The 238,848-nt window shown below is 50.3% G+C and overlaps 10 protein-coding genes, 3 long non-coding RNA genes and 1 pseudogene across 41 annotated transcripts; 7 read left to right on the forward strand and 7 right to left on the reverse strand.

The window, feature by feature from the left end:
- Nucleotides 1-18,100: 18,100 nt before the first annotated feature.
- Nucleotides 18,101-25,125, forward strand: TMEM250 (transmembrane protein 250). Of its 4 annotated transcripts, XM_052668867.1 has the most exons (4): nucleotides 18,101-18,270; nucleotides 19,176-19,289; nucleotides 20,699-20,822; nucleotides 20,933-25,125. In XM_052668867.1, the coding sequence occupies exon 4, from the start codon at nucleotides 21,066-21,068 to the stop codon at nucleotides 21,483-21,485; it is 420 nt and encodes a 139-aa protein (XP_052524827.1). In that variant the 5' UTR covers nucleotides 18,101-18,270; nucleotides 19,176-19,289; nucleotides 20,699-20,822; nucleotides 20,933-21,065; the 3' UTR covers nucleotides 21,486-25,125. The 4 variants fall into 4 exon arrangements, with proteins under 4 accessions (XP_052524827.1, XP_052524824.1, XP_052524825.1 ...); XM_052668864.1 differs by lacking the exon at nucleotides 20,699-20,822; XM_052668865.1 differs by lacking the exons at nucleotides 18,101-18,270; nucleotides 20,699-20,822 and adding an exon at nucleotides 18,693-18,940.
- An 8,792-nt stretch (nucleotides 25,126-33,917) lies between these two features.
- NACC2 (NACC family member 2) lies at nucleotides 33,918-71,451 on the forward strand. Of its 3 annotated transcripts, none has more exons than XM_052668567.1 (6): nucleotides 33,918-34,086; nucleotides 58,290-59,216; nucleotides 63,632-63,799; nucleotides 65,618-65,723; nucleotides 65,977-66,074; nucleotides 67,096-71,451. In XM_052668567.1, the coding sequence occupies exons 2-6, from the start codon at nucleotides 58,352-58,354 to the stop codon at nucleotides 67,593-67,595; spliced, it is 1,737 nt and encodes a 578-aa protein (XP_052524527.1). In that variant the 5' UTR covers nucleotides 33,918-34,086; nucleotides 58,290-58,351; the 3' UTR covers nucleotides 67,596-71,451. The 3 variants fall into 3 exon arrangements, with proteins under 3 accessions (XP_052524527.1, XP_052524529.1, XP_052524528.1); XM_052668569.1 differs by lacking the exon at nucleotides 33,918-34,086 and adding an exon at nucleotides 53,059-53,322; XM_052668568.1 differs by lacking the exon at nucleotides 33,918-34,086 and adding an exon at nucleotides 56,386-57,062.
- Nucleotides 51,152-54,055, reverse strand: LOC128073525 (uncharacterized). Its single transcript, XR_008202750.1, has 3 exons — nucleotides 53,865-54,055; nucleotides 53,358-53,672; nucleotides 51,152-53,003 (listed from the first exon to the last, which is right to left on the reverse strand). It is a non-coding gene; the product is annotated as an uncharacterized LOC128073525 (long non-coding RNA).
- On the forward strand, nucleotides 70,022-71,253 carry LOC128073766 (uncharacterized; annotated as a pseudogene).
- An 11,199-nt stretch (nucleotides 71,452-82,650) lies between the features above and the next one.
- On the forward strand, nucleotides 82,651-102,531 carry UBAC1 (UBA domain containing 1). 4 transcript variants are annotated; one of them, XM_052667304.1, is made up of 11 exons: nucleotides 82,651-82,907; nucleotides 88,365-88,485; nucleotides 89,906-89,979; nucleotides 91,242-91,349; nucleotides 91,839-91,956; nucleotides 92,646-92,754; nucleotides 94,047-94,278; nucleotides 94,966-95,052; nucleotides 95,192-95,330; nucleotides 97,405-97,434; nucleotides 97,531-102,531. In XM_052667304.1, the coding sequence occupies exons 1-11, from the start codon at nucleotides 82,770-82,772 to the stop codon at nucleotides 97,644-97,646; spliced, it is 1,272 nt and encodes a 423-aa protein (XP_052523264.1). In that variant the 5' UTR covers nucleotides 82,651-82,769; the 3' UTR covers nucleotides 97,647-102,531. The 4 variants fall into 4 exon arrangements, with proteins under 4 accessions (XP_052523264.1, XP_052523265.1, XP_052523266.1 ...); XM_052667305.1 differs by having other exon boundaries at nucleotides 82,654-82,907; nucleotides 91,854-91,956; XM_052667306.1 differs by lacking the exon at nucleotides 97,405-97,434 and having other exon boundaries at nucleotides 82,654-82,907.
- LOC128073014 (uncharacterized) lies at nucleotides 102,508-105,522 on the reverse strand. The gene is made up of 2 exons (XR_008202595.1): nucleotides 105,345-105,522; nucleotides 102,508-103,929 (listed from the first exon to the last, which is right to left on the reverse strand). It is a non-coding gene; the product is annotated as an uncharacterized LOC128073014 (long non-coding RNA).
- A 1,023-nt stretch (nucleotides 105,523-106,545) lies between these two features.
- CAMSAP1 (calmodulin regulated spectrin associated protein 1) lies at nucleotides 106,546-135,199 on the forward strand. Of its 3 annotated transcripts, none has more exons than XM_052667297.1 (19): nucleotides 106,546-106,705; nucleotides 112,361-112,523; nucleotides 119,907-120,169; nucleotides 120,359-120,520; nucleotides 120,756-120,836; nucleotides 121,745-121,777; nucleotides 124,715-124,856; nucleotides 125,431-125,570; nucleotides 125,667-125,763; nucleotides 126,199-126,376; nucleotides 127,083-127,177; nucleotides 127,752-127,836; nucleotides 128,228-130,661; nucleotides 131,365-131,501; nucleotides 131,588-131,796; nucleotides 131,881-131,983; nucleotides 132,339-132,454; nucleotides 132,692-132,810; nucleotides 133,053-135,199. In XM_052667297.1, the coding sequence occupies exons 1-19, from the start codon at nucleotides 106,697-106,699 to the stop codon at nucleotides 133,353-133,355; spliced, it is 4,869 nt and encodes a 1,622-aa protein (XP_052523257.1). In that variant the 5' UTR covers nucleotides 106,546-106,696; the 3' UTR covers nucleotides 133,356-135,199. The 3 variants fall into 3 exon arrangements, with proteins under 3 accessions (XP_052523257.1, XP_052523259.1, XP_052523258.1); XM_052667298.1 differs by lacking the exon at nucleotides 106,546-106,705 and adding an exon at nucleotides 111,749-111,983; XM_052667299.1 differs by lacking the exon at nucleotides 121,745-121,777.
- LOC128073015 (uncharacterized) lies at nucleotides 108,988-111,559 on the reverse strand. Its single transcript, XR_008202596.1, has 2 exons — nucleotides 110,953-111,559; nucleotides 108,988-110,856 (listed from the first exon to the last, which is right to left on the reverse strand). It is a non-coding gene; the product is annotated as an uncharacterized LOC128073015 (long non-coding RNA).
- A 2,621-nt stretch (nucleotides 135,200-137,820) lies between the features above and the next one.
- On the reverse strand, nucleotides 137,821-194,191 carry KCNT1 (potassium sodium-activated channel subfamily T member 1). 13 transcript variants are annotated; one of them, XM_052667300.1, is made up of 32 exons: nucleotides 193,994-194,187; nucleotides 183,117-183,296; nucleotides 155,712-155,791; nucleotides 155,047-155,146; nucleotides 154,109-154,165; nucleotides 153,628-153,676; nucleotides 153,413-153,472; nucleotides 153,032-153,106; nucleotides 152,770-152,853; nucleotides 152,471-152,565; nucleotides 151,852-152,032; nucleotides 151,546-151,710; nucleotides 151,187-151,323; nucleotides 150,981-151,044; nucleotides 150,792-150,900; nucleotides 150,446-150,554; nucleotides 149,719-149,868; nucleotides 149,385-149,623; nucleotides 148,346-148,562; nucleotides 148,128-148,233; nucleotides 147,878-148,050; nucleotides 147,645-147,716; nucleotides 147,216-147,350; nucleotides 146,819-146,930; nucleotides 146,161-146,262; nucleotides 146,006-146,089; nucleotides 145,526-145,654; nucleotides 145,280-145,300; nucleotides 144,399-144,702; nucleotides 143,016-143,078; nucleotides 140,960-141,044; nucleotides 137,821-140,847 (listed from the first exon to the last, which is right to left on the reverse strand). In XM_052667300.1, exons 1-32 carry the CDS (start codon nucleotides 194,137-194,139, stop codon nucleotides 140,727-140,729), a joined length of 3,804 nt encoding a protein of 1,267 aa, XP_052523260.1. In that variant the 5' UTR covers nucleotides 194,140-194,187; the 3' UTR covers nucleotides 137,821-140,726. The 13 variants fall into 13 exon arrangements, 4 of the variants coding, with proteins under 4 accessions (XP_052523260.1, XP_052523261.1, XP_052523262.1 ...); XM_052667301.1 differs by lacking the exon at nucleotides 143,016-143,078 and having other exon boundaries at nucleotides 193,994-194,184; XM_052667302.1 differs by lacking the exons at nucleotides 143,016-143,078; nucleotides 183,117-183,296; nucleotides 193,994-194,187 and adding exons at nucleotides 158,721-158,762; nucleotides 165,977-166,495.
- A 4,087-nt stretch (nucleotides 194,192-198,278) lies between these two features.
- On the forward strand, nucleotides 198,279-199,496 carry B3GALT9 (beta-1,3-galactosyltransferase 9). The gene has a single exon (XM_052668949.1). The coding sequence runs from the start codon at nucleotides 198,279-198,281 to the stop codon at nucleotides 199,404-199,406; it is 1,128 nt and encodes a 375-aa protein (XP_052524909.1). The 3' UTR covers nucleotides 199,407-199,496.
- A 647-nt stretch (nucleotides 199,497-200,143) lies between these two features.
- PSMD5 (proteasome 26S subunit, non-ATPase 5) lies at nucleotides 200,144-206,850 on the reverse strand. The gene is made up of 10 exons (XM_052668771.1): nucleotides 206,663-206,850; nucleotides 206,395-206,539; nucleotides 205,358-205,471; nucleotides 204,787-204,915; nucleotides 204,237-204,346; nucleotides 203,986-204,128; nucleotides 203,591-203,782; nucleotides 202,627-202,736; nucleotides 202,374-202,514; nucleotides 200,144-201,911 (listed from the first exon to the last, which is right to left on the reverse strand). Exons 1-10 carry the CDS (start codon nucleotides 206,833-206,835, stop codon nucleotides 201,654-201,656), a joined length of 1,515 nt encoding a protein of 504 aa, XP_052524731.1. The 5' UTR covers nucleotides 206,836-206,850; the 3' UTR covers nucleotides 200,144-201,653.
- An 892-nt stretch (nucleotides 206,851-207,742) lies between these two features.
- Nucleotides 207,743-213,971, forward strand: CUTA (cutA divalent cation tolerance homolog). Its single transcript, XM_052668709.1, has 6 exons — nucleotides 207,743-207,896; nucleotides 209,866-210,014; nucleotides 212,015-212,074; nucleotides 212,650-212,695; nucleotides 212,862-212,911; nucleotides 213,354-213,971. The coding sequence occupies exons 1-6, from the start codon at nucleotides 207,819-207,821 to the stop codon at nucleotides 213,454-213,456; spliced, it is 486 nt and encodes a 161-aa protein (XP_052524669.1). The 5' UTR covers nucleotides 207,743-207,818; the 3' UTR covers nucleotides 213,457-213,971.
- A 345-nt stretch (nucleotides 213,972-214,316) lies between these two features.
- PHF19 (PHD finger protein 19) lies at nucleotides 214,317-221,594 on the reverse strand. 3 transcript variants are annotated; one of them, XM_052668708.1, is made up of 15 exons: nucleotides 221,068-221,594; nucleotides 219,532-219,687; nucleotides 219,090-219,171; nucleotides 218,898-218,993; nucleotides 218,710-218,810; nucleotides 218,488-218,636; nucleotides 218,173-218,268; nucleotides 218,006-218,074; nucleotides 217,606-217,726; nucleotides 217,403-217,470; nucleotides 217,143-217,307; nucleotides 216,962-217,049; nucleotides 216,765-216,850; nucleotides 216,593-216,688; nucleotides 214,317-216,506 (listed from the first exon to the last, which is right to left on the reverse strand). In XM_052668708.1, the coding sequence occupies exons 2-15, from the start codon at nucleotides 219,676-219,678 to the stop codon at nucleotides 216,155-216,157; spliced, it is 1,716 nt and encodes a 571-aa protein (XP_052524668.1). In that variant the 5' UTR covers nucleotides 219,679-219,687; nucleotides 221,068-221,594; the 3' UTR covers nucleotides 214,317-216,154. The 3 variants fall into 3 exon arrangements, with proteins under 3 accessions (XP_052524668.1, XP_052524665.1, XP_052524666.1); XM_052668705.1 differs by having other exon boundaries at nucleotides 221,013-221,594; XM_052668706.1 differs by lacking the exon at nucleotides 221,068-221,594 and adding an exon at nucleotides 220,460-220,536.
- Nucleotides 221,595-224,557: 2,963 nt separating this feature from the next.
- On the reverse strand, nucleotides 224,558-235,831 carry TRAF1 (TNF receptor associated factor 1). Of its 5 annotated transcripts, none has more exons than XM_052669624.1 (11): nucleotides 235,711-235,831; nucleotides 234,164-234,385; nucleotides 233,561-233,645; nucleotides 231,819-231,917; nucleotides 230,668-230,829; nucleotides 228,901-228,972; nucleotides 228,560-228,628; nucleotides 227,871-228,308; nucleotides 227,327-227,504; nucleotides 226,591-226,739; nucleotides 224,558-225,757 (listed from the first exon to the last, which is right to left on the reverse strand). In XM_052669624.1, the coding sequence occupies exons 2-11, from the start codon at nucleotides 234,370-234,372 to the stop codon at nucleotides 225,542-225,544; spliced, it is 1,677 nt and encodes a 558-aa protein (XP_052525584.1). In that variant the 5' UTR covers nucleotides 234,373-234,385; nucleotides 235,711-235,831; the 3' UTR covers nucleotides 224,558-225,541. The 5 variants fall into 5 exon arrangements, with proteins under 5 accessions (XP_052525584.1, XP_052525583.1, XP_052525581.1 ...); XM_052669623.1 differs by having other exon boundaries at nucleotides 234,164-234,382; nucleotides 235,711-235,812; XM_052669621.1 differs by lacking the exon at nucleotides 235,711-235,831 and having other exon boundaries at nucleotides 234,164-235,389.
- Between the last annotated feature and the right edge of the window lie 3,017 nt (nucleotides 235,832-238,848).

Raw genomic sequence — 238,848 nt, forward strand, 5'->3', positions numbered from 1 at the left:
ATTAAGATGAGAACAGCTACTGTAATTAAGATGCTGCAGATGCTGTTCACTAAATATGCAGCACAGGAGATCCCAGGCTCTCGTACTGAGAGAGAGCAAAAAATTACACAAGGCCTCTTCTGAAAGAGTCCTTGGAATGGAGATGGGAGGAGGTTTCCTTCAGCATTTTTGTTCATTTGGTTTTGTATTCGAAGGTTACAGCAATGACAGGATTGTCCTGAAACCCTTCTGGAAAGTAACTAATCAAGAGTCAGTATGAAATATTGAAGGTTGTGTATAGAATCTGCCTTGCATTTTGCTGGACTGAAGGATTCCTTGCTGATGCTTGCAAGATGTCCTGGTTTCCACAGAGCTGCAGCGTCTCAGGATGGGAGCAGACGAATATTGCTGATTCAGGGATTTGTCATAGATGCACAGGAAAGTCGTTTTCTATGTGACCTTTTTATCTGGCAGCTCAGGAAAGATTTTTGGCTACCGTGACTCTTGGGTATAAGGTAAAATACCACAGCATCAATCTAACTGGCCTTGAAAAAACTGCAGCAGCACTCCGGCTCCCATTGGGAAGCCCAGGCCTGGAACAGAGCATTTTCAAGCAGTCATCTGTTAATCTTGTCATCATGCATCAGTCTCATACCTCTCACACAGCAGGTTTCCAAATCGTATTGGTGAGAGAGAACTGAACCCCCAGCAGCGTGGGCTCCTAACGAAGCAGGAAGAAATAAAACAAACCCAAGGTTTTAAGAATTCATTTAACCACTATTGGCGCCGAGGTTTCTCTGTTAGCAATGATGATTTCCTTTCCCCATTGAGAGGATTTCTCAACAGAAAAAGTGCTGGGTGTTCCTTGCAGAAATTGAACTTATTTGTCACAATGTGGGTGAAATTCAGAGGCATCCACTGCACACTCCTGAAATTGATGTGGGAAATGACCACGGGCTCATGGTCGTTCCGGTGAAGCTATCCACTCAGCTCTTCCACAACAGGAGAGCTTTTCTTCATTATCACACCTTGCACATTGACTGGAAGTGAATATTTTCCTCATCCTTTCCCTGTCTGACAGCAGCTGTTGCTCTTTCAGGCTAACCCAGCATCCTGCAATAGAGCTGCCCCCACACCTGGTTCTCCCCGCTGCCTTTATGCCCAACCTGGAGCTCTGCAGCCCTGCTGTGCTGCTCAGTGTTTGCCCATCCAGGCAGTGCCCTGCGCTGCACCAAGCAGCCCCACGTTCTTCTGCTTCATTATTCCCAAAGTCTCACCTGAAAGCGTGGGGGAAACATCTTCAGAATATGATCTGAGCTTAATAGAAAGCAACATGTTTGAAACTGCTCCAGAAATGAGTTGTGCATTATTTAAAAAGGGAAGAGCATTATTACCTTCTTGCCTATCAGATATTTTTTTTCCCCAGGATGGCAGGGAGTTGCTTAAAATGAAAAATTGATCGCAGCAAACAGCTAAAAACTGGTTTGCATAAGTCACAGTTATTATTCAGATATTACAGTGCAAGGCAGTGAGACCTGTGAATACTCGCATGGAAGCATTTAAATATAAAGCTGAGTACTTCCAGCCCCAAACAATCCCTGCAGCCTGCCAACAAGCGAGAATCTTACTGGAATACACATAAATCATCGTGTTTCTGACAAATCCTGAAGAAGCAGGGGGAGGGGGGAACAGAATCCCTTGCTAATTCTCCTAGGCTGCTGTTTATTGAAATTAGGCAGCAAGGATAAACTATAGCTGGATCAATAATTATCTGTCTAATATAATCAAGTGCCTCCGATGAGAGCCTGCCGTTAAGCACAACTTCCTGCCAAAGGCCCGGACAGTGCTTGGTGCTGTGAGCTGTCTGGAGACTCAGATGACAGAAGGCCAAGTGAGACGTGTCCTGCTGGGTGCTGCACTGCTGCAGGGAGCTCTGGTCAGCCCCAGGCTGCTCACTTTGTGCTCTATGGATGCGCTGTGGGAGGCAGGGGGGCTCGTGGCTGTGAATCACCTTGGCTCTGCCATGGGCGTGGAGTTGGGCTGATGCACGGACAGGAACCCCCTCACATAAAGGCTGTGATGTTTATTTTGTTGTCCGTCCTGCAGTTCTTCCGTTCTCCTTCATTCATCATGGAGTTCTTCATATTTCTCTGATTTTTAAGCTTCCTACTGGAAACTTCACATGTGAGAGTTACGCTGACAGACAGCCCAGTTAAGCTGGGAATGAGCCATTTCCAAGCAAGTTTCTTTTGTTTCCACAGCTACAGAACATTACAGGGTTGTAGGTGTTACTGATAGCTGCACATTGCAGCAGGGATGTGTCCTACTCTGCTCTGTGCTTCTGTGAGCATCGCTGCAGGATGCATCAGTGCCATGAATTACAGATCCAAGTGCAGACGTGTGTAAGTTCACTGCGGTGCTCGTGCTTGGGCTGTGCCAGCACTGCAAACAGCAGCAGACATGGATCATGTTGTGATACTGCTGGGTGCCTCTTTGAAATGGAATTCACAAGACCCTCCCAGCACCCCACAGGTACATCTGATCCTACAGCCACTTCATGTGCATCATGTGTGTCTTAAATATCTTCACTGTAAGATAAAATCCATCTATGATGTCACCAGAGCGTTTGTAAGCTTTCTTTTATCGTTTAGCTTTAGTTGACCTGCTCCATATTGCCAGAGCTGTTGCTAGTTCTTGTTAGATACCTGCTAGTTAAAAGAGAAATGAAAATGCTGTTTATTCTAGAGGGAGAAAAATAAGCCTCAATGTCTCCAACAGAACAGAAGTGTGGCTACCCAGATACAAAGGAAGCAGCTTCAAAACTGCTGTAATTCTTTCATCTGCTATGAGTAAGTGTGAAGTCAAACCTGCACATGAATATTTCCAGGGCTGAGCCCCTCTCCAAATATCCTCCCCAGCGAATGCAGTGGTTGAGGCCATGAATAAAAGATCTCCACTGGGCTCAGTGCTCTGCCCAGGCTCAGTTCATTTCTACTTACTGATTATTGCTCACTAAATGTAAAGTCTGTGGAAATCTAACTAATTGGTGACCACGTTCTGGTGGCTGCACCCTGTGGGGGATCGATTGCTGGAGCTCAGGGTTTGTGTGTTCCTGCAGCAGGATGCTGAGCTGCTGAGCTGCTGCCTGTCCATTCCACACTTCTCTGGAGCCAAAGCTTTCTGACAAGAGATTTCTAGGCACTGGGAGGCCGTAGCTATTTCTCTATGTATTTTCTTCTTAGTGTGTTGAACTCAGAGAAAAAACTCTTGTAATTATTGCCAGAACATTTCTCATGACTGGCAATAAAATGGGTAGTTGATTAAATAAAAAAAAAAAAAGTGAGATCAGGAGAAGTTCCATTTCTGAAAGCAAGTTGCTGAACAGTGTTTAACAGCTGTCCTTACGTGCTGTTCAGCAGCCCTCAAGCCAGGGAGGCGAGATGCCCTTCTGACCAGAGAGCAGGAGCAGCAAATAAAAGCTTGCTTTTGGCTTCAGCTGGCCCTGCCATCCCAGAGCTGATCCCAAGTGTGGTATTTCCCACTGCCTCGGTCTCCCTGTCCCCACGTGGGTTTGGTGCCACAGCCAGCTCACTGTTCAGAGATGCAAAGTGCTGCGACTTGAAGGGAATTAGCAAAAATCGCCCTGCTGCTGTTCTGCCCCACAGTTCTGTACCTGCAGGCAGGCTCTGGTAGCCAGGAAACATTCAGAAAATGAGTGTGTGTGTAACACCTGCATGCACCAGCTGACTGCAGGGCTCTGTGGGGTCACAGCTGGAGATCCTGCTGCTTGACATGTAGGCACTCGTGTTCCATGATGTGCTTGACTTTTCTTTCTATGGTTGGTGGAGTGCTTCCTCTTGCAGGGATGCAACACCTCTGGAGTAAGTGACAAAGAGGGGTGAGGGCTTTATAGCTGCAAGCATCACCTGGTGTTTGTCAGCATGGCTAATCCCTCGCCTGTTTCATCACCGATTCTCCCAGCTGAGCAACAAGACCTGCAAGGAACCAACTTAAAAAATATATATATAATAATGCCTGAAACTAAAGGAAATCAAAAGCAAATTATTTCCCAGATTATAGCCCTCCAGAGCTGCTGAGATATTGCCTATTTTTCACAGCAGACAAAAACATTTTCCTGGGGATCAATTTAGCTTCCAGAAGTCGGCTCCTTTCAACCCATAATCCATCATATTTCCCCATTTGCAATCTCTCTGTGTCTGAGTGTTTTAAGTTTCCTATGAATTATTTTATAAAGAGTATAAAGAGGCCTTTCTTTCTGCTGAAATGAGGGAGTTGCCTTGCTGCCCTATCAGGTCAGATACCATTAGACTGTTGTACAAGGGGGCCCTGCCATCCATACCTCCATATTGGCAACTACCTTAGTAGGCTCATCTGTCAAAGAGATCCAGTAATCAATCACTGCGGTGATCAATATGCAGCTTATGCATTCATCACTCCTTTGAGGAGACTATTAGGATGAAGTTGTCAGTGAAACAGGAACAAAGGGAGAAATATACTGAGATGGCTGAGGGGTGTGGATGCGCGTTGGGGCAAGAAGAGGAGCTTAAAGAGAGGAAATACAGCCCTGCTGAAAAAAAGGGAAGGAATTTTGCACCTTGAGGGAAGGAGAAGTTTGTGACAGATTTATCTGGGTGCCCATGAGCGCAGTGCAGGAGGTGACTCATCTTTCAAGAGACGGAGCAGCGTAAAAATTTCCAGATCTCTTGATTGGTGTGTCAGCATGATTTGTGGCTGCTCTGCCAAGGTAAATGGGTACGGCGAGGAGCCGGGCACCGGCAAACCGAGCAGCAGCACGGGGTGGGACTGCTTAGGGATGAAGCCATGGGAAGCACGCTGAGGCAGGGAGCGGACTACTTGTTTATTGCCTCGATCTCATGCCTTTATTCCATTTAATCTGAACCCGGGAATTATTGCAAACATCCATGATCACTTCTGCCCAGAAAAACACAGCGGGGTCCCTCCTGGTCGTGCAGCACAGCACCTGGAGGCAGTGCTGATGAGCACAAGCTCCCTGCCTGGGGCAGCGCCAGCCAGCTGTGCTCCCTGCAAGAGGAGCGGGGAGAAGGGCTTCCATCACCTGGTGACGGAAGGACAGACAGATACCTTGGGTGCAGGGAGGCAGTTGCTTACTGCCATCACCCTGCTGATGCCCAGGCCTTTGTGCCCCGGGCACTGGGCCAGATGGGTTTCTGCCATGAGAGGAGTGGGGCTGGTACCCAGCTCTGTAAGTCCAGTGGAGTTACAGGGAAAGAGTTAATTCAGCTGGGCCCTCGGAAAGTTGCAGGCTCACTTCTGATTATTCCCCTGTCCGGATGGCAGAGCCATTATTTAGTCGCTGTAATAATTTACATTAATTGGATGTAATGCATAACAAATTTATGAGACTGAGGCTAGGCTCAGCTTTTGCATGAAACTCATCATTATGATGTGCTGACCAAGCACCGTGGGCAAAGCAACAGAAAAGCGTGAGTACGTTCTCCTTGTATCCCTGCCACCCCCCTGATGCCCACGGGAGCCCCTTGCTGATTCCTGTGGCTCTGCTGCCCTGTTAGGAGGCCAACTTCAGTCCCATCAGCTGAGCCAGTGGCCCAGCCGATGTCCTGCAAGGCAGCAACAGAGATCTTCCTTCCTTCCTACTCCCAACATCCCCCTCCTGTGAGAGGTACAGCTCACACCACTGGGAAAGGGGATATGGCTGTATGTGCCATGGGTTGCCTCCTTTTTGGTTGCATGTTGAACTGAAAGAGAAAACAGCCTGAAGATTTCTTCAGCAGAGCAGGAGGGCTGAGACAGGTCCCTGTAACCAGTGGGGCCAGGAGGCTCTGACCAGGTCAGCAAGGCTTTGGAAACAAAGAGGGAACAGCCAGCAGCATGATCCGTGGTGCTAATTAGTTTGACCCCCTTAAAGCAACACCAGTGACCTCTGAGCACCGACTCCTTCCGCTGTGATCCAATAAAAGTCGAAGGAATGAATTTTGCTTAGCATGTGGCCCCAGGGTATTTACCTCTTCTCTAATTTGTGAGGAACCTCGGAAAACACAGAATCCTTCCATTAACCTTCGTGTCCTTACTTTACAAGGTGTGGTTTCCCTCTCTGATACAATGACCATTCGTAAACACAGCATCACTCCCCCACTGTTGCCCAGTTTGCCCACCCAGGAAAGCTCCTTCTGAAGCCATCAACTGATTTTTTTCATGGGAATAGAGAATTACCCCAAGGCTGAGACCAGCTGGTTCCATTCTGGGTGCTCCTTTCCCCTATCCTGACTGCAGGGCACCAGAAAATGAGGAATGGATCTGACACTCCATGATGGTCCAACCAGCGACCACGAGTCTCAGGTCCTTCTCTCCTGTCAGCCACTTCCAGGGTGCCATGCATCTTTGTCCTTCGTGCCAATAATTTATTATGGAATTAAGTGTATTGCATAGGAATCGTGCCAGTAATGCTTTGCCAGTACGTGTACAACACTTTGTTAATTAAAAGTATTAGGCAATATAGACTCCATTGTTGGAAATTAATCAGTTTAATCACGAAGAGGATTGAATATCGTAGTTAAAATAATAGCTTTTATCAAACACCAGGGTGGGCGCCCAGCATGAGACACATTTCCTCTCTACGAAGTAAATCACTCCATGTTCTCCCTCCCCAGCACAGTGTGTGGCACTCAGAAGGTGGAGACCCGGGGGGGGGAGGGAAGGGAAAAGGGACCAAATCTGGGGTTTGCCACCTTCAGCTCCACTCCAACCCTGCCAGGAGTGGCTTTTGATGGCAGGAGCCCCGAGCGCAGGCTGGAGGCTCATGGGTTTCTGAGCATCGTCTGCTGCAGTAAATCCAGGCCTGAAGGGGGCAGGGTGTTGAAAACATCCCTCACCAACGCTGTGGTGGGCTGCTGTCCCCCAGCCCCATTTCCCTCCTTTGTCTGTCCTTCTCTTCACCCAGTAATCGTGGCCTGAGACCTTTATATTGGGAATAGTGGGATTTTTTTTCACTCTGAGACGAAAAGATCAATTTGCTCTCTTCATTTAAAAAAAAAAAAAAATAATGATTTATTCTTCTTTTATTTCCCTCTCATAAATCAACCCCGGCCAAGGCTGCAGGAGGGCAGGCTCTGGAAAGAATAAAACGCTGAAGCTTGGGGATGTAAATAAAAACTGCATCCCAAACAGTTTCCAGGCATCCTTTGGAGCCAAAATTTCATCTCAAAGAAAAATAAGGGGATGGCATGGGTTCAAGGCAGCAATAAGCTCCCAAGCTGAGGCATTGCATTGCCTATATGAGGAGTCAGCATCGGACCCGCTGGTGCTGGATTGCCTTTGGAAGCCCACCTTGCTGGGGCTGTAAAGTCTATTTCCCTTGTTTGTTTGGGGGATTTACTCCTTTCTCCTGGGTAGGAGCGGAGCGCAGGGGGACTGGAGGGGGTTTAATCCTCAAGACAAGAGGAAACCTTCAAAAAGGTTAATTGCTGGGCTTTGCATTTTGTCGAGTGCAGCTGCTCAGGTTACAGCAGCAATGCCATCTGCTCGGCGCTGCGCTGCCCTGCATAATTCACCAGCTTGGCGTGTTGGTGTTCCGGGAGCCATTCACGAGGAAGTCACCTTTAGGCAGAGCTCAGGTGACGGTTACCCGACACTCCCTGGCTGACTTCTGCTCCCCTGTCCTTTTGCCCTCGTGGTTCCTATCCCCGAGAGGGAGGGCAGGATGTTGCTGGGTGGTCTGTGCCCAGCATCCCCCTGCAATGCCCCCAGCCCGGCCCCTGCTCAAGCATCCCCTCCTCTCTGCAGCCCCGGCTCAGGGTTGGGTGCTGCTCCCTGCCCAGCATTCTCCCTGCCCTGTGCACGGAGGTGAGGCTGCAGCTCTTGATCCCATCCACAGGCGTTGCCTTTTTCTTCCCATCTTAGAAACTCAACCCAATTCAAAATTCTCTTTTGCTTTTTCTTTGCCCTCAAACCCATGCAGGACTTCGTGTCCTACCGCCCTACCCAAGAAGCTTCTCAGGGCCCTGGTCTGCCAACCTCACACAGGTAACTGAAGCACTTCAGCTGCACAATATGGGGGGGATCTTTTCCTACCACTCCGCACCCAGACCTTATGTGGGGTGAGGCATTTCCATGAGGGTTCTTAACCTGATATTGAGGCAGTCTCCTCTGCCAGCACAGCCATCTCCTCGTCTCCTGCGTGTAACCCGAGTTCTCACCCCTGTTTTAATAGCAACCTCTGCATGAATATTTAACCAAGGACCTCAGCAGAAAGCTCCAGCTAACATGTGGCAAACAGATTTCCAGGACAATAGACCCTGCTAAAGTGATGGTGCATAAAGAAACCTGGGAGGAAAGGGAAGGGTCAGCCTGGAGAGATCGGGCAGTTAGCACGCAGCTGCCCCGTGCAGCCTGGGGAGGAGAAAAGGATCCAGGGCTGCGGCAGAGGCACAGCAGGAATGGGAGCACAGGAAAGCTCGAGCAGCCAAAATCTGCTTGGTCTGAAACTGTGCTTGGGGTGGTCTAACCAACATCCCTGCAAGGAGAGGGGTCCATCAGTGCTCAGTGGCAGCCTGGTAGTTTTCCTGCTTACTGCTTAGTTCTTGTATAGAGAGAAATAGAGAATAACTGTTTTTTATTCATTTTCTTCGATACAGTTCTGGTTATTTGCAGACATCTGCTGCATGCAGTTTCTCAGTGCATTTTACACAGGTAAGTCTGTGGTTCTGGGGTTCATTAATCATGAAATTGAGGATTAATTTCAGATTTAATTAGAGATTAATTTGACAATTTCCATTCACCAACAAAGTGAAAACCAACGGCGCTGTAAATAGAAAAAGTATTTTTGCTTTATTGAGTGGCATGAGTATTAAAAATAATCTCTGCTGCTTTCTTTAGCCAAAAAGAGGCTCTGACCCCCAGTCCCCAAGGACTCGTTAATGATAAAGGGCCCAGATTAACAAATTAAATGAAATTACTTCTACCCAAGCGAGGACAACAGGTTAATTTTTGCATTAACCATGGCCGTGCTCATGCCTGAGCTGCTCTCCTGTCTCGTGCCCAGGGGGACAGCAAGAGGTGAAGGTCTCCACCAGTCCGTGCTGCTGAAATATTGGTTATCTTCCTGAGCTTCCCCTGCAAGAAGGATGAGCAGATTTACAGGGCAGGGCTGATGTGAACCGAAGCATCATTTGCACAGAATAATTTCCTTTTCAATTCCTGCACATCCATGCCCTGGGACCGGCCAGGCTCCTCCTCCTCCTCTTGCACAAAACTGAAGAGAGGGGCCACGAAATCCTTCAGGAAAATGCACAAGGCTTTGCAGCAACCTCAGCAATGAGGGCATGACTGCAGAGGAGAGGAAGCAGGGGCTCTGCCTGCAGTGCTCAGAGTGGCACAGCCATCCCATGGGACAGAGGGGCACAGGTTGCTCCCCTGTGCTCCTCGCTGCTGCTCAGCTCTGCAATGCATCGACGTTCATCAGGTGAACACGCTATTGCTTTGCATATTAATAATATCTGATTACATTTGTTCTTAAGAGTAGTATCAAGTTGAGGCAAGGAGGATTAATGGCACCTTAGTAATATTTACATATTTACATTATTAAAAAGCAATACATCTTTCAGACAGCCCCACGCATGGTGTAGAATTGCAGATGCTGCTCCTCCACCCAACGCAGCCCCAGTGGGTCCTGTCCTGTTTCTACATCCCAGCCTCATGCTCAGCAGGCACCAGAGGACCCCAGCACAGCCCCTACACGTCTGAGCCATGGTCCCAGGGCAGAGCTTGTCTCCCTGACACCTATGAGCCAACAGTGCCCCAAGCAGCCATGGAGGGACACAGAGGGGACAAAGGGGATGGACACTGCGTTGGGTTCCTGCCCAGAGACCAAAGCATGGAACAAAGGGTTCTCCCACATTGCATCCCCAGGGAAAGGCTTCACAACTCAGCCAAAGGCTCCCAGTCACCTCCAGCTTCCTAAACTTAATTAAATCTGCCAGCATCTAATTAAACCACTTAATTAAGGGCCACATTGTCAGTAGGTAAAGATGGAACAGACTTAATTATTTAACACAATGACAAGAGAGAAAAAACCCACCTGAAATCCATGACATGTCCCAGGTAGGCTGAGCAGCCCCGGGGCTGTGGGCACAGCGTACCCTGGGGTATCCCATGGGCACAATGTCACCCACAATGGCCACATGTGCCCCTGCTCTGTCAGGTGCCACCACCATCCACCACTGCCACGTATCCCCTTACATTGCCAAGCAACCCCCAGCACTGCCATTTGCCACCAGCACTGCCGTGCCACCACGCAGTGCCACCAGGATGCAGACAGGCTATAGGACCTATCTCAGATTTCTTCAGAACAGGAAAGATTCAACATGGGGGGCTGCATCCTGACCCCAAATCAATGCATGTGGGGCAGACTGTACCCCAACCCTTGTGTGAACCATTCCCTGCCCCTGGGCAGCGCCTGCATCCCCTTCCCCCCAGCAGCTGCTTTGTGTGGTTTCAATCTTCCTTCTGCTGTCCCTGCTCAATGCCCCCTCTCGGGTGATGTCACCCAGGTGACTTTGGGGCTGGCACTCTGCTGGGGAGATTGATGGCAGCATCTCATCGATAAATCCATACAGACCTGAACCCTGTGATAAACGTGCAGGAGGTAAAGGCAACGGTTAATATCTTCAAAATAGGCCCCAGAGCCTTTGAGTGCAGCCAGGGAGGGAAGCACCAGTGACCCTTGTTAATCTTTTTATTGGCTCAGGAGCTATTGGCACCTTACGCTGGCCAGAAATTTGCAAGCCTTCAGGGAGCAATGATTTCACAGTCGGGGGCTCTGAGAGAGAGAAAAGAAATCCCTATGCTCCTAAAATGGGCCCATTCTTGCAGATGAAAATTGACATTTTTGTTTGAACTTCACGACCCCCAGTAATCACAGTAATGGCTGGGAGCTGGGCACGGCCAGGACGGATGGGCCGGTATGGATTGCTGGAAATGGGCCGGGAAGTGGGAATGATGGGGGCTGCTGGCAGCCTGCTCAGCACTCTGGGATGCTTCTGATCTGATCTGTGGGGTCACATCTGAATTAGGTTTGATCTCAGTCACTGGCAAAGGCCTTGGGTGGTGGCTGCTGGGTGCTCTCATCCACCCATCCACCCATCCACCCATCCACCCATCCACCCATCCACCCATCCACTCATCCACCCATCCACCCATCCACCCATCCACCCATCCATGTTAATCTCTCGCCCTTCCTTTCCAAGTGTGCAGCCCAGGTGTGCAGCAATGCCACATTTGGGGAAGGCAGAGGGAGGGCAGTTGCCTTGCCCAGCTGATGCTCGTTACATGAATGGGTGGGTGAGAGCAGCAGCTGGGAAAAGTGATGCAGAGCTCACAAAAGCAGCTCTGAGGGGGGACTGCACTGTGTTTCTTGGTTTTTAGGGTGCTAAGAGGGGATCAATAAGGTCTCCCTGAGCAAGATGGTGTAAACTGGGGCAGAGAAAGTGATGCTGTCCCTACTAAAAAGAGGGGAAATGTCTGAGGCATCCGGTACAAATGCTGGGATGGAAGTCACAGAGGATGGCAGCGCTATTGTTACCACCTGCACTGTGCAACCAGGGCCAGGAATCAGCTGTAAGTAAGGATGCGAAATGGTCTTTTTACTTTTTAAATACCTCATTTACTTGGTTAATATTCCATGTTATTTCAGGCTGCTTTCTTTGTGCATCTGCCACCCAAGCCCATACAGATGTTTTAGGATCCTTTAATCCTGACAAAGGACTTAGCGTTAAGGAAAAATGGGTTACATAAAGATCCTTATCTCCTTAAGAAACAAAGCACGTTTGGGGCATATTGTGTACAAAACAAGACTAAAATAGAGGCAGAGCATCCTGGGGCCACTTACCAGATGTGCAAGCTGGGTGACCTGGCTCTTGTCTGCCCCTGCTCCCTTTTTGGGTGATGGCATCCCCTGCTATGAGGTTTGGCTCAGGCTGCTGTTTTCTCCCACCCCGTCTGCCTCCCTGCTTCCCAGCGTTCACTTTTCCATCCTGTGGAATTGATGAAGTTCTCACATTCGTGTGCCTCTCGTGATTGATCCAGGCCATGTAAATTACCAAAAGAAGTTGCAATCCTCTGGGGTCTGAGGCAGAATATCAAAGGAGCATGGGCTCATGCTGCTTTAATTAAAACTTAGTTTAATTAAAAACCTTGAGAGCTTTATTAGACTCGGTAATTGATTTAATTTTCTTCTGGATTCTATCACAACACACTTCCAGCATGCTGGCTTTGGGATCCTGGCTGCAGGACCATCCTCCATCCTGGACAGCCCCAGCATCCCCTGGCCCTGGGCTGCAGGAGGTGCTGGGGCATTTCTGCCCAGGACGTGGGGAATCAAACAGCAGGGGGGGGAAGAAATAATCGAGAAAGAAATGGCACCAGGTGATTGTCTGTTCTATATTTATTTCATAACATCCAGAATTAATAAGATACAGGAGTTAAAGGAACCATGGCAACTGAATGCAGAAAGGGCTGTCCTTGTAAATAAATGAATTCATAAATAACTCACAAGTGCTGATATAAAAAGTCATGGGAATCTAATGCAATGTTAATGCAATTCAAGCCTTCTCTTTTTTTTTTTTTTTGCAAGCTGTATTATAACACAAGGTGCACCACGCTCTGCTCTGCGCTACAAGTGCCATTCTTAAGATAATAGAAGTTGCTAATTGTACCAGGAGCTGGGCTGTGATTGACGAGGGCTTCAGGGTTTTGTCTCTGCCACGTTCTCACTGGCAAAACGTTGCACTGTGAAGTTGAGGGCTGCTCTGCCAGTGATGAACTTGGGGAAGCTGGGGAGAACGGAGGTGAATCGTGGGTCCCTTCTCAGCCCCACAGAGCTGGCAGCAGCCTTGGGCAGAGTGCTGCCTCCTGGCAGTGGCTGCTGATGGGGTCGCTTGCCTTGCTGGTGCCAACACTTTGAAAAAAAGGCAGGCTGAGAAATGGTTCAATGTGCCCGTGGAGTGGGAGTTACTGTTGCATTTTTTTGAAAGCAATGCTGACAGCTCTTGTTTCTGTGCTCTCTGCATTGATAAAACGGTTTTCCCTTTGAAGGTAGGTGCAACTTGTCATGGAGATCCACATGTCCCCAATCTGGGGGTAAATATAAGGAGAGAGGCAATGCTCTGACCTACAGAGCAATCTGCCTTAGAACACTGCAGTGGTTTCTGTGTTTGAAATGACACTGCTTTTAAAGGTGGGTTTGTTTGAAGATGGCCTGATAAATCCTTTATTACTCTTCCCTCAATCTTTTTTTATTATTATTATTCATAAGGCTGATGCTGTGTAACGATTCTGGAAAGCCCTTTTCTCCTTCACTGCACGCAGCCCAAACAGAAGCCGTGTCCAACAGATTCCTGCAAGGCACAGAGCTCCAGGAGCTTCTCCCACCCACCAGCAAGGCGCTGCTCCGCACTGAGCACACATTTTCCCTGGGACGGACGGTACCGAATCCTCAGAGGACGCAAAGTTGGTCCCGATCCCTGGGGTCGGGGGAGGGAGAGGCGCTCGGAGCTGCCGCAATGCCGGGCCAGCAGCTCCGCCTGGCGGGGCGCGACCGCAGCGCAGTGCCAAACCCTGGGACGGAGGGGAAGCGGGGTGAGATGCGAGCTGGAGGCTTAACCTGCTGGTCTGAGGAATGCAGTGAGGGAAAGAGGAAAGAAAGAAAGGAAAAATTGCATCGATGCCTTCCACGCACCCCAGTGCAAAGGAGGAATTCTGACACAGCGAACCCCTTGGTGCTGAGGGCGATGCTGTGGTGGCTTCTGGCACTGAGTGATGCTCTGTAACTGGGCAGAAGAAATGGTGGCAAAGCTGCTTTTTGTGAATCTCAGGAAAATGAACGCTGTCTCTAAACTTGGTATTGAACTGATGTGCAGTGGATGGCGCCACTGATTCCCAGAGGAGGGCTGAGGGTGTGGGGGGAGCTGGGGAAACACAACTTGGGCGAGTACAGTCTGTCCCTGCCCTCTCCATCTCTCTCCACCTGTCCCACATGCCTGCTCTTTCCCAGAAGTGAACAGGACGCAGTAAGGACACTTCTCCATGAGAGCTTTATGCGTGCTGGGCTGTTTCTGACATCAGCCAGCTCAGAGCTTCCCGGAGCGATGCAGCAACAAGCGCTGGCAGGAATCCTCTCCAGACAAAGCAGCTAGCTCCATTTTCATTTGTTTTACAGACTGCTTCTCCCCCTCCACGTGTGAGCAGCTGGCTCCTGCTGCGACTCCAGCATCTCACACAACCACTGCTCCATCTCCTGAGGCGCAGGGCAGCGCTCCATCCCTCTGCTCACAGCACTGCTGCAGCTCAAAGAGCCCCGCGAGCTGAGGCGGGCGCCTCACAGCCCTGCTGATTTGCAGGGAGAGCTGCAGGGCCTTGGAGCTGATACAGAACCACTGCAGGAGTGGGAATTAGTTCTGCTTTCTGCTACGTGGAATTTGATTTGATTAGTCTAATCTATTGCATTATTATTTACCACATGCAAATCTCTTCAACCTGATTAAAGCTGACATTTAAGCTAAGAGATGAGAACTGGAATGGAGTAATAAGGAAAAATTATTTCACAAGCTTTTGCAGTGTAGATTTGTTGTGTAAATCGATTACATTTAAAATTTAAGGTTGAGACTTGACCCTAAATCTCCTTCAAGGAAAACGAAAGCATTAATTCCTCAATTTGTTACATTTTAGCTTTACAGAGTGCTTCAGCAAAGCCCACAGGAGTTTGTACAGGTGCTGCTGGTTTGGAATGGTGATTTTAGATATGAGTGGTAAGCAGCAATGAATGCTAGCTTACAGAATCTCACATCAACACGTTCATTGTCTTTAGGATCTGGAATTATGGCTCTAAGACCTTCCTAAAGCTATGGAGTCGCTGTGCAAGCAGTTGTTTCTGGGTTGCTGAAGGAAAATTGTGAGCTGTATACTGGATCCATTTTCAGCACACCCAGGTTAGTATCCACTTGATTTCTGCTGCTGACCAGATGGCATCAGAGCTATACTTCTATACAGCACCACCTCTGTTTCAAATAAAAGGTGACAAAAATGATAAGCTGTCCTCTGTGAGGTATATTTTGCAGAGAAGGGAGGAAGAGGGAGAGAAAGAGCAACGCAATGAGTTTATTCCCACAGCCACCATATGAACGTTGTGTTTTGTGAAACAGATGTAGAAAGGTAATGGACCAGATAAGGATTTTTGGATTTGATTTTTGGAAGTCCAGGTACTTCACAGGTTTGAATGCTTCACAGCTTTCTTCACATCAACCTGTAAAAGAACTCCTCCATAAAACCTTGCTTGTGCTTGCAAAAATCAGATGTTTAGCCCTTCACAAGTAATAGTACTGAAAGCTTTTCCTGGACAGAGGTCAGATGCATTTTATTGTAAGAGCAGCTCCATTCTAAGTGCAAAAGGACAGAGCTGAAGGACATCTTAGCACGACCGGGCTGTTACTCCAGCTCCAGGAGTGCATTGGAGCTGAAGAGCAGGACAGGAAGCTGCAGCTGCGTTCAGAGCTAAAGAGAGCTAAAGGTCTCATCCACAAACTGAGCAAAAAAGGTGGAGCCAATGCCTGCACTGAAATGCTTCACTTCTAAACTCATCTCAGATTGGAAGGAGAATGATTCCATGGGCGAACACTGATTTGTTCAGAATAGAGCCATCCGTGAGGCGTGTTTTCACTTTTTACTGGCAAAAAAAAAAATCCACCCCAGAAAAATGGGAGCAGGACATTTGTGTTACAAAATGACTGTGACAACTCAGCTGCTACATCTTGCCCCCAGCCCAGCAACCACTTCCTGCATTCCTGTCTCAGCACACGCTGCACTGGCGGCTCTTCATGCGCAGCACCACGGCAATTTATCACTACCCGCTCTCCAAATTATTCTAGTGTTGATTAAATTAGTAAATGCAATCACAATCTGAAGCAAGTTAATTGAGAGAATTTATTTGGTCCTGACAGCTTTATGCATGTTTGATTAAGTATTATAAGGTTTGTTTTTGATTTTGCATAATTTAACTTTAAATCCTGAGCTGGGAGGGGGGGGAGCATCAACTATTAATGACCAAAATAAACTCCTTTAGGATGTTGCATGTATTTGTGATTTATTTCTAAACACAATACCTTCCAGATTTTTGTTGTTCTGTTGCCAAAGTGACAAATATGTTTAAAGGAATGTTTTGAGCAGTTCAGTTCACGCTGTAAATCTCATGAAATGTATACAATTCATTAAAAGTTTTGAAAGAAGTACAAGTTAGCATTTATATTGCAACAAGTGACATATAAATGTGTGTGTTTGTCTTTGGAGCGTGCCATAAAATATATCAGCAGCAGCTAGCCACTGTGACTGGTACTAATGGCCCGCTCTCGGTGCTGATGATAAGTTTCATCACAAATCTTCAATGCTGTCAACACAAAACTGTTCAATCAACAGGAATATGAGTTGTGTCTTTAGTAAAATTAGCACGGGAAAGAAATACAACCCAGAGCCCTGCTGGAGTGCTGGGGGCGGGTTCTCTTTGGGCAGAAGCACAGACTTTTACCTCTTTGAATGTCAAAGCTTCAATTCATGCCTGCCCCAAGGACTGCGTATTTTTTATGAAGATGTATTCATTTAAGCAGGTCAACGTATTTCAGGCTGAAAACTGAGTACTGCTGCCTTGCTTTTTGTCATCCTGACCTAAGAAATGAAAAGGGGTGGTCTTGTCACTGACGCTGAGCTGTCGCCCCCCCCCCGTGCACACATGCTGGGGTTGTGCTGTGCAGGTGTTTGAGTGCTGCTGAAGGCCATGGAAGGCTTTGTCTACCTGGGGGGATTTCTGCAGGATACCAGGGCCCCCTCTTTGCAGTACTTGCATTCAGCAGCATCCCCATCTTTCTCCGAGCCGGTGAGACCAAAGTACCCTCATAATGCTGTTTCTTGGGCTGTAATTTCCATCTTTGGCTCCCTGTTACAGGCAACGGTAGAGGAAAATAAATGAGACGTGGCTCTCACGCTAATCTCAGTCACCAAACAGATGTTCCCATTTCATGCTATTGGGAAAACGCATCGGCTTCGCACCTCCCCTTCTCCCTCCCACCAGAAAGTACGTGGGAGAGCAGAAAGGGCAATTTGTTAGGATGTAATTCTCCCTTGATGTTCATCCCCTGCCTCCGGGCCCCTCATTGTGTTTGCAGAACAAAAATGCTCTGGGGGAGCAGGGGGAGCACATTGCAGACGGTTGGCGTGCAAGGAGGGATTTGGCCGGGTGCCTTCAACCGCCTGAGCCGTGCAGCATGTCTTGTTATTGGCAGATGGCTTGAGTTATGATTATTTAATGTTTTTCCACTGTGGTAATGCCTAGAGAGCAAGCGGGGCAAGGGGCCAATAAAAAAAAGTTTTGTATTCTTTCCATTACAGAAAGTAATCCCTAATTAAATCTAAGAGGAAACAGCGGGGAGAACATTTCTGTCTCATTATGTTGGTTCTTAAATGGGCTCAAAAGTTCAAGGAACTTTTGGTGTCTTTTCGGCCGCCCAGAAGCCCTCGTTGTGGCGCGCGTCGCACGCTGGGATCTCACACGTGACCACAAAGCCTCACTCTGGGCCCTGAAAGGTGACTCTGAGAAACCTCGTCCCCGTTCTTGTTGCAGGTTATTTATTATCACCGATTCACAATCCCCAGATTTCCCTACCGCGGCTGTTCCTGCACCTCGTGGACTCAGCCCAGCCCAGAGCCGGGTGAGCCGCGATATGCGAGAGGCTCCGGGCCGAGCCGCCCTGCGGAGCACCGCTCGGTGAGCGCTGAAGGCCGGATTCACCTTCAGAAGCGGCTTTTGTCACTTCGCCTCGCTCAGCAACGCGGGCCCGCCGCCTCCGAGCGGCTCCACGAGGCGCCATCGGCCCTACGGACGGCAGAACAGGAACGGCAGCTCCGTACCGACGCGGGCAGCCAGATCCGCCGCGCTCTCCCCGCCCCGAAGCCACCCCACCCCCCCACCACCCCACGCGCGTTGCCCGAGCGACGCGGCGCCCTCCCGCTTCCGGCGGCCGTGGCGCGGTGTGATGACGCCATCACCGCGCGCCGCCCCGGCCGCTCCCTTCCCGCCACCGCCGCCGCCGCCACCGGCCGGAATCGGAGCGCCGCCGCTCCCTGCACATGCGCGGTGTGGCGCCCGCCCGTAGGCCCGGGCCTTCCTTCAGCCCGGGCCCGGGACGCCAGGCTTTGGCGGCCGCCGCCCGACGAAAGACCATGGGCAGGACGGTGAGCGCGGGGCGGCGCCCCGGGGCGGGGGGAGGCGGCGGGCAGGCGGCTGCGGGCAGGGCCTCATTCCGCCGCTGCGGCCGCTGCCGTCCGCCGGGGCCTCGCCGCGCTCTGAGGGCGGGCCGGGGGACGAGGGAGGCCCGAGCGGCGGCCCGCGCCCCGGTGCGGCGGGCTCGGGGCTCGGAGCGCGGCCCCTTCCCGAGCGGTGCGGGCTGGGTGCGATGGAGGAGGAGTTTGGGTTTCTCCTCCTTCTGGCGCTCCTCGGTCGGCGCTCACCTTTATTTGTCATTGGCCCTCACCTTGCTGAGAGCCCTCGGAGGGAGGCGGGCTGAAGCTGAAGCCCACCGGCCAGCGGCGCTTCGGCATCCCGCGTTGTCGGGGTGACGGCAGCGCGGCTGGGGCCGAGGTAGCTGCGTGCCCGGCCTCGCAGCGCTGTGCCTTCCAGCAGGCCCGGGAGATGGTGCCGAGCTGTGCGGATGCATCGGTTCCGCGTAGATTGGGCCTGCTTCTATGTATTCTGCTTCTGTATGCTGGCAGTATGTGTGCACTGTGTTGTTTCATACCGGAGCTGCTTCCGTGACAAAGGAAGTGACAGACCAGAGCTCGTTACCTGTAATTCTGCCCTCATTCTCCCATCCATGCCTGTGCTTCTGGCTCTGCGTGCAATTAGGTGATTTTTTCAGCATGTATCAGCGAGCTGTGCTGCGTAAATTACTGAGCATGTGAGCCTTCTTAAAATCTTGATGGGTTTAAACATATTTGGGGAGAAGCCTTGTAGTTCTGAACTTCCTAACGCTCAAAATGAGCACGCTGAAAACTAATCTCTCCTTTTATCTTTTAGATCAATTCATGTGTAGAATGTTGTGAGTCTGAAGCACCTTAGCGATTTCTTTTACTCTTCCTAGGAGGCCAGGTGTCACAGGAGAACTTCACTCTTCTGTTACAAGAATTAAGTGGCACCCAGAAACAGCAGCGAACTTCCGACCTTCTGCTGGGTGGATGACAGCATCATTTACAATGTAACGTTTCTGAAAGTTTCTTGTTTGTGCAACACCCCTCTGCTTTTGGCTGCGATAGTGTTGGTATTTGGTATTTATCTGAGGACTGCAACCTGACAGAGTTTGTTTATATGGTGGGCACGGTAAATGAGAGTGAGTTGCTGCTGTTCAGAAGGCCTGAGTTGCTGCAGCTGAGCTGTTTGAGGTCTCCTACATTCACCTGTTGAAGGTTTTATCAGAGATAACCAAAACTCCTCTTTTAAGACAGAAACCAGACATGGAGTCGGCGTGCTGTTAACCCCAGAGCAAACTGTTGCTTATGCAAGTGAGGTTTGTTCTCTGTTACACAGGTGTGGTCTCGCTGAGAGCTGTTGTTGTGTTTGTGCTGTTCAGTTGCATGCTCCAGGCACAAAAAACCTGTTGTTTTTTGAAACAGTGTCAGATTAGCATCTATCCACTTCATGTGCCTTGCAAAATACCTTCTAACGCACTTCTGAGCTATTTAGCGTTTCCTTTTTACAGGCAGGAAATTACGGCAGAGAGGCACTTGAAACTACAAGAATATCTTTGATATTTGAGAACAGACCTCAATTTCCAAAATTCTTTATTCATACATTGGCTCACTTTCCTCTTTATCGGTGCAATTCATATAGAGCCAACAGATTTCTGCAACAAAGGGAAAGGAATTGGAACCTGGGGCCAGTAAAAATTGCTGAAGTAACTTCTAAGTTACTCTGATTTTAATTTTAACAGTCATGGGATCTCACGTTCAGCAAGAATCTGAATGCCTGGGCGTGTGAGGAGGCTGGGAAGTCCCTGTTGTTTTCAGCATGATCTGATGCATGTATTGTTATTTCATAATTCCCGGAATTTGGCACACCGTGAGCCTGGGGTGAAGCAGAGAGCAGCTAATGGGCTGCTGCTCATCACTCTGATAACAGCAGTGTGCGAAGGATGTTGAGATTATAAATCCTAAACACTCCACGAGATTGAGATATTTATCTCTGCAGGTCACAAAAGGAGAAATAAACTGTTTGCTATCTTTGAAATGCTGCCTTGCCATTGGATGCAATGACAGCGAGACCACAGGGCTCATCCAAGCAGGGGGAGGTACATCCTGTGGGGTGTGAAAAACATGATTGCTTCATTGTTCTTGTGAGACCTTCCATTATTTTCAGTTTATCTGGTGAAGCTTTGCCAGGTTCTGGCATGAGCAGAGATGTGTGATCAGCACTGTGCCTGGGCTGTAAAATTCACTTGAAAAAGCGTTTGGAGATAGATTTGTAAAGGCAAAACAGCTGCAAAGATCCAAACACATGCATTAATATGACTTTTGCATGGGTGGACTGTTGGGGGGCTGCTGTTTGATTAAGAAAGGCCTGTGAATTAGCCACCATAATCCCTGAATGAAGCTTTCCTCCTTCCTTTAGCAGCACTGTAAAACTTGTAACAAGTTGAAACTTGCTGTGCCGCTCGGATGCTACTGGTTGCATTGCTTTTGGGGATCTGACTTGGTGATGGTGGAAACGATTCTATTTCTGCACGTTGGCCTGGGTAAACTGCAGGCTTTGTATCTGGCTGCCAGGCTGGGGAGTGCCAGCCCTGCTGCGTGCCCTCCTGCTGGGGCTGCTTCAACGTTGTCTTCCTTCTCTGCCTTCCTGCAGGTCTCTTCCATCCTGGCGACTCAGCAAACCCTTAGCGTTCCCAGGCTGCCGGGGCCGTTCCGTGTTAATGGCTGACGTTTGATATGTGCCCTGTAAGTCCTGCACTGGGACTCGGTGACCGGTGGGGTGCCTGATGCCTGTAATCCCCATCCCCCGCCGGGTCCGTTCGTTCCACGGCCCCCACACGACCTGCCTGCACTCAGCCTGCGGCCCGGTGCGGACCACGCACCTGGTGCGTACCAAGTACAACAACTTTGACATCTATCTCAAATCCCGATGGATGTACGGATTCATTCGTTTCCTGCTGTACTTCAGCTGCAGCCTGTTTACCTCCATCCTCTGGGTGGCACTCTCTATCTTGTTTTGCCTTCAGTACCTTGGCATCCGGATCTTTCTGCGTTTCCAGTACAAACTCTCCATCATCCTCCTCTTACTGGGGCGAAGGCGAGTGGACTTCAGCCTCATGAATGAACTGCTCATCTATGGAATTCATGTGACCATGCTGCTAGTGGGGGGGCTGGGATGGTGCTTCATGGTATTTGTGGATATGTAAATAAAAACAAGCGCATGTGGGCTAAGAAGGTGACTTTTCTTCCACCCCCGAATTTGTCAATATCCCCTTTTCTTTTTTTTTATATAAATTAATTTATTTATCAGTGCTACTTCTTATTGATAAATTAATGTACTTGTCTCTGGAATTTGTATTATTTTTTTTGTAAGGGTTAAGGTGCCATCTTGATGATCAAAGTGCAGCACTTGATTGGGTGTTCATTCTTTGCATAGTGCGAGTTAATATCCGTTTCTTTTAGTCCATAGGAGCCTGCCTCGCTGCTGTTCCTGTATTCCTGTAGGCATGGAAAAGGCAGTGCATTTTCTGGAGCACAGAATCTAGAAAATCTCGTGCCCCACACTCTGAGAAAAAAGTCCTTACCCTTTTTCTGAAAACATTCCTTCGTATCTCGGGCATGTAATATGTATTCTACCAGACCAGTGCTGTCCTTTCTCTATGTAGTTTGCATTTTGCATATTCCCAGCTAAGAATATGGGGCCAAATTCAACAGACTGTTGTGCTTTTGGTTTTGTTGTCTTTTTTTTTTCTTAATACTATTTTTGAGATTAACGCAAGGCTTGCATTCAACCCACTTGTATCATGTTGTCCACTTTAATGTGATTATATAGCTTTGAATGGTTTTGTCCTTTTCAGGCAATTAATGCCAAGTAATTGAGTCCTACCCCAGCAGAACAAATCCATTGGAGTGATGGGAGCAATGTTCAGTGTCATGAAAAGGTCTTGAAATTCCCAGTCATAGCAAAATTGTTATCATTTTGCAGTGATTATGGAAACCCATTGTAGTGGTTTAGATGTTGGTGTTTGGTCCTGCTCTTCCCTGAGTTGCTTGGTTCCAGTTTTCTCATGGAAGCACTTCTGTCTTATGGGCAGCAATGAGATGAGGCTGTCTGACCTGGGAGAGCTTGAGGGTGCAGTCTGAAGGGCAGTGGTTGTTCTGCAGTTACAGACAGCTTTCTCTCCTATCCTTGCTGCAGTGTGACTGGACAACTTTCCTCACAGCTGAAGAAGAGAATTAAGCGCTAAGCTTGGTTTCACTGGTCCTGATCTGAGATTTTGGATCGTTCCTTTGCAGGCAGTTAAGCAGACCAGATCTTGGCCTAAGTTTTATTTTGATCCTTTTCCCTTTCTCCCCTGAAATCGCTGGAGTCAATTGCAATGAAATAAGCAAGACTGGAAATACGTGGCCATTCCCCCACTGTCTTTAGTTTGAGATGCGAGTGGATTGAGAGCAAAATCAGTGAGCACAGAGGAGAGAACACTTAGTGCTTCAGCCTGTATTTGTGTGCATGTTGAAGCCTTTTGCTCACATACTCTGATTTGTAGCTTTACAGATGCAAAATAGGAAAGCTTCTGTCTGAAGCTGAAGCAAAACCAGAAATTATCTCATTATCAACCATTACAGTACTGGTGTAATATAATGCAAACTGGACACATAGAGCTGAATAAATGATGGACAATGGTGGTTGTGGACTTTAGATTAGCCTTGTGGGAACCAAAGGCTGTTTCTGCAAGAAAGTCTTGGCATCATGTGTGCCACAAACTGCAGTTTCTGGAAGTTTTTTCGTAACTGTGGAGCTCCCCAGAGCTCTGTTCTGGGAGCATACTGTGGTCCACAGGGCCTTGATGTCCTGCAGGTCCCAGCCTGCCTGCAGGTAGGGGCAGTTCCCAGTAATTCCCAGCCCAGTACAGCTGGGGTGCTACAGCTCACGTTGTATGGACTGTGTGACTTTATGCTGGAGAATTTCTGTAGGAAATGTGAGCTGCAGCTGCCAGCAAACAGCCTGCTGTGTGCTAAGAGGCACCCAGCAGCCCCCTGCTGCCAGCTGTCCTGTGTAGATGGAGCAGCACAGGCTGCAGGTGTGGTGGTAGGACCCTGTTCTACCTTGAGTGACTTGAATGGGTGAAGGGGGGATTTGTGCTGCAGTGCTCCTCACCCAGCCTGTTCTGGCTGCTGCCTGCTCCTGCAGCAGTGTCCAACCAACAGGCTCTGTTGTACCCCAGTGCCTTGTTGTGCAGCCTGCCCATCTGCCCTCTGCCTTCAGTTTCTACAGAACACACGAAGGAAGAAGTAGGTATCCTCATCAACTCACCACAAAGCAGTGTTTGCCAAGTCTGCAGGTGTTTGCCAAGAGAGCTTGGGGATAGGTTGCTTAGAAGACAGAGGACTCCCCATTCTTCCTTTACAAGCACAGCCTAACGTATAGTCAGATTGCCCTGAATCATGAGTGCAATTGCCCACAAAAATGTACAACTTGAAGATTAAATAACTGAGGAGACCTCGGAGGCAATGTGAAGTTGGGAATGCTCTCAGTCTTGGCTGTTAGCAGCGGTCGGACACCAAGCAGTGCTCGGGCAGTTGGATGCTCCTGGCCTGGTGGGGGAAATGAGGTCCCTTTGAAGTCATGCTGGCAAGGAAGAGGAATTAATTTTCAAATGATTTGTTTTACGATGCAATAATTTGAACATTTTAGATCTCTGTGAGTGGAGCAGCATTTGGCACCTTTACTGCACTTCTTCAGAGCATTTTCCAACTAGAGCTAATTAAACCTCACAGCATCCCCAGGAGATCGCAGAATAAGTAAGATCTTGGTAATGATTCAGAATTTAAATTTGGTGTTTTTGAGGGTGTTTTTTTTTTAAGCTTTCAGGACTACATTGCCAAAATATATTTTCTGAAGCAGCTGAGATTCCCCGAATTGCTTCCCAGCACAAACTGCAGCAGGGCAGGAGGAGTGCTAAGCACGTGCAAATAACGGTAAGCAGTAGTCAGAGATGTGGCTGCTGGCAATGCTGGGTCATTGCTATGGAGTATCATTTTTTTTAACTGTTTTTTTTTATTATTATTATTGTTATTTTATTTTCCCCATTTCTTTTCACTGAAAAATTTGGCATTTTTAATAAAGGGGGCAGGAACAACTTGCTGGAATACAACAAATAAGAAAACAGGGGCAGGAGATGGGCTTTCTGTTTTTCAAGAGCCCAACACGTGGCCAATACTGTCACTTGCCAGAAACATCCTGTGAAGTGGGGACCTGCAAACTGTGCCCCACTGGGAGCCTTTATGTTTGGGAATTTCTCTGCTCTTTCCAAAAGTCGATGCTGGAAGAGGTAGATCCGGCTCTGAAGTACGTTGTCTTCCTGTCTTGCTGTCTGGCTGTAACTTTAAAATCTTCTGAAATATTCCTTTTGGCATTCCTTCACACTGATTCCATCCTGGACAATGAGAGCAGCTAGTTTGTTCCCTTTCGTGTGGTTGGGTTTATTTTCTTGCCACGTTTGGGCTTTAAATGTTGCTAAAAACGGGGTTAAGAGTAATGAGGAAAAAACCTGCAAGCATGGATTTGGGGGAGCGTGTCCCCCACACACGTGCCAGCTCTGCCCTGCTCTTTGCAGCCCCCCCAGGCACCCCTGCCCACCCAGAGCCACCAGGTGCCAGCTGTCCATCTGCACTGTGTGGGCTGGTAGTGGTTTGCAGTGGCAAGGTGGCTTGACCTGTTAGCCATTGAAGTGCTGGAGTTTCGCCTCGTTAACTCTTCAGAACTTGCCAACAGCTGGTGTTTGGGGTGCTGCTAAATCCCGTGTGAAATGTGCCACCCACATTGAACGTATCTTTTTTATAACATGTTGATGCATCGATTGTTTATGAAGAAAAAGCAGCAGCTCAGTCCTGTGATGCTGGTAGCATTCTGATGTGGGGGCAGCCCGGCTCCTCCTCTCTCAAAAAGGCACTGAGCTTTTGCCTTAAGGCTTTGCCCAGCTAACAGCTCGCTGTGATTCCTCCCAGGGCTCTCATTCGTTGCTGGTGTTGCTTCTTTCCCCCTGGGGGTGTTGGAGACAGCATCTATTACCAGGCACAGAGAGCAGCGTGGCACGTTTACTTCCAGGAATGGTTTGTCTGTTCTGGAGGCTCTAGCACAGGCAGATAGCACGCTGTTCTGGGGAAGAGTTGCTGGAAAATATGAAGCCTTGTTAACTTTCCGTGATTGTATTTAGCCAAACAAGGTTTCCATAGCTCCTGGACGGCTCTGCTGCCTGGGAAAAGAAAAAAAAACAACACAAAAAAACCCCTCTCATTTCTTCACCTGCCAACTCCCTGCGCTAATTTTGTCTTCCCGCTTCAAAGCGCTCATCGTGCCCAGAAAATGTCACTTCAAAGCAAAGTTCTGTCCACTAATGAGTCGGTGAAAAGTGTTTGGTTTAAGATGCTGGGCAGTTCTCATGCTGTGCTGAGCGCTGCTCTGAGCTGAGGGTCCTCAGGGCCTCTTCCCCACATCCCCCGTTGCGCTGCAGGAGACTGCAGTGCTGTGGGATGGAGCTGTGGGGCTGCAGTAAATCGGCCCCCAATGCCTGCAAGGGCCAACGTTCCCTCACGTGGAAAATGCTGTGTGTAACACCGAGAGACAAATAGCAAAGTCCTCAGCTGGTTCCTCTGCGAAGACAAAATCGGCCTCCCCTTGGCCCTGCTGAGAGTTCTGCCTGAGTAAGGACGTCGGGATTATGCATGCTAATTAAATGAACCACCCATCCCTCTGCATCCTGCTCTCCGCTGGGAATCCCCCTCTGAGTAACTTGCTCCCCCTGAGGAAAGGAGCTGCATGAAAAATCTCCCAGATGGTGAATCCGTTAGAGAAAATCACAATCTGTTTGGGGCTGTTTCAAACAAAAAAGAGCACCGGAGACGCGGAGGAATAAATTTGCTGTTGCAAAACCATTTGCTCAGTAATGGGGAGAATTTAGATGGGCAAAGATATTTTTTTTTCCAGAGGAGTGTTATCTCCTTTTGCCTCCAAAACTGAGCAGCGGTTTACAGCATAAATTGCAGTGTTGCATATCAGGAAAGCTGCCACTGCTTTGCTGCAGCCCTGGACCCACTCGTGCCTGTTCTCTGCAGGAAGGAGCAGCTCTTGGTCACATTCCAGGGTGTTGGTAGGGCCCAAGGCACAGAGCTCTGTTCTGTCCCTGCCTGGAAGCATTTCACTTGAAATCCAAATTTCATAGAATGCTCCACGCCAAGAAAAATTCTTCCAAGGTTTTCTTTTCTTCTCTTTTTCTTTCTTTTCTTTTTCTTTTTTTTTTGTGTGTGTGTGTAAACTTCAGATGAAAGCTGCCTAATACTTTCTTGGAAATGTGTTTGCTTACAGCTGTGAGCAACACAGGCACTGTTACTTCCTTTTCCTCTGTGTGAAGCTGGCTGGAGGCAGGCATAGAGCATGGCGTTGTGCAACGTGTCGGGGCGAGGGGAGCAGCCTGCATGGTCACACTGGCACCATTGTAGAGGTGAGACCTTAGCAAAACCCATGGAAATTCCTGGCTTAAGCTAGGTGCAGCTTAGGGGAGATTCACGTGTCTTCAGGACTTGGGGAGCTTGCTGAGCTTCTAGCACTGAAGGTCCGGCTGTTCTCCTGTGCTGCAGCCTTTCCTAACAAACCAAGCTGGTGGCACTGATTTGCCAACACATTCCCCATTTATTGTTCACCAGAGCATCAATTGTGACAAATAAACAGAAGAAGGCAGCATTTCGCTGAGAGCATTCAGTGTACTGATTAAGAACTGTAATAAGAGAGTGTGAAGTCTGTGAAGGCTGCAGAGCAGCCATGGCAGCGCTGGGGGGCTGCTGCCCAGGCTGAGCACAGCCAGGCAAAGCTCAGTGCTGCACCCCTGGTGTGGGGTTGTCCCAAAGCAGGGCTGTGCATCGCTCTGCAATAGCAGGGCTCAGTTTCCACAGAGATTGTTTAAATGATGCCTGTGTTCACACATTGTGAACGCCTTCAGAAAGGGATGAATGCTTGGTTTTGAGAAAACAGGATAATTTTTATGATCGGTAACAACTTGTTAGCAGTGTGCTACAATGAGGGCAAACAAATTTCACGCTTCAAGGCCCGTAACTGCTTCTCAGAGAGGGCAGGGAGGGACAGATGCTGCTTTTTTCCTTCTTTGGGAACGCTGGGCATGCACAAAAGAGCTGTAGGGTTTGTGGTGCCTTCCTCAAAAGCGTGGAGCATCAGCTAGGAGCTGAACCAAAACCTGTAACCTGATTATGGCTCTGGATAAACACTGGTTCTGCTGGAGGCAGTGCTTCCAGCAAGGTCAGAATTTCACTTTGTGTTCTTCTCCAACAAAACTCTTCTTGGGGAAATAAATAAAACATTTGAAAGCGATGCCCCTAAGGTCAAATTGCAATGCACATTCATACCGAAGATGTACACCGACTTGAGAAGATGTACACCGACTTGAGTTAGCGTGTGGCACAAGAAATATGAGGTCAAATCCTTGAGTCCCTCATTTCCAGCTGCTGCAGCAGGATTTTCGCAGCCTGGCTTTGAGCAGCAGGTTTGGGCTAGCAGCGGGAGGAGGAGGTTGCTTGTTGTGTGTGAAAGCTGAGCACAAGGGCTCACATGCTGATCTGTGCATGCTGCACTTCCTCGGTGGGCTCCCTGTGCCCCACATCCCTGGGCTGAGCTCTTAGGATCCCAGTGTTGTGGGTCCGTGGGGCCCTGTGAGGGCTGGCAGCAGAGAGCTCAGCGCTGCCGCCCGCGACCTTGAGCATCTTCTGCATCCTCCCAGCACATGATTCGGGGGAGAAGGCAGGGGCGGGGGAGGTGGCACAGCACCGAAACGTTTGTTCAGCAGTTGCTGCAAAAAGAAAACTTGCTTCAATCTGCTGAGATGCCAACTGAATTTTGTTTTGTTTTGGTATTTTGGAGGCGAGCCAGCAGCAGGATGTTGTGAAGTCTTCAGCAGCTACTGCCTGCTTGTTCCATACCAAGCATAACTTTGTATATATTTTTATCGGCAAACTCAGTCCCACGCATTGTGATGTGCAAACAAGGGCCCTGGCTGCAGGGCTGCAATCCAGAGAGCTGGGGAGAACTGAGCCATTTTCCTTGGCTGCTCTCTTAGCTCACATTCTGCAGGGCTGGCCTGCAAAGGTACCTTTCCTCCCTGCCAGCTACTGAGAGGAATAGCAAGTGGTTGGTTTGATTGGGGAGGGGAGAAAAAACAAGTTCAGCCCCGCTGGGGTCCCAGCTCCTCCTCCTCAATCCGGGGGGGATTTCAGCACAGATGTAGCTGCAGTGCTGGAAAGGTTGCAGCGAATTTCGGGTATTGCTTTTTTCCATCTCACGTGGGGATGAGGCGTTTGTGCTGTGTCAGCAGAAGGGGCTGTTCTCTGCCTTGCACAACAGAGAGCCGCTGGGTATAAATAGCCTTCATGCCTGTCACCTCGGCGACTTTGATGGCGATGCCCTGATTTAAGCCTCTCTTCCAGGAGATGCTTTAGGTGTGTGCCATCCCCACAGTACCAGACGTGTATTTAAATGCATGGCTGTGGGCTCTGGGCAGCCATGTGCCACGTCTGTGCCGTAGCGCTTTGCTGGGCTGGGACCACTGTGAGCTGAGCCTGCTGCATGTCTCTGAGCACTACAACTGTTGCCTTCACAGAGCATCAGCACTCGGAGCAGGGACACTACTGAAGAGTGTCTGACAAATATATGTATGTGTGGGGACCGCTGCCTGCGACTCATGACATGGCGAGGCGTCTCGAACACGACAGGGCTCTGCAGAGGAGCTGTGGCATGGGGACACAGGAACTCAGAGTTCCCTGCTTTCTCCATTCTTTGACTCTTGCTTCCTCACTGGGGAGCTCTGGAGGCAGCAGCTCGCTGCCATCTCTTGCAGCCCCAGCACCACCCTCGGTCAGGAAGCATTGTCCATATATATAACATAATAGCAATCATTCCATGGCTCAGTCATTGGAGGCACGGGTGCAGAACCCCAGGGCTGAAAGCATCCCCATGGAGTTGCCCAGTCAGACCTTGGCTTCACCCCGCTTGCCCTGCCTGCATCCTTTGTTCCCAAGGAAGGCCCAGAGGTGACTATGGATGCCTTTTCAAATGTTTATCGTCACATTATCCATCAGATACATATTTACAATCATTCATTAAATTAGGATGTACGTTTCATTCTTCTTTCTTGGAATATTAATGCCTACTCCTGGCTGAAATGCCATATGAATATTCATTAAAAAATCAATCAATCCCTGTGCCAGGAGTGATGTCATTTGAGCAATAACTGAAGCCGTAATCGAGCATGCGATGAAAAAAACGACAAATGCCACCAGATCTAATGTTTATTGAACTGGGTGTGGGTAAATCACAGTAGGGTTTTTCCATGCTTTCTGGGCTAAAGCTCTCTGATTCCTTTGGGGGGCTGTGGTGAGCCCGTCCTGCCAGCACCCCAAGGAGCTCTGGGCTGCGGCGATGGATGAGTGGGATGTCGCGTCGCTGCCGAGCTGCTAATGAGGACCTTGTCAGAAATTAGTCTTCTGACAATGGGAAACAAAAGCTCTCAAAGCTATTGTGGGAAATGTTCTTGAAAATGGATAGCCTGAAGTCTGCTTTCCCATAGATCTCGGGCTGCTGGAGCTTTCTCACTGTTTACAGCATTGCCCAGGCAGCCCCGTGGTGGCATCGCTTAGGTTGCCCTATGCACTGAGTGCTGACTGTGCCTGGGCTGGGCTCCGTGCTGAGAAAGCAACAACGCACTTTGGGAGTTACCATTATTACTCTGCAATTCCTCAAATAGAGATTTTCCCAACAACAGTGAAAGATCTGTGCCAATGTGTGGGCCCTGACATGGCTCCCATGATAAGATCACACTGTTTGTGTGGAAAATAGTGAGAGCTTTGGCTTGGCTTCAGCAGCAGTGGTTTTGGAAATCTTCTGTGTGCAGTGCACCTGGATGGTAGGAGAGGTCATCTCTGCGATCTGCTTTGTGCCTTAGCTGCCATTTTAAAGCCCTCTATCAGCTCTGCAGAACAAATGGCGCGGAACATTTATCCTGGGGAGAAGTTGGGTTGATTGTAGCTAAGTGTATTTTCTAAGGTAGCTCTGGCATTCCAGGGAAGGGATTGTAAAGACCTCTTATAGCAGTGGTGAGTGCCTGGGACGGAGGAGAGCCGCTGCTGGGGCTCAGGGTGTTGGAGGGCTCAGCAGACTGGGGCTGGGCAGCAGGCTGAGGGCTGCATCCTTCCACTCAGCTCAGGGAAAGTCGGGCAGCTGGGTCCCTGCGTGCGGAAGGAGTATCTGAAAGCAAAGGTATTTTAATCTTGCGGATGGTGCCAAGTCAAATTAAACACAATTTCTGAGCAGTCAAAGCAATTAACCACCAGGATCATTTACAAGAAGCAGCGCCTATCCACCAACACTTTGCATCTTCAAGATGAAAGGAGATCTTTTTTCTGAAAAATATATTTTAATGCTGCTCCTGGGAGAGGTGCCTGCAGGCTGTATGCAGCAGCCAGAGCTGCAGGGCTTCCTTCCAGCACAAGGCCCAGGAAAGCAGCACAGCAGGCATCGGCCCCTGGGATGGGAGTTAACCAAAGGGAAAACGCCTCCTGGGACGGCTCGGCAGTCACCGAACCATTACAGAAGGAGTGCCTATTTAAAAAGGCCAGTGCTGAATTATTTTTGTTATTATCATCCCCTCCTCTCTCCAGAGGCCCAGAAAGGAAAGAAGCAGCACCAAGGCGCTTCTGGAGCAATTCTCGCGATGGGAGCTCAAGGATTTCTGTATTTACAAACCAGCAAAGCCTTTTTACAGGCGACCTTCTACCAGCTCAGCGAGGACAATGCAAACCCTTGGAGACACTCCCATTTCTGTTTGTTTTAACTTATTCCCAATCATCTTCATGTAAAACAATGAGCGTGGCTGTAGTCATAAGAGACGCCGCTCTCACGGTGCCAACCGTGTGTCAAAGTGAGCTGCCTGTGCTGAGCCTGCCTGCCTGATGTAAGCAGCTGTGCTTAGAGCAGTCAGCAGCTATTGCAATCTGGTTGTGCCACCTCGGCTGGCTGTTGCACAAGGGCTGTCCCCATGCAGGGCACTGTTGGAGGACGGCCCTGTGCTGGCTGTGCTGATGCCTTCAGAGCAAACCCCAGCTCCCCTGTCAGGCACATCACACTGCCATGAATGAATAGAACATGTCAGTGAGGGTTTGAGATGCATTTTGCTTTGCAGCTTGCTGACGGTGTGTTAATGCCAGCAGACTCTGTATGGCTGTAATACAGCTGTTGTGCCCTCTCCTCTCATATGAGCACCAGTTACGCTGGAGTGTCAGCTACGTGTGCCATGCAGGGAAGGTTCCTGGCAGCAGGTGATTTTCTCTCCTTTCCAGCCTGCATCGCAGTTCACAGCACAACACAAGAACTGGTTCTGTGTATTGGTACAGACAGATAACACTTCTGCCTCCAAACAAAATGTGTGTTCCAGCTGCAACAAGGTGTCTGAATGAGGCAGCATTCCTGCTCTCAGAGCCCTCTGAAGGTCTAACAAAGCAGCTCTCCTGCAGAATTCCAAACTTGTGCATTACTTCCAGGGTCCCTTCCTGATCTGGCACAGCTCCACTGTGCAGAGATGGCCCTGCAGCACACAGCGAGGGATGAAGACCAGACACATCGGTGGATCATTTCCTTGTGGGGTTTGCCAGGAAGCCACGTGTCCATAAAGTGCATCCACCTTCCCTGGTTTGTTCAGAGGATGGGTGTGATGTTACCTCACCGCGCCTGAGGAGTGTGGTTCAGAGGCATGCAGCCTGTGGCTCCTGGTGTGGTCCTGCCATGCCCTGCAGTTTTGCCTCTGCTGCTTTGCCACACTGCTCTCACTTAGCACATCTCCTGCACGAATGGAAGTGCTGGGTGTTTTATCAAGTGATTTTTTCAGCCCTCAAGCCATTCTTCAATTTGAAGTGCTTGATTAAAAAAAAAAAAAAAAAAAAGCAGCTCAGGGAAGAGAAAGAAAGAAAGAAAACATTTTCGTCAGCCTGAAATCACTTTGCAGACATTATGGAAAATGCTGCCTATTTTGTCTCCTCTGCTCTCCGAACCAATCTTTTGCATTAAATTCAGCACAGTAGTAAATAAACATGTTTTCTCAGGCCCTGCAGCTATAGCAAGCCATCAAATGGTGCTTAAGAAATGTTCCTTTCTCCATCACAGATCATGTTTGAAAAGTCCGTGGCTGAGGGGAGCAGGATGCTCTCTGGGCTGTAGGTGAGCACACATTGCTTTCAATGGGATGCCCTGCACTCATCCCATGGCTGATGGCCCCTGCAGCCCCACTGCACCCATGGAACATGTGGAACATGCTGGAACACGATGGAACATACTGGAGCATGGAGGAGGTGCAGGAGGGCTGACGGTCCTCAGCGAGACACAGGGAGAGGAGCAGGGGGTGTTAACATCTTCATAAGAGCACGGTTGCTTTATGTCCAAATGCAGTTTGGGACATATTTCTCATACATCACTTCAAAAAAGAAAAAAGAAAAAAAAAAGAGATTTTATCTTTTACAGCAGAGGAAATGTGTTTGTCCTGACCTGACACTGTTTTTTAAAGTGTCGAGTGCTAATGAAATTCCTCAGCCTCGAGCAGCTCTGAGCATCCGATGCTGGTTTTTAAGATATGGGGACATTTTTCCGCAGATTTTAAGGCAGCCTCAAAATGATGAATGCATGAGAGGAGAGAAACTTCCAGATCCGAAGAAGTTCTGACACAATCGTGCATGCAAAGCAGACAGAAAGAGGCTCACACTTTCAAGGGGCTTTTGTTTTCCCTTTGAAATTTATTTAGAAGACACGGGGCTAACGCTGCTCGCTTTGATTGCGCAAATAGGTTCACCGATCTTAATATTTGGGGCTTAGAGACACGAGAAAGCAAAACGAGGCTTTTTAGGCTGGGGAGTAACATTTGAAATGAAAATTCGCCCTCCTCCCCAAGTGCCGCATCGGGTAATCCCGCTTTTGTGTGTGATGCTCCACAGGTTTCTGACGGCGGGGAATGGTGCAGAGGATCGGGAGGGACGCGGTGCCCTTCCCGCAGCTCCGAACCCCGCGGGGTCTCCTCTGGGGGGCCGGGGCAGCGCTGCGGGCTGGGGCTGGGCGAAGGTCGGGCTCGGGAGCGCGGCTCCAGGACGCGGAGCTCGGCGGGTCCCGCTGCCCCCCGTGAGCCGGAGCTGCTGCGCTGCGTTCTGTCCTTTGCTACACGCGGCAGGTTCCGCATCGCAGCGGCATTCCGCATAGCAGCTCCGTGCCACCGACACAGCGCGCTTTGAGTCTGACCGTTTCCACCTCCCTGGGTGATTTTTCTTTTTTTCTATCTATCTCCTTCCGTTTCTGCCTCTACAACAATGTTCCGAACGGACCCTTGGTAGCAGCGGGGCGCTGATGCCGCTCTCTCCCACCCAAAGCGCCCCCCGGCCCCGCTCCGAGCTCGCAGCCGCTCCCGCGCCCGCCGCCCGCTGCCCCCCGGCCGGGCCGCCCGTGGTCCCTCCTCCTCCCCCGCCCCTCTCCTCCTCTTCCTCCCCCTCCTTCTCCACCTCCTCCTCCTCCTCCCCCCCCCGCGGCGGGGCCGGCCCGGTGGGGCCGCCTGTCTGCGGCGCCCGGCGCTGCTGGGCGAGGTCAGGGAAAGTCCATGTGAGGAGCCGCTGGAATCACTTCCTGCTGCCGCCGCCGGGACCGCCGCCACAGCCGGCACCGCCGCTAGGCCGAGCAGCGCCGCGCCGCGCGTCCATGGGGCCGGAGCCCCGCAGGTGGGCGCCGCTGTGCCCGGGGGGCTGCGGGGTGGGAACCGGGGCTGAGAGCCGGAACCGGGGCTGCGGGGGACTCTGCGGGACGCGGCGTGCGCTAAGTCGGCTGCTCCTCCGCCCCGCGCTGCGCCCTCGGCAACGCGTCCCCCTCCGGTGTGTCCTCCCCGGTGTCCTCTCCCCATCCTTGCGGCCGGGGTACGGAACCGGAGGCCTGGAGAGGGAGGGGACGAGGAGGTGGGGGTGGGGGCGGTCGGCGGGTGCACGCGGCTCCCCCGGCTGGGGGTCCGAGCCGGAGCCGTGCCCGATGCTGGGCCGGGGGTGCGCGGCGATCTACGGCGAGCGGTAGTTAAAGTGCGTTCGCTGTGTCAAGGACTTCTCTAAACATCTTCCCTGCTGTAGGGAAAGAAAATGACAGCGGTACATTGTGTGCTCCGCCGCGCCGGGCTCGCCCATACGTATTAGCGGCAAAGTACAGAATCACTTAAAGCGAAGTCTCCATTACGTGCTGGGTCATTAATTTGAATATTCACTTGTGTGTTTCCTCCTTTCAGGAGGCATTTGTGAGATTGCGGGCGGCTTGATGTGCTCCTTGCCTGCCAAGTGTTTGCCTCGTGTCCTGCGTTATTGACGCGCTGGCACACTGCTGCACCTTCCCCGGCTGAAATATTAAACAGTAGTAGGAGCTGAAAGCAGTAAACAAAGCTGAATTCCTGCTGCCTTCCCAGGGAGTGCAGGGCTGTGTCATGGGGGCTCTCAGAGCTGTGTGCCCCCGGTGTTCCTGCTGGAGAACCCCCACCCCTCCGTCCCTGCAGATTGAAGGAAGAAAGCGATCTGGGAGCTGCTTATTAGCTGGATGTGTGTCACTTATGGGACAGAGCATACATAACCTCAAGGTGTGGGCAATGCAGGTAACAGCAGTTTGATCTGCAGCAAGGAGCAGGTATGAAATAATGAGGGATCCTGACCTCCTCCTTCTGAGAGTGGATGTCCTTCCAACGTCCACTGAAGGCAGCTCTGGGCACCGCGCGTTCCTTTATTCTCCTGTAGAGGTCTTAGAATTAAGGCTCTGTGGGACTAAAATGGAGATATGTGGATGTTAAAGGGGTTTCTCAGGCTGAAATCTCTAGAAGGAAACTTCCAACGCTTGCTAAATATTTTGGCTTGGTGGAGAGAAAGCAGATTGCAATAAATGCAGAACCAGGTGCTCTGCATGTGGCATCAAGGAGCTGGAACAAGCTGCCCAGAAAGGCTGTGGATGCCCTGTCTTTGGAGGTCAAGGTTCAGGGCCAGGTTGGATGGGGCCCTGGGCAGCCTGCTCAGGTATTAAATGTGGAGGTTGGTGGCCCTGCTGTGGTGGGGGTGGGTTTGGAGATTCGTGATCCTTAAGGTCTCTTCCAACCTGGGCCATCCTGTTAAGGGCAGGCAGTGTGGCACAACTCACACTTCACATTCAGGTGGGCTGCAGAATGGCCCAACGCAGCCTCCCTAAAATCACCACTGGGTCCACAGCCTGGAAGGGTTTCCTTGAGCTTTGCGTAGGCTGCTTAAAGTGATCCTGGCAGGAAAAATCCTCACGTGTTGGAACCCTGCAGAGTTCCAGCGCACCCCATCAGGGCCGGCTCTGCCCTGTGCTCCCCCATGGCCGCTCCGTTTGCAGCACTGCAGAAGAATTGCTGCAGAGAAACCTCCGGACCCGGCTGTGCTCATCCGAGTCAGGATGCAAACCCTCTGGTTCTGGAATGGAAATATTTATTTTAGAGCGTCTTATTATAAAGTCAGATTTCCCTGCCAGGCCTTCGGGAGGGCCGGCGCGGGGCTGCGCGCGCTGCAGATACAGACTTTATTTGAAAGCTGCCTTTATTGACATAATAGCACTTAAATTGGTGCCCGGCGCTCGGATGCGATAGGAGCACGCTTTGTAAAGGATTGTGTGGAACCATTGGGTTGTGGATAAACATAGCAAAACAGCCCTGCGAAGCGGCGATGCGACCGTGCTGCTGCTCTGCTTGGTACAATGCCTGTGTTTAAAAATACCCGGGCCTGACAAAATGGGGTTAGGATGAGGCTTCAGCCACACGTTTGGATTTAGCCCAGGTTTTGTGAGCCGGGCAGCTTTGTAGCAGTGGGCTGGGAGGAATGGGTCCGGTGATGCTGAAGGGCAGAGAACTGAAAAGAGAGCTGTGCTGTCATTGCTTTTTTTTTTTCCTTTTCCTTCCTTCCCACATTTCTTTGGTTCTAGTTGCATTTTCTTTCATTTCATTCAAGCGTTCAGCATGGAGGAAATTAAACTGAACGGCGAGTTCCTACAGCACCAAATGGGCACAGAGCGCTGCGTCCTGCTGCAGCCAGCACGGCTTTGCCAGCACCTGTACCCAGAGCTTCACTGCCACTGGGGCTGAGCTGCTGCTCCTCGGGATGGAAACACCTCTAGGGTGTGTGTCGTGCAGGGCTTTTTTTAATCAAGCCAGTGCAGAAATTGAGAAATAGGTTAAGCATGCTGAGGAGGGTGAGGCTGCTGGTTTTCTCTACCTGACTTTATTTGTGAAGTGACAGGAATTTTGACAGCCTTTGTGTCTTTTTTAGCAAATCAAGTGTCATGCCAGGTTTGCCTGTGGATGAGATCATTTGCAAAATATGCTTCCCAGCTTGCTTCAGGCATAATTCATTGTGTCAACTGCAATTGCTCATTTGCTAGGAACTGTGATTCATTAGCGATTTTTTTTTTTTTAAGTTTGACTTGTTTTTTAAGCAAATGTTTGGAGGCAGAACAGAAAATTAAAAAAAAAACAAAACAAAAAAAACCTACACACAAATAACAAAAAAAACCCCTTTAAATCGTGCAGCGTTTTTACCCACAAATGCTGCTGTGAAGGGAAAACTTGTTAGAACGGCCCGGTCCTGGGCAGGGCCAAGCAGCCCCTGGGACCGCTCAGCTGCGCGGTGTTGCACTCGTTTTTGTCATGTGATTGCTCCTAAATGGGGACAGAGGTAATAATGCTCATCCTGCGGGACCGCCTGCGCCACGTGGAGGCTTCAGGGCAGCGGGACGGACGGGCAGACAGATGGACAGATGGAGGGACGCCGGGCTGGGCTGGGCAGAACGGCACCCGGGGCTCCCAGCACTCACTGTGCTCCTGCTCTGGGTGTTTTAGAGATTTCCCCAAATCAGACTTTAAAAACTAATACCAAAAAAAAATTGCATCTCGGGGACATTTTTATGTTTCCTTTCCCGTGGATGGAGGCAAATATTTCAGTGCATTTTTTTTGCTGTAGGTGGGTGGATGGGGGAGAAATCACTGCTGCTGCTTCAGCAGCCACTAACTCTCCTCCAACACCAAACCAGCACGCGGAGGCTGCACAAATGGAAATACTTTCCAGAAGAAAATATACATATATATATATGTATGTATATATATTTCTAAACTTCTAAGCGATGGCAATCAGTGCTGGGCAGGAGTGGGCAGGCTGTTCTTCCCCATGCAATGGTTTGCTATGGGTGCTGCTCCCATGCTGTCAGGGTGCTCCAGGTCAGTGGGGCGGGCAGCTCATGGCTGTGTGCTGGGTGCTGAGGGGCTGCCCGCCTCCAGGTCTGTCCCTGGAGATGTTCAAGGCCAGGTTGGATGGGGCCCTGGGCAGCCTGCTCTAGTATTAAATGGGGAGGTTGGTGGCCCTGCTTGTGACGAGGGCGTTGGAGATATGTGATCCTTGAGGTCCCTTCCAACCCAGGCCATTCTGTATTTCTGTGGGGCACCCCTATATAGGCTCTGGGGTGAGATCTGGCTCTTCACCTCGCTGCCGACCCCGCAGCAATCCAGCTGGTACCAGGACCTATTAATCATGTGCGAAAGCAGGAGGAGGAAAATCCTCTTTCTTTGCAGCATCCAACCTGTAGCAATCAGGGCTCTTTGGGATCTATCGATCCGGGGAGCAGAGCCAGATGTTTGCCATCCCCGGGTGCCTGCAGACAGAATTTTGGCGGCCGGTCGAGGGGAGATGTGTGCAAAGAATTGTGAGTTAAGGGCAGCAGTGCTGGGGCTTCGTCAGGCTCGTGGGCTCGGTGGCAGCACACTTGTGTGGAAAGGGTCCTGTGTGCCCGTGCCAGCGCTGGCGCGGCTCCACGAGCGCGTTTGTATCATGATATCCACTGGGGAAGCATATGGCAGCCTCGGTTATATATATTGTGTGGGGGCACATATTTTACATGCCAGTTCTCGCTGTCATAGGACAAACATTTACGCTCCGATTATATGAGGCATTAGAAAAACAAGAGCAGGGGTTGGAAATGCCATAATTCCTTGCAGGGATGTCGTAAAAGACGCTGTTTAGTGGTGATACGGCAACGGCAAAATTAAGGGGTGATAATGTTTCCATCCGTTGTGCTTTCAGGGTGCTAAGCTTTGGAGGGATTACGCTTTGAAGAGGTTTAGGATGCATAAATTCACCGCTGGCATTTCAAGGCGCCCCACGTGGAAGGCAATGGCCAGGTGCTGGGGGAAGGTGAGGAGGGAGCATGTACACCATGGGAGGCAGTCAGGGGCTTTGCTCTGAGGTTGCAGGCTGTGGTGCAAAGCACCCACAGAGGGAGGCTCTTCCTGCCCTGCATCCCCCGGGGTGCTTCTCAAGTCTGGAGCCGCCTGCATAGCAGCAAGCCTGAGCAACAAGGAGTGCTGTGGTGTTACCTTTTGTTGCTCTCATTACAAACTCAGTCCTATTGTGATTTGCAGTTGGTTATGTCGCTCTGGTTAATCTCATCCCTTCTCACGGGCTTTAGGGAGCTCCCAAGGAACAGGCTGCAAAGTACAGCTGTAGGTTTTGCGTTGTGTCTGTAGCTGCAGGGTGTCATTTGGTCGCTGCTCTGTGCAAAGAAAAGTTGTGGGGAACTTCATCTTGCTGCTCTGCAGCCACCTCCTCCTTTGTGTGTCCCCCTCCTGGCACACGGGCACAAACACATGCCTGTGCTTAATGAAACATCACCACCTGGGTTTAATTGTCTGCTGCTTAAGAATGAATGTTGCATGGTATTATAACTACATTTTTCCCATGTCTGAAGGCTGCTGTGGCCGCAGCACCTGGGCGTGCAAAGCAAGAGACAAAGCCAGCAAGGTGGGATGAGAGAAGAGATTCTGCTGCTGTTCTCTGAGCCCTTGGCTCCAGTACATCACCAGGAAGAAATGAGATGAATTGCCATGTGCAAAGCACGCCTTCCTAATAAATCTGTGCATGCACTGGTAGTGCTGCCCCCGGTCTCTGCTGGAGCTCAGCCCCATGGGAGCCATGTGCTGCACTGTGCGATGGTAGGGCGGAAATTTTGACACTTGTCTAAGTACAATTTCTACTCTTAATGCATCATTAGCACAGTTTTCTGCCTTTCATTCATCTCCCATTACAGCCCTGAGTCCCGTCTGTTAATTTTGGTGTGTTGATATTTTTGTTGTCAGCAGTTTTGTTCTTTTTTGAAGCCTATAAAACCATTAGTGCGAAAGAAGATTAAAAAGATACATTACAATTAAAATGTTAATGAAATCTGCATCATACAACTTTTGAAACCATTTAGGCATTAATCTTTTTTTGGTCTTATGTCCATTAACTCTGGCGATTCTTATTCCACACTGACCCCTGCTGAGAGAGCTGTGCTATAATTGAATTTAGAAAGAGGGGGAAGGAAAGAAGGGAGGGGGAAAAGCAGTTTGGAAAGTAGAAGCTGGAAAGCTGGCTTTGCTCTGGGGGGTGTCCATGGAGATGAAGCTGCTGCATGTGCACAAAGGGTACAGGAGAAGAACAGATAACTCTTTGCCGTCACAGCCCCGTCTTTCCTCCTTTCCTTCCTCCAAAATAGTGTTTCTGGAGATTAAGTGATTATTATTTTTTTTTTAAAATAGATTTTCAGCAGCTTACACAACATTTGGATGGGGCCCAGAGCACCCCGAGCTCCGGGGCAGGCTAAAGAGAAGGGTTGGCTAATTCACAGGCTGTGCAGCGAGTGGAACAACAGGACTTCTTGACTCATCAGACAGCTCCTAGGAACCGTGCCATGACTTCTGCAGGACTGTGGGCTGTGCGGGGCCGCTCGAGCCCTGCCAAGCCTTCAGACCATCTAGAACACTCTGTGCTGCTCAGCCCGAGCCGTGCTGGGTTTCTGGATGCCTCTTTCTGAAGGATTCTGTATGTTTTCTCCCACATCTTCCGTGGGATGCTGCAGAAGTTTGGGAGCGCCGGTCCTTCGGTGAAAATTGTGGTTCTTGGTGTGGGACGGGGGGTATTGGCTTGGTAATGGGATGGGTGTGCTGCTTAATGAGGCAGTAATGCAGCTCTGAAGTCAGAGGATGAGCACATCCTGATGCAGGAGCTGGCGGGAGGCCGAGGGGAGTGGAGCAGCAGCCCAGCTCATGCTTGTGCTGCCAGCAGGGACTCAGGAAGGCTAAACAGGAGTTTGGAAGCTGAGACTTCTGCAGGGCTCGGAGGGACGGTGGCAGCTCTTTGGGGCTGAGTTGGCGCTGTCTTCGGATCTGAGCTCACCGCTCACATGCAGCAAAGCCTAGATCTTCAGTGTTGTATTTGCTCTTCAAGTGGGTAAATACCAAAATGTATAATGCTGCTGGATTGTGCCAAGTGTTTAGACACAGCCTGAATTTAGAGCTTAAGAACCTCTGTCTGATCCCTGTCCCTGCCTTCCCCTCGCAGCGCCCGTGGTGACATCCATGGGGATGGGTGATGTCTGTGGCTGACACGCTGTGGCCCCTTTCTCCTTGGGTTTCCTGTGCTCTCTCCCACCTCGGAGCAGTGCCGGTGTGTGCAGGCTGGGAACAAAGGCAGCACTGTTGGAAGCTCACTGTGATGATGTGTGGGCAGTCCTAGGCCCAGGAGAGGGAAAGAACAGAGCTGCCCCCCATGTCCCCCAGTGCTGGCACTGAAAGGAAGGCCTCTCTGCTCTGTGTTGCACTCCAGGCTCACAGCACTGGTGGCTCTCATCCCCAGACCACCATGCTGATTTTGGCACGTGGGCTGCTTGCAGATCCATGCAGAGGGATTCATAGTGCTTTACTCCTGAGGGCTGCTGGGCAGCGCAGGGCAGAGCTGTGGGGAGGAGTGTGGGGTGCTCAGCTGCAGCCTCAATGTGCCTTTCAGTGTCCCAAAGCTGTGCAGTCCCTACAGGTCCCCACTGGGAGGTCTGTACTGAGGCCAGGGCACACAGCTGCTGTGGGAGCCCGCTCTGCTCACCCAAGGGGGATAATCTCTCTTCACTGTGCTGATACACGCCTGTGTTCACTTGCTGGGTTCTTGTTTTGTGGGTAGCAAAATAAGAGAACCAGCAAACCCTCAGTGCCTGGCATGGTGCTGGGGACACAGGCTGTGCTGGCACTGCCTGCTGCACTCCTAGAGTTGCTACGGGCAGCGCCTGGGGCTCCTTCAGGGGCACGGCAGCGTTGGTGTAGCGTGGCAGCTTTCAGTGCCGTGCATCCCACCTCCGGTTTCATTGCCTTGTGCTAGGCCTGTCCCAAGAACCAGCTTGAACTCTGCCTCTTCCTTTTAGTTTGGGGAAGGTTAGCTCGGGTTCAAACCGCTGCGATGCGGTTGGTAAGGCTGAGCAGCATATTAAGCATTTAATACAGGAGTGCATTATCTCCCACCCACATCCCCCATCGGATGCCGGCAGAGGGAAGCGCTCCGTGCCCACATCCAGGAGCTGCTGCTGGGCACGCGGTGCGCGCAGCTCCCTCTCAGCCCCATCCTCCTTGCACCCATTGCCACCAGCAGCACGCTCGCTGCTGGCTCTGCACACACAGCCCTACAGCCGGGTGGCTGCCCCAGCCTGGTGGCCGTCCCCAGCCCCACGTTGGCACAGCGCGAGGAGCAGCGCGCTGATGTGCCGTGCCTAATTGTGTTACAGCTCAATTTGCGGAGCCTTGCTCTGCTCGCGCGGTACATCAGAAGCTCTTGTGAAATCTAATGTGCTGTAGCATCGGCGCAGGAAAAAGCTCTGCCTTCTGTGAAGCCAGACTGTTGCAGCGTAATTTGTTTTGTAAGATTTTGAAAGGCGGTGTTGCAATATGTAACAGTAGAATAGTGGGAAGATGGTCAGGTGGTTCTTAGGACTTCAACAGACAGATTTCATGTCTGTGTGTTTTTGCAACACCTTTCTATAAAGGGAAACATAATTTAAAATATGATTACTTAGTGTTGTAACAGTCTTCTCAAACGTTTTTGCATTATGCAGAGATCATTATCAGAGGCTGATATTAACTTGCAAAGAATATTATGCAAATCGCTCTCCTGTTCTTCTAAAAAGAAATTTCCTTCATAATGCAAAGCGTGACAAAAAAAAATCGTGCAGAAGCTTTTGGCAAAATTACATTCAGAAGATGTAACAGTTTTTCTGCTTACTAGCGCAATCCATTTGTGCCTTTCTGCTGGGTTTTTTCGACTCAAGCTGATAAAAGATGAATTTTAAAATCAGGGCTGGGCTGTTTGGGGGGGGGACCTCATACCTCCTGGGTGCAGGAATAGAGGACAGCTGTTGTGCTCAGGGTGGTGGTGACTGGCGACCCGTTGCCCAGGGGTTACAGGTGGGCATCAGTCCTGCACCCAATGATACGCAGCTCTGACCTCCCAAAATCCACATTCGTGGCTCATTGCTGTGGCAGCGTGAGGATCCTGGGTGCTGGCACCAAGGGATGGCATTGGGATGCGTCCCGTTCTGCCCCGTGCTGCCCCAGCCCTGCCTGCTCTGTGTTCCTGAGCATCAGCACATTCCTGCAGGACATCCCAGCCCTGCTGAAGTCATGGGGAATTTACACCAACTCCATCCCTCCTCCTTTTTTTTTTCTTTTTTTTTTAGAAACTGATGGTATCAAAATGCTCCTCCTGATACAGAACGCAGACCCTGCTGGTGTCAGACATTCTGCTCTTACCACAGATGGATTGACCGAAATAGACCCTAATAAATATTGTAACCAGCTTCAGTGACTGAAATATTCACAGGCTGTGGATAGCAGTGAGTTTAGAAGAGGGCTATTCCTTGCAGAACCCCAATTTTTGGGGACACTTCTGGTCATTTTGAAAAACTGTGTCCTTTGTCCTCAAATGTAGGTATTTCTCAATACAAATGCGATTGAGAAAGGTCGTTCCCATTCGGAGGTACGGATTGAATTATAGCCTTGTGAAATGGCAGAGCGTGCGTTCAGCGGCGTGCAGAACGTTCAGACTATTTTTTGCGTCTGGTTAGATAACTCAATATTTTAAAATCAAACCAAACGAGATAAATCAGCTGCGAGCTGTAGTTAGCATTCATCAGGCAACTTAGACTGGGCGCTGGGGCAGCGCCTGGCTCCACCTCTAGCTGCAGGCTTTCCCCGCTGGTAACGGATGCGAATCCTTGGTGATGCTGTGCTGCAGTGCATGGGATCCGAGCAGGATGTGCTGCTGGCTGGGACAGCCCCACTGCCCTGCGCTGTGCCACGGCCCTGCTGAGCCCTGCTGCCCACATGGTGGTAATGGAGGAAGGACGGCGTGCTTTCGGAGCTGCTGTTTGTGATGGTGAATGGGAGCGGCGAGGTGTCGCGCTGTAACCGCGGCGGCAGGAAGCAGTGTGTGATTTCTGGGTTTTTCTTTCCTGGAGGTTTCCCTTTGGTGGAGGAGCTCTGCTGAGCGTTCCTGCAAACCTCTTCCTGCTGTCCCCTTGCAAAAAACGGTATTGCTGCCAAATGCACGTCAAAGAGCATTCAGCCTTCCCTGCTCCCAGCTGGGATGGCTGCATGTGCTCGCTCAGCTCGGGGTGCAGGCTGAGGAATGATGGGAGCTGCAGGAATTTCCTGCACACCCTCTGCCATCGTGCATGAGCTGGGTGTTTGTAGGGTCTGCAGGCCAACCTGGCACACCAGGCCATTTGTTTCTGCTTTCCAGCATTCCCCTGGTGCTTTTAGACTGGTGTGAGAGCTGCCCATCTTCCCAAATCGCAGCCGTGCTGCTGTTGGCCACCAGGCAACTGCCAGGGCTGTGCCATGCCTGTACCCACAGCCATATGCCCAGAGAGGGCAGAGAGAAGTTTGCTCCCCCAAACTGCAGCAGCTTGAGAATGGAACAGCACTCCTGCATACAAATGGCTGCTTTTCCTTCTCTGTGGGCAAAGGCTGTGAACGGAGGCTGGGCAGCACCCTGCCTTGTCCTGGCACTGCTGGCAGGAGAAAAGCTCCTTGGGTTGGGGTGGCACAGCCCAGCAAAAGGCAAGCAGGCCTTGCAACCTTGAGGAGTCCTGTAGGTCTTAAAAGTTTTAATTAAAAACCTGGCGTGGCGGAGGGTGTTTTGTTTTAGAGGGAACATCTTCATTTCTTTTGTAAAAGAATGAAATGAAACCGTGGGTATTTTATTTTATTTTTTAATATTTCTGCATATTTATTCTTCAACACGAAGCATTAGAAAATAATTGAGTAAAACAAAATCCACAAGGCTTCAAATTACCTCCAGCTTAATGTTTTATTTAAGAGGTTTGCTAACTGACATTCCTTATAATGAATTAGGTCACCCGGCTCTAAAGAGCGTTGCGGGTTTCCTCCTTTCCATTTCAATGTGAGCTCTTCCCGTGCGCGGCCGCTCCGTGGCTCCCCGTCCCCCCAGCGTGCAGAACCTCGCTCTAATTACTCTCAATCACACTGGTGCAAATGAATATATCCATGTTTGGAGGATTGAAACTGTGTTGTCATGGCAATCTCCGTAAGGTCATGAGAAACTCATTGATATTGTTCGTCTTCTCTCCCGGGAGACCTCGTCTACCTTGGCCGAGCGATGGGTTGGGGTGTTTTGTCTGATAACTTTAAAGCATGATTTGGGCACAATTGGGCCGAGGGGGCCCTGTGGTGAATAGCACACTTGTGTTCTGAGAGGGGAGGCTGTGGCCAGACCGGTTGGGCGCTGGGGAATACAGTTACAGCGTTTTGGCCGCGGGGCCCCATTCTGTGTGTTGCAGAATGCACAAATAATCCCATTCTGTGCCGGGCGGCTGCGAGTGCTCAGGTGGCACCGGGTGCAGGACAGCAGGCTGGGCTGCCCTCACTTCGTTTTGGGAAGGGGAGAATTAGAGGAGCTGGTAACGAAGTGTGTTCGGGTGGGTGCGTGTGTGGGTCTGTGCTGCTGGCAGCTTGCGCTGGGGGAAAGGCTCTTCGTCTGAAATTGGAGGTAAGCTGAATTAAGAAGTCATCCAAAGCGTGGTTAGTGTGTGCATGAAAGCCTTGTGTGTGCGTGTGTGCACGGCCGCAGTGCAGGAGGGGCACAGTGCTGCAGACAGCAGGGAGAGCTCAGTGCAGGTGCACGGAGCTGGAGTTGGCTTCAGCGATGCACAGGGTTGTGGGTTTGGTTTTGCATCTCTTTGCTTTAGAAAACAAACAAGCAAAAAAAAAACCATAAAACCAGAACTGTATCTTATGGGCAGGGAGCTTCTACTGCGTTCTGTTTTTCAATTTAGTGTTAAAATAAACTCATACACCTCTTCACTGGGGCCGTAATGCAGGCCTTGAGTGTGCTTGTGCAGATGGCAGTGTGCAGGTAATCAGGTTTGAGAGCTTAAGATCCTCACTGAAAGTCAAAGAAATAATTGCTGGCCATGGGACAAAAGCGAGCGCCTGTCTGAGGCCATGTAGGTTGGGTGTTCAGTGCATCTGTGCTGCAGGCACTGGAAATGCAGGGCCAGGCTCAGCCCTACAGCTGACCTGTGTGATGGGCTTTGCTGCGGGTGCTTCAGCTGCTCCCGAAGGCCCAGAGATGCTGTCCCCAGCTGGGGGCTGTCACTCTGATCTGCCTGCGTGGCACTGCGGGTGGCACAGCGTTCTGCAGGGCTGAAAGGTTTCACATTATAACATCGGGTAATTGCTGTAGTTAAGGAAGGGTTCCAAATGTAATTATGAGATGGGTTAAAAAAGACGACCACAGAGCAAGTGAAATTTCAAACTAAAGACTTATCTACGTTTAAAAAAGTCTGTGATTTTGAAACGCTGTCCTGGACCCCAGCGTGGCCCAGCAATACCCCCACACCACGGGGCTCCCCCAGGAGCTCCCTCCGACCCGCTGGGCTCAGGATGCTGTTGCTGCATGGGGCTGCAGGGGGGTATGCAGCCTTTGATGTCAGGAAAGCAATTAATTGCAATTGCTGTAACATTTGCGATGCTTCAGAAGCCTTGCGTTATTCCCCGTGTTGTTTTTGTTGGTTGGTTGCTCAATACAGGCATGTGCCACACTGCTTTGGTGACAGCAGTGCAGGGTAGCCGCATTTTTGGACAACGTTTTGTGACAATTTCTTAATTTCCTGAGTGAGCACAGGGTTCTCGGGCTCTCCTTCCTCTGCCAGAGAGACTATTTGCTCACACAAAGTTCTTCATTGTAATAGGGGAAAAAATCAATTTGATTACTTTCATGTCAGCATGCATGTCTAATGGCTCAGAAGTTATTGCAGCCATAAAATATACAGTATCATTCCTCTCTCACTCTGAGATTTGACAGGATTAATATAGTCAGCATGAAATCTTAGTCATAAAGCCGACCATAAGCGATGGTAAAATTAGCCGCTGAAATCGTCTGCTTATGGAGAGCATCTTCTGCTTTTCCTTCTGGGAGCAAACACCACAGGCTGGGTGCACGGATGGGCAGTGCAGGAGGGCTGTGCTGCTGGGGCTGAGCTCCATGGGAGGGTTCCTGGGTGCAGAGCAGTGGCACGCTGCTTTATCCTTGGGTTTGTGCAGAGCGTTGCCTTTCAGGGCTAAACTTACTTAAAAATTCCATTAAAAAATAACTTTGCTGCACACGAGTAATATTCTCTGAAACACAGCCAGAATGTAATCTTGTGTTGCGTGGGAAGCAATGGGATTGTTTCCCTCTGAGGGTCTGTGTGCCCTGCGCCCACGTGGGGTTGGGTGCAGTACAGTGGCTGCAGTGCCCCCAGCATGGCCACTGCTGGACGTGGGGGGTCACAGTGGCAGCCCCCAAAGGCACCTCCTGAAAGGTGTCTGCAGGATGTAGGAAAGAGGAAAATGAGCCAAAACCCACATAGGATCCTGCATCCCCAAGCTCTGTGTGAGGGTCCCCAGAGCCCCCCAAGCCCAGCAGGACCCGAGGCAGAGCGGGTGCTGGTCCTGCTGGCTGCCTGTCACAAGGCCCGGTGGCAGTTTGGGTCAGCAGTGCTGGAGCAGTAACACACCAACACGGCAGGCAGAGCGATGAGGCCTGGGCACTGCTGGGCTGCAGGCTGGGTGGTGGCACTGGGAGGAAGTGGCACAGTGGGGCTCAGCAGGGTCACCAGGCGCCAGCTGGGCACCTCGTTGTTCTGTGATGCCTGCACACCCCGGAGCAGTGAGGGCAGTGGGAGGGGGGACAGCGAGGTGCTCGAGATGGAGCTGCTGCAACTCTTCCATTTTAATAATAGATTACCATTAGTATCCACCCGATATAACACGTGCCTCATTATTGCTTACTCAGAATAATTTCTCCTTATAGAACCTTGGAACTTTATTTGCTGAGCATCAAATATGCAGCAATGCATGAATAGTTTTAAGACTCGATCCCCTCTACTCATATACTGTGCTTTTTTTTTTTTTCCTTCCCCCTCAACCGTGATTGAAGTCAAATTAACATATTTACCTCCAGAGCTCGTTAAAAAATTCAGGAGCTGGTTCAGAACCGTCTCCCATTGCTGGGTTTGATGCTGGGCTCCCTTTCTCAGTAGAGCCATGCAGACCTTTTGACTCTCAGCCCTGCGCTCCGCTTCCTCCCCAGCACTCAGCAACAGATGGCAGCGGTGTTACTGCCGCCGCGCTCCCCAAAGGAAGCACTTTGTTTTATTTTATTGGCTTTTTAGGACGGGGGAAAGGGAGAGGCAGGGAGAAGGAATGAGTTATAATAAATAACACGGAGCCCTGGTTGCTGTTTCACTCTGCAATAAGGAAAGGTGTTGCAGCGCCGATGGGTGCAGGCTGTGCGGTGCTGTGTGGCCGTGCTTTGCCTTGGTGTATCTGCAGGTGGTAGCTGTTTCCTATAGTGAATCACAAACCTGACTTTTTCTTATATTTTTCTTGTATTTTGACATCTTCCCATGGGGAAAAAAAACCAACAACAACAACGAAACAAAACTGTGTGTGAATGCAGGTGTTTGAAACCGAACCGAGCCTGCTGCTGTATTGCTCAGAGGCTTCTTTCTCCTTCCCAGCCCAGGAGTTGTCCTGCCCCGTGCTGTGATTTATTTCTGAGGCAGCAGGGTCTCACAGAAGCCAAACTGCAGTAATCCCAGTTTCAATGCTCCGTGTCCATGGAGCCGTGCGCTCTGACCATGGAGTGGCCTTGGCCGTGTTGGAGCCGTGGATGGGAGGTGCTGCAGCAGATCTCTCTGCTCCTAAGTTAGGAAGTGATTGCTGCAGATGCTGTTCCCTGAGCAGTGGGTTAATACTTGGTGGTTAGCATGGTGTAGCAAAAAAAAAAACAACCCAACTTATTTGTTTGAGGTTTCTGGCTAATTGCCTCGCAAGTATTGCAGAGCGTTGCGGCAGATTTCCTGGATTTTGCAATTGGGATGGTTCTGGTCTAACTGGTCAGAAAGATTTTCAAAATATAGAAAGAAATGGGGAAAAAAAAAAAAAAAATAGAGAGAAATCGCTCACCACGTTGCTGCAAAAAGCAGAAGGTGCCAAGTGCTCAGCTGTGTGGTGAAGCAGGGAGCAAGGCCAGAGGGGTCAGCCCAGGCCTGGGGCTCCATCTGAGGTGCAGCACCAGGCACCAATGCAGGCGTTTGGCTTCCTGAACGTAGCTCTTCAATATTTTCCCAGGCAGGAAAAAACCATTTGCTTTTCATGCAAAACATATAAATCTTGGAAAAGTTCCCAAAGTTGGGTGTTTAACTGCTCAGTTCGGTGCAGTCTGTGGAAGAAGAGGGTTTATTGCCATGCATTATTTTTATTTTTCTCTTTGAAAGGAGGCTGAAGTGTTTGCGAGGCGGATGTTTCCAGTGCTGGGGATGACCAAGAGCAAAGAGAGAGCCAGGTTTAGAAGGGACAGCTTCACCTCACCGTGACATAGGGTTGGTATGGCTGCTTCTACTTAGATCCATAGAGTCATTTGAGTTGGAAGGGACCCTTAGAGGCCATCTGGACCCACTCCCTGCAATGCACAGGGACACCCACAGCTCCACCAGGTGCTCAGAGCCCTGTACACTGACCTCATGTGTCTGCAGGGATGGGGAACCATCACCTCTCTGGGCGCCCCGTGCCAGTGTTTGTGTTAGGAATTGTATTGAAACCTGCCTGGTTGCTGGTTGCTCTTTTAATCTCGTTTGCTTGTTACACCTGTGCTCTGCTCCAGCTGAAGTCCCTCCCTGGGGCCTGCACAAATCTGACTGCCTCTGTCCCAGCCCCAGGCTGGGAAACTTGCTCATTGCTTCTTGCCTCACTGCTGCCTGCTGAAGGCATGGGCAGTGCCTTTGCCATAGCAGTTCTGTTTGTGTGCATGGGAGGGGGATAAGGAGGGGCAAGGAGGGACCCCCAGCCCCAACAGCACCATCCTGCAGCACTGGGACTGCCTGCAGAAGGATCCCTTCCTTGTCTCTGCATTGCTCCTTCTGCTCACCTAAGATAACTGCACAATTACACGTATACAAGCATATAGGGCATAGGATTTTATTGTTGTTTTTTGATTAGATGGCTATTTTTGAAGTGCCCTTATATCCTGGAAACCACAAATCTGACCATCTCCCATTCTCCCACCAGCACCTTTCCTGCTCGACCCTGAGCTGCTCCTGCATCCCAAAGGCAGGATGGCATGGATGCTGGCAGTGAGGACCTGGGGCATCCCGGTGGCACCGTCCCTGAGCCCCATCCCCACACCTGTCCCCATGCCCTGACCCAGTGCCATCTTGGTGCACTCCATGCAGGGACAGGACAGGGGGAGCAGCAGGGGGAAGTTTAGTGCTGCTATCATGTAATCCCGCCGTGAATCAAAGCAACTTTTACAAAACAAGATTCTCTCGCTGTTGCAAAAGAGCTTTGGGGAAATCTGGTTTTTGTGGTTAAGGATCTTAGTCTGATGCACAAGGAAAATTATGTGTAGCTTTTATTTGGCCCAAAGGATTCTTACAACATTATCCGTATTTCCTTTAATTTGTGGGATTTCTAGTAAATGGGCTTAAAAATAGGTCTGGGCAAAATGCCAGGGTACATATGAACAGCAAAAGGAAAGCTCTGCGCGCTGAGCGGCTCACTTTCACTTCTCCCTCCATGCCAGCTGCATTAACTGGGAAAAGGGAGTAAACACTCACCTTTTGGGGTTAAATGTAATTACCTCTCTGGAATTCTTTGGAGGTAGATACTGCAGAAAAGATGCATTTGCTGGGTAATGGCACACACGCAGTGTTTGTGTTGAGCAGGCAGTACGGCAGGGGAGGGAGCAGCGCTGGTTGCTGGGCTGGCAAAGGGCTGGGAGCCCTCCAGCAATGGGGTGGTGGTGCAGGGCAGGAGTGGGGCAGAGCACAGCAGTGCTGGGTGCACGCAGTGTGTGGGGTGTGTGGTTCTGGGAGCCAGGAAGACCTGAGTGGGTTGGCCCCATAGGCAGCGATGTGGGAATCACCTCCAGCATCTCCCCTGTGCACGGAGCTGGGTGTGCTGGGGAGGTCCCAGCTGGGCACTGTGACAGCTGAGCCCATCCTTCAGGCTCACCCCTTCATGGGTAAGGTTTCCCTGAGACCTGCTTTTGTTTTCCAAAGCCTGCAGTTGAGCTCACGACTGCGTTGTTGGTGCAGGTTTGGCTGCAGGCTGCTGGTGGGGACCCTGCTCCTAGAATAGAGTCATCCGGCTGCACCTGCTTAGAAAGCCTTTTGGATGTTCTTGTTAAAAAATAATTGCTTTGGGGTTGATTTTCATTCTTTCTTTTTTTTTTTTTTTTTTTTTTTTTAATGTTTTAATGGCAGCAAAGAAGCAGCAAATTTAATATCTTCTGTCTTGGCTGTGTTGTGATTTACATTTGATTTTAGGCATAATTAGAAATGCAAGTAGAGCGCTTTGTGTTTTACCTCTGCTTCAACTATTTATGGCATGATATGCAAATGGAGCAAGCTATGAATATTAAAGATCAGAGCATGTTACAAAGTACCACTGCCTTGAAGGAGTTGGTAAGGGTGCAGGCCAGGTTCCCTTCTCTGCAGGTCAGTCCACGCCACCTGCTGCAGTGCCATCATCGACCTTTCAAGGTGCTCTGCAGCACCAGCAGGGAATCTTCAACGTGTCTCACGTGCCAAAATGGAGCGGCTTCCTATGAGTGCGAGCCCGAGGGAAGAGATCTTGCTGTTCTCACTGCTTAGACCTATTTACATAGCATTATTTTGGGTTTGTTGACACATCTGAAGTCGCGTGGAGAGCGGTCTTGCATTCTGGGCGGTGTGGGGCTGGGCAGTGGGGCTGTGTGGCTTCAAATGGGGCTGCGTGTGCAGCAGGACGCACTGGGGGTGCAGGGGATGGGCTGTGGGATGCAGTGTGTTGTATATGGGGAGCAGGGAATGCCCCGAGGAGCAGTGTGCTTCTCGCCTCCGAGGGATTTAAATTACAAATTTTGACAGAGAAGATTGTCAGCAGTATTCAAAACAGAGCAGGAATTCTTTTGAAATGCCGTCGAGCTGCGCTGCAGCAGTTGGGAAGTTTGGCACGTGAGAATTTGGCCCAGGAGCTGCTGCCAGGGCTTTTTGTCCTTTAAAACTCAGTTCATCTGTATGCAGCGTCCCGCACTGCCCAGCACAGCGCTGGGCTCAGCATGTGAGGCTGCTGGCCTGTGGGGCCGGGGATCCTCCTCCTGTAACAGCCACAGATAGCTTTATGCTTGTGCGTCAAAGAAAAGAAGGATTTGTTGGTGCTTGTGGCCACAGGTAGAAAAAACAACCAATAAACCAAATAGGGATTTGGAATCGACTTGTGATCGGCTGGATTATTTATCCGTAATCGTTAATTGTACGTCCTGTTGGTGGGCTGACGTGTGCTCGTTGGCATTAGGCTCAGTTCCATCTGCAGCATCACATGAACATGAGCCAGCAGTGTGCCAGGGTGGCCGAGGAGCCAGCAGCATCCTGACTGGTGTCAGAAGAAGTGCAGACAGCAGGAGGTGATCGTTGCTGTGCACCTGCAGTGCTGTGTTCAGTGCTGGGCCCCTCACTGCAAGAAACACACTGGGGCTCCAAATGTGTCCAGAGGTGGGCAGGGGCTGCGATGGGTCGGAGCACAGCGCTGTGGGGAGCGGCTGAAGGATCTGGGCTGAGTCAGTGTGGAGGAGATGGGCTTCAGGGGAGACCTCATCTATCCTACAGCTCCTGGAAGGAGGTCGTGGTGAGTTGGGGCCGGCCTCTGCTCCCAGGTGACAGCGATGGGATGAGAGGTGATGGCCCGTGGTGTGCCAGGGGAGGGTCGGTTGGCTGTCAGGGAGCAGTGCTCCTCAGAAGGAATGGTCAGCACTGCATAGGCTGACCGGGGGTGGTGTGGTGGGTTGGGAGTGGGCTTGGGGGTCCGTGGGGGATTTTCTGACCTCTGTGATTCTATGGAAGGCTGGCATTGGCTCCGCTGTGCAAACTTCATGTGTCTGCTCAGGGGCTGTGGGTGCACGCAGTGCTGTGGGACTGCAGTGGGGCGAGGGGCTGGGACCGCCCTTCAGGCACCTCCAGCCCCGCAGAGTGCACCTTCCTTATCTGCAAGCTGATCTTTCCATTAAGGATCAAGCTCAGATGCAATTGTAGCTTCACTTTAGAGAGCACTAAAAGTTTAATGTAGAAACATTTTCCTTCGCCAGAACTTTTTGGCAGCGTCGTTCCCTGATGCTAAAATTCCTCCAGAAGCTCCGGAGCTGCAGAGACGCACTGCCCTCAAAGGGTTAATGACATCATCCCGACTGCTTTTCCTTTTTAAAGCAAGGAGACAAATCTGCAGGCGAAAGTCATTAATCGGAGGCAGAAATGGAAGCAAAGTTTCCCTCCCCTCTGCAGTTTGGTGGCGGTAGGCTGTGCAGTAATTGAAAAGTAAGGCAATGGAATTATCGGCTCCTGTCCAAACGGAGCACGACTTTTCTTTTTTTTTTTTTTACAACCTCCATTGCATCAGAACTCGGCAGTATTCCTGATGTCCTCATGTGTGTTACTGCTGACTCACAGACTAACTTGCACAAGAAGAAAAAAAAACCCAGCAGGCAGCAGCTCCACCATACTAGGTAATGAGCTCTCGCAAGGAGCGGCGCTGCTGTGCTGTAAGCTCTTCTAATTGACCTTTTAAGATATTTACCTTATTTTAAGGCTCTCCATTCCGGCGTGGCGTGGCGGCAGGGCTGAGCCATGCATGTTAGGTGCTGCCGCTCGGCTGTTGTGTGCGAGGAGAATGCAATTCAGCATGACACTTGGCTTTCTGCTGCGTTACTGCGGGCTGCCTTGGGATGGATGCAGGAGGCGCGTGCTGCAGCAGAGGCGGAGGGGCTCCGGGTGCTTTCTGCTGCTCCTCGGGGTCACCCAGCTGCTTTGTTAGGTTGGAACAGCCCCGAATTCTGCAGGATAGTTTGATTTCCCATCCCTGCCTTTCCTTTACCCCTTTCCCTGTAGCGAGCTGCAAAAAGAAAGAAGAAAAAAAAGAATAATTCCTTGTTGCTTTTTCTATTCTTGCATGTCCTTGCTTGAGAGCACTTTAAAGCAGCGATGGGAAAAAAAAGGAAAACAAACAACGAAGGAGTGGACGGTGCCGGCGGTGGCACGGCGAGGTGGGAGCTGCCCGGAGGGGTGACCCGGCGCTGCCACTCACCTTGCAGCAGCGCGGAGCTGCGGGCATTGGGAGCTGTGTGCCGCCGCTGCCACCAGCACTGCTCTGCTTCCCCTGCTGCCTTCCAGCAGCCTGCTCTGTGCACGGTGCTCCTCGCCCAGCTGTGCGTTTTGCCTCGCTAAGCCGGCAGGCTCTCACTGCTGCGGGGCTCGGCGCTGCTCCCCGCTCGCTGCTCTCACTGCAGGGCTGTGATTGCGGTGCTGCAGCACAGCTGCTCCCCACCCGGCCCTCGGCTGGCAGCCCCTGCCCGGCGCAGGCACTTTGTGTGACCCGTTCCCTTCCCATCCTGTCGTTACAAGGGGGGATGCGGCCCCAGCCCTGCAGCTGCAGCCAGGCTGGCGCTGAGCATCCCCATGGGGAATCCTGGTGCTACAGCACCTCCCAGCTCCAGCCCCGCAGCCTGAAGCCCAAGGATGGCATATTCTTTACATTACTTTTTTTTTAATTTTATTTTATTTTCCCTCCCTCTTAACCTCTGCAGAAGAAAAGAGGGGTTCCTGTTACTGCCGGGCTCCCAGGGACACAGCTTCACCACTCTGTTGTGCCACGAGTGCTCTGTGGCCTATGGGGACATAGGGCAGGGACCCTTTGTAGGGCTCTTCTGCCTTTTTTATGCTCTTTGAGCTTTTTCTGTTGGTGGTGGTGATGAAATCTCCAGATCTCATTGTAGGCTGGCTAAGGAAAAGATGATTTAAATGAATTATCTAATTATTTCTGATTACTCCCATGGGAGCTCTGATGCCAGCATCGTATTCCGGATCGATGCCTTTCTCTTTGCCATTGGTTCACCCCGACCTCTCAGGCCTCCGAGAAGAGAAATTCTTCAGGGCCGAGCGATCCTGCACAGAACCTGAGAGCTCACAGCACTGCACTGAAATGTTGATGAGCTCCTTGTGACAAAGGCTGTGACTTCTCGGGACCATGCAGAGATGCACCGTTCCTCCTGGCCTGTATCAGAGCTCAGATAAGAGGCTTCCATTGGAAAACAAAGCGATGTCTTACTTTGGTTGTCGCGTACCTCGCATGATTCTTAAACACTTACGGGGTGTTCGGATGGAATCGGGTTTTGCCCAAGGTTTCGTGTTGGCAAGGAGCCACTCGCTTGTTGTTTGGTGGGAGTGGTGCTCCCAGTCAGTTTGGTGCTGTTTTGCCCCCCCAAAAAAGGAGGAAGAAAAAGAAAAGAGGAGTTTTTGAAGTTAGACATTATCACTCGTGTTGCATCCGTGGTCTGGTCATGGTGCTGACTTGTGGCTGTTGGTTGTAGGGATGGGAGGTGCAATGGGAACAGATTCTGCTTGTTCTTTAGGACTGCCTTGGCCCTATTTATTTGGCTACCAATAGTCCTGCCATAGGGAGGCGATGGAAAAGAGAAGGGAACAAAAAAACAGCGCTGGGCTCCTCTCAGAGTCATTTGGGCTTTCAAAAGCTCACTGGGATTTGCCTGCAATCCTGGGTAGCGTATCCAGAAACCGGCTCGGTTTTGGTGACTTTTTGAGACGTGGTTGTTTGCAGAGCAAATTCTAAGCAATGTGAACAATTCCTGTCTATTCGACCAGTTCTGACCCCGCTGTGTGGCACATGGGAACCCCATCGGTGCCTCCTGGTGCTGAGGGCACACTGGTACCCACAGCTCTGTGCTCTGAGTGCGGTGAGGACAGCTGGGTGCGCAGCAGCAGCTCGCTGCCGTTCTACAGAGCAGAACTTAATGCCCCACGCAGTCACTGGGGCAGAACTTAATGCACCAAATAGGCACCAGGGCAGGAGGTGTGGAGTCATGTGTGCAAAAATGGGGAGGGGTTGAGCGCGAGCTCTGCAGCCCGTGTCCATTCTCCCCATCCCATCCTTGTCTAAGAGTGCCATGGCCTTTAATCTCCTAATTTTTCCCTGCCTGCGACCGTCTGAGCAGGGCCATGGAAACAAATCCTAGGGCAGTAATTGGAATAAAAACGCTCTGGGTAGAGAGATAAGTAAGCAAAGTAAGGCCCCACCCTCTTTCCCAGAAAATAGCACCAAACATGCTCAATAAACGCGAAGGTAATTTAAAATCTGAATCCAGGAGACAATGTGACTAGGATTTCATTACTTAAGCAAATGGATTTGCTTTTAGTGGATTCAGCCACAGACTGAAAGAAGCTTTCCCCAAGGGGTAAACATTTTTCCTGCATTTGAAAGGCTTTCTTGTATGTTATGGGAGGGGGGGGGGGGTGAGAGGGAGGTGGATCATGCCTGTGGCTGCCCATAGAGCACCTTTATTTCACACTGACCCGGGCTGTCCCTTCGGGGTGGTGGCACTGGGGTGGTGTGGGGTGCAGAGCTGCTGGGACCCGGTGTGGGATAAATGGACTCGGGGTGCTGCCGTGTGGGGTATTGGGCTGCAGGATGCTGGGGCTCGGTGTAGGGATGCTGGGGTGTGGGGTGCTGGGGCTCGGAGTGGAGATACTGGGATGTGGGATGCTGGGGGCTCAGTGTGGGGATGGTAGGGTGCTGGGGATCGGTGTGGGGATGCTGGGGTACAGGATATAGGGATGCAGGTGCTGGGTGCAGTGTGGGGATGCTGAGATCAATGCGGGGCTCAGTGTGGGAATGCTGGCTGTGGGATGCTGGGCTCACCGCCCCTTCCCCAGCTCGAGGAGTCACCAGCAGCAGTGCCAGCGCTGCAGACTGTTTGGAATAGTTTAAATGCTTTGACACTCTGGATGTACTAGATGGCAGGGGAGGCAGTTTACAGCGTAATTCATATGCAAAACTGCACTATAAATTTAAAACCTGTCTCAGTTGCCGTGGCACCACTAAGCATTTCATCAGCATACAGTACAGTATTTCTGCCATCTTTGTTTGCATTGCAGTGACTCATCAAAAGTCTGTCTTGTACCAACACTGAGAGCATTCCTCTGGCACTGATATTTCTCTGTTTTTAAAGCTTCGGTTTGAAACTGGCATTTACTTCAGGTCCCTAATCAAAGGGCTCTATTCATCGCAGAGAGCAGCCTGAATGTTAATCTGCATCCGGCCTATTCATTTAGATGCTATGCACTGCCGTGGAGATTTGACTTGGTAAGAGCTTGAGCTCCAGCAGATAGAAGCAAAGGGCTCCGCGCTGCTTTCCTCCCCCGAGCGCTCGGCGTCCCCACACAGTGTGGGGTGAGAGGAGGGCAGGGGACCCCCGGACACGGCTGGAAGGTACGTGCCCTGCTGGCGGGGGGGCCGCCAACTTCCTCGCTCGGAAGGCTTTTATTGAACCGTGCCGATAGAATGAAATTGGCTCCGAGCGTTCCCTTTTCTTCCTGTTACCCCGTGGCCTTGCGGATAGGACTTTTGTTGGGTTGTTGTTTTTTTTTTCCCCCCCAGCACTGGGAACAGAGCAGCTCTTTGTGGGTTATTTTCTTTTCGGAGCAGATTTTTTTTTTTTTTTTTTTTCCCCAGTCTTTCTCAGATTAACTTCAGTTTGGTTTTTTTGTTGTTTTGTTTTTTAAAGTGATGTTCTCCGGAGCTTTCAGTCCTCCTTAACCACAGTCTGTACTCAGCAGCATCGGTGGCAATTGGGATTTTCAGTTGTTTTTGATCTGCCGGACTGCTGCATGGAGCCCTGGGGGTGTGGGGGGGTCCTGGGCTCTGGCTGTGAGCTGCTGAATGCGCAGTGCTTTGCTTTGCCTTAGTTGTGGTGCACAGGAGGCACTGATGCTGACCATCTCAGCTTTGCGCACCGGCTCCACGCTGCCATCACATTTATTGAGGATGTGGGCAGCCCCGAGGTACTGCAGGTGGGGGCTGCCCTGGGCCGGGCCGGGCCCCCCGCCCTGGGCTGTGCTGTGGGGTCTGCGCCCCGGCAGCACCCAGCGTGCCGCAGTGTGTGAGATAAGCGGTGTTTTGTTCGGGGCTCGTTCTGTTGAGAAAGGGTTTAACTGTTGAAATGCTTCCTCTTTCTGGCGCAGACGGGAAGGTTGCTTTAGAAAGTGCTTTGAGATGGGAGCACTGACGGAATGCCGCCTTTATCTCGGGCAAAATGGCACTTTGCTTTCTAAATGTCTTTTCTGTAGTTTCAGCGTAGCCGGCGGTGGTGGTGGTGCTCCTTATATAACGCTGCCCAAGGTCTGTCTGCTCTCTGTGCGCTTTGCTGTGCTCTCTTCTCCCATTATGGGTTCACATTTTGCTGTATAAAGTAAACCCCCGGGGGAATAAATCAGTGGGGTTTATTTAAACAGACCGCAACTTTAAGGAAATGTTTGAGTTTTGGAACATCCCTCGCTGTCCTCCATGAGCGTTGCTTAAGAGCGTCGATAAGCGATTTTATAAGGAACTGCTTTGCTGCGTTGGCTCCAACCACGGCTTGGAGCCTTCAGCGTTACCGTGTGCCTCCGAGCTGTCTGAAAACACTGTTTCTCTCTCCCTGCCTTCTCCCTTTTTCAGATGTGCCCTACTTTGGATACCCCTGCATTGAATGCCTGAGGAGCTCCGGCGGATCCTGAGCCATGTCGCAGATGTTGCACATAGAGATTCCCAACTTTGGGAACACCGTGCTGGGCTGCCTGAACGAGCAGCGCCTGCTGGGGCTGTACTGCGATGTCTCCATCGTGGTGAAGGGCCAGGCCTTCAAGGCACACCGTGCCGTGCTGGCTGCCAGCAGCCTCTACTTCCGAGACTTGTTCAGCGGGAACAGCAAAAATGCCTTTGAGCTGCCGGGGACGGTGCCCCCTGCTTGCTTCCAGCAGATCCTCTCCTTTTGCTACACCGGCAAGCTCACCATGGCGGCCAGCGAGCAGCTGGTGGTGATGTACACGGCGGGCTTCCTGCAGATCCAGCACATCGTGGAGAAGGGGACAGACTTGATGTTCAAGGTGAGCTCGCCCCACTGTGACTCTCAGACCGCCATGATCGAAGACCCCTCCTCAGAGCCGCAGAGCCCCTGCAACCAGCTGCAATCGGCCTCTGCGCCCTACGTCATGTCCCCCTCCATGCCCATCCCGCTCCTCACCCGGGTCAAGCACGAGAGCCTGGAGCTGCCGCCGGCCGCCGTGCCGGGCCTGCCTGCCAAGCGGCCCCTGGAGCCGGGCGCACGTGATGGCCCTGCAGGAGCAGGCCCTGCTGCCGGCCCGCTGAAGCTGTCGCGTGTCTCCTACTATGGGGTGCCCAACCTGGCCTCCCTCCTGCCCACCGTGCAGCAGGTGCAGTACTCGCAGGGGGAGCGCACCAGCCCCGGCGCCAGCAGCATCCCCACCACCGACAGCCCCACGTCCTACCACAACGAGGAGGATGAGGAGGACGACGAGGCGTACGACACCATGGTGGAGGAGCAGTACGGGCAGATGTACATCAAGTCCTCGGGAGGCTATTCTGGTAAGGAGCGCTCTGTCCTTTGGTTTTCCGCTCTCCACGAGGTTTTGCTCGGTCCTTCTGCACTGGGTTGGAGCTGGTTGGTGAGCTGGTGGTTCTGTGGCTTTGCTGGTTGGTAGACAGTCTGGCGCTGGGACATCCCGAGGGCAGTGGCCACCTCCAAGTGTGTCACGTGTCCTCCGGTGCCATGGGTCACCTTCTGGGCTGTGTGAGGCGCCTTCCCCTCGTCCCAGCCTTTTGAAATATGCGGTGCAGCATGCTTGTGTCCCTTCCTCCAAACGTCATCACGTAAATCATACCCATAGATGTTCAATGGGAACAGCTGTGGGAAGGAGCGCAGGAGGACTGCTGTCCACCTTCCTGCACTAACAGCCACTCCTCTGCCAGGCCTGCCTGGTGCACTGGAGTCAAGCAGGGAAAAGCACTTCGAGTCCCGCTGATACCATTTTATTGCTGTATGGAAGCAAGCACATCCATGACTCCTCTCAGTGGAGATGCTGTTCCGCCATCAGAAATATTTGCCTAGTGAAGGACCCTCTAAACCTCTCTGCTGTGTCCCCACCGCAGTGCCAGGGGTCGGGGACAGGCTCTGTGCATGCACAGGGCTGTGCCAGCAGCCTGCCCTCAAGCTGAATTCAGGCTGCTTTCTTCCACGCCGGGTTTGTTTTTATTTTGTTTTGTGTTTTCTCACTGTAGAGCACGCAGCGAGTAATATGGGCTTGTCCTCAGCGCTGAGCGCTCGGAGCATTATTCTTCAGAGAAATGGGATTATAGCCTTGTGTGCTGTGTTTGCCTTTCGCCGTCATGGGGCCAGTGCATAGAGAGCAGCAGAACAAAACCCATCCTGCAGGCTGCCGGGAGCCTGGGGCAGGGTGAATGCTGTACTGTGAATGCTGTACCAAGCAGCTCTGAGCGATGCTCTGAGGCCTGGGAGCATCCTTGGGCATCCCTGAGCCCTTTGGTGTGCGTGCAGCGGGGCGTCATGGTGGAGGGAGGCTGTGCTGCTTTCTGGGGGGGCTGTTAGGATGGAGCTGTGCCCCATGCAGGGCTGCTCTGCCCTCAATTTCTGCTAAAATTTCTCTTCTGCAGCCGCACGTTTTGAGGGAATTTCCTGTTTTAATGAAGCCAGCTCTGGTGTCGGGCTTCCTGGAAAACGGGGCACACAAAAAAAGAGATTAAAAAAAAAAAATAAAACCTAAGCTATTCCATTATAGTCGGGACTTGTAGAGCTAACTGTGTTTTAATTACTCAGGATAAAGCGTACCCTCAAAAGGTGCAGAATAATAAAACTGTAAGATGGAAGAGAGCGAGCCGGCTAATCCCACTGCTGGCATGGAGCTCCCGCAGCCTCACAAAGGTTGGGGGGAGGGGGCAGCCGCTTCAAACATTGCCAGGGTTTCCAGGAGCCCCGTTTGGAAAAACAAAAACAAAGCGAAGGAGAGCGCGGCACATCGAGCCCCGGATTTCAGGCATTTCTTCTTTTTCCTCCCCTTATTTCTATGCTTTTCCCCCCACCCGGCAGTGCTGGGTTGGCTCTGACAGCAGCGTTGCCCAGAGCTGAGCCCCGAATTCGTGCTTGTTTGCCCGCCCCCAGCCCTGTTCCACGCTCAGGTCTCCGCAGCCGGGCTGTGAGATGTGCACTGTGACCTTGGCAAAGGGCTTTGCTGGGAGGAGAGGAGCGGGACGCAGCCTTGCTTAGTGCTGAGAACCTGCAGTGTGAACCTGAGGAAAATCCTTGGGATGAGGGGAAGGAGCTGCAGAGGAGCACGAGGACAGGTGCACACCTGGAGCACCGCGGTGGCAGCGCCGCAGCAAAGTGCCCGATTCCATCCATTGCTCCGGATGTGGAGCTGCTGAGGCTCAATGAGGTTCCTAACATCTGATCGGAGAAACGCTCAACTCGAGGAGATGTTAAACAAAAGCCAAAGTATTTTTATCCCTAATTACAGCGCCGTGGGCCCACTCTGAAGTGGGCTGCAGCAGGACGTGCAGATGCGCTGCTCTGCGTGCTGCTCCCGGCTCACTGCTTGCACCTGCAGCACGCTGATGCTGATGGGAAGCAGCGGGGTTGTGTGAGGTGAGGCTCCGACCCCTCTGCCTGTCACTGCTTTTTTTTGTTTTTTAGGCAGAGGGGGGAGATCTGGATGCAGCAGAGCTCCAGGATGGCAAAAGACTTGGAAGTTATGAAATCCCGCACTGACAGGAGCGCCTGTCATTAAAAATTCATCTAAAATAGCCATTATGGAAGAGTTGTGGTAATTAGCTGAGAGAATAGTTTTCTCTCTCCTGGCCTCTGATTCCTGACAGTGAGGAAGGAGGGCACGGAGCAGCCCAGGATCTGCAGTGAGCAGCCCTGAGCTGCTGCTATCCATAGGCAGCAGGAGCAGTGCGAGCAGTAGGGCTGGGCAGGAGGATGTCACCCATGAGGGATCGGGACGTCTTTTAGGACTGTGGGCAGCATTGGTTCCCCCGGGTTTTGCACAGGAGCTGTGTGTGCATTCACCCCTTGCCCTGGGTCAGGCACCGCTGCCCTTTTTAGGCATTAAACTCATGGCGGTTTCCCCCCCGTGAAGCACAGATGTTTAATTTTAGGCTGGCAGATGTTTCACTCCTGGCTGAGGTCTGCAGCGAGGCAAGATAGGGGTATTTATAAAGCGGTAATATTTTTCCTATACTAATTCCAGATTACCTCCCTGTATAAATAGGTCACAAATCAAATCTCTGCATTCCAGCACGTTGTTATACATGTCCCGTTTGTGCAATGTAAACCAGCACAGGCAGGGCTGTGCCGCTCTGAGGGCTGGCTGTGCTGTGCCAGGGGATGCTGCGGAGGGGGGAGACCGTGGCCTGCAGGATGTAAGCTAATGGAGTAAAGCTGTTTGGAGAGGAATTCCTCAGGAGAGAAGGTGAAAATGATCCATGCGTTGGCACAGAGCAGATGGAGGTGATTTTGTAGCCGTGGGCTCGTGACTTGTGGCTTCCCATTGCAGCTCTGCGCCCGGGCGCTTCCCACTGCAGTGCTCTCTGCTGCATCCTCGCAAGTTGCAGATGCAAAATGAAATCCGTGCCTGGCGTGCAGCTCTCTCTGCTTCCTCTGCAGTGCTTCCTGCTCCCCTGGCCGGGGTGGGCTCAGTCCAGGCAGAGCTGCCCCAAACAATGCCCGGCATTGTTCGCGTTGGAAGGAGCTGCTGCCCTCTGAAGATCCACATTAATTAGCAGCAAATACTGTCCTGTTCTTCCAAGCACAGTGGCCAAACAGAGTTGCTTTCTTTGAGAACATGGGAGCAAAGTGTCCCTTGTGCTCTGCATCTTTACATAACTGTTCTGTGCCGTGCCGGCCGTCTGCTGGGAGCAGTGCTGAGCATCCTAGGGCTTGTTGGTGGCACCGAGTTTGTGCTCGTGTTGGATCGAGGCTGATCCCAAAAATGAGTTGTGCCCATGTGTAAGGAGGAGTTGGTAGACAGGAAGACAGATGTGACCGAAGTGTATTAGTGGATTGCCCCAGATTTGTTTATCAATGGGAAATCAGTGTGTGAGCAGTGGTAGAAGGGTGTCTGTCCCACCTGCTGCAGGGGCTGGCTGCTGCACTGCTTGCACAAAGACGTGACCAGGCACTGCTGCAGGGGGGCACGGCGCGTGCAGAGCATTGCTAAGGGGTGGCTGGGATCTACAAAGCCCGTCGTGCACAGGTAGCACAGTGAGCACCAGCTCTGTGCCACAGCCCTGGCTGCCAGCTGCTGCTTCAGGGCTGTGGGAGCACGGAAAGCTGTGGGTGAATGTTGGCTTTGGCTGTGTTTGCGCTGTGCTCGGCCAGCTGTGCACTGCCCGTTATTTTTGGGGTGCAGCAGAATTGTGGCAGTCCCTTCTGTTCCTGCCTGCGCACTGAGCACAGCTCTGCCGTGATGGAGGAGGGTGCAAGCCTGGAAGCAGAAATGTGGTCCCAAAGTGCTGTTGCTGGGATGGTGCAGCGGGTCGGCCCCGTGCACTGCAGGGCTGCTTGGTGTGCTACTGCCCTCCGAGTGGGTCTGCAGATGGGGCTGTTGTATGCGGAGAGGGGAAATGTGATTTCAGCAGGAGAAGCAGTTAGGGTACCGAAGGAGGTATTTTGGAGTTTGGGTGATCTGTTGCCTGTTTTGGAGCCCACCGTTGGGTTGCCAACCCACCCCATGGATGCGTGGGGAAGCCGTCTCCACATGCACACCCCATTTGCAGGTGTGGGAAGCAGCCTGCCCACACCAGGGAGTCAACTGGAGGCAGGCAGAGCATCACTGGGTGCAGGAGCCTTCCGTGGCACCAAGCCCCTCTGCGGGCTGCGCTGCTGCCATCCAGGGTCTTGTGGAGAAGCAGCAATGCACCCTCCTGGTGACACCACACCTCCCCCGTCACTGCGTTAATCTATTTCCCTCTTAATTTTTAAGTTGCACAAGAAAAGCCGGAGCAGATCCCGCTGGAGAACCGCTCCTGTGTCCTCATCCGCCGGGATCTGGTTGCCCTCCCAGCCAGTCTCATCAGCCAGATCGGGTACCGCTGCCACCCCAAGCTCTACTCCGAGGGGGACCCTGGGGAGAAGCTGGAGCTCGTGGCAGGTAATGAGGGGCAGCACCTCTTGGCTTGGGAACTGCTGCAAACCTCTGCTGCTGTCCTGCCTGAAATGTGTTCTTCCTCTTGTGCCGCTGCAGGAGCCGTGCGTGCCCTTGCTTTGTCTTTCTGGATTATTCATCACCAATCATCTTTAAAAAAAAAAAAAAAAAAAAGTTCTGAGTTTCCTTTAATTTGCTGATAGAAAAATGTGTCATTAACAGGATTTATTCAATTGAATTAATTTAGCATTTTAATTGAATTCTGCAGCTTGTGTTCTTCCTGATTGGTGTGGGCTGCATGGCAGTTGTATTTGGATTTAGATGCGCAGATCTTTATTTTTTTTTAGTATAAAAAAATAATAATAATTCATCAGACTAAAAGATTTACAAAGCAACGGAAGTGAAATTGGTGCCGGTGAGCAAGCTTTGAAAAACCCATCCAAAAATGGGGGGTGTTTCAAGCTGCCTGGCTGGGAGGAAGAGAAGGGATGGGATTTGCTTGGACCTTTCCCCCGTCCTTATTTTCAGAGTGGTGGGAAACGTGCAGTCAGTGGGGACCTGGCTGCTCCCCAGTGCTGGGTTATTGCCCTGCTGGGTGCAGGACGGAGCCCTTGGGCTGCTGCCATGGGTCTGTATTGCAGAGACCAGTGCATGGCTGCAATGCCCAGACCTGATTCCAGCCCCACGAGCCGTGGGCTGCTGCACTTTCCTCCACGCTGCAGTGCCCCATGACACAGCATGAGCTGCTTCCCCCCACCAGCTCACTGCATTAGGTGAAGTGACCCATGCAGTGCCCTGCTGAGGGACGTGGCAGTCCCACTCTGCGCTCCTTCATCTGTGCCTGATTGTCTCCGGGTCGGAGCAGGATTGTGGCTGTGCTCTGCAGAGGGGGCTGGTAGCACTGGGCAGATCTGTGCTGGCAGACAGGAGCCGTAGTTTACATGGGATCAGGAATATTCATTTTGTGCCCATTTACATTTTGAGTGAGACTTCTTACAGGCACGAAGCGGTGCGGGTTATTTCCACGGTGCACGCTGCAGGCTGGGGGCACCTCAGCTTCATTTACATTTTTCCATCTGGAAAAAGAGATGAATGTCTGTACCCAGCAGCAGCTGCCTGGGCTGTTTTCCCTCTGCCGGAGCGGAGCTGCCCATGGCAGCACTCAGCATTCCCTCTGCTGGTTCATCCCGTGCCATCGCACTGCAGCCCATTGATTGCTGCCCCGCATCCTTCAGCACGAGCCTCTGGGAACCCCCCCGAGCTTTTCCCTTTGTCTCAGGCTTTCCTGCCACCGTGGATTCTGCAAACTTCAGCAGCTCTGTCTGCACAGCCTTAAGCTGGCCTTGCGACGGTGGCAGTAAATCCGATGGGCGGACGCAGTGTGCGGGGCTGCTGTGACATCCAGAGCAGTGCTCACACATTTCCACCTGCTTTTGTGCATGAAATCTGGGCTCTGGGCACTGTCCTGCAAACCTAGGAGGGATTCTGTTTCTCCAGTAGGTGTTTGTATATCTTGAGAGCAAAGGGTGTCCTTATTTCTGTGCTAGATGGGGATTTTGCTCTCATTTTACTGACGTTCTCCACTCTTTCGCTCGAGAAAAGAAAAAGCCAATCACTTTGGGCTTCTCTTCCTTCAGAGAGAACAAACAGTCCAGTTGTACATACAGTACCACGTGTTCTGTGTGTCTTTGCAGAGTGGAAAAATAAAATGCTCTTGTTTGGCTCCTGCAGACCATCCTGCACAGACCGCCCATTGCCGGGCTCTCGCCCTGCCCTGCAGCACAGCGCAGCCCATCCTCACCCCTGGTTCTCCTTCTCTTCCAGGCTCAGGTGTTTACATCACGCGGGGGCAGCTGATGAATTGCCACTTATGTGCTGGTGTCAAACACAAAGTCCTCCTGAGGCGTCTCCTGGCCACGTTCTTCGATCGGTACGTCCTGCTCCCCGAGGGACCCCAAAGTATTTGCTGGAGTTGTGAGTGTGCCGGCAGATGATGTGTGAATGTGTCACCCCCTGGGTCTGCCACACGTCTGTGCCATTTCCCAGCAATGCTTGAACAGTTTCCAATTGCTTGCCTTAAAACCTCCGATCTCGGTGCCCCTCCCTGCAGGCACTGAAGGCACTGGGTGCCCCAATGGGCCGCGGGTGCCCAGTGTGAAGGTGCTGCTTTGCCTCTCCTGCAGGAACACCCTTGCCAACAGCTGCGGAACCGGAATCCGCTCCTCCACGAGCGACCCCAGCAGGAAACCTCTGGACAGCAGAGTCCTGAACGCCGTGAAACGTAAGGAGAGGGGTTTGCTGCTGCTGGGGTGGAACTGCATGCCGAGGGCAAAGCCAGAACCTGAGCAGGGAAGGCCGTCTCTGTTACGCTACAGGGGGCGACGTTATGGCGAAATTAGGTGACAGGGAAGTTGATTTTGTAATGTCAGTTTTTTGGTCTGAATTTAATTTTTTGTTTGGCAGCATCTTAATAGGAAGCATCATCGCCACTTGACTGTTTCGCTGTGTTTTAAAACGTCGATTTCGCAGTTAATTATGGGGTGCTCTAAGAAGGAAATCAAAATGATGGCTTTTGGCAGCACTCAGTGCTGGATACTGCTGGACTGGGTCTGGCTGCCCTGGCTTTCGTGCCCTGGGCTGTCTGAGGCCAAGGCCCGGGGGATTGGGCTGCTGACCCCTCCGTAGGGAGCTGCCTTTGGCACCATGCAGCCCATCCCACCTGCTCTTGGTGTATGGTGGAGAGGAAGGGTTCTGTCACCCCACTGGAGTCTGCATGGCGTATTTACTGACTGTAAATGTCACCCTGAGCTCTGCAGAGAGGAACGGAGCGGCGAATGTTCAGAAGCACTGCAGGGTCTGCTGCCTGGGTGCGGAGCTCCCACAGCTCTGGCCAGGCCGGCAGTGCCCCAGCTGAGCTTTGCTGTTGTGTATCAGGGCATCCCAAAATCAGGATGATTTTTCAGGCGTTTCACAGGGAAATATCCAGTGCACGAGCTGTAGTTGGTCGTTACTCATCACGGGTTTTGCTCTGTAACATCGGAGTTGTTGGTGGATCCATTGGTGGGTGCCTTCCCAGCTGGCGGCTGGGGCTGGTGGTTGGGAACCCACTATCCCAGGGCTCGGTCCCTCTCCAGCCCCCTCCTCCAGCCCCCCATCTGCCCATCCCTCGGGCTGAGGAGCGCTGTTCTCAGTGTGGCAGGGAGCTCTGACCCCCATCCAAGCACTGGGCTGCAGTGAGCCCTGCACTGGGGCCTGGCGCTGCTGCCCTCCCTCCTCAGCGCCGTGTATCCCTGTCTTTGCAGTGTATTGTCAGAATTTTGCCCCGAGCTTTAAGGAAAGCGAGATGAATGTCATAGCAGCTGATATGTGCACCAACGCCCGCCGGGTCCGCAAGCGTTGGCTCCCGAAGATCAAATCCATGCTGCCCGAGGGGATGGAGATGTACCGCACCGTGATGGGCTCCACCACAAACAGCGTCCCTCTGGATCCCGAATTCCAGCCCAGCTCTGCTCAGGTCTTTGAGCAGCAAATCTATGCAGAAAGGAGGAGCGATTCAGGAACTATAGTGGCACTGAGAACTAACACAGTGAGCGTCGATCTGAGCAACGGATCCAGCCAGTCCTTCGAACAGAGCGAGGATGCCGAGGGCGCCGGCTCTGTCATACAGGAGGCGGCTGCCACGGATGCCATGGCATCGGATACCCAAAGCACTCCCCAACCTTTTGAGCAGGGCTCGGGCCCCTCCAGCCGGCCCGAAACTCCGGTGAGAAGACAGGATGGCACTTATGGAGGGACTTTATAGAGAGAGCAAACGTTTTGTGACCTATAAGGGATCTGTAATACTAAAGCTGCTTGCATGCATTACTAATACAAAACAAAAATGTGATCAAGCCACTTACCTACTGAACTGCTACTGTTGCCTGAAAAAAATGTGATTTTTATTCTGCTTGTATTTAAAATTTATGAAGGAAATAATCGCATTCGTTATACTGTAAACGATAGGTCTGTGGCGACCTACTTAAAAAAAGAGAAAACTATCGGGCTCCTTTTTTTGATATTCCTGAGGTTAGTCTATGCGATTGTAGCTTTTTTTTTCTTTTTTTTTTTCCTTTTTTTTTCTTTTTTTTTTTCCTTTTTTTTTTTTTTTAAAGAAGGGGAGGAGAAATACTCGATGCCCCCCCCCCCCATCACCACCCATCCATTCCTCAGCTCAGAAGTCCAGCCATCGCTCACCTTGTCCTCGGCAGCGAGTTGTGCGTCGTGGAGCGCTGGGCCGCGGGCTGCTGGGCTGCACGGGGTGGGGGAAACTGCTGCGTGCTTCTGTTGGTGGAAGGTCAGGAGGATGCAGGACGTGGCTGTTCCTCTCGCTGCCCGTCTCGGTGCTGCTCGGTTCCTCTCCCCCTCCTGCTCTGAGCTGCTCCGCTGCGCTGGGTTCTCCTCGCCCCTGCGCCCGCTCCTATGTCCGAAATGGATTGGGGGCGCAAAGGCTGTTTTCTTTTTTGTTCTTTTTTTTTTTATTGAAGAGCTTTGTACCCCTTTTTGGCCTTTGGCTCGTCCTGCTGGGAAGAAGCCCTCACACCCAACTGCCTGCCGCCCATCCCAGGCTGCTGTCCCCGGGGCACGGCGATGGAGCTGCGGGGGTTCGGCTCAGCAGGACGCGGTCGGCTCAGTGCTGGCATGGATGGAGGTGCGTGGTGCTGCACAGCGGTGCTGGGCACGGGGCAGCCCTGGCATTGCTGAGGATGGCTGCTTTTGCTTTTATTCTTGATTTTTACTGTGACGGAAGGGCCTGCGTTAGGGTACTTAGGGTGTGTTCTGCAACGGGTCCGGGGCTCTGGACGAGTGCACCACAAGCGGTCGCTTTGGGCTCCTGGAGCTCTTTCTTTCTTTCCTACTTTAGTTCCTGGATCCAGGCAGCGCTTTGCTCAGGGTTTCCTTCCGTCTCTGTGTTGAAATTCGGGAAGTGGAGGGGCGAGAGGCTGACCCTTCTGTTTTCTTCTATACTTGAAGCTGTTTTTTGGCACCGTGATACGAAGCTGTCCGGCGCTTGGCCCGTTCTGCTGTTCTTTGCCCTGAGACCAAGAAATGCCGGGCTCCTCCCTGCCCCCCGACCCTGGACAGCACGTGGGGCAGCCCCTGCTCCAACCCCAGCAGCAGTGGCTGTGACACGGGGCACAGGACTGCCACTGCCCCGGCCCCATTTGCACTTTACCCACATCCACCATCACCCGCTCCTCCCGACGCGTGGTGCTGCCCCAGCACAGCTGTTTCGGGCTTCCCCTCCCAGCCTTCCCATGGAGCTGAGGGTCCCGCAGCCCAGGGTTCCCCCGCTGCCCTCCAAGGTGCCCCCTGCAATGCTGGCTGCCCTGTGAGGGCTGCTCTGCGCCTGTGGGGAGCGCTGTGGGGCCTCCTCCTCCTCACCCCTTTGGATGGGGCTGCGTGGCTCCCTGCTGGCTCGAGGGGCCCCGAGCAAAGCGCTCCCAGACAGCCCAGGGACAGCAGCAGCAGTACTTGAATGGCTTAGGGCAGAGAATCTGAAGAGAGTCGAGTTGCACAGTGAAAATATATATTTTTATACCTAGCACAACTTCCTGTATATTTTTGGGGTTCTTTCTTTCCTTTTATTGTTTTTTCCTTTTTTTTTTTTCTTTTCCTTTTTGTTGTTGTTTTTTCTTCTTCTTTCATTTGGGTTCGTTTTCTTCTTATTACTAGGAAGGCAAACTTCTAAAATGTGAAGGGCGTTGGGTTTCTCCTTATCTGGTAGATGAGGGCAAGCATTTTGCACTAATGTTTCCTGTGTGTGGAGGATTAATGATATGTTTGACAATGTTATGTGGATAATGATTGTATTCTTCCGACAAACACAACCAAGTTACCCCTTTGAAACACTGAATGTAACGCGAGAACAGAGCAGTCCATCGATTGTATGCGGCTTTCCTGAGTGCCTTAGAATTTTTTGATCCTTTTTGTTTCTTTTCTTTTGTTTTTTTCTTTGTTTTCTTTTTTTTTTTTTTTTTTCCCAAGGAAAACAGATGGAGAGAATCAGATCATAACCAACTCCTTCCTCCTCTTTGTTTACGACACTATTTTAAATTATAGAATTTGGGGCTGCTTTATAATGTGAATAGGAAACTGCATTCATCTAGGTCTGATAGTGTAAAATCAGAGCATCAGTATTTATGGTATGTCTGCACCTTTATTCCTATGCTTGACTATTAGCAATATTACATGTATATTATATATCTGAAGTTATACCAAGCACCTTTAAAGAAATCAGAGCGCGTGCTCCGTGCAGCCCCCACACCCCCATGCCCACCCATCCCTGTGCCCTCACATCCCTGTGGCACCACATCACCCTTTCTCCACATCCCCACAGCCCCGTTTCTCAGCTCCAGGCAGCACAGGGCTGCAGGACCCTCCTCCTCCCCGCCGTGTCCCAGCAGCGGTGCGGTGCCATTCCCACCCTGCTGGGAGGTTTCACGTGGGGCTGGTGGCCACACGGAGCCGCCGGAGCAGGGATCGATGCCTTTCCTTGTCGTTTTCCTGCTAAGCTTTTGTTGGGATTGCTTGTATTTACAGAAATAACTCGCTGTGAGCGGAGAAGGGTGTACGGCCCATTAAGCAACCGAGAGCCTCCGCCGGCTGTAAATCCTGAAGGCGGGGAGCTCGCGGCCGCCTGGGGCTCCAACTGCTGTTTCCAAGTGTCCCTGCTGTACAGATGTGTCACGTTGTTGTCGGCCCAGGCCTCGGGGCTGCCCCAAAGGCGGGGCTGTGGGAGCTCTGTGCACCCGGTGGGCGCCGCCATGAGTTTCTTCCACTGTTATAGAAGCGTTTTGCACAACGACGGTTGGGTTTTTATGTCGAAGTTTAAAAAAAAAAAAAAAAAAAAAAAAAAAAAAAAAAAAAAAAAAAAGTAATAATAATAAAAAAATAATAAAGAATAAAATATATATATATATATATTAAAAGAAGAGGGAAAAAAAAAAAAAAAAAAAAAGCCAAAACTCGCAATACTATTTTTAGCAGACAGGAGAATAAATAAACGAACAAAGACGAAACGAAAGAAACGAACGGAGCGGATGGCGAAAGGACGCCGCAGGGCGAAGCTCCGAGCCGCCCTTGGGGTCGGGGCGCTGCGGCGTTGACCTTCGGGCGCTTTGGGGGAAGGCAAAGCGAAGGGCTGAGCGGCGCCGCCGTTCGTTCGGCAGCGGCCCGGCGCTGCGCGCAGTACTGTGACTCCACGACTGTTATCGCGGTGCTGTCGGAGCGCCCCGCAGCACCGCTGAGCTCTGTCTCTCAGCCACGGACGATGCTCGCTTCCTTTTGTTTTGGTTGGTTTTATGTTGTTGTTTTTTTTTCTTTTTTTAATTTCTCCTTTGATCGCGCATTATTCACTGGTATTTATGTGCTCTTTGTGTAGTTATGACTGTTATTTTGTAGCCACGGCTGACGCCATATAGAAGTAACTAAAATGAGAAATAAAAGGTTAAGGACACCCCCCTCCCTCCCCTTCCCCCCGTTGGAACTGTGCTCACAGCTGTTTTCAGATGACGGAAAATCCATTTCTGAGAAAGGAAGACGCGGACGGTGCGACCATTCATTGTACCAGGCTTTGTAAAGTTCACATTTACAGAATAATAAAGGAGATGATGATTGCAGCCCTGCGTGCGTCTGTGCCACAGCCGAGGCTGAGCGCTGCTGCTGGGGGGAAGAGAACCGACCTCGAGGCCGCGGCGGGGCTCCTCTCTCCTCTCCTCTCCTCTCCTCTCCTCTCCTCTCCTCTCCTCTCCTCTCCTCTCCTCTCCTCTCCTCTCCTCTCCTCTCCTCTCCTCTCCTCTCCTCTCCTCTCCTCTCCTCTCCTCTCCTCTCCTCTCCTCTCCTCTCCTCTCCTCTCCTCTCCTCTCCTCTCCTCTCCTCTCCTCTCCTCTCCTCTCCTCTCCTCTCCTCTCCTCTCCTCTCCTCTCCTCTCCTCTCCTCTCCTCTCCTCTCCTCTCCTCTCCTCTCCTCTCCTCTCCTCTCCTCTCCTCTCCTCTCCTCTCCTCTCCTCTCCTCTCCTCTCCTCTCCTCTCCTCTCCTCTCCTCTCCTCTCCTCTCCTCTCCTCTCCTCTCCTCTCCTCTCCTCTCCTCTCCTCTCCTCCTTTCCCCCCTTTTCCCCCCTTCTTTGGCTTTTTCCTCCTTTTTGCTTTTTTCCCCCATATTTTCCTCTTTTTTTCTCTTTTCCCCCTTTTTTTCACCTTTTTTCCCCTTTTGCCCTTTTCCCCCCTTTTTCCTTTTTTTCTTCTTTTCCCTTTGTTCCCCTTTTCTCTTCCTTTTTTCTTTCCCTTTTATCCCCCCTTCCCCTTTTTTTCCCTCTTTCTCCCCTTCTTTCCCCTTTTCCCCTTTCCCCCATTTGTTCCTCCTTTTTCTCCTTTTTCCTCTTTATTTCCCTTTTTCTCTTTTCCCCTTTTTCAACCTTTTCCCCATTATTCTCCATATTTCCATTTCCCCTCCTTCCCCCCCCCCTTTTTTCCTTTTTTTCCTGTTCTCCTTTCTATTTTTCCCTTCTTTTCCCTTTTTTTCCTTACTTTCCTCTTTATCCCCCCCCCCTTTTTTTCCCCTTTTCCCATTTTTCCTCTTTATTTCCCTTTTTTTTTCATTTTTCACCCTTTTCCAACCTTTTCCCTTCTTCCCCCCTTTTCCCTTTTCTCCTTTTTTTTCCCCTTTTCCCCCCATTTATCCCCTTTATTTCCCCTCTTTTTTCCCCTTCCCCCCCTCCCTTTTTTTCCCCTTTTCTTCTCCCCGTTTCCCCCTTATTTTCCCCAACCCCACTGACCACACATCTGCACAGAACCCACGGGGAGGGCAGCACAGCACTCAGCACAGCATTACACGAACCATTCCCAACTGATTTATTCTAAATGAGTTGTTATCATCAGAATTTTCCTTACGAGCGGCTTTTCTTGCAAACGTCAGTATTTCAGCAAAAGCCCCAACAGCCAACCATCATCCGACCGCTCCAATATTTCAAACTGATTCCTTATAAACACCATTGCTAAAATTAGGCCTTTGGTGTGCAGCATTGTCAGAGCGGCTGTATTATGATGTGCGGAGAGCACGGAAAGATAAATGAGTTATTTAACCGAGCAAACGGCGCTGCTGCAGGAATGTGCAGAGAGAAACGTGCTGGGAAGGGGAGCAGCTCGCCGTGCCCGGTGCTGCCGCGCTCCTTTCGGCACACGGAGGCCCACAGCCTGCAGGCGGGGCTGCAGCCGCTTCCCTGCCCCTGCCCTGATTTCTGCCTGCACGGAGCAAACCCACAGGGAGCCGCTCCACGGCCGAGGTCCCTGCTGGACTGCAGGCTTTGGCTGCCTCGGGGCCCTTTGCAGATAAGTGCTCGTCTTTTGCAGCGCCGCATCGGCTGCATTGGTCACCGCAAGCATCACTGACCATTGCCAACAGCGCTGCTCGTTGCTAACGTTACTGGATGGTGCCAATGGCACTGATCATTGCAAGTGGCGTTGGCTACTGCAAGCAGTGTCAGTCATCACAAGTGTGATTGGTCAGTGCAAGCAACACTGATCACTGCAAACGGCGCTGGTCGTTGCAAACAGCGTTGGGTCATTGCAAATGGCATTGACTGTTGCCAATGGCATCGGTCACTGCAAACACGGTTGGCTGTTACCATTGCAGCCCTTGGCACCGCAGAAGGAGCGAGGCAGAGCTGCACCCAGCAGAGCGCAGCCCCGCAGCAATAAACCTGGCAGAGGAGAAGTCCTGATTTATCAGCATTGCAGCACAATGTAAGTTCCACCCAAACCTGACAGCAGCACCTGCCCCGAGCAGAAGCACAGCGGGCTGAGCCGGCCCTGGGAACACCTGCCTGCTTTTGGGGATGCAGAGGTTTCCCTCCCGCCCTGCCCAGCTGTGAAACCACTGGGAAATGCTGGACGTGACCCCATCCCTGAGCTGAGGGCACTGGGGGTGTGCGGTGCTGGGGCTGGGGGTGCCCCACTGCCTCTCTGCAGCCCCGAGTGTGAATGAAGGGTGAGATTTATGTCGGAGAGGAGCAGCGAGCAGCGGCCATAAATCACGGCCATGAGCGCTCCCTGCACCGGTGGCTGAGGAACACTTCACAGCTTCTCTTATTTATATGCATCTTTTGCACCGAGCCATTTTATAATAGACTGTGGAGCAGCACTCCAGCACCGACGGCGGCTGATATATATCGTGCAGGACAGAAAATACAAATAAAGGGTGAAGGGTGGGAGCTGCATCATTCAGCTGCTCACAGAGCTGCCTCCCTTCGCCTGCCAGGCCCTCGGCTGCACTGCCTCTGTGCTGACCCTGCTGGGTGGCTCTGGAGCACACAGTGATGCCACCACGGTGATGCCTGGGCTTTGCGGGTGCCATGGATGGGCAGTGCTGGGCTGCACCAGGATTGGGGCAGAGATGGGCAGTAGGAGGGTCAGGTAATGAAGTTGCTGGCTGCTGTGGGGCAATTAACGAGTGGCCGCTGCCCCCCATCTCGCTTTGGGCTGCAGTGGGGCTGTGGGCTGAGCTGTCCCCATAATGGCAGAAGTTGCCAATAGGGAAGGAGCGCTGAGACACGGAGTAGGAGGGGAGAGAAACCCAGAGGGGCTGTAATTTCACACATTGGCCCCGGCTGAAGTTACAGGACATAAATTACGGTGCTTAAGAGCTTCTATAATTTCCCTTCTATTTGATTCGCCATAAAGCACCGTGGTGCCCTCTGCATCCCACCACCTGATTATGCGTTCGTACCAAGACACAGCTCACGCTTAAAATAACATTACTGGAAAGGAGATGGACAAGAGAATTCATTTGAATGGAAATCGATTTGATTAGAAAGGTAAATTATCCCCGACGATACGAGCAGCGTGTTGTGGTGCTGGAGAGTAACAGTAACACGGATCTGCGGCAGCACGGAGCTGGAGGTGCTGTCTGTGACGCTGGGTTTGCACGACATGCAGGCAGCTCCAGCTGTGGGCTGTGTCACATCCTTCTGTCCCCAGAGGTGCACAGGTGGGGACGTGGCTGGATGGGACTGAGCCCAGCCAGGGGGCAAAGGTTCCCCATCCTCATGGCAGCTGCTGAGCACCAGCATGGCCGAGCTGCACGTCGCCGCGCTGGGTTATTTTACAAATAATCAATTGGTATTTAATTCCCGTGCGATAACTGTCTTATTAAATCTAAATTTAATGTGTATTTGGGAAACCCTAATTTAAAGTGTTACTGCATGCGCCATCTGGCGTGCTCTCTAAATACAAATGCAATAACATAATTCAGAATTACATCATAAAAGTTATAAGAGATTAAAATGCACAGCTCCGTTCTTCAGTCAAGGCGGCTTTTGTGCTTTTTCCCCTGGTTTAGACACAGATCACAGCCCAACCTCCCTGCCCCATGAATGGTGCTGTGCAGGGATTTCAGGCAGCTTTGGGGTAGCAGTGCTTTGGGGGCCACACATCCAGCAACCCAGTGCTGCCCAAACCCAGTCTGATAGAGACCACGCTTGGGTGCCTCAATGGGCCTTCATCCCAGCAGCATATCTAATACCTTTGCAGAAAAACCACCCTATTTTCTCTCTATGTTGAATGAAACATGAGATTCCTTAATAGAGAGGGAAATTAAAATCTAGTTTTATTGCAGTTCCTGTAACTGGTATCTAAGCTATTAATAATCAATCCATTCTTGCTTAAAAGCCAACATTTATCACGCCAGCTAAGATGAGCTGACGGGCACTGGGGGGAAAGTACAATTGACTGCAATTACACTTTGAAAAATGTTATCTGTGCCACTGACCACTGGGGATAAATGATGAGATTTCATTTGTTTCTTCGAGCTCAAGCTGCTCCTTCCCAACTTCTTCCTTTTGTTGCTGTTTCTTCCCTCTGGCCGCAGCTTGGGCAGGCAGGGAGGAGCTGAGAGCCTGCAGTGTGTGGGGTTGGGGCAGAGGGGAAGGGGTCGGGCAGCCCAGAGGGACCCTGCATACAGCAAGGGACACATGGGGACACACTGCTCCCTGCACGTCCCTATGGGATGCTGCACATGGCACAGCACTCCTTGCACACCCCTGTGCAACACTGCACACAGGAACGTCACTCCGTGCTTCTCCCATGGGGTTTATTGGTTTTCTCTTTGTGTTCTACAACGGGGAGAAAGGGACCGGTGCAGGAATTGCTCTGCCTGATTTGCTGGGACTTGGGACCCATCTGACCATCACCTCCTGCAGCAGTGTTTTGCACTCCTGACAGTTCTCCAGACTCCAAACTTTTCAAATGAGTTTCTGCAATTTAAAATTAATAATTGTTCTGTCTAGAACGGGGATAATTAAATGCCTGTTCATCCTCATTATTGTCAGCCTTGTGATTTGTTGTTTTCTCTGTAATAAAATTAACCGGTTTAACTAATGGGTGCCAAAACTCGATAATTAAAGCTGAGCAAATAATTTGCAGCAAACAATTCACCCGCTGGGCCTGGCAGGGCTCAGGGCTTCTACCAGGGCCTTTCCTGAAGCTTTCTAAGAAAAAAGGGCTCCCATAGCAGGATGGGTTGTGCACGACCACCTGGTAATGAGGGATGGAACCGAAATTGGAGCAGTTTCTGCCCTGTAAGAGCAATGGTGCACTGGCAGGGGCTGCCATCCCCAGGCGTGTTCCAGTGCTGCACTGTGGGATGCATTGGTGGCGTGGCTGCAGGTGGGCCTGGGGATTTCAGAGGGCTTTTCCAGCCTGAAAGGTTCTGTGATTGCGTGATTCTACGACTCCATCCTGGCTGCCCATTGGTAGAACCCAGTGAGGGTGCATGGCGAGCCCAACGCCTGCGATGGGGAGGGGGAAAATGCCACCTCCAACCAAGAACGGACCTTAAAATGACTGCTATTGGCAAGGCTCCACTCTGCCGGCAGCTGAAGGGCCGTTCAGAGGTCCTGCAATTAAAGACAGAGGTTTTGATGCCCGTTACAACACAAGGGGCCACGGATGAGGCAGCGCCACGAGGCGCAGCGCAGTTTGCTGCTGCCCCAAAGGCTTTCGGGGTCCGGCGCTGTGTGAGGAGCAGCACAGCTCTGCCCCCAGCTGTGCACGCAGCCAGCGGGGCTCAGATGGAGCCGATAGGAAATGCCTCCTCCCTAGAACTTTAAATTAAAAAAGCAATGTGCTGTTTATTGGTTCTTGCCAGTGCCTCCGGAGCGGCGGGCTCATAAAGATCATATTACAGTACAAGCCATTATGCAAAGAGTTTACTATATATACATTTCTAAATGCTTCAGCAAACAGCAGCCTGCTTACGAGCAGAGCAGGATAACTGGTTCGTTTGGGGTAACAAATGATCCTTGATTTGATTTTAAATGCAATGACAGCAAAATTTATTTCTTATTTAATCACTTGCCGGAGCAGTTGAGGATGGGATGGCATTAAACCACACAATGCAGCATATGAGTACTGAATCCACTGAAATAGGCATAAGAATATATTATGTTTATAGGATAGAAAAAGATTGTACAGCAATGCGTATAACGAGAATGGGTATTTTTGTCATTTATACAGTGGCTTATATCATTATTTCTTCCCACTTCCAATTTTTCAGTAATAAAAATACAGGGGATGTGATTCTCTTTGCATTACAGATAAACCATCTTGATTCTTTATTAAATATTTTTATTAATCTGAAGTACTACAAAGCATTTGAGCAGATAAATCAGGCTCCGAATAGTCATTTCCTCTCCGCTATGGCTCTATAAAGTGGATTCATTTATGAGCGTGCAAAACCAGAAAAGAAGGTTTCCATATTCATTAATGCATTCCCTTATGTTCCTATTTTCACACCCGCGCCTTGCAGGAGCGCTGGGCCAGCAGATCCCCCAGCAAAGCACAGCTCAGCCTTCTCACTGTGCTGGCGGGGTGACCGTGCTGATGCTGAGTCCAGTTCCTGAGCCCAATCTTGGCACTGGAGCCAGCAGGCAGCCCTGGGGCTGGGGAGGGAATGGGGATGGGGATGAGGATGGGGATGGGGATGAGGAATGGGGATGGGAATGGGGATGGGGATGGGGATGGGGATGGGGATGAGGAATGGGGATGGGGATGGGGATGGAGATGAGGAATGGGGATGGGATGGGGGTGGGGATGGGGATGGGGATGGGATGGGATGGGGATGGGGATGGGGATGGGGGTGGGGATGGGGATGGGGATGGGATGGGATGGGATGGGGATGGGATGGGATGGGGATGGGGATGGGATGGGATGGGGATGGGATGGGGAATGGGGATGGGGATGAGGAATGGGGATGGGGATGGGATGGGGATGGGGATGGGGATGGGGATGGGATGGGGATGGGGATGGGGATGGGGCTCTCCCCATCACTGTCTGCATGCAGAGGGATGTGGTGATGGAGAGCTGCGCTGCGTTGGCAGCGCTCGGCAGCAACCGTTGGAGGAGGTGGGGGAGGCACAGAGGGATTAAAGCTATTTAAAACACAGCCAGGTGTGCAAACAAGTTTATTCTATTGTAGCAGCCAGCGCATGAATCACGGGCGCTGTGGAAAGGTTACGGCGTTATTTAGGGCTGCCGGGGAGATGTGACATTTGGTGAATGCCTTTGCTGAGGATGTTCCCTCCGTGGATTCCGTGATTATCCATTGGGACCTCAGAAAGCCACTGCCCTGCAGCCCCATCCTGCTCCCAGCGCCCGGCACCCAGCGGGGCTTTGGCATTTCAGTGCAGCAGCTGCCTGACAGCTGTTGGCTGTTGGCAATAGGAACACTGGAGCGGGGAGAAGCGCTGCTCCCCTCGCAGCCCGGCGTCCCACGGCTCCTTCCTGCCCTCACACCGCAGCTGATGAGCGGCACAGCAGAGCACAGCTGCTGGTTTTCCCCTTTTCCCCACTGACGGTGCTGGAAGTGGTGCAGGAGAGGTGGCACTGAGATTGCTTTCTCCCAGCTGTTCATCATCAGCATCGGAGCTGCCCCGAGAGGATCAGACGCCGCACAGCTGCAGGGAGCAGAGGAAAGCCCACGGGCAGGGCGGTGGGACTGCATCCAGGATGAACCCTAGCTCCAAAGCAGCAGCATCTCCTGGGGCCCGAGGCTGAGGAGTTTGGGAGGTCTCATGGAAGCGGCGCGTTGCAGGAAGAAAACGGTTATCGATGCAGAACGCCGTCCTCTCACTTCCCGGGCTGTTAGAGAGAGAAAGAGTTTTACACCTTTGCAAAACAGTGCTCAAGAAGGAAATGAGCAGCCAGGGCTTGTAATTGAGATGGATGAAAAGGCGTCCGGCTTCCCCCAAAGCGATTCAGGCAACGTACTTGAGGAGAATATGAAGTGCGCCGCTCTCTTAAGATCGCCACGCTGCAGCTAAATTATTAATGATGAGGAATGATTTCATATTTAATCTAAAGACTATTAATTACACTGCAGAAGAGCAACGCACCATCCTGAGAGCCCCTTCTCACCAGCTGAATAATTCAGCGCTGCCCCATATTTTACCTCCATGTCGAGGCGGGCAGCGACGCGTTCCCATGCAGTGCAGAGGTGTGCAGGGCTGGAGGGGGCAGCCTATGGGGATAAGGATGACAGGGACAGATGTCAGCCCCCCATGAAGGCAGTAGGGCTGTGGGGCTGAGGGGGGAGGCTGCCATGGGGCTGAATGGGCCGGGATGCAGCTGCTCCCATGCTCAGCACAGCCCCGCTCTGTGCAGATGCAGAAGACAGATGTTTATTTGTCCAGGATTATTTGCTGATCACTGTTACGGTGATCCAAGATGATCATTAAAAAGGGCAATGGGCTGTTTAATAATAATGCTCAGAGCACACAGCGTGCCTCGCATTATGAGGATGTTTAAGCACAAGCCCAATTAAGTCCCTTGCATCCCTGCAGAATTACCCCAGTTGTGCAAACTATTAGCCAAACTCCAGGCTCCTTGCACTTGAAGGCAATCCTGTAGGCTGGCACTCTGCTAGAGACCCATTTCTACCCTGAAGCTAAATTAAAATCCTATTGCGCTGGCGCTGCTAATATTTCCTGCTCTTGTTTCCAACAATTAAATTGTGACATCCTGCCAAAGCCTGCGAGGAGCCCAGGAAAGGATCTCCACGAGCTGCAAAGAAGCCACAGCCTGCCTCTCTGCACCCAGGTAACCGGTGGGGGGAAACAGAGGGAAGTAAAAGGTTGTTTAAGGAAGAGATGAGTATTTGGTCACAGCTTAAAAGTTGGTACTTAGAAATTCCATGAATTTTAAAATAAAGACGTTGTGAGATTTGAACTTTCTTCTGAACGCTCGCAAGCAGCGGTGCCTAATACCTTCCCTGGCCATTAAGGAGCTGAGCTGGAGAGCAGCAAGCACTAAGCACCACGCTGATAGAGCAGTTACACACAGTAATAGAATTGTGTTTGGAGAGGCTGCAAAGGCAGGTATGGAGACCATACATAAACAAGGCCATTACCAGCCAGAGTAAGCGGTGATAGAATTTCATGAATATCCCCACAAAAAGCTTTGTATATTTATAACAACCCACAGAGTCGTTTGGAGCTCAGTCAGGGGCCTTTCGGAGTGATTCGGGAGGTAAATTGCGCAGCAGGGCTGTGCTGCCCTGCCCCAGGTATGGGAGACGTGGGCTGCTGCCATGGGGCAGTGCTGGGACAGGGCACGGGGGATGGAAGCTGCTATGGGGCAGCCTTGGGGGCGCCCAAAAGGAACCACTGCTCCTCTGTCTGCCCACTGAAGTGGCTGAGGGGTGACAGACCGGCATTTCCACGTCTCAGGAAAAGAATATCCAGGATTCATCGGCCTCAAAGCGCCAGGATGGGGCTTGGAATCCACACACCAGCCCGCCTCAGCATATTTATTGCTTCGATTTAAATAAATAGCTGCTTCAAACTCAGAAAAACTTCTTGCTGCAAGTTTTGCAAAACCCGAGCACGCGTGACAGCAGGCATGTAGCTCAAAGACGAGCCTAATCAAATGCTAATTGCAATTCATAAATTATATTGGGATGCCTGGGACTGTCGGAGATCCTGGATGAAGTGTAGTGTTCAATTTATCCTGCGCACGTTGCCGACAGTGCTGCCAGCCTCCTTCTTGTCCCCCTGTGTTGTTTTGTCATCTCTGTACTATCACCAATTCATCACAAAGGCAACTGAACTCTCCGATGTCCACCCACTGGGTGACTTTGTCTGCGCTACTCTATGACTTCTAAATTAAATTGTCAAAACACATTACTGAGAAAAATATTGCGAAGGGAAAGTTCTTTACCCTTTTATCCCATCTTAGGAGAGAATCAGTTTGACTTGAAGAAAACGTCGGCTTCATTATCCCTCCTGCTATCATATTTCTTCACTCAGCAGCGGCAGAAGAGAGTCAATAGGGAAGACTTGGATGACATGATGTAGCATCCCACAGGAGTTGTCTCAATAAATTCTGAGAGTGCCCAGAAATGCTGCTGGGGGGTACAGGGGGGGAGGGCAGGGAAGAAGAAGGGATAATTTTCACTCTCTTTATTCCTCCCACTCTCAGACAATTTAGAAGAGATTACGGACCTGGTGGAGACTTCCCTGCTCATCCCACACCCGCCGGTCGGGGTGCAGCTCCTTGGGGTCCCTCCATCAGCAGACATCTGCCCAAGAGGGGCTGAGCCCAGGGCCCCTGGAGGAGTCCTCACGCGTGGAATCCCCCCAGAGGGCTGCCAGCAGGGGGGAGCAGCTCCAAAACTGCTCCAATTCGCACCAGAGGAGAAGCCAGGCAGCACGGCTGGCTCCATATGGCTCCTGCAGGGCTGGCGTCGTGCTCAGTACTGTGGGAGAGTCTGATGCTCCATGTGATCCCATAGAATCGTTCATCTGCAGACATAAAACAAAGGAAGCCATTCCTCCGAGGTAGAGACACGTTAGTTGCCACCTTCTCCCATTCACAGGCTGGTCTTTTTGGGGCATAAAGTACCAGTCATAGGAAGCAAGTAACGCATTGTGCGCTCATTCTTTTGGCTTTAGACAACATGAACATAATAAATATATACTGTTTATTTATTCTACTGCGGTGCGAGTGCAGGAGGCAATGCCCACGTTTAAATGGGACATTTTTAAATGCTCACATTTCCTCGGCCGTTATGCATTAGCCATCAGTACTCAAATTGCCTCGTATTTGCAATTTTATGGCTACATTTCATCAAGCACACGGGAGCTGCATTCAAAGCATGAGAATAAAGCACTCCACTCGCGTTAGGCTCTGATGCAGGCGGTGGCTGCCCAGCAGAAATCTCTTTTTTCTTTTTTCTTTCTTTTTTTTTTTCTGCAGCAGTTTCAATTCCATCTGCAAATCCGAGCTCAGGGTTGAACTCAACCTGCGTGGAAATCAGTGCTGGAACGCGTCCCGACAGCTCCCAGCAGCGCCGGGGTCACCGGGTCGGTGTTCAGCCTCGCACCCAACCCGACCTTCAGCCCCTCTGTCGCATCCCAGACCCTTCAGCCGCTCCCCACAGCGCTGCGCTCCGGCCCATCACAGCTCGGGGCTGCGCTCCCCCCGCCCGGGCTTCTCCTCAGTGCCGCGCCCGCACGGGGCGCCCTCAGGCTGCGGCCGCCCGGCGCCACCTGCCGACGGAACGCGGAACCGCGCTCGACGCTGCCGGCAGGGGGCGGCATTGCGGGCGGACTGCGGCTCCCGGCTTGCAGCGCGGCGGGAGATGCGGGGGGGGGCAGGGGGGCGGGCGCCTCGGCTCTTTCAGCCCCGCCCCCCGGCTCGGCTTTCACTTCCGCCGCCGAAAACTCCAACTCCCAGCAGGCACCGCGCCGCCGCGCCCTTCCGTTTCCGGCCGCCCGGTGCGCCCTCGTCCCCTCAGCGCAGCGCCGGGCCCAGCGGTGCCGGCGGCGCGGGTTCCTCGCGGCTCCTCCGGGGCTCCCGGGGTCACCTTCATGGGCCGGCGGTAGCGCGGCGGGGCCCGGGGCCGTGCTGAGGCGTCGGCGGGGCGGGGAGGAGCGGGACCGGCGGCGATGTTCGTGCAGGAGGAGAAGATCTTCGCGGGGAAGGTGCTGCGGCTGCAGGTGTGCACCATGGAGGGCGCCGAGTGGCTGGAGGAGGTACCCGAGGACACCACGGTGGAGAAGCTGAAGGAGCGCTGTCTGAAGCACGTAAGGAGCTGCCCGCCGCCTCGGGCCGAAATCGGTGCGAAAATCACGGCCTGGGAGCGGCGGGCGGAGCCCGAGCCGTGCGGGGTTACGGGAACGGCCCGGAGGGACGGCGAGAAACGGCAAGCGGAGAGAAAAGCGGCTGCTGGGGGAGCGCCGAGTGACAGCGGAGCCCGTTTTGTCTGTTGGCGTTGGGGAACGAGCAGAAAACGCGGAGCGGTGGGGGGGATTTCCCCCTTTTGGAAGAAGCGCCCGCAGCCGCCGCGCTGTGTGTGAGCCTTTGGGCACCGCGGGCTCTGTGGCATCCTGTGCTCGCAGCGGTGCGGCCTTCGTGGATGTGCCGAAGGGGAGATGGGTGCTGGCTGCCTGCGAGAGAAAATGCTTAAAATGCGCTGGCGGTCCGTAAAAGTTGGGCTGGGAAATGCGCGGTTACCCCATTCCCATTTATGTCTATGGGTGTTAAAGGTGAAAGCGAATGGTTACAAAACTGCGGGGCTGAATTTCGAACGTGGTGTGAAGCTGTTGCTGATGCCAACGTCGGCTCTGCCTGCCTGGAATCGGCAGCAGGTCGGGCTGTTTGGGTCACAAACTGCAGCTGGGAGTCGGGCAGCTGTTGGCTTGGAAAGCAAAGGGCCTCCGGACGAGCAGTTTGTATCGATTGCTTTTAGTGGCTTTTGCCTTTGAAGTGTTACAAACATGTTAAGAAATGCTCTTAGTAAAGCAAAGTACCGGCGCGAAAAGCTGTGACAAGCAGCAGTCTGAGCGCTGTGTGAAGGCTGGGAGTTGGCTGCCAGTGTGGCCCGCAGCCCTGTTGCCCTCTGCTTTGTGCCTTCTGGTTGGTTGCTTCCAGCTAGAAGCCTTGGAATCTACAGCTCACAGTGCACGCTGTTCCTCTAGAGCCTTGGTCTTTGTGCTTCTTGATTTGGGGATGAGGACGGCTGCAAATGGATTTGCTTTATTTGTGGGAGGTGTGATCCTTTCTGAGGCAAAGTGAAGATGCTGTGCTCCCCACATTGTGACATTCCTGAAGGAAGTGCTCCTGTATTGTCCCCGTTCAGTGCAGCTGAAGGATTAGACAAAGACGAAGGGTGGGGTAATGATTACATGCATATGTGCAGAGCTGAAAAGCCTTTAATTATCAGGAAACATAATTGAATAGATGCTTGCATTGCAGTGCGAGTCAGAGTGGAAGACAATTGATAACTTGGCAAGATGTTTGATTTCATTCTCCTGGCTGCTTTGTGCTAATGGTTTGGATTTGCATAACCATTATGGATAATATATAGTTTTATGGAGGGGATAAATAGAAATGGAAAAATCATGACTCCTGATCACGGGTGCATTGCGATGAATCTTGATGGCACCTTGAGGTAATTTATGCAGCCATCTCTCCTCAGATGCTGATTAGTGTATTCTCTGAAGTCCTTGAAACCATTCTTTCAGGAGGTGAAGGGAGGTAATTCCATTAGAACGCCTAGTTTGGGGTTAGGAAGGTGGGTGCTGGCCCTCTAGCATTTCAGTGCTTACTGCTCTCTCTAGTGTCACTTGTGATGTGTTTTTTCTCTCATAACAGATGAAAGGGTTGGGTGGTATTATTTTTTTTGCTGTATCTGTTGCCCTGTAACAATGTAGTGGTGGTCCTATGCCAGGAAACTGCTGCCTTCAGTAACGCTGTCTAGTCTGTGAGTAAACACCTGGCAGTGTTGTTTTCTTTCCCAGTTATTTCTGTATGCAGATTTCACAACCAAAGTGTTCTCATGGAGCAGTGCCTTTCCTCCGTGCCAGGCTGAGGTCTCTGTGCAGTGCAGCTGGCAGGATCGAGCCCCATGCTCCCCTGTGGCTTCCTTAAAAATCCACTGTTGGTTTCAGAGCCAGAACTGAGAAAGCTCAGTATAACCATGGCAGCCCAAGCGTAACTTTCGTATGTGTTTTCATGATCTGTGATTCTTGTGCCCAAAGCTGACACTTCAAGCTCTGCTTTGGCTGAAGGTGCCGTGGGAAGTCCTGGTTCTAACACTTCAGTTGGAGAACTGTAAGAACTGCTCCTTGCTGAGGCTTGGTAGTATTTCTGGTAGAAATTGTGGCCGTGCACTTGAGATGCACCAATGCGATCTGTGTGAGCTTTTAATGCCCCTGTGCTTCTGTCCTCCTTTCTCTTAAGCTGCCTCAGTGGTTTTTGTGTGGGTTTTAAGGTGTGTTAAAGGTTGTCCTAGGAACAGAGGGGTGAGGTGCTAACTGTCAGAGCACGGGGATATGGGAGGTTCCTGACCCTCTGTATGCTTTGCATACTTGTTGTTTAAGCCACCCAAGCTTAGTAATAAGGAGTGGCAGTACTGTGCTCTTTTTTTTTTTTTTTAAAGTGTTGTAAATAAATAAAAATCTAAAAATAAGCAACAAGCTTTGTGGTCTATCAGGGTTCCAAGCTTTGTGGTCTATCAGGGTTCCAAGCTCTGCAAATAGCATTCAGCATTCATCACCAGGCCTTGTAAGTCCAGCAGTTGCTCAAGCATCTGCAAAAATAGGTTTCTCACCTGTGCTGTAGAACAGCCTGCCGTGAATTCCTGTGTTAAAAGGACGTGCAAATATTTATGCTGGAAGCAAAATCGTGAGACATCAGATCCTCTCCTTAGGGTCCTTCTTTATGAAAAGATGCAGGGGAGCTCATCTTCCAGCGTGCTGCACCTCTGCGTGGTGCCACAGCCACCTCCCTCTGAGCAGGGAATTCTCTTCTCTGGGCAGGATGCTGTTTTCAGCCTGTGATACAAGAATGCTGGCTGTTGTCAGGTGTTCCCAGGAAGCAGGGCTGTGCAGCCAGGTCTGATCAGCCCAGCTGCCCATTCCAGGTGGTTTGCTGAGAGCTCGCACAGATGCTGCTGTGAAGATGGCCTTCCTGTTTCCAGGGCGTGTTAAAATAGGCCAAGATGTGCTGGGTGTTTCACAGAGCATTCCCTCTCATAGAGGTGCTGTTTTCATTTGCCTTACTGTTCTACACGGTTGTCAAGCAGTGATCAAAGAAATGGGGAATAAGAACAGATGATTGCAGGACTTTTGTTTTAAAGCAGCTTTATTGTGAATTCATAGGGTTTAAGTGAGTCTAGTCTTTCACTTACTCATTGATGTCATTAGTAAGTGTTGTGATTGCATGCACTCCGTATGCACAGCTTGGTGTGCCAGGTAGGAAGCAGCTGTTAGGTACATCCTTTGCTCCCCCCATGTGGGTGCTTCCCAGCTCCCAGTTCTTCTTTTCTGGGCTCTGATTCTAAGGATCTGTAAAAATAGTATTTTGAGCTTGTTTGGAGACCCGTCCAACTGATGTATTCCTAAGTATAACTTATCAGATCAATTAGAGGAGCTACTCCCTGTTACTTCTAAGCTTTAATGCGTTGTTTGGCTTTTGTTCAGCAATTAATATGCTGAAGGATTGGTAAGCAGCTGCTGCTATGCAAAGCAGGACTCTAACGTTCTCACCTTAATCCTGCCAAGGCATCAGAGCAGCACGGAAGTTCAGGTGAGGAACTGAAGGTCTGTGATGAGAACAAATGTAACCTTTGGGGAGAAAAGCCAAGGAACGAACAAGTTCTCCAGCAGCTGAAATCAGCAGAAAAAGTGACGATGGATCCAAAGGGATTCCTCTGAGGGGGGCTGCATTGTGACCAAATGCTACGTTTGAAGCAAAGCACTGATGTTGGTGGGGCTTCTGGAAATGGCTTCCTTACCTGAAGGGTGGGGATGTTGTTCTACGTGGGGTAGAAGTGGCTCAATAGAGATGTGTTCTGAAAGAGGAGTCATCCAGAGCTGTTTTCTGTGAGCAGAGCAGGCGAGGTCAGAATTAAGTGTCCTATTTTGTGGTGAGAGCAGCAGCATCCATTTCAGGGTTCTGGTAGGTGGTTATTTTTAATTCTGCCTTTCTGGAATTGCATCCATTATGCTTTGTTTTTTTTTCACCCAAACAAATTAGAAGTCTCTAGATGCACTGATGTAATGTTCTTGAAATCTCTCGCTGTGGATCTGCAGCCACTCCAGTGTGAAGATGAGTCAATTCAAGTTCTGCGTGCGTTTTTCTTAATTTTCTGTTGCAGCACTAAAATACCAGGAGATTTAAACCCTTCAGTAAGGCTGGGGCACAAATGCTGGGGGATTCATGCTTAATTACATAAACAGCATGGCATTTCAGCTTGTAGTTTTCTTAGGGGATCAAAATGGTCCCTTGCACTGTTGGTGGGATAACGTGGGTCCATCAGGCTCTTTGTCCCAGCAAAACTCCTCAGCTGTAGGCAGAATGTGTGTTTGATACTGGGGAACAGCTCTCTATATTTGAGTTTCTGTTCCTAGAAAAAGGAGAACTTGTGCCTACATGCACAAATATTCCTCATGCTCCTTAGTGTAGCTCTAAAACAAATCTCTGATGACGCTCGAATTGTGAGCTTTTGGGGGTTCAAACTGGAATTTTTGGTGAATAAAGACAGTGTATGATTTAGAAATGTAGTAGAAAGTAGAGCACAGTGTTAATATATGGAGATTAGCACATGCTGATTATTTATAGTGGGGAAGAAAAGTTGTGAAACTGACTTCTGTTCAGTGCTTTCAGCAAGAAGCCCAGACAGGGCTCCAGCATCAAGGCTTTGGCTTCAATCTGCAGACTGCTGCCTCCTTCCCAGTTTAAGGTCAGGCACTCCAAACTCGCTGCTGCCAGTTGCTTGTTTGGTCTGACAGTGTGTAAATAACAATTACTGGATGAAGCAGAGTCTCTGTGTTCTGACATGAGCTAGAAGTGAGCAGTGTGCTGCATTATTGCAGTCCCCTCTCTGCAAAAACACTGGCAGTGGATTTCTCCTCCAGCTTCACGACACAACTTGTTACTCCTCAGCTTCTCACTGAGAGCGAGTGACCTTTGTGACCTGCTGCAGAGCTGACACTGCAGCTCCATCCTCACTGTACTCGCAGTCTCCATGGGCTGAGTGTAAGACCAGGCACTCTGAGTTTGGGTTATGATGGGGATGCACCGTTCTGCAGCAGTCTCCCATCTGCTCATGTAGACAGGCTGTGTGTGCCCTTGGAGGGCCCGTGTGGAATGAATGGGGTGTAACATCAGGTCTTTGAAACTGACAGTTGTGAGTAAGTTCTGTGGGGTGTCATCATCAGTTAGAACTTAAACATAGCTATTGATTTAACAGCATTGAGGAAGGAAAGCTAGAATCCTTCTTTGGTTATTCTTCCCAGCCAGGAGCTTGGATGTGCAGGCAGAAAGCAACCCCATTACAGCACAGTTCAACCCTCAGTTTCTTTAATAATACATTATGTTCACATGTACACCCCTGGTGTGTTGTGCCATTACTGAAGCTATTGGGAAGTAGGAAATGGTGGCGCAGTTTGCAGGTGGAGAATCTTAAGTGTGAAGTGCAGTGATTCACGCAATAGGTTTGTTTCTTTCTTCTGATCTTCAGTATTTGTCTTCTGCAGTGTGTGCCTGGGAGCTTGGAGGATCCGAAAACTGTGACACATCATAAGTTGATACATGCTACTTCTGAGAAGGTGCTAACAGACACAAAAACAGTGCTGGAGGAGAACATTCAAGACAGAGGTAAGGTTGTCCTTTTAATCTCACCAGCCTGGAAACGAGAAACTGAATTCTAATTTGTGACTTTTCATTAGCAGCACTCTGTTTTGACATGGGAAACTAACAAGGTGGCAAAAATGAAGAGACTTTTTCTTCATGAGAATACACAGTGAATGGTTTTCGTTCCTTAACTCATTTTAAGAGTCACACAGGATATAAAGAGTGTTCATTAAGTCAAAACGTTAAATTATTTTTCTCTCCCTTAAAGTAATGTCTAAACCCTCAAGGCAGCAGTTATCCTTCAAATTGATCCAAAAATGGCCTTTCAAGAAAGGCAGCCTGAAACCTTTGGGGCTTTTCTTGAGGTCTGCAGGTCAAGTGGAATGTTGTTTGCTGAAGTACATCTGAGCATCACGGTTTACATCCCATTCAGTCCTCTCCAAGTGTAGCTCAGAACTCCCCACACTGCAGCACTGCTGACTGCAACGGAGTATGTGAGCATGTGTGAACTCTACAGATGTCAGGGATTAATGTGAAACAGAAGAAGGCTTAAAGATGAGAGCTGTCAGGGTAGCTGGAGTCACTTTTTACTGGACGGCTTAAACTGATGGTCCCTTGTGGAGACAAAAGGCAGTGGTCCAGAAAATGTGAGAAGCAGGACTGCTGTAAAATGGGCTACTGCCTGAACCAGAAACTGCAGGAGTAGTGTTCCTGTACTTATGCAGGAGTTCATGCGGGTTGGAAAGCTGTTGCTATGTTCATCAGCAATTTTGTCTTTCTCTTCCAAGGGAGTGTCACCCTTGGAGCAGGGCAGGAGCTGAGAGCTGCCATCTTAGGCAGGGCACAGCTTTATTTTGCTGATTGGTGATGTATTGTTTCTAGGTGAGGCACCAGCTCCTGCAGACCTTTGAATTGCAGTTTGTGGCCACTAAGCAGTATTAAGCTGTCATGCAAATGCTTCTTTACCCCTCCTTCCCCTGCAATGTGCTCTACCTTTAAGTGCCTAGCTGCTGTCAGGGAGGCAGGATGGCAGCCAACAGCTGACTGCCACTGGCTGACTCCACTTGCTGCTGGGCAGGGCAGCCAAAAGTCAGCGTGTGAATCTTTTCACGCTCTTGTCAGCTGGATAAGTGAGGGTTAACAGCCTGCACCAGCTGCTGTTCTTGGCTGCTCTGTGCCAACAAAACTTGTTGCACAAAGCATGATTTGTTTGCTTTTTACCCTCTTAATGTGATAGACTGAAAACTGCGTGTCAGGCTCTGTCTGGCTGAAGGACTGCAGATGCTGCACCAGGCTGTTCTGGGCTCTGAGCTGAGAACCTCTGTGGTAATAACTGAGATGCTACAACAGTGGAATTAATAGAAAAGTCATCTCTAGGAAAACTTGAGTTCATGACTTATCTTGCAAGAGCTGTTTTACATCATCAGTATCGTTCTCTTTGTAGATGTCTTGCTCTTAATAAAGAAGCGTGCGCCGCCTCCGCTCCCCAAAATGGCAGATGTGTCTGCAGAGGAGAAAGTGAGTTTGAAAAGATTTCTGGACTTGTCCAATTTGATTAACTGCTTTATTAATGAGCTGCAGAAGTACTGTCACGGTGTATTCTTTGTGTAGGGACAAATGCACCCAGTTAAACTGTAAAGTAAATATTTCAACCTCCTTCCAAACTTTGAAGAATTATTTTACGTTTTTTTAACTTGGGTTGTGAGAACACGTGCCGTGGAGTAAGGCATGCAGATGCACTCTGTGCAAGTGGTGTAGATTTCATCTTCAAAAAAATATATATTTAGGGACTGTATAGCAAGTGCCTCACTGCATCTCTTTTGAAAACTTTATAGAAATCCATTAATTTGCTTGAGGCTGTGTTCTGTCTTCAGTAATGTCTGGCTTATCATCCCCTAACGAGGTCCAGAGTGTTGTCCCCTTGCTGCTCTTGTTTGTTTGTTTTCTTTTCCTCAGAATGTAGTTTTTAATGAGGGTCAGTGATGTGCAGGATGACGTTCAGACACGAGTGGTACTGCAGTGGGTGTTACTGTGTGAACACTTGGAGCAATGCTTGTGCCTAACGCTGTGAATTCCTGGGTCTGTCTGCCTTCTTGCACAGCTTTGTTTTTTCTTGCTTCCTGTAGGTATTGGTGTATGTCTCTGTATCCCTTCCTGTAGGTATTGGTGTATGTCTCTATCTCCATCATGGTCTTGCTGTGCAGAATGTCACCATAAGAGCCTAAGATATAAGACTGTGAAATGTTTATGTTTGTACCCCTGCTATGTTTTGTCCTGGACTATTAGCATGTACTAAATGTCAGAGGCACCGTATATCTCTGCATGATACTTGCAAGCAATAAAGCACTTCCAGTGTGAAGCAGTTAAGTGTTAGTCTGTTCACAGTATTGATACAGCTCTTGGCAAGCCCTGGATTTGAAGAGAGTGCTCTGAGCAGATAGTATAGAGTATGGTCCTGGGAATTGAGGCCCTCCAGGTTCTCTCCATGTTTGGCACATCACTTTTCCTCTTTATGCTGGAATTTCCCCACGTTTAAATAACAGAAATAGATACAAGGACTGAAAGTGGGGCAACCCAGCAGGTCCTGTTTTGCTCTATAATTGCAAAGTGACGTTAGTGCTATTAATCCATTGTATTGCTAGGCTGCTGTTTCTTAGTTGCAAGTTACAGAGCACTGCTTGATGCCTTGGTAAAGAATATGAAACTGCTCTCAGCAATGCTATGTTCTTTGTTCTGTGGATAATGGGTTATGAAACCTGACTGTGTTTCCCATCCTTCAGAGGAAACAAGAGCAGAAAGCTCCAGATAAGGATGCTATTCTCAAAGCAACTGCAAATCTGCCCTCTCGCAATGTAGATCGCACTGTGGCCCAGCACAACATGAGGGATGTAAGTATTGGACTTGACTTCAACTCACACACTGATATCCAAGTAGACTTTTATCTTATAATCTCTTCTCTTCCATATGAATGTGGTTAGGCTTTCTCTGTGGGAGAAATTGAAGTGTGTACAGTGTATATAAAAGTAGATAGCACAGTCTGTGTGTAAACCCTGAGTTATTTAGTGATTATGAAACGCTGCACTAAATTATGACTTAAAATGTTTTATTTCTCCCTGGGAAAGCCTCAGTATGCTTCTGAAGATCTGGCAAATGTGCAATTCAGTCTTGAATAGTTCACGTTTTCACAAAGTTTTCTCTGCCGTGGCTTTGAAGAGACATCAGTCATAAATCTTGAACTTCAGTAGTCGACTGCTGTCTGCAATACTTCCAGCTGTGTCTTCAACAGCGTGGGGGCTACTTTTTCTCTTCTGATATTAACAGCTTCTCTATTAATATTTAGTGATGTTTGGTAGCCTCCTATCTAAATGTTTTGACAGTTTCCTTTTTTGCAGTTCCAGACAGAGCTCCGGAAGATCTTAGTTTCTCTCATTGAAGTTGCACAGAAATTGCTAGCACTGAACCCAGATGCAGTTGAACTATTTAAGAAGGCAAACGGTATGAACATATCTTTACAGTTACTAGTTCAATCCCAGGAACTTGTTTTCTTACACAGCAGAAGAGTAGACTTGCAGGATTAACTCCAAACTTCAGTGTAGCAGCAGAGCTGCTAATGACTTTGCGGCAGAGATTTCAGCTTGTGGTGTAGGTTTATCAAACTGGGCGATTTATGAGGTCCCTTTGGGATGGATAAGAAGTTCCATTTAAAAACAAAATCATCAGCAGTGAAATAACGGGAGGACTTTGCAAGAGTTGGTAAAGAACAGTTGGAAATGCACAAGGAAACAGTAAAATGGGGAGAAATTGGAGCTGTTGATTCAGTCTGTGGGAAATACCCTTGAGATCTGCTAGGACCGGGTCCAAATTGCTTTCTGGATTATTGATAAACTTCAGTGAATTTCCCATATACTTAATTATGTGGACATGTAGTCATATGAGAGTTTGCTGTCTGTTGTTTGAGACCTTGAATGTATCTGGAATAAGTCTTTGTCCTGGAAGAATTTGTCTGAGCCTGATCAAGCTGAGTACAGCACATTAAATGATGAGATAGCAAATTCTGGCCGGAAACAAAAGCAGGGATGGAAGAGAAGAATGGGGTTTGAACTTAACACATGCCATTCCATTGAGAAAGGGTTTTATTTTAGCTTGAAGTTAGTCTCAACATTGTTCTGTTTGTGTATGTGTAGCCATGCTGGATGAGGATGAGGAAGACAGAGTGGATGAGATAGCTCTGCGGCAACTTACAGAAATGGGGTTTCCAGAGAGCAGAGCTGTCAAAGCCCTTCGATTAAATCAGTAAGTGTACTTGGCATGCTGCCTGTAAATCACTTGGTATGGTTTAAAAAAAAAAATACATTTTTTTAGGGAAATCTCCTTATGTGGGTCACCTAGAACTAGCAAAAAGCATTGGCTCAAGGAAGAGTGCTGCCTCGGGCAACCTGCAGGTGCAGCTGGCAGAGGAAAGGAGAAGCTATGTTGTATTTGCTCTGGAGAGAAGTCAGTCTGCAGTTCCCAAGGCTGACAAGCTCTCTCTGTTTCCAAGTATTAAACTCACATCTTCTGCTCTAAAATTTTACAGAAGGGAAAAAAAAAAAGCAAGCTAAGCCCTTCCAGACTGGTTTGTCAACTGTAACAAATACTTGATGCTGATCTTTTAAATAAAGCATTCCAAGAATATTACAAAGCCCAGATAGCAACTGTAGAGAAATAGGAGGTAATACAGTTCTTGTGCCATAAGAAGAAAGAGTTGTGCTGCCTCACTTCTGAGATGGGTTTCTTAGGTTATTCACTAAAATGTCTAGTGATATCAAATCCAAATAATAGTCCTTCTTTTTCAGTAGCTCTCCTTTGGTCTTCGAAGGACTTTCTCCCTCAATATCCTCCATCTTTCATGTTGTAACTGAAAAGCCAGATAGGCAAGGGCTTCCCTTTCCTTTTTAAGAACATCCAATTACCGTGTGGTCAAATGAAATTGCACGTTCAGTTGCTCTGTTATCTTTGCTTCCTATGTATTCATTGGGAAGGCATGTGCTGGATCTCTCCCATGATCTCTTAGCTTGAGCTCTTGCAGTCAATTGCCTGTGTTAAATTTTGTTCTTGCTCAGGGTGTATGGTGCATGTGTAATGTTTGTCCCACTCTTTCTTCCACTGTTAACGGCGTTCCTTTATCACTAGATATCTGAGATCTCCCTAAGATGCAACAGAATAGCTTCTCTCAGAGATGTGGTTCCATTGGGAACATGCTTTGTAGTTTTGTCAGCGGTTGTTGATAGTCAGTGTGTGTTTGTTGTGAAATAGAGCTGCTGATGTGGAGAACAAGATGCCTCCCCATGAAGTGGCCTTTAAAACCTGAGTTACAACTGTCCAGGTTGGACTTCACTCCTCTGTCATCCTGGCTTTAGAGATTACTGTGCAGCCTCAAGTGCATGGAGTATTAAGGTGCTTCAGAATTTGCTCCAATACTTTGTATGACTACGCAGATAATAATTAATCAGCTAGTCAAGATGCCACGGGAAGCAAAAATATGTGTGCAGTGCTGCTGTGTGTCTGGAGCATTCCTCATCCCTCTGTTTTGGTTTTCTTTTCAGTATGTCAGTGACACAGGCCATGGAGTGGTTGATAGAACACGCAGATGACCCTGCAGTGGATGCTCCGCTGCCAGGTCAGACGCCTTCCGAAGCTGCGGCTGAAGCTGGTGCATCCTCTGCTGAAGCAACTGCAGGTCCAAGTTCAGAAGCAGATGGGGAAGAAGCCAAAGATGAGCTGACTGAAATATTTAAGAAGATACGAAGGAAAAGAGAGTTTCGTCCAGACCCACGGGTGTGTGCTGCTTGCCTGTCTGCTCCTTCGTTCTGCATCAGCTGCAGAAGTTGTCCTTTACTGATAACGTCGTGTTAGCTGGAATGGGAAGGCGTGCTGTTATCGCACTGTGAGCTCACCAGGAGGTGCTCTTTAGAATCCACCACTGGGCTTTTATAAATAGGTGTTTTTTGTGATTTAAGTCAAAAGCTGCAAATACTGTATTGAAGGACCCAGGCACAATTTCTAAGTGATGAAGCATTCTTATAGCATTATCTGGGTGCACTTGTCAAAATATATAATTCATACTAGCAACATAATAAAGGCAGGAAGTGAAATTAAATCCAGTGAATAAAGCTACGAGTTGGGGTCTTGGAGCTTCTGGAGCTCAGTCTCTCAGTGAGACATCAGCAAAAGCTTTGTGATGTGAGAGAAGTTTAAAAATATTTCAGTCTTGCTCTTTCCCACACCAGGTGCTCTTTGCCTTGTGTCCATCTTTCATTACTCAATAGGAACTGTCTTCAGTCTTGCTTCCCATAATAAAGACACTTTTGATGTACAGTATTTGAAAACCTTGTAGCAAAGTTTACCTAGTGGTCTGCAAATGGAAACAATTGAGTTTTTACCCCACAAAAAGCTCCCGTGCAGAAAGTGAAGCATTTGGTTGTTCTCATTTGTTTTAAACATTAATCCACGCAAATCTTACAGGCTGTCATTGCCCTCATGGAGATGGGATTTGATGAAAAAGAAGTGGTGGATGCACTCAGAGTAAACAACAACCAGCAAAATGCTGCCGTGAGTACAGTGTCATTTCTTTTCCTTGCTGCTGGAGTAGTCTGTGCAGCTGGTTGTTTTCACTGCAGAATTGGTTGATCTTGTTACTGGGGTGAAGTGATCGATCATGGAATCTGTTGTGCCTGATGATTTCTTTCAGTGTGAATGGCTGCTGGGAGACAGAAAGCCTTCTCCAGAGGACTTAGATAAGGGAATTGACACGAACAGCCCTCTCTTCCAAGCCATCTTAGAAAACCCAGTGGTACAGTTAGGGTTAACCAACCCTAAAACTCTACTAGGTAAGTCCTGATTGGGTTCCTGCTAAATATATTTCATCTCTGCAGTTCCTAGCAAATAAGAACAGAGACAGGATGATGACAGCACGTACCATGAAATGAGTGCTGCTCTGTACCTTTTTTCTGACTACTGGCAGCTCATTTCATTTTGCAACTCAGCTATAACCTGAACTGAGCTTGGGATGTCCCAGAAACGATGCTAATTTCTTAGACTACTGATTTACCCTTGCTGAACTCAGAACTTGAATAGCTGCTGCTTTTGTGGTTTTAGGAGAGCTTTAGTGTGCTCTCTTTGGCCATGGAGAATGAAAAAAAAAAAGGAATGTCTGTTTAGAACCCTGATGACTTCACAGGAAAAACAAGGCTGTCTCCTGCTGTACGGCTTGCTGTGTTTTGTGCTGTGATCATTGAAGTGGAAGATAACTAGTGTAACCAAACAAGAAGTCAGTGCTAAGGCTTTGCCTATCACAACTCAGATAGTGCTTGTGAAAATATGTTTTCCCCTTCTTGAGTATCAGCTCTGTGAGAAAGTCTGTGTTCTTGCTCAAAAATGCTGTGAGCACAGCAAGTACTCAACTGATAAAATCAATGGTGAAATGCAGATCTCTTGTGCGTTGGCCTCTCTGGTGCTGGAGGGCAATGCAGAAGACTGGCAACAATTGGGCTGTATATATAAAGTTTTGCATTTAGTGTTTGGCTTCAAACTTTATTCAAAACTCTGCTTTGAAATAAAGGGTGTTTACATGGCTTTTTCAGGAGAGCTTTTTAAGATGCTGCTTTAAACGTAATTGGGAATGTTTGCAAGACTTTAAATAATTCAAGAGCAGAACCTTCCCTTCCCACTCTCATTTCTGAGCAAATGGTCTCCTTATTTCCAAAGACGGTTCCCCACTGCAGCTCAGAATATAAATAGAAAATGAAATGTCATTATATGTGCTTGTAAAGCTTGGATGAACATCAGAATATATTTGCAGTGATACATAAGCAAATTGCTTATGCCGCAGATTTTAACCATAAGTGTTTGTGCTTAATTAGATACCTAAGGAATGTTGAGAAATGTTTAGTTTTAAGCTCTTGAGTCCGTGTAAAAGAAGACACTTGAAGTGGTGAAAGGTGAGATCTGTACATTATTCTGGGCTTTGCAGCAAGCTTGCAGCGTGACCTTGAGCAAGGTGTTAATGATGAGCCTTCAGAGGTGCTGGGTGCTTATGGCTCCCACTAAGGTCACTGAGAGCTTTGTACACTAATGCTCCTGGAAAGGTTCAGGCTGGCACCCTGATGCTGGACTGCCAGACTCTTCTAGCTCTGACCTTTTGGTGACTTCTGAATAGGTCAGATATGCAACTGCTTTTTTTCTGTTCTGTAATGACTGCTCCAAATGTCCACTAGTCTGGCACAGTATCCATCAAAAAGGCTATAAATTACTCATTCTTTTGCCAAATTTGTAACTTACCTCTTGCACCAAATGTCTAGTTCCTTCAAAATAAAGAGAAAAGTGGAAACCATCATGTAAAAAATAAAAGTAAACCAAACTAACTCAGTGTAAAGACAAAATAAAAAAAAAATGTGCTGCCCAAATGTCCTCATTCTAAGATGGCCATTCAGAACCCAATTACGTGGTGTGTTCCCTGCTACTGCTGCCAGCGTGGATGCAAGCAGAGAAATCCTTTCCAGCCCTCCTTGAATACGGTGCTGGAGGCTGCTCGGCCTCCTCAGTGTCAGTGGCTAGAAGAAGCCACTCTGCAAACCCAGAAGAGCCCTATTCCTCAGGAGGGACTGAGGCACCTCTGTTTCTCCTGGGATATGTCAATCTGAAGAGCGTTATTACACTGAGTGCAAAACTGCTCTGTAATGGAAAAGTTCTGTCTGTAGACTTTTGCAAAGCGTTTGGCTTTTCAAACCCGTGTCACTGAGGTTATGTAAGATGGACTGTAATCCAGACTGAGTATTTAATCGGCCTCTGCCTGTGGTAAATTTAATACTGAGCAGTGAGGAAAGAGTAACAGCGTGTAGCAGCCCAGTGTGGAGATGCAGGAGAACAAATGGTAACCGTGTGATGGATTCTCACCGTTTCCAGGGGCTGCTTGCCCGCTGCCTTGGATGAGCTGTGAGTGTTTCTGACTTTCTTGTTGCTGAAGCATCCCAAACCTGCAGCGCGTGCTGCTGAAAGGCCAGTAACGTGCTGGTTTCCTTCTCTTGGCAGCCTTTGAAGATATGCTTGAAAACCCCTTGAACAGCACTCAGTGGATGAACGATCCAGAAACTGGGCCTGTCATGCTGCAGATCTCTCGAATCTTCCAGACGCTGAATCGCACGTAGGGGGGAATGCCAGACCACTGTGCCACTTCCTGCTGTCCCTTGTGTCACCTTCTCAATGGGGAGGGTGCATGGATTGTTTGGGGAGGGGGGGGGATGCTGTCTGAGTAGGGGTCTCACGTGAGAGCTTATGTAGTTATGGCCAACTGAAGTTAATTGCCTTGTGAATTTAGTGTTAGTGGAAGAGGTTTGAAGACTTGTCTATGTTTTCAGGTGTTAGGTTAAAAATAAAGTGTATCAAAAAATAGGAAAAGGTTTTGTGAAAACAATTAAGAATATGCTTGTCAGAAAGAAATATGATATTGCTTGTTAAAAAAAGGCCTGTGACAGTAGTTTTCTAGCCAGTTTTACTAGCATCTGGCTAGCGTTTACAAAAGGTCACTGACCACTAGCATAGGATATTAATCATCTCCATGCAGTATTAATTTATGGCTATATCAAATGACAAAATGCTTTTAAAAATTGATTCTTAGGAAATATTTTTTAAAAGTCCAAATACTGGGAGTGCAAGCACAGTTCTGTCCAGACTTGTTTGTCTTGCATAATGATTCAAACAGAATAATTCATAGATGGAATTCGTCTAATAAATAGCATTACTTTTTCCTATTTATTTCCTGCATTAGTGTTCTTCCAGCCCAACATTAGTTACACTTCTCAGAGGTTGTCAGCTATGTTAAAGATGCAGCATCTCTTTGTTGGCAGAACTTATTACACCAACGCCTGGATTCTCCAGTAGGCTGCAGATCATAAGGTTATCCTATGCCATATCTTCGTGCAAGGGGGGTATTTTCATGTGGGTTTTATTTCCATTTTGTGTGCACAGTTTTGCAAAGGGGAACTTGTGCTGTTGACTGTTCCAAACTGTTAACAAAAAAGCAACTTATTTGCATGGATTTCCCTTGAATGCTGATCTGCAAAGAAGCAGAAACACTTTGGGTTTTGTATTATTTTTTAACATACTTAAAAGCACGCTCAAAATTAATTACTTTGGCATAGAAGTGGTTGTCCTCGACGCTTTCTCTTTGGAAATATCAAGAAAGTCAGGCCATGTCTTGCTTAGTTTTGTTGGAAGAGTGGAGATTTCAGACAGGTGCCGTGAGCTTTTAAGAAAAGAACTCACTGGTGAATATTGAGCCCATTTCTCGTGGTTGGGCCATGCAGGCTTTTGTTTGCAAGGCAGTGAAACGCAGCTGACGTCTCACAATCCCTGCTGCAGTTGTGTTGTGTAGCCTTTTTCTTTTTGAAAGGTGTCTGTCAAACAGATCCCAGATGGCTCTGCCAAGTTCCTTTCTGAGTGTATGTTTTTGTTTTAAGAAGGAAAATGCTACAAGATGCAACCTGAAACCCTATGACAAGTTTTGGCCTGAACTTGGCACCTCGTCTGTGCTATTGTGCAGTCGAGGCACTGAAGTTGCCAATTTCTCATAATTAAGATGAAGGGTGGGGAAACAAAACAGCATGAGATTTTATCTCGACTTAGTATCCCAGGATTTTTTTTTTATTTGTTATCTGTAGTTTCATGTTAAGTTTTATGGTTTGCAACTGCTGAAGTATTTACTTTTGTGTTTAGAAATGCCAGGGTTTATAGAGGCGTTTGTTCAGGTTGGTTGTTCCAACACCCAGCTGCTCCTGGGGCTGCCTGCTGCCGCTGCCAAGGCACTGTGGGTGATGAATTTGAGCAGGCTCTCTGGTTTTCGTGTGGTTGAAGCTGAATGCTGTCCGACCTCCTTCACAGGAGCAGAGTGGCTCCTCCTAAGCGTGAAGATTCTGCTGCTCGTGCCTTTCTGCAGAGTGCAGCACTGCCAGGATCTGCTACTGAACTTGTTCTCTGTGTCAGTTTGGTAGGAGTGGTAAAAGTTATCAGAGTTGCCTCCCTTGGTATGCCAGAACAGAGTCAGAGCCACTGCTGGCTTATAAGGAAGAAAGTATGAGTAAAACAAGGAATGCACGTCTAATAGGTGAAGGTAAGGATGCCAGGGTTCAACAACATCATCTGGTGCTGTAGCAGCAGTTAGATACTGTGTGGATAAAGGAATACTGCATCTTTAAAATGCGTGAAGGCTTGAGAATATGTGGTTGTTTCTGGCTTTGCTTATTTCAGAGCTCAAAGCTTGTGTAGCTGAAATGTTGGAGGGGTTAAGGTTCCAGTGGCCAGTCTCTGAAAGAGGCCAGGACTTAGGAGGTGTGAGGTTTGCAGCAAGGCTTAAGAGTTGAACTGAAGGAAGCCAAAACTGCCCTTAAGGTTGAACAAACCCTTTGAGGAGCTAATCGAGACACCAGCATTGTTCTGTGGGTATGAATTGGCAGCAGACTTGAGGAGCTGTGTGTCCCTGTGACAACTGGGTGTATTGCTGCTTGATGAGTTACCAGTGGGAGGATGGCTGCAAGTTCATTATGCTTGTAGAAGCATTGATTTGTCCCAATTTTTACAAAATCTGCAAAAATCTTGATCACTGCTTGTTAGTCAGAACGTGTGGAGGCAGATCTCCAGGCCAGAGGAGTCTCTGTATTAAGAGTGCTTCCTGGGCACAAGCCTGCCTGTTCTGTGGCTAAAGGATAAAAGGCTGACGGATCTGCTCTGTAAGCGAGAGGTCCCTAAGCATATTGGAATAGAAGTTTTTGTTCTAATAAACAAGTTAATTTCGTGAAGAACTACTCGTGGGAGTAAGGATTTACAGGTTCAGGTCCCATGCTTGCATCTCTGGTGTTCACGTTGTAAGTAGTAAAGATATGCCATGTGTAAGTGTCACATAACAGCCAAAGGAACGACTGGAAGCCTGTGAAATCAAGGAGAAATAAGGAAATGGAACAGTAGGTGGTTCTTACAATGCAGTGTCTATTCCTTACAACTCTCCTAGCTCTTTCCCCTATCCATTGATCAAGACAATCTTCTGCCTTTTGATATTACACGACTCTTGAAAGCTAGCTATTTATTTAAATAGATATAATCTATAATTTTGTCATCAAAACACTGATATTTTTAATAGAAATGTATTGTGTGGAAGTTTGTTCTCAGGGCTTCGTGTTTATCCTCAAGGGGGGTGCACTTAAAGGGATGTACTTGGAAAAAGTGCCAGTGGCCACTTTGCAGCTTGGACCTTGGTCAGTTGTGATCTGTGAGCCTGAGACAGCGTAATGCTCCTGTAAACCTCTAGGTACAGTCCAAAGAAAATGCCATTCTTTTCTCAGTGTGAGCAGTGGCGTGAGTCTTCCTTTCAGATTGCTGCATCACTGTGTGGAAACGGCCACAGCAGATCATCCTTGCACGGTTTGCTGATCTTTACCACCATTTCAAGGACACCCCTGTTCTCCGTGCAGCTGGACAATAAACTTGCACTGTTTCCAAAGCAGCCATCACTGCATTCTTGCTCTTCTGGGAAAGTGCAAGGTTCGCTCCTGTGAAAGCTGCTGCTAATTGCTCGCTTTGGGCTGCTCCCAGCCTGTCCCACATGTGTCCCAGAACCTTGACCCCCATTTCTCTCCTCCCTCTCCTGGAACCAACTTGTCTTTTGAAAACTGATGTTCATATCCAAGACGCTTGGGTGGTGATAGGAATCCTTTGTACTTGAGACTGTTAGTTTTTGGACGTTGTGATTCACGCACTGAGGACCTCGAATATATTTTGCAAGTTGTTTGAATAAGCATTGCACCAAAGGAATGTATTGTAACACTGTCAGCAAACGTTGCCTGTAGGGGAGATAAGGAGGTTCCCAGTGTCTTCAGCAGCAATTTTCTTGAAGTACAGTGAGCGTTTCCAAAGTTCTCCCCCATTTTTCTACTTGCAGTAAGTAGCGTTTTTATTAACTGGCAGAATAGCAGCACTTGGAGCTGGATCTTTCCATCCAGTTGTAAGTCATTATGCTTTAAGGCATGAGCAGACCACTGACTGTGTCCTCTCCTTTGGGACAATTGGTTTGCTGTCAGAATTAGGACAGTCAGTGAGCTTGGCCAGGATGGCAGCCCCAGTGCTGCAGAGGAAGGAGCAAGCAGTGCACATCGTGCCTATGTGAATGTGTTCTCATGGCAGTTGTTCTCACCTGCATCCTGATAACGAAAGGGGGTTTGAAGGGCCTTTTTTCCTAGATTTAAAGATCTTCAATGCAGATCCTGTTTGCAGCATGTGAAGTTCAATAAATATAGATGCATTAAATGATTTCCGGATTTAGATATAGTTTTATATCGTGTTCTGGGGAGAGGGAAGAAATTGAATCATGTTTTAAATGAAGCCCCACAGAACAAAGTGTCTTTGCAGTGGATGACAGAGGCCTGTGGAGATCTTTAACTTGCAAATTTGTGTTGTAATTTAACGACCTGTACAAGAATGTGATTTGCCATTCAGCACTTACCACAAAGTAGCACCAGTAAAATTTCACCTGTGTATAAAATCATGAGGTATGGCATATGATAATTTTTATATGAAGCTGACACTGGTGTGTGGCATGCACAGCTGTTTCCAAGATGTAATGTTACTTTTATGAAGCTTAACTTAGGGCGGACATCGCTGAGCCTGTGGAATTCAGGGTTCATTCTGGACACACTGATGTGGGTCACTGACTTCTCCCTGCCTGGGGAGCCCGGCTTTGCCCCAATACGGAGCCCTTCAGACAGCAAGGAAGAAGTGCTACTGACTTGTTTTTCTTCTAAACGTTTGCTGTTGTCCACTGAAGTATTTTCCTAGAGGTTATTGAGGTCTTGAGCTAAGCCAGACCTGTTCAGATTGGAACAGTTACGTACCTTTAGCAGGTGGAGAAGTCATACCCATGAGCAAGACTGGAATGAATGCTGAGTCTTTAAGCCTGCTCACACATACACACTAAAGACACTGATGTTGTGTGTGCTGTAAATTTATATTATAACTTAAAAATAAAGGTTTTTTGATTTATTACAAGGTGTTCTGAAACATCATTTTTAGGGGTAGCAAACATTTCTGAACTGTTCAGATACAGTTTTCTCTGTATCTGCAGACTGCTGGAGTTGTTTCTCAGGAAGTAAGGCCCTTTGATAGCTGATCGGTAACCATGTAACAAAACTTGAGTGGCAATTGGTGATTCAGTTACTGTTTTTGCATCTGGAAACCATTTCTCCATTGCTCAGGACAAAGTTTCATTGGTAGGTTTCACTGTAAGAGCCGTGTGAGGCAGCATTTGGTGCTTCCCTGTGATGGACTGATACTAAAGAGGAATTTAACTTGAATGTCATCGAAGAAAAGGCTTCCAATTCATCAATCTGCAACAGGGGAACCCTCATGAAGGAAAACAGCTTGAGCAAATAGCAGCTGTCAGCATAGTGGGATGCAGCACACGGCTAAATGCAAACGCTCCCACTTGTGCCAGTGCTGCTGGCTATCTGGCACCGCACCGGGAAGCACCTGTGAGCTGTGCCCACTTGTGTGCAGTTGCCATGGAGGCAATTGAGTGAGAGTGTAAGTGAGTGAGGTTTTCCTCTGAAGAATAGGTGGGGCTTTTAGCATTTTCACACAATGTTCAGAGCAAGGAAGAGCACCTGCCAGCAGCCGGTTGGTTTAGCACATGTTGCAGCCACTTGTGAGGCATTCACAGTAATTGTCATTGCATCCTGTGGGAAGGTGGGGGGTTAGAACACGAGCCATCCAAGTGCTTGTTGCTCTGTGCAGGTTTCTGAACGCAGTGTTATTAATTGCAGGTGTTCTCTTGGTGCCACGTGGCCCAGAGCTGAAATTCCCTTCAATGCACAAATCGACAGGAGGGTGAGGACAGTTCAAAGGGCAGCTCTCCATAACTTCAAATTAAAACAAAAACAAATAAAACACTGCAAACAGCCCGTGGTATATCATTAGATAATGGTACTTCAGCACCTGAACAGGTACAGCAGGTCTAGGCAGAAATCCACACCTTAAAGAATGAAGAAGTGCCTGCCATGTCAGCGACAGGACGGCTGGTAATGGCCCGGTGTTTGTCAGTGCTGGAGACGAGCTGTGCTCAGCACACAGAAGTGCTGCTGGCGTTCTTCAGCAGTGATGCAGGGAAGGGATCTCCACTGCCCTGCCCCCCAAGTCACCTCCTGCTGCCATCAGAGCCAAAATCCGTGCTGCAGGAGGTGGGACGGGTAAGTACAGGTTGTGCTCAGCTGTAGGAATTCATCGTTGTTGGTAGCGTCTCACTTCAGCATCGCCAACAGAATCAGCGTGGTACGAGGTGTTCCAGTTTCCTCAGTGAGTGGTTCAGCAGAACGGCTCCTGTGTTCTGGCTTTTTTCTTTCATGTATTTTCTCTTCTCCCATGACCAAATGGTTGATGGTAGCACTGATCCTTAAGAAAGAGCAGAACAGTGTGAATAGACATGGCTGCCTCCTCTAACATATCTCTTGTGCTGGGCTCCAGCAGAGCAGAAGAAAGGGCAGATGCTGTCCCTGTGAGCTCTGCTGGCCTGGCAGCCCAGCACGAGGGATGTGCAGGATGTGACCCAATCTCTTGTTCTGCCTTGATCTCGCTGTTTTGTGATCTTTCTGTAAGAGGGGAATTGGCCAAAAGAAGCAGCAGAAGCTGCAGAGGATGCAAGACACGCAGTGAGCTGTGAGCTGAACTGCAGCTTCTGGGATTTGCTCCTGGAAAATGGCTTGGAAAGGACAGGACAGGGCTGCGTGCGTGAAGAGGACAGCAGTGGTGGTAAGCTGCCAGGGAGGTGACCTGAGCAGAGCTGGCCGTAGCCCTATCCAGTGTCACCAGGAATCCTGTCCCTTGTGGGGGGAGGAACATCCAGTAACTTGAGCTGTGCTGAACCACATCAGCTGCACCAAAATAACCCTGGAGAGGTGAGCAGCACTCAGACCTGGGCTGTGCGCTGTGTGCAGCCGGTGCCCAGGTGGCAGGACTGGCTGCAGTGGCTCTGAGTGCTTGGCTCAGCCCTGGGGTCCTGCAGCCGGGGCACCCTGCTGGGTTTCCTCTGACTTCCATAGGGAAGTTGTAATCCTCAGATGGGTTTTGTGGAACCCAGCCAGTGTGATGCCATCAGGCATTGCACAACGTGCTGGTTGGGCTGGTTGGGAGCGAGGGCCCCGCGGCCGTGCCGACCTCGTGCTCTGCAAGCACAGCTCGGAGCTGTGGGTTGTTTCTGGGTGTGCTTTGCAGGTACCTCCTGAAAATATTCATGGATGAGGTGTAGTGCTTATGCATGATGTGGTTACTTGGCTTTTGTGAGCTGTAGCTTGGGCATAACCCGCACTTAGGTTCTGATGAGCTTCTGTGCCCTCTGAGAAAGGGCCACTAAGCAGGGAATCTGGGCCTGGCAGTCTCACAGCTCCCACACACCCAGGATTTGGCTGAATTACTCAGCTCCTTGTTGCTGTGTGCATAGGAATAGCAGAGCCCGTGGTGCCGTGCTGTAGATGCCAGCTGCATGCCCCAGTGTGCAGCCTCTGCACTCCATCTCCTTGCATGAAGCCAGGAGGGTTTGGGACATCTCCCTTATACCTCTTGGCATTGAGGACTTGATTATTTTTCTGTTCCCTTGCAGTACCTGCAGATGCAGGCTGCCACCCCTCTGTGCAACATGCTAAAGGAAAATCATTGGGGCCCTTCTAAACTCTCCTCACAAGGCCAGCAGGCACTATTTCCGAGCAGCTGGCTCTCCACTGCAGCAAGTCCCTCCTGTCTGCGTTTTCCCCTCTAGACAAGCTCGTTGCCAGGCTGCATGCGATGAATCACGGCCTTCTTTCTCCACTTACCTCGATGCGCAGCAGCACTCGCCTTCCTCCCATGCTCCCACTCTTGAACACGCACTGAGAAGCGGGGAAAAAAGCAGAAAGCTCCATGAGATCCATGCCCTGTGCCCCCCTCCTGCGTCCCTGCCCTGCGCAGGCAGTGCTCATGGCTGCAGGATTCCCAGTGCCATCACTGCCCGAGCCCATGAGGTCTCCTACAATGTATTTATAGCTCACTGTGCTGGAAATATCCACAGGGTGTCTGATTCCCTGCCCTGCGTTGGTGCCAGCGGGACGGGCTGAGCCCCCTGAGCAGCACTGGGGCAGGGGCTCACTGCTGCCCTCGGGGTGTTGGTTCCTTGCTCAAAGCTCACAGAGCTGTGCCATCGCCAGGGTCGCTCACGCAGGACTTTTCATCTCACTAGAAATATTTCTTTGTGTCCTATCAGGGTAGATCTTAACGAAGGCAGCGAGAGAGAGATAACAAAGTGTCAGTGCTGTATTGCATAACGAATCCCTGCAGAGCGCAGGTACTATCGAAATGTCCAGATGTGGAGATGGTGGTGATGATGGTGGTGATGCATAAACAAGCCCACATCTGTGCTGAGGTAACTCTGTTTCTCAGCAGCTTCCAACCAAGGCCTCTTCAGGGCTCCTCTTAGTGGGCCAGGTGCTGTGGGGCTGCAGAGGCTCGCTCACAGTCGGTGAGCACTCAGTGGGGACGTCTCAGCACTGAGCACTGCACTCAAGCACAAAGCAAGGAAGTGCTTTGATTTATTGCTTTTCAGAAATAGCTCTGTTCCATGAAGCATCAGAGCTGTGGCTGGTGCTGTCCTGCTGCCCCCACCGCAGCCTGGTCCACGGCTGGGCCACTGCAGCGAGCAGTGCTACTGGTGATGCAGGTGCCAGCAGCAGGATATCCTGCTTTAAAGTCATTTCGTCTGGTGCTTGTTTAAGTCACTACAAGAAAATAGATGAAGGCTATAACATAAGAGGCTCCAGCCACCACTCTTGCAGGCAGGTGCACGGTGGGACCAGCAGCACAGCCAATACGGCTGATCTGCTGCTTCTCTGGCTGGCCTGAATTGGAGCACTTTCCTTGGACAAAGCGTTCCAGCTTTAATGAGCAAAACCAAACTAGGATCATCCAACCCCAGTCCCCTCCTCTGATGTCACTGGTACCTGGTGAGTCATCCTGCGTTGCCATGGTGATGCAGTGATGCTGGAGAGCGTGGGGATGCTGCTGCCCTGCCTGGAGAGCAGAGGCGGCCGAGCTCCCCCCCGGCACTGAGCCCCCCACCCTGCCATGGGCTGCCACACTGCGAGCTGCTGCCCATGGCCCTCTGCCACCTCCGAGGCTGACAGGATGCCGGCGGATGCCAGCGGTAAGTCAGCGCTGCCGGGGGTTGTGCTGGCTGTAGGGCATTGATGGGGTCCTACAGAGGCTGTAGGCCAGCAGGACAGGAAGGAGGCCGTAAGGACATCACTGAGGCTGCCCTCTGCAGTCTGACCCCCTCGATGTGCTCCTGGCAGCCCCAGGGGCTCGTGACCCCAGTTCCCAACAATGCTCTCAGCCGGTCTCAGGAGCAAGGGGAGCAGAGCAGAGAGGCACAGGGTTGGGGTCTGCATGGGGACCGTGTCAGTGGCGTTGGTCGGGCATAGTGGGAACAGCAGCATCATGCTTCAACCCGTCCCCATCTGTTCAGAGCCGTGCTGTTAGGAAGTTTGTTTCTGTAATCCTTTGTACGTGACTAAAGGTGCTGCCTTGCTCGGGGCATCCCAGGGCGTGCTGACAACCCTGTGAGCCCTGCAGCGAGGGGACGTGTTGTACGTCCCTGCGCATCTCATCCCTGCTGGGGAGTGCTGCCCCATGCTCAGCTGCTGTGTGCCATGCTGGGGGTGCTCACAGGTGCCACCCTGGCTTTGCTTTCTGCTCAGGTTGGAGTTTTATGGTCATAAAGTTCTTGCTGTAAGCAGGGCCTGGATAAGCAGGATTGAGATGTTTCAATTGCTCTGACTAATTTTCACATTAACATATTTCTTTAGCTACAGATTTAAGAGCATTAAAGTGCAACATGCGCAAGCTGGCGGGGACCCAAGGGCGGGAGGCAGTTCAGGTTTGTTTTGGCATGTCTGGAGACAGGAGCAGAGGGAAGGACAGGGCTGCCAGGTGAGGAAGGAGCCCTGCAAGCCTGGTAAACTGGGAGCTGCGTGCAGGAGAAATAGCTGAATAGGCACTGCACCCCATCATCACAACAGCTCAACTCCACACGTTACCTTCAAAAGCCGAATGAATGGAATACAGTATTGTGGTCTGGAATGAATTGGTTTTCCTTATTTACATGAAAAATATCCCACATGGCGTGTGGTTCCCCAGTGCACACAACTGTTGTGCTGCACATTCCTTATGGTTACAGAACTGAATAGAAGTAATTACTGATAACTGCATTATGCCACAGAAACTGCTCCTGTGTCGTTGGTCATTACGCTGAAGCGACTGCTCTTTTGCTAAGAGTAATGCTCTGCTCCCTCTTCTAAAGGCTGAATACATGATGCACTGTCATGGGGATCTATTTTGTACCAGGGAGAAAAAGGCATTTTGAAACTGTTAGAGCAGCAGCTGAATAGGGTTCTGCCCATTCCCTCCTTTCATCCTCAGGTTACGTTAGCCTGGCTTCATTCATTCATGGGACAGTTTTTGATCACATCTTTGTTTACTTAAGTGAATTCAGAGTAAGACAACTTTTCTAAACCACAAAAGAGAACATCTCTGTGGTGTGTGCTGGGACCTAAGAGTTGATTTCTTCAGCCTTCTTCTCTTGCTGCTCTTGGCAGTACATGCAAGAGCCAAGCAGAAGGCAAGAGAGAGGTGAAGCTCTTCCAGCAGAGCCACCCACTCCTGTGCTGTGGCTGGGGGGATGTGAGAGCTCCACAGCAATGCCAGCAAGCACACTGACTGCTGGGCCCCTGTGGGATGTGGGTTATCAACCAGCTGGAGGGAAGAGAGTGCACTGCATAACCCAGACCAACGTGGTTTCTCCCTGTTTGCTCAGTGGCTGCGCTGCCTGCAGCAAACCAAGCTTTATGGTGTTTATACTCAGGGTATGGTAAACCTGGCTCTATTGCAGGCAGTTTTTAAGGATCTGGTGGAGGGAAAGTTTCTCTCTTCTGCTAAGTGTGCTTTTCCTGGGGAAAAGAAGGAAGGAAGTGAAATATTAGTAACCTTTGGAAAGCGTGCTGAGTCCTAGCAGAGGAAAGTAAACTGAGCAGGAGTCGAGCTGTGTATGATACAGACAAACTTCCCAGTGTGCTGGAATCCCCAAGCTGTGATTCTTTTTGCCCTGGTTTAACTGGGAGCATTTCTGTCTGGTAGAGACATTCCGCCGTGTCCTCCTCCATAAATAACTACAGGGAGACAGTGAAGCATAGGATCTCCATGCAGTCTCCTGCACAGTGCTCTTTCCTTCATCTGAAGGTGCTTTTTGCAGAGCTGAGGGAAGATTCCAATTCACTGTTGGCCTTTCTAATAGGAAGGTGCTACTGCTAATTAGTGCCACCGATGGGTCAGCTCCTGACTCCATCCCCAGGCAGTATCACTAACCCATACAATCCCAGTGCACAGCAGGTTTATATTCCTACAAACAATACGTATTTATTTTTTACAATATAATCTGATGTCCTTGGGATGACAAGGGACTGATATTCTGTGTTTTTATCTCTCATATTGATAAATGAAACATGGTAGAAGAAACTGAAATCCTAGGCATTCTTCCAGTAAGGCAGAAAGCAAGCACAAGGGTTAGCTTTGTTACATGTAATAGGTGTTGTGCTTGAATATGGTAATTTGTCAAAGGTATTACCTCCCACTAATTAATCTCAGAGTTCTGCTGGAAGACAGGCTGTGCAGTATTTGTCAGTTCACATGTACACCCACTCTGAATGGTGGAGGGAGCCAGAAGAATGCTCCAAGAGGAAAATTATTGCATATAGAAAAGCAACCTGTTCTCATTTTCCCGAAGCCTTAAAGAATCTTTTATATGGAGTACAGGAAAGAAACAAGTGTTCTGCAAATTAAAGATGAATTTGCTGCCGTTGAACTGGGGAGTCATTTATTTTTGCTTGGAGAAAGCAAACCTATTTAGCCATCTACTGAGGATCCTCCCATTTTAAGTGCAGGCTTTTTATCTCCAGGACAGTTTTGAGGATGCTGATGTTAGAGTTCTGACCAAACTTCTCAAACTACAAAGTTCCCCCAAACGTCAAATTCAGGTTTTGCTTAAGGACACACAAATGCCCTAAAGTAGCACAGTTACACCAGGTATTACCATGAAGGAAGAAGTCACAGCATATTTCTCATCTCTGGAAGACAGTGATACATGAACGTAAATCCAAAGGACACCACTGTATAAAGGAAAGGGGTAGAAAGGTAGTAATAAAGTCAAGGTTTTAAGTTCAGCTGTAGCCTGTAAAAGGATGGCATTTTCTTTACCCCTACACTTCCTTCATGCTTTTTTCCCCACAGTGTTCATTTTCTTGACCCAAACATTTCCACTTTTTTTTTATATATTCAGTTTCAGGTGTCTTAGTAATACTTGTTTTGCAGGAGTATCTGCCACTCTCTTACATCATAATTTGTTTTTAAGTGTTTCTGACCGGTTTAGCAACTACATCCATTCTTCATCTATAGCAAAAATATATCAGAGAAAAAAGTAGGGCAGCTTTCTCCCAGCGTGTGCCTTCACCCCCACATACAGCTCACCTGCTGAGTCAAAGGGCCGTCCTGTTTCTGCAGCCCAATCCACTACCTAAATGAAAACATTCTTCTTGAGTTTAAAGGGATTTGGATTGGGCCTTAATACTTAATCTGGAAACAAGAGCTGCTTGTTACAGTGGTAACGTCATAAACTGACAGCCTGCTTTAAAAAAATTTGTGCTGAAATCCAAACTCTTCAGAGATTATAAAACAATGAGCAAGTTGTTTACAAGGGACATCCACTTTAATTGCATACAATCTTGCAATTAAGTAGGCTGGGATAACCTTTGGACACCAGATCATACTTCCTGAATCACACTAGATCATACTCCTGAAATAGGTTGCCTGGCACTTTGAAAAGATACAGGGAAACGAATGCTGAATCTTAAGACTGATCCAAGTTAATCAAGAATTTGAAATGCGTGTGTTCCAACACATAGCAGAAGTATGAGACTCATAACCAAAAGTTAGGTAGGAAAAAGTCTGCTATCACCGCGTGAGGCCAAGCTTATCATCACATTTTCACAAGATAGCTATTAAGATAATGCATCGATCCAGTGTGTGCGTTAGAGACTCAAACCTTTTAATCATGTAACTTCACTTTTCAGCTGAGCCCCGCTGCCATCAGTGAACCTCATCAGCTCAGTTAATCTGCAGGGTCACCGTGCAGGGTGAGCTTGCTGCTGCCAGCAGGTATCTGTGAGCTTTCAGATGGCGGCCGGTGGGCAGCAGTGTCTGCAGGGCACCCAGGAGAAGGCCTCTATGGTGCTTGTGATGGCTTACCTACAGCCAAAAAGAAAAAAAGAAAATCATTATTTCATGCCTGTCAGCCATTTCTTGCTGTTTATCGTGACACAAATTATTTGCTATGGAATGCACAGGCTGCGTAAGCCAGTCTTCTGCCTGGAAACCACCTCTGGCATCCTTTGATCAGGAGCAGATAGCAGCAGACCGAGCCCTGGGGGAGGTTGTTCCTAATAACCTGAAGAGAAGCATCACGGAGCTGCACCTCAAAGGGTTCCCACGAGGTGCTGCGGGGCTGGCTGGTGAGGGAGATGTGCATCCTTCACAGGACGAAGAAACGTCTGAGTGCAGCACTGCAGCAGTTCCCGTGTACCTGGAGGGTTTCCCGGTTAACGATTCACAGCAGAGAGCTGGAAATTCTTTGCCGTTTATATGCAATAAGGGTGGCCGGGAGGAAACCAGCCGTGCGGTGCGGGGTGAGCAGTGCAGGCCGCAAAGCCCCGCTCTGTGCGTCTGACAACGCGCATCTTCCGGCCGGGGCTCCTCCATCTCACGGCTCTGTTCTCCCCACACACCCGCCGCGCACACGGGCCGCCCTCGCTTTCCTCGACGCCCTCGCAGAGCCGGGCTCGCAGCGGCGGAGCTCCGCCCGTCCCTCGTCGGGAGCGACGCCTCGGTTCCCCTCAGCAGCCCCGAGGCCGCCGCGCTCAGGCCGCGGATCACGCGTTGCCGCGCTCCCCGTCGCCGTGGTAACGCCGTGGTAACGCCGTGGTAACGGTCGCCGAGCGAGGCCTGCGGGCGGCCCGGCCCTCATCGCGGCGCCTGCGCAGCGCCGGCCGGCACCAAACCCCGCCTTTCTTCTCTCCGAGCGCGCCGCCGTGTCCGGGCGGGAGGCGGGAGGCGGGAGCGCGCATCAAGGCGGGCGCATGCGCGCGCGCGCGGTCCCGAGCGTTGCCAGCCCCGGCCCGGCAGCGGCGGGCTGCCTTCCCTCCTCCTCCTCCTCCTACTCTTCCTCCTCCTCCTCTCCCTTCTCCCCTCACGGCGCTCTCCCGCTCAGCACCGCCCGCTCGCGGCCCCGTTCAGCGCTGCCTCCCGTCTCCCTCCGCTCCGGAGGACGCGGGGCTCCGCCGGCCGCGATTCGGGGATGAGGCGGCGATAGCGGCAAGGTGAGGCGGCGCGGGGCCTGCAGGCCGCGGCGGGGGGGCGGCGGGGCGGTGGGCTGCGCCCCGATCCTTCCTCCTCCTCCCTCCTCCTCCTTCTCCCATTGAGAGGAGGGGGCGCCGCGCCGCTGCCTTCCTCCTCCTCTTCCTCCTCCTCCCCCCTCTCCTCCTCGCCCCGTGCCGAGGGCCGAGCATGGGCGTGCGGGCGCTGTGCTGCTGCGGGCGGGCGCGGCGGGGCCGGGGGCCGCAGGTGCTGCCCGTCGGGGGGTGAGGCTGCGGGCGGGAGAGATGCTGTGCTGGCCGGGGTCGGAGGGGCGCGGCCCGGCCCGGCCCGGGGGAGCCGGGCGGTGTGACGGAACCGCTGCCTTTTGTTTTGCTCCTAGATGGTGGATGTTGACGTTGGTGCGGGTGGAGAGAGCGGCAGAAGGAAGATGGATGCCTTGGGTGATAGCGCGGTGGAGATCGTCCCTTTGGAGCTGTATGATTCAGCCAGAGCGAAAATAGCCGCTAATCTACAATGGATCTGCGCTAAAGCCTATGGAATAGGTGAGGTGGCGGCCGGTTTTGTTCTGCGTGCAGCTCTGCTCCCCTGCCAGGAGTGGTTAAATTCGGCATAAATCGCCTTTGTCTTTGACATCAGCGATGCGATGGTCCGTTCTGTTGGAATATTCATGATGCACATCCCGGTACCTTCGGCAGAACAATGGAGCTACCTACGGGAGCTGCTGGGAACCAGCAAACAGGGTGGTGAACGCTCACGGGTTATTGTTACAAAGGATGCAAAGGATGCACGTCTCCGAAGGTGTGACCTCACACTTCAGACAAGCACGCTGGCAGCACCTGCAGGCCCGAGGCCCCGGCGTGCTCCCTCATCCCGTTGTCTCTTCCAAGAGGTGCTGGGGCCTTGATGCTCTTTGTATGTTCTGTTGGCATCCCCAGCTCGGGGTTCTGGGTTCTGCAGCATTTCTGGGTACGTTTTGTTTTATTGGATCGTGTCATTGGTTTTGAGGTGAACCAAAAAACAGCCCATTGGTGATTGGTAAAATTCTTTTATGTCGAAGCCATGTTGCGTGCACGGAGTTTGGTGGTGTGGTGTGACATCAGACAGCACGATGTGAGTGATGGAGAAGTCCTCCTTTCCCAGATGGGAAATCATGGGCCAGTACAGCCCAATGTGGACAAATTCAGGTTGTTGTACAGCAGAGGCATTTGTACGGCATTTTCCTGGCATCTGTTGGAATCACTTCTTTGTTTTGAGGTAGATTTACCTGTCTATTCAGAACTGTTGCTGCAGGATGCTTCTTGAGCTCGAGTAGCTCCATTTCTAAGAAATACACCGGAGTCCTTGTTTTTGCTTATGCAAAAGAAAACGTATGCTAAAACATGTACAAAATCTTGTTTTGGAAAATGAGGTAGCCCTGTTAATCTAAGTCTAATTCGCCAAACTCGTAATGTGCTTAATGGATTAGTGCTAGCTTACTTTGTGGCAAGGCTGAAGAAAAGCAGTCCATTCCTGCAGCAAAAAATTATCCTTGTGGAAATATTTCCTAAACTGTTTTTCTATTAATATTGTCAGCTCTGTGCGTGGTCTCATCACAGTGATGGTTGTGGGAGAAATAGGAGGAAGACTGGGATTTTTGTAGCACTTTGTTACTAAATTTTGTTATAGGCAAGGGGAGACAAAAAAATACATAGATCAAGTTGAAAAATGTGGGAATTTTAGTGCAATGATGATGAACTGTTGGTAACACAAGAGAGATAAGTGGATGTTTCTTCATGTAAATATTTTTCAGTTGCTGGGACTGTTTGTGATGTTTCCTGAAGGTTTTTTTGGTAGTCAGAGGTAAAATAGATCCTCCAGCCCTGAAGACGCACTGTTTCTTTTGTGACTTTGTTTCAAAAGGAAGCCAGCTCTGACTTAGGGCTGACTGGTGTGGGTTGTGTGCTGCTTTAGGAGAAAGCTTTGGGCCCCTCGTGCTTTGATAGAGTCATCTGGGCTGCAGGGTGCAGGGCTGTGTCTGTAGCTCTGGGCTCAGCTGGCTGCCACAGGTCTGTGTGCACCTCACAGCGTGGACCTGCATGGAATTGTTAGTAAACTGGACCTGCTTGGCTTTTCCTTGGCTAAAAAGGTCAGAGAGGAACCCCACTTCTGCAGGTGTCCACAACAGGCACAGGGGGGTGGTCTCCAGCATGGAGAAAGCTGTAGCATCACTTGCCATTTTCCCACTTGTGTTTCAGCTTGTTCAGGTTGTGCATTAACGGGAGTTTAATGCCATGGATGTCAAGAGGTGTTGTTGGTGGGGCTTCTGGGGTTCCATATCCTTGGTTAGCTTCAGCATGTAAGGCTTCTGTACGTCTTTTCAGGCCTGTGGCCTCTGGAAATGTAGTTTGATTTTGAAAAGGCTCCAGCGGTTGTCATGTGGTAACCATTGCTTTGAGAAAAGCATTGCAAAATACTTAGAAATTTATAAGCCTCTTTAATTCACAGAGAGATGAATTAAAGCTTAAGGAGGCTTTCTGCATGATTATCATTTTGTGTAATATTTGAATCTGTTACTTGTCATCTCCGTGGTGTTGGTGGGATGTCTTTGGTTTGCTTTAAGATACTGGATGTGTGGTGAGGCGTGGGCAGCTCCCAAGAACTTCTTTTTTCAGTATCTCACTGTGAAGGTGTTTTTTGGAGGAGAGCTGTGTTGTTTCTCTGGGCTTAGTTCTGGTCAAGCTGATGAAGAAAACCCAGCAGTTCTCTGTTGGAATGTGAAAGCTCTGTCTCACGTTCCAAAGTCATTCCCTATCAGATAGGGTTTTCAGCACGGCCTTCAGGTGGCTGAGTAAAAAGTATTGTTAGGAAATGTTCAATTTGAAATTGAACTCATGAATTGATGTAATTTTGTGCTGGAATCTTGCAGATGCTGCTGTGTATCCTGAATTTCATCTGAGTTAAAACTAAGCTTGTGCAGAAGTGTGGGAATGGCCAAGAGCAGGAATTAGATTGTGGTGTAGACTATAACTATTCATCATTCTCCACTGTAGATTTTACCTAAATCTAAAATTTCCTATTTGCTGTTGCAGTGTATGTGAATTTTCCATGTCAAAGCTGGCATCTAAGTGCAAAATTCTCCATCCTTTGTTGTTATTCTCAAGGACAAATCAGCGAGGCCATCCCTGGCATCACTTGGAGCTGAAGCTCTAGTTTGGGATTTGTTTCATTTGATGATGCTTTCTTTTGTTCTCCGCTGCCCATGAGAAGAGTTTTGGGAACCAAACAGCTGAGCGCAGCTCCCCTCTCTCTTCAGCACAAACAGCTGCTGCTGCAGAACTCCCTTTCTGCTGTTTGCACAGGGATTGAGCTGACTGGTTTGTTTCTGGCTGCACGGGGCTCCTCCTGCCCATCTCTGGTGCCTGCTTGTCACAGATGGACAGGAGAGGCAGGCTGTACAACCGTTGTCCGCACAGCAGAAGAGAGAAGGGGGTGAAGCAGTGCAGGAGGTGTTTCCCCACTCGCTGTCATCCCGCTCTCCCAGAGTAAATCCAGGTGTGCTGTCACAGATCCACACCGAGATCTGTGCACAAACATCTGGAAACCTTCTGCACTTCTGAAGGACTGGAAGGCCATTTGGCTGAGACGGTAGTTTGAAGGAATCAGAATGGGTTAGAGCAGAATTATCTCTCTTTTTCATCAGCAAACGTTGATTAAAACCAAACGTGCGCTTTAAGGAACTCTGGTAGCAGTGTGAAAACACAGCTCTTAATGCTCAGGAGGTCTAGGAGCAAAGGTGCTGCCAGGTTTCTGTGCAACTTGAGTTCACAGGGCGCTTAAATCCCTTTGAGAGCTTCATCCTGGCCTTGCAGAAGGCAGTGCAGGAGGCTTAGAGCAGCTTGGCAAGCTGTGCTCCTGCACCAGTGCTGTCCTTGCTGTGCTGCTTCCGCATGGTGCAGCTTGTGAAGGTGGGCCGCAGCTGAGCTTCCATTCCTCAGGCTGAGTTAGGACTGCGTTCATTTGTGTGTTGAGGTTGTTTGCATCCTGGTTTTGATGTTAAAATTTAGAGAGGGAAGGACTAAATGAGAGTTCCCCTGTGTTGCAGCCTGCTGTGAGCACGTGTCGTTTCCAACCCGCTCCATAACAAACTTCACTGCTTTTTAAATGCAATTTGTAAAATTCAGGTTGCTGAAATGAAGGTGAACTTATTAGGGTGAGGAGCTGTGTGTAGGTTCCACACTCAGTGCTAACGTGAGCCTGAGGTTTGACCTGGTACAGGAGGGAGGGCAAAGCAGTGCTACAATGCACTGTAGAGGAAGTGCACATTGTGGCTTTTCTTGTCTTTGAAGTCCTTCATGTTCACCTGCTAAGGGAGGTTTTGCAGTACCATAATAGCTGCCTGCAGTTACCATTTGGCACCAGCAGTGTGAAAATGTTTCCAGGGCTGAACTAAGCAAACCCTGGTGTTCCTTGTTCCTCTTCCCTTGCCTCAGTGAGGTCTGTAATAAAAATATTTTTGAGAAACCTGTTGTGTTTGGCAAACACTCGAGTAGTTAAACATTTGGTTTCTTTAACAGGGCCTGTTTATAAACACAGGCTATTACCTGGGTGAACTTTACAGGGTTGAAAACTATTGTAGTTATTTCCTTTCTTCTGCTTTGTCCAGGCTTATGGCTTTCTGTTTGATCCAAAGATAGGATAACAGAAGGGCAGCCTCACTGCGTGGCACCATGCCTCATCTTTAGTGTGGGGGGTTTTTTTGTGCCCACATTACATAGATTTCCACGAGTGATGTGAGAGATGACTTCTGGAGTTCATAATATGGATTGATAATTAGAACCAAGGGTAGATGTCTTCATTGCAGTGAAGCTGAGAAAGTGTAGCTTCTGCTTTGTGTTCTGCAGCTTAGCAGACATCCAAGTAGCACTGAATAATTCTGTGAGCGGATACTGATACCAATGAAACTCTACTCAGAATCTGAATGAGCCCCATTCTGTGTGCTGCCATGCTTTGGCTCTCTTTCCATGTGAAACCAGTTCTTTGCTCTTCCAGAGGTAAAATAAGATCTGGCTGGTTTCCACTTCTCCAGTTCAAGGGATAAGTCAAATTTGTTCAGATTACAACGTGATAAAGAAAAGCAGAGCAATCGGGTGATCATCTCTGAGCCAGTGTTTGTCAGTGAGACAGTGAAGAAATGATCCCTACCCTAAAATGAGGAGGGGAGTCTGGGCAGAATTGCTGCTGTTCTCATTGCTGCTACACATGAACTCATGTTTGTAGTCCTGTAACTCCCTTGTGTGCAAAATGATTTATACTTGGAACTGACTGGTTTTTTTTGAACGATGAGAATTCACTGACGTGGTACCAAAAACCATTGCTTCATGAGTGATTATGCAGATTGATTTTTGAATGCTTCGTTTCTTATGAAAACGGGCAGCACAGATATGTCCCTGCTGGGCTCCCTGGGATGAGAGCACTTCAGATTACGTGCTGCTGAGGGTTGGGAAGCATGATACTGCTCTGCTTCCACAAGTGCTGGAGATAGCAAGACTGGGCATCTTTGCTCTGCAAGTCAACTGCGTGCAGCTAAGCAGCACGGTGTCAAATGAGCATGGAATCAGCATCCAGCCAGCTCTGGTCAATCTCTGCAATTCCTCATAGGAAGCTGAGGACAGGCTGCTTTTGTGAATGCCCTTTGCCTCTGACAGCTCTAATCATCACTTGTGTACCAGCGTTCTGAAGGTGCTGTTAAACCACCAGTAGCTGAAAGCTGTCAAAAGAAAAACGCTCATCAAAAACTGGTGGCTGCAAAGCATGCCTGCAAGTTGATGCTGATGTTTTCCTGGGGGTAACTGCTGAGAAAGCACGTTAGGAGCAACAGAAGGTGTGTGCAGGCTCTTTGGTAACGTGTAGTAGATGTGGAAGCGGCTTCCTTTTGTATTCAAGGTGCTATTGAAGACCTTAAAGTAGGCAAAAAGAAAAAAAGGACGTGGTTTAATTGTTTCTGCTTTGCTTTGGTGAGTTTCGTTAAACTCAATTCCAGTTGATTTTTATTTTTTTATTTTTTTTAGCTGTAGCTTAGCTGGTAGTTGCTCTGAATGATGTTTTCATGTTGATTTTCTGCATTCCATGGCGCACACATGTAAAAATACAAGTTTTAATGACTGTAGGTTTCTTCACACCTGAGTACTGTTACAGGTCACGAAAGTAAAGCATTGCAAAAGGTGCTCATGGAAACTGGGGCTGGACAGATGGGTGCTGTGTTCAAGCAGGGCCTTGGGCTCGTTGATCAGCGATGGCAGTGAGAGCTGGGACACATCTGGGGGTCGTGTGGCTGCTGCAGATTGGAGAACAGCGCTGTCATTTGGAGGTGCAGGTGTTGAGGGAGAGGTCTCAGCAGCCGTTGTTGTGATGGGAGTTGGATGTAGACCAGAGCGTACTGCTCTCATCAGACCTCTGCATTTGTGCAAATGCACATCTTTGCTTTTTTTTGTTTGCTTGTTTGTTTGCTTTAACTCTGCATTTTATTTTCTGTGTTCTGGGCTTTTGAGTCCTTAAGCTAATTTGATTGGACGCAGCATCAAACTAGAATCTGGTCGGCTCTGAAAGAGAAGGTAATGCATATGTGTGTGTGTGAATCCGTGTGCATATGTGTGCCACTGCTGTGCTTTGTAGGTTGAAGTGCTGAGGGTTTTGCACTGTGACAGAGGCAGCACGCTCAGGTCTTTCTGAGCAGTGGAATGCAGTACTGCAGTAGGGAAAGGCTGAGTTTTGGATGTTCCCCAGTCGTTAGCAGTGGAGGCCCTACTTCAGTGTTAAACGTCTGTTAAATGCAATTACCTTTCAGCAGCCTTGCATTTCTGGGTCAGGTTGTCTAATATTAAGGAGATTAGAAATATTTGAATTTGCTATCTGTTCACTAATGAATGGGCAACTCTGCTAACCAATACCTCTGATGTGGTGCCAGCAAGGTTTTATTGTTCCTGTCCCCACTGTCTTCAGTATTACTTATATGCTGACTGCATATATCTGTGTAACACAGCAGTCAATGCCATGTAAAGGAAAATAATCTTCTTAATTCTTGAAAACTCCAAAAACCTTTCAATTTTGACAAGTAGTGGCAGTATTGTGTGGCAAAGTGTGAGTAGCTGTTGGGGATATTATTATAGTACTGGTATACTATGTGTTTTTATTGAAGTGAGATGTACTTTTAGCTCTTATACTTGATACGATCCTGTCTCAGTTTCTCTTCTTTATACGAACATGGTGTGGCTCATTTTGTAGTTCTGAGAGATGCTGTGGCTCAGAGTTTTTTTCAATGGGGAAATGTGTTTATTCTAGAAAGGAGCTGAAGGAAAGTGAATGTGCTGCCAGATCAGTGATTCCTTCAGCTTTAGATATGCTTATTAACATGAACGGTTGGAGTGACTTCAGGGGGAGATCTTCAGTGATTGGGTGACATGGGATCAAACCCTGTGTTTGAGTACAATACGATGTCAGGCTTCTTGTAGGGAAACACAGGTGAGGCTGGCAAGTACTGCTGGTGTGGAGACTCCTGTTCTTACTGCCGGGCTCCAGTCTGATTGCTGGATATGGTACAAGCATTTATTTTAGAACACATCTAATTTTAACTTGTTTTGCATCCCTAGAATAATACTGAGGAAATGTTGCTCGCAAGAACTTTCCCTGCCACTTTGGGCTCTTGGAATTGGCCTGGAGCTGTAGCATTGCAACTGTTAGCACCGACAGTGCTTCAGCTAGCAGTGCGTGATTTGAAATGATAGAATTGCTGCCAGCTGTGTGGATCTGCTGATTAGCAGCAAATGTGCAGGTCTTGGTGAGGGTGGGAGCCGCTGGGGGAGAAGCACAGTGCAAGCATTGACCCTTCTGCTCTGCTGCCTGCGAATTACAGCCTTAGTGATGCGCTTGTTGAAACCCCTTTGTTCCAGATAACGTCCCCGAGGAGCTGAAGGACCCGTTCTACATAGACCAGTATGAGCAGGAGCACATCAAGCCTCCCGTCATCAAGCTGCTGCTGTCCAGTGAGCTGTACTGCCGCGTCTGCAGCCTGATCCTCAAGGGCGACCAGGTGGCAGCGCTGCAGGGCCACCAGTCGGTGATCCAGGCGCTGTCTCGAAAGGGGATTTACGTCATGGAGGGCGATGACACACCTGTGTCTGAATCCGATCTGGGCTGCGCACCGATCAAAATGGTTAGCTTAATTAAATCCACCTAATGATCTTTTTATTTAACGCGATTTGAAATCGTTCACGGAAGGAAGGGATTCTCGTTTCTAGGCCGCTAACCTCGGGAGTTTTTCAGTGTAAATACAGTCAGAGTGTACAAAGGTTTTTTTCCTGCAGGATTTTGGTTTTCGGTACTCATTGCGTCCTTGTTTCAGAGCTCTCACATGGCCATGATTGACGCCCTTATGATGGCCTACACTGTAGAAATGATCAGCATTGAAAAGGTGGTCGCTAGCGTCAAGCGTTTCTCTACATTCAGTGCCTCAAAAGAACTGCCCTATGATCTGGAGGATGCAATGGTTTTCTGGATTAACAAGGTAAAATTTGCTTCAAGGGCAGTGTCTGTTCCTTGTGCAGTGTTCACAAAGCTTCTGATGAGTGCATTCCGTCCATCTTTCTTAACTGCCCCTTTCTGTCATCTTTTCTACTTCAAAGAACTGCTTGTGATTATCGTGTTATTGTTCCACAAGATTATTTTTTGTTACTTGAGGCAAATGTATATTTGGATGTATTTATCCCGATGTTAATCCTTTCTGTGCTTTGCCCTTTTAGGTGAACCTTAAAATGAGAGAGATAACAGAGAAGGAGATCAAATTAAAACAGCAGTTAATGGAAAGTCCAGGGCATCAGAAGGTAAAACAGTTTTGTCTTCAGTCAGAACTCTGTGCTTTAGTGATCAGTGGCTTTGGGTATAAACATCTCAGCGTTTTCTTTGTCAGATAAATGTGAGGCATCCAGTCCTCAAAACTCCTGAGATTCTGTGCATGCAATTTGTGTTTCTTGGTGCCCTTCCTTTCCTTTCAATCCCTGTAGGATCTTTTGACTTTCCTTTTAGTTGGACTAAAATAACTTGTGTTAGTTTAATAATTTCAGTAGACTTCACTCAGCTTTCACAGAACAAAATATATAGCATATATTTTGAAAGCTTTTGGGGGCGTATTCATTTTGCATGAATTTTGTCTAATTTCAATTTAGAAGCTTATTCCAGCTCTGTCTGGTGAGCATACTTTTGGTATGTTACATGTTTGTGACTCTTTTCTACCTTCTCCCCTGAAGATATATCGCAATGCATAACGGTGCAAAAACACTGTGCACTTTCATTGCTGGAGAATGTAAAATAGACTTCTTTTTTTTGCAAACATAGCACACCAGCTATCAGTGCTCCCAATTAATGGCTTCACAAAGCCTTTAGAAGAGCTCCATGCACTTTCCTCTAGTTGGCATTGCTGTGCAAAGGGGATAAAATTGTAATGTACAAACAAGGCACTATTATTTACACGTTGTGGCAAAGGTTTTGTGTGCTTTATGTAAAATCTTCTGATGATGAGGGACCTGAGAGCTGTTCAGTTCACAAGTTGATGTCTGCTCCAAAGGATCCCATGTTACCAATTTGACCTACTGACTTTGGGGCCTCTTCCTTAATTTAAACTTCTGGACTGCAAACCCTCTGAATATGAAAGTATTGAAGTATTGCTGCTTATAACTTGCATTGCTGATGTTCCTTTCCTATTCCTACATTCCTTTCCTTGCTTCCTGAGCAGTCTCCTTCCAAATGGTATTGGAAATTAGTACCTGTAAGTGATTTACTTTTACGCCAGTTGTCATCCACAAAATCATGGCTTTTTAAATTTCTTGGGATTGTTTGCTTCCATTTGCAATGCTGCTTAGGCATTCTTTATAAAAACCAACAAACCCTCTGCATAAGCTTTCTGGTCATCAGGCTTTATTTTCATAACACGATTTCTGCATACTGTACAGCATACAGCATAATCACTTTACAGCACTTCAAAATTGTTTCCCCAGTGCAGGAGTGAGGAATATGGAGTAGCAGCAAAAAGCTGGGAGATTAACAGTGGTTGAAACAGTTACACTCAGTATTTCTGTTGTAAATAGGCAATGGATGGCAGCACTAAGGTGATACAAAAGCTGGTCAGTTTAAATGGTTGCTTAAGCTTTGAATCCATTGTTAAGATAAGTAGATGTCTGCACTGGTTCATTGTGTGGTGCTCTGGCGTTCCCATAGTTGGTAAATCCAACCCAGAACACCGTTATTCATTGAGATGAGGTAAGAAGATTTGACAAACCGGTTTGGACCTATTGCTATGAAGAGTGGAACTGTATGGTGAATTAAACTGAAGCTGGCATAATGGGAGGAAAGACAGTATTTTTATTTTAGGGGAAGTGTGAAAGTGGAAATAAAAACACGTAGGTTTTGGCTTTATACAAAGTGGAATTGATGTTGTTTGCTTTTAGTTGAGCTTCCTGGTTTTATCTGAATTTGCAGAGGTTCTCGTTTGTTCCTCAGTTTTCTCTTGGCCTCGGTGCCCTTCGTCCTGCACTTTGCTGGATGTGGTGCTTCTCATTTCCTGCTTGGGAGGATGAGAGCTGTTGTCTCAGTTGCAGATTCCCAAGAGTGGTGCAGCTGGAGAAGGCAGGCGTGCTCTGGCCATTTCTGCCTTTCCACACTGAGCTCCATCGCTCCCTTCTTGCTCCTAATACTGGAAGCATTGACAGCTCTGCCTGTGGCAGTGGGGTTGAAACCTGATGATCCTTGAGGTTCTTTCCAACCCAAGCTGTTCTATGATTCTACAATCTTGGGTTTGTTTCAACCGAGTGAACCGCACCGAAAACTTGAAGTATCTGAAATAAAGAGAATGGAAGCAGGGAGCTGCAGGCTGATGGAATCTGTGCCAGAGCCCCGGCAGCCTCGTTTAATGACTCGTGACAACGTAATCAAGTATTGACCTGCAGTCTGTCTCTTGTGTTCTGTGTTCTCCATCTGTATTGGAGGCCTACATTTGATAGCATTGCCAAGAAGCTACGTAGGTTCACGTTATATTTAGAGACTCCTAAATGAGAGTAGAAGAAACAGATACAGTATTGACCGTGGTTGGTTTAAATTCCATTTAAATTCCTTTCCCATTAGAAAAGAAATACGTTCCTATTTTAAATAGCGGAGCAACCAAAATGCAAAATGAAATTCCTGACGTTTCTTTTAATTTGTTTACTTCAACTAAGTGGATGAACGATGAACCTTTTAAGCTAACCAGATCACCTTAGTGTGCACACTTGTTTTATCAGACTTAATGACCGCCTTTCCAGTGCATAATGGATGTTGCTGATGCCTTTGATTTGTTTCGTGTGTGAATAACCAGCACCTATATCTCGCTATTTCTTTTTGTGTAAGCCTGATCTGATGCATGCCATATCGCACTGCATGCAGGAACCAGTGGAATATGCTCGTGTGGTACAGTATGATTCACATTCCATTACGTATTTGTGGAGTGCTCCAGGCTGGGGAAAAAAGATCATTTGCACCTGGGAAAATAGCAATAGCATTGCTTTTAGACATACCTACCTTTGCCAGAGAAACACAACGTGCTGTATTTACACTTGTTCAAAATAAATGGAGCTGTTCCTTATTATGAAATTCTTATTATTAAATTGCTTATGAGCCACCTTCTTTCTTTTGAATATAATTTTTCTCAGCCTGTGCCATCCTAAATTGACACGAGTGTGTGTGTGTGTGTGTGTGCACAGAGAGCTTGCCCAGGTTATCTTGGAAAGTTTATGGTACTATAGATAAAATAAAACTTTGTTACGCTCCTTAAGGATGTTCTCTGCATAGCACCATGCTAGGCCAGCACGTGCATGAAGAGAGTTCATGAGATGTTAAGTGCTGTTAACGTGCTGGTGTGAAGGGAATCTTTTCCATCGCTGTAAGATACTTCTGATGGGCTCTGCACTGTATTATTTTTTGCTTGCTGGATCATTTTGCTGCTGGGACTTGGCTGTAGCCCTCCAGTCCAGCACGTGGATTGTTAGTAAACATCAATGCTAAAACTTTTCTTGAAAAAATTGCAGGACGTTCTTTAGATACTCGTCAACTAAGCTCAAAATCATGTGAGGCTCCAGAGGTAGCCAGTAGGAGTTTGGTGTTGATGTGTGGTGAAATCAAGGAGAGTTGTGCCATTGATTTTAGCCTTTCCTCCTCCTCTCGCAGAGCGTTTTTGAGAAAAGCCACATTTTTTCCTTTGCACATTGCTGTTGTATACAATGCTCTGAATCTCTCCAAGAAACCTTTGCTCTCTGGTGATATGCTGGCAAGTCTGTGTGCGGGTAACACATGAGAAATCACTAGTTCATCTTAATTTTTTCCCCTGAAGCTTTATATGTATATGTGTAAGTTGTCTGTTTCTCTTTCTTTGAGTCTGCTGCATTTGTGCATCTGCGTGGAAGGATTCTGACTGAAATTAGTTTGCATTAAGTTAAAACCTGTCTATGAAGCTAGGAATCCCACATGGACTGCTTCCAGATATGAGAATGTTTAAAATGGAAGCACTGTATTCTTCTGAATTGGCCTCTGTGGAGGGGAGAGTATAACCACATGCGTTGTTTTTGACTTAGATAAAGTAGAATGCTATGAAGGATCCACCATAAGGAGCTTTCAGTACTTAACTACAGCTCCTGTGTTCCTTGGCATCACATGAACACCAGTTTTCTTTTTTCAGGTGCGTTACCGAAGAGACCATCTGTCAAGCAGGCAATTACCTTACTTTCCTTTGCTGGAGGACTTGATGAAGGATGGTAGTGATGGTGCTGCTCTGTTAGCTGTGATACACTATTATTGTCCAGAGCAAATGAAGCTAGATGGTATGTAGAAAAGTTTCTTAGATATTATTCTGAAGTATTTTAAAGTTGAACTAGAAATGAATTATCAAATGAAAAAGCAGCAGATGTTATAGGAGGTAGTCTGTTTTGTAATAGATGTAGGTGGTACGATGTTGTCTCTTATATTACTGAGCTTGCTCTGATTAAACCTTCAGAAGAAATAAACACACATTACTGTTGGCTCACAGTTCTTGTGGTGATCAGCAGATGTATACAACTTGAACTGCCAGCCTGTGTCATTTGCAAACCTGGTTTTATTTGCTTTTTTACTTTACCACTGGGTATCGTTTGTGGCCTGTTCACCTCTTCTGTGATATGAAAATCATATATGGTTTGTAAAACAAACACCAAATTGATACTTGGTTGTGTGTACCTTTCTTCTCCCTTCTTTTCCTATCCTCTGGTATTTAAGAGGTAGAGAGATTCACTGTCACATTAAATATGAAGTGATGCTTTATAAGCACTCTGAAGTTCCTGTGCATAGTATTTCTGTTAGCTGTGGATGGAAGTTTAACTCACTGGTTAGTGCCATAACTTGTCTTTCTTACCTTTCTAGATATTTGTTTGAAGGAGGTGACATCAATCGCTGACAGCCTTTATAATATTCAACTCTTGAGAGAATTCTCAAATGAATATCTAAACAAATGCTTTTATCTCACACTGGAGGACATGTTGTATGCTCCTTTAGTTTTAAAGGTAAGAAACGTAATGAGGGACACATTTCTGAACAAAACGTAGGCACATCACTAGCAGTTATTTTGTTACTGTGAGGAGCATTGTTTTCTCTTCTAGCCTAACGTCATGGTATTCATTGCGGAACTCTTCTGGTGGTTTGAGAACGTCAAACCAGACTTTGTGCAACCAAGAGATGTTCAGGAAATAAAAGATGGTAAGACTTTTATGTTTCATAAATATTAGTGAGTTATTTCCAAATATTTACATCAGAATGAAAAGCCGTTACGCGTTGCTGTTTGCTTTGGAGCTTTGCTGTTTGCTTTGGGGCTTTCTGCGTGCTGCTGTGGTCTTTGAAAGCAGGAAAAAAGGAAAGCCAGGTTAGTCCTTGTGGATTGGGTTCTAAGTTTTGCAATGTGATAAGCAGATGATTTTTTTTTTTTTTTTTACTCCAATGCACTCATCATTTACTTTCTTTCCAATAAAACCACCAGAATATACGTTTTTTAAATCCAGGTTATTACTTCTACTGCATTTCAGTTTTGTGTCACAAAATGGTCGCTGTAGCGTACTGCAGTTTGAAACTTCCTTTTCTGCTTTGTTATTTTAGTGGTTATTTATAACATTAACACAATTTTTAATATATATGCAGTTAAAACAGTGTTGCAGCAGAAGAGCAGCCGCCCACCCGTTCCCATCTCCAATGCAACTAAGAGGAGTTTCATGGCCAGTCCTGCTTGTACCAATCCAGCAGACATGCAGCCCTCAGCTCAGGCAGGCTCTGAAGCTTGCAGTAGGTACTACCTGCACCCTGAAGAACCTGACTACCTGTGAGTCTGTTTTCATGTTGTTTAGATGGATCTTATACTGGATTATTTTGGATCACATAGAAAATTCTGCTTCTAGCTGTTTTGATTTTGCTGCAGATTTTCTGCACACAGCTTGAATTCACTCAATATGTAAAATATTCTGAAGTTCAGAGAAATTCTTGGCACTGTTATGTTTGATCTTTGGCAAATTCCAGTGAGCCTCAACACCAAATGTCACTGTTGTGTTATAGAAGAAATTCTTCTAATTTTTATTTTGAAGATAGTGTGAAATGTGAAAACTGTCCAAGCATCTGATCTTTGCTGGCCGTGTTCTTTAAATGTTGGTATGAAAAAACTTAACTGATTCAATGCACAAGGAAGTCAGTGACAAGGTTTTTCAGTTGTACCAAATGTGAGAGCTGTAGGAAAGTTAATTCAGCCTTTACTTTGTCTCAAGTGTACTGTTACCTGAGCTACATTTTAAAGTCGCTGTGTTTAACAACATAAAACACTTTGATTTCAGATAGTAGTTTACTTTTCTATTGTTTCATGTGAAAACCTTAATTTCTAAGTTCTTTAATACTGATGATGTGATCTTGTGTTTCAGGGGAGAATGGGGGCAACTCTTACTACTGTAACTTCTCTGCTGTATAACCTTTCTCTGTTGTTATAGGGAAAAAAAAATCTTCTATTAATGAATTCTTACTGTTCTGATTTTCTCAATTAGTGGCAAAGGAGGAAGCCCTGCCTTTAGCCCTTCCCATCCACTGCTCCCTTTGAGACAGAAACAGCAAAAATCTTTACAGGGTGAAGAGAGCCCTGGTAAGTCTACTTTGAATTTACATTTCAAAAGGCAATGCCAATCACTGTCAATGCAACAAAGAAATACACATGCTAAGTGAAGACAGTAAACTTAATTTAAAGGTACTTTTGGAAAATTTGGGTTTTATGCAGAGTTACTTAGAACTTATTTTCTTTTATCAGCAATAGTACTGACCAAACTTCATTTCAACTGCCTGGGCTCTTACAACATGCCATGATGGAGACTGTTTAAACCCAAGCAAAAAAAGAAAAAAAAGATGGGGCTGGGAATTGAGTGGGAAGGATGAAGAAAGCAAACTGAGCACTTCCATGCTTGGAAATGCAGAATTCACATCTGTGTATAATAAATATATACAGATGTGTATGCACATGTGTCTATATATATTTATGTATACAGTGCCATTTTTTCAGTGTATTTTACCAGGCTTTTGTTTAATTTTCTTTAATAGTTTGTGCAAATTTGTTTTTTGCTGCCATCTCTTGGCGAAATAATGTATTATATTTGCTATTAAAGGCAATGACTCTCTGAGCTTAAAGGTTGTTTCTAAACATTGCCCATTTAAAAATATTGTAGGTCATCGACATCGTTCTAATTCTCTGACCCGTGTTGATGGGCAGCCACGAGGTTCAGTTCTTGCATGGCCAGAGAAGAAACCCAGGTAATGTGTGCTTGTGGGTATTATTACAGCACTGTTTAATGGAAGGATAGTCCATACTGTGACAAATGTCCTTGTAGTAATATGGTATCACTTCTTTAGAAATGGACTGAGTTGCTTAACTTCGTTTCCTTTAATTAAAAAAAAAAAAAGCATTTTCAGGGATGTCTGATTTTAGTGTTGCAGTTGAACATACTTCAAACGTGATTTGCAATAAGCATGGTTGAGAATTTAAGTAGCTGAGGTTGCTGTCTTACTGTTGGTGTTCACTCTTGCTACAGGCTGCCATTTTCAGATAGAACAGAAACGTTGGCTTTGTCTATTATGCTCCTTAACTCAGCAAATCGTAACTTCTTGTACTTTCTCTTCAGTACACTGTTCTTATGTTTTCTAGGCCTCTGTCTCAGCCAACACCATTTGCTCTTCATCATTCTGCCAGTACTGATGTGGACCCTGGGTCTGGTGATAGCATTAGTCTGGCTAGATCAATCAGCAAAGACAGTCTTGCTTCAAACATCGTTAACGTAACTCCAAAAAACCAGCCCCATCCTCCATCATTGAAAACTAATGGGAAGAGCTTGCTGAACAATGTTGAAATTGAGGATGAAGATGAAGAGCTTATTGCAATAATCAGATCTGAAGAAAGGCCAAACCGTGGTGACGTGGAATTGCAGAATGCAGCAGCCAGAGTACCCAGCAGAGCTGCAACTGCGTGGTCTCCAAAAATAAACAGCGAGTCTTCAGAAAGCAAACCAGACAGTTTCTACTTGGAGCCTTTAATGCCTGCAGTTCTAAAGCCAGCAAAGGAGAAACAAATAATAAATAAAGAGGATGAGTGTGGGGAGGGGAAGCAAAGGAGTTTTATAACAAAGAGATTAAATGAGGGACACTTGCCTTTGATTCGCAAGAAAACAAGTAGTGGTCATGGCGACCATGATCTCAGTAGGACTTTTACTCCAATTTCTAGTTCTGATTTCACTCCAGTTACTGAGTCTGGTGCTGCAGACACAGTAGCCCTGGCGGAGGCAGGGTTGGAAGCCTCCAGACCGTTAGCTAGTAGCAGTTTAGATCCTTCTGCTCAGGATCAACCCACTGGAGGATTTTTTCTTCACGCTGCTAAATCTGATGATGACATAGCTAGTAAAGTCAATGTAAGTTATGTAAAGAGTCTCAATTTACATGTTCCGGATACTACGTGGACTATGGTGAGACAGGACTCTGATTCTGATCTCTTAGACATAGAGGACGCTGAACAGGACCTGGGAGTCTTAGACGACCATCCTATAGTTGCTAAATACATAGGTGAGGAAGAATCTGCAAAGCTGCAAGAAGACATGAAGGTAAAAGAACACGAAGATAAAGATGATGCAAGCGGGCGCTCCAGCCCGTGTCTGAGTACCATCTCCCAAGTGAGCAGTGTGTCCATGGCCAGTGGCAGTGTCCGCATGACCAGTTTTGCAGAACGAAAGCTTCAGAGGCTTAACAGCTATGAAACTAAGTCCAGCACAAGTAGTTCACAAAAGACCACGCCAGATGGATCAGAAAGCTGCCCAGCTCCGCTGACCACGTGGAAACAGAAGAGAGAGCAAAGCCCCAACAGACCAAACAAAGATAATGTTAATCTTCTAGCTTCTGAATTGGTGCAGCTTCATATGCAGTTGGAAGAGAAACGAAGAGCAATAGAAGCTCAGAAGAAGAAGATGGAAGCCTTATCAGCAAGGCAGCGACTAAAATTGGGCAAGGCAGCTTTCTTGCATGTTGTTAAGAAAGGGAAATCTCCCGATGTTCCACAACCACTTAAACCAGAACATTTTCCAAAAGAATACCCTCGGCAGAATGGTGAAGACTTAGATGAAGTTTCTTTGGGTTCTAAGTCTGAAGAGTATTTTGTGAAGGAGGAGGAAAGAGAAGACGTGCTTAACGATTCTCAAGAGGTAACAAAAGTAAAAATGCAAGAAAGCATAGCTTTTGAGCAACACAAACCAAAAGACTCTGCTGCTATACATGAATTGGAAAAAAGTAAAATTATTTCTGCTGCCCTTCTGGAAGACAGCGTTACAGAAGTAGATATTAATGAATGTGATCTTTCTATTGAAAAGCTCAATGAGACAATCAGCACACTTCAGCAGGCTATATTAAAGATTTCTCAGCAACAGGAACTGCTTATGAAATCTCCATCAGTGCCGTCACCAGGAACCAGAAGTAACTCTCAGGACCAAAAGGTAAAACCATCAATCCATTTTGTTGAGCCCCTGTCACCAACTGGAATGAACAGTCTTCGTAAACCGCCTCGCTTCGGTCAGGGCAGGAGTCCTCGATCAGGAAGACCAGCTGATTTGAAAGTCCCTAAAGACAGACAGCAGAACTCAGCACGTGTTAAAACCCCAACACAAAGTCTCGAAACCTTGCCGCATTTAAGACCATTTCCATCCAATAGCTTGTTGAAGACGCCGACAGAAATAGGCTCTGAAATTAGTCCTGATCTGGGAAGTGGGTCTCAAGAAAAGTGTTTCTTTGATACCTACAGACTTCATGATGAGAGTAATCAGCGGGCACTTGTTCTCTCCACCTCTAAAGATGCAAATATCATTTCTGAGATGAGCAAAGAGGTGAATAACAGCTTCAAAGAAACAGGGTTGAATTCTTCTGATGGCTCAGGAAAAGAAAATGTCCCTGTGGATGAGCCACTGAGGAGCAAGGCTAATCTCATTGAAGTAGATTTGTCTGACTTAAAAGCTCCAGATGAAGGAGAACTTGAGAACCAGGATAGCTCTGCAGATATAATTAGCGACGGTGACCAGAAGTCTGGTGTGGGATTTTTCTTCAAGGTAAATATGTTACCTTTATGTATTTAGGGATTGGTACACTTTTGTCCAGCACTGAGAACTTGGTTTTGCCTCTTCATTCTTGAGCCATCTGGTGGAGCCGGATGCATTTTGGTTGCAATATTAGGATTTGAAAAAAAACACATTTGAGGAGAAAAGTTCTTTATGTTGTATGAAAGCAGTCTTCTGATAGGGAGCAATCTCCTGGCAACTTCATGTGCTGACATGACAATACCTTCTTTGTCCATTTCTGTTTTAAAAAGAACTCCAGGTTTTACTTCAGTCACTTTGTCTTCTGATGCTGTGCACTATGGTGCATGTTTATTGCTGTAAAGGCTATCATTGTGCTGGGGTTATCTATGTTCTCCACTCTAGGCAACACTGCAGTTCCATGATACCTTACAGTTTTACAAGGTTTTGTGCTGTTTAACTTTACTTAAAACGAATCGGGGTAAGGTGAGCCCCTGCACTGTTTTCCTCTTATGGACTTAAAGGAAAATTTGGTGTTGAAGCTCTCTTGGAGAACACCAAAAAATTCAGTATGGTTCTCTGACTTACACTCTTCGATTCTGATCATCAACATTTCCAAAGGTACTGCCATATGTTTTCCTTAAAAATCTTCCTGGAATCCTCAGCAATCCTTGATGCTCATGTTGATGTGTTTTCCTGTAGTCTTTATGACTTTCTATCCCTGTGAATCTTGCAGGATGAACAGAAAGCAGAAGATGAGTTGGCGAAGAAACGTGCGGCGTTCCTTCTAAAACAGCAGCGCAAAGCTGAGGAGGCTCGGCTTCGGAAACAGCAGCTGGAGGCTGAAGTAGAGCAAAAAAGAGATGAAGCTCGGTAATAGCATGTGGAAAAGGATGGCTCCTTTGACCTTCAAAATGAGGAAAATCATCACATATTGAATGTTGTGGTTTGCTTTTCAGTCGCAAAGCTGAGGAGGACAGGATACGCAAAGAAGAGGAGAAGGCTCGTAGGGAACTTATCAAGCAAGAGTATCTAAGGAAAAAACAGCAACAAATCTTGGAGGAGCAAGGGCTTGGAAAGCCCAAATCAAAGCCCAAGAAGCCCAGGCCCAAGTCAGTCCATCGTGAGGAATCTTACAGTGATTCAGGGACAAAGTGTTCTTCGACTCGTAAGAATTTTGAGTTGTTTGTTCTCAGTGAGTCTGCTGATCTGCTTTAATAAATGTATTCACGTTTTCTCTTCTTTCTTGTAGCTGACAATTTGAGCAGCGCCCAGTCTGGTTCCAGTCTTTCTTTGGCCTCAGCAGCAACAACAGAACCTGAGAGCGTACACTCTGGTGGCACGCCGTCTCAGAGGTAGAGAGATTTAAAAAGAAAGAAAGAAACTTTTATCTTGCCTTATGAGAGTGTTTTAGGATTCAGTGTTGTTTGCTTTGGTTTGCAGGAATAGAGGCACGACAATAATTGCCTAATTCATCTGCTGTTTCACTTGGGTGCCAAATTTAATCTATACAAACTTGGAATTTTATTTGTTTGGGAAAAAGAAAAACGAGAAAGTTTGCCTCAGTAATGTGGTAGGAAGAGTCTGACAGCTCTGAGGAGGAAGAGGGACAGCGATCTGGTTGTTTTTTTTTCCAGGGCTGGTGTCTGGTGAACTTATTGGAGATTTGAAGGCAAAGCAATGCTTATTTTCTCTCTCCCTTCCCAACAGAGTTGAATCTATGGAGTCGTTACCAATATTGAGCAGAAATCCTAGCAGAAACACAGAAAGAGACTGGGAGAATGCTTCAACTGCATCTTCTATTGCTTCAGTGGCAGAATACACAGGTAACCATTTTCATTTTAGTGTGAGCATTTATTGTGACTAGCAGGCTATGTAAAGCTCTGGTGGGTTTGGTGTGACCCGTTACTTTTGAGACATTATCAAGTCTGTTTTGTTCTGTTTGATATCTACAAGTAAGTTATTGAAGAAAATGTTTATTTTTTTCTAGCACTTCTGATGAATTGAATTCTTAATGTTCTTAAGAGTTGGACAACTAAAGTTTGCTTGCTTCTCTTCCTTAGGTCCAAAATTATTTAAGGAACCCAGCAGCAAATCAAACAAACCTATCATTCACAATGCTATATCTCACTGCTGTCTTGCTGGAAAAGTGAATGAACCACATAAGAATTCAATATTAGAGGTAAGCAATAAAATATGAAATCATGAATGCACTCACAGTCAAGTTCACCTGCAGTGCTTGCTTCAGAACCCCACTCATCCATGGTGCTGATTTCCTAAGGTACCTGTGAAATGAGGAATGCTATTCAAGAAGGACCCACTTTTTTAGCTGTGTGGGAAAGCTAAAAACTGGGCACACCGTATGGGAGTTTTCACTGTGAGCTGAAGTCTCCATGTATGTTTACTTGCTTGTTTTTAATGCAGGAGCTTGAAAAATGTGATGCCAACCACTACATCATTTTGTTCCGTGATGCTGGCTGCCAGTTCAGAGCACTTTACTGCTACTACCCAGATACTGAAGAAATCTACAAGCTGACTGGAACGGGGCCAAAGAGCATCACCAAGAAAATGATTGACAAACTTTACAAATACAGTTCAGACAGAAAACAGTTCAATGTGATTCCAGCCAAAACCATGTCTGTTAGTGTGGATGCTCTTACCATCCACAACCACTTGTGGCAAGCCAAGCGACCTGCAGTGCCAAAGAAGACTCAGACTCGTAAATGACACTGAGCTCCTGGGGAGGAGATTGCTGGATGGGATTGCATCAAATGAAGACATGTTTACTGTTTTCCTCTGGTTTGGTATGAAATGTGCAGAACCATAAACATTTTTTAAGAAGTTTCTAAACAGAAACCGTGGATGCAAGTAATTAAGAATGAAGGAACATTATCAGTGTTTTTTATGAATGAGAAATCTGCTGTTACACCCAATGCTAACTACTGTGGCTTTCAACTGATGAGGGACTGTGCATGTAGCAAGATCTTTAACAAGTGGGTTTCCTTTTACTTGAAGCTTTCCATCGGTACAAATTGGGAATTACTTGGTTTTGTTTCCGCCTCATTGCCGCCTCCTTCCTGTCGTTCTTAAAGCTGGCAAGCTCTGAACTTCAGCAGAAGATGGAACAGATCTCGGGTGAAGTGCTTTGGGTTTGGTTTGGTTTTTTAAAGCAGTCTTTAGGGAAATCTTCCTTTCAGACTTTTTTGAGGCACTGTTTGATATATCCAATAGCTGCTCTGTATCTACTGCCAACGCGAGCCCAGCTCTCAGACCTCTGAAAAAGAGCCCCAACCTGTGCTGCTCAGAACAGAGTTCTTGCAGTGTCTGTTTGGAATAAGCATTGCAAAAGCCAGTCTTTTTTAAAAACAAACAAAAAGCGACTAAAAGTTGTTCACAAATGGAAAGATCTGTGGAATACAATCATGAAGAGGCATACAGGTGCTGCTGGCTGGAATGTGCCTGCTTGAAACTTGAGGCAAGCAAGCTGAACGGAGCACAGTTGTTATCAGTTTCAGGTAGTGTCCTAAGGATTTGTTTGCTTTAATAAAGATGGATTCTGGTAGGTATAGAACATGTCCACTCTGAGCACGCTACTCTGTACGATGGTGCACTTAAGGATCACAAATTTTAATGTTTTTATTATATCATGAAATGTAATTCTACTTTCTCTGTCCTGTCTTTCTTCTGAATGAGCAGCATGCTCGAAAATGAAGAGTGTGTACGTTTTTTTTATTTTGGGTGATATATTAATATATATTGATTTGTTTTTCTCATTTAAGAGCGATTTTTAAACAGAGATGTTTGCATTTGTTTCAAAAGCCCAAAAAAGTCGAATGGCTTGGATTTCTTTTCATGTTGAAATATTAAATCTTGAGTCATGACCTTAAAAATCCTCGTGTTTCAGCAGGTTACGTTTGTCTCTGTGGTGACAGGGTGTATTTGCAGTTCCGTTCCAGTTCTTAAGGTGCTCCCATGTCTGCTCAGGCTGCACCTCCCAGTAGGTTTCTGTGGCTCCTACACGACTCAGCCTGCTGGGCAGCCCCTGCTCCATCTGGGTGACTGCCTGCGGGGCGCCTCGCTTTCTAACTTTGGTTTGCACATGTTTACTTTTCTTTGGAGTGTTACTTGAAAACATCCCTTGTGAGTGCTGGAGGCACCGCACCAACCTAGAGATGAACTGAGCTCTGCAATAGAATGCAGTGTAATTAGTCAACGTTGAGAGTAATGGAAGTCACGACAAGTTATGTACATCAGGGGAAAGTAGGGTACGTAATGAAGAGCTAACTAGGTAGAGTGGAGTGAGGGTCTTCCATGGTGATCTCTCCATCTTTTTGTCCCCTTCCAGTACTTCTTGATAGGCTGCTGCAACTTTGTAAATGATGTTAGATAGTTTGCTGCTTGTAAATAATTAAAGGCTTTATGGTTTCTAAAGTGCTAAGTATTAAACACCGTCATGAGTGTAACTTTTGTTACCATGCTTTTCATGCTTGTGCTTTATTTCTCACTGTTTGATATTATATACCATATTTATTTTATGAAAGCACTGAAATTTAATAAAAATCATTAACTGATTTCCTTTTTATTTCACGTGTACCTTTTGTTGTTGTGATGCTTCATCCCGTCAAAGAACTAACGTGCTTTAAAGATGTGCTATTCTGTTCAGTTGTGCTCCTAGAACGCTCATCTGTCAGCAGCTGCAATATCTTTGTGACTGCAGCTTAACTCTCCTGACCTTGGTTGAAGCGTGCTGCAATTCGACCAGCAGGCTTTCAGAAAATTGGGAAGTTGTTTAACAGTCGTCTAAAGGATTTATTTTGTCAGCCTTCAGACTCCTGAGTCTGGCCAGTGGGTTTTCTGGGATCCGAGTGCTCAGGCAGCGGCAGAAGCATCGATAGAATGTCTAACAGCTGCTGGCTGTTAGCTTGCTTGTGACCTGTAAGGACCAACCTCTGGAATTTAAATATGAATTGACTATTGAGCCTCATAATGCACCTCTATTGGCTCTGCAAAAGCATCTAAATCTCAAAGCTGCAGCCTTTTCCAACTCAGAAATACTTCTGACCCAGAGGTTGTCGTGCAGAACAGTCCTTGTTCATAGAGGCCGGTTGTTTTAATGTGTCTTTTTTCAACATTATTTTTAGTTTCCTCTATTATTTCCTACAGCCTGAAATCTTGCTGCTCAGAGGAAGGAGTGGACTGAAAGGTTCAGTGCCACCAATCTGCTGCCTGGCCTGGCTGTTGAGCTCAGCCTTCCCCTGGGCTGCCTGCAGCTGCTCCTGTTGTGCCACGTGAAGGCATTGGCTCTGGTGGTGCCCGATGGCAGTGGGCTGCAGGCTGTGCTGCACTCGTGCCCTAAGCAATGAGCACACAGGGCAGCACTGGTGTGGGTCCCCTTTTTGGGTCGACTTCTTACTCGTTTCTTGATAAAATACAAGAATGTACATCTTTAAAGTGCTTTTAAGCGCAGTTTCTGAAGCTTTCATACATCACTGCGTTGTGTGTTTGCCCATACTGTTTTGCTTTTGTAGTTAATGTGTCTTTGTCTCATTTTCACCATGCTGTGGTTCAGACAAGAAGTAGCCAAGTTTGAACAACTGAGGCGTTCTGAAAACCCGAGTGCAGCTCAGGGCTGTGTGCTGCACTTGTGGGAGAGCTGAGGGCACAAAACCACGCGACGTTGCTACATGAGAAAGGCAGCAGTGTGCAAACAGGCATCTTCTGGGAGCTGTGGCTGTGACAGATGGTTTGGGGACAAAGGAAAGGCAGAGAGATGTGAGTGAGTTCTCAAGACCCTGAATTTTCCTTTGGTTTTGGTCGTTTTCCCCACAGGTCTTCAGAGCTGACACAGCAGTGTCAGAACACTCAGTTATGTCTTCACTCTGAAGTTGGTGCTGCTGGGCCCTGGTGCCCATCCATCCAGCAGCACCTCCCCTGGCTTACCATCTTCCCAGCTGTGAAGTGCTACAGTGAAAACTGCTGCATAAGGGCTCTGCAGGACAGCTTGAAGTAGTTAGAGGTGTGTGGCTGTCCAGTTGACCTCTGCAGTTCTTGTTACACGTTTATTGCAGCGTGCCCGAATTCTCTGTGGATGCAGTTCTGATCACAGCTTCAGTTGAGCTGCGCTCACGGCACCGAGGAGCACAGATGTGACAAAGCCCAGGAGATCCTGCAGGCTCTCAGACAGGTCTCAGAACCTTGGGGTGGGATGGGATTCTGCTTTGGTGAAGTGCAAGTATAGCTGAACAAAATGTGAGTACCTCACTTGTGCCATAGCTCAGTGTTTGTGATGAAACCCGGGCCACCATGCAGACACTGGGCTGTGGCTCATGGAAGAAAGTAGGAAATAATGGTAATGGCTTGAGTGCATCACTGATACCAGATAACTGCAAGTGGAATCTCTCAGCTGTGGTTCTGAGTTGGCAGGTGTGTTTGGGCACACAAGGAGTGCTTTCACCCTTCTGTTCCAGGCGGTGCATTGGAGTTTAAAGAGGACTGAAGTGATGGTGTGAAGGAGTAACAGATGCATGGATGTGTCTTCTGTTCTGTTGTACACAGTCTGACTGCTGCAGGCCGTAGCGTGAAGGCATCCAAAGAGGTGATGCTGTTGGAGCTGTGCTCTCCACACAAAGGAAATGGAGCTTCCCTTCTGGATGAAGGTCAACTGAACTGAAAGGATTTCTTACTTAAATGCTGCTCTTCTTTCAGTCCGCGCATCGTTCCGAATGTTGCTGTCAGTTCTTCAGAGTGCAGACAGAAATGACTCAAAGTTGGAATAGGATCAGTGGCTCAAATGAGGGCTGCCAATAACAGACCCACGGTGAACCCAGGGGCTGTGCCTGCCTTCCTGGGGGCTGCCTGCCTCGTGCAATGCCTGTGAGCAAAGCAAGCGCTTTGCCAGAGCGCAGGAGGGATTTATTTCACTATTCAACTATTAACTATTATTCAATACTAACTATTTAACGTTAAATAGTTTAAATACTGAATTTGCAGCGCAGCCCCAGGAGCAATGCAGGGTGGGGGCAGTCTGCCCCGAGCCCCTGCTGAGCACCAGCATTGGCATGGGCTGTGTAACACAGCATGAAGCTGTTGTGGAAAACAAAGTAATTGCACCAGCCTTACTGGCAGCTGGCAGAAGCTCTGTGCTCCCACTCAGAGCCCCCCCAGGACGCTGCAGCCACCAGGCAGACAGCAGTCTCTGTTGTTGCTGCATGCAGCTCTTTTATTTCGATTTCTCTTTACAGAAATGTGAAACAACTTCACTGGAATCGTACAAAAACATCTCCTGTTGGCTGTCTGTAGTGCACCCCAAGAACACATGTCCCAAAATGAGGCCTCGGAGAGGGAAGGATGCGTTTTCTGTTGGCTGTGGCTGATGGAGCCCACGCAGAGCTGACCTGGAGAGCAGTTCCCCCTTGGGAAGTAAAAAGGCTGAGTTCAGAGGGAGGGGTAAAACTGGGGATGGCTGTGTGAATACTCAGTAGGGCTGCAATGTGTGATGTGGCGTGGGGATGTGGTCCCTGTTCAGAGGATGGAGCTGTTAGTGCCACAGAACCCAATGCCAGTAAACCTGGAACTGCTGCAGCCCTCTCTCGCGTGTCTGCATTCCTCAGGGCCTTTCAGCTCTGCATCCTTTATAGAATCCTGTTTTTTCTAAGGGCGTTTTGTTGCTCTGGGAGCCCCAGCGCTGTGTTCTGCCCCAAAGGGGGGGAGCTAAGGGGGAAGAGGAGGCGTCCCTGGGCCAGCAGTGCCATCTGTGTGCATCCCCTCTGGGACTGGGGGGTGCTGCTTCCCCACTGGGCAAAGTGCTGAGCTTTGAGCCAGCTGAGAGCCGGAGCTGTGCCACTCAGTGCTGGTGGTGAAACCATTGGATTTCATTGGGAAAAGGGGGGTGGGGGAAATAAAACCAAATGAGAGCGACCTGAAATAAATACTGCTGTGCATCGGGGCTGTACTGGAGCTGTTGGGGTGAAGCAGTCAGTGCAGCACATCCCTCCATCTGCTCCTGCATGGCCTCAACGCGGCGCCCACCTTTCCTAGACGGCCCTGGGCGAGCAGCAGCAGCTTCTGTTGATGCCACAACCGTTACAAAAATAAAATGTTCTCATTTTTACATCTGTGTTGTAACCGAGTCTGAGGATTTAGAAAAACTGAACACTTGTTCTTAGGCTTGCATTGACCACAGGTAAATATCTACAGTATATTTCTTCTCTTTCAACATCCCATTAGAATGTCAGCTATAAATTTACACCGTAGAAATAATGTCTGCAAAAAAAAAAAGGTGTGTGATTTATACACCTGTAGCTTCTTTCTTCTTAAATACACAGCTTTGCACATTAACCAAACAGAAGTGGCAGTGGAATGCAGTGAGGGCGAGGGATGCTCTTGCAGTGCCTGGGGTGCTGTGGGGCGGTGGGCTGCCCCCAGGCACGCAGAGCAGCCAACTGTAGGGAAAGAGATGAAAATGTTCCCTTCTGAATGGTCAGCATGGGGTAACTGTGGAATATCCCGAGCTCAAAGGGGTCTGTAAGGATCACTGAGTCCGAAGCCATGACCTCAGCCCCCTCACCGGGTTGGGATGCAGTGCTGCTTTGTTTCCCCCTCCCTTAGAGGTGAATGGGATGCAAAACCTTCAGCTCTGGGCTTGGTTGTGTGCACCGACAGCGGAGGGACGGAGCGCTGTGGGGTCAGACATGGCTCAACCCCCTTGGCTTTGTGCTGCAGCTGCTCTCACTGTTTATCCTGTGGGAACTACTTAATTTTTTTGGCACAACAACTGAAGAGCAGGAATAAATAAAACGCAGAGCTGCCGCAGCCAGCGAGATGTAAAAAAAACAACGCATCGTTAAAAGCGAAACAAATGATATCAAACAGAGCATTGGGTGATGGTTCGGTTGGGCCCACATCTCAGGGCAGCCGAGGGCTCAGCTGGGGGCTGGGTATTTCCACCTGCACTGCCCACTGAGTGCCAGATGGCAATGCTAGGCTGCAAAGCAGCAGAAACCATAGGCGTTAGAAGCAAGGCCAGCCCAGGCACCGTCCAATTCTCAGCCCACAGAGCTTTGGCTGGGTGGGTTTGTGGGTTTTCCTCCCTTCTCAGGCAGCACGGAGCTCAGCGCCTTCGTGGGGTGCCATGATTTTAAGCAGGTTTTTGTAAACAACATTTATTGTGTGTCGTGGGGGAAGGGGAGGCGGATGGGAATGGCAGAACCCCTTCCTGGCAGCGGCGCTGGGAGGGCAGGGCTGTGTTGTGCTTTACAGGCTTCTTGTTTAAAAAAAAATACATAAAAAAAAAAATCACATTGAGGTTTTAGTAGATGAATGTAAAAGTATATAAAGTTAACAACTTGGTTATTCACTTGGCAGTCAAAGAAAAAAAAAACAACAACAAAAAAACCTTTAGACGTCGCCATTGCAAAGTGTGCAAAAATAGATGGAAAATACGTCTTGTGTTCCTGCTATAGAAAGGTCTCCACTGCCGTTGTGCTGCAAGCAGCCGGGGGTCGGGTTGGGCTGCCAGTGCAAATCCATGGCAGCACGGGGCCTTGGCCAGGCCAGCACCACATGGAGCCAGCGGTGCCTTTGCTGCTGAGCCCCACTGGGTGCCAGCATCCCCATAGCCAGGATGTGTGCAACAAGAGCAGTGCTGCACGGCTTTGGGTCCCACTGTTGTCTTTTTGGTGTGTTTGGGGATTTGCAGATGTTGCTTGGGTGCTGGAAGGGCTGCACTGTCCTTTCCTTCCCCACTGTCTCCGCGCAGCCCCCAGGACAAGCCAACAAGCAAGGAGAGCATTGGGGTAAAAGAGCCAAATTTGGGCTATCCATCCCAGACCCAGCAAAGAGGAGCAGGATGAGCGGCCGCCCTTGGCTCAGCAGTGCCCCCATCCAATGCGAACGGCCTGCATCATTTGGGGACAATTCTGAACACGGGCCCCCCAAACGGGCCGAGCTGTAGCTCCAGTCTCACCACCAGCACCAGCAAAGACTTTCTCACTAGTTGCGGTATTGGTATAAAAGGTTAAAAACTCCCACGTGGTGCCTCTGGCCGGCCGCCTGCCCGCCTGTCCCATCGCTTTTGTCCCCGCAGCACACGGGTTGTGCTCAGAGCTGGGTTTCATCCCGCGTCTCGGGGTTGCAGGGGCCCAGCTTGTTGCTGCAGCTGCTCTTGCGGCTGTGCCCATCGTTGGCCACGTGTGCCAGCGGGTCGGAGCGGATCAGGTACCTGCGGGGCACAGAGCGGGGCGTGGAGTGTGCAGTGTGCCTGCACCAAGGCTGGGAATCCTGGGTTTGGGGTGGGATTGGGAGTTGTGCGGGGAGGAGGGGGCAACACGTACACGATGTCGTTCAGCTCCAGCCGTGTGTCTGGGGGTGGGTTGATCAGGACATAGGACAAAGTGTTCTGGTGGTCGTTCATCTCATCTGCCGGAGGAGAGAAGGGGATGGTGGGCAGGGCTGGCGGAGCGCCCTGACGGACACCCTGATGGACACCCTGATGGATGCCCCAATGGGGGCTCCCATGGACACCCCAACGGGCAGCCCAGCGGATGCCCTGGCAGCCCCACTGCAGAGCTCCAAGCATCAGGCTGGGTAAGGTCACAGCTGGCCCCTGAGGACAGCACCGGGTCCTTTAGCATGGCCGTGCCACTGAGAGCACCACCGCCTCCTCCCGCAGCCCCGCAGCCGCTCCCAGCCACGGCACAGGCTGGAGCCTCACAGACTTTTCACTTCAAAAATCAACCTCCAAAAAGAAATGAGGAAAAAAAAAAAGTCTTACCTTGTTTGAGCACAAAAAACGAAACACGTTAGTCTTGCTGCATTAAGTACAGCACAACGAGCACCGGGTCAGGGCAGACAAACCCCCCCAGGGCTGTGACCACGCTTTGCCACCTTCTTCCCTTGTTGCACCTATGAGCACCAAGCAGCACGTGGCCGAGGCACCATGCCCTTCTGCCTGCAGGACATCACTGCGGCATCCCAGAGCCCCCAGCACCACTCAGGAACGGCTCTGAATCGTGGAGCTGCGGTGATGCCCAACGGAGCACCGGGACACTCGGGGCCCTTCGCTGCCAAACAAGATCATGGGGGGAAGCAGGTGCTGGGAACAAGCAGCAGCGGGAGCACAGCGAGGGCATGTGATGGACAGGACAGGGGACAGACAGCAGGGGACAGACAGACATGGGCTTGCTGCAGGGTTGTGCACTGGGACGCCAACAGTGCATGGCCCCTCCCGTGCAATGAGAAGATGGGGAACACAGGGCAGGTCTGCACGCAGACCCCTCCTCTTTCCTGCCCATTGGCTTTTTGCTGCTCACCCCCTGCTTGCTCCCCAGACCACAGGGCTGACAGCTCTCAGCCGTCCCAGTGCTCAGCCCTACAGTGCAGCGGGGATGGGGGTGGCAGTGCTGGGGTGCACACAGAGCCAGGGATGCATGGGATGTGCCGTAATGGAGGGGGGGTTCCTGGGGCACACAGGTTCTCCTTCACCATGGAAGCACCTTTTCCTGACCCCCATGCAGCACTGCTGAACCCACCACGTGTATTGCCATCATCTTGTCCCCACTGGCACCCCCATGTAATTTTGGGGGGAGGGGAGCCAGAGCTCCTGCACCTACACCGTGGTGCTCACACTGCAGAAGGGCACTGGTGGGGTGGCTCACAGCTGTGCCAGAACACAACCAAGGGGGGGGGGGAACACCATCCCTGAGCTCTGCGCAGCCCTGGCAGTTGCTGGCAATATATTGTGTAGGGCTTCCATGAGCCACAGCTGGGCTGGGGCTCTGAGGCTGGACATGGTTTGTAGGAAAATGCCAACTTTTCGCCTTAAGCATGGGCTGGCAAAGCCTGAACCACAGCCCAGCAAGGCCACAGCTGCCCCTGGGCTCTCCAGAGCCCCTCTGCATGAAGCTGCGCGCTGAGCACTGGGTGCTGAGTCCCTTCACCCTGAGCATCTCCCCAGGGTCTGGGGGTGACTGCAGGGACAGGCGGGTCTGCACCCCAAACCAACCGGGGACAAAGCTGCAAACGATGCCTTCCCGCACTGCTTTGCTCAGCAGCAGCAGACAGAAACCTCCTCCTTGAACTGCTCCAGGCTTTGCAGGCCAAAGTCAACCTACAGAGCAATGCAAGGAGGTCACTATCAGTAACAGCTGAGGGATGTGATTTCCTCGCACTGGTTCCAAAGGGTCCCTGCATTTTCTCTCCTGCCATCAGGGAGCCCTGCAGCTGCAGTGCAGTGCCTTTTGTTTTCCAGCTCCACCCAACAAAGGAGTGTGAAAGGATTGAGTATCTGAGGTGAAAACTGGCAAGGGTGTGGATTGGGCTCAGCTGGCATGATCTTGTTGTACGCTGCACGCCGTGAGGCACGCGTGACTCCCAGGGAGTGAGCATTACCTTGCAAATATCCCAGGTTTACCCGATTCATCACATCACTGGCTGTTAAATTTGCTACATCCTCTACAGAACATACAGGGAAAGGCACAGACATAAACAGAAAGAGAGAGAGAGGTCAGCAAGCCATGATTTGGCAAATATTAGAGACGAGCTGCTGCACTTTGGCAATAAAGGAGCAAAAGATAAAGGCAAGGAGAGCAGGCAGTCAGTGTCCTTCCAACCACCAAGCACACCGATGCCAGCCGTGCCCCGGTGCCCACGCACGTCCCAGCCGGAGCCCCAGAGCTGCACTGAGCAGACCAGCTGTACCAGCATGGCAGCACCGACTGTCATCAGCAGAGTGATACAGAGCTAAGAGAGCTGCGTCCCTCAGCATGAGCCAAGGAAACTTTTGGGAGAAGGGACAAAGAGCTCAGTCTCACAGAATCACAGAATTGTAGGGGTTGGAAGGGACCTCTAGAGATCATCGAGACCAACCCCGCTGCCAAAGCAGGTTCCCTAAACCAGATCTCAGTGCTGCATCACCTGCAGGCCGCAGTGCCAAGTGTGCAGCTGAACCAGCAATGCTGTCCCCACCTTCCCCTCCATGGAGCGGCTGCTACGTGGCCCCAGCACTCCTGTGTGCCCTCTGTTTCCCCGCATCGATCCGTATTTCCCCCACTCTCCCAGCTGCAGGCAGCAAAACCCCAGCTGGGCTCAGTGCTCGGTGCTCAGGGCCCGGCTGCGGTGATGGAAGGGGTCTGGCATGGAGTAGACAGGAGGCAGCACGGGATGGCTCACAGGGCAGAAAGACAAAACGAACCAAGAAAGCCATGTGCGAAGGACTTCACCGCAACCACGGGGCAGGTGCGGGCACACAGACTCCGGCACCAGCACGGGGCTGCGGTCCCCACCAGAAAGATGTGGGTCAGCAGGAAGCACAGTGACACACGCGGCCATCGCACACCACCAAGCCTGCCCAGCCCTGCCAGATGCTCCTGAGATACAGCGCGGTGACAGCGCGGAGCTGCAGCACCAGCCCTGCAGAACGGCGGGGCACAGCATCATGATTTGGATGAGCTGACCCACAACAGAGCCAACCCGGGGCCCATGGCAGGAGGTTGGAACTGGATGATTTCAGAGGTCCCTTCCAACCCAACCATTCTATTGCTCTATGATTAGCTGGCCCTGTGTGCTCAAGGCAGCCCACGCATCACAGGCACAGCTCCTGGAGGCACGGACCCCACAGCAGCCACCCCGGGAGCGATGTGCACCGCATTGCTGTGCAGCATCCACAGACGGGTCCAGCAGCACCTGCAGGGCTTGGGCACAACGAATGGGGATTTACCTGCGGAGCCCACGGGGCCGCCTCGCCGCAGGGAAGCACGACCGCACATCACTTACCATAGCCGGTGGTTGGCAAGCCCAGGTGCTTCATGCGGTTCTTGACGAGCTCGGACAGCTCCTGCCGCTCGGAGCGGCGGTACAGGCTGAGCCGCTGCTGGCTGATCCACTCGGCGGTCTTGCCGGAGTGCTTGTTGCCCTTCCTGCTCAGCCGGCGTGCCCACTGCATGCTCTTGCGCCGCAGCAGCGGGTGCTCGGACTGGTCACTGGAGCACGAGTTCCTGTGGTGGCCCGTCTTGATGCCCCAGTGCTCCTTCACATCCTTCGTATCCTCGCAGTCCTCCACGTTGATGGAGATCTGTGACTGGAAGCCCGGCCGGTGACGGGGACCGCGGGGCCACCTAACGGGAGTTGCTCTGGGACGGGGTCCCATCTCTTAGCCGTGCACTGCCAGCACAGCGTCCCCGTGCTGCTAAAGCACCTGGGCAGCAGCTCTGGGATGGGGGCTCCAGAATGCCAGCAGCCATAGGGTGCAGCAGGCACCTCATCTCCATCAGCGCCGTTCCCTCCTGCCCTCACCTTCCTCACTGGCACATCGCAGCAGACCTGCTGCCGCACCTCTGCTACAGAGAGCTCAGCTGGTAAGCACTGATTTATTAATAAAGGGGATAAAGCACCTCTAAGGATGAATGGGGATTGCACTGAGCTAAATGTCAGCTTTCAGCACCCTGCAGCTGCCTCCACAAAGCTGAAAACCAAAGATATTCACAGCGGAGCCCGGATCCTGCTCCCTCTCCCAGTAATTACACCTTCTGGCTGTTTGCTGGTGCTGTGGGGGACATCTCGCCTGAGGAAAACCATCCCTGACACCGCCCACATGTGCACTGCAGGGGCCGGCAGCAGAACCGATAATCCCAGGTCTGGGTGCAAGCATTACTCACCTGTGCTCTGATGTCATGGGGCTGCATTTGGGGGAAGAAAAAGGGGAAAAAGTGTCAGCCAGGAAATGAGCATCCTTGCTGTGCAGCATCCCCTGGTAATTCAACAACCGCTCAGTGCTGCATCGCCTGCCAGCGCTGCTCACTGAGGGCTGAGCATTTGCACTGTGCTCACAGACAGACAGGAGCCCCCCGGCTGTGGGTTGGGACAGGAATGCTGCTGCCCTTCCCACATGTGCTGCCCCTTGCCTCGGAGGTGGCGAACATGTGCGACTCCGTCCGGTAAATGCCGATGGGGATCTCAGCACTGGAGGAGCAGAGCTTCTGGAAGAGGCGCCCGTAGGTGCGGATCCACAGGTCGTCCTCTGTGATCTTCATCTGGGGATGAACAGCAACTGCCTTCAGAACCAGAACAGTGCCCAAATGCACCAATGCCAACCCCAGAGAGCCACAAACAGACCAGGAGCAGGACTTGTGGGTGTAGCGCTGAGGGATACGGCTGAGTGGTGGACGTGGCAGCGTTGGCCAAGAGTTGGACTTGACGACCTTAAGGGTCTTTTCCAACCAAAAAGACTCAGTGATTTTATAACATTAGTGCTCTTGGCAGTGCTGAGGTTGCCCATGTATGATACAGAGAGCAATGTTCTGCCCCGTTCTGCTCCATTTTGCCTCTCTCAGAGAGCCTCACATCCCGCAGCCCCCATGCACATGCCCTGCAGCAGCACCTACCGCACAGAGGTAGCCAGAGCCCGGTGTAGTGTCAAGGCCCAACAGCAGCCGGGTGATGGTGATCATGTAGTCCTTGACAAACGACTGCAGGAGGGGAGGAAATGTCAACCCCGGTACGTGCCAGCAGGCAGCCGTGCCCCCAGAGCCCCCCCCACCTGGTAGAGCAGCGTGTCCAGCATGCTGATACTGAAGACCCTCCCCGCAGCGAAGGGCAGGCGGAACATGAAGGCCAGGTTGGAACCATTCTCACGCTCTTTCTGGAAGAGGAAAGACAATCCACGCGGCCTTGAAAGCTCACCTGAGCGGGAGGACAGCAGCTGAGCATCTCTGCTGGGCATGCCAGGAGGGAGGCAGGGAAAGAGGGTTTTGTGGTGAAAGAAGTATTTTTTTTTCTCCATGGAAACGTGCGAGACATCATGGATTTATTTTGCTACGGGCTGGATGTGGTGCTTCCATGTGCCTTGCTGCCTTGGGGATGTTTGCTCTTTTCAGGAGATCTCAGCACAGCGACACTGCTGCAGGCACAGCGCTGCGCCCAGCGGCCTCCTCCTTGGAGCATCCCTGCACCCGTTCACTCACTGCCCCGCTCCCAACACAGCAGCAGGCAAAGCAGCACAACCTCCAGCCGCCAAGAAACACATAAACACATAGGAAGAGGCAGACGGCCCCAAAATCACCCACCCACACATTTGTTTGCTGCAGGTTATGTTGGATGGATGCACAGTGCAGCGGGTGGAGGAGCACAGGAACGCAACAAACTCAGGATCAGTGACTCCCAGCACCGAATTCCCAGAAAGCAAAGCTTTCACTTACCTTCTCTAGCTTGGAAAGGGCTAAGGAGTAGCTGTCCTTTGCTCTAAACTGCATGAACCTCATGTTGGAGGGATGGGTCAGCTCTGTGATGATGCTGAGGCTGGGAAAGAGCCTGCAGTGGGAAGAGACATGTTGTTCATCAGCCAGCTTGGAAGGGAGGAATCCCTGCATTTAAAGCTTGAGGAACACAAAAGATTCCCCTGCGCCCATCCAAGACCAGAATTAGCGGAACCTAGGTGTCATCCTAGCAGCTCACAGCACCTATGAGCTCTTGGGCTCACTTCCTGCTGAGGCAGCACCCAGAAGAGGGATGGGATGGAATAGGATGGGAGGGAATGGGATAGATGGGGCAGGTTGAGTGAGAAGATGATGGGATAGGACTGCCAGCCCTCTTCACCTGAACATGGTCTGGACGTTGACAATCGTCTTTGCATCCGCCATGTAATCCTCCTCAGCACTCATGGTGCTCTCCTTGTCCACAACCACCAGGTTGTCAGCGTAGATGATGCCGCACTGCAGCAGGCTGTCCAGGCTGGGCAGTTCCCAAAGAGAAGAGCGCAGGGGTCAGCCCTTGGAAACGACATGGGGAAGCAGCACGCTGCCATGCACAGCGCTGCAGCCAGCCCAGCTGCTCCTGGCCACCAGCCCAGCACCAACACCCATCTCCCAGATGGACTCAACAAGGTGAGAAGCCGACAGTGGGGGCTGCCATGGCCAGCCCTTGTCTCCCCATGGAATGAGAAGGTATGGGGTTGCGGATTGGGGTGAATGCAACATGTCTAAGACCATCCTATAATTAACAACAGCCACAGACCAGAACACCTACTTGTCAATGGTGCCTTCCATGTAGTAAACCATGGGGAAACAACAGATGGCTTCCAGAAAGTGGTGCTCTGGTCTGCAAGAAGAGCAACAGAAAGGAACAGCGTTCAGAAACCCAACAAACAAGGTGACGCACAGCCCAAGACTGTCGTGCTCCTGCCCCATGCCATGTGCAGTGCCCATGGTAACACAGGGAAGGGCTCGGTGCAAGAGAAAGCACAGCAGAGAAGTACTTGCTTGTTGTCCAGAAGCAACACAATGGGGTTCAACTCTTTGCGAGACCGATAGTAGGCACGCAGCGGGACGATGAAGTTATACAGCCCATTGCCAGCGGTCTCTGCTGACACGATGATCAACTTGTTCTTAAAGCCATAGGCCTTGGCGTCTTCAAAGCTGTTGTGCTTGCAGCCCTGTGGGAGGGAGGCAGCTGGGACCCGTGGCAGTGCCCGGCCCCTTCCAGCACAGCCCTGGGCAGCACACTGCTCACCTTGTCCAGCCGCAGGCAGCAGAACGGGGCTTTCTCAGGCAGGAGGTGGCACAGGGTTGGTGAGCTGCCGATGTATGGGGAATTGGGTGGGTAGCCCTTCACGTACCTGCAGCAGAGGGAAATCCCAGCGCTGTAATGACGTGGAGAAAGCCATCTGCAACGGCCCCATCACCTGCGAGGAGCTGTGCCTCTGCAGTGACCGAACGTGTGCGACTCACTCCACCACCGCTGAGCCCTCCTCGTCTGACTGTGTCATCTCATCCTCCGACTGGTCGCTGAGCAGGTCGCAGGGCAGCAGGGATGAGGTGTCAGCCAGCTCGAGCACGGGTGCGATGCTGGGCCGGCGGTTGCCTGAGCCGTTCTCTGCCGGCAGCGCCAGCTTGCTGCTGTTGGTGGGGCGGCACTCAGTGTTCTGCAGGTCCATGGCCACTGTACCTGGACGCAGTGGGGGGAAGCACAGCGCTCTATAAGGAGGGGAAGGGAGCAGAGCCGACAGAGCATGGCACCCCTGAGCCCCGCTGGGACCCCATCCACCACCAGCGCCTTCTAAAATCCAAACGTATTTACAGAGTGTTGACCGAGGCCATCGAGTCTTTGCTCTCAGTTGGAAACCCAACCTGAAGCTTTCATCTGAATCTTCACCCATTATCTTTGCCTATGAAAGCTATCAGTTTCCCAGTGAGCACAGCACAGGAGCTGGGCACATTCCTGCAGCCATGGATCTGCACCTGCTGAACCTTCTCACACCATTTCACTTCTTGTTCCACTTTTTGCAAAAAGTCCCTCTGTGAGCAAGCCACGTAACAAGAACCTTGATGAGCTCTACTCAGCAAAGTGCTCTGTGGCTTGCTGTGGGATAATCATACAAACAGCTGTGCATGAGTATATATCCATAAATTATTTGCCTAAAATACAATCTGCCATCGCAGCGCAGCCTCTCCAGACAACCCCAGAACTTGGTCTCCCCAGCTGCAAGCTGGAAGTAATGACTCATGGCATTTTTCATTTGAGAAAATGCACCGCTCGCTGCAGAGCAAATCACGCCACCTGTCAGGTTGGGAATCATAAAAATGATTTAAGATGCGGCCAACAGCATTTATCCTTCCAGGCAGGGCTTGAGGGATTTCTGCAGACAAATATCATAAATGATAACGGATATCACAAGCTCTAATGATGGTTTCAGGGCTTGCTGAGAGCAGCTAGGATGCCAGGAGCAGGGATGTGGGAGCGATATGCGCAGGAGCCCCCCAGACTCACCCATGCTGGCGATGATGCTGTGCACGGGCAGGCGGGAAGGGCCATCATAGGTGCCCCTGCCTGCAAAGCCTTTCTTCTTCTGCTTCTCCTCCTGCTTGAAGATAAAGGCAGAGTTCTCCTCCTTGGTGATGTTGATGTAGAAGCAGGTGTCAGACGCGGCCATGATGTGCCGTGGGCCGGGGTTCAGCAGGATGCTCTTGTTCTCCTCCCTGCGGATGCCGATCAGGCAGACACCGTACCTGTGATGGGATCACCATGCAGGCATTGGAGCAAAGCCTCCTCCCCGCATGAGGCACTCCAAGCACTGGCCCCAGCCCTGCACCCCTGCCCTCACTTCTTGTGTGCGTGGAAGGCAGCATAGGTGAAGCTTTTCCCCTCGTACTCCATGAAGAACTTGCTGTCTCCCATGCGGATGTGGTAGACTTCATTGCCCGAGCAGCGCCCGTACATCCTCTGCCACTGCTCTGGGGACTCCTGGCCCTCTCTGAAATGACAGCAGCATGGAGGGATGGGTCTGCAGCCCGCAGGGCCTCAAGGAACCCTCAGGGTGCTGCGAGAAGAGCTGTGGGTTCAGCAGGTGTGGGCTGAGCTCCTTCTGATTTCTGGTTCTAATTGCGTTTGTATTTAATGAGGGCTCCCGGTGGAGCTGCAGAGACAGCGTTGAGAGCCAGTGTTGGCAAACAGCTGAAAGCGTGCGGTGAGACACGCTCTGGGATGGAGCTTTGTAACCCTCTGATGTCATGTCACCCAAAATTCAATGATTTCTGGCTCCACCAAGGTGCAAAGGGCCCATGTCAGCACCACACTGAGCTGCTTCCCACTGAGCTCTGTGTAAACTCACAGAACACCCCGCTGGCTCTGGCTCTGCACAGTCTGTGCATCCTGCCAGCAGGATCTGTCTGATACAAATGAGGAGCTGTACTGCTGCCCTCCAGCAAACCAACCCAGGGATGCTGCAGTGCCCCAGCACCACTCAACCCAGAGAACCCAGGGCTGTAATTGGGGATGGGCGTTCCATGGGAAGGATCCCCAGGGGAATGGCTGTGCCCCCCAGCACTCACTGCCCACGGGAGGTGTGCACCAGCAGCGTGATGAGCGTGGAGGTGGCGGGGCAGACGCAGTTGAGCGCCAGCATGGCGTACTTGCACTCCTCCTCACAGACGACGTGATCTGCAAGGAAACAAAGCTGCTGCTGGGATGCCTCACGGCTCTGCTCACGTTGCCAGGGGTTTTTGGGGTGGCCAACCCAAGCAGTACTCAACACAGATCACCACCACCACTGGCCCTAGAGATGAGACACTCATTCAATCATCACAGAGCCAAAAGCACCCCTCGCTGGGCCTGAGGATGCAGGAGTCTTGCAGGGAGCACCAGGCCTTGTGGAGGGGGCCAGCCCTGGGGACTCACCAGCAAACTTGACATGAAACTTGTTCTCTGGCTTTAGGATCTGCACATAGAGAGGGCAGTTTGGGGCAAAATCTTTCACGGCCCAGGCTCTCAGGATGGTTTGGTGGTCCTAATGAAAGAGGAAAGCATGCGCTATCTTCTGAGAGCTCATTTCCTCCAACGCTTCCATGCCTGGGATGAGCTGCTCACCGCCGCCGTGCGGTCCACCTCATTCCGGCTGCTGAGAATGAAGCAGGCTTCCCCATTGTCCATCCTGGAAGCAGAGAGCAGAGTCCATGCAGCACTCAGCCCATAGAGGGGACAGGACGGCCATCGTCACCCATTCAGCAGCACAGTGGGGTGGCTGCAGGAAGACCCTTCCCATGGCCACCTGCCGCCCCCACCCCAATGCTCACTTGGCTCTCATGAGGTCCTGGTCCTTCAGCGCAGAGCCCTGCAGGTAGATCACCCGCTGTGACCACAGAGGGATCTGCAGCACCCGCCGCACCTGGATGTCCATCTCCGTGGGGCAGAGGATCACCACATAGTAGTCCTGGAAGAGAGAGGCTCGTGTCACTCGGCAGGCAGGCAGCCCCGTGGGCATCCTTACGGCTAGAGAAATCCATCGAGGTTCTTGCCACGTCCTGGACATAAAAATGGGGTGGATCAAACAGGTGGTGTGACCCCGCCATGCCCAGCAAAGACAAGCATTGAAGGACAAGTGTTGAGGGTCAAGTGTAGAAGGAGCGCATATGGGCGTGCACCCAGCCCTCACCTGCAGTCTTGGGTGGGCATAGAACTCATTGAGGAAGTCCATGAGGAGGTCAATCTTGAGTGAGCTGACACACAGCACGACGTGCTTCTCTGTCTGGGCGCGGTGCCGGCTGTAGTTGCCCCCTGACTTCTGCCGCTCCATCCACAAGTAGACGAGTTCCTCGAACTGCAAGCAGAGGGCAGAGCTGGTGTCCCAGCACCAGGGAATGCCCTCAGTGCCCTCACTGGGTGGCTGACAGTGCCAGGGACACGGGGACAACACCCTGCCCAGTGCAGGCTCTGCACTCTTCCATGGCCACGCTCTCACCTGCAGCGGCAGTACAACCAGCGCAACACAAATCATGATGACAACAAGGAGCTGGGAAGGCCAGATCTTGGGTGTCACATCCCCATAGCCCACAGTGGAAAAGGTGACGATGCAAAAGTAGAAGGATTTGAAGAGGGAGAGCTTCTCTCCCGCTCTCTCCAAATGCTGGATGCCGCAGGTACTGCAGGGAGAAGCAGGGGGCCATGAGCTGTCATGGCTCCAAAGTCATTGTGCCAAGCACGAGCATCAAAGAAATGCATCTATAGCTGCAGCAGGCAGGAGGCATTGGGGTGAGGAGCCCTTCAGAGCCCAGAAATTGCATTCACCACTCATCTGAGAAGACTGCCTTTATTATCAAAGGCTCGTGAGCCCAAAAGCTTAGTTTCCTGTCCTCTCGGCAATTTAACTGGTATTATTTGCTCCAAATTCAGACCAATGAGGAAAACTGATTCAGAGCTCAGTGCAAAGCCAGGAGCAGGGCTTCAGTACGGAAGGTGCTGGTTTCAAAGCACAGGGCGAAGGGCCTGGTTAATTAATAGGGCCCCACGACCTCTAAAACCAGCTGTTAGGATGCACAGTGGCAGAGAGGCAGTTGGGTGGCACAAGGTGTGGCACTCACCCAGTGAAGACGAGACACAGGAGGGTGCAGATGAGGATGAGCACCTGGTTGAACATGGCAGACTGTGTCCTCTGGATGGCACGGTGCAGGTCATTCTGGGGGAGGACAAAGGTGTGGTGAGGAAGGCTGTGTCCAACCACAGCGCAGTCGAGCTTCAGCCCTTCAGGCTCCATTCCAGTGCCTGACATGCTGCTGGCAATCCACTCCCTGGGGGTGGGACGGCGCTCTCTGCCAGGGCTCAGGCACAATTTGTTGCTCGAGCAGAGGAGATGGGATGCCCATAGGGATGCATCACTTACTATCATGTTCTCCAAGGCATACTTGGCAAGCCAGCAGTTCAGAAAGACAGGAATGAACAAATTCCGCAGGGGAGGCCAAAATATCTACAAAAGGAAGTTGACTGGTAAAGGACTCAGAAAAATCAGGGTTCTTTACCAAAAACAAAATCAGCTTTAAGTACCACTTAGCCAGATATCGGGTGGCTTTCCTTATTTCCCCACCAAAACTGCAGCACAGTATTAAACTTAAAGCTGCTTTAACATGAGGCTGAGGAACACGTACTGTGATAATGAAGGGCACTGTGTTGATCATCTCAAGGATGAAAGAAATGCGGAAAATCTGCTCCCAGATGTTCCCCTGAAAAATTAAAAGTAAGAATAATTAATTAAAAAGCTTGAAAGTGTGCCAAAAGCCAATTACATGCTCCCAGTGCCCCAGCCCTACTACACAGGGAAAGATGCAGCACAGCCAGAGCGATGCTATGCTTTTCTGATGGGTTGAGATGTGATGCTGGCAACAAAACTTCCCAAGTTATTCCTTCCCAAGCACCTCAATCAGTGGGGGGTGGTGAAATTGGGGACAGCAATACCCGGCGCAAGGACTGAGGGTAGCAATGGGCACAGACCTCTGTTTGCCCCTGGGGCACGGGGCAGGGGAGCGCACCTTGTAGCTGAGATAGATGAGCAGCATGGTCTCCAGAAAGCTGATCAGGGCAATGCTGACCTGTGGGCACAGATGAGGAGAGCTGCTCAGGACTCTGCACCAGCACCTGTGGCTTTTGTGCACTAAAACCTCAATTAGATTCCCTGCACCTGCTTAAGGCAGGCGTGTGGCTGCCCCAGGAGCTGCTGCCCAGCCTCACACAGCCCACTGCTCACCTGGACAGCCCACAGTGGCAGCTTTCTGTCCACCCAGAAGATGTGTGACCTGCAAAGAACATCCCATGAGGATCCAAACAACAGCACTTCCTCTCTTTCTGCTGACCACCAGACTGAGTCCACCTCTGATGTCTCTTCCATGCCAGAGTTGCTTCTGGAATTGCCCCATGCAAAGCCTGAAACAGGCTCCAACCATCCCCAGTGCTCACAGAGGTGGATGGGAGCCTCACAAAACAAAGGCTGGGGCTGGGAAGGTCTCTTTTTGGCTCATCCCACACCTCAAGGGGCAGTGATGGGACAACTGTAGTTCTCAAACCATGCAAAAGTGGGGCAAGTGGATGCACATCCCCATAAACACCTGCAGGATACCAGCCCAGCTCCCATCCCACCCAGCAGCTCCAGTTCACCACTGAGTGCTCTGTGCCCATTACCCCACCCAGGGCAGAGCTGGGCCCCACACTAAGAGCCTCCCACTGCTCACCAGTTGATCTTGGTGGACTGATTGAAGAGGGTGTAGTTCTGCTTCTCGCATTCCCAGCTGGGCAAAAGACACAGAAGCCAAGGGAGAGCAGTCAGTGGGACAGCAGAGGGACAGAGGGATGGATAGGGGGTGTGGGTCTGGCTCTCCAGCTCATGGGACACTATCTCCCATCTGTCCTGGCACGAGGAGAGGCCCTAACACAATGTTCCATGGGTTTGGACTCGCTGGTCCCCTCATCCCTGTGCTTTCTGGAGGACCTTAACCCTCCTACCAGCAGCTCACACTCGGCTGGTTGGGAAACACTTTGGGGGCAACGTGTCTGGAACCTTTACAAAGAGAAAATTCAGCTGCTAATTCGCACAGAGTGTCCTAACTCTGAAAAAAATAAATATCTGTGCGTGACATAAACAAAGCAAGGACACAATAAAAATAGGTTTATAACAAACCCAGAGCGAAGCTGCTGCGTGTGATTATCTGTCACCCCGGGGATCTAATGGAAAAATGCATTTGCCTCCCAGACACTTCAATAGGATTTAGCAGAAGTGTCTTCAAGGACACTGGGACAGCATTTAGTGGGCGCTGTGCTGAAGTCAGGGTTCACACCTGGCCACGCAGCCCAGGTGGGATGTGGCCCTGCAGCCCTTAGGAGCTCACCCACAGCCCTTAGGATGGCACTCCTTCACACGTCCCTGTCGCCTCTCTCACAAAATCGAGGTCACATTTAAAGATGACCACAGCCCCGCATTTTTCCACTGCCATTGCCCATTGCACCAGGTCTACAAGCAGTGACGGTTGTTGCTAAACCACCTGTTGGTGTAGGGCAGGAGAAGCTGGAGTGACAAAAACCACCCACTGTGCTGTGAAGGTGTTTGAGTACCCACTGTGATTGCCCCACACTGCCCGGGCTCTGGGGGCTGCGGTGGCAGGGTGGCACTCACCATCCTATGCCCTCCTCCGGGTTGTCAAGCAGCACGCGCACGATGTAAAGCAGGCAGGTGAGCAGCTTCAGGGAGAAGTTGAAGAGTCGGATCCTCAGACCTGCAGTGGAGGTGGCACAGCATGGACATGGCCCCACGGGTACAGAGGAGAAGGGACATCTCCATGGGGTGCCGCATGGGGCACTGCCTGCACTGCCATCCCCAGAGCACCCGTGGGCTCCATGCCCCCCCATCCTGAGCAGCACCAGTAAAGCTCTATCTTGGCAGCCAGCAGTGGAGGCTGAGCAGGGGGGCTGCCTCCTCCCCAGCATTGCATTATTACTCAGATTACAAGCGAGGAATTAATCGCATTTCCATTAAAAACTTCCCTGAGGGCACCCCGCTGTGCCCCGCTCCGCTGAACAAGGCAACGGGATGCAGGGAGGGAAGGGAACACACACTTCTGAATTAACGAGTGGGCTCCCCCCAGGCAGCTAATGAGAAAATAGCTCCCAGCAACGCTGGGCAACGGGCGGCTGATCTGCAGAGCCAAAGGCAAAGCGGGCTGAGAGCTCTGCACAGGGACAGGACCCAGGGATGGCACATCCTGGGGACAGCTGGGGACAACTGCCAGCAGATGGCAATGGCTCCATACCCCCAGCACTGCGTGGGCAGAGAGCACTCACTCGATCGCTGGTTTTTGATGAAGAAGAGCTTCAGGCGCTCCTTGAAGGTGTTCTCATTGACGTAGAACTCCACCTGCACCCTGCGGGGAAAGCGACCGTGGGGATGGTGAGTGCAGGATGTTGGCAGGAGCCAGCAGTGCCCCCTGGCCCAGCCCGGCCCACACCACAGCGATGCTGAGCAGCCAAGCTGCTAAAAACCAGATGGGATCTAAAAAGAGGAAAATTCCCCACGTTGCTAAGATACCTCGTTGGCCATTCCGGAAACAGCTGGGAGCTGCCAGACCTGAGCCTCACCCCTGAGCCAAGCACCACCATCCCACTCACCCCAGACCCAAGCGGGATGTGCCCCCATCATCTCACACATCCAAAGCTGGAATCAGCCCCCCCCGTTCACGGGAGCAGGGCTACAAACTCACACTGCTGCCTGCAGCCCAGCAGGGATCGCTCACTGATTTATGCTTCCATCAAGACATCTCATCTGCTCTGGCTGCTGCAAGCTAATAGCGGAGTCAAGTGCAAGGATTCGGCCCTTTCCCCTGTTCTGCTGTGGTCGGTACGTCCTTTCAATGCTGCTCTCTTACTGCTGACAATCATCAAGACCTCCTCCTCAGCCAGCACCAGGTGCACAGTGACCCATCACACACCACATCCCCCCCACAGGCTTTTCCCCCCGCAGCCACGTGGCGCTGCCTGCACCCAGACACGCTGAGCTGTGATTGATGGGGCAGCAGCTGCTGCGCTCGCACAGAGGAGCCATAAACAAAGCTCAGGGGGAGCTCAGGGGACCCCCCAACCCCCAACCCCGCAGTCCTGCTGTTTGGCAGCCAGTGTGGAACCCTTTGGGAGCTGCTTGTCAGGTTGCAAAACTGGGTTTTCACTTTGCAAAGTACTCTCCTCTACCAAAGGAAAATGCACAGAGAGGAAACGACCGCCTCAGGCATGATAGCTGGGATAACATTTTATATGGGATATAAAGGTTTTAGTTAGCAAGTGCATCTCTCCCGCCCCAGGGTGGCTGCAGGCAGAGCCAAGCCTGGGCTGGGAACCCAAGAGCCCCTCCTCATCCCCCTGGTGCCGGGGACAGCAGCAGCACGAGTTCATCAGCATGGCACCATCTCAGGGCAATAGAAAAAACACTGATGGATAAAAGGGAATGCTGGTGACAGAGCTCTCCTCTGGGGACAAGTAGACCAGTTAGCAGTTAGAATGGCAACAGGGAGAAGAAACACACGGAAATCAAGCGGAATAGGGCTTGTGGGGGAAGCAGCTGCTTGTCCCTGTGGAGGGACAGGGCAGGAGCAGAAGCAGCACTTCCGTGCAGAGCGTCAGCCACATCCCACGGCATGGGAATGCTCATTTATCACCAGCAGCCATCAGAACACACAACAGACCCTTCCCAGCTGAGATGGGTGTTCAGTGCATCTCCAGCACACCCTTGTCAAGCATTTCACTGAAACTGCAAGTCAGCATGCCCACAGTGAGCCCTGGCTGCATTCCTGCTGCCCCAGACCCCCACTGCCCTCAGCCCCAGGCAGGGCTCCCTTGGGCAGTTTGTGCCTTCAGCACCAGGACTGTGCCCTGGGGGGCAGCGGCAGCCCAGCTGCCCTGATACACATCGAGGTATGGGTTTAGTTCCAAACCTTTTCTTGGAAGTGTAATTCCTGCCATAATGCCTGAGAAATTCCATTTGCTTTACTCGGCTATTTATTGTGCTCTATTAACCTAAGATTAGAGGCAATTTGTTCTAAGATGATGAGCTCTGCCCCCAGAAAAGACAAAATTTGTTCCAAAAAGTGCAGAGACCTACCTGAGCTCAGCCCTGCCCTGCAGCCCCAACACAAAGCAGAGCACGGCAGCTGCCCCAACCCATTCCCCCACCCCAGCAGCCCATGCCCCCCACTGACCCTCAGCAGACTGGGACGTACCCCGAGCTCCTCGTCCCCATGGCGCAGGCAGGCACAGCTCTGGCCCTGGGCTGGCAGCTGTCGGGAAGCTGAGATGGCCCCAAAGCAGCACCCGGGCACGGCCCCAGCACCACCTGCCCAAGGCTGGCTGCTGCCCGCTGCTCCCACAGGAGCTCACGTGCCATGGATGCTTTTGTTCTATTTCAAACCGACCGAAATATTTTACCATGAGAAATGTATCTTCAAATAAGCGCAGCTTTGGAAAGAGAGGAAAAGCCATCGGCAGCTCCCTGCACCTCCAGTCCCTGCGCTCCCGCTGCAGTTGGCCAGGAAACAGCATTCTCATCCTGGGAAATGTCTCATTACATCTCCCCCAGTGGGAAGCGGGATGCAAGTGAGACAGGCAGAGAGGTTTGGAACAAATGGAGACAGCTCTGCAGCCCACTGCCAGCACTGCCCCAGGATGGGTTCTGGGGATGGGCCACGGTGCTGCCAGACAGGGCTGGGGACAGACAGACACCACCGCATGATGCTGGGAGAGGAAGGGGGGTGTGGGTCTGTGCACACACTGTGGCACCCCTATAGAACTGAGCACCTGCCAGAGTGAGAAGAATGGTGTGGGCTGCCCCTGTGCCCCATCAACAGCACATGGGGCGCCCATCCTTCGGCTGCAACCAGTCTGCACCACCCCACAGCCACACCACTGCTCTCAATAATTAAAAAAAGGTGAGAAACCAGAACAAGGAGAAGCAACAGAACAACATGCTGCATTCAGTTTGCCTTCTTTGTTTTGCAACATTGGAGACTGACGCTCAGGAATCGGCTCCAATAATTGCTTCTGCTGATGAATCTGGATTGTTTAATTAGAGCCTGCACACGGAGCTCAGCACTGATGGGCAATCACCAATTTGCTGCAAGGACCTGGCTCCATCCCCATGGAACTGAACATGGCTCCCCATGCTGGGAACCACTCTGGTTTGCAGGCACAGCCCGCCAGCCCTGGTGCCAAGAGCAGCACTGAGCCCTTGTGCTGCCCTGGCTCTGCTCTTGGCACCCAGGGCTGCTCGCGCTCCCAGCACTGCATGCACACATGCATGGCACTTACTGAGAGAAGGAGGAATCCATGCTGAAATCCTCGGCGTGGGGCCTATGGGTGAGAGCATCACAGGAGGTGAGGGCGGTGCGGCACAGAGCAGGCAGCTGTGGGGGGACCAGCAGGGCTGGCACTGAGCCCTAGGAATGCACACTGCCACGGTGACGTCCCCTCCTCAGGCACCCAGAGATGCCCTAAGGGCTCAGCTCCACACCAACACATTTCTTTATGCTGTCTGGGGGGGGGATTTTTTCTCTATGCTTTTTGGGGGTTTTCTTTGATGGCTCTCACAAACTGCTCCGTCTCGAACTCAGTTTCACACTTTCTGCAGAGAAATTACATTCTGCGAGGTGCTGCTTGGGGTACTTCTAGGAACCATGTGCACTTTGGAGAGCTCCTGCATTCACAACCAATGACCATAAAAAGGCAAATGAAATAAACAGAAGGAAGAATGAGGGTATGAGGGGCGTTAATGTTATGGGGGGTGGCACACAAATGAAGGCAGTGGAATGCACAAAGAAGTCCCTGAGGCAGCCCCAGGCCACCCCAACACTGCCTGGCTTCATGCTGGCATCTCCTGGTGCTCCCTGCACAGAGGAGTCTGAAATATGCAGTAAAGCACTCTGTTGTATTTCAAACTATGTAACAGCAATAAATTCCCATCTCAATTGAAATGCATGTCCAACAGAAAGCCAGCTCATCCCCCATCTACCCAGAGATCAGAGCAGCCTCCCTGTGATACCATTCTGTTTGCTGCTCCTCTGTCACTACCTATGTGACACACATCTCCTGTGCTGAAATGCCTGTGGGGACACCCAATGTCCCCATGGCACATGGAGCAATGCCAGCACAGTGATGTGCTGTGTTGCCATGCCAGCAGCAGGGAGCTTTCTTAGCATCATAGCTGGTTGGGTTGGAGAGGACCTCAAAGATCATCCAGTTCCAACCTGCTGCTGCAGGCAGGGTAGCCAACCACCACATCAGGCACCAGACCATGTTCCCCAGGGTCTCGTCCAACTGTTCAGCATGTGGTGATGCCCAATGCACTCATGTCCCTCCAAAATCCCCCAGAATGCGGCTGAGCAAAGCCGAGACAGGTGCTGGGTCACAAACCAAATGAAAACTTGCAAACTTTCTGATTCTTAATCTGCAAAACCTGTACAGGACACTTTGGGGTGGGCAGTCCCAGCCCAACAAGCTCTGTGCCAGCCAGCCCCAATCCCCGCAGAAAATGGGATTAACCCCAGCAGCAGGCACTGCCCGAGGCTCTTGCTCACACTTGGCTTTCCACAGCATCCATCCGTGCCTCACGGACACATTATGGGCAAGAAACAGCAAGTGATTTGGTTTTCTCCTAATGCACAACAGCTGGTAGCTGGTGGTGAGAGGACAGAGTGAGCAGAGTTCCTGCAGACACAGCCCCGCACACCAGCTGCTGTGGGGCACTGCACCACATGGTCCCTTGCACTCTGCTCACCCTGCAGCTGTGGTCTCAGCATGGGGTGTGGGGCTGCAGCCCCAGAAAGGCCCCGCAATGAAAGCCCTGGGTGATGGGCAGCTCCAGCGCTCCCAGCTCTGCCTGCCTGGTGCCACGGTTGAAGCACTGCAATCTGTGAAGAAAAATAAAATCCACTCCAATTCCCAACTGGGAAAGGATTGTTTTCCAGACATCAACAAGTTTTTAAGAGTTGGTGGGTTCTGTTCACTACAGAAGGGTACATGGCCTCCAGGGGGAAAGATGGGCAGACAGACTTACAGCCACAGCATCGCTTCCACAGGCACAGAGATGGGCAGGAGGAAGGGATGTGCCCTGTGGGTGAGGGCTGCGAGGGGCTGCAGCCACCCCAGGATGTGACAAAGGGAGCAGCCAGGCTGGTGGCATCCTGCAGTGCAAGCAGCAAAGGCACAGAGCAAGGAGAGGCACAGCAAAGAAAAGAAACTTCACAGCTTCAGACAGCTCTGACATCTGCAAGATGCAGCCCCTGACAAAGGGTAGGACTTTCTTCTAAGGAGAAGACACAATGGCAGGTTTATTATTAGAACAAAAGGCAACTAATGAGGCTTGCTTATGTACAAGAGTACATGCCTGCCCACCCACGCTGCACTGCACAGCCCCCTCTGCAGCACCCAGCTTGGGCTGCACACTCCAACCCTGCCCCAACCAGGGCAGCCCACTGCCACTCTCTGCTGTTCTATCATCTTCTGGGAAGTATTTTGAACAATGAAGAGGATTCAAATTCACTTCTGGCCGTGCAGTTCCCAGTCAGTTGAAGCAAAGGATCCCTGCCTCGAGTGGGGGGCCCTGGAGCCACTAGGGCACAAATGCTCTCCCACCAGCACTGCACTTCAGGGTGCTCAGCCACTGCCTGCTATGTTGGGGCACCTGGGGCTGAAGGAGCCCTCAGACCCAATGGGTCTGTGCTCATGGGGAGGGCACGGGGCACAGTAGAGGGACAGAGCCAACCAGGAGGGGCAGCTGCTGGGGAAGGGTCCCCAGAGAGGCACACATCCACGAAGACAAGAGCTACACCACGGTTCTTACCATATTGACAGTGAGAAACTCATCCACAAAAATAGCCTGATGTGAGAAGGACAGATGGGAGGAGACGAAAAAGGAAAGCAAAGAGGGGGGGAAAGAGCAACAAAGAGGAAGGGAGAAGGAAGCAGCACAGGCAGCGTCTGGCCAACAACGTGTGCAGGATGGGATGGGGCAGCCCCACAGCTCACAGTGCACTCAGAGCCTAGGGATGGGGACTCAAGGGAGGGGCTGCAGTTTGGAAACCGTGTGGTGGCCCAAATGCAGCCCGCTGAGCCACGTGTGCTGCCTGCCCTTACCTTGAGGAATGCTCAGCTCACATATCAGCCCCTTCCAAGGGAGCGATGCTGAAGCCCTGCACACCACCGGGCTCTGATGAGGATGAAAGACCAAAAATAAGCAGGGCTAAAACACAAGCGCACGTTTGGAGCGTGGGCTCCTGATGCTTGGCACCTAAAGCTCAGCACCGACGTAGGACATGGCGTGGGAGGGGGCAGCTCCCCACTGAGCGTGGGGGGGTCTGCAGGATGGGGAGCACAGCACGAGACCAAAATCCAAGCAAATACTGCAAGAGGGAACTGGAGGACATGGTGACATGGGGTGCCTCACCCCCAGCACAGCCAAAAGTCCCCACTGCACCTCAGTAAGTCCAATCCCTCCCTAACTCCAAAGCAAAGCCCTGGGGAGTGAGCTGGGAACCTTTTCAGGCTATCTTCATAACAGCTGGCAGCAGCACAGCCTGCAGCACCGCAGCTCTGCACTGCATGAAGGAAATGTGCAAAAACATTGCTTTTGGCTCACTGACCCCCATCCCGGTGAGTTCAGTGTTCAGCTGCAGGTAGAACGTGCACCCAGGACTTGCTATGGAGACCAACACTGAGAAACCCAAACACGATAGCCCCAGCAACACCAGGGCTCAGAGCAGACCGTGGGTCTGAGCATCAGGCTGTAAGCACACATCCAACAGGATGAGCTTGTTAATGCCTGGTGGCCCCTTGGGGGAACAGCCGTTGATTAGTCAGAAATTACATTTTCAAACACATTTGGGTGGTTTTGGTGTTCTCTGAAGTGCTCTCCATTCAACAAGCCCGGGGCCCACCAGCGTGCTGCCATTTCTCACCCATTGCCATGCAGCTTTCAGCCCTCAGTGTGCGATGGATGGAGCAAACCCCATGTATTGGTGCCAGAACCACCTCCAGCTGCTAGACAAGGAGGGATGGGACCATGGAGTCTGAGGACAGGGAAGTGAGGGAACAAAGCGATTGCTGTCTGTAGCCACTGAGTGCAAGGCAAGAGGGAACCCACTCCTCCCAAAAGGACAGAGGGAGCAGTCATAAGATGCAGCAAGGGGAAGCCTGACTGAATATGAAGAAGAAATATTCACCCTGAGTGATGAAGCACTACAATAAGCATGTGGAGAGGCTGGAAAAGCTCCATCCTGGGAGATTCCCGAAGCTTAGCAGGACCAGTCCCAGTCAATCTGACCCGACCTCACCAACTGTCTGAGGAAGAGGCTCCTCCATGTGTCCCTTAAACCAGCTCACAACTCCAATGTTCTCCATCAAACCATCTCAGCACCATGAGGTTTCATGTGGCAGCGCTCCCAGACCTGCAGCCCTAATTCCTGTTCCTGCAATTCCCAAAGCAGTGGGAGAGCAGCTCACCCTGAGTCAGACCACAGCTCCATGGCACGTGGCTGCTTCCCACTGCTCAGGGCTGGCCGTGCCCCTCCAGTTTGTAGGGAGCGATGCTGGGCTCTGGGGAGGACAGGCAGTGCTGCCAGCCTTGCTCCCTCCCTTTTCCCCCTTCCCCCCTCAAAGTTTTTGAACAGGTTGAACAGGTCTTCAAACACAGATCCATTACAGGACGTTTGCCATCCCTTAAGAATATCAGCTTGCCTCCGGACGCAGAGCGGCCAGAAGTTCCCCTGCTTCCTAGCAAAGCTGCATAAACAGGACACAATTATCTTGTAAAAATGTTGTTTTTTTAAATAAGAACACAACAGAATGTCCGCACGTCCGGTGCTGCGGAGAGATCAACAGCCCCCAAAGTGAGATCCGAGCACAGATATTTTCATGACCACACTGCCAGCAGCTTTCTCCCAAACACAGCCCTCAGCCTGCATCGCTGCAGTGCTCCACGGAGAGCTCAGCTCAAAAATCGACTTTTCTGTGATTTGTTCCACCTCAACACCTTCTCCTCCCAAAGTCTTCCCCCAGCACCGTCTCTCCCTCTTGTAGGAGCGAAGCTCCCCATATCGTGCTCCTTTCAGAGTAGGATGCAGTGCAGCTGCGAGCATCACGCAGCCTCCTGCTGTGCGGAGCTGCAGGGCTGCTCGGTCACTTCCAAACCACAGCAGAGCTGCTCTCCTGCTGAAACCAAGAGCCACTAAAAAGCTCTGAGATGCTGCAGTTGACTACAGACAGAGTAAAAGGCAAATAAAGTAGGTGGGAATAAACTTCACTGGCTTCAGCCGCCTGGAGAACTGATTTGCATCACTGGGAACATCCTGTAACACAGCATCTGCTCCCAGCATCACCTCGCATCTCACCCCAAAGTCCCAGTAACAACCATCGCTGCTAACATGCTAATGCTGCTTGTCTGGCTCGGGAGGAGACAGCATCTCTGACACACCATCCATAATTTCAAAGCAATCTTCCTTCCTTTGTCTCTTGCATAGGCAATGAAGTACAAGCACACCAACCGTTGTTATCGCCAACTCCATCACCGAGGGGAGCACAGCACTTGCAGGATTCAGGCTCTGCAGGCAGCTCGTGGGGCTCTGTGAGCAGTGCAGAGTGCTGCCAGGAACTTCACCTCCCGCTAGCAGTGTCCAAGCCACCAGCTTCTTACAGCAAGACTGCAGCAAAACCCATGAAATTCCAATGAAGCCCAGGGAACTGGGTTCAACTGTGTATTATCTGCAGTCCGGAGGCACCCGCTGTGCTTCGTGCTCTCAGCCTTCTGGCCCAGGTCCACTAACAACTGCAGCTCTGTGGCTTTTGGACATTGCCCCCCCAGCCCTGGATCCATCCCTGCCTTCCAGCACCGCTCCTTGTGCCACACAATCCCTGCCAAGAGGCACAGAGCTCCTGCTCCTGGGCTGAGCCCACCAAGCCCCTCTTGCACGCTCCACTCCAGCAGGTTGGGATGGGTTTGGAGGAGCCCCCTGGCCACAGGTATGAGACTCTGCTCAGACCCAGCACCTCTGGGCTTGCTGAGGGAACACCAACAGTGCCTGACAGATGAAAGGAAGGAAGCAATCTCTCCCCAAGACTCTGCTAACAGCACAGTCCCCAGAATGGGTCAATCCTTCTGAAAACAAGTCATAAAACCAGAGCAAACCAATCTGCCCAGGGAGTAGAGGAGATGCAGATTGCTCAGTAAAGCGTGATGACACCTCCTTGGACTAGATGATCTTATAGGTCGTTTCCAACCTTGTGATTCTACGATTCTATGATACCTCACCAGGCTCAGGGATAGAGTTGCAGGGTACCTGCCCAATGCCCATGTGCAGCTTCCCATACGTATGCAGCCTTCCATACCCGTAAGCCCCAGCTCATGAAATCAGAAGGCAGTGATTCACAAGATCCAAGAGTCCGCCTGCTGGAAGACCAACCATGGTGCCATCATCCATCACATGGAGACCTGAGCTCTGCAGGCACACCGGGACTCTGCTTCCCGGACCTGGAGACCAAAGCACCTCCGCACACCTCCCTGCCTCCCCCATGGGCACAACACTGCTCAGCTGTGCCCGCTGCCTGCACTCCCCTGGCCCACCAGGGAGCTGCATGAAGGTCCCGATGCCAAGGTGGTGAATTCCTGCAAGCCTGGAGTCAGCCAAGTAAAATTCACCACGAGCAGCAGCTTTCCTACTGTGCTAATTTGCACTGGAAACCAGAGCTAGAAACAGCACCAAATCGCATCCTAGGAGATACACAGCACAGTCACAGGTGAGGCAGATTTTGCTGAGAAGAAAGAGAGCATGGATGGGCTGAAATGCTGAAGAGATGACAGAAAGAAAATAAACAGAACCAGAGCTGAACTCCTGACACATGCTTCCTCTTCTTAATGAGGAGGTCTAGCTTCTTCAGAAGCATAGTGCAGTGTGAAACTGTTTCCATCCTCCTGAAAAACAGCACATTTTTCTCCTGTGCATCAGCTGTGTGCTTGCGGAAAGAGGATGCAGCATTTCCTAGGGCAGCCTTCTTTTTTTTTTTTTTTTTTCTGCTGTTGTAAATAAATCATCCCTCAGAAGGGGGATCGAGCATCAGTGCAAACATGGTGCTTATGTACAGTGCTTTCTGTGGTGCTAGTGGTGTAGATAAGCTTTGGTGCCGTACCGCACAGAGAAGGTGCAGCACAAGTTAGCAGCATCATGTAGCAGCCCTACAGTCTCAGGGCTGCCATTCAGAGATGCTTTTGGCAAACCAAATAATAATAATAATAATAATAATAATAATAATAATAATAAAATTTAAAAATTTACAGAAAAAAAAACAACCAAGGAATACTTACAAAAAATTCAAAGGATATGGTTTTCTTCTGCTCCAGCTATCTGTTTCATAATGGAACTTCAGAGCTGGCATGGCTTTTCCACACACAGCTGTCAGAAGGATTTCACCCGCCACCCCTCCAGCCCCTGGTGGCGTGAATCCTCTCCCTCTTATTGAAAAGACAAAGCGTGCCCCTCTGCTTCCCAAGCCCACGCACCACTGCAGCCCCGCAGTACCTCTGTCCGACATCGCTCCCCAGGGAGCCCATCCTCCGTGCTGGCAGCAAGGGGCTCACCCCACGGACATCTTCTGCCGTTGCTGGTGGGACAGTCTTCACGTGTGAGTTGCTCTCGGAAGGGGAATTCTTCAGCTTGGCTCTCGCCATCCTGCGAGCCTGGGCTGCCTCTGTGACTTCCTCCTCTTTCTCCCCTGAACTCTCCCGTACATAGCAATCCTCACTGCATTCAGTTTAGAGCTGCCGGCACATACCATCTCCTTTCTTCTCCTTTCTCCCCACTCGCGGCTGCTCAGTGGAACAATCCTGCCCTGCACATTTATTTTGGTAGTGAGGGGAGTCAAGGCAAACTCTCTGGCCTTGCTGCTGCAACGGATTTGGTGCAAAATGACTAAGAAAACCTTCGCTGTGCAGAAATCTCCAAAACGGCTTTGTTCAATAAATAATGTAATTGTCTTGGCTGCCTCCTTTAAAAAACAAATGCTTGCATTATGCTTATCACCACAGGCAGGGCAAGGGATGAGGGATTATTTTTTCCCCATCCCTGTTTTTCTGTAGCAACATGAGGGGGAGGAAGCTATTTCATCTTATCGCTCTGTGTAAAGAGCAGCGTGCGGACTGAATGCCAGGGAACAGACTCAGCACGCTTGGCTCATGGACACAAAGCAGCAGAACAAGGCCTCCTCCCGAATGCAAACGCTGCAAAAAAGCAGAGGGGAACTCATCGCTGCCTCACTCTGAGCTGCCACCACCACCTGGTGCTCTATCCCTGCCCACCTGGCTGTGCCAAAACAGCCCGTCCTCACACCACCCAGCCTTGTCACTTCAGGTGAGCACAAAACTGCTGTTCCCTCAACACTCTTGGCATCGATTTGTCAAGGTGCCAAACAGAGCAGGGAATTCATCATGGCCAAAGAAGCCCCGAGCAGGAGATAACTCCATGTGTCCCCCAGTGTGCAGGTGGGACCGAAAGATGGGGCCATGCACCCTACCATCTTTCTGGGGATGCTGTCAGCCCCTGGCTGCTCTGTTCGTGCCCGACGGCAGCACCCAACAAGGATCATCGCTGCGGGATGCGGTGGTGCCAGAGCACGTGGAGACCCGAGGGTCGCAGGAACGGCAGCTCAGCACCACGGACAGAGGCGGCCGCCATTACCTCACGGCCCTAGGGACCCCAAAACCACCCTAAAACCACCCCAAAAACACCCCAAAAACACCCCACCAACTGCATCTCAAAGCCACCCCACCGCACCCCAACTCCGCCTGATGGAACACCTCAAAACCACCCTACAGAATGCCCTCAAACCACCCCACAGCTGATCTAGGAAAAGAAACCAAGTCTCTGTTCCCTGTTAACAAAATCCATGTTTCCCTACTCAGAGTATAATTTCTTAATGGGATTTCACCATAAGACATGCTTTACTGCAGCCCATGAAATGTTAGATGGATAAAAACCCGCAGCCCATTTACGAGTGTGCCAGCTTTCTGAGCACATTTAATTTCCCCTTTTGCCTCAAAATGATTCATCAGATCAATACATTCGTTTCCTAACAGAGCCATTCCTCTCTGCTCCATGGTTTGCTTCAGCCTTGTCTCCAGTTATTGCTCTGGATCTGCACACCCTGGGGCATCGTTCCCACGCCCAGCTGTAATCGCTGCCACCAGCCCCATGGACCAGCCCCATGCCTGAGGAGCCCTGATGGACAAGAATCACTGGAGCTGGGGTAGTCAGCTCTCTCCCTTGGGAAACGATTCAGAAATTCTAACTAAATGTTATATTGCTAATTCCAGAAGAATGTTAACTTCAGGGGAGATGTTTGATGCACAAAGTGGCTTACGCGTAAATCATGATCTCAGCAGTAATGCCATCAAGCAGCAGCACTGAGCAAAAGAAGTATTAGGGAAACGCTTGGGGAGTTTTACCAGAAAATGGAGACTCCCCTACTGTACTTTTGTTGTACAGCACATGACAAAAACAATGCATAAAATAACCCATCAAGAAACTCAGTTCCCACCTGCGGGAGCCTCTATGTGAAGGCACCTCTTCCAGGAGAACTTGAGCACAAACAAAGGCACAAAGACAGAAGAGAGGGGACCGAACCAAGGCAGGTCACAAGAAACCAGTGCAGGGCTGCTGCTTTCACCAGGCATTTCCCTTCCAAGGGAGAAAAGAGGTCACCTGAAGCTGAAGCCAAAATCCAGGCTGTCGCAAGGAAAAAAGCGAAATGAAGCTCTCAGATGCCAGTTGTTGGCAGAGCAGATTGCTGGCAGTAAGAGGGCAAGGGACTGGTTGCACTGGGTGGGCAAAGCAGCTCTGCTGCAACTCAGAGCAAAAGGCTGTTACTCAGCAAAATGCATTTCAGACTAATTGCAGATCTCCAGTGCCGATGATGTCAGTTTATGGCTGTCATATGCTTACCCAGAACTCAACCAATGCAGAAGCCAAAATGCATCACTCCACACATAATGAGTGTGTCCAGAAGGCTCGCTCTTGCTGGGAAGTTGCCTGTTCCTAGAAAGAGCAGTGGCTGCAAAGTGTAACCTGAAGCGCTGTGCTGACAGTCTGTGCTTCACTCACAGTGCAAGAAGGCAAATGAGAGCAGCAAACCCTCGTGCTTGCAGTGCATTCCTCCTTGGGGATGCAGAGAATGAAGGCCAACAGAACACAGCATCCACGACTTCAGAGTCCAAATAAAAATTGCTCTGGCCCAGAAATATTTGTCTGCTAAATGAGTGCCAAACATCTGGCTGTGAGCTAGGAAATCAACGCTTAATTTCAGTCTGAGAACCCATTACAAACTGCTGATCCCTCATTTCAGTGCCTGCATTATGCAGAGACCATTGTACGGGAGGGGAGAGAAATGGCTCAGGGTTGCTCAGCAGCCATTGCTGTCATAACAATCTTTCTGAAAATATCATTTAGAACAAAGCAGATTTCTCATTAGTCTTAACTGGATCCACAGTACCTGCATCATGGAATATTTTCCTTTCATCTAGCTAGCTTTCAATCCTGACTGCCAAAACTCCTTTTACGTGCTGATCCAACCCATTAATGATAAAGCACGCTATAACCCACTGTAAGAAGTTGATGAATCAAAAAGGTTGGTTTTTTCTTTCAAATTCTTCCAGCAAATCAACCTACAATGCTGAGATCAGACCCAGAAGCAGCTGCACACAGAGCTTTCTGTAAGAAACGCTGACTGAACACTTCTCAAAGCCTTGCATGTCGTGAGCAGCATCAACTGTGTGCAGGTACTTTTGGCAGCCACATGAGGTAAGAAAAGGAGTGCACGTTTTGCCCAAAGTCTCCATGCTCAGGGCTGCACCAACATCTCTCCAGAGACAACCATGGGGCTGAGAGATCTGCCTGGCTCTCATTGTACCTCCAGCAGTTCCCAAGGGCTGTAGAGCCACCTGCCCCTGCCATCCCTCCACGTCCCAGGCCAAGTGACAGCCATGCTCCATGCCATCCTTCCACTGCCACAAACTCCTCAGCAGACACAGCAACAACGGCATTTCAAGGACCCTACAAATTTAACAGCATGGCATCATCCCTTAGGAAAACTTCAGAGCACTACCAATACAGGGACAGACACCACCAATTCCACGTGGCCAAGCCATTGTCTGAAGAGTTTCTCAAGAAGCAAACATGGATCAGACCTGCTCATTTGTCCCCAGGGGATGCCCCGCATTCCCACAGTCTGCAAACAGCTTTCCAAACCCTGTGATATCCCAAGGTTGCCAGAGTTAGTGCCAACCAGCTGGGGGCTGCACGGAGCAGCACCGCTTTGCTCTGCCACCAGCCCTTCTCTTCAATAGCCTGCTGCAAACATCAGCTTTTTCCAGGAGGTTCTGAGATTTTGTTCTATTCTGTTCACCAAATTTTTCTGATGTCCCAGAGGAAATTAAAACTGCAGAAGACTGAGCTTTTTCTTCCTCGCTAGGACAGTTTTTCCTTTGACATTTGGTTCGGTTAAAGCAACAAATTTGTCAAAAAGAAAAAAAATGGCAAAAAAAAAAAGGCAAGTGTTGATGCTTCCTTTTCTCTCCCTATGTAGGATGCATCCCTTCCATCCTGCAGGGTGCCGGTGCTCCTCCTCCTGCAGGCAGGGAGCCCAGCACCTTCCCGAGAGCCCCCAGCAGCTCCCCAGCACCACACCAGCCCAAAGGCAGATCCTCCTGTGCAGATTTCCAACTATCCAGCAGTAGGTGGAGATGTACTTACTGGTAAGGATGAAGCCAAAGAGCTTCAGCTCTTATAGGAGGAAATGCAACATCAATACATCGATTACATCAGAACTGCAGAGACATTGGTATGTACAAGAGATTCTCAGGAATCCTCTCTGGACATCAAGGATGTCCACGCTTACTAATAATTAGGCTTAGAAAATAGAGCTTGTATCGACCAATTGAAGAACCTCTCTCCATCCCACTGCCATCTTTGAGGTGAGGGAGCCCTCCCAGCACACAGGGATGGAGAGCTTTCTGGGTGAGGAGTGCTCAGTGAGCACCAGGACTCAGAGACAAACTACTACACCTCCCTGCAGGGCTAGGAGGAGGCAGGAGCTGGTTGCAGCACACAGGCAGCATTCAGCACACCGAGCTCTGCACCCCATGCTCCCACTGTCCCTCTGCTGCAGTCCCCTCAACACAGAACAGCAGAGTGCAGAGGCACTGCGGGCTTCCCCAGGACTTTGGCTCATTTGAGGTGAATCCATGACCTGGCATCCCTAGGAACAGACCAGCAGCACCAGGCTGTGCACAGCAGGGCAGCGACAGCACAAAGCACTTCTGCAGCTCTTCCCCCACATTCGCAGTGCACTGAGGAATTATAGCCCTGCATTTGTATTGCTGTCACACCAAGAGGTCCCAGCCCAAACAAACCCCATTTTCCTGGGTTTGAAGAAATCATAGGGCAGGAAGCCAAGCCCCTGCGAAGCTGTGCTCTGAACAGAAGAGAGCCCAGCAGGCCAGAGATGAGAGAAGAAAACCCAACCTACAGTGCCCTTCTATGGCTTCACTCAGATCATGGACTCCTGGAGCCCAAGAAACCAGCACTTATCCCAGTGCCTCTGCTTCCTGCATAGTGCAGCAGCAGGCCAAGACTGGGAGTGAGCAGAAAGACAAGCAACAGTGGGATCAGGGCAAAAGCAGTGCCTGCTCACCAACACCCAGCACACCATCAGTGAGTGCACTGCCTTGCATTCACCTCTTCTGCTTTCTGGCCTCTCCATGCACTGCTTGTCAGGTTTGATTACTGTGCACAACAGGACCTTGAGGCGCTCCCTGAGAAGTGGCTGGATGGACCTATACCACCACACACTCTCTTTTCTATCTGAGATGCTTTCCTGACCTTTGTATTCTTAAAAGCAATGCCATTCATACAAAAAGTAGATTAATTCCACTCGTTATAATTATTCTCACAAATAAAATCCAGCTATTCCCCCCTTCCAGAGAGTATGGGGGATAATGGTCCTTATCCTTCTCAGCAAAGCATTTAAGCACCAGGGCTGAGACGCTCTGTACAAAGTGCTAAGTGTTGTTATTAAGCTGTCATTAAAAGCATTTCAGGAAAAGTTCACAAACCGCAGGGATTTCTGTCATCACAGCAGCTGCCAGGATGGCAGCACAGCTCAGAGACTACAGCCAAAAGCAGCAACCAAGTGGGTTCAAGAACCCACACTGGAGCACAACATTCACTGCAGGAATGCTCCATGGCCATATCTTTTGAGAAGGAAGTCACCCCCAGCCCGACCCATGGGGCCAGATTCTGCTTCATTGGGCTCAGGGTGCAGAGAAACCCAATGGTTGTCAGCCTGGAGCAGAGCACCAGGGGTTACACATCTTTGTGCAGCCACCAAAACTGTCGGACACCTGCTCCCATCCCAGGCAGTGGGCACCCAAAGGCACCCAGAGGGTTTGTATGACATGAGTAGAGCTGCTGCCTGCAATTCATTCCCTTTTTGGTCCTTTGGCAACTGCAGAGTCCCCAGAGGAGCTTCACGTAGCCACTACCTGGCAGTGCAGCGTCTGCTGAGCATGAGAGAGTGCTGTAATAAACTGGAGCACTGCGGCTTTAGGGAGGAAAGAGCATTCAGAAAACATGGAGGAGAGCATTTATAGCAGCAGCAAGAGAGCTGGAAATAGAAGGGAGCCTTTGAAGAGCCGGGCTGCTGGAGACAAATGGAAAAATTATGTAAAGTAAGAAAACGCAGCGAGCATTCAGGCAGGCTGCAAAAGCACCGAGGGAGACAATGAGTCTGGTGGCAAAAGAGCCCCCGATTTCCCTTCCCCACATCCCTGCATTAACATTTCCAGCACTGCCAATCCCAGGGTGTTCACACGTAGAACACGGCACCTCCAGCACTGCGCGGCTGCGCAGCTCCATGACGGGCTGAGGGATGGCCCCTGCTCTTTGTCCCCTTCCCCATCCCTCAGCCCTGTCCCCCCTGGGGGCCACGGTGCCCGCAGAGCCGCATTTATGTAACGTGGGGCCGTGAGCACTGCGTGCGCCGAATCCCAGAACTGTCATCACAGCCTTTGCAAACCCATTTTTACCTCCCTAAGTGTGGCTCGTCAGCGCCGAGCACGAAAGCTGCAGAACCAGCAGAGGCTGTCGGCTGAAGAAATAGAGCAGACACGGAGGGATGCTGAATAAATGACTCTGCAGAGCCGCCGGCTCCGGGCTCTTCTCTCCACGGTGTGCTTTACGTGCCCAGGAGTGGAGCAATGACACCCCGGAGCCCAACAGTGACTTGTGGTCTCTTCTCACATTTTCCTAGCAGAGCTGATGCCAGGTTAAAACCTCCAGAGGAAAAAGGGCACATATTGGTGTACCTGTCAGTGCTGCTCAAGTCAGAGAGGAAATTAAAAGCCCCCGGGTAAAATCTAAATATATACCTGCTAGCAAAGCATGAAAACTCTGCAGAGAGCACAAAGCCAGCTGGGCCACTTCCCAGGTGAGCACGTAGCAGGGTGGCTACCAGCCCTGGCATTTAATGGGAGCAGTGATAAAGCCTCAGTGCACCACAGGGATGCACAGAAAGCTCTGGGAGCACAGGCACAGCACCTGCCATTAGCCACACTTGGTGGCCTCCCATTATAATGAACTCTGTGCTGCGTGCATTCAATGCCCCACACACATCCCACAGCACCACAGCTGCCCCCGTGGCCACATCCCACATAGAGGACATCTCTAACACCAGCTTTGAGCTGCTCCTGCGTGACCTTTATTTCCCAGCCACTTTGTAATTAAGCCATTAAAATTCTAATTAAATTATCTTTTCAATTGCAAAATAGTGTTTGCTGACTAAATGGCCTTAAGTTTCTGCTAAAAAATGTGGAGAATTTTAGCAACTGGAAATCTTCTTTGAAGTTTTTTAGACGGATCATCAAAGGAGAAACTCAGGCCCTGGGACTCCATCAGCTGTGTCTCATGGTAATAAGGGCCCCCTCTGCCCCCGGGCTCTCTGGATTGTTCTATGTACCATTTCCCAGACATTTCCCTCTTCCCACCATTCATTTTATGATACATTATATAAGAAAGGGAAAATGGCAACTCCCCGTACATACAGACAGCATGCTGCAGAAATGAGCCATGAACTCCATGGAGTTCTGCGCCTCACCAGGCTGCGTGGGAAGGACAGGAACAAGGGTTGCACCACACCACCGATCTCCAAGTGCATTTCTTATTTTAACTGCACCGAGGACATCCTGCTGCCAGTCAATAGTGCACACCATGCTCTGCCACAATGTGCTCTGACCACGGGGGCTCCCTGTTTGCACACAGCCAAAAGCAGGAATCGGCACCAAGGCATTCAGAGGAGAAGACAGGTTGGTTCCTTGTGAGCTGTTGGCAGCGAGAAGCATCAGCACAAATTGCACAGAGCTCCCTACACACAGAAGTAATGAGATGGAGGGGGGGTCTTTGCAGCATTGGGTATCTCTGTGTTTGGTGTACTCTGAAAAAGAAGAGTAAATATTTACAAATTGCACTAGCTAGAAGTTGTTCTCCTTCTCAGTGTTAGCACAATGGCTGCTGGCAATAAGCCTCTCCACCAGCACTGGGCAGACCCTGTGAGAACAGCCCAAGCCAAGTGGAAGTGCTGAGCTGTAAAAGCACTTTGGAGACAGGCAAAGAGGAACAGCTGCCGGGTGCAGATCTGCAGGGGCCTCCTGGACCTCGTGGTTTTCTGTGCCCCATCCCTCACCACATCATGCTCCCAGTGCCCTGCAGGTTACTGCTTCCCACAGCAGAGCCCCCCAGCTCACAGCAGCAGAATGAGGACCAGCCCAGCCCAGAGGACACCGTACATCCTTTCTCCTCAAGGGAATGCCCCCTGGTGCCAATGCACCCAGCTGGAACTGAAGGCACACATATGGGCAGCAATGAGTTTGAGACAAGAAGGGACAGGAAAGTTCACCCTTCTCTCCCTGCATGCCAGCTGGTGGGCGAGCACAGCCGTGCACATCCGTGTGAGCACGTCAGGCAGCATGTGTCCCTGTGCCAGACTGGGAAAACCAATCCAAAGTCACCCGAATTGGGAACTGAAGTGCCAGAGGAGTCCTCTGCCGTCAGCAGCGTGGGTGGAACTGCATCACACTGCAGTGAAGCACACTCGTCTTCACAGCCCAAGCTTAAAGCGGTGACTAAATAGCTTTGCTGAAGGAATGCCTTCCCAGAGACCAGCTGCAAGTTCTCGCTGAGAAATGCAAGCAACTCCCAAAGCTCTTTCCTCTTGCCTTGAACAAACAGTGTGACTGTGCATTATAAACATTGAGCTAAACCAGCGCACCAGCATGCGTTGCAATCATCTCAATTAAACTCTCTTCTCACAGGCAATGACTAGCCATTTTATGGAACTTGACTCTTTTCAAGCAATGCTCCCATACGGAGCAATCAGCCCAGCTGTGATGATACACTTCACATTGACACACGGGTGCTGGGAAAATGAGTTCCTTCAGATCTGCACAGCTCTCCCTGCTCCCAATTGCAGTCACATACACAGGGAAGGGAAAAGTTTTAGACAATGCAGAAAGTACTTCAGCTTTGAAAAAGATGCATGTATATTTAGCATCTGCTGTGTCAGATTTTTGTACAGCACATAGCATGAGTGCCGGCTGCTGTCACACAACGCTCTCCACCTGGACCAGAAAGCCGCCCGTCTTTGGCACGCCTGCCTTCCTCGCAAGCTCGGTATTTTCCGCTCCCTGATAGGAAGGCGCGTTCCTCAGCGACGCCTCTCCTGCCCACAGCACGGCGGGCTCTCACACCGCCGCGTTCAGAACACCCTCAACTCCCGACAGCGGATGCAGCGCTGCTCCGCCCGCTGCGCACAAAGCTGTGGGGAGAATCGAGGAGAATCGACGGCGACAGGTCCTGCGGGATCAATGCAAACCCAGTGCCGGCGAGGCCTGGGGAGGTGGGTCCAACGGGAGCCGCGTTTGCGCCGTCCTCCAGAGGGCTCTGCCACAACATCGGGAGAGAGCAGCGGCAGAACCCAGCCGTGCGCGCTCTCCGCGCTCCGGCAGCTCGCTGTGCGCTGCCCCGAAATCTTTCGGTCCCGCAGCAAAGCGCGCACCAGGCCGAACTCCCGGCGCGCTGACACACACGGCCGCTGTGAGCAGCAAGAAGGGAAAGGAGCGGGGCCAGGGGCTGCTCGATCCGTCCTCAGTGGGAGTCAATTCAACGGGAGCAGCGCAGAAAAACACAAGGGAAAGCGTGTCCACCATCAGGAGATATCTATGCGGCAAAAAACCCTGCTGCAGAAACTTGCGTTCCCCAAATGCTGGGCTTGGAAAAAAAAGCCGAGCAACTGCTCTGCAAGATGGCACAATTCTGAAACTTCCATTCATAAAATATCATTCTTATGCCCCATCTGAGAGTCAGTAAAACCCGCAGATCACCCCTCGGAGTAAGGGATCAAAGAAAACCGGGCTGTCCAGCTCCCGGAGGCAGAGGCACTGAGCGTGCAGTGGTGGCTCCGCTATGAGCACAGGGAGCTCCTGTAGTTCCTCCAGAAGCTGTGGGTGCCCTGGCAGAGAGCACCATCACCATCCTGAGGGAGCCTTTAGAACAGAAAAGAACTCTATAGCATGCCTGAAAAGCACGCAGCTGGTGCAAATCCTTCCTTGATCCAATATCACAGCCTTCCTGCTCAAAGAGGCAATTTTTCTGAGTCTGAGAGATCTGGGAATTGTGCTGTTATTTTTGTTATTATTGTTTGCTCTTTTTTTTTTTTTATTTTTAATTTGATCTACTGGTAAAGCACTCAGGTCCACAGTCTACCTGCCAAAGCAGCACTTAATCCCTTTATTTCAACTCCATCACCACCAGCTCCTTCATTACCATTTATTGTCTCAAATAATGCAAGGCAGAATAAAAGATTTGCTACTGCAATAATCCAGCAAAGTCATAGAGCAACCAGAGAAGAAACTTCCAGCCTTGGCAGCTCCTGGGCTGGTGCTGCCCTGTACCTGCATGGCCAAGCCTTCATGTAGGGCAAACATTTGCACAGTGCCTGCATGACCTGTTAACAGAGCTGCCAGCCCAGCTCGTGAACATGAAGCATTTTCTTTGCAAATTAATACCAGTAATCTTGCTACAGAACCAAGCTGGTGCCAACAGAGCAGAGGCAAATGCGGCATGGCAAGGAAATCTGCGCTAGCTGCGGGGTCTCAGCAGGCAATGTGCTCACTTTGCTTTTGATAAGCAGAGCTAAAAATAGTAAACAAATGCTTCAAACCAAATTATTTCTCTCTAAACCCACGTGCTGCGCTGCCTAACCCAAAATGAAGTCTCTGAGATGCTCTGAGAATCTTACACGGGGATTTTCTAGCCAATTTCTCCATAAATCCACATCTGATCCATTTTACCATGCCCACACAAGGGTCTATGGGAGAGCCACGGGTCGAGCATCACAAACCCAAGGCAGAGCCTGAGCTCTGGGGCTCTGCATGCTGTCACTGAGCAGAGGGTGCTGAGGGAAAGGAGCGAGCACCACCTTCAGAATGGCAGTGAGTTGTTTCCCTCGGGAACAGAGATGCAACTGTGATGGGAGCAGTGGGAAAGCACAGCAGAAAAAAATGTAAAGCGTTCTCTGTGATTACAGCTCCAGCTGCCAAGCTGTTTATCACACCATCCTTGTGGCAGCTGTGACAGCCCTGGGCTCAGCCTGACCTCCCACCAGCAATGCCAAAGGCAGCCCTCTCCTTCACCTCTGCAGACACAGGGCTTTGCTGTGATGGCAAACAGCATCATTTCTTTCCCATATCTGTGGACATGGCCTCATATTCTTGATGCTTCCCTCGTGTGAAACAGATCCAAGATACTTCCAGGTAACTTAAAACATGACGCTTTCCGTTTCAAGCCCATCCTCCCAATGAATTGAACAGAAACCAAAGTGAAAGTAAATAAACCAAGAAAATACACCAGGGAGGGATGGAAATCTGAGCCTGCAGCGTTAACTTGTGCTAAATAACTGAAAATCAATGTTGCTCTTCCTTCCCACCATGGCACTGCTGTACGTACTGCATCACCCCAGGGACGCCTTCCACCCGCCTGCTCTCTGCGCTCGTGTTTATTGCCAGCAAGAGCCCATTGCTGACAGCAAAAGTAATATCCCTGAAAAGAGTAATGATATTTTGCTTATAAAATAATTGATCTAATTATAAGAGAAGTGTATTTCTTCTCTCACTCTATTACTTTCATAACTCTACTGATTTTCCTGCTCATGTCCAGCCATCCCTGCCTTCAGATGAACACTCTACAGCACGTCAATGAGTATGAGGAAAGTTCAATTTTAAGAAATGCCCAACAGCACATTTATTAAGACACCCTGTAAGTAATCATCACTACAGCCTTTCAGAACAACTGAAAAAGCAAAATGCAATTAAGAATGCTGTGCATCATTAAAAGAAAACCTACAACAGGAGGAAAACTGTGCACCTTGACCACACTTCCAGCACAAGACAAAAACTAGTGGCAGATCTAAGCATGCCATGCCCTGTCCCAAGGGCTTTTTGCTGCCCAAGGTCCTGCCCTGCAGATGACCGGTGACCTGGATGCTATTTCCTGCTGGAATTGGCCCAGAACCCAACAGCATAGGCAGCATCTCCAATGGTTTGGATGCTGCCTGGGGACTGGACTCAGTCTTGTCCACAGTCTTGATGGGAAAGCAAAGCCGAGGTGTGTACTTTGACACAGCTAAAGCAGGCTTTGTCCCCTGCCCACCTCACCCTGCTGCCAGCCTTGCCATTTCCCACATTCCCAAGCAGTGCTGGAAGTTGCTCAGGAGCCAGAGCCGTGCAGTGCAGTGAGCATTGGGCTGGACTGGGAGTGGCATCATGGTTGAAGCTGGCTTGGCTTCCAGGAGCAGATATTTGCTTGGGTAGCATCAGACCCAAACTTTCTGATGATGTGTTGACTCAGAAAAATAGCTTAACGCAATCAACAGATGTTTTGGTTTTGCTCCATCAGGTGGTAAAAGCAGAGAAGCTGCAATTCAACTCAAGTGGTCACGCGGTCACTTATATTTCTGGTCTGGATGCCACCATCTTCCCCAGTGTTATTTATTACTTAATTTGGAGCAAGGCTCGGGTATCACAAGCGAGACTGAGTCACCCCTTGTGAGACTCTGCACACAGAGCTGGTGGAAAATTGGGTCTTAACACAGACATATTGATGAAGTTGGGCATTAGACAACAAGCGCCCTCAGCCTTCTTTCCCAAGCCGTGATGAAACTGTTGGGAAATGGGCAGCATTAGCTGGTGGAATTTTCTGGCACAGAGGAGCATCAGAGCCAGATCTCCTAAATCCAGATCCAGACAGAGATGCTACAGACTGAACTGACACTGCAGTCACTTTTTGACCATTACTTCACCACCGCAGAAACGAACGTTTTTCACTTCTGGGTACAAACAGGGATTTTTCAATTACCATCTGCATCATATGAATAAAAGGAGAGAAATTACTCATCAAATCAAATGGCAAAGAAGGGGAGACTCAGCTGTAGACATACTGAAGGAATCTGAAAGAAAGACAGAGAATGGTGTGCACTGTCATTAATGTAATGATGCATCTGGTGAGGTTGTCACTTTGGGTGTACCAGCAATAAACTACAAGGAGAAAATCCTGTAAGTCTGATATGTCAGCACTAATGTTTTCTTGTGCTAAGTATAATCTAACCTGTGATTTACAGCCACTGTCTAGTGACAAATTTAAGAGACAAAGAACAGATGTCAGTTAACAGACAAAGAAACTTCCAACATCCATCTAACTGGTAAGCAGAAACAACACCCTAGTTATTACAACCCTCTCTTTTCCTGGTCGTGCAATGCGTGTTGCTGAGTTCCTCTGCATGAGCAGTTTCTCCAAGCAATGTCACACATCAAATGAGTCTTTGCTGATAATTAGCTTCAGAAAACGCACTTAATCAAAGTGATGTCCATTAATTCTTGCTGCTGTAAATAGGACTGTGGCTTGTGACGGTGAATTTCTGGACAGTATTCAGACCATTTAAATTAGGCACCAAATAAGTTCCTAATGGTGCTGCATCTCCATTAAACTGGAGATGCAGTTTAATTTTATTTATGGGCTTTTTTTATGCACATCCCAACCCAGTTGTCAGCACTGCCCGAGAAAAGAGAAAGCAGGAGATCAAAAAACGCCGCAGTCAGGACTGCGACGATCAAAGGGATGTCACAGTTTGGAGTATAAAACAATATTTATCAGTTCGGCAGATGTGCTTTTTCAGCTGCCTTTAATCACAAAGACCACAAAGTCTCACTTTAAGAACAGAAGCCCTCCTTGCAGAAGAAGCCCAAACTCGTGGCACCAATGGGGTGCACCATTCAGCTGCTTCTCCTTTCCAGTAACACCCCTTGGCCGTGCTCCTACACTCAATTACCAAAGCACAAAGGATTTCCATAACTGGAGGAGTCGTGTGCCAAGTATGCGACAGGGCAGCCTGGGAAAGCAGTGTTTGTTCCCCCAGTGCTGCACTTTCTTTTTGATGCAGGCTCAACACCATAAATACATCCGCAACAGTCAAACACCGGTGAGATAAGAAATGCGATCGTGCCATAACAGAACCAATCTCTTTGTCTTTGACATTGATGGAACCTTCTAAAACAAGGGAAAGAAACTCCTAAACCAGATAGGACTTACAACAGCAACACAACTTCTAGGTTCCCAAAGAGAAACGTCCCCAGAGAAGTCACCTTGCAGCTCCCATGAGTCAGATATCTGCCTCCAGTCAGCATTTTGTGTCCTCTGGAGATTCAGAACTGAACGACAGTTGATCCCATTCCTGTAATTTAAATGACCTGCCCAGCAAAAATGCCAAGCACAGCATTTAAATACAGCTGCACTACATGTAAATACAGCTAAGCCCAAACTCTTCCAGATGCCTCGAGGCAGTGAGTTCCAAAGATGAATAAGAAGATGTTGGAAGGAACATTTCCATTTGTCAGTTCTAGATTTGCTTGTCATTAGGCTTTTCACTCTCTGTTGCACAAATCCATTTTCCTCCCCCATTTTTCTTCCAGCCGGCCTTTTTGTATTTGCTTCCTGGCTGATTTATTAACATCCCACACACAACATTTTAAGTACTATTTTAATTTTCACATCATTCTACCTGCCAAAGAGTCAACCTTACTTAGTTAGATTGACTACCTTCACCTCTCACAACCTAAATACAGAAGTAAAATAGGAGCCGTGTGTTCCACTGCCTATTCACAGATCAGTTTTTTCCAGTTCTCTGGGTTATCTGGACGTGAGCTCTCCTCCTGCCATACCACAGACCTGTAATTACCCACTTATTCCAGCAAGCTCTCATCAGATCAAGCTCCAGCATTACCTCATTCTTTTACCTCAGCCTGGGACTGGTGTCTTCTTAGCATCCTCTCTGATGAGAATGGATTAATAAATCTCTAACAGAAGTGGTTCTAATTCCTCAGAAGCATCCCATCCTTTCAACCTTCTGCTGACCCCGGAAACCTCATCCCTTTCATCACCATACTGCTATTCAAGGGGCTATTTTTCAAAGGCAGATATTTGAGAGACCAATGATTTTAGCATTGCCTTTATAAAGAAATGAGATAGTTAGTGCTGTGGGTGTTCTCCTTCAGTGTTGCATCTGTAAGTCCAAAGGGTTCTATTCCAGTCACAATTCCCCATACTGCTCATGCAGGGAATTTTTCCTCAGCAGTGAGCCACCACATTCTTCTCAGTACTATAACAGAGCACTTCAAAGCACAGCTCTAAGCTGCTTAGTATTTATAAGCACAGCACAGGAAAAAAGCCATCTGCTTTTCTTCTGCTAGCCTAAATCAGCTGCTTATTCAGCTCATTTGGAGCAGCCTAATTTACCAGTCACAACTACTGTGGAGTTTGCCTCGTCAGTAAGTATCCAGAGCCATTAAGGGCTTGGTCTGAAACAGGGCCCGCAGTAACATGGCCAAGAGCCCACAGCAGTGGCACGCTCACAGCGGGGCCAAGCAGACTACGTGTCAACAGCAGAGGTGCACTCACAGATCTGCATTCCCAAACATGTTGGGAAGTTGCCCCTATTTTCCAAACAAAAGGAGAAGCCAGAACAGCTAAAATAACAGCCCATAAAGCCAGAGAAAGATATCTTAAGAAGGAACGCTAATGAAATTGCCAAAACAAAGCACCACAAAGTATCACCACACAAAAAATAAAAAAATCAGGAGACTGTGAATCAGAAACACACAAATCCAGATGAAAATGAAGATTAGGAGTTATGCCAATGAAATGCAGAAAAAAACAAAACACAATCTGCCATTGTAATCTTCTGCATTTCAGTTCCATTTAAATTACTAAATACTAAAGCTATCAAATATCTGAAATTAAAACTTATCCAAATGAGCCATATTGTAACCATTCTGAAATCCAGATATTTTCTACAGCAGAAATTTCCATTCAACTTCTAATTTGGAGCCAGAAATCCATATCAGTGTTTAAATGCCTGATTAGGAAATCTAGGCTTTTAAAATCTGAGGATCACAGACTCATGTTTGAGGGAAAAAGAAAATCAATTCTTATGCAGCCATTAAGGACAAGAATTCTGATTTAAGATATTTATAAATCTCACATTCTCAAACCCAAATTCACATGTTTTGTCTGACACCTGTACACACACAGAAAGAAGAAACCACCTTTCAACACAGATGCAAGAAACTATTGTGACAGTTTTACCAAACGTGCATACCAAAAGCTAACTCAGCAGCAATGGAAAGGTTTTTTTTTTCAATGAGAGCTACAGCTCTCCTTGTTTACATCATGCATTGGCACAAAATGATGACAATATTACTGGCTCTCCACAAGTACTGTAGCTCCTTTTTGTTACAAACGGACTAGAAGCCACAACTGTTCTTGTTGTCTTTGTTTAACCGCTCCCCTTACAGAATTCACTTGCAACTCAAGACATTCCTTCCTTTGCTTTAGCTCAATCAACTTAATAACAAATCCTTGCCAGCCAAGGAAAAGGAGAGTTGTGCCACAACCACAGCAGATCTTTAATCACTCGGCTAGCATCAGCATTCTGTGCTGCAAAGACATCTTCTGAGAACAGGCTGGCTGAGCCCTACTTCTGATATAAAGGTATGCACTCACGTCACATTCTGACCATGGCTTACCAGGGAAATACACCGGCCCCTCACCTCACCATCTCTACCCCGCTCATCTCACAGAAAGCACTCTCTTTTCACTCGTCGCCACCCCTTAGTGGTACTCCCACAAACCCCCGCATCTGCCGGCCTGCTGTACCCACAACTCCCAATGCCCAGCAGCACCAGCACCCCCCGGCTCCCCTCACACAGCACGCCCGCACGTGGCAGCCTTGGTTGGCCCGGTGCGACCAGGCCGTCAGCACCGCGGAGAGCTCCGCGCCCCGAGGCGTTCAGCACCGCGGAGAGCTCCCGCCGTCCGCTCCGCGCCCCCCGCCCAGCTGCGCACCCCCAGGGCCGGGCTCTGTGCCCCCCCTCCCCTGGGGTACGTTTGGCCCCGGCCCGGGTTACCTTTATCCCCAGGTACGTGCTTTCCCACCCCGCCCGGTGCGTGTTTGCGTGCGTGCTCTCCCTTTCGTCCCGCTCCCGTGCCCCTCGCGCTGCCCCCCAACCTGTCGTCGCTCTGGAAGGTCTGATCTCCCAGCAGTAAGTCACGGAAGCGGTATCGGGGAGGCAAGGGCAGCACCTCGGACTCCAGCTCCGTCATCTTCAGGGAGGCGATGTCCAGAATGACCCCGCTCTTGCGGCTCCCCTCGCCGTCCCCGCCGCCGCAGCCGCCGGGCGACGAGAGCCTGCGAGAGAGAGGGGGCAGCGGCAGTGAGAGGGGTGCTGTGCCCTGCCCTGCCCACCCCCCTCAGCCCGCCCCCGACCCGGCACCTCCTCCGGGGCCGGCCCCGCTCAGCCCCGAACCGCGGCCCCGCGCCGAGAGCAGCTCGCGGCCCGGCTGCTGCAATTACATTGCGGGGCAGGCGGCCGGGCCCCCCCGGCAGAGCGGTCCTCCCGGGGGCATGGGTGGCGCGGGGCGCCCCGGGGCTCTGCCGTCCTCAGGCGGGCGGGCGGAGCGCAGCGAAGGGCACAGCTCGCTGCACAGGGCAGCGCTGAACACAGGACATTCGCTCCTCGGCACAGAAACAACGGAGAGCAAGGGGAGCCAATGGAAAACCCTAGTCGTCAGGAGGAAATAAAACCGCTCGTAGGGAAGAGCTACAGCTGACAAGCAAAGCCAGATCCATCCCTCCTCCCCCTTCACTCCCCCCACAAAGAAAAGTACGGGTGGTGGAGAGGCAGGGAGACGGATCCACAACACTACTGGAGGCAGAGGCACTGCCTCCTCACCAGGCTGCTGGCACTTAAATCATCTGGACAGTTCCATATTAAATGAGAAACCGTGAAAGCTGATGAGTCAGTTACCCATCCAGCCACCAAGCGTCACGGCCGGGTGGATTTATCACCCATCCTTTGGTTGTTGATGCCTCTGATCGAAGGTGCAGGAGATCACAATGCCTGGGAGAGATCCAAAGTGATGGTTCAAACACAGAGGGCAGTGTGTGGTCATCTACACTCAGTCTGCCCGGCCACGCAGAAAGGAGATGGAACTCAGCCGACTCTCAAGCCATCAATTGCTGAGAGCTTGTCTTCGCTCTCCAAACCACATTTGTCAACAAGAACATAGCTAATATACTGCTCCCCATGTCAGCTAGAGCTGCTAATTACAGCTGATGAGAGTTATGCTGATTTCACAAGGCAACAAATCAAGGCAGTGCTGTAAAGCCAGCATACGAGGCACACAAGGCAAAAATCACCGGTCCTGATCCTTTGGGTCCTGGCTTCAATTTCAAATTAATCTGTGCCACAAGAATAACTCCAACTTCATATGCCCTTTGTGTAAAGTGGGACAGAGAGGGAGAACATAAAAGAGGAAATGTGGCACCTCTGCAGCACGCTGATCATTTGCCCCTCACTTGTAAGCTTGAAGTGTGAGGCAGACAAATAGCTGAAAGGGTCCAGCTGCTGCCCAGGGCATTTCCCAGGGTCTCACCCAAAGCCTCTCCAAGACCCACCTCCCCATCTCTTGTACGTGGTGTACAAGCTATGCACAGAAGGAAGAAAGAAGGAAAAGCTTCCAGTAGTTTAACACTAAACGAGCAACAAGCAGACAGTTAACTTTCTGCTGCAGGCTCAGAGATGTGATCACAGGCTCCTTGGATTCTCTTCTCCCTTTAACAACTGGAAGCCCTGTACATAAATTCTCAGCTGAACAGGTTCCAGTGCCCCAATGAGCTGCAGTTGGTGAGTTTCTGGAAGAGCAACCAGCATGCAAAATTTCTGCTGAACACAGCCCCAGAAGGCAGCACAGCTTTCCCAACGCTTCAGATCATTTTCACTGATGTTTTTTTGCCACTTAATTCTGTACCCCCAGAGCTTTCCAAGCCCTTTTAGCTACCATATGCACACTGCAGCCAAGGCCCAGTGCTGAGTAACGCATCTGTGCAGGGCCTCAGGATTCAGACAGGTTATTCTAAGACAAAAATTGATCCAAAATTCGGTCTTACAGAGAAATCGGGACAAACTGCTGCCAACTCAAGGACTCCCTCTGGTTCGATTGATCTCAGCACAGAAGTTATCCAACCATCTCCAGCTCGCATTGCAAAGGAGGATCTAACATTAATCTAATCACAAAGCCACAATTAAGTCTGCCCTCTTTGAGCTTAACTATAAGATACGCCAAAAGAATTCCTCCAGCACAGGCCAGGCCCGGATTTATTGTAGGACAGCACCTTAAAAACAGAACTTCCAGGGAGAGAAAAAATAATAAATAGGACAAATCACTCAATCACCCACTCTCCTGTTATACCTCATAATTGAAAATGGGGAACCAAGTGTTCAACTCCGATTGAGGGCAATTATCGTTGCATTTGAAGGGAATGTCACAGACAGCAATCTCCTGTGATCATTAAGTGCCTGTTTAAAGGAGCATGTCGCTTCGTTTCCCAGGGGAGAAGCAGAAAGATGGGGCTGCACAGCACGGTCACAACAGCTGCCACGTGGACAGGGCAGCTCTGCAGCAAGTGGACACTGCAGGGTGCCAACATGGACTGAGGTCTGGGCAGGCAGGGCTCAGCTACTCTGCACCCACCGAGAGCTGAGGGTGCAGTCATCTCTATGTCACTACAGCAGGCTTGTGTTTGATTGTTTCTCTAACCTTCACCACATTCTTTTCAAGCCCAAGTAATCCATCTCTCCTGGTCTCAGATCCTGCATCAAATGCACAAAGCAGAGCAAATATTTGCCAATATCCTTTATTAGTGCTAAGAAAACTCTGTAAGACCCAGTGGTATCACAAACCCCAGAAGCATCATTGCTGCTCCATATTTGCAACCGAGTTTTCCTCTCATCCACAGTCACAGCTACATTTTGAACACGTTCTTTCTTAGTTTCACATATGAAAATCATTCAGAATTTTTAAAATTTGGCACATTTATTTATTCTGGCTTCAGATGAAGGCTGAGCAAGACAAATGCTGCGTGCACCTGTTGGATGAAGATGCCTTTCTCACACAGCGACTGTAAGACACGTCGCACATCCACACCTCAAGAAGAAGTGCTATCTGCACTGCACTCATTTCCTCACATCGGCACAGAGATCCATCCCCCCTGCCCAGACACAGGGATTCTGAGCTACAGAAGTGCCACAGCAACACAGACTGTTCTTTCAAGCAGTAGTGGTACAAAATAAAAAATTCATGAACAAGATTTCTTATTGCATAGTCTTCAAATACTACCAGGAAAAAAAAAGAGAATCCCAACGTGGCTTATAGCTAAATACAGGACAGCAGCTTTATTTTTATCTTGCCATCCTTCCCTTCCTCCAGAACCATCTACAACTACAGTCATACAGAAAGCTCAGCACTGCTGTGCTCCATCTCTGTTGCCAGTCTCTCTCCCCCCCTTTGGCCGCTCGCCGCAGCAATCAGCACCATAGGGGACACCCAGCTGCTGGGAACACAGAGACTGGGATCGCACAGTGTGACCTACACAAGACCTCCCCCCTGATCCCCCTATCATTCACCTGTAGCCCAGCACGATCACAGCACTGCTCCAGCAAACACAACCGCCCACAGCAGCACGCTCCACCAGGAGTCTCCGCGCTGCCAGCTGTGGTTTTCCTCCATCAGTGCTGTATGCACGGGCTGCTTGCCGTCCCCTTCATCCCTTGCTGTGTTCCCAGGAAAGCTCTTCTGCCAGCAGCACGCTCCCCAGGGATTGAAAGCATATGCAGAAGAGCAGCGAGAGCCCCACAGCTGCCCAACAAACTGCTGGGATGCACAGGCACCAGGGGAAGCTCAGCCTCAGAGAGCACCTCAGGGCCGGCAGCTGATCACAGTGCGTTTTAGGATTTTCTTGCTGCTTTTGACTCTACATGTCAACAACGAGGGAGAACACAACTCAGGTTCCTCTCATGCTCCCATGCATGCTATGCAAGACAGAAACTACAGAGCAGCTTCCTGTATTGGACCGTGAACAACCAGCAAACAGCCCAGAGCTGTAGGCAGATCCCACAGCCCTGCATGCTGCCCATCCCACAGGGCCCATGTCCTGCAGGGACCACCATCAGGAGCTCCAATCTCCCAGCAGCACCTCCACCTCAGAGCAACCATCCTCGGCCCTGCAGCCAAAGACTTTCACATGGGAACTCACTGGGCCTCAATTCTCCCTTTAGAAGGGGCCCATCCCCACCTCCCCCCACTCCCTTCAAGAAGAGTGAGATCCCACAGCTGCCATGGGGGTTGCCAAGCTCCCAGCTTGGAGCTCTTGTGAAGGTGAGCTCAGCTGCTGCCAATGAACGCAGCCACACAGGAAATTCTGACCTTTCACTTTCCATATTTAATAAAATACATATAACCATCATTTATTTGCTTCTCCTCCTACACCTTTCATGGTTACTGGGTTACAGTTGTCATACCCCCTCTCTTTTTTCCTTCCATCTGAGTGACATCGCTGTGGGGTCTCTGCATGGCCTGAATGCACCAGGAGTGCGTGGGCACCATCTCTGAGCCAGGAGCCTTTTGCCAGGGAAGGGAACAGGCAGCAGCTTGGCAGGGCTTCCCTCCCCCCTACATTCAACATCTCAAACGTCGCCTCTAAGTGCGGGGCTCTGAACCAAGCCATAAGTCACTGCAGTGAGAATGGTGCCAACCTTACAAGTAATCAATGAGAAACAAAAATGCTGCAGGATGCATGAGCACAGCCTGCCCTCTCCCTCGTGCTAAAACATTCAGAATCAGCATTTACTGGGGGCAGTCCCACAGACCAGCAGTGATGAACTAACAAGTTTGTGCAAGGCGTGAGGTGCTCGATCGCCCTGATTAAGCTCTTGCATCCACATTTGCATCTCACAAATCCCCATCAGTTGCCCAGAACATCCATGTAGAACTGCTCAGACCTCTGACAAATCCCTCTATTGCTTCGCTTTCGGCATGCGGAGGCAATTTAGCTCCACAGGCCTTGCAGAAAATTTAGCTTTTTTGTGTATTGCACTTTGCAAACTAACAGGAAGCGTGAGTCAGTGCACAACTCCATCAGCATCCTCCCTGCTGGCAATGCTATTTTCTAGAAGACAAAAGTATAAATTGTACCTTCCAGGTCCAGAGTCATTTTTCCTATTAGACAACCCCATATTAGCAATTCAGAGCCACATACCCCATTCCCTTCTGCTCTGATGCATGCACACAGTGTGCACAGAAGGACAAAGCTCCCTGAAGCCCAAACCCACTATGAAGGCTTTTCATTCCTTTTTTTTCCCAGAGAGCAAGAGCTCCCAGCAAAGATGCACATAAACAGTTCAGGCTGATGCCCACCCCCCACCCCCCCCCAAGAGGCTGCAAATCCTAAACAATTTTTGGGGGGAGGATCTGATCCTGCACCACCCCAGCACTGCTGCTGGCAGTTGAGCCGTGCTCCCTCCTTCCTGGCTGCCACACCACCGAAGCGAGACTGAGGAATGGATGCATCTCTCATCTCCTGTTGTGCATCCAGCAGTGATGGATCCCAGGAGCCCTCCTGACCACTCTGCTCCCGTTCCCTTCACTGCCACAGGGCAGCACGCACCGTGCTGGAGAGGGGACGAACAGGACACACCTGCACAGCAAGTCTTGGTGTTTTGCTTCTGGCACTGCACATCCCATCCTTCAGCCGTGACAGAGTGGGACACCCAACTGCCCAGAGGAGGCAGAAGGAAGCAGGTGGGCAGGCGAGGAACAGGGGGAGGCAGGTGCCAAGGGCTCAGAGCCCATCCTTCAGCTAAGATGCCGTGCAGACCTGCTACAACTCAAAACCATCTCCTGACTGCTGGCCTCTGGCAAAGAGCTCTTTGAGACATCCTCGTCTTTGCTTGGCAATATTAAGCAATGCCAATAGCAAAACCAAAAGCAGTGTTTGCAGTGCCTGGTGTAGGGAACAAGGCTCCGGCTCCCTGGCCCTGCAGCTTCAAGGCACCCCTAAACTCTGTGGATTTTTGGTTTTTTGTGAGCACCACACATGGCACCCACAGGTCCCTGCTGGGCCGGGCACGGGGCACTGCTGGGCAAAGTCAGAAACAAGAGAACGGAGAGGAATTGCAAAGAGGGGATGAGGATAGGAGCAGCACCCAGGGCAGAGAAGGGATCTGGGAGCAGACAGCCAAAATGCTGCTGAGTCCCCCCAGAGCAGCACCCCACAGCAAAGCCAACGGCAGCCAAACCTGGCAGAGCACAGCCAGGCAACGAGGCACAGCGGTTCATTTGCAGCCAGTTTGGTTCATTGTGCAAATATGCAAATAGAATGCAAATGAGCTGGGTGTTCGCTCCCAGGGCAGCACATGGCCCCATTTCCCTATAGCCCCCACAGAGCCCAGGACCCCTCCAACACCTCCCTGTGCTCCAGGGGCCGAATCCATCTAAAGAGGAGGGGAGAACAGGCGGAGCCCAGACCCAGCGCTGCCATTCAGCCCAACCCTCCCTGCTGGGAACAGCTCCTGGGGGGGGAATTAACCAAAATGCAGCCATTTTGAGGGCTGAGGCCACTGACCTTGCTGGGAAACCACTGACCCAGCAATCCCTGGAGCTATGTATGGATTAATTATACCATTAAGCAGCATCCTCCCGTGTGAGCTCCGAGCTGGGGATCCCCGAGTTTGGCTCTTCTCAGCAAGGACGTGGCCTTTTGTCCTCAGCACTTTGCAAGGTGCCCTGGAAGCCCACACAAGTTCCCCTAAAAGCAGAATCCTCCCCAAAACTCAAGAGATCCAGCAACAAGGATGGGCAATGCAGGAAGGAAGGAGCTGCTGTGCCACAAGGCCGCATTGGTCCCGCTGGGATTTCTGAGCTGAGAAACCACCAGAACCACAATTCCCATCAGCAGAGGGTTCCTCTGGGGTCCCCAGCACAGCATCCCCCACCCAGCCGTTGTGTTGCTCTGCCAAACTCAATGATGCCCAACACTTTGCAGACTCACAACACAAATTAAAGTGTTGTAAAGTAAAGTAAAAAGTGCGTAAGATCAGGGCACTGCTAATTCTTGCTAACGATCTGCTGGGTAAAATTCTCCCCCCTGCACAGCCCCAACCTGCTACAAGCATCAGGAACAAAAAGGGAGAAGAAACTTCTCGGAGCTCCAGACCCCTGCAGCACGATCTCTTCTATTAGAGCAGAAAATAATAGGGAGGCGTGGGAGGAGGAAGAGTCTTTTCACAGTCGGGATACAAAGACTGCAGAAATGAGCCCCATGAGGCGGGCTGTCAGCCCACCTGCCAGACACAGCCGTGGGCTGAGGTGGGGGGATGGCTGTCGGCAGCAGACAGGGAGCAAACAGAAGGGCAACGCAGAGGCAAACGTTGTTCCTGGGGCCCCACAGGGCTCATCGCTGCTCTGTAAGTTCAGGAGCAGTGGTGACGACTCCAAATTACACAGCGTGGTCGGGCCAAAATGTGACTGTGAAAAGGTGATGGAGGATCCGTGTGATCTGATGATTAAATGCCAGGTGAAAATTAGCATCAGTAAATGTCGGCTAATACAGAAGGGAGAGAGAAAAAAAAATCACTGTCCTGCACAAGCAGAAGAAGGGCTGCTTATTTAGCAGTCAGAAAAGAGACAAAGACACCGCAGATAACTGCACAGAGCCAGCAGCTGACTGCCAGTGGTGGTCAGAAAAACAAACAGAACATTGGGAGCGGCTGTGACACCACAGGGAAATGCACAGCAGTTCTGGTTCCCCTCCCCAGAGGGCAGAGGGATGGCCGTGGGGATGAGAAGCACTTTGTACCAACAGAGACAAGATAGATCAATAGGAGACTTTAGCCCGGAATGAGAAGAGATGAAAGGGAGATGAGATGGAAAGATGTGACCACCCACCTGTGAGCGCTGAGCCCCCAGCCCCACATCTGCATGGGGGTGGTGCCTGGGGGAGGTGCAGGCACTGCGCTCAGCCTCATGCAGCCCTCTGTCTGCTTTTATTCAAGAGAAGAATGAATGAGAGATTCCACACGCCAGCGCAGTTTGGCGGGGATGCAAGAGAAACACAAAGAGGCTCCAAACTAAATGGAGTGCAGCACTTGGGAATTGTGAGCGAAGGTCGGGACGAGGTCACCAATGGAGGATGGGGAATGTCCAGAGAGAGGCTGCAAATATTTTTGCAAAGCAGAAAAAGCCTTGAGCAAGGGCGGTGTTCTGCCTTGGTGCCATACTGGTTCATACTGCATGTTGGGCTACAGCTTGATACATCCTCACTAGATAAAGAGGAGGGGAAGAAGGGGCTCCCAACTCCTCACGTATTCCAGTGAGGGGTGCCAGCACCAGCAGCGTGCTGCAGTGAGGACACAGCACTCAGGGGTCCCTCACTGGGGAAGGCCATCCCAAGAACCCTTCCATATTCCCACGTATGCCACAAGGTGCTCTCCCACAGCAGTTGTACAGCATCCCCTGGGTGCCCAGCCCTGAATGTCAAGCCTCATTCAGAGCCACTCGCTGCCCTTTCCTCATCAGCTGAGCAAAACAAGAGCAGAAATCCTTCTTATCTCTACTACGTAAACATCAAGAATACGTGGTGTGTGGCCCTTGGCTCCCTGTTGCAATTCCTTGTGGAGCAGGGAGGCTGAGGTGCCCCACAGCTGTTGCAACCCACACCGGTGACTTCTGGAAAGGCAATAAATGCCTGAGCCCATCACCCAGCCCAGCAGAACTGTTACTAACTAGCTGCAGAGCCCAGCTCACTGCGAGCTTCCATCCAAGAGGCATCTCCCCATTCATTTCTGGAAGTGGAAGAAGAAGCAGCTGTCGGCTCCAGGACTGCACTCCCACAGCAGTGGGATGGGTCACAGGCAGACTCAATGCACGGAACCAGGAGCACGAGGTTCCCCCCAGCCCCACTGCCGGCTCTCCCCACGCTCACCCAGCCGCTCCCAGCCCAGCTCTGGGACAGTCAGACTCTGCCGTCCCTGGAAGAGGCTTTAAAAACCGACCTGAGAAAAGCCACATCCGTCAAATACAAAGACGCGATGTTCCTGAGCTCCTCCTGCAGGTGTCACGGTTCACACCATCCCATTTCACCTCTTCCTTCTCAAATAACCCACGGGAGGCAGCGGGTGGCGCAGCCGCATCCCCTGCTCACCGCTCCTCTCCCTCCGGCTCCCGACTCGCACAGGGTGTGTTTGTGTGAGCCCTTCCACATGGCCCCCATCCATCACTGCTCCGCACCCGTGCCCTTACATGGGCAAGGCAGGGGGAGCGCAGCTCTGGCCCGGAGGAAATCCTCTATTCCCTAAATGACAGCTCCCTGTGTAAACATTTACCCAGATTTCCCATGATGTAGGGAAGCAAAATTTAGGTTCTTCGTACCCTCTGAGTATTTGCTCTCCAAACATACTTTTAAGTGCTTTTGCTGTTAACCCCTTTCTTCCTGACTGCGAGGAGCTTTGGGGTTGCTCACCCACTCATAAAGGATGGGGGGAAAGCACAAAGACATCTACACATACAGATGGTGGTGACAGAGAAGATGGAACCTGTTTTGAACCATCCCTAGATTTGAAGAGTGAAGGGACAACAGAAACATCACTTATCTCAGAGGGGCCAGCATTGCTGCCAAAGTCCTCTGAACACAAACCTTCAGTGCCTTCTGCACACAGCAGAGCTGCAGCTGCACCAGGTCGGAGCCAGGGGCCAGAGCAGCCCTGCAGGCACTGTGCTGGTGCTGGGCAGGCACACAGAGATAGAATGTGACGGCACTGCGGCCTCCACAGAGCTGGAGGGGGTTACAAACACACTGAGCTGTGTAATCATAATTAAAACCCAGGCTCTTCTCTACATATTGGAAAAGACAGAGGAGAAGACCTTTGGACGAGTGTTGTCGCATGTTACATGAGGATAAATTACACTGGGCAGTACTGTAGAATAAATAAAAAGGAGCAATAGCTGCAGTCTCAGCTTGTCGTTTTCCTGTGTTGTTACAGCCCCAGTCCCTCACCAGCTGCATCGCCAGCTCAAACCTGCTCACACACACAGCTGTACTCCATAACCTCATCAAGGACAGGGTCTGAAACACACCACACACAGGTGTGCAATGAGCAAAGTGGTTCCAGGGGTGCTCTACAGCTTCACCACCACCCTGGAATGCCCACAAAGCCTAGACAGGGGGACAGACAGGCGTACAGGCAGACAGACAGCATATACACACAGGGGTGATGCTGTCCCAGTCCCTGAGGCACTACAGTCCCTCCTTTGCATGGGACATTGTGCCTCTGGCAGAGGACGGCAGGAGGTGGTGACAGGAGTTCCAACCACAGGAACCAATGTTCAACAACTGCATGTTACCCAGCCAGCAGCAATGCTTTGAAAGTGATAGAGTCCATCGGCTACACTGCTGCTTATCTTCCTGTCTAGTCTCTTAGGAACAAGAGATGGTGTCCCTAAATCACAGTGAGATGTCGACATAAAAACAACACCGCAGTCATCCAACTCTGGGCACAAACCCGAGTCCTTATCCACCAACAGCAAACTGACGCACCCACTTCATTTGTTCTGTTAATACCTGACGAACGAAAGCCAATGATCGCGTTACCGAGCTGCCAGGAAAAGCCGGGGCTCTCCAGCAGCAACGCATCCCCCGTTAGATGGGCGCTGGGCACGCAAAGATGGCATCGTCTGCTGTGACCGCACGGAGCAGCTCTGCCCGCAGCCCCAACCATCGTAACTTCGGCACAGAACCCACCCAACACAGAGCCCAGGCTGGGACGTGCCACGCTCGGCAGCGTTCGAGCTTCTCCCGCGTGTGCATTGCGTGTCCTCGGGATTCACGACCGCTTCTGAGCTCGGGGGCCGAATTTCCCGCAGAAACTTCGTGCCGCGGGCAGGGACGAGGTCTCTCGGTACAAAACCAGGGGTCCCGACACGGCCTCCCCGGTTCTTCCCTTCCCTTTCCCTCCGGATGTGCCCGCTGCCCCCCCGACCCCTTAGCCGTACCTGTGGGCGCTGCCATCGTCGTAGACGAAGGTGCGGTTGGTGTAACACTCGGCGCAGACGGCGGCCCCGCCGCCCGCCCTGCTCTCGGCCGGCGCCGCGGGTTTGTAGATCCCCTGCAGGCTCCGCTCCTCGCCCGAGAACGGCATCAGCGCAGCGGAGCGGGCGCCCGGAGGGGCGAAGCGGAGCAGAGCATCGGCGCCCCGCGCTGCCGGAGCCTCCGGCCGGGCGCTGCCCCCGGCGGGCGCGGGCGGCGGCGCGCTCCCGGTACCGGTGCCGCTCCCCGTGGCGGCCGCCCATCACGGCGCGCCCCGCAGCAGCCCGCGGGTCGGCCGGGCGCTCCGCATGCTGGGAGAGGCGGCGGTAGCAACAGGTGCCGGGAAGTTGGGAGGCGGAACGGGGGCGGGAGCGGTGTGCCCTCAACGCACACCGACACGGCTCGGCTCGGCTCGGCTCCCGCCGTGCTGCCGCCCGGGGGATGCTGTGGCACGGCACGGCACGGCACGGCACGGCACGGCACGGCACGGCTCGGTGGGGGTGCCGCCACGGCGCTGCTCCCTCTGCCGGTGCCCGCTGTGGTCCCGGCACGGCACGGCACGGCACGGCCGCTGCCCCGCGCTGCCACCTGCCGGCCGCCCCGTCGCCTCCCCCGGTGCGAGGGATGGCTTTCTGTTTGTTTTATTTTGGATAGGGTCGCGTCAATATTTGTGCCGGGCGCCGGGCCCGGGCCGTGCTGCGCGGCCGGTACTGATCTCCCGGGGGGGCACCGCTGCCGTTACGCGGCCCCGCCCGGGCTGGGAGCGGCCGCTGCCCCCGGGAAACGGGTAACGGAGCGGCCCCGGAGCGCGATGCCCCGCGCGGTGCCACCGCGGTGCCGCAGCTCCGCTCCCTCCCCAAACGCTCTCCGGGTTTACGCCGCTTCCCATGAGCAGACTTTGTGTTTCTCTCGCAGCATCCCTTCCTCCTCCTCCCTCTCCATATGGGCTCTCCTACACTCGGAGTCGTTTGGGAGAAAAGCGATCCGTGCCGCCTGTGCCATCCATCCATGTGACGCTTCCTGACCCAACGTGCTTTTAAGAAGGAGAAGTTATTCTTCATTCACTAATTGCCTCCCATTAGCGGGTGCAAAATGTTAATGCGCAGCTCTGCGAGGAGAGGGGGCGGCGGCGCGGTGACACGCGGGGTGAGCACAGTCTGGGGGAGGAATTACTTAAAATTACGATGGGGATGGGTAGGAAAAAGATGTGAAAAATGGAAGAGAAAGAGCCAGAAGGGGAAAGAATCCTCGTGCACAGGGACCTGAGCCGGGAGCGTGCGGCTGCACTGCACAGATAGGGTTAAATAGAGCCAATAGGGCTGGAGAGCCAATGGGATCGTGTGAGCACTCATTGCCTTCAGCCTGAAGGTTGCCCCACGCCGTGTGTACACCTCAATGACAGCTGGCACGACGTCCCACACTGTCTGTGCCAAAGCGGTGCCGGCTGCTCCTCCCCATGCTCCCTGCCCCTTCCCAGCCCACAGCAGGGCTTCCGTCCTGCATTTTCTCCCCATGAGAGCCGAGTGCCTCTCAATCAGAGCTGGCACTGCCCAGAGATGCTGCCCTTCCCCTCCTCCAGTGCTTTGCTAGGAATGTTCACTTCTCTTCGGAAAGCCATTCCAGCTCCAGCCAGCAATGCCCCGTGCATCTTTTCCAGCAGCTGCAGTTTAATGCAACCTTGAGTCATCGTGGGGCCTGTGCAGCCTCACTGCGGGAGCACAGGGGGCACAGCCCAGGGTGTGGGGCAGCTCCGGATCTTTGTGTCTGGAGGAGCAATAAATACATCTGTGGGAGGCGATGGCGTGGATGAGTCAGAGAGTCATTTGGGGAGGAACAAAGGAGCAAAGTCCAGCACATCTCCATGCTCTGGAGCCAAGCAAGGACCGTGGCTGTGCCTGAGCTCAACGTTTTGCAACCATTAATGCTCTCTCCATTCAGCTGATATTTAGCTCTGCGTTTCTGATGCTGAACATAATGCTGAGAGAACACACAGAGGGTTTGAGCTGTCTGTATCGAGAAACACAGCGGGAGATGGTTGTCAAAGCTGTCATTGAACTCAAGAAGCAATAATCAAACACACACATAGAGAAAGATAGAGCTCTGTAATTCCAAGCCTGATGTATGCAAAGAAAGAATGAATGCCGGGAGCTTGGCTACAGAACATATTTTCAGTGTAGTCAAATGAGTCAAGTGAGCCATGAAATAGGAAAAAGATGCCCTTCCTGGGATGCAGAGGGGCTGAGCTATTTGTCAGCTCTCCGCTTTGCTGGCTTGTTTGTAAGTTCTCTACCTTCATTTAACATCCTGAGGAACATTAAATATCAAAACCCAAATGAAATAAACGCAATTAAGCTCTGTGAAACCATCTCCCCCATCACCTCCCCAGCTTTGCGGAGAATTCAGGGTGAAGAACTGCTTGCAGGAGCTGAATCATAACTGTCAGCAAAAACATCTCTATTAGGTGACTAAGACCAAAACTGTTGTCTTCCTCTATTTATCACCATCGATGCTGTTATTAAGACCCAGAGGAGCCCCTCTGCAGTCCCTGGTGCTCTCAGCACACAGTGAGGTGCCCAGATCTGAGCTCAGCCCCTCAAGGATGTGGAATTCCCTTTTCTGGAGGCTATTGAACCTCATGAGGAGTGAGGTTTCTCCTAACACAGATAAATCTCATCAGTTTAGCCATAGGGAGCAGCTTTGGTTGGAAAACAGAAATCTGCATGTATTTTGGGTGCACACGTGGCTGTTTGAATCAAGCCCTGCCACCACAACGCTGAGCAGAAGGAAGGGCTCCAGCACTGCGGGCACCATGCTGCGTGTAATTGCAGCAGGCTGATGCACATGGGGGGGCTTATTATTGTTTTAAAATCACACAATTGGGAAAGCCAATATTTGTAATGGAAGAAGTTTCAAATACCAGTGTTTATTTGCTTATTAAATAGTTTAGCTGGAGACAGAGCATCTTCAAAGGAGGAATTTTTTTTTCCTCAGAATGGGTATCTGGGGCTGTAGAGCTGTATTATTATACATGAAAAATATTTCCTCATCAGCTTTTTATTCCGGAGAGCACACTCAAGTGACATTACCCGTGCAGACAGCTTGCCAAGCTCCACAGCACAGCTCTGTGAGGGCTGCAGGGACCCAACTCTGCTCCAGCCAAAGCTGCAGCCCAGTGGGCAGCCCAGAAAGGAGATCTGGGTGATCCCATTGCTCACAGCAGGGCACTTCTCCTGCCACCATTACAACAGCTGCCCAAGGAGAAGGCACGACTCTTTTCGCCCCATGGTTCCACACTACTTTTTAGGGGGGTTGTGGGGACGCTCTGGGTGCCACCACCACCACAGCACCAACACGTGCAGTCCTTTAGAAGTGCAAGTGATGGGTGGGCAGATAGCACAGCCCTGTGACACAACGGCATTTCACTGAAGTGTCCCCAGTGCAGCTGCACTCTATCATTCCCCCAGGACCCCACAGACATCACACAAACCCCTCCTGAGCGTCAACAAAGAGCAGAAGGAAAGGCTAGAACCTGGCTTTATGTTTGCTGCAGCTGCAACACAATCGGCCTCGGGATCATCTTTCCTCCCCACAGCAGGAGAGGTGAAGCTGTGCGTGGGTATGGGGAGGTAACCCAACCCTGCAGCCCCAGATAGGCGCTGCCATCCGAGGGGACGCTGCTCCGGGATCTGCTGCCCACAGCCATGCAGGTGGGTGCCCAGGTGTGGGGTGTGGGCACAGCACGAGGCTTGAGGTGCATCCTACAGCTCAGAGCCAGCACTGGGTGGGGAGCAGCTGGGCCAGCAGCACAGCAGGGAGCAGGAGAGGTGGGGAGCAGCCCTGGGCTGAGGTGGGGCTTGGTCCTGAGTGATACAGTTCAATCCTATGCAGTAACGGTTCCCCTTTTCTCCTTACCCCTTGTCCCATGGTTCTGTCAGATCAAGTACCAAGGCTAACCTCTGAGGATGCAAACTGACCTTACAGGACTTCATTAATATCTCATGCCTTCAGTTACAAGTTAAAACAGGCAGAAAGCCATTCAAATATTCAGTTATTCCTCAGCATATCCACAGATAGATGCACAGAGATGAGACATTTAATCTACAGCACATTAATGTCCACCTCAGCTTAAGCTGTCCCTGGTTTGTAGGAAGCAAAAAGCTGTAGACTTAACAGATGTACACAACTACAAGCCACAGTTCCATTTTGCCTGAATGTATCTTAAGATGTACTACGAACGTGAGACAAAATTAAATGCTCAGCACCCAGGTGTTTCTTCCCCAGCCGTGCAGACTCCGGACCCACCAGTGGTGCTTTGTCCTGTTCAATGTCCTGCTGTTCCACATGCTGCTCTTCGGGGCAGACTTGCTGGAGGAATACTTCCTGCGGTCGTTACCTCTCTCCTACAGCGATGCAAAGACCCTGGAGATCAGGGAGCGGGCCAGGAAGCTGGACATAGCCCTGCTGAAGGCCAACCTCTCCAGGTCTTACACCGTCAGCAGCGCAACGTGCTCTGATCAAGAGATATTTCTGCTTGTTCTCGTCTGCAGCAGCCCAGGAAACAGGACTAGGCGCAACGCCATCAGGCAGACGTGGGGCAATGTGACAGACACCACGGGTTATGCTGTCCTCACCTTGTTTGCTTTAGGAAGGCCAGCTTCGGCAGAAGCCCAGCGGGAGATCGATGAAGAGTCTCAAAAGCACCGCGATATTATCGAGGGCAGCTTCATCGATTGCCCTGCGGCTCAGACACAGAAGATGATGATGATTGTGGAGTGGGTGGTGACTTTCTGTCCTCACGCAAGGTATACTCTTAAGACGGACGAAGAAATGTTTGTTGGCATTCCCAGCCTGGCTGGATACTTGCTCAGCTTGACTCAACTAGAGGATGTCTACAGCGGGAGGGTCATCCACCAAGGGGTGCCTGACAGAGACCCCCAGAGCCCCAGCTTCGTCCCCATCCATCACTACCCAGAGGAGTTTTACCCGGATTACTGTGACAGGAGAGCCTTCGTCATGTCGCAGGACGTCGTGCGCAAGGTGTTCGTGGCTGCCCAGGAGGTGCCAACTTCAGTGCCTGCCGACGTCTTCATCGGGATCTGTGCTAAGAAAGCTGGCATCACTCCCATCCACAGCTCTCGCTTTTCCGGCGAAAAGCACATCAGCTACAGTCGATGCTGCTATAAATTCATTTTTACCTCTTCCAACGTGAACGAGGATGAGCTATTTAAGGATTGGAAGGAAACAAGCGACGGGAAAAACTGCTCGCTGCTGGAAACGTACTACAGCCTGGTGTCCTGCAGGGTTCTGACCTATATCGATAAGTTCAAACAGTTTAACTTGGACAGAATAACAAGTGAAGCTTTCCATTTCTCTGATTAAAGTATAATTTTTGGGAAGGAAGGCTGCATTTCCTTCCACCACTCCTTCTTTCTTGTACATATTCAGCAAGCTCCCCTCCAAGTTGGCTTCTTCCCTTCAACAGCTAATGAATTACTAATGCTATCGTGTTGCAGTAACAAAATGTTGCAGTAACAAAAGCTTTAAACGTATTCTAGCTGCATGCCCTTGTACATGTGTGTGAAGCAAGTAAAACAAGAACAAAGAAACATGGTGTGCACCCAGTGTTTTCCTTTGTACATAAAGATACACCACCAGTAACACGTGAACCATTTGGCTATAAAAAAAATGTATTGGCATGTACTGAACAGGGGTAGACCTGAGTCTAAGCTCAAAAACCTGAGGCACATGTGCATACAAATCCCTCATTTGGCACCTCTGTATTTTAATATATTGTATTTGGCACATGAACCATGCAAAACAGATGTTAAGGACTTGACACAGAGAGCAGCCTTCATAAGCAACAGCAGAAGACGTGCACAGAAGTGACTCATGAGCTGCAGAAAAGGTTTATACTGATTTCCTTTACCAAGATTTCAGTGTACAGCTCATCTAGAGCTACCAGCACAAGAAGCCACCTGGAATAACCAAGCTCAACCCCAATACAAGTGCAAAGTCATGTTCTTTTCCTTTTAAGTGCTTTCATGTTTCTCCATACTCAGAGGTTCACACAGCTCCTGTGCTCCCTCAGCTCACAAATGAGACAGTACATACTGTGCTTCCCACCAGCAGATGTTTATTATGCACACTAGGATGAAGTGAGAAGTAGCATCATGTTGGATGACAATTTTTTGTACATATCTGATCATAAGTAACAGATCACCTGCATTCAGATAGTTTGTCAGACAGATTCTCCCCAACTATCCAACTTCTCTGAGCCCATTCAGTTCCTTGCCAGCAACGTTCTCTTGCCAGCAATGTTTTGGCAGGCAATGATAACATCTCTGCTGCAGCCTGAATGTACTACAAGCAATAGAAGAGTTACTGCACAACCAGACAGCTCAGCCCACTTCGCTTGGCAGCATGAGGACACCAGGCAAGTACTTTCCATAGATGCACAGCTGACTTCACACACTAAAATAAGCCCCACAGCAGTCATTTCATGTTATTATGCTCCCTCCACCTTGTCTTCAGATTTATGTCCCCAACAAATCCAAGACAGACCTCCAGTATAAAACACACTGTGATCTTTGTTTATGGACCGACACATCGGGGGGGACAGAAGGGACCCAGCCAACCTTGCACCTCACCTCACCCATCACCTCCAGAGGAAGATGAAGTCTCATGAAGCACTACATTTGTGTCCCAATTCAGTTCATGCATTTGAACATAAACACTTTGTGTTCTTACCCCTTTTATTCCAACTCAGGCAAATAAAATTGGTACTTCTTTAAATAAAACATTAAAACATTAATCTTTTTTTAATTAAAAAAAACGCAAACAGTTTAAGATTTGGTTCTGAAGTAGACTTGTAGCTGGTGCTCCTGTTCAGCAAGCAAACCAAGCTGCCACAGCCACAGTTAACGAGGCAAAGCTCCCAGTTTGGTTTTATAGATCAGCTTACTTCTGTTTAAGGATTAAGTGTTTGTTTTTTGTGATCCTCAGTATAAAATGTAAACAATGCTCAGGACTTATTTAAACATGACTTACTTTCAGCAACCTGATCAGAGAAGAGAATCCAGTTTGTACTCCCTCATGTGGACAGAACGTGACCAGTTTACTCTTAGCAAGTTTCTGACAGAACTACAGCTGGCTAAAAGAATATTTTCTATGCAAGTGCCAACCTTGGCAGAGATAAAAAAAAATGTTTTTTAAAAAAGAGAAACTATGGCAGCATGTGAGGTTACAGAACCTCAACAGTTTTTTATCTTTTTAAATTGTACTGTGATCTACTGAGAAAACATGATAGGAACTCTAACCTCAAAACAGTTTAAGTAAACATTGACAGCTTCTGCAAAATAAGACACAGTCAGCAGTGCTCACTGCACTTACTTGTCTCAGAACAGCACACGGGAAAACTCTGCCAGGAGATCCCATGAAAAATTACATTGTGCCCTGTAAGAATTGATTTGCTCTCATGACCCTCATTTCAAATGGAGTCAAAGTGCTTCATGTTCCTTTAAAGAGACACTCACACAGCTCCTGTGTGGGGAATCCTTCACACCTTACATCTTAACACCTATCTCAGCAATGTGGTTTGTAAGAAGGGGAATTGAGACATCAGTGACTTTACTCTGCTCCTTCCACAGCTGTAGTAGAAACTGCTTTGACATAATAAGGGCCTTCATTCAAATAAGCCCTAAGCCTCAAGTAATACTGATTTCCAAAGATTTCTGCAATTGTTTTAGAGTTTACAAGGGCCTTCACCAGTTCATACTTGGCATCCTTGGAAGCTTTGTCAGGTTCCACAGATCTGTCTACAATGTATTCCACAAACCCTGGACTGTTGAGCATCAACTTCTGGGCCCAAGCTTGATTTGCAATAGCCTAAATGTGAAGACAAAAAGAGAAGGAAAATTCATCTTACTTTTAAAAACACCCCAAAATCAGTAACACAGTAGAGAGAGCAGAAAAACTTAAATGGAATATTAATTCCACACAGTATTTACATAACTACCATCTGAACAGTGTTTATCACTGGAAACCAAGCACAGTTCAGTGCTTCTCTAGCATTTTAAGTGAGTTATCAAAGCAGTGACCTCCTGTATAGGATTTCAAGGAAAAAAAAAAAACCTTTGAATTAAAGTTTCTAAGAAAAGCACTGCAGACATGACTGATTTGCTGTAGTCATTAAATGGTGAACACAAGTGAGACACAATGGAAAAGACATTTATTTCTGACTGCTTCAGGACTTCATATAATAAAACACCACCGTTTGTGACTGAAGAGCCTGAAACTGCATGACAATACAGTTCATGACCAGATCTTTAGTAAAAGAAAGAAGCTTACAGTGAACACCCTTAGAGCTCCACAGTGCAGATCAGGGAACGGCTGAGTACTGATGCTCCTGAAGAGTTCCAGTGGTTGGCTGGACAAGGATGTGAACCATGACTCAGTCATTCTTAGAAGGTCTTCTGTCTGCTGCTCTGGCTGCACAGATCACAGAAGTGTTCAGATATGAAAGGTTAGTTAGAATTATGAGCAAGCCTTCACACAAAGGCCCACCAATCGACCAGAAAACCAACCCACCAAATAAACTTACAGGCAAGTAGAGAAGAGATGAAACAGCATCCAAGCATCGAAGCCGCAGCTCCGTGGGTGCATTCTTAGCCTGGTGCCCTATTTTGTTTAACAGATTCTGAAATCTGCTTCCTTTGAAAGTAAGAAAACAGTTCCTTGAGTAATTCAGGCAGACCTCAGCAGAAGTACAACGTTACTGACCTGTTACTTTATACAACACTCTCCTACCACTGATGTAGTACATAAAGCCTGAGAAAGAATACCTTGATCCACTGGAACAAGAGCACTGAAAGATTCTCTCTGCTTCATACAGACCTAAGACGGATGAATCCAAAGCTTTTATGTTTGTTCTGTGGACTACCCAGAGATTTCCAGAAGCAAAGTTATTTGTCCCAGATAACTGAATCGCATCGGGAAGCTCAGACCCTTGTACATTTGTGATTAGAAAACCCCAATCCCAACCTACAGTGCTACAACAGTTATCTGTTGTATGTCTGCTCATGCTCATTTTTCACTGAAGTTCTTCACTTTGGACTAGCAGCAAAAAGAAAACAACAACAAAAAACCCAGGACCTACTTTCAATCATTTGAACCATTTTATCTTAAGAAAAAAATTGCAGCCTTTGAAAAGAAAAAAGTGACACTGCACGATAGTTCACATTTTTCTCACCCTGCTGAGAAGGCCATGAGATAAGAGAAACAAAGGAATCCAACATGACAGGTGTACTGACAGTTTGCATGCTGCAGCTCACTAGAGAAGAGTGACTCCAATAACACCAGCATTCTATCTGGGAGGCATTTCGCTCCGCCATGCCTGACAAGGCAATTAAAAACCTCCTTATCTGCTATAATGCAGCTATTTGAAGAGACAACCTTGACTGCTGAGTATGTTTTTCAGCTCTTTCCTCTATTACACTGTTATCAATACACTTTTTAATAGTATAATACACTGAGAAAATGTTATTACCAAGAAAGATGATACTAACTTGCTTTCTGTAAAACCTGTTTGCCTTCCACACTTGATCCCAGGATTCCTAGCGTGTCCACAGCGACTCCAATCATGGTTGGATCGTGACTTTCTGCCATTTCAAAGACCTTCTCCATAAAGACAGGGTATCGCTCACAGATCTGCTGTGGGCTGTCGACAACAGCCAGGTTTCCAAAGAATTTAATAAATCCTAATGGAGACAACAAGAAACAAGTACTCAGAGTGGAGTAACAGCATAAATTAAGCCTATTCTTTAGCATTTTGTGCACATCCAATGTGAATTCTACTATCCAAAAAATTCAAGGGCTTTTGAAACAGCTTAGCAGTCCTCCCAGTTTAACATCTAATAATTGCAAAGGGTAACCACGGGAAATTAGAAAGGCATGATGTAACCTGGTAAGTAGAAGCCTGAGAAAGGATCAGACTCTGCACCAATGATGATGTTAGAGATTTTGTCAATCACTCCTTGCTGAGCAAGATACTGACGTCCATGGGGAGTGTGAGCCAATGAAGTCACCATCTCTATGCACGTGGCTCTGTAACAGACAAACAGTTTATCTGGTCTTCTGTTTACAGGGGGTTATTTTGAGGTCAAGCACCACGGCTTCAGCAGTCTGGGAAATCTCAAATTCACTGTGACGTACCTGACCAGAACATCATCTCCAGTCAACTCTCCAATTAAGTCTGATATTAATCCACTGTTTGCACAGTAATTAAGTGAATCTGCTGACACTGAAGAAATCTCAACAATTAGCTAAATAAAAACACAGGAGAAAGAACCTTGTTTACACACACCTTGTATATCACAATTCACAGTAATGGCCAAATACACCTCATAACACAGATTAACCCTTTATACATTAAATACAGTTTTATCTTTTCAGAATTAATCTAAATGCTTGCCTGAAACAGGCTCCTGCAGAGCTGCAAGCTGACAGCACACACACCTGACTTTTCTTTAAAATATGAACTGCTATCCCCATTAGGCTCTAAATGGCTGACCTGCATTATTCCTCCTTCAGCGTGCATTTCTAAACTGACACACTGCTCAGCATCACTGTTTCTTTCCCACACCTGAGTTTTTAACAGCTCTGCACAGCAGTGCTGCACTCCTCCTGCTCCCTTCTTGCCTCAACAAAACAGACATGAAGAAAACTCACATAACAGTAAGGACAACGTGGATCCCATTCCTACCTCATACACTCTGTACCGAACAACATCATTTGTTGCCATGACATTTTTCAAGTCACTTAATAAGCTGCTCACAAACAAAGCCTCTAAGCCATCTTGTGTCTGGGCTATTCTTGAGAGAGATTTGATGGCCTGTAAACAAAAACAATTGCTTGCTATAATAACACAAAGGGAAGAAAACGCAGGACGATTTGATTTAGCCTCAGCATTCTTTAATAACATATTAAATCATGCTATTTGTCTAAAATTGTAGTTGTCATTCACTTTTCAAAGAGAATTATTCTACTGCTGACAAGGGCTAGCTTTTGTTACTGTGATTCAAACCCCCAGCATCAAATGTGGGCCTCTAAGTTCACTTATGCACCAATAGTTACTGGAAAATAACAGTTCTGGGTAAATGTTTTTAAACCATATCTAAGGATATTCTGGGCTTAAGTCATTTATATGATTATAAATGTCTTCGAGGCAACATGAGCTCTTTTTTCCTTAACAAAGAGCAGCAGCTGACATTTCAACAGCAGCAGAAGAGGCATTCTGTGCAGCATCTACAGAAGAGGAAGAAAGCAACACTTACCTCTTTAGCCACCGCTATTTTCTCACCACCAATGCAATTTATTATCTGCCGTAGTAGTTCAGGAGTGTTGAGAATTTCTCTAACAGCATCTGAATTTTCAACAATCCTCCCAACCTATGGGTATAATTAAATAAAGTTATTGAATAACATCATAACGGCCTTTTTTCTCCTACGAAAAAAGGTTGAGTGAACTGGGCTTATTTAGCTTGGAGAAGAGAAGGCTCTGGGGAGATCTAATTGTGGCCTTCCAGTACTTGAAGGGAGCACACAAACAGGAGGAGGAATGGCTGTTTACAAGGGTGGATGGCGATAGGACAAGGGGAAGTGGTTTTAAACCGAGACAGGGGAGGTTTAGGTCAAATATTAGGAGAAAGTTTTTCACACAGAGGGTGGTGAGGCACCGGAACAGGTTGCCCAAGGAGGCTGTGGATGCCCCATCCTGGAGGCATTCAAGGCCAGGCTGGATGTGGCTCTAGGCAGCCTGGTCTGCTGGTTGACAACTCTGCACATAGCAGGAGGTTGAAACTACATGATCACTGTGGTCCTTTCCAACCCAGGCCATTCTATGATTCGTTTTGTGATTTTTTTTTTCCCCCCACAAGGACTGGATCAGACACCCATCAGGCAAAGGGAATCACCATTTCTGGAGGCACTCAGAACAAAGCAGGCCAGCACCCCAAGCAGCCTGCTGCGGCGCTGCTTTTAGCTGGGATTGGGCCTGTGATGACCAGAGCTCCGTCCCAAACTTCAGAATCATAGAATGCCACAGATAGGAAGGGACCTGAGCAATACAACATTGCTGCACTTTGCCCTATGGCACCTGCTGTCAGGGCTGGCTTGTAATGCTCTACTCAGAACAGCCCATTACAAACAGAAGGTTCAGTTACAAGTGATCTCTGTCCAAACAGAGCTTTATGTGTTATGGTTAGCAGGCATATCACGAAGCTCACACGCTGCACAGTAAGAGCAGCAGCCTGCAGCAAAGCACTCCAACAGCTGGAACGAGCACGGAGCTGAATCCCAGATCACGGCCGTACCTGGGATATGGAGAGGATCTTCACGGAGTCGTCGGGGTGGAACAGCCCCTTCCGCAACTCCTCCCGCAGGTTCTGGATCACGTAAAGCGGGTCCAGGGCCTGCAGGAGCCTCTCCAGGACGGCAACGCAGGCGGACAGCTGCTCCCTGCGCGGACAGAGAGAAACCCCTCACCGGGACCCGCACCTCGCCGAGAGGACGGGACCGGGAGCAGGAGGAGGCACGGGAGCCACCGCGAGAGACGGGGGGAGGCAGGGCCGGGCCGCTCACCGTTCACTGGTGCCGAGGAGGTTGAAGAGCGCTGCCAGGTGCTCATCGCTGAGGCGGGCGCGCAGGGCGGCGGGCGGCACGGCCTGAACGGCGAGCCGCAGTGCGCGCAGCTCCTCCAGAGGCGCCTCCTGCCGCGCCGCGCGCTCCAGCAGCTCGACCACAGCCTCCGCCATCTTGGCGCCGCCGCCAAGTCCCGCGAGATCGCCGCCCCACCCCTTCCTTCTCTTTAGCAACGCCACCCCGTCGCTAAGGGTCCCTTTCGCGTCCGCAGCGCAGTAAACAAAATGGCGGCCGTGCCCCGCCCCCTCGTGATCTCCGCCACCGCCTCGCGCTGCGATTGGACGGGGATAAAGTGGGGGCGGGGCTGGCGTTGTCCCGCCCCGTGTGAGGGGTGTTGTTGGGGGGCTGCGTGGGGCGGTGGGGAGATTGTCTGTAGAATGGTGGAGCTGCTGAGTTTGGAAAACACCTCAGAGATCATCAAGTCCAACCGCAACGTAACCACAGTGCCCTAACTCTAAGAAATTGAATGATCTGCAGTGTGCGAGCGTGGGGCGAGTTTGGGGTCTGTGATGGCGTCTGTCGTGCGCAGCCCTGCTGGGAGCAGCTCGGGTGGGGGCTGCTGGGGGGCAGGCAGTGCGCACAGGCTGTGCCGCTGGGCAGCGAGGCTGTGTGGGCCAAGCCCCGTATGGCAGATACAGACAGAAGTGCAGAAGGGAGACAAAATGTCGTTTTTTTCAGTGTGTGGAACAGCAGGGATTGGAGCTGTGCTCGTGCTGGGCAGCGCCTGGCATGTCTGAAGTCGTGAAACGTTTCAGGGCCGTGGCACATCACAGCTCTGTGGCAGCTCCTGCACAAAGCACCAAGCCCCGGAGTCTGAGAAAAACACCGAAGATGGGAAGATGAAGGCAGGAGGAAGGGGGGCCGTGCTCCAGCCCCACGCAAGGCAGGCAGGAGGGTGGGCTGCTTGGACTGGATGGCCTTAGTGGGCCTTCCCAACCTCAGTGGCCCCGTGTGGGCAGGCAGGCCGGCAGCAGGGCAGGCAGCAGGGCAGAGGAGGAGGAGCCAGGGCTGGCTGTGGGCAGCCGTCCCGGGCAGCCTGCCCAGCGCAGGCAGTGCAGGTGGAGGCAGCGGGACGCAGCTCTCGCCCGGCTGGGGCATGGAAGCTCTGGGCCCCCGCTGCCCGCTGCCCACCGCCCAGGGCTGCCCCCGGCCGGGCTGCCGCACCGTGCTGCTGGTAAGTGGGAGCGGGCAGCAAGGGCATGGTTTCAGAGGGGCACCTGGAGGGCAACTTGAGGGTGTGGAAGGGAAGGAGCCTGCAGGAGAAAGGCGTTCCTGGGTTGCTGCGAGTAAAGCGAGTGTCCGAGGTGTTTTTCCACTTGTGCTGAGGAAGCCCGGAGGTTGGCACGAGCTGTGTTGTTGTTTGGTTGTTGTGTGTTTGTTTGATTTGTACACAGCCTCATCCAGGCAGAGTCGTTTAGGAAAAGTCCTTACAAGGTGACTTTAATCCCTAAAGCTGTTTATGGCTGGCCAAAGCCAAAACAAATTCATCTCACGCACATCTTAGTCCCTAAGCTCAGCTACCGTTTTGCCAGTCAGTGCTTTGCAGTGAGATAATCGCACAGCAGGCTGTTCATCTTTGTTCACTTGAACCTTTTGGCAGCCAGGAGTTTGTCTGCTCCCTCAGGTGGGAATCCTGAAGGTTCAGCCCTTCACTTTTGCACCATGCCTTGGCACATTCAGTGCTTCCGTGCTGTCACCATTTTTTTTTTCAGAAACGAACACAAGCAAACATAAAAACATCACCAAGAAAATCAAAGGGGTGGTCACTGTTATGCTAATACTTAACCACAAGTGTTCATGGGGATTTCCTCTTCCCATGCACATACATCTTCCAAGGAGATTAATGATTGCCATGCTAAACAGGACAGAGTTTGTCCTAAGCAGGGAATGTGATTATTTTCTAATCTGGAGAAGTAAATACAGGCGTATCTCAGTCTGGCTTGTGTCTGTGGGAGTTGGTTGTGGGATTTGCTGTACAGTAAATGTTCAATGGCTTCGTGGGGAAAAACACAAGCTCAAAGAATTATGATGATAAATCTTGTGATAACAAAAAGTATTTCCTCACATGGACTGAAAAAGAGGAGACAACGAATACAGAGCATCAGTCATTTCCCCAGCAGAAGTGTTCCTGTCTTTGTGGTGTCAAGATATTTTTAGAATTCAATCTTTTAAGAAAACAACGAGCACTTCTGCCATTATCTGTGTGCTGGGAGGTGTTCAGAGGACAGAGAAGGGAGGGAATAAGGAGGAAAGAAGGACTATCTTCTTAGCCTTATAAAAACCTTTTTGTCACTGTTGCTGAATAAGGGCCAGACGCTGTTGGTTTGAAAAACAACAACAAAGAGAAGAGCAGCTGTGCAGAGACAGCAGAGCTGCAACCCCAGCACAGGCACCCATCCTTCGGCTGTTACTCAGCACACCAAATTAACCTTGCTATTCCCAGCTGAGATAATTTACAGATTGCATTTCTATGTGACTGTGTTTATGGCATGTGATGACCAAGAGCAGCTAACGTGATTGCCAGGAATGGGATGTGCAGCAAAACAACTTGTTGCCACTCTGCTGTCAGCATGTGGAAAGAGCAGTGCTGTTGTGCAGCCCTACAGACTTAGGCTGCGTTGGTAAGGATTGCTGTGAACAGATGGAATCTGACTGTATCATCCTTATCAGATAATTAAGATGAAATGAACTTAAAAACAGCATTTTGGCCCTGTCCTACCATGCCTGCTGTGCGAGGTCTGTGTCACAGCAAAACATCTGTCAGCAGAATGCAGGAAAGAACTTGCAGGTAAGGACTAAAGCTCTGCAGGACCTGCACAGAATGTGTTGTCCAGAGTCCCTCCTGCAGATGCTGCTCTCCTCCAGCTGCATCTTCTGGGAGGCAGGGGCTCCATCCCCACTTGGCTGCAGGATGTGTCCTGGGTGCTCCTGTTTGCAATAGAAACAGCTGAACAGAGGCAACTTGGCACAGCATTAGGTTGGCCCCATTGTGGGGGAATAAATCTCACTTAAATTGCAGTGAGCACTGCTGTAATGTTGAAAGAAGACTGGAGAGGTCTTTTGAGCCAGAGATAAGATGAAGATAAATGCTTGTTTTTAGAAAATGCAACGTTTTCCCTTCAATAATCACTCACATGTTGCAGGCGATGACGCTGTCTCTGCTCATGTACCCCATGCTGAGAAGCCTCGCTCTGCAGCTGCACTCTGCCATCACTGGCAGCTATGTCTCTGGGACCCACTCCATCGTCTTCATCAACTGCCTCAACGAGCAGATTGCCAAGGATATTGCAAGGTACTGAGAAGCTTTCCCTGCTTGTCTGCTTCAATTGTTTGGAAATGGCTTTTTGCAAAATAAAGCTTTTCTTTGACCCCGGAAAGGAGCTGCACTTCTCTGCTGTGTCAGGGCTTTGACACTTCTGCCTTTTGTTTTTAAGATCAAGCCATGGCCCGAAATCTCTACATCCTCAGTTGGATTAAGACCCAACCCCATGTCCTCTGACAGGCCATAATCCTTCTTCTCTGAGCAGCACAGTAACAAATTCCCTGAGAAGTGCACAGTGCACTAACATAAAAACAAATATGAATGAAGTGATCCACAGAAAACACAGAACAAACTTTGGGGAAATATCAAACTTGATATTTTTTTTTCTCTTTCAGTGTCTGAGATACATTGCATGATGTTTTGCATGCAGTTTTTCCACATATCCATCAGTCTGTGACTCAATAGGTGGTTTGTTCAAAGCAGTGAAACTGTTGACTCGGGAAATGTTTATGATGGACCATTAAGTTTCCTGCAACACCTTCTCTGAGCTGTTTTCCCTGCTATGCTCTTGCTTGCCAAAAACTCTCCCTGTCCTCTGTAAGAGCGGAGCATTCCCAAGCAGCCATTCAGGAGCTGACCGGCTACTGAAAGGGATTTTGTGTCACCTTAAATACTTCAACTGTATGAAGAAATTCAAGTAGAATAGTGCCTGTGCCACTGGATGTCTCCAGAAAAAAAAAGAACAACTGTACATGGCTGGTGAAAAGATCCCTCTGTTCCTGAAAACACTGAGTTGTAACAGCTCTGCAAATGTTTTCCACTCTTTGTTCCTTATCTTGCAAGGAAGGGAGAGGAAGCAAATCATTCTCTGTTGCTGAGATCTGTTTACTTTGCTTGCATTTCTACTGGTGGAGTAATTGTTCCAGGAATTTGGATGAATGAGCAATGGTTGTGAAGGATGACACAGGGCTCCTGCATTTATTTTCCCACCCACCTTTTTCTTGGAGCTGTCATGTGTGCTCTTCCTTAATGTTGCTCAAAGGAGCGCTCTAAAGAATCAGGATGCAGGGGAATTTTCTGCTGTTTTAAGGAAGAGGAGATCAGGATTTGTGGAAACAGGTTTGCACTGTCTCTAAGAGATAACTTCAAGTCCTCAGAGTAAACTCATGGCCCACCCAGAGATGTGCCCCTGCCCCATACCTGCTGTTGGGTGGTTGCATGCCACAGAACTCACTCAACACTTGGCAGCCCATGGGGTGCTTCTGCCTTGGGCCCGTGTGCATCGTTTCCTTGGCTTTTCTGCTTAGTAATATTTCATCCATCTCCCTTCAGAGCCTATTGTTCAGTGTGGCAGGGACGCAGAAACACCCGTTAGGTACCCAACCCAAAGATACCACCTATTATGCAGGCATTCTGCACTGCCCACGTGCAGCATCTCACAGTGTTTCCTGTTACCATGGTGGTTGCCTGTTTCCACCCATCTCACCAGAACAAAGAGCAGGATATCAGTCAGGATCACAGTTTGCTGAGGCAAAGCAGAAGCAATTAGAAGGTATCGAAAAGGCTCCGGCGCTCAAGTGACTTGGAAGTTGCAGATGGGAAAACAAAGTGATTTGTGCCATGTGTCCTACATGATGAGCACAGCGGGGAGATCTCCATTCGTGCTGCTGCCATTTGTTGGGCTGCAAATTAATTCAAGATGCTTTACAAGCTTTAAGTGACTCGAGCTGCGCGTGGCTGGGGCACACAGCTCCTGGCACAGCTGGCCTCCAGGCCACGGCTCCTGCGACTTGTCCATGGGGGCAGCTCTGTGCCAGGCACCACTCCCTGCTGCCGGGGATTGGGACAGCTTTAGGGACAGTGCCAGCCCCAGGCCAGGAGGATCTGAGCCAGAGCAGCCCCAGCTGGAGATCACTTTGCTTTCCCAGGGTAATAATTAGCCTCAGTCCATGTCTCCCATGTGCTGCAGGAGGCAGCATGAGGGATGTCCCTGCGAGCCAAGTGGCAGTGACCCTCTCCTCTCTCACCAGGGGCATCATGGACAAGAAGCTGGCTGCCTACGTGAACATTCTGCCCAAGAGCTCGGCCTTGTAAGTTGGGCTGCTGTACCCCAAAGGAGGAGGGGACCAGGGCTGAGCTGCACGGCCCACCTGCTCCGTCTGTTCCTCCTCCCCACCCTGTGCAGTGGATACTGAGAGCCTCCAGGTGCCTCCTCACATGGGGACCCTGCGTGCAGATGAAATCACTGTGGCCTTCTGGCAGCGTTTTTGCTTTGAAAGGTCAGAGCTGACTCACAAGAAGCAGAGCTCCTCTCCTGCAGGGAAAAAGAGGGAAAAGGTGTGATACCACGCTCAGTATCCCGCTGCACTGTGCTCCCTGTCCAAAATGTCTCCCTGCCTCATTCAGAGGGGTCAGCACCCACAGCCCTCCCAGTGCTCACCTCACCCTGCCCTGCTGCCCTTAGCTTCCTCAGACCTGGCACATCAAGGGTGGCCCCAGCCTTACAGCTCCACGTGTTGGATCATGGGCATTTAGGACTGGTGATGCTTTTCCAGCACCACTTCATAGAGGAACAGTCACATGCAGGGAGCACCAAGCACCAGGGAGATCAGTAGGGCTGTACCCATAGTTGAACGTGCTAATGGTTCTTTCCTTTTACATACAGGTATTTCTGGAAAGGGGAACTGGAAGAATCCACTGAAATCCTGCTGGTAGGTGACAGTGTCCCGTGGCACAGCAATCCCCATCCCAGAGCCCAAGCCAAATGGGGCTGCAGGGTGGCACCAACCCCGAGTACCCCCAGGGTCATGGCAGTGGTGCATGGCCAGGATTCAGGATTGTTCCCTCCCTTTACTCTTTTTTCTTTACTCTCTGCAGTTAGTAAAAACAAGGACGTCCAAAATAAGTGAATTGTCCAACTATGTCAGGTGAGCACGGGGCTTCCTATCCGCAGTATGCAGCCATCTCATCCTCAGGCTTTGGTTCTCCTCGAGACCAATCCCACCCAGGAGGGCTGTAGGCACTGCTGGGTACACTCTGAGAGCCAGAAAAGCCCCAGCACCACACCAGCTGGAGCAGGCTGCTGGGAACATCGGGCTCCCTGCATGGGACAAAGAGGGCTTCAGGGTCTGTAGGTCCCCCCATCTGCAGATTTCCTGTCCACCCCACGAACTGAGTGCTGAGCACAGCTGGTGGCTGTGGTAAAACTCAAACTCAAAGCAAAATTCCCATGTGGCACAAAGTGCTTTGAAGTCAGGGGGGATCACCCGGGGCAGGGCCCACGCACCACGCTGCTTCCTGCACCGCCAGCCTGTTCCTGCTGCAGGATGCGGCCGTGGCACTGCGCCGCTGCGTCTGTTTCCACTTTAGATCCATCCATCCCTTTGAAATCCCCGAAGTCATCAGCCTGCCTATTGACCAAGGAAACCCCCTCTACCTCAAGTGGATTGGAGAAAACGTCCCGCGGGATTGAATGAACAGCCCAGAAACCACCCTGCTCTTGAGGAGACCGATGAGACAAGTTCTGCTGGGGTTTGTGCACAGAGGGCCACAGGGGAGCAGCTCACATCAGGGGTGTGATGGTTTGAGATGGGGAATTTCATCTGAACTTGAGATGTCCCCTCCCTGGCTTGGCCCTGCAGCAGCACTGAGCTGCAGGCGGCACTGGAATGGGGAAGGGCAGCACAGGGCTGCTGCTGACTGAAGGTGCTCTCAGCACTGCCCTGCAGCACGTGGGGATGGTGCAGCATGTGCCACTCACACACGTGGCACTGGCTGAGCCCCAGCAAGCACCCTGCCTGTCAGCTGGGCTGAGCTGGGCAAAGCAACCCCATTCAGGGACCCAGGACCAGCAGGGTATAGCTCTGCTGCTTTCTCCCCAGACCAAGCTGAGCCTTAGAAAAAGATGCTCATGTTGTGTAATTGGATGTTAGTTACAGAATAAATCCATTGTGTGACTGGGAAGGGAATAAACCAGAGCATTTCCTACCTGCAGCCTCATGAGTCATTGCAGTTAATGGGTGGAGTGAGCAGGGCAGGAAGGTCCTGTCAGGGCTCAGTCAGTGTCCATTGCAGGCAGTGGGGATGTGGTGCAGGCACTGAGTTGCAGTCAGAGGTATTGCAAGGAGGGCTCCCAGGTATAGGAAACAAGATAGCAGGGCAAATGGTAGCTGGGCTGTGCCCATGCACAGCTGTTTGCATCCTTCTGCCATCCCCATGCTAGGCAGCAGCATTTCTTTGCAGCATGACCCAGGCATGGGGTGCTGCCCAGGGCCACACACTGAACCCTCAGCTGCCCAAATCCCCATACCACAAAAAAAAAAAAAAAAAAAAGAAGAAAAAAAGACTTTTTAATTGTACATCAGACATATTAATTACAACTCAGATATAACAAGAGTTGGATATTACAAGCAGCAGCCTGAAACCATAAATCTTTAGAAGGTGCATAGAGTCATTATAATATCTATTATAACTAATGCAAAATATATTCTGAAACAAAAATATTTTTAAAGGCTCCATATTCAGTTCTCTGCAGTAGGCCAGGAGGAGAGGAAAGGGAGAGGAGGAGGATGAAGAAGGAGCTGCCAAGCTCACCCATGTTCTCCCAGCACATCGATGCCACAGGGTTGGTCTGGGCACAGCTCCTGGCAGCCCCCAGCCCTCCAGGCAGTAACTGAGATAGTCACCTGGGCTCCATAGGCCCTCATGATGTGGAAGCACGAGCAAAGCTGGGCTGGATGGATGGGCCCAGCACCAGGCACGGTGGGGTCCTGGCAGCAACCTCTCCAAAACACTGGGGCCTCTTAGAGGCAGCTCCATTCAGATGAGCAGATGCAAGCCGCGCCGTGGCTGCAGCCGAACAGAGCTCAGCACACAGCTCTGCGCTGAGCACCGCGCCAGCGCACGGCCCGCTTGGCACAGCGTGAAGGCATTGCAGGGCTTTGCAGTGCTGTGCCCAGTGCTCGGGGTGCTGCTGCTCACTCCCAGCCCACGCCATGGGCAGCACCCACACTGCGTGTCCCATTGCGGCGCTGCAGCAGGGGGGCTGTTTTTATGGGCTCTGTTGGCGATCTGCTCTCTCACGCCGATGGATTTTCACCTTTATACGACAGGAGGCAGCACGCCGCCTTGCTCCCCACACCCTCGCTGTACTCTGACAGAGTACTGAATCATTTCAGTACTTCTGCAATAAAACAGCTTTTTCCGTTCATCCCCCGGCTGGCAGACCACGAACACGCCGAGGAACGATGCTGCTGCAGGAGCACGCGGCTCAGCAGGGGGATGGGGCAGAGCAGCACACATACATCAGCGTATCTTAGAAAGAACCTAATGAGTACATCTGAGAGTAGAATTTAAAAAAAAAGCTTGCCCCTGAACCAAGTGGCCGTATTGCTTTAGACAAAAAGGGGCTCTCGTTCTCCTTCGGTATAGAAAACCACGGTGAAGCAGCAGCACGCCCACAGCAGGGACAGCCTCATGGGCAGGGGGGCACCCTGCTGCCTTTTTGGTTTCTTGGCTGGTTTGGCACTGCAGGACGGGCATCTTCAAGGGAATGAAGAGCAGTCCAAGTGGTGTCCGCTCTGGTTTAAGGCACATGAGTGTGTTTGGCTGAGCTGTGCCAAGAGGTGATTGTTGAGATGGAGAACGCAGCACATCCAGGCCCTGGGATGGGGTCTGAGCAATTCGTAGGGTGTCCTTCCTTCAGAGCAAATCACATTCCTCTGATGTGATGAATGGGTTTGGCAGGAGAAGGAAAAGCCCACACAAGAACTGTGGCATCACGTGCCATTTCCTACGGTGTAGGGATGAGCCACTGGGCTCCACAGTGGGACAGCAGTGGTGCTTCAGCCAGGGTCCCTGCGAGACCCGGATGCTCCTGCCTGGATGCAGTGCTCCAGGAGGGGCCTGACTGCCCCACTCCTCCGGTGACCGAAGGCCGAAGCGTGGCTCTGCATATACGTGGCCAATAAAACAATTGTCAAAGGAATACAATAAAAAGGCTGAGCACTGCGCCAGCTCCACCCCTCACAGCTCCACGCAGCCAGGGTGCCGAGCACAGGGCATCCTCCTCCTCCTCTTCCTCTTCCTCCTCTGCTGCACCAAGGCCTGGCTGCACCCAAGGGCTCCGCTGTCAGCTCCAGAGAAGGCATTGGGACCAGAGGGACGGGGGCTCAGTAGGGGGTGGTCCCTTCCCACTCCACCAGGTACTGCACTCTGCCCTCCAGCGTCACACGCCGTGCCAGCACCTGGTACTTCTCCCCGCACACCAGCCGCCCCGCTGCCCCGAAGTAGCTGCTGATGGACGACTTGAGGTGTGAGAGCGACGAGTCGTCCTCGCTGATGCTCTCGAAGGTGTGGCTGTCGATGCCATCATCCGGCCGCTCAGGCCCACACGTCACCTCGCTGCCCTGGGGGCTGCCCACTGCCGGCTGCCTGCCTGCTGCCCCGCTGCCACGCTTGGGCCGTGCTGAGGAGGGGCTCAGAACTGTCTGCTTGCGCTTACGGCTGCCCACCGTCCTTCGGCTGCGGGACAGGGAGAGAGGCAATGCGGTGCCGTGAGGGGAGATAGAAGATCCTCAGGAAGGGGGTGAAGGGGCCACAGCCCTCACCTGGACTCGCAGGACAGGCTGGTGGTGGCTGAGCCTGAGGTGCTGACGGCATCCGTGGAGTCCACATCGGAAAGGAAGGTCTGCCCCGAGCTGGCACTGGGATGGAGGCAGCGTCGGCCCTGCGGCCCCACACCTCAGAGCTCCCCCAGCACCACGGCTGGGCGGCACTCACCTCTTCAGGCTCTGAATCTCATCCAGTGTGAAGTCAAAGATGCTGGCCAGGTGGTGGTTGGTGCTCCAGGCAGAGGTGAAGTCGCTCTGCACCACAAAGAACAGCACCTCAACACCACACAGCAGCTCGGAACCCTCTGCCCAGCCACCGCAGCACTCCCTCCTCCCATGGCCATCCCACAGCCCGCAGGGACTCACGCTGGGGATGGCGTCCTCCAGAAGGAACTTGGCCCTCTTCCGCCGCACCGCACGCCGCTTCTGCTGCTGGAGCTGCTCTGGGAGCAGGCTGCAAGGCGAGATGTAGGGTGAGATACAGGGCTGGGGCTGCATGACGGTGCTGTGCAGCACCCACCTGCCTTTGTGGCTGTGCAGCACTCACCTGTCCTTGTGCACATATCTGCTCTTCCCTCTCCTCTTCAGCTCACAGGAACCCCTCTCGCCTGGCGCCTTCTCCGGCAGCACTTTGCTGGGGGGGTTTGGCGGGACGCGGATCCGCAGGCGGAAGATGCATTTCTTCTTCTTGATCTCCTTCCCACAGAGAAACCTGAGGAGGAAGCAGCCTTCAGCCTTGGGGGGACGAATCGATCCCAGGAGAGCAGGAGCACTCCGTGCACTGTTCCATTCCCAGCCAGCACTCACCTGCTCTTGTAGCTGTTGAGGGCATTGAGCAGGTGGGGGCCGCGCTCAGACACAGGGGTGCCGGTCAGCTGCAGACAGACACCAGCCTGAGCTCCTCGGGGCAGGACGGCCACCCTGACCCCTTCCCCTTCTGGCCTCCTGCCTCCCATGTCCCTGTGCCCCTGAGGCTCTGACCCTTCGCACCCAACACCCACAGGCATTACCTTCCCAAGCTGCAGAGGGTCCCAGTGGTGGTTCACGAAGGCCAGGATCTCCTCAAAGTCAAAGTATTTCTTCTTGCTCTGCACGCCCAGGTTGTACAGGGCAAGATGAACCACGTCCACCCTGCGGGAGCAGCCAAGGCCAGCAGGTCAGTGAGCAGTGAGCAGCCCACACTCAGCAATGCTGGCCCAGGGCACAGAAAAACTACAGAAACTCTGTGCCTCGAGACCCCACAGCAGCCCTGAGGTCTGGAGACCAAGGATGTGCCAGTCCCAGGACAGACACCCACTGCTGCAGCTTCCTACCAAGCTCCAGCCATGCACTCTCGCTGCACTCAAGTACGAGAGCAGGATGGCTCAATGGGACCCGGCACAGCACAATGGGGCCACGGCCCTTTCTCACCATCGCAGGGGCAGGCGCTTGATGTACTCAGGTCCCTGGTTGCACACGGAGCAGAAAAACACATAGAATCTGGAAAAGAATGAGGATGCAGAGCATAAGGGGGGTCGGATCACCCCGCAAGGATGCAGCACCTGCCCTAGTGTGGAGATGTGGACACGGGGACGTACCGATCCCCAAACATCATGGGGTCACTGAGGCACTGAGTGCACGCTTCATGGAACCACTGCCGGCAGCGGTAGCACTGCAGCATCTTCAGGTACCACCTGGGGAGGGAGAGGAGACAGTGCTGGGGAGGGCAGTGTGAGCAGCCCCAGCCAGGAATGTGAACCCTCACTGGCAAGGAGCTGCATGCAGACAGAGCAGGGCAGAGAGGGCAGCAGAGCCGCCAGCCCCAGAGAATGGCCTTGCAAGCAGAGAGCCTCTCTTGGAGGAAAAACACCCATGAACCAGAGCAGGCCAGCCCCTGAGCAGGCAGTGCTTACTCGCCAGGGCCCCCGCAGTAGCAGTAGCACTGCTGCTGGTTGGTGCGGTGTGGAGAGTCCCACTCCAGCAGGTCAGGGTTGTAGGACAGCACCATCTTGACGGCCTGCAGTGTCTTGGCAATGGCTCCCTTCTTCAGGGCACCCCCCTTCTGCAGGAGCCATCAGGACAGGGTCAGCAGTGAGACCACAGCCCACCCCGCAGCGCCCCGCAGCCCCACTCACCCGCACGGCCAGGGCGAAGATGCAGCGGCGGCAGAACCACGGCGTCCCCAGCGGGCCCTCGCTGCTGCTCACCACCGGGACGTGGCACTGCTGATGGTAACCTATGGGACGGCTCGGGGTCAGCATCACCAAGCTGGCCGGACGCATGCAGGATGCTGCAGGACACAGAGCCATGCGCCCGCACTCACCCAGCCCGCATTTCCCACAGATGAGGATTTCATTCCTGGGCCCTGATGTCTTTCCCAGGCAAATGTTGCACTTGGGTTCCTCCCCGGGGACGCCGGCTGCAGGATGGAGAAAGTGGTGATGGCTTCACAGTGCTGCCCACGGCACATGGGCTCCCAGGAGCAGTGAGCAGGGCACGATGGGGTGGCACTCACCATGCTGGATGTCCTTCCAGAGGACCCAGTACTTGGAGTTGTCCTCAAATGTCACCAGGCAGCTCTGCTTGGAGCCACTCACCTGTAGGGACAGAGCACAAAGAAGCCTGCTCCCATTGCCTGCACTCTCCTCTTTCCCCAGAGCCATTTTCCCCATCTCTCAGAGCTGTAGGAAGGTGGGTTCCAGGACAGATACCCGGCTAGGACATCAATCCAGCCACTCCAAGGACCACAGTCACTTCACAGCGCAGGCCAGCATGCTGTGAGCTGCCCCAGAGAACAGCACCTGCACCACGCGCACTTTGGATGCCCTCTTACCCTTCTGAATTCCCTCTTTACTCTTCTGTGTGCCAACTTTACACTTCTGGATGCCCACTTAAGCCATCTAGATGCATTCTTACCCTTTTGGGCACCCATTTACCCTTCCGCATGCCCTCTTTACCCTTTTGATCTTCCCCAGGTAGTACAGCCCATCGGTCCAGCGGCACAGCACGTACTGCCCCTCGCTCAGCTCCCTGCAGCTGCCGCCCCTGCGCCCGGCAGCCCCGTGCACATCCCGGGTGATGGAGTTCAGCGTCCCGTTCTCCATGAGCAGAGCCTGCGGGGACGGAGGCGATCTCCCATCAGCAGCGGCGCGATGTGCCCGCGGGCCGAGCGAGGCGCCCGCTCCGTAAGCGCGGGGTTCGCCCGGACGCTCTCAGCATCGGCAGCTTTAAATCGAACGCGAAGTCGACGATTTCCTTCTGCACTTTTGCCAACGGGACCGCTGGGGGAGCGGGGAGCAGAGCGGGCAGCAGCGGATAAAACCGAGCGGCCGCGTTTCGCAGACGCCGAGGGTTCCGAGCGCGGGACAGAGCCCCGACTGCCGGCAGCACCGCCCCGATGTCACTTTCCCCCCTTGGGGCTCCGTGCGGGGCCCTCACACCGCGGACCGCAGCGCTGCCGGTCGAAGCGATCCGAGCGCCGCGCCGCCCGGGACGAGCCCCGCGGGGCCGCCGCCCGACTGGAGGCAGCGCGGTGCCGCCGGACGGAGCCGAACGCTCCGGGCAGAGCCGCACAGCGGCGGCGGCCGCGAGTCACCGCACGGAGCTCAGCGCCGCCGCTCCGAGAGGTTCCGAACACCGCGGCGGGCGCAGCCACGCGCCGCTGCCCGGACCGCTCCGGGAACTGCGCAGCGCCGCTCCGGGACCCCGCCGGCACCGGGAGCGACGGCACCTGCCGGGCAGGAGCTCCGCGGGCGGCCCCGCAGCCGCGAGACCCTCCGCCATTGGTTCATTCAAAGGCGCTGCGGCGCCGGTCCGTCCCGTCCCGTCCCGCCCGGCCCCGCCGCCCCGGCCGCCTCCCGCCGCTCCGCTCCGAGCCGCCCTCACCGCTCGGCGCCGCTCCTCCGCCGCTCTGCCGCCGCCGCCGGGCTCGGCTCAGCGCCCGCCCGCTCGGGGGCCGCCGGGGCAGCGGCGGGGCGCGGCGGCGCGCGGCGGGGGCAGGGCGCGGGGCGCCATCTTCCCGCGCTTCCCGCGGGCATTGACGTCCCGCTTATGCAATTAGCGCGGGGCCGCCTCCCGGAGCTCCGAGCGGCGCGGCGCGGAGCATCCCGGGGTGCCCCAGACGCCGCCCGGCCCCGCGCCAGGGAACGGCCCGTGCTGCCGCCCGCCGGGATTCCGGGAACCGGGGGTCGTTTTTCTCCGAATCCAAGCAGAAAAAAAAAGAAAACCGAAACAAATCCGTCGGTGCAAAAGCGCTCCGGGCGGTGCCGAGACGGAGGCTGCAGGGTTTGCTATTTGCGAGAGAACGCTGCCAAAAAAAAAAAGAAACGTTTCCAGGCCCGATCGGGCGGCGGCGAATCCGCCGGGTTCGGAGCGAGGCGCTCCGTGCGCGTTCCGCCGCCCCGCGCAGGGCTTCCGCGCACCGCCGTTCGTCGCGCACCTGCGTGGAAGCAGCGCACGAAGAGCCGCTCCCGGCGCATCGGTGCTGAAGTCACCTCTCGAAGACGGCTGCGGAATTCTGTTCTCTTCGGAGGAGTTTTGTCGTCGTTTCTTTTTGCAAATCGGAGCCTCCCAGAACCGCTGGCATCGCGTTGTGCCGCGGGCGGCTCCGCACGGGCTCAGAAACACGTGGGGCCGCCGGCGCTGCGGCCGCCAACTGTCTATGCGGGGAGTGAGAGCGGGGAGGGCAAAGTGCGGGTTTCAGGGTGATTCATTGCATTTTGGGGTGATTCATTGCATTTCAGAGATCCTGGATGGGAGCGTGCCAGCAACAAATGCAGCATCTGCAGCACAGCTCCCAAAACCCTGCATGGGATTTCCTGAGATCCAGAAATGGTCCGAATAATCCAAAGAGTGGTCCAGATAGTCTTGGGTTGTCCTTGTAGGGGTCAGAGACCATGCAGCACCGTGCCATGCCATGCCATGCTGAGCCATGCTGTGCTTCCTCCCAGTCCCCCAAGGCCAGGCCATGTTTACCATAAGCAGCCAAAAACTGGCAGCTCCTTCCCGCTGCCTGCAGCCCTATCCTGCACACAGAACCTGACACATCTTCCAGGCGCCCCACGGCTGAGCCCTGCAGTGAGTCACAGTGTGCAGCCGTGAGTCACCACGGCATTAAAATAACTCCTGCACCAGAATTTTGCCTGTGGGCAAACACTGCTGCTCGTGTCCCTGCACTTTGCAGCTATGCTCAGGCCCACAGGCAACCGGTCTGGGTGTGAGGGTGCGATGCTGGGACAGCAGTGCCCTCCCTGAACCTCCTCAACCACTGTGGTTGTGTGTGCAGCACCCGGGTCGTTGGCCATGGAAGTGTGGGTGATGGGAGAGGTCCGCCAGGCACTGAGAGATGCCCAAACCCTTTTAATGAGAGGAGACAACGTCACCAACGGGGGCACCCCACAGTGGCAGTGCCCTCTGGGCTCGTTTGAACAACGCTGACCTCCTCACCGTGGAGATCCTTCACTGTCGTTGCATTTCCAATGCAGTCCCTACAGAATGGTTTGCACAAAACCTTGGTGGCACGTTGTCCCACAGCCCCACGCTGTCCCCAAGGCCTCTCCCCACACCCTGTGCCCATGGAGCAGGGATGCTGAGGGCTCCCACGCTGTCCTTCCAATGGTGCTCTGAGCGCAGCTCTGATGGCGGTGGCTTTTCCCCACATTTTATCTCCTTTGCAAACAGGAATGGGAGGAGGGGTTTTGTGTTGGCTCATAACCAGAGGCAAGGAATATTGAATGGAAGCCCAAACACGAGGCTGCACCACAGCACTGCTGGGCCTGGAGGTACGACGTGCAGTGAGGATGTGCACTGCAACGCACACAGATCACAAGGCTCCATGCCTCCAACCACCCCAGTGCCACCTCTGCCCAGCTGGGTGAATAGCACCATAGCACACACTTGTGCAAATGGGAGCAGCCACAACGAGTTGCATTTGGCTGCTGGCACACCTCACCTTGCTCAGTGCTTCCTGCAGCCCCACACAGTGTCCTTCCCCCAGAGCCAACTGCTCAGCCAGCACGGGCAAGCTGTGCTCCCAGCAGCTGTGCACGGGGCTACTGAGGTGTGTGGCTGTGATGAGGGGTGGTTGCATCTGACATCCAGCTGCTCCGTGCCAGCTGTGCCTTTAAGAGGAAGAGCATCCAGGCGTTGGGTTTCGTGTCTTTTATTTACTTAGTATGAACTTAATCCATGTCCTTTTTTATTTAAGCTTAGCTTTGTGTGCTCCCATGCAATTGCATAAGAGGCGAGGAGCTTGTAAGCGTTCCTGCAGCTGGGCAAGGTTTATATTAATGGAGTGGTTACATAACTTTGACACAGATACGTTATGTACACGTCTGCAGTTCCTGAGCTCGGCTCAGCAAAGACACCCCAGCATAAAAATTAAGAAAAAAGAAAGAAGAAATGGAACACATGAAGAGTGGTGTGAGGCCGTGATGGCAGCACAGCCCAGGGCCCTTCCCTCCCACAGGGCTCTCACAGCCCCAGGCTGCAATCAGGGAGCAGCAGCCATGAGCCCTGCTGTGCTCTTCGAGGGCCCCTTGCTGCTCCACGCACAACGAGCTCTGATTGGACTCCTCCATTAATTGCACCAGCAGCACAAACGTGCACGCAGACACACAGCGCTCTGCACCAACGCGTGTTTGCAGCTCTCCCACACACTTTCTCTTTCCCCAGCCCTCTCACACCCAAGGGCAGCCCTTCCCTTTCTGCTACCAGACAGCAGCTCCATACAGAGATGTGTTCTGCAAACAAGCCTGAAGCAAAGCAAGGATGCAGACCCCCACCCTCCCACCCTCCCCAAGGCAGCAACCACTGCTGTCAGAGCTCAGCCCACCGCTGCCTCACAGCAACAAGTGGGGTTTGCAGCACGGCTCAGCAATTCCCACTGCAAGCTGCTGTATCACATCCCCGGGTTGCTCAGTTCCCCCTTCTGCAGTTAAAATGATACACAAACTTTTTTTATGTTCGTGAGCTTTATTTGGGGAATAAACGAGACGGTAAGAAAATATGAATGATTAGAATAAATACAGCACTTGTCAGAATTACACAGCCATGAAAAGGAAAATATTTTTAGGCACATTACTGCAGTGTGGGCGGAAGGTCTGGCACAGTGCTGGAAAAATAACTTTCTGTCCCTGAAAAATGTCTTAAACATGAGAGAAAAATGACAGTGAGTGTGCGTGTGTGATGGCAAAGAACACTCAGCTCCTCCCCAAACAACCCATGACAGATATTTGTTTATGAAGTGGGTTTGTTGGTTGTTTTTTTTCTGAAATGTGGTACTTCATCACAACTCGTTGTGTAAAATGAGGATGCTCTGTCCCTGGAGGTGTTCAAGGCCAGGTTGGATGGGACCCTGGGCAGCCCAGTCTGCTATGAGATGTGAAGGTTGGTGGCCCTGCATGTGAGAGGGGGGCTGGAGATTCATGATCCTTGAGATCCCTTCCAACCCAATGATTCTATGAAAAGGGCACTGCTGAGATAGAAGGGAGAGTTTTGGAAAATGTGCCCGTAGGTCTGGGGGGAGCACGCAGCACAGGGCATGCAGCAGCTCTGAGGCAGCTGCTGTTCCTTGGTTGTTCAATGGACAGTTTCCCCTTTCCCTTCTCATGCAGTGAGTATAACAATTCTGCCAGTTTTGCTTTTTCAAGTGATTCTTGGGAAATATTGCAGAGGAAAAAAGGAATATAGTTACATAAAAGATTTTCAATCATAAATAAACACCTGCCTCTGTCTGCAAGATCAGGCCTTGGGTCTGCATCCTACGCCTGCACCCATCCTGCAGAATGCCTTGCAGGCCAGGAGCAGCAGCTGCACTGAAGGCATTGACCAGGCATGGACCAGCAACTGCTGCAGCCAAACCCAGCCCAGCTCCACTGATCCACCAACAGGTTCTGAAGCAGCAAATGGAGAGCACCAGCTTTAGTGCTTTTTGGGGGATAAAGTCCAGCATTTGAATTTCACATACATCCAACCATTTCCAAGTTTAACTTGATTGTAAAAATAACTTTTATTCATTCCTCGCCTCTTAAAGAAAAACATTTCTAGCAGGTACTTCCATGTTAGCATGTGAAGCACATAAAAGATCAATATTTCCTAATAAGTCGCTTGCCTCAAAGCTTCAGAAGCGAGGGAGCACTTTAAGCCCAAGCCCCCCAGGGCTCCTTCCCACTGCTGAGCTGCCAGCCTGGCCCTGCCTGCTGTCAACCCCCACAGCTGAGGTGGGAAAGTCAGAGTGCCACTTTTGGAAACACCAGAGGCAACTTTCCCCAGGCACAGTGTAACCTGGTTTCATTCCTAATGCAGCAGAGCATCTCCGTACAGAGCACATAAATACAGGTACATAAATAGCAAGAAATAAATCATCCAGTATAAGGAGTTGAAGCTGCCAGTGCTACCCACAGCTCACAGCTTTCAGGGTCCTCAAAAAGCACAGACACCCACCCAGAGCCTATGGGAGGGACCTGCCCCATCCCTGCCGGGGAGCAGCACAAGTCCCACAGTGCAGGCAGCACAACGGGTACATCAAACCTGGGAATGGTGGGAGAGGGAGCAGCAGCCCTTGCTGCTCCCAAGGGTGTGCAGAGCCCTGCAGCCCTGCAGCACACCGCCCTCAGCCCCAGGGTGCCCTGCCAGAACAGCACACCTGGGCAGTGTGGGGAAGGAGCTCCCCTCGACCCACCAGTGCATGCAAAGGGGAGCAGCTGTGATCTACATCTAAAGCAGAGTCTGGGCTGGTCAGTGACATAATCACAGCCCCCACGTGCAATAGCATGCTCTGTGTGGGCAATGTGTTTGCACACCAGCAGCAACCACAGCGAGCAGGCAGACCCAGCTGGTCCCAGCCAGTGCAGGGGGACGCAGGCCCAGCTCTCCAGACCAATGCAATGCCTCAAACTGATGTTTCTTTTCTTGCAAACAAATGAATTGCAGTGGGTGATTTACCAGACACTGACGTTTCAGAAGTTACTAATTTGTATCTATGATGCATTTAAGGAAAAGTGTATCTTCTTTCACATAGGCGTGCTTTGGGGACTGCAGTTTGGTCAGAGGGAGGAAGGTGGGACAGCCGCTGGCAACATTCATGTCGTGCACAGGTCTCTGAAAGGAAGCAGAAGCCAAGTCTGGGCGGAATGCATCAATAATGTGCTCTCTGTTGTTTTGGTCCAGCAACATAAATGTAACCTGAAAAGCAGAATGCAGCAATGATGAGATACTGGCCCGAAAACTGAACAGAAAATGTTGGAGACAAACGTGCAAACACTGTGAGAGCAGCTGGATGCTCTACTGACAAATGTAAGCTATGAAGAACATCTCACAGCCTACAAGGTTGATTAATGGGAACAAGGGGGACTGTAACAGTTCCCAGATGAAATATTTAGAACTTTGCCACCCATGAAATGAAATGAGATGATATGAAATGAAGTCATTATAGAGAATTGTACGTTGCAAAGACTTTTTCTCTCTCTTCTGACAACTTAAACAAACTCCAGGTTTGGTTCCAGTCATTATATTCATTCTGGTGCTGTGGTTTGGAACCAAAACAGCTTCACTGTCTGCATGCACATATAGAAGACAAAACCTATAGAATGACTCCATTTTAGTGTCATTTTTATTAACCCACTGTTCCTGAGCTTGAAACGTCAAATACAGATGAACTTTTTTAATGCAGTGAGGATTGAGAACTTTGATTACTATTTTTTTGGCTGCTAAACAGCAGTAAGATCATCTGCATGAAAGGCTTACAGAATCACTCCCACTGGAAGGCAGATGCTAAACAGAGAGATCAGAACCTGTGCATACTTTCACTGTTCCACCATTGCTGCATTATCAGATTGTACTTAAAAACTTCAGAGATAGATTGTGACCATAGAGCATAGACCATAGAGCATGGTGCATAAGTCATCATGCAAGAACATGAGAAAGCGCTCCCTCCTCCACTGTCATATTCACCTGAGTCCCCTGCCAAAGGCAGAAGGGGTAAGCTTGGATCAGATGTGAAATGCTGCCCTTTTTACCTTGTGCCTGAAAGGCCACGGGAGCAGAGCATCGTAGTCTCCTTTCATGACAACAAAGAAGAGGGATATGTGGGTTCCTTTTCCCATCCCATCCCCATTCAGATAAATCCTCAGGCACACCTTGTAGCCATACTTTGCAGTGTAGAAAGCTGAAAATCAGAACGCTTCATTAGTAAAGCCTCCTCTGCAAATAAGGCAAAATGAGTGTTATATTACATATACATATTACAGAAAGACTTGTGCCAAATTCTGTGCCACAGAGATGAGGAGAACAACAGGTCAGTACAGCAAATAAACAGGGAGAATACAGTGGCTGGAATCCTTCTAATCCCTCATACCTTGGTAAAAAATACCTGTTATTAGCCACATAAGGATATTTTCCCTAATTAAATCACTTCTCACACAGGAGATAACTGCAGCAGGAGACCATTCAGCACCACCAAGAGCCAAGGCTGGGGGTTAGACAATGCAGATCCAGCAGATGTCACTGCAAGTAGCTGCAGCAGAGGGCAAATTGCAAAACGAAAGTCCAGAGGAGAACACAGCTCTGTGGCAGAGTACAGCACAGCTGCCCTGAGTAACAGGCAGGAGAGCAAAACGCCTTCACACAAACAGCACCTTGGCTCAGGGAACTATTTTAAAGCACCTCCCATCCAGAGCAGAAAGAAGCATCATTCTAGAGAAATCAGCGCATCCTAAAGGATGGAGATGTGCTCACTCTGTCTGCTGTGTTTACCTGGTGAGTACAGACTGACTGCTCTGCCCGTCACTGAGTCCTGTAGCTTCTGGCTAACATCTGTGATCTTCCACAAAAAGACCCCATCGTAGGAAGTTTGCTCAGAGAACAGAAGGCTCTTATGGAGCCTGCTCAGGCCTGCGTCCTTCTGGGTCAGGCAGCAGTGCAACTCTGCAATCTAGGAGGAAAAACAAAACAGTTCTCAGCCAACTCCATCCCCACGCACTGCAGAAGCAGCAGAACCGTTCCCAGGTCCTCACATCCTTGGGGGTCTCCTCTGATTTCTTTTGGCACATTCTTAATGCACAAGGCAGTACATGTACATTTAGTACATGTGCCTAAAGGTGGTTTCAGAGAGCAAATATTAGAGATGCTCATCCGAAAAAAACATCCAAAACAAGAGAAGGATCCTGCTGATGTGTCCAGAACACAACCCTGCACAGCTCATCTCCATCCCCATCTCTCCAGCACCTCTCTCTGATTTGTGTAAGTACTTTTTATCTACACAGCAAGAACAAATCCAATGCTGGTCATAAATATTTACCTTCAGTTCAAGGCCTCGTATTATATTTTGATCAAGTTCACTCTGCCTCCGAAACGCTGTGATTTCCAAGTTGGAGGTCTCCACTTCTTTATTGAGCACTGCCACAATATTCTCAAACACAAGTAGCTTATTTTCAAGCTCAGAAATCACCTTCTCCCTCACTAGCTGCTGTACGATAGATTCATCTCTGGGAACAGAAGTTCTGGTTAAACAGTCTGCTTCCAGATCCCCATTGATTTGCAGACTGCCTGGGATGCACAGATCAGAGATGCTTTTTTCTGCACCGTTCACATTCAGTTCTGTCTGTGGGATGAAACCATTTGCAGCTTTGGAAGCAGTGCTCAGGTTTGCCTTCAGTTGCTTTACATACTGCAGCAGAAGCAGCATGTGAGTCCCAACTGCAGCTTTTTCATGCTCCTTTATCATCTCTTTGCTGCCCTGTAAGAAGATATGGTTAATACATTCTCCATACAAATATCATGGGGCCAAATAAAGCCACAACACAGAGCAAACTGCACCTTACACGCACCCAGTAGCCATGGCAGCTCCAACATCACCTCTCCTGGTCTACTAAAAATGGGTACAGCTCTTTCTTTCTTTAAAGACACATTGAAATCAAGGCCTGCTGCCCTGGTGAGGCCACAGGCACAGGATGGAGCTGTGCTCTGGAAGGCAGCACTTTCACTTACCCCAAAGGAACAGCCAACCTCAGAAAACCGACATCCATCCGTGCTGCCTGAGAGCCCAGAATGGTTCTGCTGGGGAAAAAGAATTGGAAAAGTGAGAAAATAATCAAATAGCAGCTTCCAGGGATTCTTTTATTTACCTACAAACAAATAGGCTGATTTAATAAATTAACTGGGGGAGCAGCAAAGTGAAGCTATTCAAGAGAGCTATGCCAGGATGGAAAAAGCACCCAGATACAAATGTCACATCTGAAGATGTTCTCAGGTGATCATCTCACCTACATGAAGATTTTATTTCACGAGTTGAAATAAAACTGTACTGTATTTACTCATCTTTTACCCACCTTTTCGTTTGATGGTGTTTCTGCTTGCACATGCTTCTGCTCTCTATATAAATTGCCTTCACATGAATGTTTCTGTCATTAAAACAAGAAGAAAGGAACTGAGTACATCAGTAAAACGCCTGAGCATCTTTACTGAAGAGTCTTTGAAACACAGCTTCTCTTTGGAAGTGCTACTCCCCCTTCACAGGCAGTTGAAGTTTAGAGGGGCTTTTATGCACTACATTCTGTGCAAGTCTCCTGCTTCCTTCCTAGAAGGTATAGATTTGAGGAAAATAAAGGAAGGATCACTACAGCACAACAAGCTCCACAACACATGTCCAGAGAATGACTGTTACTGACCTCACTATTCCACACTGCAGTGTTTTCAGGCTTCTTTACAGACAGGATAACGTTCAAAAATTTGGGACTAAGGCACATCTGTTAAAGGCAGGAGCTGCTGTACCCTCCCAGGCAGTTGGCTGTACAGGGACAGAATGGGGGGCTTCTCAAGCTAAGCTTCCAAGCCAACAGCTCCTCCTCCCAGCCCAGCAGGTCGGTTCAGTGACAGAGCTTCAGATGCAATGCCAATCAATGAAAGTTCCAACTCTGATCTGACACTTACAGGGCATCAAGCTTCTGAAAACTGCTTACAGATGCTTTGCAAAGTCATCCTGCAAAGCTGGACACAAGACTGACAATGTAAAGGTCTTGCTCAGCTCAAACTGTAGTACGAGCACTGTGTGCACACATACACACACAGTGAATGCAGGTGGGTAACGGAACAGGGAGCGAATAAACAGAAACCCAAAAATAAACTGGTTTCATACAGTTTGTCCCACGTGCAGACATTTCTTGGATCCTGATTATTTTGCACATAATATCCTGCGTTTTGAAGGCAGGAATCCAAATGTTCCATCACGACTTGCTAATGCAGAATGCATCAGAGCTAACATCAGACTTCCTGTCTTTCCTGGCTGCGAGGAGATGAAAATAATTCTGCCTTTGGTTCACACTACTGCTGCAACTTGTGCATTTAACACAGCAACTGTCAGCTTTCAACTCAAACCACACAGGGCTGGTTTTGATCTTCAGAAATGCCCTCGCATGCCGGCACATTTCCTAGAGCAGTGTGGAATTTTATAAAGTCATTTCACCTTCAGTTCTGAAGTTTCTCTTTCGATCCCCAGAAACAACACCACAGTTTTTTTCCTCCCTCGAACTCACTTTGAATGCTGTGCATCTGAGTGATTGCACAACATGTGTGTTTATTTTCTTACTCACTGCTGGTTTTCTCCTTCAGATCTTTGGTTTCCTGGGGCAGTGGGGCTGGAGGAGGTTTATTTCAGGTATGGGAATGCAGAAGTCATGAGACCAGTGTCTGATTGGTAAAGGTGGAGAGAATGAGAGCAGTGGCTCACTGCTGCTGTATCTTCATACAAGCATCTCTTATCTATCTAAAATACCAATCCATTCACATAAGAACAGATCATTTTCTATCACTTTACAGCTGCCCCAGCACACCGTTTCTATTCTAGAGCAGTTTCTATTTGCTCACTTTGTGTCCTTGGAGCACTCTCACCATCTGCACCACTTTGCTGCTTCAGAACGAGGGAAAACAAAGAGCAACTTTTAAAATGTCAAGATGAGCATGGAGAAATTAGCAAACCTTGAGAAACAAAAGGTACTTCTCATGCAACAGCAGTCAGCAAATCGGGATGAAAAACATGATGATAAAGTAGTTAAGCCATTCATACAGAACCCTTATTTGAAACCAATGAACGTTCTTACTTGGTACTCGCTGCTGGATGAGCTCTGCTTACACTTGTGACACACGGTCATGTTATTCACACATCCGTTTTCCAAATGATCTGCAAGTTTCTTCCTCATCACCACGTGCCCACAGCCAGTGTGACAAGGGATCAAAGCATATTCACACAGAATCTGATGCTCCTGGAAGCCAAAAGTTACAAACCCTAACTTAAACTGCAGATAAACACTCGTCTGTAAACAGCACCCATCCCTGCAGCGTTGTTTGCATCTCTTCTAACCTTGGGCAATGACCCACTCTGCAGTGATACCAAAATTACTGTTGAAAAATCCAGTCTTTCCTGCTTTGTTTTTGTTTTTTTTGATGATGATTTTTAACTTAAGCAAACAATCACATGAAAGAAGAAAAAAAAAAAAGACAAAGCCCACACAACTTGTGATTAATTCCAACAGCAGCTCTATGCTGCTCGGACCGGCAGGATGAGTGCAGGCCGTGTGCTGACATCCCTGCACAGCCCCAGAGGGGGGCAGAGCCATCGAGCCTCCGTGCAGCAGTCAGGGTGCATCTCTCACCCACCTTCAGAATGACTTCTACAACACTCCCTTCTCACTGTTTGCACTTTCTCATCTCGCCAAGGAAAAAACATCAGCATGATTTCTCCCATGGCAATGTCCAACAGCTCTGCTGCCCCACAAACACAAAATTGAACTGAAAATGTTTCTCCCGGCCTCTTCTACTGAAGCTTCTGTGGGTGCTGTGTCACAGCTGAGTTTGTCTTCAGAAGGAGATGCCTGTCCCCTAAGAAATGCCTCAGAAATGCCAATTTCAATCACATGCTCAGTTCTCAAATCCCTTTTGCCACAACACCGTTGCTGAGAGGGGCTCCGATTCTCAAATTTACAATGCAGAGCAAACCAGGTAGGTTTGTCTTAAAGAGGCCAACACTCCAACAGAAAAACAGTTCTTCCCTTAGGGGCCAAGGCCCTGGCACTGCCCAGAGCTGTGTGTGCCCCACAGATGGGCCCTGCAGGGTGAGCTGTGGGGCAGGCAGCCCTCACAGGGGGCTGTAGGGAAGGTTTTGGGGGGGCTGCGAGGTCCCTCCCACCCTCAGCCATTCCATGGTCTGTGACTCCATGGTATTGAGAATAGTGAGCTGGAAATGCAAACGTACTTCAAAGTTTTTCATGGTACCACACCAACTGCATCCAAGGGTCACACAGTGCACTCTGAGCTCAGAAATCTCCTTGTTAATGGCAGCATCCCCAAAGGCCTGGAAAGCAAACGCAGGAAGGAAAAACCCTGGTCAGCATGCATTCCTGGGACAGGAGTTCAGTGACTGTGTCAAGATTTGTTTGACTTAGCAAGTATTTTGGTGTTGGTAAGAGTCAAATAATTATCAAATCACTTCATGGCTATGACTCAAAAATAAACCATTTGATGCCATCTGTATTTACTGCCAATACGCCCAACAGAACAGCTATTGCTCTGAGTTCCTCTTCACAGAAATCTGACACACATCACATGCTGTGGATGTGCAGAGGTGATCCTGAGGGTGCTGCTATGCAGACTCTATAATGGAAGTATTTAATTATTGGGGTCATTAACACCTCCTGAAGTGCAGCGGAGAGGATTGAGACTTCAGTGAGCCTAAGCTTCCCAGATAAGGGCTGTTTCCATTTACCACAGTGCTGTGTACTCCCAGAATGTAAACCACGTGGCAGATGTTTTTTGACTGCATAGATCTTTTTTCTTATAGCAACCACCAACAATTGTACAATTATTCTGCAAATGAATAAACCCTGCACACTTTTAATATTGCATTTTACACTGGCACAGGAACAAGACAGTAATAAGAACACAATGCAGATGACAGCAGATTTCCTAACACAGAAGTGAGTCAGGAAGTTGGAGGCTGGAGGGAGTCTTTACAATGAAAGGAGGGAAAAGTATTTACCAATCATGTCCACACTTAAATAAAGGCACTGATGAACAGCACTGCGGCAAGACTTGAAGCACCTACAGTACATCAGTGGTTGGTAAATTAGAGTATAGCAGGGAAGGGATGGAAGCTACCACAGAAGCGGGTCAGGGGATAAGATAATCAAACACATATCCTGATACGGCCTTTTGTTCCTCTAGTGTAAGTACCTTATTTAAAATATAAACATATAATCAGATAGCAGAGGGAATAAACATGAAGCAAAACCGCAGCAAAGGTGAAGCAGAGATTATCAGGAAAAGATACGGAGCCAAGAACAAACCTGCTATGCAGCCTTTGTTAGTCATGCTGTTTACAAAGCCCAGACCCTTTGTTCTGGATGGGTCCATAGGCAGATCATCGTGCCTTTGTGGTGAAGACTTCCCAGCAAGAACCTGCCCGTGCAGATCAGCTCACCCAGCACCTCCACCCACCCACAGACTGCAGGAGGTCCCAGAAGACCCAGTGAGAATCCAAACGTTGTAAAAGAACCGACAGCCAACGCTCAGTAAGACTTCCACGAGGGGTTAGCTGCACCCATCCGTGGTTCGAGGATGCCTGAAATTGTTACTGGGAAATTTATTGCAGAATTAAGGATTTTTTATTTTTTTTTCTGAGATCTTCAGTGTTAACTGCAGATTCATTACTTTGGTGCAGCCACATTCTATATTTTGCCTTCTTCCTCGCTGCCAGCTGACTATTGGGTTTCATTCTTGCCTAACAAATGTACACAGAACGTGTATGTCTTGGTGCTCCTGCATGTAGTAAGGAAGAAAGGAAGAAGCTGAGCTGGGAATGAGCCCTGTGTGTGTGCTCAGGACACAGAACAGTGCAGTGATCTGCCTGGAGAAACCACACAGCAACAGAAGAGAGCTCTGCAGAGCAGACCAGAGAACAGTTAGCGATACATGACTGAACTGTGAACCACAACTCACCCTTTCCTCTGCCAATAGGCTTCCTTCACTCAGAGTGCTGGGATCCTCCTCTTTACATTTCTGGCAAACTGGATTTTTATTGTTCCTGGAAAAAGAAGAGCAAAATAACAAAGGATTATTGAACTGGATCAGGGGATCTTTGCATATACACTAAAATAAACTAAAACATGGACGTAATTTCCATTTGGAATCCACAGTCTTTGCTCACGAAAGGTCCAATTATTGAAGACACTGAAGTAAAATAAATTAATAAATAACAAGAACCACCAACAAAAACAGAACGAAGTGAACCAAGCAAATAAATGCTTGGTTTCAAGACTGGGTCTTATTCCTCAAGGCCATCAATCCTACCTGTATTTCAGCAAAGCGAGAGCAGCCTGGATCAGGAAAAATAAAGCTGGAAGCTACTGAAGCAGTGCTAGAACCCTGCCACTGAACCTTGACTGCTGCTGCTTTCCAAACACCAAGGCTACCATCAGCTCACACAGCGATTGCTGCTGCAACTTCACTGCCCACCTGCAGGGCAGATGTACTGTTTGCAAAGCTGAAAGCAGCAACACCTACTGAGCACACAGCAGTGCCAGCTTTGCGGTCAGGACCTACCGGACAATCCAGGACAGGCAGGCAGAGCAGTATCTGTGCCCACAGAGCGTCTGCAGGGCTTTCTTCAGAACGTTGTTGCAGTTGCTGCACAGGTACTTCTGCTCGGGCACATCTTCACAAATGCTGGTGGGATATCCGAAAGGAAACTCGTTTTCATCAGGAGAAGAGCTGGGGATATCTTGCGGGCCGCTGCTTGCTTTCTCAGCCATCTGAAGAGAGCTGCTGGCAAAGAGGAGGGGAGAGAAATGGGTGCTGCTCACTGCCTTGGGAGGGAGCACATCGGCACCAAGGCCACAGCACAGCCCCGAAGCAGTGCAGTCGTCATAGTGAACTGTTGGACTGAATGTGCAGCTGACGTGCATGACTAAATGTCACAGCAGGTCTGACGAGGGACCTGCAGGAAATTACTGTGCAGATGTAAAATTTCCCTCGAGCACAATGTGAGAATGGACAACACGCTGAAATGAAGCTCTGGGGTTTTCTGCTCGTGTTTGAGTTCATAGAAAGATGAAGTAAATGGTTCTATCATTTCAGAGCCACAATCCCAGCGGTTCATAACATACAGAATTATTTCCTGTACAGTAAATCCCCAACAATCTTCCATTTCCAGGGCCCAAAATTTGGGATTACACTTTATAGGCACAGAAATTGAACAGCAGGTGTGCTGACAGTGACCTTCCTGAAGCCATAACATATCCAGCAACACGATGAAAGGGAACCTCAAGGCCTCCAAAAGCACCGAGCGCCTCGTGTGAAAAGGTGCAAGGCACGTTCAGCACGGCTTCTGGTTAATGAGAGCAATGGAACACCGCTGGGAACGCACCCAGAACTGACTCCGGGGGTCTCGCTGTTGCTCAGAAATGCTCGCACTGCTGTCCGTGGAGGTACCCCACGTCCGTGCTGCAGTACTGGGGCACACAGCAGATGCGGTAGAGGCTGAGGTGGGACGGCAGCTGCGGCCCTGTGAGCAGCAGCCCGGCGTGTGTGGAGCCCGCAGCTCGCCTCCGAGCACCGCAGCCCACACGGACATCCGTGCCATCGGGTCCGCGGGCCGGCCGAGGGACGGAAAGCGGCGGGACCGGGACACGGGCTGCTGGGCACCCCCGGGATTTTAAACACCCCTTTAAGCAGCGCTTTCTGCATTGCGGTTCAGGCCGCTCGCTCGGTACCCAAGGGAAGTCAGCGACGAGCGCAGGGCCCGCCGGTCCTGCCGAGAGCCGCAAGATGAAAACCCAGCGGGCAGCGGCGCACCGCGAGCTGCCCGAGCCCGGGAACAGCGGAACGGAGCCGGGCTGCAAACCGCGTGTGGGCGCCGTGCGCGTACGAACAGCATCGCGCTGCGCGTGCGGGACGGGACGGGACGGGACCAGCACATCCACGAGCGGCCCGGGCCGGAGAGGAGCCCGGCAGGGCAGCGCGGCACGGCGGGGCGGGGCGGCCCCGAGCGGGGCGGACGGGATCCAAGCGGCGGCTCCGAGGGGCGCCGCACCGCCCCCGGAGCCCCGGCGGGGCCGGCACGAGGCGGGGCCTCCCCCCGCTCCCCTTACCTCAGCACGCCGAGGCGGCACGGAGAGGCGCAGCGCCGCGGGGAGCGGAGGAGCGGCCTTGGGCTCCCGGGGGGGCGGGGCCGGGATCGGGCGGGGGGAGCGGCGGCCCGGGGCGGGCGCAGGGCTCGGCGGGCCGGCGGATAACGCGGTGATGCCGTTACGTCCCGGGGTCGGTGCGGCGCCGCCCGGTCGTCGGAGAGAAAACCGCCCCGTGCCCGTGCGCCCAGCCGTAACCGGAACGCCCGGCTTTGCTATGGGCCCTGCGGCCTTTGCGGTCCCGGCGCCAGGCGCGTGCACGTGCTGCCGGGGTGCGCGCAGCGCTGCGGGGCCTTTGGGAGCTGAAGTTTCGCTCTCGGGATAAGGCGAGTTTGCTGTGAAATCATGTGCTGCAACCGCGGCGCCCGGGGTTCGGTAAGAAGAGTGTTTCAGATGCAAATCTGTTCGTTCTTCCCGGTGAAAGACACGTGGGGAATACTGCTGGGGGTGTCCCAGCAGGAAATTGAACATGAAGAGGTCGTGCCCTAGCTGCTTCCATTGGTTTGTTACTCTGCAACGCTCACGGGCATTCATAGCCAAGTACAGTGTGCCAGCACTGCACTGTGCTTGGTTATCACTGAGTGTCTGATAGCTTCTGGGCTGTATTTGCTCAGATAACAGTGCCACGCGTGCTGCTGTCACATGGGCTGATTGCCCTCTTGCCACAATTACAGATTACCAAACTGATTAGAGCTGTATTAAATCACAGATTGGAAGGAGGGAGCTTCTAGGAACAAGGCAGCCTTGCAGACAACAGGAACTATTAAAAACATCTGCACAACACAGAAGCATCTTTACATAAGCAGGTAACTGCTCCGGCTCCTTCACCATTTTGGGCTCTTCCTTCTGCAGCTCTCACCCCTCCTTCAGCTCCTTTGCCACACAGGCAGTGTCTTTCCACAGCTGCACCCTGTAGACCACGGAACCACTATGCAAGACTGAAGGATCAAGAATTTGGTCCTTTACTTTGCCAGAGGCCTTTTAATTACATGCCTTTGGGTTAGACTGCCTTTGGCAAGCAATGTGTGTTTTTTTCTCTTTTTTTTCTTTTTCCTGAAAGTTTTAACAGGTAAGAAATGATGATGCAGAGGAAAGCGTCACTGTAGAGAAAAGGAAAGCTGAGTCGGATGGAGCCAATTGCCACAGGTCAGCTTTAGGGCACTCATCTGGCTTACTGCCCTACATCACAAGAGCATTTGGGCGAACCACAAACTCACTGAATGCTTCCACCTCCCTCACTGCAAGGAGGGAACAGCGTTTATTCCCTTTGGCAAAACACCATCATCTCAGCAGTGAAAAGCACCAGCGGCAGCTCAGCAGTGTTGTTCCAGCACAAGCAGATGGGAGCACATGTGTTCTGTGCTGCAGCCGTGGTACCTGCACACACAGCCTCTGTGAGAGCAACGGTGTGAGCAAGAGCTGGTGACAATCTTGTAGAAGAGGAGCAGTGTGTCAGTTTTATTAGCTACTTCTGAGGTTTCCAGTTAACTCCACCTGCAGGAGCAGAAGGCTTGCCTTACAGAATCACATGTAATGTCTCTTCATCTCCACTTCTCTCTACTTCTCTGTGCTACACGTAGATTTGTGGATGCTCTGAGTACAGAGCTAAGAATCTACGAGGACACTGTGGTCTGCCTGAGCTGGTATGGCTTCAGACGTTCGCTGTCATTGCTTTATAATGAGCTGTGAGAAGTCATAGCAAGTTATTCTGGCAGAGAGCATTTCTGCCAGGAAGTGAGGTCATTTTTCAAGAGGTTCTAAAAGCAGTTCTGGATGAAGCAATTGTAAGTTTTTGGAAGTTGATAATTTCAGGAAGATTGCTGCTGCACCAATGAGGAGTTTTGGTTTGGGGCTGAAGGGACGTTGCTTGCTGTCACCTTCCAGGCCACCCATCCGGGCTGCCAGCTTCTTCTGCCTCAAGAGTTCTCGAAAATACGGCACCTCAATCTCAATAGGTGCTGAATTACACAAAGAAACGAGAGATAAGTTTTTGGTACTTTCCAAACTAGATATATTTCCTCTGACAAATTTCCCCCATATGAGATCAGTTAACTGAAAACAGGATGTGGCTCAGAGGGACCGACCTCTGCAGCATCATTTCACTGCAGAGCCATTCCTACCACAGCTCACACTGCAGCTCACAGCGTTACTATTTAAGGAGAATGTTCACTTATACATCTGAGAGAAGAAGCTCATGAGGGAGTATTTATAACTTGAGTGTTGTCCTTTTAGAAGCATCCAAGAGCTTGAGTTTTTAGTATGTATACAAATGGCACATTTGGATGCTAAGCGTTTGAAAGACTGCAGTCAAAGTGCAAACAGTGCTTTCAAGGCCGAGAATCTAATTTCAGACAGAAAAAATGCTAGAAGTAGGGAGGTCTCACACTATGAAAACACACTTTTCAGTTAGTATAAAATATCTGGAAATGTGTCTGCCTCCTAGGAAACGCTGAAAAATGGGTAAAAGACAGGAATGAAAGCTGGTTAGTAACAAAGCACCCGGTGCCCATGGGGCACAGTGCTTCCAGGAACCAGAGCTCAGTGCTCCAAGCCGAGATCCTCACCTGTGTGCACAGCTGAGACCAATCCACTCTTCATCTTCTTTGCTGTCACCTTCCTGACTTTAGCCCCCATGAGGTAGACGTAAATAGAGTGGTAAGATTCTGTCCATTCACCCTCTAGATTTTCAAATCAGAAGGTGAAGAGCCGTGCACTTCCATCTTTTGTTGTCCTTATCACACGTGAGAGCTTTGCTGCAGCTCCATCCCTTACCTGCAGTGTGATGGCACACAGCCAGCTTCAGCTCCACGTGGTGCCACTGCCAGGACCCGGCCCCACTCACATGAAAGAGCTGGAAAGATTCCCACTAACTTCTGGAAGAGTTGGACTCTGCTCCTCAAAGAGACATCAGGAATCAATCTTTTTTTTCCTTTACCCCCTTCTCTGCCTCTACATTTTCCCAGCTCATATTCTCTGTAGCACAGTATAATCCTCAGCTTCTCAGTACGCAGGGTTTCCCCTCCCCCTCAATAACGGTTGTTCTGGAGCATCTCTTCAGGATTTGTCAGGGGGCAAAAAAAAAAAAGCACCCATTAAAATGAA

The sequence above is a fragment of the Tympanuchus pallidicinctus genome, unplaced genomic scaffold, assembly GCF_026119805.1.
Source record: "Tympanuchus pallidicinctus isolate F22 unplaced genomic scaffold, pur_lepc_1.0 scaffold8, whole genome shotgun sequence".
Classification (NCBI taxonomy): domain Eukaryota; kingdom Metazoa; phylum Chordata; class Aves; order Galliformes; family Phasianidae; genus Tympanuchus; species Tympanuchus pallidicinctus.

Coding starts and splice junctions, on each gene's coding strand:
- TMEM250 (XM_052668867.1), top strand. CDS start 21,066: ATGCCTGTAATCCCCATCCCCCGCCGGGTCCGTTCGTTCCACGGCCCC.
- NACC2 (XM_052668567.1), top strand. CDS start 58,352: ATGTCGCAGATGTTGCACATAGAGATTCCCAACTTTGGGAACACCGTG. Junction 63,800..65,617: donor GAAGCTGGAGCTCGTGGCAG/GTAATGAGGGGC, acceptor CTTCTCTTCCAG/GCTCAGGTGTTTACATCACG. Junction 66,075..67,095: donor AGTCCTGAACGCCGTGAAAC/GTAAGGAGAGGG, acceptor CTGTCTTTGCAG/TGTATTGTCAGAATTTTGCC.
- UBAC1 (XM_052667304.1), top strand. CDS start 82,770: ATGTTCGTGCAGGAGGAGAAGATCTTCGCGGGGAAGGTGCTGCGGCTG. Junction 88,486..89,905: donor GGAGAACATTCAAGACAGAG/GTAAGGTTGTCC, acceptor TTCTCTTTGTAG/ATGTCTTGCTCTTAATAAAG. Junction 92,755..94,046: donor AAAGCCCTTCGATTAAATCA/GTAAGTGTACTT, acceptor TTTTCTTTTCAG/TATGTCAGTGACACAGGCCA.
- CAMSAP1 (XM_052667297.1), top strand. Junction 127,178..127,751: donor ACAGGGTGAAGAGAGCCCTG/GTAAGTCTACTT, acceptor AAAATATTGTAG/GTCATCGACATCGTTCTAAT. Junction 132,811..133,052: donor ATAAGAATTCAATATTAGAG/GTAAGCAATAAA, acceptor TTTTTAATGCAG/GAGCTTGAAAAATGTGATGC.
- KCNT1 (XM_052667300.1), bottom strand. CDS start 194,139: ATGCCGTTCTCGGGCGAGGAGCGGAGCCTGCAGGGGATCTACAAACCC. Junction 151,045..151,186: donor CAGGACCTCATGAGAGCCAA/GTGAGCATTGGG, acceptor CTCTGCTTCCAG/GATGGACAATGGGGAAGCCT. Junction 146,931..147,215: donor AACGTCCAGACCATGTTCAG/GTGAAGAGGGCT, acceptor TTCCCACTGCAG/GCTCTTTCCCAGCCTCAGCA.
- B3GALT9 (XM_052668949.1), top strand. CDS start 198,279: ATGCTCAGCACCCAGGTGTTTCTTCCCCAGCCGTGCAGACTCCGGACC.
- PSMD5 (XM_052668771.1), bottom strand. CDS start 206,835: ATGGCGGAGGCTGTGGTCGAGCTGCTGGAGCGCGCGGCGCGGCAGGAG. Junction 204,916..205,357: donor AAATAGCGGTGGCTAAAGAG/GTAAGTGTTGCT, acceptor TTTTGTTTACAG/GCCATCAAATCTCTCTCAAG. Junction 202,515..202,626: donor CATCTCTTCTCTACTTGCCT/GTAAGTTTATTT, acceptor TGATCTGTGCAG/CCAGAGCAGCAGACAGAAGA.
- CUTA (XM_052668709.1), top strand. CDS start 207,819: ATGGAAGCTCTGGGCCCCCGCTGCCCGCTGCCCACCGCCCAGGGCTGC. Junction 207,897..209,865: donor GCTGCCGCACCGTGCTGCTG/GTAAGTGGGAGC, acceptor CACATGTTGCAG/GCGATGACGCTGTCTCTGCT. Junction 212,696..212,861: donor AATCCACTGAAATCCTGCTG/GTAGGTGACAGT, acceptor TACTCTCTGCAG/TTAGTAAAAACAAGGACGTC.
- PHF19 (XM_052668708.1), bottom strand. CDS start 219,678: ATGGAGAACGGGACGCTGAACTCCATCACCCGGGATGTGCACGGGGCT. Junction 218,994..219,089: donor CTGGAAGGACATCCAGCATG/GTGAGTGCCACC, acceptor TCCATCCTGCAG/CCGGCGTCCCCGGGGAGGAA. Junction 218,075..218,172: donor CCCATGATGTTTGGGGATCG/GTACGTCCCCGT, acceptor ATTCTTTTCCAG/ATTCTATGTGTTTTTCTGCT.
- TRAF1 (XM_052669621.1), bottom strand. CDS start 234,525: ATGCACGTCAGCTGCACATTCAGTCCAACAGTTCACTATGACGACTGC. Junction 231,918..233,560: donor GCCTATTGGCAGAGGAAAGG/GTGAGTTGTGGT, acceptor TTTGCTTTCCAG/GCCTTTGGGGATGCTGCCAT. Junction 230,830..231,818: donor GTACCATGAAAAACTTTGAA/GTACGTTTGCAT, acceptor TTTGGCTTCCAG/GAGCATCAGATTCTGTGTGA.